The 280866-nt window shown below is 36.3% G+C and overlaps 27 protein-coding genes, 1 long non-coding RNA gene and 2 other non-coding genes across 45 annotated transcripts in view; 14 read left to right on the forward strand and 16 right to left on the reverse strand.

Annotated features, from left to right (window-relative positions):
* LOC113763006 (transcription factor Pur-alpha 1) overlaps positions 1–2547 on the reverse strand; it is a 7686-nt gene extending 5139 nt beyond the window's left edge. The window contains exons 1-2 of one of the 2 annotated variants that reach the window (XM_027306684.1): positions 1784–2547; positions 1561–1608 (exon numbers count right to left, since the gene is read on the reverse strand). In XM_027306684.1, the coding sequence (XP_027162485.1) occupies positions 1561–1608; positions 1784–2056 (321 nt within the window). In that variant the 5' untranslated portion in view covers positions 2057–2547. The remainder of the gene's footprint in view (positions 1–1560; positions 1609–1783) is intronic. The other variant, XM_027306691.1, reaches the window with a different exon arrangement.
* A 6599-nt stretch (positions 2548–9146) lies between these two features.
* On the forward strand, positions 9147–28402 carry LOC113775023 (nuclear pore complex protein NUP214). Of its 2 annotated transcripts, none has more exons than XM_027319738.1 (17): positions 9147–9595; positions 9753–9961; positions 10860–11028; positions 11282–11398; positions 11842–11966; positions 14422–14534; positions 16577–16716; positions 18754–18916; positions 19027–20023; positions 20451–20603; positions 21425–21482; positions 23316–23449; positions 23523–23647; positions 23868–24213; positions 25944–26145; positions 26250–28085; positions 28170–28402. In XM_027319738.1, the coding sequence occupies exons 1-17, from the start codon at positions 9364–9366 to the stop codon at positions 28280–28282; spliced, it is 5232 nt and encodes a 1743-aa protein (XP_027175539.1). In that variant the 5' UTR covers positions 9147–9363; the 3' UTR covers positions 28283–28402. The 2 variants fall into 2 exon arrangements, with proteins under 2 accessions (XP_027175539.1, XP_027175548.1); XM_027319747.1 differs by having other exon boundaries at positions 26325–28085.
* A 2087-nt stretch (positions 28403–30489) lies between these two features.
* On the reverse strand, positions 30490–32082 carry LOC113776426. Its single transcript, XR_003469014.1, has 2 exons — positions 31721–32082; positions 30490–30585 (listed from the first exon to the last, which is right to left on the reverse strand). It is a non-coding gene; the product is annotated as an uncharacterized LOC113776426 (long non-coding RNA).
* Positions 31161–31253, reverse strand: LOC113753086. Its single transcript, XR_003464966.1, has one exon. It is a non-coding gene; the product is annotated as a small nucleolar RNA SNORD24 (small nucleolar RNA).
* On the reverse strand, positions 31393–31477 carry LOC113752926. Its single transcript, XR_003464930.1, has one exon. It is a non-coding gene; the product is annotated as a small nucleolar RNA R12 (small nucleolar RNA).
* A 578-nt stretch (positions 32083–32660) lies between the features above and the next one.
* Positions 32661–38193, reverse strand: LOC113764443 (transcription antitermination protein NusB). The gene is made up of 7 exons (XM_027308350.1): positions 37701–38193; positions 37453–37529; positions 37173–37307; positions 34951–35005; positions 34785–34872; positions 33530–33628; positions 32661–33218 (listed from the first exon to the last, which is right to left on the reverse strand). Exons 1-7 carry the CDS (start codon positions 38090–38092, stop codon positions 33102–33104), a joined length of 963 nt encoding a protein of 320 aa, XP_027164151.1. The 5' UTR covers positions 38093–38193; the 3' UTR covers positions 32661–33101.
* A 9643-nt stretch (positions 38194–47836) lies between these two features.
* Positions 47837–51429, forward strand: LOC113764146 (signal peptidase complex subunit 3B). Its single transcript, XM_027308217.1, has 6 exons — positions 47837–48029; positions 48189–48236; positions 49232–49294; positions 50100–50153; positions 50970–51056; positions 51144–51429. The coding sequence occupies exons 1-6, from the start codon at positions 47904–47906 to the stop codon at positions 51267–51269; spliced, it is 504 nt and encodes a 167-aa protein (XP_027164018.1). The 5' UTR covers positions 47837–47903; the 3' UTR covers positions 51270–51429.
* Positions 51430–52846: 1417 nt separating this feature from the next.
* LOC113775833 (glucosidase 2 subunit beta) lies at positions 52847–62409 on the forward strand. 3 transcript variants are annotated; one of them, XM_027320876.1, is made up of 17 exons: positions 52847–53389; positions 53621–53752; positions 53850–53945; positions 54237–54476; positions 55095–55228; positions 55289–55354; positions 55790–55903; positions 56003–56068; positions 57768–58083; positions 58210–58299; positions 58381–58482; positions 58639–58696; positions 58776–58844; positions 61310–61397; positions 61554–61615; positions 61734–61785; positions 61900–62409. In XM_027320876.1, exons 1-17 carry the CDS (start codon positions 53236–53238, stop codon positions 61960–61962), a joined length of 1902 nt encoding a protein of 633 aa, XP_027176677.1. In that variant the 5' UTR covers positions 52847–53235; the 3' UTR covers positions 61963–62409. The 3 variants fall into 3 exon arrangements, with proteins under 3 accessions (XP_027176677.1, XP_027176671.1, XP_027176662.1); XM_027320870.1 differs by having other exon boundaries at positions 55095–55354; positions 58213–58299; XM_027320861.1 differs by having other exon boundaries at positions 52848–53389; positions 55095–55354.
* An 8409-nt stretch (positions 62410–70818) lies between these two features.
* On the forward strand, positions 70819–75247 carry LOC113750238 (pyruvate kinase, cytosolic isozyme). The gene is made up of 3 exons (XM_027294264.1): positions 70819–71183; positions 73149–73610; positions 74162–75247. Exons 1-3 carry the CDS (start codon positions 70929–70931, stop codon positions 74972–74974), a joined length of 1530 nt encoding a protein of 509 aa, XP_027150065.1. The 5' UTR covers positions 70819–70928; the 3' UTR covers positions 74975–75247.
* A 1398-nt stretch (positions 75248–76645) lies between these two features.
* LOC113760218 (E3 ubiquitin-protein ligase SIRP1-like) lies at positions 76646–78765 on the reverse strand. Of its 3 annotated transcripts, none has more exons than XM_027302784.1 (2): positions 78637–78762; positions 76646–78038 (listed from the first exon to the last, which is right to left on the reverse strand). In XM_027302784.1, the coding sequence occupies exon 2, from the start codon at positions 77973–77975 to the stop codon at positions 76815–76817; it is 1161 nt and encodes a 386-aa protein (XP_027158585.1). In that variant the 5' UTR covers positions 77976–78038; positions 78637–78762; the 3' UTR covers positions 76646–76814. The 3 variants fall into 3 exon arrangements, 2 of the variants coding, with proteins under 2 accessions (XP_027158585.1, XP_027158590.1); XM_027302789.1 differs by having other exon boundaries at positions 76646–78059; XR_003467030.1 differs by lacking the exon at positions 76646–78038 and adding an exon at positions 78093–78167 and having other exon boundaries at positions 78637–78765.
* Positions 78766–85352: 6587 nt separating this feature from the next.
* Positions 85353–95130, reverse strand: LOC113777518. Of its 2 annotated transcripts, XM_027322637.1 has the most exons (5): positions 94392–95130; positions 93877–94070; positions 92046–92367; positions 91105–91200; positions 85353–85645 (listed from the first exon to the last, which is right to left on the reverse strand). In XM_027322637.1, the coding sequence occupies exons 1-5, from the start codon at positions 94491–94493 to the stop codon at positions 85610–85612; spliced, it is 750 nt and encodes a 249-aa protein (XP_027178438.1). In that variant the 5' UTR covers positions 94494–95130; the 3' UTR covers positions 85353–85609. The 2 variants fall into 2 exon arrangements, with proteins under 2 accessions (XP_027178438.1, XP_027178445.1); XM_027322644.1 differs by lacking the exon at positions 91105–91200.
* A 2777-nt stretch (positions 95131–97907) lies between these two features.
* Positions 97908–104174, forward strand: LOC113775884 (RGS1-HXK1-interacting protein 1). 2 transcript variants are annotated; one of them, XM_027320930.1, is made up of 8 exons: positions 97908–98311; positions 99049–99115; positions 99603–99680; positions 101490–101542; positions 101737–101873; positions 101954–102018; positions 103644–103702; positions 103814–104174. In XM_027320930.1, the coding sequence occupies exons 1-8, from the start codon at positions 98078–98080 to the stop codon at positions 103901–103903; spliced, it is 783 nt and encodes a 260-aa protein (XP_027176731.1). In that variant the 5' UTR covers positions 97908–98077; the 3' UTR covers positions 103904–104174. The 2 variants fall into 2 exon arrangements, with proteins under 2 accessions (XP_027176731.1, XP_027176738.1); XM_027320937.1 differs by having other exon boundaries at positions 101743–101873.
* Positions 104175–112271: 8097 nt separating this feature from the next.
* LOC113776864 (TATA-box-binding protein) lies at positions 112272–117490 on the forward strand. The gene is made up of 9 exons (XM_027321917.1): positions 112272–112357; positions 113101–113188; positions 114054–114125; positions 114391–114441; positions 114624–114668; positions 114908–115000; positions 116003–116104; positions 116271–116344; positions 117192–117490. Coding segments are annotated over exons 1-9 (612 nt in total). The 3' UTR covers positions 117193–117490.
* A 55-nt stretch (positions 117491–117545) lies between these two features.
* On the reverse strand, positions 117546–123332 carry LOC113776848 (2-oxoisovalerate dehydrogenase subunit beta 1, mitochondrial-like). Of its 2 annotated transcripts, none has more exons than XM_027321913.1 (13): positions 122717–123332; positions 122151–122262; positions 121928–121963; positions 121743–121802; positions 121609–121666; positions 121440–121537; positions 120178–120267; positions 120011–120079; positions 119847–119933; positions 119487–119582; positions 119322–119399; positions 117990–118089; positions 117546–117903 (listed from the first exon to the last, which is right to left on the reverse strand). In XM_027321913.1, the coding sequence occupies exons 1-12, from the start codon at positions 123001–123003 to the stop codon at positions 117991–117993; spliced, it is 1170 nt and encodes a 389-aa protein (XP_027177714.1). In that variant the 5' UTR covers positions 123004–123332; the 3' UTR covers positions 117546–117903; position 117990. The 2 variants fall into 2 exon arrangements, with proteins under 2 accessions (XP_027177714.1, XP_027177708.1); XM_027321907.1 differs by having other exon boundaries at positions 117990–118076; positions 122717–123330.
* A 1799-nt stretch (positions 123333–125131) lies between these two features.
* On the reverse strand, positions 125132–130612 carry LOC113759603 (subtilisin-like protease SBT3.18). Its single transcript, XM_027302184.1, has 11 exons — positions 130595–130612; positions 129985–130076; positions 129769–129866; positions 129500–129664; positions 128208–128881; positions 127028–127095; positions 126582–126821; positions 126267–126384; positions 125952–126165; positions 125560–125805; positions 125132–125529 (listed from the first exon to the last, which is right to left on the reverse strand). Exons 1-11 carry the CDS (start codon positions 130610–130612, stop codon positions 125132–125134), a joined length of 2331 nt encoding a protein of 776 aa, XP_027157985.1.
* Positions 130613–135201: 4589 nt separating this feature from the next.
* On the forward strand, positions 135202–139546 carry LOC113749141 (probable serine/threonine-protein kinase PBL16). Of its 2 annotated transcripts, none has more exons than XM_027292842.1 (6): positions 135202–135330; positions 136370–136674; positions 136769–136904; positions 137785–137921; positions 138500–138623; positions 138874–139546. In XM_027292842.1, exons 1-6 carry the CDS (start codon positions 135258–135260, stop codon positions 139272–139274), a joined length of 1176 nt encoding a protein of 391 aa, XP_027148643.1. In that variant the 5' UTR covers positions 135202–135257; the 3' UTR covers positions 139275–139546. The 2 variants fall into 2 exon arrangements, with proteins under 2 accessions (XP_027148643.1, XP_027148715.1); XM_027292914.1 differs by lacking the exon at positions 135202–135330 and adding an exon at positions 135792–135821.
* A 3161-nt stretch (positions 139547–142707) lies between these two features.
* Positions 142708–147652, forward strand: LOC113748996 (ruBisCO large subunit-binding protein subunit beta, chloroplastic). 2 transcript variants are annotated; one of them, XM_027292652.1, is made up of 15 exons: positions 142708–142901; positions 143567–143824; positions 143921–144046; positions 144350–144487; positions 144594–144689; positions 144831–145073; positions 145171–145405; positions 145514–145683; positions 145770–145847; positions 146010–146081; positions 146186–146290; positions 146447–146539; positions 146725–146817; positions 146963–147086; positions 147216–147652. In XM_027292652.1, exons 2-15 carry the CDS (start codon positions 143582–143584, stop codon positions 147227–147229), a joined length of 1830 nt encoding a protein of 609 aa, XP_027148453.1. In that variant the 5' UTR covers positions 142708–142901; positions 143567–143581; the 3' UTR covers positions 147230–147652. The 2 variants fall into 2 exon arrangements, with proteins under 2 accessions (XP_027148453.1, XP_027148533.1); XM_027292732.1 differs by having other exon boundaries at positions 142708–142895.
* Positions 147653–148502: 850 nt separating this feature from the next.
* LOC113749288 (protein MET1, chloroplastic) lies at positions 148503–151749 on the forward strand. The gene is made up of 7 exons (XM_027293010.1): positions 148503–149306; positions 149650–149756; positions 149935–150029; positions 150118–150194; positions 150796–150916; positions 151180–151239; positions 151324–151749. The coding sequence occupies exons 1-7, from the start codon at positions 148861–148863 to the stop codon at positions 151465–151467; spliced, it is 1050 nt and encodes a 349-aa protein (XP_027148811.1). The 5' UTR covers positions 148503–148860; the 3' UTR covers positions 151468–151749.
* A 170-nt stretch (positions 151750–151919) lies between these two features.
* On the reverse strand, positions 151920–154871 carry LOC113748827 (beta-amyrin 28-monooxygenase-like). The gene is made up of 4 exons (XM_027292402.1): positions 154061–154871; positions 153059–153514; positions 152587–152774; positions 151920–152404 (listed from the first exon to the last, which is right to left on the reverse strand). Exons 1-4 carry the CDS (start codon positions 154584–154586, stop codon positions 152105–152107), a joined length of 1470 nt encoding a protein of 489 aa, XP_027148203.1. The 5' UTR covers positions 154587–154871; the 3' UTR covers positions 151920–152104.
* Positions 154872–174728: 19857 nt separating this feature from the next.
* Positions 174729–177606, reverse strand: LOC113759608 (beta-amyrin 28-monooxygenase-like). The gene is made up of 4 exons (XM_027302192.1): positions 177039–177606; positions 175818–176273; positions 175433–175632; positions 174729–175235 (listed from the first exon to the last, which is right to left on the reverse strand). Exons 1-4 carry the CDS (start codon positions 177604–177606, stop codon positions 174918–174920), a joined length of 1542 nt encoding a protein of 513 aa, XP_027157993.1. The 3' UTR covers positions 174729–174917.
* A 5509-nt stretch (positions 177607–183115) lies between these two features.
* On the forward strand, positions 183116–185835 carry LOC113776296 (receptor-like protein 46). Its single transcript, XM_027321427.1, has one exon. The coding sequence runs from the start codon at positions 183334–183336 to the stop codon at positions 185824–185826; it is 2493 nt and encodes an 830-aa protein (XP_027177228.1). The 5' UTR covers positions 183116–183333; the 3' UTR covers positions 185827–185835.
* A 746-nt stretch (positions 185836–186581) lies between these two features.
* Positions 186582–190721, reverse strand: LOC113776306. The gene is made up of 2 exons (XM_027321439.1): positions 189190–190721; positions 186582–187287 (listed from the first exon to the last, which is right to left on the reverse strand). Exons 1-2 carry the CDS (start codon positions 189561–189563, stop codon positions 187227–187229), a joined length of 435 nt encoding a protein of 144 aa, XP_027177240.1. The 5' UTR covers positions 189564–190721; the 3' UTR covers positions 186582–187226.
* A 2584-nt stretch (positions 190722–193305) lies between these two features.
* LOC113750017 (lysine--tRNA ligase, chloroplastic/mitochondrial) lies at positions 193306–206171 on the reverse strand. Its single transcript, XM_027293922.1, has 14 exons — positions 205846–206171; positions 204736–204954; positions 203959–204070; positions 202752–202860; positions 201422–201479; positions 200696–200764; positions 198693–198800; positions 198091–198183; positions 197614–197718; positions 197063–197269; positions 196771–196865; positions 196201–196291; positions 195332–195508; positions 193306–193902 (listed from the first exon to the last, which is right to left on the reverse strand). Exons 1-14 carry the CDS (start codon positions 206155–206157, stop codon positions 193810–193812), a joined length of 1848 nt encoding a protein of 615 aa, XP_027149723.1. The 5' UTR covers positions 206158–206171; the 3' UTR covers positions 193306–193809.
* Positions 206172–209838: 3667 nt separating this feature from the next.
* On the forward strand, positions 209839–210766 carry LOC113780063. The gene has a single exon (XM_027325886.1). It carries the CDS (start codon positions 209988–209990, stop codon positions 210447–210449), a length of 462 nt encoding a protein of 153 aa, XP_027181687.1. The 5' UTR covers positions 209839–209987; the 3' UTR covers positions 210450–210766.
* Positions 210767–212724: 1958 nt separating this feature from the next.
* On the reverse strand, positions 212725–217680 carry LOC113780710 (pentatricopeptide repeat-containing protein At1g56690, mitochondrial-like). Of its 2 annotated transcripts, XM_027326490.1 has the most exons (4): positions 217572–217680; positions 214800–217364; positions 213123–214066; positions 212725–213042 (listed from the first exon to the last, which is right to left on the reverse strand). In XM_027326490.1, exon 2 carries the CDS (start codon positions 217328–217330, stop codon positions 215213–215215), a length of 2118 nt encoding a protein of 705 aa, XP_027182291.1. In that variant the 5' UTR covers positions 217331–217364; positions 217572–217680; the 3' UTR covers positions 212725–213042; positions 213123–214066; positions 214800–215212. The 2 variants fall into 2 exon arrangements, with proteins under 2 accessions (XP_027182291.1, XP_027182298.1); XM_027326497.1 differs by lacking the exon at positions 217572–217680 and having other exon boundaries at positions 214840–217352.
* A 560-nt stretch (positions 217681–218240) lies between these two features.
* Positions 218241–219781, reverse strand: LOC113780724 (integrator complex subunit 3-like). Its single transcript, XM_027326504.1, has one exon. The coding sequence runs from the start codon at positions 219709–219711 to the stop codon at positions 218263–218265; it is 1449 nt and encodes a 482-aa protein (XP_027182305.1). The 5' UTR covers positions 219712–219781; the 3' UTR covers positions 218241–218262.
* A 19741-nt stretch (positions 219782–239522) lies between these two features.
* LOC113761434 lies at positions 239523–243389 on the forward strand. Its single transcript, XM_027304422.1, has 6 exons — positions 239523–240198; positions 240864–241211; positions 241402–241566; positions 241727–241780; positions 241885–242031; positions 242512–243389. Exons 1-6 carry the CDS (start codon positions 239944–239946, stop codon positions 242887–242889), a joined length of 1347 nt encoding a protein of 448 aa, XP_027160223.1. The 5' UTR covers positions 239523–239943; the 3' UTR covers positions 242890–243389.
* A 3999-nt stretch (positions 243390–247388) lies between these two features.
* Positions 247389–266654, forward strand: LOC113761524 (calpain-type cysteine protease DEK1). The gene is made up of 32 exons (XM_027304550.1): positions 247389–247730; positions 248068–248225; positions 250510–250760; positions 252481–252663; positions 252766–252901; positions 253162–253292; positions 253443–253557; positions 253645–254626; positions 254743–254853; positions 255196–255254; positions 257002–257164; positions 257467–257740; positions 257855–258005; positions 258144–258255; positions 258356–258521; positions 258633–258703; positions 258871–258962; positions 259089–259251; positions 259365–259436; positions 260772–261149; positions 261242–261357; positions 261505–261802; positions 262068–262387; positions 262591–262942; positions 263102–263422; positions 263538–263642; positions 263783–263911; positions 264141–264521; positions 264613–264750; positions 264886–265122; positions 265219–265663; positions 266238–266654. Exons 2-31 carry the CDS (start codon positions 248107–248109, stop codon positions 265522–265524), a joined length of 6432 nt encoding a protein of 2143 aa, XP_027160351.1. The 5' UTR covers positions 247389–247730; positions 248068–248106; the 3' UTR covers positions 265525–265663; positions 266238–266654.
* A 630-nt stretch (positions 266655–267284) lies between these two features.
* Positions 267285–269796, reverse strand: LOC113775898. 4 transcript variants are annotated; one of them, XM_027320948.1, is made up of 6 exons: positions 269637–269796; positions 269469–269529; positions 268992–269326; positions 268067–268352; positions 267855–267932; positions 267285–267738 (listed from the first exon to the last, which is right to left on the reverse strand). In XM_027320948.1, the coding sequence occupies exons 3-6, from the start codon at positions 269228–269230 to the stop codon at positions 267688–267690; spliced, it is 654 nt and encodes a 217-aa protein (XP_027176749.1). In that variant the 5' UTR covers positions 269231–269326; positions 269469–269529; positions 269637–269796; the 3' UTR covers positions 267285–267687. The 4 variants fall into 4 exon arrangements, with proteins under 4 accessions (XP_027176749.1, XP_027176773.1, XP_027176765.1 ...); XM_027320972.1 differs by having other exon boundaries at positions 269424–269529; XM_027320964.1 differs by having other exon boundaries at positions 269469–269541.
* Positions 269797–276631: 6835 nt separating this feature from the next.
* Positions 276632–277395, forward strand: LOC113763137 (arabinogalactan protein 12-like). The gene has a single exon (XM_027306869.1). It carries the CDS (start codon positions 276754–276756, stop codon positions 276940–276942), a length of 189 nt encoding a protein of 62 aa, XP_027162670.1. The 5' UTR covers positions 276632–276753; the 3' UTR covers positions 276943–277395.
* Positions 277396–280866: the final 3471 nt, after the last annotated feature.

The raw sequence follows: 280866 nt of genomic DNA on the forward strand, positions 1-280866 counted from the left end.
GTGCTGTTCAAAAACATAATTTGATATTCTTTTTCCCTCATTGTGTTAACCCATTTTGTTACAAAATTGCAATCCAGATTCACAAATTCAAACATTTCCAATGTCCGTTATTCTTTTCAACACAATCACAATCACAATCACCTCCCTTTTCCATCTCATTCACTCCACAAACACATAACTCACATTTTCAAAACGCACAAAATGCATTAATCAGACACTAAATGCTCTCCTTCCTAACTTTCACCCTCCATCATTGCCACAATCTTAAACCTCTTTGCCTCCCATTTCCTATCACCTGCAAGGTGCATGAGTGAATACTTAATAGAACAACCCTTGGTTTCCAGATTAGGGAAAAAGTGTTCTGCAATATGATGTATATGCTTTTGCTTTTGTAATTAAGAAAGGCTCACCATATGATGAATTTTCGAGGAGAAGCAGAGCTCTAGATAACTTTACATCTCTAAATCTTCCACCATGTATGCTGAAATAGTTGTGCACATTTACGACCAATGTCTATATGATTGGTATTTAATATGGAAGAAGAGTAAATAATGGGGTTATGTGGTCGCTGATGGGAGCATGAAATCATTTGGGCCCACTGGGGAAGAAGGCACAGAGGAGGGGTCTAAGAGGACCCAAGAAAGCAGAGAGAAAAAATGAATTGTGAAGGTCCATTTTTCTCCCTTTGAATTGAGAAATCATTTGACAATGGTGGCGATGTTAATTTTCCAGACAGCACAACTGTAGAAGGACTAAAAGTATAAGTACCAATTTAGTGAAAAAAATAAAAGCTGGAGGATTGAATCTATTGCAGTTAAACAGTTAGAGAGCAAAATAAACCATTTGCTGCTTGAAAATTATCAAACAAAACAGGGGAAGAAACCTGAATTTGGCAATATTCCAGAACGTAGCAATCTCCACTATCACAATTTCATCTAGTTTGCTGTTTTAGCTGGGTTTTATATTTTTGGGACAAGTAACATAAGAGTAGGATTAACAAAAGGGTGATTCCTTTTAGAAGAGATGTACATTTAGAGCTTAAGTCCACATAAAAAGTTCATCCAGGGTGCTATGCAGGTAAGAAGAATCTGCCTACTCCAAGAAAACATATAAAACAAAGCTGAATTGCTGAAGATCCTTGCTCAGCAATTGCTATACATGCAGTTAGTTAGAGTAGTAATTATCAGGAAAGACTTGCAGCAGCTCTTTATGGACGGGAAATGATTTTCGAACCACTCATGGTGCTATAATATATAAAGCTACATAATGATTATCAAAGGTGACTTCTAGGCAAACAAAGGCATCAGCAATCCCAATTCTAATTCGGATATACTAAAGATTCATGTTCAAAGGCAAAAGAATAATGTAACTGCCAAAGCTCATGCTTGCAACAAAAAAGAGAATTCAAGGAAGTAGTAGAGACAGGCTAAACAAGGCAGGTAAACCAGCCGCACCTCTAAATTCATTGCTATCCCCTTGAAAAAAAGAAGAGAGGATGCGAGGAGAGGAAAATGACATGTAAAAGAAACAAAAATGGAGGTCCAGAAGTAAGAAAGTAACCTTGAGAAAGCGTCCCCTCCTGTTTTCTCCAACATCGAAGTAAAACACCTACAAACAAACATTGCAAAGAATCCGGAAAGATAAAATAGGGAAAATGAGACATAAAATGGATGCGCTAGCGATTGGCGCGCGCACACAGACACACACTCTCTCTAACCAAGAAAGTAGAATAAATAAAATAACAAAGAAAAGAGAAAGAGTTATTAAAGAACGGTGTATCTGCCTTGGAATCGAGCTGGAGCTCTTTGCTGAAGACGTCCTGTTTGTCAGAATTGACGTAGTAATTAAAAAGATCGAGGAACCAAGAGATGCCGTCGAAGGGGACGATAATAGTGGACCTAGTGGCTGACGTCTTTTCAGAGATCTTGAGGTAGCGTCCCCGTGGATTCTCCTTGAGATCAAAGTAGAACAGCTTGTGCTCCACCTGTAAAGTCTTGCAGAGAAGCTCAACATCATTACCACCGCCGCCGCCGGTGCCGCCTGAATTACCTTCCATCAACCTGACCTCACTTTGGCACCTGAATTTTGTTTTACTTTTATCTCAGCAACAAAATTACTACCTTAATTTGCAGAAAAATGGCCTGTTTTTGGCCCCGGGGGTTTTTTGGAGAGAGGGGGCGGGGGGAATGCGAGTGAGAAAGAAAATGAAGGGCGTCCCACTGCCTGTAGTGAACGCTGTGATATGATACACCACCACTATGCACTAGCAATTATGTACCAAATACTAGTATTAGCAACAAGAATTATCAAATTGCTACCGACGGTCAACTGAAATTGCTGGTAATCGTAACCGAGGAATGTTATCTGGTAATTGCAAGGAATGGTAGGCAAGGGTATAGAAGATTTTTAGGGTACAAAAGATGAAATAATACGATGGGTAGCACAGCAGGAAGCGGTTCTGCGCTTCTGCAAGTTAGGGCATGACGAGAGAAGAGGTCGTCGGGTAAGGAAGTACTGCTACAGTAAGTACATAATTAGTACTTTGACCAAGTCCTGTCATCATTTTTACGTTACTCTCCTCCTCGCCCAGCCTTCTAATTTTTAAAATCCCGCACCGGACCTAATCGCCAATGGACTCGTGTCGCCGAGGGATTCCATCCAAGTCCAGTCGAGCCCATTAGCACTCTCCTTAAGGCCGGAACGCGACTCGAAATTCTACAACTCTCCCCCGTAGGCCCGTTCGAATGGTAAGTTTCTTTTTTTTTTAAATACTGAGAAAATGATCGTTTCATCCTTCACATTTCACAAAAATATTCTTTTCGTCTCTCACTTTTAAAATGAAGTAATTTCATCCTTAACATTTAAAAACTGAAATTATTACATCCCTGAACCCAAATTTCAATCTAAATCAAACCACTAATCAACTTGATTACAAATTTTGGGGGTATAATTGGTAGATCATTTGGTTAACAACTTGATATTCATGTGAAATTTAATGAATCTAAAAAGAAAAAAAAATTATAACATAAAAAAAGAAAGATTAATCTTTTCTATATTATCATTGTATACACTGACAGTTTTATGTACCGTCATAACATTTTAATTTTAATTTAAACACCAAATTTTATATCTATGATATACATCTAGATTCGCAAGCGGATATACTAACGGTGCATGAAAAGATTTACCAAAACAAAAAAACTCTACTATTCCAAGATAAAGAATGGCCGTTTATGTTAGAATTTTTTTTTTTTGTTTAATAAATGTCATGTGAATATGATGAAGTTGACCGAATGATCTATCAATTGGATGATTGGATTCAGATTGAAAATTAGGTTCAAGAATGTAATAACTTTAATTTCTAAATGTCAGGGACGAATTTGCTTCATTTTAAATGTGAGAGACGAAAAGAATATTTTTGCAAAATGTAAGGGATGAAACAGGTCATTTTCCCTTTAAAATATATAAAAGAGAAAATTGCAGTATTGGTATTCAAGCTTTGACATATGTACGATTTAAATCCCCAAATTTTGGACAATAATAAATCTGGTATCCTATCTTTCAACTTTTGAACATATTTAGTACATTTGATCGATTTTTCCTAAATTACTATCGAAAAAAGTCACGTGACAGTCACATGTCTAACAACTATTATATAAAAAAAAAGTGTCAAAAAAAACGTAAATATCCTTCTGACACTAAGTATTAAATTTAAGGACTAATAATTTTATTAAGTAAAATATCTTTCTATCACTGAGTGTAAGGACTAGTTTTAACAAAAGCATATTTTACATTTTTTGACATTTTTTTATACAATAGTTGCCAAACATGTGACTATTACGTAACTCTTTCTGATAGTAATTTCGAAAAAATCATCAAGGGTACTAAATGTATTAAAAGGTTGAAAGTTTGTGTGTGTGTGTGTGTGTTTGTGATAGAGAATAATGAAACAATTTAGAGGTGGTGATTAGGTGTGCATATTTATATGTGACAATGTATATTTGCATGTGTGTGTGTGTATAGGTGTGGACAAAAAGAGAACTAATGTGTACTTATAGGTGTGGACAATAAGTGTAAGGACTAATTTTAACAAAAGCATATTTTACATTTTTTGACATTTTTTTATACAATAGTTGCCAAACATGTGATTATTACGTAACTCTTTCTGGTAGTAATTTCGAAAAAATCATCAAGGGTACTAAATATGTTAAAAGGTTGAAAGTTTGTGTGTGTGTGTGGGTGTTTGTGATAGAGAATAATGAAACAATTTAGAAGTGGTGATTAGGTGTGCATATTTATATGTGACAATGTATATTTGCATGTGTATGTGTGTATAGGTGTGGACAAAAAGATAACTAATGTGTACTGTGTGCAAGAGCATGTATCATAATGTACTATATATGTAAGAGCCATAGTTCAATGAAAAATTTTCGCTTAATAGTTTATACACAAATTAAGCAGTGATTAATATATCATGTAGTAAGACGTTCCTATTATCAAACATTCTGACAAGGTTTTTCTTTTGTACCAAATTTTAAAAACCTAATTCCCTATTTTTTTTACAACTACACAGATCATTTATTGAGTATATGAGATATTATGTGTCGATCCCATAGAAAAATTTGTCAATTATTAGTGAATTTTTAATTTCTTCATTATTTAGACAACCACAAGCTAAAGCAAGTGTATCTAAACTGCAAACATGAAATAAGATGAAGTAAAAATGACAATAAAAAAGGTCTTATGATTATGGAATTCCTAACTACTCTTACAAGTAAAATTATGAATTAATTGAATATTATTATCTTAGTTAATATATGACATAATTTCCTAATATATCTAATACCCGTTCTCGCCATTGTACCAACCATACCACCATGCCTATATCTAGTCCATATCTACTATCGTGATTATAAAATTAACTATAAGTTTATTAAATTCTATAAAATTATATGCAACAAGCTACCAAAGCCACATATGTGCATATTTACTCTCATGAGTGTATACTCTAGATTTAGCACTTCTTTAAACAAATGTTAAATTTTAATTTTCATTGCAAATTTAACACCTTGAGATTATTACAATTAATGATCAGTTAATCATAATTATAAAAGCAAAACTGCTAGATACCTTGCTTAAAATAATAATATCAAATAATAGAGTAAACATCACAAATAAAATATAAAAAGTTCATTCATAATTCTACGCATAAAACTTTATAAACATATAATGAACATAAAATTCAAACTTATATTATAACTAAATATGAAATCCAATACAAGAAAAAAAGTGGTAGTAGCAATATCACAATTGTTACATGAGTTCAAACTCTCCCTCTTTGCTCCTCAATTTTCATCTAAGTTTAGCTATAAATAAGAGATAATAAATCTAACTAATCTAAACTGTTCTACACTAACCTAAATTAAAGAACTAGGAAGCTGGTTCAGTTCTATATTTTTAATGGTGTTTCTTCCCCTCTTCTCTTCTCTCTTTGATTCTTAAAGCAAATTGTATTTATATAGAGAGAAAATGATCCAAAAGAGAATTATAGAGTTTCCAATCTTCAGCCATAAGTTCTACAACTCCTCCCTCAAAAGAAGTAAAATAATTGAGCAAATTACACAAGTTGAGCCGTACTTTTTGATTGCAATCTGGCCCATAATGAAACCTTGGATTGGTTACTATTCATGGCGGGATCGATGCTCTATTTTTCCTTGAAAAAATTGCATTCTACTTTGAAAGATGTTTGAATCAGCTTTTTGTGCAAAACATGATAACTAGTCAGGTGCAAAATTATGGTTAAAATACTGATAACTGGTCAAAAGATCATTGCAGTAGAAAAACATTTCAATAATTTAGATATTTTGCTATGAAAATGTGAGAATTAGACTTTAATGCCTCTATTAGCTTTGAAACTGTTCAAGAATCATTTCAATCCAAACTGTGTAACTCAAGTTATAGCCAAAAATTCGAAATGTGTCATTGCTACCAATACTTTTTTGCCTTGTTTCTTGATTGCATTTTATTCTTTGATCCTTTCATGTCACACGAAATCCACTTGAAATCATCAACAATCATGCAAGTACCTTCGCACTTCAATTTAATTGATGATTAAATTATTAAAACTGATAAAAATATGAAGTTTCTACACTTTAGTCCATTGAAAAGCAACATTCCATACTTAACCATAAAAATGCAAAATTCAACTTGAAACCTAGTTATTTAGTTCCTATAATGACTAAAACACACTAAAAACTAAGTAATAAAACACATTAAAAAGATGTAAAATAAACACTTATCACATGTTGAATTCATAAAGTTGTAAATGAATTAATTTTCAGCATTAAGTACAGTTATCAAACAAGCCCCAACCTTAGTAGATAAATAAGGTCAGAGATATGAATTAATCTTGTATACTAATAATATATACACTATCACGATTAGATATATAACATATTTGTAAAATTTGAATTTCAAGTTCAAATTCAAATTAGGTATCATGCAATTAATGGTGATAGTATATAAACTGTTAGTGTATATAAGATTAATTTTAAAGATATTAGCATTCCTTAAAAAAAATTTTGAGACACTCCCTAATAAGGCCTTATTTAGATCATTTCTTCTACACATCTTTTAATTATATTTTTATCTCACATACGTGACATCTTACAAAAAGTGACAAAGCCTATTCATAGTGATTAAGAATGTAACCCATTCCTTAGTTAGACTCGTACCCTTTTACCAAAATGGCCTCATAAATTGTCACATTTATTCTCTCCAACCAGTTTCATAGAGAAGGGTGAGAGAAAAAAGAAATTTGTCACATACTTCATTGGAACAAAACCCCTTTTTTTTAGTCTTTCCACTTTCATGCCCTCCATTCCGCCCTCATTACCTTTATTTAGTACAAGGTTAGGGTTGCAAAATTTACCAGACAAGTTGATACGCTTTTCCCCTTAAAATCTAACTAGTTGTCTAAAATTTTCCTTAAGTTACTAATTGTGATTATTGGTCTGTTTGCAAATGGTTGTTTTGCCAAAATTTTCTTTTCTAAGTTTTTTAACAACCTTAATTATACTAACCTCAAAAGTTCTCAAAATATTTAAAATATACACTTCAAAATACTCAAAAACACATAAAAAAATTTATGTTCTTTCCTTTCTTCTTCTTCCTCTCTCTATCTCTACCCACTGCTACTGACCATCACTGGTTAGTACCTTTATCGGTGCCAATGCCAGCTTCCTTTTTTTTTCCTTTCATTCTTTATTGTCTTTCCCTCTTCTCTCTCATTCTCTTCTTCTCGCTCTTACCACCTCTGCAACCAAATCACACAGGGGGAGGAAGTGAAGGAAAGAGGTAACAAGAGAGAGGGTAGGGGGGAGAAAGGAAGGAAGGAGAATAGGACATGGAAAAGATAGAGAAAAAAAGAAAAAAAGAGTATTATCAGAAATGGTCGTCGATGGAGGTGCCGAGATCAACAGCCAGTAGTAGGAAGGGAATGAGGATGAAAATAAGTAGTTGGGTGGGAGAAAAGAAGAGAACAGAAAAGAAAAGGAAAAGGAAAAAGAAATAAATAAAAAGAAAAAGTTTAACCCATCCTAAAAAGTTGAGCAAATTATGCGAAATATCATTAAACTATTGCGAGGTACCGATTTTGGTCACTAAACTTTTTTATTAGCAAAAAATGTCACTGAATTAGTAAATCTGTACCGTTTTGATCACTCAGTGATCTTATTCCGTTAGGAGAGACGAAAAATAACTTTTTTGAAAGGCAATTTTGTCTAACAGCTTTTGTGTGAAAAATTTCGTCTGGTAAATGAAGGGAAAGTTCACTTTATCCCAAGGTACTTGAGTGATAATAGTACCAAATTCATCATCTGCAAGCCCCTGATTATACTCTCTTTGAGAGCTAGCATTTGCTAGGATTTGACAAGCAACTTGAAGGATCATTCTTCGGCTGACTAAAGCTTATTAGCTGTACCCATAGTGCGGCAGTCTAGAAACCTTAGCTTCGTAAGCTCTTTTGATTCCATCGCCGAGGAAACGAGCCTCATCACCGAGAATCCTGTAAAAATCAATTGGCATTTTTACGGAGCGCTTGGTTGGGGCCAGTGTAGGAGTAATAAATGGAGGAGTGAGAGTGGCGATGGCGGAATTGTCGTCGGAATGGTCGGTAGTGACGATGGTGGAAGGAAGAAATTAGAAGTCGGCGAAAAGTCGTTCGGCCCATTTACTGGTGGCGGAGGAGAAACTGTTTGGGATACTGCTGGTGTTGGCGCTGCCGCTAACAGCATTGAGTTTTGGGAGCTTTCTGGTGATCAGTAGCGGCAGCAGTAACGGTGATAATAGCGACGGAATACAAATGCCCATGTTGCGGTGTCTCAAAACTTCTATTTGTTTTGGAGGTTTTAGAGAATTTACAAAATATCTTTGAAATTGAATCGAAGCTGGACATTGCCCGATCTAATTCAGAAAAAGAGTAAAGCCTCCCCCTATTTCATGAACAAAATCTACAATTCTTTTAAAGGAATTCTCCAATTTCCTTGTAGCCAGAAAAAATTTTCTCACTACTTCTAATTCCCCCTTCAACTTGTCGAAATGAGCCTCCTCAACGAAGAAAACACCCTCAAAAGTTGCAATGTTGTTCCTTCATTTACCAGACGAAATTTTTCCCACAAAAGCTGTGCAGATGAAATTGCCCCTCAAAAAGTTGTTTTCCGTCTCTCATAACGACATAAAATCACGGAGTAACCAAAACGGTACAGATTTACTAGTTCAGTGATATTTTTGGCTAATAAAAAGATTTAGTGATCAAAATCGACACCTCGCAATAGTTGAATGACATTTCAGGCAATTTGCTCTCTTAAAAAGTTTCATTACAAATTCCGACACTAAGTAAAATTGAAAATACTAAACAAACATCGGTTCCGTTTGAATTAGCTGTTTTAAAAATATTTTACTGTAATAATATATATAAAAAACTTTTATTGTATATATTTTTGATGATATTTTAAAAATATATTTTAGTGTATTTTTAAAATTTTTAATATATTTTTTAAAAATTCACACACTATCACTCACCGCCACCCGCCACCGTCGCCGCCCAAAAAACGGGGAATTCAAACAGAGCCACCATTTCTCTCAACACAGCGAGTACATATTTTGCTTGTCATCTGGGAAGTGATACTCTGCTCTCTGGGGAACATTCCCGCCCAAAAATTTCGCCGTCTTCAACCCAGACTCAAATAAGAGCCCCAAAATAGTCAGTCAGCTACTCATCATCAAGAGGAGAGGATCATTCGTTTATTTACTTCGGAGCTGTGGAGATAGGGTAGGGTACCTCCAGTGTCTTCTGCTTTAGAGATGACGACGGAGAAGAATTCGGAAGGTCCGGGAACGCCAGCTATTCAGTTGGACCAAGTAATCGAAGGAGACACTATTGGCTCCAGAAACTACCGCTTCGTGAAAGTTGGAGAATCTGTGCCGATTAAACCTCCTGGAAAAGATGATTCCCTGTACGATTCCCATAATCCTCCGTCGAAGCCTTTGGCTGTCTCGGAACGATTTCGCCTACTCTTCATCGCGCACTCTAATGGTCTATTTTTTTTTAATTTTCTTTTATTTTTCAATTGCTCTTTCACTAGTATTATTTTTTGGTCGACCAGTATTGGCAATTACTTATTTAATTTTTGGTGTATGTTTACTCATCACGATTCTCTCTCTCTCTCTCTCTCATATGGGTGGTCGGTTAGGTTTTTATGTAGCAAGGACAAAGGAAGTCATGGGTTTGGCAGAGGAAATCAAAGACAACGGGAGTAGTCAATCGATTGACGAGTTGAGCATCCTGAACCTATCTATTGGAAGAGTTTCCATATTGGCACTGTCTTCGGGTGATTCCTTGCTCGCTGCTTCTGTAGCAAACCAACTCCATTTCTTTTCCATTAGCGCTCTACTTCATAAGGTAAAAGCTGTAGCATTCATTCTGTATAGTCATTATGGCATTGTTCTTATTTCGGTCTTAATGCTTTTGATGTAGCATACTACCACATTGCACACTTCGTGCGTGATATTATATATGAAAAATATATTTATTTGTTACTTGTGAACCGTGTGTGGCTCTTATCATGTACCTAAGCACAGTCTTAGACCTACGTCATGATTTTTCACATGAAGATGAACTTTAAAGTTTTTGCTTCTAATAGAATTCTTACCAAGGGGAACTTGACGGAAGATGGAAATTGGGGTAATTCCAATGGTGTAGGGGGAATGGGAGCTTTGTTTATGAGGGCAATAAGTGAAGTAGGTAAAATTGTAGAACCTTATTCCTAGTGGGCTCACAATTCTCGTTTAAGTGGAATTTAGGTTTGCTGAGAATTTAGGCTCACTTTCAGCAGAATTCATTTTACCAAGTGACGTCACTTTAAGAGTGAATTGCTTTTGAAACATGGCAAAAGGGGTTGTCACAATCCCCGTTTTTCCTTTCCAAACTAAAATATCTTTTGAATTTTTTTATAATAGATTTTTAAGGACCTTTTGCCATGGTGTGATCCAGCTTGCTCATATTCCACACATTTCCACTTCTACCTTTGTTGCTTCGTCTCTTTATTCCTTATGTCATATATTTGCACGGAACAAGCTTAAATTAACTGAGTACCTGCCATAGCTAAAATTTCGGGAAGCTTAATACCTCTGCTCGAGTTCCTGCTTCTTTTACTATTTGTCGGCTGCATCATATGGTCTGTGAGCTCTTCAAGCTGTTAAATCACTTGCAGTTACTTCATTTTTTCCCCTCTGATTAACAGCATGAGTTTTGAGGTGTTTCAACTCTCCCTCACTCTATCACACATGCACTTTAACAGGAACAAAAACCAGCTTTTTCAGTTTGCCTCGATGACTTCAGTTGCATCAAGGACATGAAATGGGCTAGAAAAGCGGAAAAGAATTATGTTGTTCTATCAAGTGATGGAAAGTTACACCAGGGAATTGGTCAAGGTTCTCCTATGAATGTGATGGACAATGTTGATGCTGGTATGATTCTGTTCTTCAGAGTATCCTTTCATCTTCTATTCCACTTATAATTGCTTGATCTCACAAAGATTCAGTATGTCTGCTAATTTGCAGAAGAAACTATGCTGTTTTCTTGGTCCTTGGCATCTTTTTTATTCCTATGAATAGATTGAATATTATGTTGTCTGCTAAACCTATCTTAATTCTGGAGTTGGAGTAGTCCCTCCATTTATTGCTTTTACAATCTATATAAAGACTTTGTTTTCTGACATAGTGGAATGGAGCCCGGACGGTGCTTTTGTGGCTGTGGCAAGAAAGAATGTTCTGGGTATCATGTCATCCCAGTTCACCGAAAAGCTCAGCTTTTCACTATCTTCCACATCGATTATAGGTACTTTGTATAACTTTATTCTGTCTTAACTGACTTGATTAATGTAGAAGATATACTAGACAATCAGCAAGGCTAATCAGATCTATACTTTGGAGTCTTATTCATTGTCAGTTCAATATTTTTGAGTCATTGACCTTTTCAATACTAAGGTTTGGCTTTTAATATCGATGAACTAATAGTTTGTGTTTCATTGGGTGATTGTTCTTGAATGTGCTCTTTTAACTATTCATTAGTTAAGATCTTAGGTTTGTATTATCATGACATTACTTGATCTGGCATGAAAAACATTTTAACAAATTTAGTCAGTTACTGCAGTTAGTGGCGTCTTACATGTTTATGTTTATGTGCAATAGTAGGAGATAAATTTGCTGATTTAGGGTTGGAAGAATGCAAAACTAATCTATATCTCTATTATCTCCTTTTGCTGGATATTTTCCTATCAGTGGATTCTATCAGATGGCTTCGTACAGATAGTATCGTTTTAGGATGCTTGGAAGGAGGTGATGAGTCTGAGCAGGGAAGTTACTTTATTCAAGTCATCGCGACCCAGAGCTTGGAAATTACAGATGTCAGCAAACAATTTCCATACAGTTGACTTGAACTTTTCTTATGCTCTTATTTTGTGGATATTTTCTTGTTGATGCACATTTTAGTACAAATTGTTGCTTGGGTTGTGAGCTGTGGCTTTTTTACTCTTTCTCATTTTTACTAACTTGTGGTCCCAAACTTTATATTTGTCATAACTGGTTTCTATCATTTTGGTAAAATAAAATGGATTCAAAGTGCCAAACTCGACATATGGAAGATACTTTTACCTTGTTAACATTGTTAGGTGCTGTTGTTAATTAGCTGCTTTATCATTCAGAGGGACTACAAGAAGTAAATTTTCTTCACTTCATACCCAAAGGGGCATGTAATCCCTAAAAGCTTGTAAGATCTTGTATCCTATTAGAGTCAGGATCTACCATCAAATCTTCTCTAGGTCCCTGGGTCCTGAGATATTAATTTCTATTGTCAAACTTGCCTTCGTCTTTAATGTCTTGCCAACAGCAGTCTTGTTTCATCTACCTTAAGCCCAATATCTATTATTAGAGTTCCTTTGATGCCAAGTGTATGTGCATGGTATTTTGGTTACATTGGCTGTTCCCTGACAACACAGAGTGTAGGTTCAACTTTGGGTGGTTAGTTGTTCTTCATTTATTCTGTAATGGTGCTTTGTGTTGTAACATTGGAGTGTCTCGTCTTGAGCCATTGATTTATTAATTTGGCGAGTAATTCTTTTAACTTTTTGAAACATGGATTGCCATCACCTATAATTTTTTCCAAAGCCTTGTGCTTTGTTTTTAAGAGGCCATTAATCTGATAGAGGATAGTTATTTTGAAAACGTGGTGAATATATTTTAATGCAGAAACTGAACCATGATTATGAAATTCTCCTCAAGTTTATGAAGTATGGTTCATAAGTAGCGGAGGACGATTTATCTTTCTGAGACTGAAAAGAAGATATGTCTGATGAGTTATTCAAGATACATCACACACTTTTGGGAGGTCATTCGTATGACTGATTATTTCAAGCATATGGTGAGAGATCATATCATGTCATCGGTTTGGCATTATTTTGAAAGCATAACATTTATAATCACTATGAGTAAGCTGGGAAAAGAAAATGCAAATAAGTATAACAATGATAGTTTGTTACAGGTGTGTCCATATTTCATGAACTTGGATATGAGTATCATGCGACATCAGAATGTCTATTTCCTCTTTTCTATGAAGTAATTTGTTTTGACTTTTCATTTACTCATCTAGCCTTTTCATTGTCTTCGAAGGATGATTAGGCTAGTATGTTTCGTTTCAGTTCTATTTAAATTTTAATCAAGATATCTTACAGTCTTCCATTCTTGAATCTTGAAAAAAAGCCATAATAAGTAAAAAGAGGAGGTATGAAGAATCTGGTAATTAAAGATGGTGAAAATGAAAAGCGGGAGGGGGGACAATCAATATATATGCAACTATTGCAAGTATTTCATTTGGAGTTACATTTGGGTGAGTAGATTTACACCTGATGGGGTTGCTTTTGTTTCTGTAACATGTGAGCACAAACAATTAGACTGGGAATCATGCCATGTCCCAATTCTAAGAAGAAGTCTCTCTACTTGAGGCTTCGTACAATATAGTATGAGGCTGAATCTCCTCATGTCAAAGACCAGTGAGCAGTTTAATCTGCATATTCACTTCCTCCCCACTCTGCAAGTTTGTGATATCACCTTAATACATACTCCTTTTTATGCAGCATGGCTCCTAAATGGTCTTACCAAGTTGGTCATTGATTTGATAGTCAGTCTTTGAGTTGTGGCTGTGTCTGTTACATTGATGTTGAGATTTGTGCAAACATCTTGAGGTCTACTTCTTCTTTCATCTGACGATTAAGTGAAAGGGGTTCATGTGGGGAAATGGAAAATATCTAGGGTGCTCTGTCTCTTTACTGTTTCAAAACCACCCTTGATGGCTATCTGATGCTTGCCAATATTTTGCTCAAGTATCTTGTTTAAGTTCCATAGTGATTGAGGTTAATATTTCTAGTTTGACTAGTTGATCAAGTTAGTGCTTGATTTATTTTTCTTGTGATAAGTGAAAAAAAGGTGTTCATCTCATTATGCATTGGATTCTGTGTTGGCATACGCACTGAACTTAATTCAGATCTGAGAGTGATTGGAGGAAGCTTGATGGAAAATTCTCAAATTTCTAACAGCTTGTGCCTTTTATCCCTGTATTGGGAGTTTAGAAAAGTAACAAGTTTTATCTTCATTAGGTTGAAATATGACTTTGTAGATAAAGGTTTTACAAGCATTTTAACTTTCTTGTAGATGTTCTCCAATTATCACGTGGTTTGGCGTTTCCATGATTTTGAATTCTAGTGATATAAAATCTATAGAAGTCATTGAATTGTAATATTGTATTTTAATTGTTTCTAGTGTCATCGACTGATCTTGAATGCTGTTATCTCCTTTTATGTCGCTTAGGCCTGTTCAAAGCCAGTTGTGCTGTCATTCAGTGATGCATTTCTAGATTACCAGGACAACGTTGTGCCCGGTGCGACTGGACCAAATCTGTTCGTGAGTTATCTAGATCATCAGTATGTGCCTTTAACTGCATTACAAGTGGTTCCGCCCTTATTGATCAGTTTGGTTTGATGTACATGCTATGGCTGTTTGTGTTTTTGTCCTGGTTACCTTTACAAACTCCAAACTGAGAATAAGTGCTTTGCAGTATTGTGTAACCCATGGATTTGAAATTTATCGCTCCGTGAAATGTTTTGCCAGTTGGGAATGTGAATTGAAATGGTTTGTGATTTCTTCAGCCTTCTCTTAAGCAGTGTGATTGACATTAACTTTTATCTTTTATTTAAAAAATCCCAGCTTGCCACATTTGTTATCAAGGGAAGTCCATTTGAAGCAGGATTGAAGGTGTTATATAGTATTTTCATAGAGTTATTGCCAGTTGTAGCTCTCTGCTTACTTAACTCTTTATCATTCTTCTTTCTGTCAGATACTAGATTATTGCGGGCTCACTATTTGCAATTACTCCAGAATATCATTTGATTCTTGCATTTCCGTAATCATAAAGTCCCAGAAGTAATTATATTTAATAGGAAATGTTGCATTATGTATCCCACCGAAGAGATTTTGCAAATCAAAACTCGTTTTTTCCCAAAATCATTCCAATATTTTGGTGGCTTCTCAGCGTACCAACGCAAAGGTATCTATAACCTATTAGTGATTGATCGTCCTTAGCAGCCACACTTGCTATTTACTGTTTCTCTGCACCTCTTTGGTATACAACTATTTTTTCTTCATTTCTTGTTAGATTTCCATTATTTCCTGTTATGTGACTTCCTCTTAACCGACATGCATAAAAATCCAGACAATTAAACAATTTTTTAGTCATTTTTTCTTGTCTCCTTACCAAAAGCATATATTTGAATGTGTTCACTCTTTCCCACAATTGCTTCTGGGGCATTGAAGATTGCAAAGCCAAAAAAAGAAGTTAGGTGCCAGGTGCTTGATTAGGATGCTACTTCTGCATTTTAAGCAATGCCCAAGCTCTTTTAGTGCTGTATGGCCGCAGAAGCAATTAGACCACTCTTTCAAACATCTGTTTATTTTCCTGGAAGAGCAGCATTGAAAATTTTGTCTGCCTAGTACAAATGCCTTCTAAATTCTCAAACCAATGTTATTTAGTAATTTAATTTGGGAACAAGTGCCTGGATCTGATAACTGGGATGACCAAAGATCATTTTCTTTATAATTGTGTTGTTGTATTGAAACTAATGCATCGCTATCATCACCTCATCAGTCAACACCTCATCTTATTCTTATACCCCATGGTTTCTATAAGACTGGCACTTTGTATATATCTGGACCCAGAGCATTGTTACCAGGAGTGGAGTTAAGGGCTTCATAAATTTCTGTCTATCAGAAGGAATATGGAGAGGATCTCTTTGCACAACATGTTAAGCCTCGCAATATAGGTTCAAGTTTTGGCTTCCATTAGTAAACTCTCATTTTTTATCCATTGAAGAGAAAGTCCCTCTCATTTCTTCTACATCGGGAACCAAATGCATCCAGTCTATTCTTTTGGAATTGACATGAATTCTATTCCTGATAGAGAATTTACTTTTAGCGCATTAGCATCCTTGTCCTTTGCCAAAATGCTCATGATATTTGCTTGTAGCTGTCCACTTATAGATGATAAGCCTGTTTGCATCCAATCAATCTATTATCAGAGTTTGTAAGTTTTGCTGCTGATAAATGTGTTATATAGCCTTACGCCTGAACTAATACACACTAATTTTGTAACTGTTGAGAAAAACCCCTCTCTTTTCCTCTATGTAGTAATTGATATGATATTCTTTAACTAATGCAGTCATTTTAATCTTCCATGGCATTGGACATCCCATGCATTCTATTCTTTCCAAAGAAAGTTCAGTAATTAGTATTGACTTTTACTATTTTATTTTATATTATTGACTTTCCCATGTTACTCATTTAATTTTATATTTTAAATCAAACTTGTGGCAACTGTATTATTGACTTTTACTTTCTGAATTGCTTGATGCATCTAGATGGTGGCATTGGATGGTCTTACTGATCAAGTTTTATTTGTTTTTGTTTCCAGGAAGCTTGCGTTCATTGCTAACAGGAAGAATCTCTCTCAACACATTGTGATACTTGATTGGTCACAAGATGGCAATAAAAATGAACCTGCAATAGTTGAGCTATTAAATGATGCTTGGCGTGCATACATTGAATCTCAAGGTGCACAAATTTCTCATTTACATTACAATTGTGCCATGATTTTCCGCTTTACTTTTTGCCTGCTTCCTATTTGCATGTATGAATTTGTTTTTTCAGTTTTTCTATACATGTATCCTGTGCTGATATATGGGTTATGCGTTTCTTATCTTTCTGCAGACGTGTATATGTACAACAAACCCATTTATTTCTGTTTGCCATCTAAGTAGATATTTGAGTTAGCCAGAACTTCATTCTTGGAGACCTAGGGGAGAGTAAGAGTAAATTTTAACATTCATGCTGTGACAATTTGTTGTATTTAGAAGCGCTAAAATTTATAAGGATCTAATAGTTTCAGGCTACAGTGTATATCTCTTTATCTAGGAAATGTGAATGGGCTGGTTTTATCCAGAGTCCTCATATATGTGGGTTTGGCTTCATTGTTGGGGACCCAGACCCTGCTGAGACCAGACCATGCAAGAGCAGTATGGATCTGGTTAAGGCCTGGTCTATATAATCTAGAACACTGCAAAACCAGTTTAGTGTAATTATACTTAATAAGGTTTGCTTGTGTTTAGAAATATTTTTCTTATTTTACTGTATTAACTAATAAATCTGGATCTAAGTAAATTTAATTTTTTTGGGTCTGGGATTAGAGGTTCCATACCTATTGAGTTGCTTACCATTAGCCCTTTGCCTAATTGCTTGGCATAATATAGATGTTACATAGGAGGTTGATATAGAGATACAAATAATTGATTCTGCATCTTCAATTGTATTGTGGAAAGGAAAAATCAATCTTCTGTGTCTTTTTTATTTTGATTCGCTGTTGTTGGTGCTCTAATTTCATTTATAGTACCAACAAAAAGTGAAAGAGTCTTCCGATGCTTTCCTTTTGCATTATATACACTAGTCGGAAGAAAGGGGGTGCAAATTAAGAAAGAATGTTGTTTTAATTAAAATCAATAGAAATTATTATTTTTTTCACAAAAAAAAAAGAAAAGTTATGACTTTTTTTGACAAATAAATAAAAACGAATAGAAGTTATTGGGTGTGGAACTTATTAGAAGTTACTAACTTAAGTAGTTATCCTTAGTAAATTTTTACTTTTTATAGGGGTGAAATTGGAAAATCTAAAAAGTGACACAGAATTTTAACACAAACCCCTCCTCTTGCTTTATATATAGAAAGATATGATGGCATTTTTAAAAAATTCTGATCACTACTGTATGTATGTTTTGATGCATGTACTTACCAACATATCACTATTGTTAGTATTAAATTCTTACTGCTGTTGTTCCATGAGTCTTTGGCTATTATTTCTTTTTTGTTAAATGGTCCTGGCGTTTAGAGTTAAGACAAGGGAATGAGATCACGTTAGTACAGTTTAAGATGGAATTGGTATTTCAGCTGGTGAGGATTATTTGATGGCTGAGGCTGATGGTTCTAAGGCTTGAAAAGCCAGGGTCAAGATTGGTTGTAAGATGGCTTCTCTGTAACAGGGACCTCAACAAGCACATACTGTGATCCTGTGATTGTTTGAGATCATTAAGTGTTTGAATTCCTTCAGTTTCCCATGTGTTGTACTGGTTTTGCTTAGAAGTGGACAAGTGTCAAATCTCATGGACAAAGGTGTAAAACGGTTGTGCGGGAGAGTATAAGTTTTGAAAGGGTTTCATTTTATTTTGAGCAGTATAGCAACCATTGAAGCCCTGTTTCCAAGTGGTAACTAGCTATTCTAGATTTATAGACCAAGCTGTACTAAGAGTAACTATGGGACTGTCTTTCTTGTTCGAAGGCTTATCTTTCTCAACAGAATGAAGAATGAAGTATAAAATGATCCAAAGAAAAATAAAGAGGACCAGCTCCACTTCTCCTTGCAAGTGGAGTTCTAAATGGTTTCCTGTGAATACAAATATACACTTTTGGAGTTTTGTATTAAACTTGTCAGTAACCATTATTGTTAGGGAAGACAGAAAATTTATTTACTTAAATATTTGTGTTTTTGTTTGTAACATCCTGACAGTGGTTCGTCTGACAGCATTGATCATTTTGCTTCAGGGAATGGTGATGATAATTTGATCTTGGCATCGTATGTTGACAAGGTTTCCCAGAATCATGAAATTAGATGCATTGTTGGAGAAGCAGAGACTGAACTCTCTCCTTGTTGCATTCTTCTTTGCCTCACCATTGATGGGAAGCTTTCCCTATTCCACTTTTTCAGGTATCTTGATTTTATATTGTGTGATCTCCCAAGAGGCATCCACTTATTTACTGCTGATACCTACCATATTCCCAAGGGGCATTCAAGAATTTGAACAATTTGTCATGTAGTGCTACAGGTGCTTTGGGTTCTCCTGAGGTTATTGCTGACTCTGATGGAAAAGAGGATGGTTATGCCGTCATGCTTCCAGAACATGGCTTGTCTGAGATTTCTTCGGAAGTCAGGGAGCAAAATGTGCAGCATGTATCTCTTCGCTTGGAACCTGATGATTCTGGGATGGTTGAACCTCATACAGTTGATGATGTTGTTACAGGAAACAGCAAACTATCTGCATCCTGGGAGAGCAAAAAGCCTGATAAACAAAGTAGTTTTGACAACCTGGAGCAGAAACCTCCTATAAGTTTTGAGAAACTAAATGGTGACAATGAGGAGACATTTACTATTCCAATGCCAAACCAAGATAGAGGTAACCAGGAGCTTTTATCAGCAGAAAAGCCAGGTCCTAAATCAGAAGATTTGCCTTCCAAGACTTGCCACCTTGAGGCTCCTGGAATTAGGGATAGAGATTTCTGCAAGACAGAAGCATTTTCTGTAGCCAAACCTCATGTAAATTCCTTTTCGGTTTCAACTGATTTGTCCAGCCAGTCTATTAGCAAAAATCTACAAGCATCTGGCAGTCTGGAATTCCGAGAAAATTATGTACTAACTGATCTAAGGACTGCATCACCTTCCTTCTCAATTGCTAAATCGACTCTGTTGGAAACTTCTGATGAAAAGTCATTATTATCATCTATTGGCATTATCGATAAGAAATCACCCGGAATTCCAGATAGAAACACATTACATTCTACTGGATGTCTATTTCAATCTCCTCCAAAGTCAAAGGAGACTGCTGCCCCTGCAGTTACAATAGATTCTTCAGGACAGAGACCTATGGCCAAGATGGGAGATATAGGCTCGGTATCTGCCTTTGGCAACTCACAAGTTATTTTGCAGGAAAGCTTTGCTTCAGGATTGTCTTCGGTGCCTCGAATCTATGAAGAACATTTGTCTGCTTCCTCCCAATGGCCCAATAATGAGCAAAAGTTATCAAAACAGATCTGCAATGTAAATCTTTTTATTAAATACTGCATAGTTTTCCTTTTTCCTTTTTGCAAAGGTTCTTGCACACCTTTTCTGTTGTAAGATGATTCATATTTATAGTCACATACTTTTCTTGGAATGGTTTGAAAACTTTCAAAATTATGCTTCACGAAATGCATGAACACCCTAGATAACGGGCAGAGGGATGGCTCGCATAAGTGCTTTTACGCTTGTTTTCTGATGGTTTAAAATTATTCACATTGACCATACGGTTTAGACTCCAAGTGCTGTCAAATTATTCTCATGTATTAGGAAAGTGCTTTAGTCTAATACTAAATCCTAATTGGACATTTTTTTTTGTTCTGTGTCCTTGAAGAAAAAATAGAAAAATTTCTCTTGCAGCTTTGTAGTTATCATGTAAATGGAGATCTAAGTGTATAATGTCCTACAGGTTGAAGTAATGGCCAGAAAAATGGATAGCCTTCTAGAAGCTATTGGAGGAGCAGGCGGTTTCAGAGATGCTTCAACTACTTCACAGGAAGACTCAGTAGTAGCATTGGAGGAAGGCTTATGGACAATTTCAGAAAGATGCAGAATGTGGAGGGTAAGCCTTTGTAATCGGTCACATCTCTCTCTCTCTCTCTCTCTATTTTGTATACCTATGCACTTGTCTGGATCCACACATCTTGTTTGGCGAGCTTATCGTTTTTGCTGTATGAAGCGTCTTTATCTTACAGCTCCTTGGCTGTATTTAGGCCTACCAAAGTCTTGCCTTGATTTAAAAATTTTTTTAATTGAAGTATTGGTGTCAGATGGATGTGGTACATTGACATGTAGATTTAAGGATAGTAGTATACCTTGGAGGTGAACTGGAGGAGGTATGGTTCAATATTGAAAGAAGATGCTATGCTTTCATGTACTTGCCTTATCGAAGCCCTTCATTTGGTTTGTTTCAGTGAGCTGACTTGGCATTTTATGAGAACTTGACATTTTTATATCTTTTCTTTTGAGTTTTTGTGAATTTTTAAGGTCTAGTGGTGTTCTCTGCCCAGGAGAATGCTACGACCAATATTTGGGTCCTAATTTTAAAGATTGTTTTTAATATATGGGCTTCCTAGATCTTATTTATTCCTTTAAAAATGTGCATCTAGGGTGATGTTATTTTGATTCATGAAATAGCATATCATGCAAACACTTCATGTTCTTATCTAAAGGTAATTTTTATTAAATAACTTTTCGAATGAGGGAAAGTGGGGAGAGGGAACTATCTCATTCTTGCTTTGTTATCTTTTAGCAGCAGTGCTTACTCTGGTCTTTAGTGCATTCTTTACATTATTGACCATTAAAACGTTGAAAGCTTTGGTTTGCTGGTTCCTTTTACCACATGTACCCTGGAATAAATCTCCATTTTCATATTCTTTCTAGGGAGTACTGGAAGAGCGATTGAGGGAGATCCAGCTGCTCCTGGATAAAACAGTGCAAGGTATATTTTGATTTTATACTGTTGCTATAATTGAGAACTTGGAAATTGCTGTTAACCCATGAGTCAAACTCTCATCCATCGGTTTATAGTAAGTTTCTGATCAATCTTGGATTATCTGTGTCATTTATATCATGTTACCCGGACATTTTTCTTGTCTTTGTCAAATGAGTTGAAAGACAAAGTACCACCCATGTTGCTTTTGAGTTGATTGTTACCTTCCTTTGGGATGCAAACTCCTCAGCAACCCTATTCCTTTTTGAATATTTTGCATACAACTTGATTGTTTAATGAACCATCCAATTTATTGAAACTAAGATACTCCAGGCACAACTTGCATTGGACAACTACTGTTTCTGATGTATTTTTCAACGGACTAGGAAGGAAATCTCATTCTAACTGATTTGGGTAACTTTCCTATATCAATAGTTATGGTACAAGATCAAAGAGGGTTGCTGTATACACCAATCAATGACCTATAACAGTTTTTTCTAAGACAATGGGTACAAGGTTCCCGACCAGGATGGACATGTAGATTCAGTAATGGATGTTGGAAGTCGGACAATTAAAGAATGATAGGATGGAGATAAAGGGCTTTGAGTTGCAATGTTAGAGATGGGATAGTTTACCTATACTTTCCTCCTCTTGTTCAGATTCATGTGCTCCTTTTTATGTATAACGGTATTTAGGTTCAACATCTTGCAGCTCTGCTTCTAAGGAATGGGCCTTGATTTTGTTTCCTCATTATATACTAGCGGTCTTCACTAGAAACTTCTCTTTCTGATTGCTCCCTCAGAACAGCACTTATACCCCTACAAGAGTGCCAACTCCAGCTTCACATTTGCACTCACAATGTTTTTGTTCTCTCTTTTGACTGAGAAAAGAACATGTTTTATGATTAGTAGAATAAATTACGAAGTCAGGAAACTGCACTGCATTAATTTTTTGCATCTCATCAATTTCCCAGTCCATCAGGTACCTCGTAAACTTGGGTGTTTGATAACCCCATGAAGTACTTGACGAATCAAGTGCTTATACTATTAAGTTTGTTTGGTTACAGAATTCTCCTATCTCTGAGTACATTGAGAGCCACTTAGTTTGTGTACAAAATTTTGAGTGAAAGTTTTATAACTTAATTTGTTGAATTTTTATAAACTTACACTTTCATGTACACACTTTACATACATATACACACACAGTTTCAAACATACACATCTCTCTCTCTCTCTCTCTCTCTCTCTCTCTTTCGCTATTTGTCTCTCTCTCCCTCTCCCTCTCTTGCACAGAAATACATATTTTTCACTAACACACACTTAAAACATAATCTCTCTTGTACAAACACAAGAACTACATCTTTCTTTGCTCAAACATGGAGTATTGCACAAAACGCACTCTCTCACACATACACAAGCACACTTTCCATCTTAGTAGTTTATCAATGTTAAAAGGTGATACTTAAAAAACTAATTTCATAGGAAAATAAAACATAAGTATTGCTATTAAACTATATGATACACATAAAATTAGAATATTTCAGTTCAGTGCTCAAAATCAGCTGATTATCAATCACATGACTTTTATGAGCTCAGCAAATCAAGAGTTCGACACTTAATTTTCAGTTTTCAGTTTTCAGACGTCAGCTTTCAGACCCTAAAATGCAGAAAGAAACATTTTACTATTTTCTTGGTATCTACCAAACCTTAACTACTTTAAGTGCCCTTGAATGTCCATGTTCACAGAGCTAAGCACTCCTGATGTTTGAGCAATATCTGTTATCAGTTCCTCATCATCATTTGATGCAGTCTTATTGAGACAGTTTTTGCGATGATATTTCAGTTTCGGCAAAGAGAATATGTATGCAGGGCATTTTCCAGCAAGCTACTGATAAATGGTATTGGGATCTTTGGAATTGTCAGAAGCTGAGTTCTGAATTGGAGTTGAAGAGAAAGCATATAATAGAAGTTGATCAGGTTAGCACCTATTGGGTTCATGAATTCTCTCTTTTACTCTTGCAAGTTACCTGGATTTTATTTCTATTTTCAGGATTTAACCAGTCAGCTGGTTGAACTGGAAAGACATTTCAATACCATCGAGTTTAATAGGTTTGGTAAAAGTGAAGTAGCTCAAACAAATCCAAGGGCTATTCAAAGGAGTCATGGGAAATCAAGGTATTCTGAATGGCTATAAATTTTTTTTTTAAGCCAGAGTAATTTGTTCCTTTTTGTTTCTGCTTATACTGTTCATGCAAACTCCCAACTGTGCCACATGAAAGTTTGTTATGTGGAAGCCAACCTCTGGTAATTTGACTGTTTAGTTGTAGTAGTGATTACCATGGATTTGTTATTGAAGATAGAGTGATCTATAATGTCAAATTGTTCGGTGCTGCAGGCAACAGTCTTTTTATAGCTTACAGAATACAATGGGTGCACAGTTAGCTGCTGCAGAGAAGCTCTCAGAATGCCTCCGGAAACAGATGGCTGCACTTAATGTGCAGTGCCCAGCTAAAAAACAGAATCTAAGAAGGGAGCTGTTTGAAACACTTGGGCTTACATATGATGGTGCCTCTTACAACTCTCCAAGTAACCAAAAGGCATCAGACACCCTAACAAAGCAACTTCTGAAAACGTCATGTTCTTCTGTCTCTGCTAAGGAACTGTCTTGTAGAAATCAATATACTCCTGTGAAGGCTTCTGAATCAGAAAGTGTGAGGCGGCGTCGAGACTCATTGGACCAGGTAATAACCTTGTGCCTTTGGATGTGTCTGAGCATAATGCTTGCAGGGCCCTGCTGATATGTTTCTTCCACTTTTGTCTTGAGGCTCTCCTTTTCGTTTGCTTTTTTTTTTTTCGATAGAAGGTGGTAGTAAGTGTGGTGACATGGACAGTAAGAACGATGTGCAGTATGAAAGGTAAAATGTGACATGAAGATGTGCATGGTGGAAGAATTGAGTTTCTGTTTCAACATTCTGTATATCATTTAGGGAAGAAAAGGAATTTTTTACAAATTTGTGCTCTCTACCACCTCAATCTCACAAATAATTGTTGTAGTATGGGTAATTTACCTGAGTAGGAGCTCTATCCATATGGCCTGAAGTTAGTTTAACATGCATATGCAATGGTTGAAGGAATAGGAAATTCAGAAGTGTATTTGGAGTTGAAAGCTGGCCTCTAAAAAGCTGAAGTTCACAAACTGGTTTTTAAATGCACAGTATATTGGCTTTTATTATTAGTAGTATTGTGTATTTACTCATGTGCTAAAAATTTATATGGAGTTTTCTGCTGCATCGTTTGCAAAATTTTTAGCTCTCACAGTATTTGTTATATTGCTGCCAACCACTTACTTTGCAATAACATAGTAGTGTTCTTTATCAAATGTCCTTGTGCCAGTGTGCATTTGCATATATTTGTCTGTCTGGCCAGGCAATAGGAGTGTAGTAATTGAGAACATATTTATTTAGGTATATGTAACAATTGTTGTTTACTCACGATCCTTGTAAATAATGCATTTTGGGTATCTGAGGATACCAGCTGATGCTTTATTCTGATGCCTTGGTTATAGATCTGCGAAGAGAGTGCATATCTTTATTGAATTTGACACCTTTTTTTTTTTAATTTTTAGTCAAACTATTTGTACGTCTGAATTTCTTCACTGCTTTTGTTTTCAATCTTACATAGCAGAGTAAAAGGTCCAAAACGCTGTCCTAAATTCAATCATGCATTTACTTTACCCAAATGTCTTGTTGCTGACAATGGGCCATAATCAATCTCCTTCCTCGTGTTCATTGTGAATTTCATTCATGCAAGGTATGTATGCTGTCATGCTTCTTTGAGGAGATGGGCAGCTATTTCATGCATTATATTTTCCCTCTCTATTTTCACTATCCAATAGAGAGAGATTGAGAGCTGGAGGGCGTCAATGCCAGTGGATCATTCTATTTTTGGTTTCTTTCTAGTAGAAATATTGCACTTGAGTATACTACAGCTCCAATTTCTTGTGAACTGTTCTGAATGTGGAGGAATTTTTGAATGTGCTATTGTGCTATGTTCAATATAAACAGCCAGAGAAGCAATACAGTGTAGTTTAAAGGATTGAAGCTACTAAAAAACATGAAAAAGGTAGGTTGATATGATAGCTTAGTAGGCAGCAACAGCCAGTGGGTTGACTGGCATTGCAGAGTCAGAGTTTGCATTCTTCTTCCGGTTTTTTCCCTTTTGCACTGGCAGCAACTAAACTTTCCAATACACTGCTTCCATGTGTATGTAAATTAGATGATAGCCAACATAGGTGGAGGCAGACACATCTATATGAAGTAATCTGGAACATTAAGAGGAGCTAATGCTTTTATCAAATGCTCCTCCGAGACTAGAAAACATATTGTGAAGAAATGTGTATGAAAGGCTCTTTCTGGGTTTATCTGTTTATTCAGTGTGCCTGAGTCCCACCAATTTGCATGGGCTAATGCAGAAATGGTCTAGCTCCGAGGCTCCAAAAACAACTCTGAAAAGGATAATCGTGCAAGGAGAACATGAAAACAGTAGTACAAATAGATTGCCCAGTAAAGCAGAAGAGAAACATCTCAAACTACATCCACCAAAGGGATCCGCAGCTGCTCATTCAATACTTTCTGATAGCTCTGCAACATCCACCTTCCAATCCAAAAGCCCAAGTATGAACCTTAGATGATTGAAAAGAATTTTCTCAGCAGCATTTTTTCAGTTTCAGTTATTCAATTCAATTAGTGATGGCTTTTCTTGGATCAAATTTTTGCAGTTGTTGCTGAAAAACACGTAAAGCAATCTATTGAATATTCCATGGCTCCATCTCAGTCAGCTGATGCTCTTGCAGATCCTGCAATGCAAGTATCAAGAGAAGGTTCTCCTGCAGTGTGGCAACTGTCTGCATCAACAGCTTCTGCAAGTCTAAATGGTACAAGGGAAAATCATACTTCATTGTGGAAATCTACAAGTGGCTTACCATTGGTTAGAACTTCAGAGTCACTGTCAGGAGGTGATTCTAGATGCATTCAGCAGTCTAAATTACCCTGCTTTGATGCTCCATCCATCCCTGAGAGGCTTCCTGGTGTGTCTATGACATCAAGTAAGAATGATGTTGAGATTCCTAACAATGAAGTTCCAAGAAAAGAAGTGAAAAATACTTTAACCACCACCAAAAGCTCACTGTCTGATTCCAATAGCAGTTATAAAGCTTCAGTATCCCCAGCAGAGCCCATTGCTTTATCCCCCAGTTTCTCTCAAAAGAGTGTAGACACTGAAATTGCAAAAAGCAAAAGTAGTCCTGGTGAAACAACATTGCCTTCTCCTGCAAGTTTGACTCCTCAAGTTAACTTATCATCAGCAACCTCATCTTCATTGTCTAAAGCAAGCGCAGCTACCTCATCATCTGCCATGTTATCTGGTAAATTTTCACCATCTGAATTCAGGACCGAAACACATCAAAAGGCATCTAACCTTATAGTTTCTTCCTCTCTAACATCTGCATCTTCCCTGCCTTTTTCAATTCCAAAACTGGACGGATTTTCATCTACTACCCTGCTTTTTAAAAATGGGAATGCTGGTACTCTAGAAACTGGATCTCAGCCTCTTGTTTCTGTATTTGGTTCAAAAAGAGATGGAGATTCAACTAAGGGAACTAGGCTATCCAATTCTAGTTCAGCAATAGGAGAAGCTTTTGAATTACCGGTTTCAGTTTCTCAGCTTGGGCTTGCTAATGACACATCCAATTTTGGTACTGAACGTACCACACAATCAACACAAGTTACTGAATTGCCTCCCAGTTTAAAATCTGAGAATCAGCCCAGTATCAGTAGCATGTCAGATGCTACCACAGAAATGGCACCATATGGTAAACTTCAACAGCCTTGGCCCTCCACAACAAATTCACCAGCTGCCACAGTTTCTGGGATGCCAAATGATGGGAAAAATGGGAGTTCTGCTGTTAGTGATGAGGATGAGATGGAGGAGGAAGCCCCTGAGGGTAGTCTGACAACTGAACTGGCACTGGGAAATCTAGGTGGGTTTGGTATCGGATCAACTCCAAATTCAACTCTCGTGAGACCAAATCTATTTGGTGGGGAAATGCTGCATAAAGCTGCAACTTCGCCAAGTTCACCATTTACATTGCCAACTCCAAGTGGTGAGTTGTTCCGACCTGCATCCTTTAACTTCCAGTCTCCATTATATTCCCAGCCATCTCAGTCAGCAAATATTGGTGCTTTCTCGAGTGCATTTAATACTGGAAACACCAGTCAAGGTGCTACAGCAAGTGGATTTGGCCAGCCAGGACAATTTGGGTCAGGTCAGCAAGCTCTAGGATCGGTGCTTGGTGCCTTTGGACAGTCAAGACAGCTGGGTGCTAGCCCACCTAGAAGTGGTATTCCACCTCCAAGTGGTTTAACTGGCATGTCCACCGGTGGTTTTGGAGGTGGTTTTTCAAGCGTTGCCTCAGCTGGTGGTGGATTTGCTAGTCTGGCCACAGGTGGTGGATTTGCAGCTGCTGCAATGACTGGGGGTGGGGGTGGGTTTGCCGCTGCTGCTACAGCTGGAGGTGGATTTGCTGCGGCTGCCCCAGCTGGTACTGCTTTTGCAAGTAAGTTACGTAACTACATATAGTTTTCACTGGTTTGCGTGGTTCTCTCAGGACCTTTATGATTTTTTTAAGCAAAATTTTCAGGTGGAGGGTTTGGAGCTTTTAGTACCCAAGGCGGTGGAGGCTTTTCTACATTTGCTACTAGTTCTGGAGCTGGAAGACCTCCGTCTGAACTCTTCACGCAAATGAGAAAATAACTGTTACAAAGGTCGTACTAGGTCCAGTTTCTCTGGCCGGTGTCTGCTTTTTAATTTTAGATACTGTGTCATGGGGATGCGTTGCATATAGTATTATTGGTTAATTTTCTTTTGCTCCTACTTTTCGCAACAGCCTCTAGATCTGCTGATGAATGTGTGTGTGTGTTTTAAGGTGTCAATTATTTATTCAGAGCCAAAGCGAGGCATAGAGATCAATCCAAAGTTTGAGATGTTAAATAATCATGCAGTCGATCAAAATTCAGACGAAGAAATTTCTCGGAATGTGTTTTAAGTGGCATTCCTCTTAACAGGAAAAAGCAAAGCTGTGATAACCATAAGTTCTAAATCAATATCTCGACCTCGCACCGAAACCTGGACAGCTCTAATTATAGATAGGTGGAGATCCTCAAATTTTCTTGGCTGTAGCTTTGGCTGCAGAAAGGTGGAACAAAGTTATGGCTATTAATCTAGCATCAGTGCCTAGGTCCTGTTTGGCAAAAGAATTTTTTGTATATTTATTTAAAATTTTATCGTAAAAGTTGTAGGAAAATTTTTTAAAATGAAAAATTTTGTTTTCTTTCTTTTTCTTTTTCTTTCTTTCTTTTTTCTTTTCTTTCCTATCTTCTTCTTCTCCCTTTCCCCTCCCCTTCTCCCTCCGTTGCCACCTCTCCCTCCTTGTCAGAACCAAGTAGCAATAGAATCATTTTTTTTTTTTTTTGCTGTTTTCTCTCTCCCCTTCTTCTCCTCTCTCTCTTCCCCTCTCCCTCCCCTTGGCACTATCTAGTTGAGAGACCAAATCCGGTAGAGAGGGAGGGGGAGGGTGGCAGGAGAGAGGGGAAGGGAGAAGGAGAGAGAGAGGGAGAAGAGAAATGAAGAAAAAGGAAAAAAAAAAATGGTGGTCGGCGGCTATGGTGGAAGAAAAAGGAATAAAGGGATTTTTTTTTTATGTATTTTGGGTATTTTGAAATGTGTAGTTTAAAAATTTTGAATAATTTTTTAAGATTATTGTAATTAAAATTGTAAAAAAATTAGTGGGAGACAAACTAGATCAAAAACTCCTTTGCCAAATAAGACCTTAATGTTGGGGTTTGTCCTCACCAATAATCATTCGGAATCGTCTACTTCAATGGTGGGGAAAGTAAGTTAGTAGTGGTTAAGGCCTTGAAGGCATCTTTATGATTTGTTAATAGAAATTAAATTTACTCTTTATTGGTTTGCCAAAGTTATAGTGTAAACCACAAATTATATAGAGCAAAAATTATAGTGTAAACCACCAAATTTACCATTGAACTATTTCTTGACTATCAAACTATTTTTTGTTCTTATTCAGTTATTCAATTAACTAATCAGTAGTCCCCTAGTCATTTGATCAAATTTTGCTCTCAATTTATAAAATAAATCACACACATGCTACTCACTTGTCAAAATTCAAGAATAAACGCGTCCGCTAAACTTCTCAACTTGAAAGTAAAAAGTTCCAATAATCATTAAACTATTCTATTCGTATATTTTTAGCGCTCAATTATTTTTTTGATTCAAAATGGCCACTCAACTTACAAATGTATGCATGAGTGGCAATTCCGTCCAAATTCAATGTTAATTCCAACGGTAATGTTTTGAACCAATTGAAGAAAAAGGAATGTTTTGAACCAATTACATAATCTACCTGCTAAACGTTTGAGGATTAAAATGCAAAAGAATTGCTATAAAATTTCCTCATGGTTCTAATTTTGATGATATAAAAGCTGGGTAAAATACTTTGTTTAGGACAGCATTATATGTCCTTAGCACAATTTCTTTTCTTTTTTTTCGAAAAAACAATCACCCTTGACGAGCTTAGTCAGTCCGACAAGGACAATAGCAATTTTTCGTATCATTGCCATCGAGCTTAGTTAGCCTGAAAGTCTTCCATTTTTTTTAAAAAAAAAAAAAAAAAAACCCAGCAAGCTGCTGAGGTGGCTTAGCTCGACAGCCAATTTAAAAAAAAAAAAAAAAATTGCCCAACCTGCCGTGCTTAAACATTCCCCTATCGGCATTTGTGTGAATTTTTTTCACCAATAAACAAATGTATTATCTGGGCAATTAGCTAAACTCTCCTTGTATCCACCAGGATTGCAGGTACATGATTTTTTCTTTTTATAGCAAAATTTGAGATTTTATTAAGAACTGGCACTAAAGCTTTGTACGCAAAGAATAAGTCTCATATCTACACAATAATTATGCACTATCAATTTGCAAGAAACCATACTTTACTAAAGCATCCAAGAGGAAAACTCACACTCCAGCGCCAAGCTCCAATTTTCCTGTATTATGGGAAAAGTACCCCAATCCATAAATCTAACAGAGGACACAGAAATCTGCTTTAAAATATCAACATTCCTAGCTAACCATATATGGTATACCAAGACAGCAAAGGCCAAGCGTGATAAATGTCTCATCTAAATTTTCTTAACCGTGATAAATGTGTTATCTAAATTTTCCTTGTCCTTTCTATCTTCTCTAATGCTTTTCTTCCCTTTTTCCTTTTCTTCTTTCTTGAAATTATATTTCCTCCCACATTTTCTTGCCATCAAACTTGGGTATATTTGTTTTACAGGGCTTTTATCACCCAAGTTAACTGTTTTTTCTCTTGCCTCAAATATATTTTGCACTCTTTCTGATTGGTAAAGATGAACTAGTTTCACAATTACTTTGTGCAATACTTTGTTGAAGGGAATGCTTTGCAATACGTGGGTGATGCTTACCAGCTGCAAAAAGGGCAGCCATTCACCCTAAATTTTCCGCAGCATTACAAAGGACATTTCCAGAAGAGGCGTTAGTGTAACAGGAGCTAATTGAGGTGCAGAAGTTTTGTGAAACAAATTTTAAAAGGGCAGTAGGCCTCAGAGATCTTGGTGGATAGAAAATCATCAGGTGGGTAGATAAATTACCCATCAAGAGTAGCAAATATCTATTTCTCACATCACAGGCCTTGTCTTTTAATTTCTGAAAATTTGCCAGAATATTCTACTCAGATGCATCATGTCATCTGTTCAATGCTAATACAGAGTGGAGATTAAAAAAAAAAAAAAAAAAGAGCAGAAGACGATGGTGGTGTATGGTGGTGATTTGGAGGTCAGAAATAGCTGGTTGTTTTTTATCATTCTTACCGAAGGTAATCAATGGGAATCCGTCTGATTTTTTCATCATTCCCACAAATCACTACCATCACCCAACCACGGACTCAAATCTTTGCCGAAGCAACACATGGTTGCAAATCAATTTTAGTAGTAAGAGATAGTTTTGTACGTGTTATTTTTCAAAACTACAGATCAAAAGATACAAAAATTAGTAGATAGAAAAACTTTTTTTCCAAAAAAATTGTATCTACCTTGTCACCAAAAAATCCTAAAAGCATCAGAGGAATGATTTGGAGCTAAAGGTAGACAACACACTTACGTGCGCCAAAAACGTTCAGTTTTGCCCAACGATAGATTCCTCAATTCACTTGAGATACCACAGAGCAGTCGGAGGAACGAGGAATTGCAATATTAGGCAGAGAAGCCATAGGAAGCTCTTTGAATCCCAAAGAACTACTTTCTAGAATTATTAGCAAACATATAAATAGTTTCAAACTTTCAGGCTCAGCATCTGATCTATCATCCAGAAGAGAATAGTCTATCTACAAACAAACAAACTCGGAAAGAAGCAAAGCAGTCAAGACCCGCGGCTCCTCAGTCCCTAACCTCTTCTTTGAGTGTCTGTCGTCTATTATTACTCTTATAAAGGCAGACGCAGCGGCAACCCGTTCCCCAAAACCCTAATTTGCCTAAAGGACGCCTTCTGTGCACCAACCGCTAAATACTCTGTCAACGAATGCTAAATTACATTTAACTCCCTTTATTTGAGGCTTCTTGAACGTAACTCCTCTCTACTTTCCAAAATTCTACCGGTACTTTGGAATTTTCCTTTTCTTCCCCCCCAGGTCCCAACCTTTGGTTTGAGTCCAAAGGACGATTTGGGTACCTATTCCCTATTCTAAATTAAAAAATGTTGTGCTTTTTGAGTTTCATTTGATATTATTGAGTAAACAATTGAATGTCAAATTAAATTTGAAGTGTTTGTTTAATTTCGAAGGCTTATAATGTCACTAAAATTTAAACTAATACACTTGTAATGTCCCCCCAACATGCGATACCACATTTTACGCCCTAATACTCTGATTCAAATGAAGTCCTCATTTCTACAAAATAAAATAAAAAATACAATTCTCATGAACCATCTTCTGCGACTCTGTTTAAGGATATATTTTTTGAATAATTTTTTTAATACATTGACAATGTATGCATAAACGAGTCTAGATGTATGACACATGTAAAATCTGATGTTCAAATTCAAATGTTCAAATTCAAATTCAGATGATGTGACATTTATCTAACCCCGTTGATGCATATACTAACAATGTAGGACAGATTAACTCTGATGGGCAGCAAGTTTTATGGCTGGACAAGCCACCAATATACGCGCGTGTATATGTATAGTCTTGACTTGACAGCACAAATGCCAACTTACGGCAGTGGTATATTGGTACAACTGCGGAAAACAACATACACATCAATCATCGGTCTGCTCTCCCGTTCAACTACATTGTGTGTCCGTGGAACTCACCACCGGTTGTGATCATTTTGTGTGGCAGTTATACTCTCCATATGGCTTTCCAATGCAGATGGTTTGGAGCACAGAGAAGTTCTCCTCTTCGGGATTCTGCAGTTATCACTGTTCTTACAGCTGGCAGAAGGCGAAAAGATGGTCATTCTAGCAGCAGACCGTCTTTAATGCGTCAACTACTGCGTTTCACTGCACTAGTCCCCTGGAGATCCTTGATGAAAGTCCTGAGGCAACCATTGATGATACGGGGTGCTGCTCCATCACAGAACCGTTTTGCTAGATCGACAGCCTTCAAGAATAGCTACATATTACTGGAGTTCATGCAACTGATGCAGAGAAAAAGATTAAAGGAAGAATGATCCTACAGGAGGAGTGCACACAAGCAATGTGAAAGATCTGTAACCATCAGATACTTTTGGATATTGTTCAGATGTGAGAACCATTTAAATAGCTTTTGCCACCCTTTTTTCTCAGGTGTATCATACATCATTCTGAGAGTCGGCAATCAGCAGATCACCTTATCTCTTCTACAGGTTAGTTTAGATACCTACTTCCTGTGAAATACATATCTAATCCACAACGGAAGGAGCAAGAATATACCTCGTTGATGACGATCTGATGCCTTGTCCCTAGAACTGCTATTTCTGACATAGCTAAGTGAAGAATTGAAAGCTCCAAAATTCTTGCTGCCGGTTCATTCTGGAGAAAACAGAATAAGTATATAATGGCATTGCCACAGAGAATACCATCAGCTCAGTATGTCAAACATCAATTTAAATGCATCTAATTCCAAAAGACAATTATGATGATAAATATTGACTGTTCTGAGAAGCTATAGTTATGTCAATCAACTAAAATATAGGAACAGGTAGATTTCTAAATAAGGACTGATAAGGAAAATTAAAGAGGCATCATCATGCTTCCTCCATCCCAAAAAACCAAAGCAAGCTTCAATAAACAGTGATATCTCATAATTCCCTATCAGTCTCCAGAATCTAAATTTTATCATCAAGCCTACGGGGTCTAGATATAAGCAGCTCCCAGGAACAACGCTTACTTATTCTCGTTTGTTTTCTTTCAGTGCAGGGCTATGAAGGGAAAGAGTAATGGCTTACAGGAAAGGACCTTGAAAATTTTTATTACCCAAACATGGTTTGTAAAATTAATCAGCGAGAGTGGATATAAAACAAAATGCAAAAGATCATTAACTACATACAGCTTAAATGAGCTGAAATTTGAGATCACAATACTGGAAGAACTCATCAAGAACAACGTACAGAGAGAGGGAGAGGGGCAACATGGGATCGGATATCCTGGGGAGTATGCATTATTCAGAGCGTTGGATGCTCTAAGGGGGCCCATTAATTTTCAGGGCACCCAACAGCCCTGCTGCACAGTCCCTAGGATAGATAAACATGATCTTCCAAGGTCATCAAGATACTCCTACCATAACTAGGAAAAAATAAGGGAAGAAAGACTGATCTTTTAAGGTGGGAAAGGAAAAGAATGTTACTGCAAAAGGTGATCAGTATCTTATCTTTTTAAACAGTTTAAACTGACTCCCAGCATTTTATTGGGATTGGGAAATAACAGTTTACAAGCAACACAAACATCAACGTCTCACAGGAGTTAAGGGATCTTAGAACTTTAAGTTTCTTATTTGAGTGATGACAGCTATCCAACTCTTTCTTTCTCTGTGTACAGTTTCATTGTGCAAATAAAATACAATCTTGCCCTATCAGCAATAAAAGTCATTGTTAAGCAAATTAAAACCGCTCCCTTTTGCCTGTGGAGAAAACTCGTAAAGAATTTAGAATTTATAAACACCAATCATCTAACAAATGGTATATCTAACCTTCCAATTAGGAGGTGCAACTTTATCAATAACAAAAACATGACTATCCCACTTCTCTGCAACTGCCACCAAAAGTTTCCTTGTGAAGCTGGAACAGAATTTTCACATTAAGAGAAAACTTAAACTACCTGGATTACTTAAAGAAGGAGAAAATTAAGAGGCATACCGCAGAATTAGTTTACTGTACACCAACTTTGGAGGTGCTGAAAGAACTTCTGCTTCTGAGAAATAATGAGCAGGATTAGCCAATGCACCAGGAAAGAATTTCATGCCAAACAGAAAGTGAGAAGAATGGTAAAGAGGGGAACAAAATGGGATAGTCACCAACAGAATGAAATTAATGCATCAGTAAACTTGTGGTAGTGTCATGTAACTACAATCCTGCAACAGTGACATTAATTCATAAGGAAGCCTGCATGGTTAAGAGGTGTAACAGATTTCATCTTGTCATAGTAATCTTTTTTGAGAAACTTGAGAAAAAGGAAAACCAGGGATGTTGATGCTTTGGCTATAGCCTGATTTCAACCCAATCTTCTGAGTTTAAAAGTTCGAGCCTTTGAGATACAGGTTCATTTTTCTCAGACTAAACTGGAAAGCTATAAATCTGCCATGTAATTTCTTTCTTTTAGGAGGTTGACTAAATGGTAACTTCATGCCAATGTAGCTTTGAGCTGGCTATGTTAGTATACACATGTTGTGAGATACAAAATAATGATCTTAAGATGTATCTGCAGGTTTCCCTGGTAAATACTCTTAGTTTCTCTATTGCATCTCGATAACAACTTTTTCAGCCCATGCAAGGAAATTTGGGAGCTGTTTACGTACCACCCATTATAGATATGACATACAGAGGATCAGAATGAGACCACTAAGTTTTCTTTTCATCTGTTTCTCAACACATAATGCTATTATCATACAATCCAACAATTCAGATCAAGTTTATATGAACTCAGTTACCCTATGACTGTAATTAAAATTAACCTAAACAGGTGAAAACATTGCTGAAGGGTATGACCAATTGAAATTTTGAGCCCTGTATTCACTGCCTACAAACTCCTATCCCCATCTTATTTGCGACTGTGACTTTAAAAAAAAAAACTACTAAACAAAGCCAGAACCGAAAACTTAAAAAGATCTGAATGCCAAACCTTATGCAAAGTACTTCTAACTAAGTTGCAGGTGTCATGACTCATGAGTAGAAGAAACCTGATGTGGACATCAAGGTCACGATGGACTCGAGGGTCAAAGAGCCAACTCGCTTCAAGTTCAAGTTCAAATTCAAACTCAAGAACTTGTTGGATAAGCCGTTCAAGTCAAAGAAAGCTCGTGCTAAATGGATTAAGGAGCTTGGAAGACATTGGCGTAGCTTGAGAAAGAAGATTAAATTTCTGGACTTAACCAGTGGCATTTAAATCTAAACGTCCGCAGTTTTTTCCTGTCCTTTATTTATTGTTTGGTTTTCTACTTAATTATTTAGATAGTTGTTTTAGTTAATAAAAGGCCAATTTTGTGTTAAGCCTTTGAGCTTAATGGCCCAAATGATTGAGTCAGTGGTTTGTTTGGTTTGTTAGGGTCCGGCCGATGGGGCTTAGTCTAGGTTGCTATCTTCTTTAAATAACATTGTAAAAAATGATAGTTCTACGGTTGAATGATTTTATGACATTGAACCTTTGAGGTTTTCTATAGGCTAGTGGAGACTCTTGTCTTTCAAATCTTGATTCACTTTGAGCGTATTCTTGAGTGAATTGAGTATTGTATCAATTTCATATTCACCCAAGTTCCATCCAAATTTCGTTCACCTGTCTCCTTACGAACTGGGGCTTTCCCATAGGAGAATTCGTATCAAAAGCATGCAAGATCAAGATCCTTGTCGAAAATCTAGTGCCACACCAAACTCGTTTACCTACATGAATCTAGAATAATATCCATGTATTCAACATTTCAAATTCCCCAATCTTTCTGCTCTCACTAATTTCATAGTTTTTGACATTTTTATCTCTCAGTAAATGCGAGAAACGAAGGTCAGATATTTGAAACTAAGTGTCCTAGATGCCCACTTCCCACATGTGATGATGAAACAGGTTTGAAAAATGTTTACTATGTGCTCAGCCATCAATGCCAGAAAAACAAAATTGTGCACAACTCCCAAGTGAGAGAAAAGAAGAAGAATCACAATAACTAGACATGGAAAAAGGCCTCGAAGAAGCCATGAATCCGACATTTGGAGTTGCCCATAGTCAAGTAGGTGCAATGCACACATAAAGGAACTACCAGTCAAATCATTCCAAAATTGTGAATGCAAGATGAAAGACAGCCAGCTGAGCGCTAAGGATAGAATGAAATAAGTATAGCTATATTTTCAAAGAATCAGACAAGTGGGAAGCTTACCAATTTCAGATTCCTTTTGATCGTGGAGGAGAAGCTCATCAGCTTCTTCAAGAGTGTTTGCGGTAACAGGTGGCCCTGCAAAGCTCATGTGGTTGTATTCTACCAACGACTCCTTGTCAAAATCATAACCCGGCTCTGAACACCAACACAGTAACAAAATTGGAGTTGATAAACCAAGGAAAGGCAATTAACAAGCAAAGGAAAGCCAGCAGCATTTTACGTGAAGTAGTTGGAATTTGTAGCGAAAAGAGTTGAAGATAAGAAAGCACGTATGATTTACCCCTTCTGGCGTTAATTCTCTTCTCAAAAAGACGAACAGGATCGGACCCTTCTAAACAGGAAGCATAAAGGATCAACCTATGCATAATCAATGTACAATTGACTTAATCTACAAGTATGCTACATAGTAGTATATCTCTAATCTTGAATAACAGCAACAAAAAAATAATAAATGAATAAAAGGGGCTTGCAACACAAAGACCACGAATGTTGTAGAAGATAAAGAATAATGAAAAAGGAAATGCATACAGAGCGAGCTCTCTGGCGGCTCTGGGGCTGCAGAACCTTCCGCTCTTGTCAATTTTGGGCAGCATATTATGGGTATCCCTGGGACTGGTGGCAGTTGAAGAAGGAGAAAGCGAGGTGTTCGAAGATTCCTGAATGAGTTGGTGGTCGTCGAAGTCGATAGCGAGGGCGGAAGGGGAGCGAAGCGCAAGAAGTGGATTGGGGGTTCGGGAGCAGGCGGGGCTTGAGGAGATGAGACGGACTAGTTCTGGAAAGTAGCAGTAGTTGAAGGTGGGATGAGGTTTAAGAAATGATATAGGGCTGAAGGAGGAGGAATTTGTAGTGAGGGATGGAGGCGAGTAGCAAGACAAGTATGGAGTGGAAGAGGTGCCGAGCAGGAAGGAGCTTAACACCATTTCTATTTCTCCGATTTCCCTCCTTATCCTTGCTTCCTTGTTCAGTTTTTCTTTCTTCCCTGAATTCGACAGTGTGGACTGAGCAGGATACACTTAACGGACCGTTAAAAAAACTTAGAAATGTGCAAGCGCTGCAACCAGGACACAGGCTCTCACGGAGTTGGGTAGTGTTCAAGTGCGTGCAACTAATAAAAGATATTTATGCCAAAATTTTTGACAACATTTGAAATCATTTTATGTTGTAATAGTAAATACTATGGAGGGATAGCCCGCGCGACGCGCGAGAATTTGGTGGTTGTAATTCAAGATAATTAATAATTATTATTTAATATTTTGTAGTATAGGAACTGAAGTATAATGATTTTATCATATGATTTTAATAGAAAAAATATAAGTTATATAGTGAGTCAATAAAATAATGTGCAATGAAACATCCTTATCGTTATACTATGTAAGAATCCGTTGTGATCAAATGTTATGTTTGAGTTTCAACCGCAAAAATAAGGGTAGTTTGAAAAGGTAAAAATGTTTAAAGTGCAATTGAAAATTATCCAAAAATCTCCTGTAAAACTTATCCAAGATGATAAAACATTTTAAAGTATCAATTGGACCCCTCATCTCTCGAATCTATATATGTTCGTGAAAGATCCCTTAAGCAATGCTTCTGATTTCTCCCTCGACTTAAGCTCGATCTGAATTATCAAGTCAACTTTATCCATCAATTACTTTGCGTCCAATCTAATCTAAAATAATTTTATTTTAGACAAACTATTTATATAATTTGGTGGGCATAATACGACTTAATCACATGTTTCTTATAGAGATAATAATGCCCAAAAATGATAGATAGATAAGAAACTTAAGTGGTCTTTTTCAAAGTTTTGTAGAAACTATTCAGATTTGGTGTTTTTTGCTAGGGGCATTTCTTTATAATCTCATAAATAAGTTCAAATCTGCATAAATTGTTAAAGATCTGAAATGAAACTATCTTGATTATAAAAAAATTGGTGCAAATAATATTTTCTAAATTTGAAATCGTAGAAAATGGTAACTAAAATCAGAAGAAATTCCTCATATGAATTCGAATTGCAAATTAAAGGTAGAAACTGCTTAATGATATTTTCCAATGTTTACTTGTATGAGTATCTAATATAACAACTCTACTTAATTGACTCGTTTGAACTATGAATAATAGTTGCTTCAATCAAATCAAGAAACATTATTTATCATTGTACAGCATACAATTATGAGTAAATGAATTCATACAATGCAATCAAAATGGTGCTATAGCTAAAGCATTTAAACTCATCAAGTTCCACTGCAAATTCTTTTAGATAGCATAAAAAGTAATTTTTTTGTATTTGAAACTATATAAACAGTAGAATACAAGAACGAGATTATAACAGAGGAAAGCAAATAGAGTACAAATGACATTTTAGTACTATGTAGCATGATTAATTTTCTTTTTTAGTTTCAATGAAGTACAAAATTCTAAGTTAATAAATTTTACAATCATAAAATTCTCAATTAAAATAAACACAAGTTGAATTCCAAATCATATTACATGAAAAAATAACTACTTGAACCATACTATATCCATAATATACAATGCCATACTAATTCTGTTCAACCATCAAAAAATTTGTCAAGCATTAAACTATTAGCAGAATTACCAGGCCTCAACTCCATCCCTTCTTGCTATGCTTATTGCAACACCCACGCCCATATGCCTATTGTCTCAAACCCTCAAGTTTCAATCGCTTTCATCGATTTTTGATACCTTAGTTTCAACAATACTGATTAGCGTTTTCAACCAATCTGAGACCTTAGAATAAGATGTCAAGGTTGGGGCTTCTTTATGGTAATTGTCGGATCATACCCTTTTATTTTTTCTTTTTTTTTTCACTTGGGAATTTGAATTCCTAGCTACTTGGTAGCAACAAGACATCGGGAATTCTGAAAATTCAAACTCCTTTCTTTCGAGAACTGTCAAAATATATCATGCTTCTACATGATTTAGTTTGAATGACATATAGTATGTGACGGTATGTGTAGGTGGTGAATCACGACATATGAGAAAATATTTTTTCTTGGTAAAATAAAGATGCATTAAAACAAAATCAAAGTCTATAGAGTAATAGTTAAACTAAAGTCATCCGTGTGTTGATGACACCCTTTTAAGTCTTGCAAAAGTAAGGGAAGGACAAAATCAGGATAGAATTAAAAAAAGGTGGAGTCTTCATTGATGCTTTTTCCCCAATTCACTAGCATGTCTGCACATTTGTTTGCTTTGCGGTAGTTATGGTAAAAACATAACTGCTGGAATGTAGTCAACAGATCCCTGGAGTCAAGAACAATAGGAGAAAGTTCTTGAGAAATAAGGTTATTTGACTTAAATAAAGAGATAATACCTTGGCCGAGGAGGAGAAGATGATAAAATTGCTTTTCTGATTATTTTAGAAAGTGAAAACATTATCTCAAATCAGAGACAGAATCTCTAGGATCTACTAAGGAAAATAATACAATTAGTCAGTTTTTGGAATTAGAAGTATAAAAAAGCAAACTATATGGAGTTCTTGAATAAACCACTCATCAGAACAAAAAAACTACATTCGAAGAAGACAAACCCAAAGAACTCACCTCAATTTAAAGGAAAAGCTACGTCTTCCACCAAATATTTAATAACCATAATAAAACCAAAGAGGTGAAACCGAAAAAGAAGAAAGGGTATCGGCTTAGCATGGGGGCATAAATATGATAATGATTGTTCAAATAATAATTAAGTTAATTAATTGTAATTAAAATCCAATTATGTAAACATCCAATTAATTCCTTAATGGATGAGAAAGGTTTTCAGGAAATTGGAAGGCTTGGATGTTAGTATAATAAATGATTAAAAGGGCTTTTATGTAATTCTATCAAAACACAAGCTTAATTCAGTTGTACTTGATACTCAACTTGGCACCAAACATTGTAACATACCAAACCTGCCCCTAACCTTAAATGTCTGAAAGGTTATATAAGTAATTATAGTGAAATTAAAGTTGTAATGACTTGTACTCAATACTCCAATTACACTTCAAACACTCTAACATTCCCAAAATAGCCCCACACTTGCGGTTGAAATCTAAAAATCGTCTTTGTCCTAAACTCGTTCTTATATAGTATAAGGATGTAGAAAATTTACTAAAATGAAATATATAAACAACAATTTTAAAAGTAAAAAATGAAAAAATATTTTGAATATTTTTCTCCAATTCAGCATTATATTGTTGGTTCATGAATTTTTTGTCCTGCCTTTTTTTTGATTGGCTAAATAAGCACTCAAGAAGTATATGAGCAGACAATTTTATCTAATTCAGCGTTATATTGTTGGTTCATGAAATTTTTTGTCCTGGATTTTTTTGATTGGCTAAATGAGCACGCAAGAAGTATATGAACGGCTTTGTGGGTCATTGCAGCCCGCAAGTGTTTTGACGACGTATAAGATGATTGCAGGCTAACAATGGGCTTTGTCAGTTGAGTGTTTTTCTGGATTTGGCATAGGAACAGTCAACAGAAAATTTATCCGGATCGATTTTGTGCAATTTACACTAGACTTAATTTAGTTTACGTACGATATAACTCAATTTGCACAATATGTAACTATAGAACAAATTTTTATTGGCTCCACATAACGTGTGATAAACGATGTACAAGATAAAATCTGAATCTTATATTTTTTTTTTGTGAAATCTTGGCCATCAACCGTTCATACAACCATTCTTGCCCCAAATCCGTGCTTTTCTTGGCCAATTCAATTATTAAACCCGTAAATGATTCGAACGGTTCAATCACTGAGAGTTAAATGGAGCATTTTTTTTTAAGAACTATCTGGGCAAAAAATATATTTGCTCTTGCTTGAACACAATAAATTTGACGGGAAAACAAATTGACTAGACAATTTTATCCCTCAAACCCTAGGCAAAAATGACATTTCTATCCATATATTTAAAGCAAACACAAGACATTCAAGACTGGTATGCAAGGGTGCTATTGGGCTTGATGGAAATTGAGTTCAACTACTACTGTGACATGGACTTCTGGTCTACTACGACAACAAAGAATGTAACTAAAACTAGGAACAATTTATCATGAATTCCCATAAAAAATATATAGTGAATATATAATTTGAAAAATAAAAAATTGATGTTATTGGATGTAATAAGTGGGAATAAAAGAAATAATGGCAATTAAAGAAAATTGCAATGTTATAACAATAAATAAGCAAAATACGGAAGCTATGATGCCATTGATATATCATTTCAAGTCCATTTCTTCCAAAGGTTAACAAAGGAAGAAAATTCCATACGTTATAACAATAAATAAATTAAAAGTGGAACTTATGGTGCCTCAAATATATGACTTCACGCCCATTTGTTCCGAAGATCAAAACAGTAAGTGAATTACGAGATTGAGGTATGAAGAAAAAGATTCCTCCTTCTTGAAAGTCATGATCAACAACAAAAGCATTCCAATTTTGATGAAATTTATTTTTTGTCATTCCAATGTTGTATATCTCGTTTCCGCTTATTAATACTATAGATGGTATCTTGGATTCTTGTAACTTGAAACTTACATAGTATGGAATTTTCTATCAAAACAATTAACTTATAAGAACAAATAATTTATAATATCAACAAGAATGGAACAAATAGGTGACGTACACTGAAATTTTGAACAATGGTGTTATGTACTTTTCAATCTTAAAAACACATATATATAATATATCCAAAATAATTTTAAATATACAAAAAGATACACCACTACCACCATTACTACCACCAAGGACCAAAAACACACCATGTGACGACCCCATATTCCCCTAGGGCGTACCCCAGGGTTTAGCGGACTGCCTGTCCAACTCTCGCCAGGACTCACTCATTATTTCGGATAATATTATTCACAACTTCTTAACGTAAATAAATCAACAGTTTAAATACATTCATTTTTGTCTCAAACTTCCATACAATCCCAAATACATCAAAAGATTGAGCGATTAGTGTGAGTATAATTACAAAATTTTAAAAAACTAGACTACGTTAATTTGTACAAGTCTCACGCCTAACTCGTACCTCCTGTAAGGAAAACAAAACTAATAGAGTGAGTTAAAACTCAGTGAGATCCCAAATAGCAAGTTGACCAATAAGTACAAGTGACAATATCGTAATAGTAAAGTAGCGAGCATTAACAAATCAAGAAAATGAGTAATAACACTTCGGATGACCAAACAATACATATTCAGCATTTCATGTAAAAAGATACAGTTGCTCTTGTAAATTAACTCCACCATAGCTTAATCATATAGTAGTTGACACTCCGTCAACTTTCAAATAAGGTAACTAGTCCAGTAGTACACCACTTAACTCCAATCTCCGTCCACCAACCAAATCCCTTACCGGGCCCGAACTCCAAGATAAACACTGGTGATAATACTCGAGTATACCGATTAATCGACAAGATAACACTTCACTCAACAAAAACTAAAGACCCAGGGTTCGTTATCGAATCAACCAAGCATTTGCCGGCTCGACTCGATTAACTAGCCACAGGGTTTCTAGAATTCCAGACAAGATACGAATCATATGCATATACATCAAATCACTTTCGATCAATGAACAAGAATATGGCACATTATGATAAGTGCAATAAAGTAAACTCTTACACGATCAAACCAATCACATATCATTCGATCACATTGGTCAAGTATTGAAAACAAGTATTAAGTTCAATCAGGTATTTGGAATCCCTCACCAAAGATTTAGTGCTTTTTCGGATCACGTTCAAGTATTACTCCTGGTTTGGAGTCCAAATCTGCGATAAAACATCATTTAAGAGTTTTGAAATCAACTAAAGTTCGAAACTTAAGCATCTCGTTTAACGAAAAACAAGTAATTGAAACTCATTTGGTTTCATGTTCTAGAAAACTCATGTTCGCTCTTTTAGTTTTGGTAATAAAATGAGTAAAACTTTGAAATTCTCATTTGAGTCGAAAAGACGAGAATAACGTATTTTTATTGGTCGTTACTTTCATTTTTCCCAATGGTACGACTTTCGACCAAATTCTAGCTTATATATCTCTACGAAAGTAGACTCGAATACCCTAGATAAATCAAGTTCAATTCGTCCTCAAATCTTCGCCCAAGTCGCGGCTACACACGCCTAACCCTCGAGTGAAAATTTGGGCGGCACGCCCTTTGTATTTCGCTATTTTTCAGTCATTTATAGTTTCATTATTTCCTCAATTCAACCCCAACTTCACACATAAATAATCTTAACACAATAGCCCTTCAAATAGGCTCAATGTCATACAATTACAAGATAAGTCTAACAATGCGACAAAAAATCAATTTTAAAGGCAAATAGCAAAACAGCAGATTTGACGTCTTATAGCATTTTGGTTACAAATGAAGCTACGGTTATTAGATTGGGGTAAACTTTATGCCGTTTCGAAGCTAAGACAGAGACCTACAAGTCTTATGAAGACATCGACAGCCAATTCATTTATTTTCAAGATCAAAATGTGCAATTTCAGATAAAACAGAACACTGCTTACGCAAAAAGGGCATTTGGCAGTCAGGGATAATTCTGTCATTTTGTATGTTACAGTACTTCGATTGAGTTGAAATTTTACAGACATCTATACAACTCTACTCCCTACAACTTTCATGTTTTGACCTAGACCTGATTCAGCCTCTATCATACTCAAATATACAGGTGAGAAATAGGACAGATTGGCCTACAATTTCTGGAATTTGATGATTCAATGCTGGAAAATTACATTTATGTCTTGAATCACTACCCCAAATCCCTATCCAAACTCATCAACATCATATACTAGATAACAACAATAATCACAACTGAAATATCAAACCATAACTAAACATTCCACCATGTCATACAAAACTCAATAATTAACCGTCATAAACCAAGATTAAGAGTTTCTATCCAAACTTTAGCAAGATTAAGAAGAGAAAAAGAAAAAGCAGCCAAGATACCTTCCAAAAAGTGCTTGTAGGTGAGAACCATACCCCTTTCTTCCATAACTTTTACCACACAAAACTTCCTAAGTACTAAAATGAAAGTTTAATAGGTTTGGATTGGGTGATTTCTCTCAAACTAAGATGATTCAAGGTGGAAGTTGGAGTTTTCTCACTTGGTTTTTTCTCCCCTCAAGTTCGGCCAAAATGTGCAGAAATGAAGAGGAAATGAAGTGAATTTGGTGATAAAATGAAGGAAATTGGTTGGTCAAACAACCCTTGGATGGTTGCCACTTGTCACTCCAAGATTAAGTCTTAAAGTTGTCTTCCTTTTCCTTTATTTTTAGTCAACAATTTCGGCCCTCTCAAGGCTGATTAAGAGGTTGATATTTATGAAATAATAACAAGGATATTAAGGTAACAAAGTGGTGTATTCAATCGACAGCGAACGGTACACGTCGGTTCAAACCGATTTTCCTTAAATCGCGTGTACTAGGATTTTAATTTATGATTCACTCACTTATGATTATTACTTCTAAACATACATTTTTTATTATCTAAAACTCACTCTTAATCACCAAATTGAATACACACTCTATACCGATTATTCACTCTACCAAAAGACGCAAAACCCTAATTTACGATAACAAGAAAACGAAAGGAAAAACTCTTGATTCTATATTTGATTGCAATTATTGAGGAAGTGAATGAGTAGTAAGGTTATTATAAAGGAATAAATTTCGAATAAAAAGAAATTTTAAGAAAAATATGACAGACTTTACAAGTCCTCACACATCACCGCCCCTTCCCCCTCTCTCCTTCCTCCTCCCTCTTCCCTTCCCCTTTCTCTCATCTCCCTCCCCTCCTATCCTCCTTCCTTCCCATGCCTCTTTTGCTGCCTCCCTCGCCCTCACAATACCCTCTCCCATTGCGACCAAATTTGGTCATGGGCGAGGACCATTTTCTGGTCGTGACTCACGACTAGAGAGGGGGGAAGGGGAGAGGGGTAGCGGGAGAGGGTGGGAAGAAGGGAGTAAGAGAAGGGAGGGTTAGGGGAGGAGGAGAGAGAAGAGAGAGAAGAGAGAGGAAGAAAGAGAGGAGTAAGAGGAGGGAATGAGGGAAAAGAAGGGAAGAGGAAAAAGGAGAGGGAGGAGGAGGGAAGGGGTGGTGGGGTAATGGTGGATGGTTGTAAGATTTTATAAAATTTTAAATATATTTCAAAAATATCATTAAAAATATATACAGTAAAAGTTTTACAACTATATTATTATAATAAAATATTTTCGTTTGAATTAGTTGTTTTTGGGGTGTTTTTGAAAAATTTTATTATAACAGAGTTTTTAGAATATATTTTAGGATATTTTTAAAAATTATTTTGAAATATTTAAGAGTAGTAGAGTTTTTAAAATATATTTTGAAATATTTTTTAAATATTAAAAAAATTTTAAACTATTTTTTAGAGTAGCTTTTAGAGTACTTTTTAAAAATTTTAATATTTAAAAAATTAGTTTTTGAAAAATTAAAGGATCCAAACATAGGGCCTGTTTGGAACCTGAGTTTTTTGGGAGTTTGTCTAAAACTTTATTGTAATGCACTGTAGAAGTTTTTGAAAAAATTTTGTAGAAATTTTTGTAAGGTGAAAAATTTTGTAAAAGTTTTTGTAGGGTGAAAAACTTTTTTTTTTCCTTTTCTGTTTTTTTTTTCTTTTTTTTCTTTCTCTTTCTTTTTCTTTTTCTTTCTTTCATTTTTCTTTTCTTTCCTCTCTTCTTCTTCTTCTTCTTCCTTCCCCCTTTCCTTTCCCCGTTACCTCCGTCACCCCTAGCAGCAACTCCACAAATGCCACCTCCCGCCACCCCTCTCCTCCCTCTGCCCCGACACCCCCTCTGTCCCGCCACCCTCCTCTGCGCCTTCGCCCTTTGTCCTGTCATCTCCTCCCCCACCCCTGCAAAAGCTCTCCCGCCACCCCTCCCTCTCCCTCTCCCGCCACCCCTGCAAAAACTTCCCTGCCACCCCTCCCTCTCCCTCTCCCTCTGCCACCACCTGAATTTTGCAGCAACAGAAATGATTTTTTTTTCAATGTTCTATCTCCCTCTCCTCTCCTTATCTTGCCGGCAGAATAAGCAGCAACAGCCGAGTGTGATTTTTTTTTTTTTTTTTTGCAATTTTCCTTCTCCCCAAGCTGCGGGAGGGGGAAGGTGGCGGGGAAAGACAGAGGGAAAGAGGAAGGGGGGAGGGAGAAAGAAAAAAAAAGAAAAAAGAGATTTTGGAAACCAACATATCGGTCAAAGGGGGAGGGGAGGGAAAGAAAAAAAAAAGAGGAAGGCCGGCAAAAGTTGGCCGGAATAGTTACCGGCGCCGGAAGCGGTGGTGGAGGTGGTGGCCGGTTGGGTGGGAAGGAAAAAGAAGAAAAGTTGAAGGGAAAGTTTTTTGTGTATTATTTTGAAGTGTATAAGTAAAAAATTTTGATAAGTTTTTTGGGGTTCCTGTAACAAAAATTATTAAAATACTAGTAGCTAAAAAACTTGGTCAAAAACTTCACTTCCAAACAAGCCTATAGATACAGCTTATTAAACGGGAGCAGAGTTTTTCGTTTGCTTTGTCCAAATTGTTGCACCACTGCACCAACAGTGTAAGCAGCAGTGATACCGTGTACGCACGCCTACAGGCTACTACGCTGGGATTAATAGCTGGTCCCACCGCTAAAACCCACGAAGGAGAAAGAAGTAACATCAGAATTCACCACCAAAGAAGAAGAAACTGAGAGAGATAGAGAGAGAGAGAGTGGGGAAAATATGCATTCAATCGGGTATAGGGCCAATGCGCTGCTTACGTTCGCCGTCACCATTCTGGCGCTAATGTGCGCTATCGTCTCTCTCTCCGACAACCTCAACTCTCCCTCTCCCGCCGCCCAAGTTCAAGTAATTGTGACTTACCAAATCATTCCGATTTTTACTTCTACCTTTGCCCTTTTTTTTGGGGTAGATCTGATCTATCCTGTAGTTATTAGACTGCAATTGATAATTTTTTTTCTCGAATTTCACCGTTTCTGATTATCTGATTATTCTGTGGCGTTTTAGGTATTGAATATTAATTGGTTTCAGAAGAAACCCGACGGGGATGACGAGGTATTCTTTGTATTTTTCCCCCTCTCGTCTTGTTCTTCACCCTACATATGTGTTTCGCAAGTCAATTGGGAAAATCTATTCTATTCTTTTGAGTATTTAGTTCTAAATTTCTAGTCACCTAATGACCTGAATCTTTTCGATTGCATAATTAATTCTCGTAAATATACTTCGTTTGTTTATTTGAGTGTCCAATTTAGCTTGCATTCTATTCCCACCATCAACTAGTTTTCTGATTGAATGGGTTTTTAATTTTGGCTAGGGTTTTGGAGTACACTAATTGAACGCTATCTTATCTTAGACGGCCTCTTTTCTCAGGGCAATGAATTTGTGGAACATTTGAACTGGATTTCATGAACGTTTAATCTATATCTTTATTTATCGATAAACGTGGGGTGGGCAGGTTACATTTGCAGACAAGCTTATGAACCCATATATTATCTAATGTTCGTTCTATCTTTCAGCAATACCCTAAGGTGATCATCTTGGAAATGATTGTTTCATTTAAACCAAATTGATCACATGTTAACCGTGATCTCACTCGTCTTCCCTGTCCTCACTCCTAGCTCCTATAAATGCTTAACAGAGTTGTCTGTCAGGTTACATACAAATTTGAACCAAAAAGAAAAAATTGTCGGGTTATTTTTTTCTGATTACTTTCTTACGATGAAAAGTTTTGTTTGCTACTAGCCAATTTCACAATTGAGTGACAGTTGCATAGATGACTAAAATTTCTTTTCTGTCGGACAAATTAAATGGGCCACTAGTTTTGAGCCCTATGAAATAGAGAATAGCAAATGGAATTAACATTATTGATGACTGATGGAAGTAAAAGATAGAACATCTTCAGTGTTGCCTGTCTCGTCAAGTATCTGATCTTGGGTGTAGCATAAATCTTAAGGAAGCTGTTGAGATCATTAACAGAACAAACTTATATGAAGGAAGGCAATCCTTTAGGTTCCTGCTGTCTAATGTGTTTGCACTTTCATATTCTGCAGGTCAGCTTGACATTGAACATCTCTTCAAATTTACAGTCATTGTTTACATGGAATACAAAGCAGGTTTGCCAGCTCTTTTTGCTGTAGATCCATAATTTTAATCTGGTGTTAGCATCATTGAGCCAACAAGCATTATTTCTCAACATATCTTGTGTCTTTTCTGCCTTTTTCAGTATATTATAAGGGTTCTAATTTTTGGAGGAGAAAATAATTTAGTGAGGATTGTGCTTGAGGACTGCAATAAGGTATTTATCAGGGGTAGAAAGGATGGATAGCCACAGTAGAATGGGGGAATATTGACAAAAAAAAAAAAACTAATTCTAGGAATTTCTTTTAGTAAACTTAATGGATACCCACAATGGTGGATCTGACCCAACCTCAAAAGCACTAAAAAACCCTTCACAACTTTTATCAAATTCACATATCTCTATTTGAAGGTGTACATATTTCTTAAAATGTTTTCCGTTGTTGTCTAGAATCTCCTCTTACTGTGAAAAGTTAGATTTTCCAAAGCATAAGATGATTCATGCTGTGACTCTCAGACAAGGTACAACATAGTTAGCACTGCAATCAAACAGGTGTCTGTGCACTGAATTCCTTAAATATGACTAAAAAATGATAAAGCTAAGTTTCTACTCAAATAGACTTCAGCATGGCCTCTTAAATTATGATCAAGTGCACTGTGAGTTAGATGCTTGAGCAATTTTTGAAAATCTTTAGTTTACGATGAACTCTTTGCTGTTAGCATCATGGATACTGAGTTAAGTTCCTGTTTCTTGTATATATATATCAGGATGGTGTTTTCACACTGCAGCTACATGTGATTTTTATTGCCTAAATAAAAAGAAACTTTATTGTTTATATGCAGGTTTTTGTGTTTGTGGCAGCTGAATATGAAACTTCAAAAAATGCATTGAATCAGGTACCCATGTTTATGTATATGTTAAGCAAAATAGTACTGATATGTTTCTCTTGCGCTTGCAATTTGGCATCTGGAGTATGCCTTGCATGTTTGTAACAAATTCGTGTAACAGTAATATCCATGCAAAACTGGTTTTGGCAATTTTGAATGCCACAAATTTGTGTTATGATCATAAAGATAAGTTAATTTCTGGCTTCTTGCATCTGTCATAATGCCATTTAGTGCATCTCCTCACCTAATTCTTCTGCTTTAGTAATCTTTTTGCTATCTTCACTCTTTCCTGTGAGTATAATTTGTCTTACCCTATATCTAGCTTAATGGGATGAAACTACTGCTTCATTGCTCGTCCAAGCATTGTATGTTCAACCTGAAAGCTTTAAAAGCTACCCCTTGTGACTCATGGTGGTAGTTCTCTTTCATGCTCTCTCATGTTATCTGCTTTGAGCTTATTAGCACCATAAAAATATTAAACTTTGATTGTCTTAATCGTTTTGCTGCAACCATCAAATAGAAAATTTGCTACTGGTGAGTGAGTATTCTGATATAGCCTCTTGTCCCGCTGCACCTTTTTCCTGAGTATGAATACACCCATCCACTTCCCCCAGGGCTCAATGTAAACTTGTCTCAGTCATCTCCACTGTTGTTTCTTGGAACTGACAGGGTCTGGCCTTCGTGTTTTAACTATTCTTGCTTATATGAATCCTTTAACGGGCTTGGAAATTTATTTATGTTGACCTTGTACTTATCGGTCCTAAATATATATATATATATATATATGATGAATGATGATGACTGATTTGAATGCTATAACCGAAGGTATCTTTGTGGGATGGTATCATACCTTCCAAAGAGCATGCAAAATTCTGGATTCATACCACAAACAAGTATCGTTTCGTTGATCAGGTATTGTTGTGCTACTTTTATTGGATATTTGAGTTTATTTCCCCGATCATTTGTTAGCTGAATGTTTGTTCGTGTTTGTATGTTTAGGGAAGCAATCTCCGGGGTAGGGATTTCAATTTGACATTGCATTGGCATGTGATGCCAAAGACGGGCAAGATGTTTGCTGACAAAATTGTGATGTCGGGGTACCGGTTGCCGGAGGCTTATAGATGAGGAGTGACTCCTATTTGACTTGCTGTACCTTTAGCTCTCCCTTATTGGGAGGTACAAGTGCCCAAAACAAATCAACAAAGGGAAACAGGGTCGATTTTGAACACAAATCTTCTAGAATTTGATTTCATCGAAACTAGATTTTTAGACTTAATTTGAATTCTATAGTCTTGTAAGCAACCCAATTTAGGTCTCGTTAATTGTTAAAGTAAAAAAAAAAAGGAAAATGAAAAGTAAACAGTAACGCAATGGGGAGAATTAAAATAAAAAAAAGGAAGTGACATATTACATCATTGCTAGAACGCTAAGATCAGTCTCTGCGCCTCAACATCAAAGTAAATAAAATCTCGAATCCCGAACATTCGACTGGCGATTACCATCTTACCAACAAAGCCAAAAAAAGAAAAAAAGAGGTCACTGCTTAGCATAAATGAGATACGAATTGCATTCATCATGCAAATTACACGACCCAATAAAAGCCAAATCTTGGAACGGCTGCTAAATAGCATGTTAAGCCATAAAGAGCGAACGGCATTTTAAAGCAAGTGTAGTAGTAACAATTCAAGAAGGAAAATCATGCCGGATGTAAACTAGTTCGCTCCTCGATAGAGGAGAAGGGGAATGAGTTAATTTGGTTGCTTTGTTGCACTGTAGTTATTTTCATCTTGAAAAGCATCTCAACTTTACAAGAAAAAGAAAAAAGCTCTTTAATAGTAGTGTTTGTATCTTTGGCTCGGATAAGAAATGTTAAATCACTTAAAATTATTGAATGATTCACAATACTTTTTTTTTAAAAAAAAAACTTGCGATAATCTACAATCATGAGAATACCTTTTCGCACCAACTTAAAAATAATACAAACAAGATTATATATAATTTTTTAGCATGTTGTATCTTTCCAGTATTCACACCATCGATTTGGAAAAAAAAATTATGTAACTTATTTATATAACTAATTTATAAAATTTCTTATATTAACTCAAAACACTTTACAGTAAATAAAATATTATCTTTGTAACTTGCAAAAATTTCAAATAAACTTTCAAATATGGTATTTAAAAAACACACTATATTTTGTCCAATTAAAATAAACCTTCATTTGTTTTTCATTTGTTATTAATATACTCACGTTTTAAAATTATGTTTAAATTGGGTTGTAAATGAAACAAAAAAAGTTAGAGTAAGTGTGGTAAGTGAGATTTTGCAAAATTTAAGAATAACAAGCGAAACTTAAAAAACTTAAAATTATCCCAAAATTTGGAATAAAAGTTGACCACGGAAAGGTCAAAAAAAAAGGTTTTGAAAAAGTGCCAAAATTTCGATTACCTATGAGCGTTAATCCAACTTTGTTGTGTTATTTCCAGTAATTTCGGTTGTTGAAAAATAAAAGGGAATGGGACTGGCCGACTGGGTAAAATTTTAAAATAAGAGTCACGAGTCGGAGGAGGACTGATGCGGCAAGGCAATAGTGAAAGAAAAAGAAATACTACTACAAAAAGGGAAGGAGGGGCCCGGTAGAGTATACTATAATATACTATAAGACAAGACAAACACTACAACCAATAGAGAGCAAGGAACGACGGCGTAAGAAAGAGCGGATAGTGCCTAGTGTCCGGTGGCTTGGGGGTTTTGACCGCCGTGGCGAGTCGCGAGAGGCAGAGGGAGTTTGGAGCGGGAACTCGAAAGGTTTCATTCTTCAATTGAATCCTATCAATTCAAACTGTATGCTGCTTTGCAGTAGTTGACGGGAACAGCAACATAATACTACTGCTAGTGATATCTGTACGAGTAATTAGTAGAAGAGCGAATTGAATTGGTCCAAATTTAGGCGCTGCCATTGGCCGGATTAGCATCCCTCTCTGTGTATATATATATAGTACAAGTAAGAGAGAGAGAGAGAGAGAGAGAGAGAGAGAGAGAGAGAGTGAGTGAGTGAGGGCAGCGCAGTGGGAGTGACGAATTAAATAACATGAACAAGAAGAAGAAGATAGGAGGATTAAGAAGATTGTTTGAGATTAGTATTGTTATAATTATTGGGTGTATATGTGCGATCACCAGATCCGCTGCTGCTGCCGCCGCCAAGGACGACCAATTCCTACTCCTCCTCGGAGTTTCCCCACAAGGTCCGCCGTCTTCTTCTTCATCTGCCTCCTTTCCTTTTCCGCAATTGATTGATTGATTAATTAATTACTACTTGTCCGTCTGTGCTAGTACGTTATCATTTCCCGGCTCTCTCTGTGTGTGTATATATATAGTTAGTTAGGGCTGGATGGTTGCCTCGCAGGCATCATGACTAGTATTATTATTATTATTTATTCTGTGTATGAATGTGTGGATGCGTGTGTTTGTTGCAGATGAGGATTATTACAAGGGATTGTTGTCTTCCCCTTCCTCTACCATCAAATGCAAAGACGGATCCTTCAAATTCTCCACCTCTCAGCTCAATGACGATTTCTGCGACTGTCCTGATGCCTCCGACGAACCTGGTCTTTCTCTACTTGCCTTTCTTCTCCGTCACATGTTCTACTGCATTGTTCATATCTCACCCCTTATTCCTTCCTTACTGCATTTTCACAACTGTAGGTACATCCGCTTGTCCGAACGGCAAATTCTACTGTAAGAATGCTGGACATATTCCTTTCTCTTTGTACTCTTCCAGAGTCAACGATGGCATCTGCGGTTAGTTGACTATCTGTCTTTTCTTGTCCTTGTTTATGCTGCACTAATATGATTTTTCTACTTGTTATATTTGTTCCCAAGTGCAGTGTTGCACCCAATCTTTTCTGTAAGTTGCATGGTGGATGATGCCATGTGAGAAAGGTCTCATGGATTCGGCATGTAAAAATCTCTATAGTGCGTTCTTACCAGTCATAGTCACTGCCATATGATTGCTGTGCTACCTCATTATCCTTGCCTATGACTCTATTAAATTCCTTGTTTCAACTCCTAACGATTGCCACCTTTGAGCAGATTGCTGTGACGGCAGTGATGAGTATGATGGCAAAGTTATGTGCCCAAACACTTGTTGGGAGGCTGGCAAAGTAGCTAGAGAAAGGTTGAAGACGAAGATTGCTACCTATCAGCAAGGTGTCACTGTACGTAACCGGCTAGTTGAACAAGCCAAATTAGCAATAGCCAAAGAGGAGGCCGAGTTATCCAAACTAAAAAACGAAGAGAAGATACTCAAGGGGCTGGTTGAACAACTTCAGGGTATATATGCTCTCCTTTTCGCCTGATACGCTTATCATCATCCCATCCACTTATCCTTTCTTATCAGTCACATCCCCTAATACTCAACCGAGTCTGTTAGTTACGTCCATTTTTGTAGTTGATCTCGTAATTACTTGTTGAAGTCTTGAAACATGATTTATTGAATCAAGCATGTCTTTAAGGAACCTGTAGCGTTTTCCCCTTTGAAGTTAAAGAGTGATGGATGTCGAACTTGAAAATTTTTTCACTACAACCAATTTGATGAAGACCTCTCAGTTGAAACGATTGACATCAAAGCCTAAGATTCTGGATATGCATGGTTACTGGATTTTTTTGTACGCTTGTTTAGCTGTATGGCTTCTTTGTACATTTGGACTTTTGAGCAACTCTTTTTGGGTTGAATTCTGTCCTGCATAATATTTTCAAGTATTGTGAATGAGAAAAAGAGCCCCTTGTCACTTATTTCCTGAGAGGCAGATGAAATCACCTGTATGCATGTGGAATTTTCAGTTAAGCTTCTATCATCTCACAATTAATGATAACGATACTTTATAGATTGCTTCTCACTGTTTTGGAGGACTAGCTTTGGATTATTTAGTTTTGCTTCTCTTCCTATAGAGCGTAAAGAACAGATAGAGAAGGCAGAGGAGAAGGAACGGTTACAAAAGGAAAAAGAGGACAAAGAAAGAAAAGAAGCTGAGGAGGCTAATCTGAAAGAGAAACAAAATGGCGAACAAGTTGAAAGTTCGGAAGCAGATGCTCTAAAGAATGACATCCATGATAAGATTGGCGAACAAGTTGAAAGTTCGGAGGCAGATGCTCTAAAGAATGACATCCATGATAAGATTGGCCTATTGGGAGACTCTTCTTCATCACAGGTCATAAGGAACTACCTATTGTGCTCTAAATGGAAAAATTATGTTAGATGGTGGAGAGAGAAACATAAATAAGTTCATTAATGATTGACAGGCATGAAAAACTACGTCAGGCATGAAGTGGTAGACATGAATAACGTCATGTCTAGAAGATGATGATAATGTACAAGTTATATGCTAGATATCTGTACCTTTGAACAGTTATTCTCTTGGTGGAATTATTTTCTGCGAGGTTATTATTTCTCTGGGTGGTGATATCTTTGTTGCAAGTGCACTACTTTGTGTTGCATAATAATGGCTGTGTTTTTAAATGAGTGTTTGTTGTGGTCATTACTTTGTGAGAAGTGATGCTGTTTGTACTGCATATGATGACTTGGATATTTGAATGTTGTTTATTGGAGAGTTTTTTGTATCCCTGACATTTTGGGCTTCTCATAGGATGTAATGGATGGCCATGGAGATTCTGAGAGTGAAGCTCAGCACGGTGAATTTGATGTGAAGGAAGAATCTCCAATTGGTGATGTAAAACCGCTGCAAGAGGATTCTTTGCTGGTATAGTTTATTCGAACAACATATTGCTTTAAGGGTTTCTGGAAACTTGAATATATAGGGCTTGACTTTATTCTGGATGTGTACTTTCACAATGTATAGCATGCCACAGAGAAAGAGGAACAGTTGACAGTTGATGGTCAACCTGGTCTTGATATTGGAAATCAGGTATGGCCACTGTGCTTGAGTTTTGCTCTTATGATTATTCTTCATTCAGAAAATTATTCTACCGAGATACATTTTCTTACCATGTTCAAAAGGAGTGAATTTTTCAAAAGGAGTGAATTTTACTATGGTTTTCAAAGCACCTTTATTTTTCAGAGTTTTTGCTGCTTGTAAGAGGAATTAGTAGATTGTGTTCTTGCACAATTTTTGATCCTCCTCTTGCTGCAAACTGAAGCATAGCATTATGACATTCTTCGATGTTGATAATATTTAAACTTGATGGTCCTTGTTGGAAAACCTGTAAAAATGGAGCTGGCCACATATTTACCCTTTCATTGGCTTTAATTCTAACATTTGGTACTCTTAAAGAATTTAGGCCTTGTTTGGCACTTGAGTTTTTTGCCAAGTTTGTCTGCTACAAGTTTTTTAAAGACTCTAGCTACAGTAACCTTAAAAAACTTCTCAAAGTTTTTAAACTATACACTTCAAAATATTAAAAAATTTACGCACTTCAAAAATTTTTTAAAAAACTTCTACAGTAAATTACAGCAAAGTTTTAGACAAACACCCAAAAAACTCACTCGCTTAAAAACGCTCAGGATTAGCAACTACACTACAATTTAGTCTCAGGATCATGTCCAGATTAATCTTTTGATAATGTTCTTGAACGACTTGATTTTGCAAATCCTGTTTGTTAAACCTCAACAGATAGCCTTCAGCTGGTAGATTTCCTTGTTCTAGACCATGAAGATGATCCACTAGCTTGTCATAGTAATATGAAGGGAGATACTTCTGCAGAAACTTTTCTTTCATCTCTTTCCAAGTATTGATAGATCATTTTGCCCTTCTTGTATCTCCTTCCAAAGAAGCCACCGGTTTTAGCCAGCATAATTGGATTTATCTATGCAAATCTGATTGTGTAACATCTGACAAATTATGACAATCAATTTAACCAACAAGTGATCGAGGCAACTGCTGAATTAAATACAATTTTGGACACTGTTAGTACTTGGAAAGCCCATGTTTATGGCATGTCTACAGCTCTACTACCTGACTGATGTGGCAAACCTGAGTGGTTTTCTTGGAAGAAACTTGTGCATATTTCAGGCCTTGTATGTGGATAAGTTTGCCAAAATGGGTGAAGACTAAGGAACACAATGAGGGAACTTTTTGCAGCTTGTCTATAATTTCTTAAACAGTAGAATTAGGGTTACGTGGGGCTGTTATTTAGGTGCTTTAGGGTAATGGAATCAAGGTGAAATTGTTATGAACTTTAGGAATCGGGCATTACACATTAATCACATGGTTCTACACAAAGCATATAATCTAGAGAGAACCTTTTAAACATGCATTACTCAGAAGTGCAACTTGAGCTTATGTAGACTTGTAGAAATTCTAATTCGACTGCCTAAAAGTACTAATTACTTGACTCAGCCTTATGCTTTGCAGTTTGTATCAATAACAACATTTTCCCTGACTAAAGGTAAAAGAAAAGCTTTCGGTAAAGCATTAGATGATGAACTGAAGCAATTATAACATCCCAAACAGATGAGAGGTTGTGAATATGGTACATTCCAGTTGTAGTTTTGAACTTGATGACTTCGTGATTTTTGAGTATTGAAGTTGACATCGTTGTGAATTCGGTACCTTGTGTAACTTGTGTGGACAAGCAGCAGATTTGAACTGTGTGTGCAAATTTCAGGCAGAAGTAGAAGAGGACAATAGCGAATCATTATCTAAGGAAGAGTTAGGTCGTCTTGTTGCCTCTCGTTGGACAGGAGAAAAGACTGAGCAGCAAACTGAAGAGGTTAGTTCTACTAAAGATAAAAATCATGGAACAGAAGAGGAGGATGCTTATGGAGAAGAATACAGCAGTTATGATTCAGAGGAGGATGATCATAGGTATGATAATGATGATGGTGATAATGAAGACCAGATGGATGATTTTGGGGGTGAGGATCATGATGATTCAAGCCCTTCATATAAATCTGAGACAGATGATGAACCGGACTTACCAGGTTTATAGATACTCCTTTCATTTTTCACTTAGCAAGTAAAATATGTCAGTTATGTTTCTAATTGCAGCTGGCACTAGAGTTACCTTATATAGGTTACATTAACTCAAACCTGATTGAAAATTACAGCAGAACCATCATGGTTGGAGAAGATACAAAAGTCTGTACGTAGAATTTTTCAGGCTGTTACCTTTTTTCAAACTCCAGTTGACAAATCTGGTAAGTTGTGCTCTTTTTGCATTTTTTGTACTCTTGTGGATAAAGGAAATGGAAACTATATTGCTGTATTTTGCTTTACAGAGGCTGCACGTGTTCGCAAAGAATATGATGAATCTAGTGCAAAGCTCTCTAAATTACAGTCAAGGATATCAAGTTTGAAGCAAAAGCTAAAACATGATTTTGGTAGGTCTGCTATAAAAATTCCAAATACGGGTTAATGTTTGCTTTCTTGTAGTGCTAACAAAACACGTTACTTTGCTGTCAATTATTTCATCTTCGTAAGAGAGGTGTATGTGCATTCATTGTCGAAGGGGCTGACTTTTGAATTCTTTTTTGCAGGGCCAGAGAAAGAGTTCTATTCATTTTATGGTCAATGTTTTGAGAACAAGCAAAACAAGTAATCTTCTTTTTTACTTCTTAGCTTAACTCATGTCACTCTATTCTAACTTTTGGGCTTCGATAACATATGGCTTTAGGTACGTCTACAAAATCTGCCCTTTTAAACAAGCATCACAGGTGGAGGGTCACAGCACAACTCGTTTGGGGTAATTATTTTCCCATATGTAGAACTTTCATACAGTCTCTCACTCAGTCAGTCAATGATTATCCTTCTCTCTGTGTGTACATGTTTGGTGAATGTGCCATATTTAGGATGGTAATCTCTTATTGAAGCTGTTGGCAGAACATTTTGACTAAACTGGATGACGACATTAATTACATTGGTTGCAGATGGCTCTTAAGTTGTGTTATAAGTAAATGGACCGAGGAGGTGTTGAAGTTTATCTTGTAGAATGTTATCTTAGAACATACATACTTCAGAGGCTCATTTGGTCTAGCCCATCTTTCTACCCATTGGAAAGTTTGCGTGATGAATAGTTACTACTGTTGTCTGTTAGTAAATGGGCTGAGTTTTTATTTGTTTTTTATTGATTTATTTTTTTACTATCGTTTTTGTGTGGAATGATATGCATCTCATGTCACGAATTACATATCAAATCCTGCTGTGCCTTATTTGGTTCTTTAGGAATCTGGGCTTCAAAAGCCCTCTGAATATTCAAAGTGGGGAATGTAGCATTAATGTTCTATAAATGTAACTCCCATTTTTAGGTGGTGTCTGTTTCCTCTTGTAGAGGATGTAACAAAAAGACATATGTGGCGAAGCAGCAGAAAACTTCTCATAATATCTATTCAAGATAATTTATACAGTCAACTAGGAGCTAAAGAAAATCTAAAGCAAAGATTTTCATGAATTTTACCTAGATTTAATTAGGCACCCTTCGACGATTACAACCTATTGGCAGGTGACATGTTAATTAAGTATTATTCTTGTTGGAAACTTGTCCTTGGAGTTTTAGTATTTAAGAGTTTTAGGTCTTGGGATATTTTGGTCCTTTACTTGTATGCAAGAAAGTCTCAATAATCTTGTTGTCCAGTTTTATTGAGTGATTTGATTGGAGTCGTGGTTCTTATAGGCAAGCTCTACATTCATAATAGGAAATGGGAATTGTATTCGAAATAGAATTCTATCTTTCAAGTCTATAGCCTTTAAATTCTCTTGTTACTGGGTTATTTTACGTGGAAATTGATAAATAAGATGGAGTCGTTTGTTTGTTAGATTTGCTCTTCTTACCCCCCCCCCCTCGTTACTGTTCATAGAGACTATTCACAGCTTTACAACAGCCCCAAGATCCTCTCATTCCTCCACTTAGACCTAGTAGGTGTGATCGCCCCTACTAGGTCTAAGTTTTAAGCTGTGAATAGTCAGATGCAATTTGAGGAAAAAAAATGAGTTGGTTTTGGTACTCTTCCATTCCATTGATACTTTTTGACTTCTCTTTTTGGTTTGTCTCAGAATATGTGTCACTTACCTCAAATGGCACAAAACTTTTCAGCCCATTTATAAATTTACCCTCCATTTTGTCAAATGAAATAAACTTGTACAGGCCCAATAAGTCAAATATTATGCATATGAGCATTAAATTCACTAGCTTATGCACAAATCAATAAAACGAGGCATTATTTGAATACAACCATGATCTTTTGAGCTCAAGTTCATCAGCCAAGGAAATGAAGTTCGACCTTGCAAACATATCCCACCAAGATTTTGAAGGGTAGAGATATATATAAACAGCAGAAGTAGCTTAGTTATCTGCACTATTCATAAAATTCACGCTCCCCCAAAATTAAACTGAGACAAGGGAATATTTCTCATAGCCATATGCTGCTCCTTAAGTCCCATACCCATAACTTAAGAGATTCTGGTAGAAAACAAATTAAAACGGATGGACACGGGTGGTGATGGTCACTAGTTTCTTTCTTGTTCTGTTAGATGTTGTCCTTCACAGTAAATGAATGCATATACTTGGAAGCCTCATTCTGTTAGGTTCACAGTTTAACTGATTCAAAGGAATACGTTGAATTTGGTCTTGATACCTCCATGTAGACTGTGGCAGTTTTTTGAGGGAAGTCATTTCTCCTTTGGTGATTATGTAAGTTGATTGTTGTTCGGTCATTTGCACCCCTATGCAACAACAAAAGCAAGACGAAAATATGTGGCTTACCATGGATAAAACTTAAAGAAGACAAAAATATCTGTTTGATATGGATAAGACTTGAAAAGAAAAAAGTGAAGATACTTCTCTTGACATAGATGAAATTTAGCAAATAAACATACGAAGCTTGAAAGACATACTCTATTTATTTATTTATTTTATTGATTTACAAATCTGGGTTAGTTTTGATCACAATAATTTTAGAGTGGATTTTCTGCTTAGGTTCATTTCACTGTCAAAACCCTGTAATGGTAGCACTTGACTTAAGATTGTGGGGAATCAAATTGAACAAGATGAGGATTTTGTCGAGTATTTTTGACCTCATTGAGGATGGCATTGGTATGTTTGGTATCACTACCATGATGTTAGTTAAAGAATCTACCATCGGTTTTGTCTTATCCTAATGCTTTATCATGGGTAACTTTTCAGCTCTAGCATTTTTTGGACTACTTTTGCAGGAGTTGGGAAAAGTTTGAGGATTCATACAAGGTCATGCAATTTTTAAATGGTGATAAATGCTGGAATGGGCCAGATAGAAGTTTAAAGGCAAGTATTTTGTTGGTAATTGTAATAGACTTCTCTTGGGATGATCAACTTCTGCAAGACTGGTAACCTTGCATATGTAAAAGTTTGTTCATCTTGCTGAGCTAACTGCATGGTTTTCTTCATTTTGTTTTATTTTGTGTTACCTTTGTCTTACAGGTCAAACTAAGATGTGGTTTAAACAATGAAGTTACTGATGTGGATGAACCAAGCCGCTGCGAGTAAGAATATCTGTTATTTTAATTGTTCATTTAAGCTGTTTATCCTGTTGTTGAAGTGCTTTCCATTTGCCTTGTTTGGAATCCATCGCCCTTGTATCTGATTTATAGTCTAAAACAGGTACATGGCTTTGGTGTCTACTCCGGCTCTTTGTGTAGAAGAAAAACTTAAGGTGCCCTTTCATTTGTTTTGTTTCTCGTTAGTTTTTTCGCATTTAATTAATGCTATATTGCTAATTTTGAGAAAGTGGTAACCCTTTTTTTTTTTTTTTGGTCAATTGTGATAGGAACTACAAGATAAACTAGACATGATGAACAAGGAACAACCAACAAGTCATGATGAACTCTGAACCGTCTGCATGATATTTTTGCTAATACTGGACGTTCATAAATTTTGCTGATACGAGAACTTTTGCTTCCTATCTGAAGTAATTACTCCTCTTTGGAAATAATTATTTTGGTTGGTCTGGAGGGACATGATATCACTGAATTGCAGGTTTCCGGGGAAACAAATTCCCAAGCAAAGATTTGAAGTGGGCTTTTGTTTTTTTCGGTGGCGATGCAGCTCCTTTTCAAACTAGACAGGTCTTTATTTTGAGAATATGAACTGAGGCTATAAACAGGAGGAGGAAATAGAGTAGGTTGAATATTGTAGCAGTTTCGTATATCCATGTCTCAATCTTGTCTTTCAAGATTGACCTAGAAGAAAAATATCAGGATGAAAATGTCTCTAGATTGGGTTATGGAACTGTTAATGATTTGAACATTGGATGCATTAAGAAGATTTTAGTTTCGTATTGGGGGTTGAAACGAGACAATTTTACAAGTGCATCTTAAGTTGCTAATGATGTCCACAAATCCAATATCTGAATGAGAAACAGATGATTGTGGAGTTTGTGTGGACATCTTTAGGCTGACTCAGATTGTATCACGTGCATTAATATCCTTAACTTATGGAATGGGATATTTTTAGGAGTTAGTATCACGTGCATCAATACACTAGTAGGCGATTACATTACATTTTTAGGTATTTTTAGAATGGGATGGTGAATCGTCATGCGATGAAACTGCATTGGTAGAAGCATTTGAAGGGCTAACTAATGATCAAAGGGCGTATTCATGTTCTATGCCAATGAGGTTCTTGGAGACGAGATGTTGGTTGGATCTGTTTTTCCGTCTCTTGTAGTCAGTCAGTCTGGGGCTCGGGCAAGTGTTTGTTTTCCAGGGTGCGGCCATCTTAAATTCTTATTTAGTATCAAACAGGAGGAATTGGAAAGCGAATCAATTTTAATAAAAAGGTGTTGTGCGAGTCCAGACGCCGTCTCTTATTTAGTATCAAATGGATGTACGCTCGGCAACCCTCACTTTAGGTTAGGTCCTGTTCGGACCGCAAAAAAATGCGCAAAAAAAGAAGTGCGGGGAATCACTTTAAGTGTCAATTTTCTTATCATCTAATCTTATATATTCTCCCATTTTCTTGATGGGAGCCTCATCATCCGCTGCTTTCTATGGGATTGATGGATGATTAGTATTATAATTGGTAGTAGGGTAGTAAGAAAGGAATTGGAATATATGTTGCTTAGGGAATCATGGAGGAATAAAAGAACCTCTAGTACACAACAGGAGGAGCGGGGCAGGGACATTTAGAGTTCCCTCCCATGTGATGTAGAATACATTTTATTCTACTGCTATTCCTACTTTATATTAGGGGAGAAGGTATTTACAAGGATCAAGTGGAAACCGACGGGAGCCACTCTATACTGGGGGAGTGGGGGATTTAAAAGGGTCAAGTGAAAATTCGACGGAACTAAACCACCATCAGTTCAGATTGGTGTCTATACATCTGCTGATAAAATATTTTAGAAAACACTTGATCTATGTTCAAGTAGAATCTTAAAATTTGCTTAATAGTCATGGCTATTACTACTGTATTCGCGGATGGATGGATGGATGGAAAAGTGTTGCCTTTGAGGAGTGGGGGGAGTGGGGGAAATTAGGCTAAGAGATAATAGATAAAGGACATTAATATTCGCACTCTTCATTTAATTTCATTTACTTCAATTCACTAATTAAAGACAGCTTCTAAAAAAATGCTACAGGCTAATTCAAGAAGACAATTGTTTGTTTGTTGGGTTCCTTGACCTTCCTTCATCCCTGGGATCGAGTGGTCCGTCGTACTGTTAACTGTCTTCGTTCCCTGTCTTCGTTCCCTGTCTTTTACCTCCTGCGTCATCACCCCATTTGAATATCTATCTTTCCATTTCACCAATTTCAGACGGCGGTTAACAGTGCCGTGTGTGCGGGGGCGATTTCGGTTTCCAATTATCGTTATTATATTATCATAGTTATCGCTGCTGCTTCATTTTTCCTTCTTTTTCTCATTTGATCACCACCCACCATCATCAGAATCTCTCCCGTTGAAAACTCATACAATACAATACAATACTCCTCTCTTATACCATTACTATTTAGGGACGGACGACGGACGGACCCCAACCATGGATAACCACCACAATGGAGGAGGAGGAGCCGTTACCGCCGCTGACCGCATGCCTAAAACCAAGATCGTCTGCACTCTGGGTCCCGCTTCCCGCTCCGTTCCCATGATCGAAAAGCTCCTTCTCGTCGGCATGAACGTCGCCCGCTTCAATTTCTCCCATGAATCCCACGACTACCATCAGGAGACCCTCGACAATCTCCGTTCCGCCATGGACAACACTGGCATCCTCTGTGCCATCATGCTCGACACCAAGGTTCATCCCTCCCTCCCTCCCTCCTTCCCCTTTCTCCCTTCCTTTAAAAAAAAAAAAAAAAAAAAAAACTGTGTCTACACACACACACCCACACAAGCTCTACAAGTATGTACGGCAAAAAAAAAAGAAAATTGTTGGTCCCTGTAACCTTGTCCAATAGAAAACAAAAGAATTATTGTATCATTTTTATCTCATGTACATGTACATTTTTTTTCCCTCTATCTCTCTCTTTTGAATAAATTAACAACTGCAAGTAAAGTTAGATTTAATGTTGAACGGATTTTGTTCCATATGATATAATCCACAAGTTTGGGAAGATAAATATGATATTTCTAGTCTTTCATAAACTGAAACAAGAAAAATAAAAAACGTGCGAAAGAACTGTGAGCAGGTCACAAAAATCAATTAGTGTTTTTTTTTTTGTTTGGAAAACTATAAACATTACTTAAATCGTTTTCTTTGTGAAGAGTTGTTACGTTACGTGCTGAGAAAAGAAATAAATGCGAATTGAACTCTTGGACTGGTCGGACCATTAATTAATGGCTATATAACTTCAACCATAAGACTTTGACCTTGGTTTTTGTCCAAATGCACGGTTTTGGGGCCTGTTTGGAACCTGAGTTTTTTGGGAGTTTGTCTAAAACTTTACTGTAGTGCACTATAGAAATTTTTGAAAAAATTTTGTAGAAGTTTTTGTAAGGTGAAAAATTTTTTTGTAGACGTTTTTGAAATGTTACTGTAGATGTTTTTTGGATTATTTTTAGAGGTATTTTTAAAACATATTTTTGAGTATTTTATAATTTATAATTTTTATAATTTTATATTTTTAAACATTTATGCATTTATAAATATTTAGAAATAAATATATTTATATAAAAATATAAAAATGTATTATATTATATATAATACGTAATATACATATATTTATAAATGTATAATTAATATAAATGTACAAATTATAAATGAATATTATATAAATGTATAAATTATAAATTATAAATGTATATGATGATTATGTATAAATGTATTAAAATAATTAATATAAATGTATAAATGTATTAATATTATGTATAAATGTATAATTAATATTGTTTATAATTTATAATTTTTATTGTTTAAATATTTATATGCATTTATGCATTTATAATACATTTATAAATATTTATAAATAAATATATTTATATATTTATATAAAAATATATAAATGTATTATATTATATATAATACATAATATATATATATTTATAAATGTACAAATGTATAATTAATATAAATGTATATATTATAAATGAATATTATATAAATGTATAATTTATAATTTATAAATATATATGATGATTATGTATAACTGTATTAATATAATTAATATAAATGTACAAATGTATTAATATTATGTACAAATGTATAATTAATATTCTTTATAATTTATAATTTTTATTGTTTAAATATTTATATATATTTATGCATTTATAATACATTTATAAATAAATATATTTATATAGTTATATAAAAATATATAAATGTATTATATTATATATAATACATAATATGAATATATTTACAAATGTAATAATTGTATATTATTATAAATTAATATTATATAAATATATAAATTAATATATTATAAATATATAAATATATAATATTATGATAAATGTATTAATATAATTAATATAAATGTATAAATGTATAAATGTATTAGTATTATGTATAAATGTATAATTAATATTGTGTGTTAATATTATGTATAAATGTATTATATTATACATAATACATAATATAATTGTATATAAATATACATAAATATATATACATAAATGTGTAATATATATAATATGTATTATATATATTAAATATATAATATATAATATTTATATAAATGTATAATTACATATTTATATTAATATTAATTTATATGGTATATAATATTTATATAAATATATAAAAATATATTTTAAATAAAATAAAATATTTATAATATGTTTAAATAAATATATAAATATGTAATATTATAAATATATAATATATATAATAAATTTTTGAGGGTGAGGGACTCAAAAATTAAAAAAAAATTTTTGAGGTTACTGGCGGCGCCGGAATAAGTGACTGGCGCCGGGAGAGGTGGTGGAGGCGGTGTCTGGTGTGGTGGGTTGGGTGAGGGAGGAAGAAAAGTTTTTGAGAAATTTTTTGTGTATAGATTTTTAAAGTGTGTAGGTAAAAAACTTTAAAAAGTTTTTTGGGGTTCCTGTAGCAAAAGTTGTTAAAAAACTAGTAGCTAAAAAACTTGATAAAAAACTAGGGTGCCAAACAGGCCGGGGTTTCACTTCTAAAATATCTTTGCGTCCTTTTGATGAAAGTGAAATCAGTCGCCCTCCTTCATTGATTATTCCGGTTTTATACGATCCAGAGTTCGCCAACAATTTTGATTAACCGATGCAACTGTTTCCAAACTTAAAAATTTTCAAAACATTTTGCGTTAAACTACAAATCATCTATATACTTTTCATTGCCTATTGACGTTAAAGAGAGCTCTTTTCAAAAATTTAGTTTTGGCAACTTTATTTATGGTAATTTCTAATCCACTGGATACGGGGGGAATGATATTTAGGCGCTATTAAAGCTTCTTCCACGTATCTATTATGTATTTATTTGGTAGTATTTAAGGTTGTTATTTTTAACATAAAAAACAATTCCGAGTGTGTCGGAGGAAACCCTGTGAAGTGAACAAGTACCTTTATCGGTTAAATGTACAAAAAATTATGAAAAATAGATTGTGAAACCGACATGCTCAATAAAAGCATAATATATATATGTATGTGTATTGGACAATACTTTAGTAACGATAGTTATGGTAACGAAATAGTTTTTACCTAATATAACAGGTTGTTGCACTTTTGATGACTATTTGATTTCTTGTTGGATCTATCCACTTAAATAGAATAACACCTAAAAATATGGAAGTAAGTTTTTCATCTAAAATAGTAAGTTAACCTTAATAGATTATTAACTTTTATACCTCAAATGGTAAATTAGAATAAATAGTAAACTTACTTTTTAAATAAATAAATTACTACTTTATATCCCAAACTTACTTTTTAGAGAGTAAGTTTAGTTCAAATAATAGTAAGTTTTTATACATAAATAGTAATTCTTACTAATAACATGGTAAATTTGATTAAGGATCAAAATTTACTTTTTTTTGGAATACATGTACAATTTTACATTAAAACCTTATCTCAAACTAGTATTAGGAAGTTTATTTGAAATAATGATAAGATGTTTTATTAATGATTAAAACTTAGTACCTTAGTTAGTAAGTACTCATAATATACCTGTATAATAAATGATTATGGGTATAATTTAAATTTTTTTTGTATTTATATTTTTTAAAATACTATGAAAAGTAGTTTCACTTTTCAGATAACCTTGTAAAATATGTAATAAAATTTTGTCATATTATAAGTTTTTAATAATTTTCAATTTTTGAACAGTTTGAAAGTTTGGATAACAATAACAACAAATCTTCCTAGCTATATATAGAATATCACTTGTTTCTATATCACAATTATTATAATTTAACACCTATGAATATAATAAGATAATAAAGTTTTAATAAATTTATATCTGGGACACAAGAATTAATAAGAGTTAAAGCCCAAACAAAATGAGAAATAGTATATCAATAAAAATGACAAAATTAGTATAACGGTTAATATAAGAAAATCAGTATGATCTGGACTTTTTTCCTTGGAAGATTGTTCATAAAAATGAGATTCAGCAATTAAATGGAAATCACTTGCACATATAATCTATTGTATAATGTAAATTAAATTCAGTTCATGTATAAAATGGTTCTAAAATAATTAGGGCACTATGATACAATGTTATTTTAATAACAAATTTTTTTTTATTGAAAGTCTCAAATATCCATGCCATACATATGAGAGATATTTTACCATATTTGTGTCTAACTGTAAGCACAAATTTCGTTGCCAAAAATAAAAGACACGAAAACTTGCACAAATATCAAATTTATTAAATCAAATAATAAAAGAGTTACAATCTCTAAAAATTATTGAATCAAAGAAATTAATCCCCTAATTCTTCTCTTAAAAAGCACTCCTAATTAAAGCATAATAAAATCAAGTTTTTTTAAACCTTTAATGTAGTAGTTATGTTTACTAAAAAAATTAGTAAACCATTCCTACAATGCATTACTTCTCCTAAAAGTACTAATATTCTGTAAATAAATTGAAATAATTTTGTAAAAGATTTTATGCATTTTCACTAATATAATCAAGAGAATTTTGCACCCTTAAAATATAAATAGAAAGAAAGGAAAATGGTATGAGTATAAAGGCGACCAAATGCAATATATATCACATCAGGTGTTTAGATATGATTTGTTAAGTAATCGATAATTTAGTCCTGATCAATATATGATGCTTTCTTATAAATAAAAATATAATTTGGCAATTATGGATTAACAGAATTCGTAGTTTGAATGCAATCAATTGAGCACCTATTTTCTTTTATTAAGTAGCTATTATTTATTTTATTACTTAGGTTATATATTTACATTTAAAATAACAACAATAGCTTGACAATCCTTGAACCAATAGAACGTCAATTATTGTTAACTAAACTAATTTTACATTGATCAAAATTAGTCTAGAAAATGAAATGTTAATAGCAACAATTGGTAAAAAATAGCAATCTTTTAATTTTGGGAAAATAAAAAATAAGTTCCCAAAATATTTCACTTTTATTTTTAAAAAAATCTCAACTTGTTAATTAAATTCAAAATGATTTATTATAAAAAATATTCTTCCTCAAATTAACATCAATGATTAGACATGAGATTCAAATATGGGAAAAAAAGAGATAAAAATATGGTAAAATATCTCTCATACATATGTCATGGATATTGGAGACTTTTGGCAAAAAAAATTTTTGTTGTTAAAATAATATGGTATTGCAGTGTGCTAATTATTTTAGGATCATTTTGTACATGAACTAAATTTAATTTAAATTATACAATAGATTATATATGCATGTGATTTTTGTTTAGTGGTTGGATCTTATATTCGTGAACAATATCCAGAGAAAAAAAATTTCAGATTATACTAATTTTGTTATTTTTATTATTGTATTAATTGTTACACTATGTCTCTCATTTTGTTAGATCTATATTAATACAAGTTTAATTCTTATTATTTCTTGTGTCCCAAACAATAAATATATTAAAACTTTATCATCTTAACTAGGAAGATGTGTTGTTATTATTATTCAAACTTTTAAACTTTTCAAAAATTATTCAAAATTATAATATGATAAAATTTTATTATTTTATAAGGTTATGTGAAAGGTCAAAATATTTTTCACATAATATTTTAAAATATATAAATACAAAAAAATTTTAAATTATACATATAATCATGTATTATACAAGTATATTACGAGTACTTACTAACTAAGGTACTAAGTTTTAATCATTAATAAAATATTTTATTGTTATTTCAAATAAACTTCCTAGTATTGGTTTGGTATAAGTTTTTTAAGCAAAATAGTACATATGTGCCATAAATTAGTAAGTTTTGGTCATTAATCAAATTTAATATGTTATAAGTAAGAATTACTATTTATGTATAAAAACTTACTATTACTTGAACTAAACTTACTCTCTCAAAAGTATGTTTGGGATATAAAATAGTAATTTATCTCTTTAAAAAGTAAGTTTCATATTTATTCCAATTTACCTTTTGAGACACAAAAGTTACTAATTATTACGGTTAACTTACTATTTTAGATGAGAAACTTACTTCCTTATTTTTAGGTATTATCCTATTTAGGTGAATAGGTCCAACAGATAATTAAATGGTCGCTAAAAGTATAATAACCTGTTATATCAGGTAAAAACTGTTTAGTTATCATAACGATAGTTACTACAACATTTTCCGTATGTATTACCTTCTAATTATTGTATAGTTTTTTTAATTTTTTTCTAACTGGGAAAGGGTAGAATTTATAAAAATAAAATAAATATCACTTAACGTGTTTGGACTCCTGAATCCTTGTCAAAAAAGGAAAGCAAAAAAAAAAAAAAAAAAGTTCTCTATCGTTACCTCATCTAGAAGAAATTGCATAGCACACAATAATATTAATATTAATATTAATTTTGTGAACATATATGTGTTCATTGCTTGTAACTTGGAGACCAATCTCGTCAGTAAATCTATACATTTCTCTGGCAAACTCCAAACAGTAGATTACCATCCAATCCTACTTCTTCTATTGAATATATTCTATGACACCAAAACCAGCATGAATGGCATAAACAAAGAAAACAATCCCCAAATCCCACGTGGCATCACCCCTCCAAATAGTAACCCTCCACGTACCCAACCCCAACCAACCTCCCTCCCTCCCTCCCTCGCTCCCTCTGGTAAAACCAGACGTGTAGATGAAAGATTATGAGATTTAGGTCACCTCACCCATCCCACCCTCCCTCTCCCCACCCACAAACCCCTAACCCTATACACAAGAAACAATAGAATTCAACCATGGATAACCACCACAATGGAGGAGGAGGAGCTGGTACAGCCGCTGACCACAGGCCTAAAACCAAGATCGTCTGTACTCTGGGTCCCGCTTCCCGCTCCGTTCCCATGATCGAAAAACTCCTTCTCGCCGGCATGAACGTCGCCCGCTTCAATTTCTCCCATGGATCCCACGACTACCATCAGGAGACCCTCGACAATCTCCGCTCCGCCATGGACAACACTGGCATCCTCTGTGCCGTCATGCTCGACACCAAGGTCCATCCCTCCTTCCCCTTTCTCCCTTCCTTTAAAAAAAAAAAAAAAAATCTGTGTCTACACACACACACCCACACAACCATAGCCACACATACTTGAACATGGAATTTCTCTTTGTATCGGATTGGTTGTTTGGTTGGTTGGTTTCTCACCATCACTGTGTTTCTCCTTTTTTGGATCTGTTGGAACTTATAAGGCTTTTCCTTCCATTTCCGTTTCTCACTGCATGCTCTACTGTATATGGACATTTGAGGAAGTACAAATTCGTGGAAGAATTGTGTCACTTTTCATGATGATGGTGCTTGGTACTAATTACTAGTACCATCTCCTACCTTTTTTTGTTTCCCTTTCCTTTCGCGTTTTCTTCTTCAATAGCTGCTTAACCGTATACCCCTCCTACATTTCTCTTCAGTATTGTTGTTTCCTTCCTTCTTTCTCTCTGTGTATCTGGTTGCCTTTTCCCTTACGTTCTCGGTTGTTTTCAATTTGATTTTTTGACCCAAAAATAATGAAGAAAAAAGCCAGCACTTGAAATTCATTCAGCCACTATTATGCCTGTGATTAGATCGTTGGTGTTTCCTGTCCACTCGTTTTCATGCTTCTTTCAAATGCACTAGGATGCACCTTCCAGGTCATCCATGTCTAACGTATCTACGTTGAGCTACTTCTTGTCGGACTGGACTCTCCACTCTGAAAGTTAATTGGAAGATGCCACTATCGTAATCAAATTTGTTCAACATAAATTGGTTTGCTGCTTCACTTAACATTCTTTAAACAGATGTCTGGAGTCTTAGGGTGCGTTTGATAAAACTGAAGTCTGAAATCTGAAACTTGAATCCATTAAGTTATTGAATTGTTAAATATTAAATATAATACATTTGAGTGCATATCACATTCAGTGATAAGTGAATAACTTGTCACTTAATTTTAAGAGCAAGTTTTACCTAGAAAATTCAGCACCACTTAATTAATTTAGATATTCAATTTTTCGTTATCAAACGGTCTGAATATGTTAAGATCTGAACCATTAAGTTTAAGTGCTGAATTGGGTTATCAAACAGGGCCTTAGTTATTATCTATGAGGCTGAGATTGTTTTAGACGTATTATGTCACTTGCAATAGGCAAAGTAAGTCTACGTTTGTTTTACAAAATGGTAAAATGAGAGATTTTCTTCTTCTTGTTATTCTTCACGGGAAAAAAATTGGTAATCCCCATGTCATGGTTCAGTTAAATCTGAAATTTTGGTTTTGTTGCATGTCCAGCTTATTTACATATTGGTTGTGTTGAACTGCCGAACTGATACAGGCATTGTTTGAGAATAGTGTCAACCCAGATAATGGATTGTTTGATTCCTCTTAACAGATGTACCTGTTTCACAGGAGAATATGAGTTGTCAGTGTGGGTAGTAATTTTATCATCATTCCCTTCCTTTCTGTTTGTGCTTGTAAAAGTCCTTGTTTGGAGAACAGTTATTGGCTTGTGATGGTATACAGATCTAAATTTCAACCATCAAGCATAAATAAGTCATTTGCTTGTAAGGATTGTGAATTATGCCTTTTGGATGATAGGAATTTATAATAAATTGACCGTTGCCATTACTATTGGGAATTTGGGCAGCTTTGTACTTCATTTTATTCTAGTTTTAGTTAGATGCATTAATTTATCCTTTCCCAAACCGTGGCCCTATAGGACTTATTTGTGATGTCAGTCTATAATAGAGCTTGACGCACCTCTGAAAAACTAATAACTAGAGAGCATGTGATGAACTTTTGGGTTAAAAAAAAATGGAATCAAATTGAAGAATTTTTTTGGGTATTTGGCAAGCATGGTGGCAAGTTGACAGTTTGCATGCAAGCTAAGAATTATTTGATTCTGATTATGAGTATCGTATACAATTTGGCAATATGCTGCAATGTTGGGACAAGGATCTTGACTGTTTAATTTTGTATATTTTGCTTGGCCAGGGTCCGGAAATTCGAACTGGGTTTTTAAAAGATGGGAAGCCTATCCAACTGAAACAGGGCCAGGAGATCACTATTTCCACTGATTACAGCATCAAGGGAGATGAGAATATGATCTGCATGAGCTACAAAAAGTTGGCTGAGGATGTAAAACCAGGAAGTGTAATACTCTGCGCAGATGGCACAATCTCATTTACTGTTTTGTCCTGTGACAAAGAACAGGGAATTGTTCGATGCCGCTGTGAAAATACTGCTGTTCTTGGTGAGAGAAAGAATGTCAATCTCCCTGGTGTAATCGTGGACTTGCCAACTTTGACAGAAAAAGACAAGGAAGACATCTTGAAATGGGGAGTTCCTAATAAAATCGACATGATTGCTCTCTCATTTGTCCGGAAAGGTTCAGATCTCATTGAAGTCCGAAAGTTGCTTGGCGAACATGCAAAAACTATCCTTCTTATGTCAAAGGTTTGTCGGAACTAAACTCGTTGCAAAGGTTACATTATACATTTTTATTCAAGAAGGTAGGTTAAGAGTATTTTTGCCAGTGTCACAGGAACTTGGCTATTTTTATCACCTGTGCTTCTCACTTATACACACGTGAATGACCCAAAACAATTTTATATTGTCTACTTAGTTTGAGAAATAGTTGAATGCACACGTAAAACATCTAGAAGAAGAAATGAAGAACGAGAGGAAGTTGTGGTTATCTCTCCAATAATTATTCTCTGAGCTGCTCTTGAATGAGGTCTTATCGTGTACATTTTTTTTTTCAGTGAGGCCTCCTTTGAGTTTTAACAATGTGGGCCATAAACAATCGGGTTTATTTCTTAAAACATGAGAGGATTTGACTTTCATATGATCCAGCAGTCAGCTGGAAATGATGGAAGTTATAATTGGACATCAAGCATGGATAAGTGAAGGGTCTCAAGCTCATATCAAGATTTTTGTTCACTGCCTCTAACACGGGCACAAATGTCCCATTCTTCCTAATGTTTTGCATTTGGCTGCTTTTGTAGGTGGAAAATCAAGAAGGGGTGGCGAATTTTGATGAGATTCTGGCTAATTCTGACGCGTTTATGGTAGCACGAGGTGACCTTGGAATGGAGATTCCTATTGAAAAGATATTTTTGGCTCAAAAAGTAATGATTTATAAGTGCAACATCCAAGGGAAGCCAGTTGTAACTGCAACACAGATGTTAGAGTCGATGATTAAATCTCCTAGGCCTACACGGGCAGAAGCTACAGATGTTGCCAATGCAGTACTTGATGGTACTGACTGTGTGATGCTTAGTGGTGAGACGGCTGCTGGAGCTTATCCAGATCTTGCAGTCAGGACTATGGCCAAAATTTGCATAGAAGCTGAAAGCACAATTGATTATGGAGATATCTTTAAGCGGATAATGGCAAATGCACCAGTCCCTATGAGCCCATTAGAGAGCCTTGCATCTTCAGCTGTTCGAACAGCTAACTCAGCAAAAGCAGTTCTTATTTTGGTTTTAACCAGAGGAGGGAGTACAGCAAAGTTGGTTGCCAAGTATAGGGCTGGCATGCCAATACTATCGGTGGTTGTTCCAGAAATTAAGACTGATTCTTTTGATTGGTCATGCAGTGATGAATCTCCAGCCAGGCATAGCTTGATCTTCAGGGGGTTGATCCCTGTTCTGTGTGCAGGATCTGCTAGAGCTTCTCATGAGGAGTCAACTGAGGAGGCGTTGGACTTTGCACTTCAACATGCTAAAACAAAAGGACTGTGCAAGGAAGGAGATCCTGTTGTGGCCTTGCATCGTGTTGGAACTGCTTCGGTCATCAAGATTGTGACTGTGAAGTGATTTTTATATTCCGTTCGAGTATTAACTCATGGGTTGGTTGTTGGAAGGTCAAGGAATAAAACCATTCTGATTCTGCTTTTTTTTTTTCCACTCCATCTCTAATAGGGTTATTGACGATGGTTGTATCCTTTCTGATGTTTGCTTTAGTACTTTGTTAAACATTGTTCAGAAAAACTTTTGCCAGCCCAATGAGGTGGATCTCGCAATTTTTGGCTATTTGATACATAAATGACATAAAAGTGAGACCGAGTTCTGGTCTTTTCGAGTGTTAAATGGAGGCTTTGCTTTATGAGATTGGGAACGGTACGATATAGTTAGAGAATACACTTGGGAGCATACTTCAAAGTCCGGTCGTGGTCGTGGTTCGGACTGTTCTATATCGGTCTCGACGAGATCCAAATTTTTGAAATATTTAATATTTTAAAAATTATGAATAATATAAAAAAATATGATAAATAAAAATAATAAAAATTTGAATTGATTCGGAATGATTCGGCAATTCATTATCTCGGAATCATTTCGTTATGATATCGGAGAGCTCCATTTGGATAACAATTCGGCCGAGCCGTCTCGAACCATGCCTGGGGCCGAGTCTTTGAACCATGCCGGGGAGCTGTCCAGTTTGAATTCTACATCACTAAAGCTATGATACACTGGTGAATGCGAATGAGTTTGCAAAAACCACATTGTTTTCTATTTTTGTTAGGATTATATTTTTTTAGGATTTCGTCTAAATTAGCCAAACTAATAGAAGTGTAAAATCTCCTCGTGGTATTATCTGCATGGGCACATGAATGGCGCTCTCTCTCTCTCTCTGCGCTATAGCATTTAAGCAGATTGGTATTCATCAATTTCGTCCTGCTGGCCTAGGTTAAACCACACCCTTTTTAAGTGGTTCCTACAAACCATACGATTGTATTTTGTTGACAAATGCGGTTAAACTTCAATCAGAATTTCATTCGCAGCTCAGAACTGGGTCCATGAAAAAAGAAAAGAAAAGAAAGGTCTCAGGAGATACAACATAAGCCACGCGTTTAGTCCTCGGGCAGAAACTCAAATTCACCAGTAGCCAAGTAAAGGAAAGAAGGAAAGGACCAACAAAGGGCTTTGCTATTCATCAGATGAGCCGTTTGTTTCCAAAGCTAACTCTAATTTTCTGCCACTGCGGCTCCCTTGCCTTGATTAGTGCTAGTCTAACCGCTTCTATGAGTTCTATCTATCAAAAGGGCATGACTTGCTTGGCAATTTACTCTCAGGCAGGAAATGAAGACATCGGTGCAAGTAAAGCACATACTAAAAGACATCAATTTTGCTTGCATCTTTGGAAAATTAGACAGTTTGAAAACGAAATATGTATTATGTACCCTTTTCTTCAGCCAAAAAAGAATGACTTGAAGTTCCAACTTCCAACGGAAAATAGAACTACAGCAACCATATATTGGAACGAAGAAAACTTACTTTAATCATAAATGTCAAAATTTCACAGAACCAACACTGTCAGCTAGCTTCAAATGGGACATCCATTTTTAAGTATGGAACTTTAGATAATTCACAAGATCCATCAACTTGAAGAAATCTCGCATCCACGAAATTGGAGATAATATTCCACCACAGATACAAAAAAGAACCCAACCCCCCCAAAAAAAAAACACAAAAAAAAGGTTTAACTTCTCCAGATAAATCCTCCAGATAAATTACTATAGCATATAAAAACGAAATATACTCACATGTTCACAATTAATTAACAGGGTGGCGGTTTATGTACAAAAAGGGAAAAAGAGAGAGAAATCCAAGCAACATAAAGGCCATACATCTGATAATAAAGATTATAATCACAAACTTAGTTATCATTTGTCTCAGAACTACGTTGGGATGTATTATTGGATGACTCAGGTGTTGAAGATGAATTACCATTGCCGGATGAAAACAAACTGCTAAAAGGCCACGGAAGTGGTAGAGAGAAGCGTCTTGTATTTTCACTCCTTCCACCCCCTTCTCCACCTTCACTTCCACTAGCGGCAGCATTATTGCCTCCTGCATCATTGTTATTGCTACCATTCCTAGACACCCTTGACTCCAGTTTTGATTCATCTGAAGGTAACTGATAGCGACAAACAGGGCACGAGCTATGAAGTTCCAACCACGGTAGAATACACCCAATATGGAACCTATGCTTACAAGGCATCTCTTTTGCTTCAGCACCAATCTCAAAGTCTTCCAAACAAACAGAACATTGTGAAGTTTCCTCAACTGTCACGGATGGCATGGCTTCCACAGCCTCTTTCTGAGCTGGTGGCGTCCCATATCTGTTTGGATCGTTCTCTGCCAGTTGCTGCAGCAGCAAGTCTAAACCAGGACCAACAAAATAATCACCCAAGGAGCCAAACGGCTGGTTCTGAGAGTCACTACTGTTGGAATCATATGAACCCTGTACAATGATGGTCTGATTGAAGGGATTGATCAGAATCACGCGCTCCCCGTCCCTGATTTCTCTATCTCTAGGGGGCCTGACATCATTTCTAGAGTTGTCTGACTCAGATGACATGCCAGCTCGAATACCCTGGAGAAGCTGCAGAACAGTGGCCGAGCTGCTCCTCCTCCTTCGAATGATTGATTCTAGTTCACGATCCAGCTCTGTCTCCTCCCCCTCATTGCGATGGCGATGGTGATGGTGATGGTGATGGTTATTGCTATTTAATTCACCATCATGATCATAATCGTCGTCGTGATCATCGTCCTCAAACTCTAGACGTCTGAATCTGCGGCGACGACGTGGGTTGCTCATCATGCCAAGTAATATTGGAGCCCAGAGGGAGAGAGCGCGATCTGAATCGGAGGCAGAGCCTCCAAAATCAAGTGGGGCTTCGTTTCCCGCGGTGGACATTTCCTCGACAAATCCACCTTGACAGATGGGGCATTTAATTGTCTCAATCTCCATGATCGGACTCACAACTCGAGAGCAGGCGTGACACCAATATCTTGACATTTCTGCTTCATCCATTTTGTAGTCCTATTATCGTTTTGAATAATCGAGTCTTGGGCTTTTCCGCTTCTCCCCGTGTATCTGTCACGATAACAACAGTATCTTCACTAAGAATGTGTTGGCAGAACCAATATTAATATTGACCCCGAAAAAAAACACACACACAAAAAGAATCAGCGAAACAAAACGATCGATTGCCTAGCACTGGGCCTGGTTAACAATAAACAACAATCAATTCATTAGGTAATTTAGCCGTGGGAATTCTCAAATTCACAAATCTAATACCAAAAGCTTATGCATTTTTTAGAAACCTGCAAAATCATGCTGACATGCTTAGCAAGCGGATACAAATGACGATCCCAAATGACAAAAACATACATGTATACAATCAAGAAGAAAACTGTGAATTATTTTTTTTATAAAAAAAAAAAAAAAAAAGTAACGCAATGCGTATGAAAAGATTCTCTTTCTGGGCAAAGGAAAACCAGACAGGAAATCTGGGAAAAAGGTAAACAGATCAAGTAGAAGATAGATTCAGCGATGACTAAGTTATTAGTTGGAGGAAGGTAGGGCGATTGGGGGCGTTCATCTGCTTACTTTTGTCGTTACGACTCAGGCCAATAAAAAATGCAAAAACAAGAAAACAAAATGGAGAATAACAGCAACCAAAGGAGATAACCTCAAGACTTTCAGCGGCAGTTGAAGATCCAAATCCAACTCCCAAGAAGGATGAATTCTTGCTGCTTTCTCCTCTTCTTCTTCTTCTTCTTCTGGTTGTTGTTGTGGATCCCCAAAACAAAAAAAAGAGTTGAAGGGTTGAATGGTGGGGGCTTTATAGATATAAATATATATATATATATATATATATATACATATATACGCGTAGTATGATTAATAATAAAATATTATTAGTACTATATTATGCAAATTATAATAAATGGAGGTAGAATATAAATACTCCATAGAAAAAGGAAATATTTAATAAATATTACCAGTTGTCAAAAAAAGGAAAAGAAAAAAAAAAAAGAAAGGCAAGGGTCTGGAAGCTTACAGAACTAAATGACCCAAGCCAAGTCCAACCTCACCAAACATCATTTGAATACGTATAATCAATAACAAGAGGGGGACCCCAACTCCCGCACCCCGGCCCGGTCAAAAAAAATTTGAAATCTTAATAATCAACTATGGACGCGTTTAGTGTACTCCAGACGCAGGGATTAGTCGGGTCGCGTAAGGATTGACTCGGACATCCTCTATGTTGATAAAAAAAAAAAAAAAAAACTACTATAGACACGTTTAGTGTGTGGGGTGGATTGGTAGTTTGCGTTGTGTAGCTTAAATGGAAGGAGTTTTTTTTTTTTTTTGGTCAAAATTAAATGAAAGGAGTTGGAAGGTGTTGAAATTGCTTGATTGTATTAGGCATCTAGCAGGCATCGTGGTGTGATTTTACTTTATTGCCCTGCTTCAGTGATGTTGGTTTATGTGTCTACTTTCTCAGCGATGCATAGAGAATTTGATGTCTCACTTGAGCGGCGCAAATAATAGTGCTTTGTGCGCTGGCGCTTCGCTCTTCATTTGATCGTGAACTGGTTGTGACCAAATTGCTGAAATTTAGGGTATAAAAGGAAGTTGAGATTGTCCGTTCTCAAATCAGTGGTGTACTTGAAACGTTGCTAAAGTGACAAGCTGCAATTTCCTCTATTTAGAAATAACAAATAATATATGTTTGCTTCTATTTTAATAAATACATACAATGAATCAAATCAACAATATTATGTATATAAATGAAAAGAAAGTTTTCTTACATATCTCATTGCACTAACAATTATGACTTTCTATTTAAAATCTCATTGGTAACAATTATGGCTTCCCATTTAAAAAGTGCTCATAAATCGACCATGATTGACTACGTGTATAATGCTCAAATACATAAGGCATTATGTGAGTATAATAGAGAGCATCACTTATGCACTCAAAAATAATAGCAGCAATGGATTTTGAAAAACAAATAATAATAGATTCATATTTTAGAAAAAAAAATAAATGTAATTTTAATGAATTATTGATTTAATATTTGAAGGGAACCAACGAGTTAGGTAAGGTTTTTAAAAATTTTTATTATGTTGTTATTTTATTAAAATTATTAATTTAGCTTGTTAGCCCAAGTCGGGACCAGATAAATTATTATTTAATAGAAGTTACTAATTTATCAAATACTAATTTATAGAAGTTTTACTATATAAACGAAGTTACAAACGAGAGAATTGTAGTTTTTGTCTCAAATGTTGAAAGCATAAAAAGTTTTAATCCCAAAAATTTGGATGAGACAAATGTAGTTCCAAAATTTTCAATTTCTAAGTACATTTAATCTCATTGACTTATTTTTGCGAATTGCTATTAGAATTTATAATGTATCATTAGTGTCGGCAAGTAATTTTTTGAAAAAAAAAATTAAAAAATAAAAAAAGGAGGACTAATTACCCACTTGCTATGTAACCTATAATTTTTTTTTTATCAATCAATTTTTTTATTATGGGATAAAGACTGTTACTCAATACATTAGCATGTGAGTAATTAGTTATTTTTTATTATGGATTATGGCTAACAATCCATTTTTTCTTGTTTTCAGTTTTTTCTAGAAATTTAGTTGTTGTTGGCATATGATATAGCACACGTAGCAATTAGCAAAAATTAGTGAATAAGACTAAATGCATTTAGAAATTGAAACATTTGAGATAACATTTACTTTCATCCAAACTTTATGGATAAAAACCTCTCGTGCCTTAAACATTTAGAACCAAAATTACAATTCTCTCGTGTGTGTGTGTGTATATATATATAAACATATAGAATATGAGTATCACTGTGTGTGGAGTTAGATTAAAATAAAGCATTTTAGTCCCTCATAAATCTAAAATCTACTCCTTCGGTCAATCACATTTTTAATCGTATTTTTGCCCAAAATAGCGACAGACACATCACATGTTCAAATATTTTTTTATCCTGTTTTTATGAGTAACTCATGTGCAAATATCAAGTTTTTTAGTTAAAAAGAAGGGATAATTTCATAAAACCTCCCCTGAGGTTTTTGTCAATTGCACTTGCCTCCCCTCAACATCTGAAAATATCACTTACCTCTCTTATTTGAGAAACTTAAGTAACTTGTCAGCCCAAATCAGAAAAAGGTGGATTAAAATACTAGTATCAAGAGAGAGAAAGAATTTTAATCCCAGAAATACCCTTTTTATTTCCTACAAAATGTTATTTTAATAAATGTTTAAGTAACTGGGTGGTAGGGATACAAAAGCGAAAAGTGTGGGGTGTTTGTGAAAATCGAAGAAGTATGTGAAATTTGTCATCCAAAAATTTGTACCGCTCCAAGAATGGTGATTCAACGCAGCTATTACCATTGTCATCCAAGAATGTAATTCAATGCAAATGAGTAATGCATGACGAATTTAAATATCAACAAAACTAAAAGTAGTCAAAAGCTTTGTTTTGAAACTCGGATCGAACCGAGTAGACATCCGGTCTGAGTTGTCTTAAAAAACCGTGAAACAAAAACTCGATCAAACTGGGTCGAAAATCGGATTTGACCGAAAACCGAAAGAATCGCTTTTTTTTCATATTTTCTTTTTTGACCTTTTTTTATTCTTTCTTTTAACTACTCTCAAATCTCTTCACATATCCTACGATAAATCTCTCTCAAACAACTCTAATGGAAGATCCAAGTTAAAAAAGTGATAAAACATTAAAAAAAAGAAAGTAAAAAATTCACCTAGAAATATTTTATCAATTTTATTATTTGATCCCTAGAGTACTAGAAAACTATTATTACACCCAGAAACATTTTAGAACATATATCTATAGCCCTAAATTCTTGTAGTATTTTTCAAACAAGCCCTCCAATTTAGTTCTAAACTTGTTGAATATGCATTAATTTGTAAATTGCATAAATTGCTACTTAATTATACTACCTTATTTGTATTTTCTTGTAAAGTATTTTAGAAACATCAAACATACATTGAACATACATTTCTTAGTATTAATATGCTTTTGGAAAATTTACATAATATATTAATTTTTAAAATTAAATATAATTACAACATCATGATGGCATCATCTGGTTCTTGGATGGGTTCGACCCTGACTCCTAACTTCGACCTAGTCGATGGTCGGTTTGAGTTTCAAAACATTGGTCAAAAGTAAATAAGAAGCTACAGCATATTTAGTGCAAATCCAAAATGCAACATCATATGATAAGTACTAGCTGTTGCAATCCAAACTTGCACAAAACACCATCTAAGTTTACTACTACAATTAGATGGTGAGGATTGCAAACTGCTAACATAGTTCCAAATGCATGTCCAAAAGTAATGAGTGGGCAGCAAATTTGAGATGACATCCACGAAGCACCACTCAACAAAGAGTTACATTGAGTTTTAGTAAGTAATATGTTAAGAGTTAATAGTGCTATCATATGTAATAATTCGATCAGCTGGAAAGGTAGCTTTCAAGATTACTTAGATCTCATGCTGAAACTATTGGTAAGGCTTTGACTGTCCATATTGGCAGCCGCTTCAATGCTTATAGAGACTTGAGTCTGGGAATTCTAATTGGTATTAGTTGCAGAAACTGGTTGTGCACTCGCAAAAGCATTTCCCTTTCCTTTTTTGGAACTTTTAGCAGTAGAAGGACTAGCCCTTTGAGAAGTTCTTCCTCTCTGGAAAACCCAAAAGAAACTTATATCCTATGGCACAAGAATTTCAGTATAATTTGTATTGCTTTGTATACCACTTACCTTTCTCTTGGAAGCACTTCCAGTAGACTCGAACATTCACAGCAGTAACATTAGTTGGCGGAGTTTGATTACTTCCTTGACTTGAAACCACAACAGGAACATTTCCTTGTGCATGGTCCTAGGATGAATAAAATTCGAGAGATAGAAAAACTTAAAATGCCATAATCTTTACTTAAATGCAATATTGACCTCGCTTACCCAAAGCACAGATCCCGCTAAACTAGTGCTAGCAATGTCCTTTCCTAGTTTTGCCCTCCTAATACTACCCTATGATCAAAACACATAATAGTTTAGTTTCACGTTAAAAACTATGGTAATCTGTATAAATATTGTTCACTTTTAACCTGATTTCTAGAAGTAGAGCTACCATTCTTTGCATTCACAGGTGCTCCTTGGCATGTCCTTCTGTTATGACCAAATGCCTTACAGTTGGAACACTTGAAAGTAGTTGATCTCTTTGTCTGAGAAAAAGGAACACCTTTATCAGCTTCCCTTCTGCTATTTGTTCTTGGTCTACCCAGTGCTTTTCTAAGGGGTGGTGGTAAAACAGTTTTTGGAAGCACATCAGGCATAGACAACCATTGCTGAATATGTAGAACTGGATGGATCATTGAGGAGTAGGTCCTCAAGTACTGATCCTTTGAGAAAGCTTTCTCACAGTAGCTGTCAAGTGTCTCCTTCTTGTACATCACTCCTAATGCAGCATGCTTGGAATTCACCACAATCACAATAATGTCTATCAGCTAATTTGACTATACAAGTCTTATCAAAATTGCCTACTTCAAAAGTATCCTCACTAGCCATCATTAACTCACATCTTCATGACTTTTGTGTTATCATTCTCAACTTTTCAAACACATTTGGGGTTACAGGAGACGTGCATGTCAAGGACAAACAGATTGATTACAAGCTCACTCTTATGAACTTTGAACATTTCCTTCACAGATTGATCATCAATGATATCCATGCTACCTATAGCTTTTGGAAATCCACATCTCATGTGCAGCAATAGATTCACATTCCTAGGCATATCACTCAATGCCCGCTCAGCAACATCATTCACTAGTGGCATGTAAGAATATCTTTGAGGATCTGCATTGGGAATTCTAGTTTTGTTCCCCATGTAGTGGACAATAATATCATGAGTAGCAAGAGTTCCCATCCTGTAATTTCAACATCAAGATATTGGTAATCAAGGACTAATACAGCATGACAAGACTAATCTGCAATCATACATAATTGTCAGATTATGGCGCGATTGGAAGCATTGCTGCTTATGTTACTCAGTGCAAATATTAAGGGTATAAGAGTCATTATGCAGCTGCTTATGTTAGAAATGGGTCCCAGTTCACAGCCAAGGGAGCTAAGTGATATTTTCAGAAGTTGAGGGGAGGCAAGTGCAACTAACAAAAACCTCAGTGAAGGTTTCTGGAATTATCCTAAAAAGAAAAGACGGTAAAGAACCATACTAGATCATTTCTTCTAATTCCCACAATTGGAAAACTCGACGGCCACCAACGCTACCATCGCCACTCCATTTCCTCAACCAAGCCTACATAGCTACACCTCTCTCCAATCCCATTTCTCCAGCTTCCTACACCGTTCTACCCTTTCTTTTTCCCTTCCCCCATCGCCACCAACCTTTCCGCTGAAACTTTCTTTACCTTCTCTTCCTCCTCCTTTTGGGATTTTGGAGAAGAAGATGAGGGATGATGAAGAAAGTTTCTAGGAAGAAGATACAGAAAGACGAAGATGATTTGTAAATGGAGATATTCCAAACTTGCCATTTCTACCCATTTTAAATTTTGATTGATAGATTGATATATCTAAAATGGGTTTGTTTAGATTCTAAAAATTTATGGGAAATATTATGAATTTCATGAGATTTTTTTATAATCAAGGTTTTGTTTTTTCTTTTTTTTTTTAACTCTCTTAGGTTTGTTTAACAAAGATTTAGACAATGGATGGAGGTGTTCTTCAATTTCATAAGGATTTTTGAATTTTTAACAGAGAGAGAGAATTTGATTAATTGTCAATTTTACGCCCACCCCCCCCCCCCCCTTCTCTGCTCTCCTCTCAAAGAAAAGTACTACGTGCGCATGTCCTCCTCTCCTCTACTTTCTGCTCACCTGCCCCTTGCCTTTCTCTAAAACGTCTTAATCAGACCTTTTTCTTTCTTTTAAATTTCAATTTCGTTTGCTTGGCTGTTAGGGTTTAAGGAGAAAGGAGAAATCAGCTCCCTAGCGCTGATAATAAAACACGGAGAATTTGTTATTCTTTTTCGTAATTTCCTTCACCGAATACAAAATCAGAATTGGCCTTGAATGACCATCTAAATATCTTTGGCAAAATCTTGGTTGACCTGATCTGATCTTGTAGACCTTATAGTCCAAATTTTATCAGAGTTGGTGGGATAATGTAGAAAAATTGGAGCCACAGAGTTGACATAGACCGGATCCACCAAAGTGTTTGCCTCTAAACTACCATTTGTTTAGAGTAGCAGAACCTAATGTACCAAGGCAAATCTAATTCCGAAGTAGTTGAAAGGGATAATAAGGGCAAGCCAAGGAGTTGACAAACATTTTAAGAACATCTTTGACAAATCCACATCCGCAGCCCAAATAGAGCTTTTACTATAGCCTCAAAACTTTTGACATCAGAGTTCTGCTTTACACAATGAATCTCGGAAGCTACTATCTCAGAAAACTTTTTATCCTGGAAAAGAATGCTATCAATGATTACTGTACAAATGTTGCTGCTGCATACAACCAGTTGGGTATTAAGAACTCTCGATCAAAAACCAAGGGGGAATAGATGCTGCCAAACAGACGCCAAACCAGAGTCCTTGTATTCAAACATTCAGGAGCTTTCTCGTACCATTCTCATCCTGCAAATGGGATTAATCAGTGGCTAAGTTAAGTACCAAGCATTGATTCTCTAAAACACCCATGCTTATTGATGATCTATTACGGAGGATTTCAAATACTGGGATTTCATGAGAGACAAATTGATCCCAACGACAAAGGAAGGACAAGTCAATCAAAGTATGTGGATAGATTTGTACTCAGAAATGGTATGAAGAGGTCCAAACCAAACTCCCACATGAAAGATTCTACAAAACCATCAAAACTAGAATCTCATCAAAGAACACTGTTGTAAAACAAACTTGCATCTTTTTCTTTGTTACCTTTTAGTCCTAGAGGTAATTTTCTCTTACCATAACAACTGCAGCTTCAGAGATTAGAACTTCGTTCAGCAATGCTGTTTTAATATATTTTTGTGTGTGCCTGAGCATGTGCAAGCCCATGCAGTTTTAATATATTTTGTGTGTGCGTGAGCGTGTGCAAGCTCGTGCATAACGCACCCACACACCAAAACGAAAAAAATGTTGGTAAGCCAAATAAAAACCTCTGCATTTTTTCTTTAACTTATGAATTAAAACATCCATCCTGTAAATACCCCTAATCTGTAATAGGATAATTCCATTTTCCTGTCATACTTTTCCTACCTTTTCACTTATCTAAATTGGCAACAAAAACTAATGTATGACAAGTTATTCCATGTTTTGAAGTCAGTGCCAAGCATTGGTCATTTGCTAGTTGTCTTCAATGTGGCACCCTGAATTCCACCTTGACTCAATTCTGAACAATTTCCTTTTTGAACTTTGATGGAAAAAAAAACTAGATTATCATCCATAGTAGTGTTGGGAGAAGTCTCAGCCTTTTTTGACCATGCACTAATATCCACTGCAATATCCCCATCCCCCATTCAAATTCACACTATTTACTGTGAAATGAGTAACAAAGAAAGGTAATAAATCTTTTTTTTTTGGATTGCTATGCACAGATGTTTCAACAGCAAAGCACCATCACTTCAAAATTTGAAAGTGCAAGGCGAAATGCAACTTTACTCAAATAAAGAAGCCTGAAAACAAACTCATGCAAAGAAGAAAAACCAAGTGGAGGATTGAAGTATAACGTTAACCTGTACAATTTGTTAGCATCTCAGCTTATCATACAAAACATGCCAAATAAATAAAATCTTAAACTAATTCATATGTTGTTACTTTCAAACCAAGCAGAGAGACTGTCATAAGTATGACAAACAAAGCAGAGGTATGTCTATGCAGATTTATCAAAATTAAAGAGAATTTAAGATGTTTTAGCAACTTTGTAATGACCAAGTATATTAGGTTTGACTACCTGCTACTAAGCTGGTACAATAAATAAAAGATAAGCAAAGCAATATAGCAAACTCACGAAGTTTAAGCAAATTGGATACACTGTCAGTGTATATCAAATTTACTGTTTAGCAAAACCTGGATATAGATATCTTTGTCTCCAGCTCCCGGCTGCGACTTGAAACAAATTACATTTAGCAACCCCATGGTTACATATGAATCTTATATATTGTTGCATATCATGACAAGTTTTGAGACATTAGAGATCCATCCTAGGAGGCATTCTTAACTCCAACAAGCTTTGGGATTTGTGGACTGGGAATTTTTTTTTTTTTTTTTTTTTGGGGAGGGGGGGTGCCAAGAGGAGAGGCAATCCTATCCTTTCTTATAGGAGAGAGATATTGTTGGCAGACAACCGTCTGCGCCATCAGTTTTGATAGGATATTATATATTTTCTTTTGAATAATGTTTATTCCTAATTTAGCAACAACATGTCCTACAGGTACATGGCTGAAGTCACCATGGTTCCCAAAATGCCAACTTTACCCACCCAAGTTAGAAGCTTATTCAACACACTTCAGAGTACCCTTTCTTTTAAAGAATAATAGCATTATCCCTCCCTATTCAAGATTGCTTTGTCTCTTTTCTCACAATTTCCACCTCAAATCAAGCTGTTGCTTGTGTAATATCACCCGAACACCATCTGACCTACAGACCTAAACCCTCCCCAATGCACAAAAATACTTTCTGGATGTTGTCTATTTGAGACTGGGGAGGGGAAAAAATTACTGCTAGAGTAATTTACAATCCCGTCACTTGGCATAGATGATAAATTGAGATCAGGCAAGCACATATGAAAGGGCACATCAAGGAACCACTACTCCATGTGTAAGGTAACATGCCAAATTAGATGACAGCTATCCATTCTTCTTTAACTTTGATCTAAATCGGCCCATTCAACAGATGGATTCAACTCACTATCCTTATTTTCCCTAAATCTAACAAATGGATAGGCAAATCTTACACAGCTAAACCAACTGTCAAATTGCAAAATTATAAAAAAGGAATAACCAATTGGAATCAAAATGCCATCAATTATTATCACTTGAAATAGGATAGGGCAAGAAAGCAAATAGAAAGAGAATCCAAAAGACATAAATATATATTTGCTACTTAGCATTCTCAAATCAGTAACCATGTTAATTCAGCTGAGCATAAAATCATATGTCAAGCTCATGCAGTAATACAATTCTGAAGCTTGTCCATCATAAACACCACAATACTCTTGATATTGGTCAGTGGCTGAAGCTTCAAAAAAATCCCGGGCTTAATTTATTGGCTAGAAGTAAAGTCAACAAGAGCTAGACTATGGAAACTCCCGTAATAGAATTATACCGACGAGATTTCTGTCCACACTCCACTTACTTCATCAAGACATCTCAACCAATACATTTCTGATCCTACTTTACCGTCCTAGGTGCTTATTTAGCAGCTTCTTAGCGTAAATTTTTTCTGAAGTCCCCATTTCAAGTCCAGTCCCAGAACTCAAGGCCCGACAATTGTAAAGTGGTGAAGCGAAGAAATGTGGACCTTTATTGACATGCAAGACACAGTCTTCATCTTCTTTCATGTCTGCAAATACTCAATATCTTCTTTGATTGCTAAATATGAACAACATTAGTTTCCAAACTGACAAGAAAATCTTTCAACTTGTATGATTGTGTACAAGTGATAAACCCATTCAAAGTTCTCAAGATGACATCATCAAATTCCAAGCCTAACCACATTTTGGATTAAGCTTCCGTTGCCTGATTTTCTTGTGCATCTTCCCGTTGCAAATAGAGTTTTATCTCATTCACAGGTATAACTTTATGCTCTTCCAAAATGGCGAGTTCAAATCAGGGGAAAATATGAAAAATCACAATCAAAACTGTCTAAAATATTTTCCAACAGTGTATAGCTCTAGAACAATTCCTAAATCCTGAAATTCAGTTAGTGAGTACTATACCTGTAAAACCAGCTCTTTCCTCATTTATCCAACCTGAAATCTGAGCCAAATCAGCCCTGACCCCCCTTCGTAAAACATTTTACGGATTGTCCATAATGATAGAAGAATCAAAGACTTTGTCAACATTTTTATTCATCTGCTTGAAATTCTAATGTTAAAATGATCTTGAGTTATTTTGAGTTCTTTAATTAAAAAAAATGAGGATTGGTTTGGTTGGCAAGGGATCAGCACAACAAAAGTAGTCTGATTACCTGGGACAAACAGATTTCAGTGTTTGGTCTGCTTAATTGATAGTGGATAGAATATGATTCTTCAAATCTAAGAAATTAACATTCAACTACAGGGAAAATATCCCAATCCTCAGCTCAGGGAACTTAGTGAAAGCAAATGGCAGAGCATCAATGTCAGAGATGATCCTTTACCCGTTGGCAATGGAACTCCCCTGTCACACATGTATCTATAACCCACACAAACAGTAATGGTGGCGAAGCAGAAGAAAATTGACATCCTGAAGGGTGCGGTTCTACCTTCACTCCATGGTCTTCACACACACACAGAGTCGAAGACTACCAATGCATTCCAATTAAAAATCAACCAAGCTTAGAGTAACTATTATGCCGGGGGCTGCGGTGACAATAGTTGTAGAGGCCTTTACTCTGAGTGTTGTTTTCTAAAACAACTGTCCACAAACCGGTAGCAGAGAGCACCAACTCATTCATTTGCTTATTGCCATACTAAGCGTTTGATGTATTCTTGAATTGGTGATAAAGCTTACAGATTTATTTTGTTCAAATGTAGACTTCAATAAAGAAACAATACTACTATTGACCAGGATTCCTGATGCACTTAATTTCTTTTTTCTACTCGTAAAGAAAAAATTTGCATTATTTCATTTTGTCTTCATCACACAGCAATTGATGGAAGAAATAGAAAATTTCTAGGACTTTTAAAATTCCAATGCCTTTTGGCATCAATTTTCTAAGCTCTGAAAGTTCTTGGAATGCTAAAGCTTTCAATATGCGAGGCTTCAAAATCACCAAAAGTTGTTAATTATTAAGATCCACGTTCTTACTATCAGTTTCTAACATATTTTTCAATTTGCTTTTGAAAATCTCATACAACATTTTCTTTAAAGAAGAAAAGTTGAAACTAAAATCCTAAGATTCTAATTCCTATCACCCCATATGTCCTGGGATTTCCCATGCCTGGAAAAAGAACCCTTCAAATACAATATGGCCTGATTGTTTTGGGTTCACCAAATACATTGTCACTGTTCCCTTGCAAAACTCTTCCCTTACAAAACCTATTCATACCCTATAGGTTGCATATGGGAGTATTAGGCCTTATTCCAAATTGACTTTGCAGAGCTAAATTTATCTTATCATTTTGAAAAGATATTTTATTGTGTTGTGAAATGCTTTCCATATTTTAAATGTATTTTTTTGGGTCCAAAAAAAGCTGATTAGAAGCAGATCTTATGTTGCTTTTGTATTCCGACTATGGGCTACTTTTTGTGCCTCTTAAGATAATTACCACGTAAAGGCCAGAAAACATATTTTGCCATATGCCTTTCCCTCTTCATCTATTGTCATCCCACTTTCAAATGTGTAGGCTTCTCTTCCCTCTACCATGAGTAAAGCAATTAGCTACATCTAAAGATTGTTTAATTAGCACACAAGCCCATGTATGCCAGATATAAGGGTAATTTGGTCATTAATTAGTCAAAATCAGATTTTGCCTTTTTTTTATATAAAATTCATGCATTCCTAGTTTAACAGCAAACAAGAACACGAGAGTTATTATGAGAAATCGGATTTTCAAGAATCAGTTCTGTAAAATCAGCAGCAGTTGAGAAAACCTCTTACTCTCACTAAATAATTCAATCTGTTCAAAATAAGAGGACACAGACACAAAGATGCCAAAAAATGAGACCTTTACATTTTTGCCTGCAAATTTGTATATTAAGACGCCAAAAATTGACTCCATTACATTTATGCCTGCAAATTTTCTACTAAGTGTATCACATCGTGTAATCACATACCAGTGACACTAAATTCTCTACCTAATTCATGTGAAGGTTAGAGAGAATATCCACAAATCTCACAGGTTAAAATCAATCAGACCACCTAGAAGACCATTGGTTCCACTGACAACTTACATCTTTGTTGGGGAGAGTTTTGTTCAAGCATTGCTTCAGTTGAGAAGTCTCAGCAGTAGCAGTAGACTCCATGATTAAGCCATGGTTTTGACCACCCTACATAAAGATATGAGAACCATGACTCAATGAAAATAGTATATGTAGAAGTTGCACACATGGTGCATCCAACAAACTGCTAGAAGTTTGTAATATTTATGCCACGTCAACTTGCAGATGCATTTACCAATAAAGGTGCTACATTAGAAATTTCACAAAAACACCCCCAAAAATTCATCCAAACTAACCCAAGATTCACATAGCATAGGTGATTGTCTTGCTAATAGTTGGCTGCTTCATCTTCTCCTCTTTATTTAGCTTCATCAAGAATACAGCAGAAAGTTCTATACTTTTTTCCAATCCTTTAGTTTGCATCTCCTTTGACACATACATTATCTAAAAAATTAACCCAAAAAAGACCAGAAGAAAAAAAGAACTCAAATGACCTCCAAATGTCTCAAAATATGCAGCTCAAGAGCAAAGAGAATTCTCTCAAACAATTGCTGCATCAGCATCATGCGGAAGTTGATGCCATATTGTCCGGAATATCAAAACTGTCTCCCTTAACTTATCACTTCTATGAACTTCATACCAATCAGGAAGTTGTCTCCCGGTGCTTCATAATTCTTTTTCATGTGAGCTAATACTACAGCTTGTGCATAGTAAGTAGTTACTTTTCTGAGTTTCAAGAATTATCTAATTAATAACGATAAATGTCTTCTGTAAGATACCAAGTCCACAGAGTCAAAACTAAGACAAACTAAGTCTTTTCATAAATGGCATTCTCAGACCATCTTGAAGCAGCTGGAAGAATAGATCACATCCAAAGAATTATGCACCTAGAAGCTAAAAGGGAAGCATGAATAGTATATTGACAGAACACAAGTGAGCGAAGGATAACTTACCCCATGTAAATGTGCATCATCTTTACAATCTTCAAATAAAGATGAATAATAAGCAGGATCATAGATGGAGCCTCCTAAAACATCATCAGAGCCAGAAGGATGTCTATCTATAGAAGGGGTTGCCGGATTGAGGAAACTGTTTCTCAAATCAGCATCTGCTTCTCGAGGAACTGAAGTCTCTAAATAAGAAACACCAAGTCTATACATCTGAATCCATAAGAATGAAGAAGATAACCTCACAAAAAACCCAATAATCTGCATGGACAGAGTGAGTTTAACCGAGAATATAACAAAAGTCCCATATATATCCGATGAAATGTGCCTGCACATACCACAAAATGGTTTTATTCAAAAAAGTGCTAGACATTCATGTCTTAGTTTTCTGCAAAAAGAGAGAGCATAGAAAGAAATCAAAAATAATAGGATAGGAGTAAGACATGAGAATGACAAAAGGGTAACCCAAACAAAGTAACTCTGTAAATCCTAAACAAGGACATTCAACAAAAAAACCCATCATGCACTCAAAGTAAGGCCAAGGATGATAACTGCACTAATATCCAGGCTCAGGCAGAAACTTGCAGAATAAGCAAACAAAGTCGACCTGACTATAGAGGTGCAGTAAAAATAATTAAATTATATCAGTAGACACTTAAATTACAACCTATCCTCATACTACCTTCTGACGTAAAATAAATATATCGCTTATATTTCAAGAAGTAATTTTTAGTTATGGATAGCATAGAAGATCAACTAAGTTTAGGTCAACATAGACACCATTTATGAACCACTTCACAAGGCAATCAGTAAACAGAAAACCACCAAGCAATCACTTAATAGGAAAATGTATAAACCAGAAACAGTTTGATAACAATGAGAAGAGAAAAAAAATTTTGAGTCGCATTTCCGGAGCATTATAAAGCCTTAGAATCATTTGGCTCTTCTAACCAGTAAATTTAGTTGTGACAAATACATTGCCTGCACTATAATTTTTATATCCATGCTTAATCTAAGGGAAACTGAGTCACAGCATTCATTATTTAAGATTTAAAAAAAAAAAGGTAATCACAGCATTCATTATTTAAGATTTAAAAAAAAAGGTAATCAAAACATTTTTATCTCCTCACCCTATTCAATCCAGAAACATGTCTAGACATACCAGGCTTTAGTCTTGCAGTTCCAACCCGCTGAAATTTCAACCAACAAATAAGAATTTATTGACATTTATCGTTCACAGAGTAAGATAGCCAATAAACCCATTAATAAGTCCGAGGAATCATTTACCAAATCAAGACTAATTTGGTACAAAATTCACATTCACTTGATACCAAATTCCAAAATCTACAAACTTCTGGAATTATAGAAACGAAAACAAGAGCCACTGTCTGCGCTTCAGCATTGACTCGCAATCTCTATAAGAAGAATTCCTTGCTTTACATCAAAGTAATACTTGTGATCTATGAGTGTTACATAGCATTAGCATCTAACAACTAATAACAGATAGCATGAGCCACATTATCTAATCAAATGATTTGCCTAAATTGAACACATTAAGAGATTCACAAATAAGAGTGTCACATAGCTCATATGTTCAACATGTTGGCAATATAAGTTGCTCAAAAATGTATGCATGATCATAATTATAATAGATCAAGTTTGCTGAATATCGGAATTCAGAAAATGAAAATTCAGAAAACAAAATGAAAAAAATGAAGGTAAGGAACTCAAACAAGCTATTATTATGATAAGAAAGGAGATTTTTTTTTGTTTTTTTTGTGGGGGGGGGGGGGGACCAGATAAATGGGAAAAGATGGAAAAAAGGAGAGAAAAGGACCAGATTTCACGGGCAAAGAGAATGAACCAGGTGATGTCAAGCAAAATGGAACAGAAAAGAAGCACGGCATATGTTCTCCCAAGGCTCTGACTGCTACTCTCAATGGCAACCAGGGCGAACAAGGCAATTCCCAAATCGATCAGCAAGACTCCGTTGTAGAGTGCCCCGAGTGAGCCAATCAATGAGCAACCAATCTGACAGACAGCTAAACACTGAGCATCGATATTATTCTTCTCTAATGAGCAATTGCAGCAGTAAATTTGTTACTATCATCTATCCGTCCAAGAAATCGAACAATTCATATGTGACATTAATCGTATACGCTATGCATACATATATACACACACATTATTGGAGAGAACATTACACATACATGTAAATGTTGCTAGCGAGGGTCAATACAAACATACATAACAGTCTCTCATAACATGAGATGAAAGAATACGCAAGGAAAATCAATTGAATTCAAGGTTGATAATCTGAGAACAGTTAGTTTAGAAGAGAAGTTTACATACTTGAATGTAGATGAGAATAACAGCGGAAGACTGAATCTTATCATAATCGCGAAGCCACGTCTGTATCTGAGTTCTCAATGCAGGGCAACAACAAAGCATCATAAATTCTGGACTCCAAAGGCAATCGGCCCCCCTCTCCAGCACCGGATTTCCCTATTTATGGAAAAGCTCGTCTATTGGATGGGGTTTGATTCAAACGGGCAAGGCCGCGGGCGGGCGGACAGGTCAAACAGAATCGAACCACCAGGAAAACCCTGTCCTGCCTTCCTTTCTCTTCCCTGGATGGAGGTGAAGGGCGGAGGGATAATGGATATGGTAGGCGGTAGATAATAGAAAGTGATTGATGATTGGATTAAGCGCGGGAAAAGGGAACAGTAGAACTAGGACACAGGCATAGGCATATGCATAAGCAGAGGCGGCCTACATTGAAACGAATTTGCCTTTTTCAAATTTGAAAGAAACGGATGAATCTTCTTCTGAATCCTTTTCTCTCATAACATCGCCGGCCGGCGGCGTTTTTCTCCAGTCGCAGCAAAACTACTTCGTTTAAGTCAGTTTGACGGCTAACAGAACCAACAAATCAGTTCAATTAGAGAAACAACTCTCTCTCTCTCGCTGCATCTTCTGTGCAGTCTCTCACAACATTTTCCTTTTTTTTTTTTTGGCTCTTTTCCTCGTTCTGTTTCTTTCTTTCTTTTTTGCCCCTTTTTCTTTTAAAAGCTGCGTAACCTTTCTTTTGCATAAATTCAGGGGATCGAAGATCGATCCCTTGCTTGTACATCGACCCTTCGAGTCTCTTACAGTAAATGTTTTGTAAGTTGCAACTCTTAACAAGAATTAATCTGTCAAATAAAAAAAATTATCTAACAAATGGCCTAATTTCAAAATTGAATTTAATGCATAAAATTAATCTGTCAAAAAAAAGAAGAGACAATAATATTTTTGTGCTGATGTGCTATGCATATTTTTTTTTATTTTATTGGATCTTTGTCCAAATACTATATATCTATGTATATATATGTGTGTGTGCGCGCGCGCGTGTATCAATTATAAAACTATCATTTCGGAAAAAAAAAAAAGAGTCTCTAACAAGGTGCAAATGACTCAAACCCAATCAAGTTAATTGCAAGCTTGATCCAACAATGCTTTAATTTAAATTCGTATTAGTCAAGTTTAAGTAATTCAATTTATTAGTGTGAAATGTATATCTTTTATTTAAAATTGTATAAATATTTAACTCATGTCATTTGAATTTGATTGACCTAATAGCTATATCAAATGCAGTTCGAGTCCACTTTAAGTAGGCTATTTGAACTCGTTCACAAACTTTAATTTCATAGTTATTAAACTCATGTTTCTGTTCTTATGATCTTACAATTCCACAATTCATATTTATAAATATACTGTAAGACTCTAGATTTTGTAAAATTGTAATTAAATTACTAGAATTTTTTGTGTTACTAATTTGAAATTCAAAATATTACATTTCACAAATTTAGATTAATGATATCTAGTTTTCAACTTTTTTTGCCAAAAAATAAAATAACTCCTTGACATAAACTTTTATCCATCAGCATATAATATTGAAAAATATAGATTTTAATTGCAGAACTTCACTCTTTTTTTTTGGGTTGGTTAGGATTGCATTTGCTACATTTATTTTTTATTTGCTACATTTATTTGTTTACTTTGAATACGCAAGGAAAATGTTTACTTGTTTATTTGTTGTTTACTTTTTTAAAAAAAAATCGTTCAAAACGTCCCTCATATTTTGCAAATGACTTTTTTCGTCATTCACTTTTAAAAGTGTACTTTTACATCCCTTATAAATTCATATCGGTCAATTTTAGTCCTTATTTAGGTTTCTGACTAATTTTTTGTGGGAATCTACCATGTGCCATTGCACGTGATCATTTTTTATGGGCAAAATTGTCAAATTAAAATTTACATAATCCGATCCATAGTCCCTCATATTTCACAAAATGAATTTTATTGTCCCTCACATTTCATAAAATGAATTGTTTCGTCCCTCACATTACACAAAATGAATTTTTTCATTCTTCATGTTTTACAAAATAAATTTTTTCATCCCTCATTGATCATGTGTACGAATAATTTTTTTTTTAAACTTATGTATATATTTATTTGATTTTATCTGAATAATACGAATAGCATGCAATGTATCTTTATTTGATTTCGTTTGAACGTATTGTTCAGATGAAATTAAATAGACATATACAGGGGTTCAAAACAATTATTAGTTTTTCATTCATGTTCATTTCCTTTTACTTGAAAATTGAAAATAAAGAAGAAACTTAATTTTAAACATTATCAAGTGTTTATATCAAATTAAATTTGGACAGAAAATAAACAAAGGAAAATATGACAAAAAGAAATAAGTAATTAACATTTTCAAATTTTAAAACAATCACAAGACAAAAAATTCAACTATTGGCCTTAAAGGTGGCGAGTGAAAATTTTAGATTTAAACTGCAATTTGTTAGCATGATTATAGAATTCGAATTAAGACAGATTAATTAGATGGCCTTATTACACAACTCAATAAGTGAATTATTACCAAATGAGAAAGGTTAATATTGAATAGATTCACATGGTAAAATCAAATATATTTTTCTGTCAAATTAAAATTGGACAGAAAAATAAACAAAGGAAAATATGACAAAAAGAAATAAGTAATTGACACTTTCAAATTTTAAAATAATCACAAGGCAAAAAATTCAACTATTGGTCTTAAAGGTGACGAGTGAAAATTTTAGGTTTAAACTGCAATTTGTGAGCATGATTATAGAATTCGAATTAAGACCGATTAATTAGATGGCCTTATTACACAACTCAATAAGTGAGTTATTACCAAATGAGAAAGGTTAATATTGAATAGATTTATATGGTAAAATTAAATATATACATATATATATAGGTTTATAACAAAATTGTTAGAATAAAACCTATGTATATATCTGTTGAATAGCATGTATACAATTACAATTAGTTTGTTTAGATAAAATTAAATAGAGATATGTTACATACTATTCGTACTGTTCAGGTGAAATCAAATAGATATATACATGAATTTAAAAAAAAAACCTATTCATACACATGGTCAATAAAGGATGAAAAATTTTATTTTGTAAAATGTGAGAGATTAAAAAATTTATTTTATAAAATATGAGGGATAAAACAATTTATTTTGTGAAATGTAAGGAACTATATATGGAATTATGTAAATTTTAATTTGATAATTTTGCCACTAAAAAATGATCATATGCAAGACACGTGATGAATTTCAGCAAAAAACTAGTCCAAAACCTAGGTACTACCTAGTAGGTAGGGATCAAATTTAACTAATGTGAATTTGTAAGACATGTAAAAATATAATTTTAAAAGTAAGGGACGAAAAAAATCATTTTATAAAATGTGAGAGATGTTTTTATCGATTTTTCCTTTTTTTTTTTAAGTAGGATCTCAGCATTTGCAATTTTTTGGCCTAGTCCTCCCCTCCTCCCTACGCTTCTACTTTGTTGTTCTTACTTGAGTAGTAACTGGCAGGCATTTGTCGCAAAATTCCCCCATTTCCCGACGGTGGCAAAGACAGTCTTCTGGCACAATTTTGTTCGGAGATTCTGAGCCAGTGGTAGGTTGGGAAGGACGACATTAGGATTCAAGGGATGTCAGAGGACGAGAAGACGTTGACGCCACAGACGACGAAGACGGGACAAGTACCGGAGTCATCAATTACCTCAGCGTCACCGTCCAAGGACAAGTCGGACAAGGCAGACAAGACATGGCACTCGTACATTTCAGAGGATCTTCCTCGTACAGTCCAGCAGTCTACAGACTCCGCCCTCCGCTCCGCCCGTTCCTTCCACCACTCCTCTTCTACCCATTTCCGTACTCTTCGGGTATAGGATTTTCTTTTTTCTCCTCTGTTTGTTCGTGACTCTGCCCAACGCTCTGGATATTAGCATCCCTGTTTCTTGTTTCTCTTTAGGATTCCAAGATTCACGGCTTTCATAACCTTCATTGGAAGTGAGGATTGACATAGATTTAAATTTTAGCAATGTCAAAATTCGACAATTCGACAACGAAGTCTAGGAATTCCGTTGGCCGAAACTGATGCAACTAGCCCGATATTGATTAATTCCGAGTCTATATTCTACTTTTAGTGTACATATTCCTTTCTGGAGGTGTATGTTGGGTATCATTTCTGGTTAGTGACAATTGCACCACAGTTGGCCTCTATTGTGACAAACCTTGCAAAGGTTGCTGGAGGAACTAAGCTGTGGTCTTCAATTGATTCTAATGGATTTCATCATTTGTTGGAAAAAAAAAAACAAATTAATTCCATTCTTGTTGAGTAAGACCTTGATCGGTCTTTGTGATTTTTGTCTTATTATTTTTGCTCCAATTAATTTGGTCCTCTTGCCAACTTCTATTGCTTCAAGTACCACCATTGATGTTCTGATTGGATGGTGAATTTTTAGTCAGTGCTTTTTTGGCTTTGATGTACATATACTTGGATATGAATTCCATCTTTGTTTGTCTAAGGTGTTGTTTTCTGCCATCTTCTTATTATTGCATTTCCTTATTTATTTATTTTAGTTCTTTAATTAATGTTCTTAAAACTTTGATTCTGCAGGATTTCATGCCACAACTGGGAAGCCAGTATAGAACCTATGAAGATGCATTCTTCCTGAAAATTAAAGGTGAATTTGATTAACTAAATATAATTTCTATATATACTTTGGAATTTTATTTTATAACTTAATACTCTAAAAGGGTCATTACAGTTTTATCATAAATGTTATCCAGATAAGTGTATGGTACTTCATGGTGATTAGTTTAATGCTTTATTGAGGAATGACCGTCCTTTATACACATGATTTTCCCCATGTAAAATTGAAGATTCCTTTACACTTACTTATTGAGCTGGGGCACAAGCTCTCTCAGTCTCACTCTATGCCAATATGCCCATAATTCTACCTTTGTACTATTCCCAGCTATGTAGAAGGCTAGCTAATGTCCATTAATTGGTTCTGGAATTGGATAGATGCCCTGTCAAGGCTCATTTCATCACTCAAGGCCAGTTATTGGGTTCTGGGTATTCAGCCGGTTTTCTAAACCAAAAGATATTTTCTGTTAGTGTGTTCTCCTTTTTCGTGACAACTTATTTTTTCTCTTATTGTAAATTAGATGAATTGACTAAAGTTAGAGAAAATCCAGCTGTGACTGGTGGAATTGCTGTTGCTGTTGGTCTCCTATTATTCAGAGGTAAAAATTTGGATTTGACATGTATTTATGCATGTGTTGTTTGTTTTGTTTTTCTGGCTTTTGTTATTGGTTAGCAGTCAGAAGCTTGAGCTCGTCAGAAAACGAAACTGCTCGAACTTGTGCTTGATGTTTTGAATCTTTAGAGAGTTCAAACTCAGTAATGTAAAGTCGACTAAAGAAAAGATTGCAAACAACCGATTAAGGAATTTCATCAAACACAAGCTGTACATGAAGAAATTTTGACCCCATCTCTGATTTCTCAACAAATGCAGCTTACATACTTTCCAAAAACACCAAAGATTTAACACAACAATGAGAATACAATAAAAGTGAATAACAGTAGAGTTGTGCATTGTGTTCTCTTTGGTTTATAGGAGGGCCCTTTGCAATTCTTTTTGTTCTTTCTGGATCCTCATTGAAAGCCATTGCAGATTTTAAACTTCACTGTGCCAGCATAGAATTTCTTTTTGAGCACGAGAGAGTGAAAGAGCGTCTCATATTGCGTTCTCTGCTAGATCAGGAAGTAGGATGTTTGATCAATGTTTGGTGGTAGCAGAGGTGCTAGTAGTTGCCGCGCCATTCAGATCTTTTGTTGGCCAACTTAGATCTGGTCATATGAGGTTGAGTAAGAAACAGGCGAGGGGCAAGCAAGGATTTTTCAAGCAGAAGTGGTGAGAGGTGGAGAGGGAGGGTTCTCCAGTGGGTTCCAGGTGCTGTGGAATCTGGGGAGATGGGTTTCTCTGGTTGAAATTTGAAATATGGAGCCTGATATTCTGGTCAACGAAGTGATGGAATGTGCGATGTGATAATTTGTCAATTTTTAGACTGAATCTTTTTTGCATTAATATAATTACTTAATTAGAGAAAATTACCCACCTGCCATATAAGGCTAGAGAGGTCAAAGAAGTAATTTATCCAAGGAAGGCGGGTCTTTTAGGAAATTTTACTTGTATATTAAAAATAAACTATGTATACATATGCATGCTTGAAAAGCTTGACAAGCTCCCTAGCAGAATACAAGAATGCCTAAGATTGGCTCGTCAAGCTTAACAAACTGTTTGAGCTCAATACTGACTGAGCTCAAGTCATCTTCTGATCAAGCTACTCATAAGTAGCTTGATTTTTTGCAGCCCTATTTATTTTTCTGCAATTTCAGTGTATCAAATGTTTCTTGTAGATAAGTTCCTTTTTTTGTTTAACGTGGCTTTCGAAATATAAAGCCTGTTGTGCCAACCAGGTTTCATTTGATAAGCCACATATTGTGGTCACATTACCAACTTTTGTACTGGGAGCTTATTGGTTTAGTTGGGTTTTCCAGTTGGCCTAACACAAAAGGGGTTTAGGTCATGGTAAGTTGGTTAATAGAAACATTTAGGAGGAGAATAACTAGTGATTTCCTCTACAGCTAGTGATCTGAGAAAATGAACAGAGAAAAAGAATCACTCTTGACAGGTAAGATTCATGAGTCACTGTAGCAGTTTAATGTCTTAGTTACTTTAGGAAGGTATTGCCACTGTAGTGCATGAAAACCTCCTCCGGACAGGCATTTTAGCATTAAGTGCTCACATCCTTGCTGTCCTGAGTCAAGCATACGGGGGAGCCCTAGGAGTCACTTCTCGATATTTCTTTATAGATGTCAACTCTCTGGTTGAACAATCATATCACTGTACCCTGTATTATCATTCCTGTCAAGTATTCACTGCAAGCAGGAAAAAGAATAAAGTTTAACTAGTTAGTGAAGTGTATGATGCTACCTGTAAATTTCTACACAATTCTTAGTTCTTGAAATCTAATAGTTCTTATCTGCAGGACCGAGAAGGTTTCTTTTCCGTCATACACTGGGCCGATTTCAAAGTGAGGAGGTATTTATCTTTTCTGGACAATCTTAAATAGATATATATTTTTAAACTGTTAGAATGAATTAATGAGTGTTTACATTTTTTGTTAGTTTTAAACTGAATTGGCACAAGGATAACTGCTTTCTTCATATGAAAGTTTATTTGAAGTCCTTCAGAGTGAGATTTGACTGGCTAATTAGGTTTCTGTTCTTCTGTAGGCGCAGTTCATTAGAGCTGAAAAGAATGTTAAGGAGTTGAACCTTTCTGTTGACTTGATGAAGAAGGAGAGTGGAAAGCTACTTGAAAGGGCAGCTCTTGCTGAAAAGGAAATGAAACATGGCCAAATTGACCTCATGTAGAAGTTGTTATGATTGTTTAGATGTCCATACCTATGATTAGTCTCTTTCCTGCATTGATTATTGAAAATTATGTTAGGAATGCTGGAGGTCAGATTCAAACTCTTGCAAGATCTGTTCACAAGGCAGAAACTAAAGCTACTGGTACGTCCCATTGAATTGTTTTCTTCTTGTTCTGGGGTCTCTGATTTCTAATATTAATCTTTGTATATCTTTGCTTTGGTTATTTATTTCTCACAGTATATTCATTTATTCTGCTCGCTTTTATGATTTATGACTATCTTCAGATTGGAATAAGCCCTAGGCCTACACCCTGAATTTTATGAAGTCAAAATGCAAAGGCCAAGAGTTTCCTTACTCTTTAAAAGAAAAAAAGCTCTTAAGTGTATATATTTATATACATATATGTACATGTGTGTGTGTGTGTGCATATAACTTGATTCCCCATTTGTAGCTGCAACTCCGACACTAGGGCTATGAAGCGGCAAAAGTATGTTGGGTATACAAGCCCTGCAACAAATTGTGGGGCTTATGGGACTAAGGAATGAGTTTTTCAACCTGAAGTGGATATGTTTAGCTTGATTACATTTTTCATGTTTACTTAAAAGAAAAAAAAGGGTATTGCAGAAAGACATGAGAGCCATCACTCCACCTGCACCCCCTCCCCAGGCTGCCTACCCCATTTACTCCCCAGGGTGCTTTTGGATTGAAGGGAAAGGGAGGACAAGAAAGAATTTATATATCACCTGTTTGGGAAGAGAAGGGAAGGGAATCGAAGGATTTTAAACCCCATAAAATCCCACTTTTTTGTCCCTTTCAAAAGTGGGATGCAATGGAAGGAAAACATCAACATGATGCATAAAGGTAACAACAATGGCAGGTTGGAAGTAGTTCAATATCAACGACATTTCCCTCCAAAACTGCCAAATAGCTTAGAGAGAAACTCTCCTCTTACTTCTCTTCCCTTCTCTTCCTGTCTCCCCTCATTGAAGTTATCCTTCCTTTATTATTATTATTATGTTTTTTTGGCTTTTCTAAACTCACAAACTAGGCCTTAGCCCTTAATCTCAGATGGTGGTTGTCCATATATTGCTCGACTTAAACCAAGGTTAAAGAAGATTTGCGACCCCCATTTTTAAATAGTATTTTGGTTTACAGAATTTGGGGTATACTGGTGGTTGTAGTTTGAATTAAGATTGATGGATCTATTATGTTGAGTTTGAACCTTTGTTTATTGTGTAATTATTTGTTATGAGAGATTTGTTTTGTAGTTTCAAGAAATGCATTTGGTATTCTGCTTTTCCTTTATTGGAGTATGGGGTTCAGGGGTGGTAATCTGCAAGAGGTGGCAGTGGGGGTAGCAGTGCTGAGAGAAATGGGTGAGGAAGGAAGCAAGAGCGATGAAATGGAAGGTAAGAGAAAAGAGAAAGAAAAGGACAAAAAGTAAAAGGAGGAAAAGTAATAATTAAGAAAAAAAGTTGATTCCCAGTACACTACAAATGCCAAACGTAAGATTTCAAGAATGTTGGTAAACCCATTGTCATTAAGGGGAACTTTAATAGTCATTAGCATTATTGTTCTCGATGTGTACCAAACTGCTGATTAGATTCATATTTCTTTATCTCCTCGCTCTCCTCTTCCTTTATAGTACGCGGCATGGTCTTGGACCTTATGGCTGTGAATGGATTGATAATTTATCCTTTAAAATGCATGATCTCTGCTATGTGTTTTATGTGATTGCTTATCCAATTTCTACACGCGACTGATAGATTTGATGGATCTACTGCGGGAACTTCCTGGAAGGGAGGCTCTGAAACTTCGAGCAGAAGTAAGTCATGTTGCACTGCATTTTCAACCTTATTCTGATTGGTATACCTATTGGATGCTGATCCCTAAGTTGATTGGGGTGAATATTTCTTCATTTTTGTTCCTGGATTAGGTTGCTTCAGTGGCATCGCATCTCCGAGAACAAAGGATCGCCATGGAAAAGAAGACAATGAAAATTTCTGATTTAGGGCTTCCTGTCTGAGGTTGCATCCTAATCCAACAATCCCCACCTCCCTCTTCCCAGAAAACCAAAAAAGGAAAAAAAAATTAGAAGCTTAGAAATATTCTTCTAATTTCCTTATGGTGTGTGGAAGTTTATTTTTCATTATATGAAGAATGTAAGTAGGGCTTTAAATGAGTTGGATCAAGTCAAATTGAATACAGTCAGGCTTGATTAGATTTTTGTAGCATGGGTTGGAATTCGAGTTGACCTGACCTCTGATCTTATCTTGAGACTCATTTGATGTTGTGAACACTAAGCGTGAAAACTTTTGTGTAGTTTTCTGGACAAATGATCAATACTTCTTTTTTTTTTTTTTTTTTTGGTGGGGGCGGGGGGGGGGGGGGTTGTTGGGCGCTAAAAATTCTGTTAGATTCTTAAATGCAAATTACCTAAATGGTCCTTGAACATCTAAATCTATAAGTTTTGACCATCCAAGTGTTAAGTGCATCATGTTGCCCCTTAAACTTTAAAAGTGTATGCTTGTAGCCTTTTGATCAATGTTAGCCATTAAGCTTAAATGTTGATGGAAGCAAAAAGGTTGTGATGTTTTTGGTAAAAAAGCACTTTTGGATTTAAAAGTACATTTAAGGTTTTTGATGAACATCATTTCATAAAATTAAAAAAGAAGTTTTTGATATTAAAAACACTTTTAGCAAAAGTTCAAATTTGGTACTTTAGAGTAACTTTTGTGATTCAAAAAAATAAAATATTAAATTTAATAATGTAATTCTATATTATAAACTAAATAAAGAGGTAAATACATTTAAATGTTTTTAAATCACACATTATCCAATATAATAATTACTTACTAAACTATGTCTTCAAATAGTATAAGCATTTAAACACTTAAGAAGTACTTTTATTAAAAACTCTATTGAGGAAATACTTTTCAATAAACTATCACAACTTCAAACGGATCTTTAGAATAGTTTTTGTGATTTAAAAAATAAAATATTAAATTTTATCATTTTATCACATGTTATAAACTAAATAAAGAGATATATATTAAAAATTTTTCAAATCACATGTTATCCAATACAATAAGTACTTATTGAACTATGTTTTCAAACAGTATACTTAAAAGCAATTAAGCACTTAATAAGTACATCTACTAAAAATTCTATTGAAGAAGTACTTTCAATAAGTTACCACAATCGTAAATGGGCCCTTATTGAAGAATTTAAATAGTAGTTAATTTCTAATATTACTTAGAGAGTTTTATCAGTTATTAATTGACAGACAAAACTTGACAATGGCAATATTACTTAGTACTCCAACATCACCAATGCAACCGTGGATGAAGATGCAAGAATATAAGAAGCAACAAGAGAAGTTGCTCTAAAAATGCCAATAAGATAGAAACCAACATCCATCCAATTCAACCATGAGCAAGTTCGATCACTAAAAATGACAAATCTGTATCAATTCAAAGCACATATTAAGACAAAATTAGATCATTAAGCAACTCAAAATTTCAAATTTGGTAGATCTAATCACATTTGATGTAGGATATCAAACTTTTGGAAGCTTAATTTCTTTCATTGTTCAATGCATATACCAGAATAAGATATACATAATTTAAAAATTTAGAAAATTAGAAAGTCAAAAACTTATTAATAAATAGTGAAATTTAGCCATGTAAAACTCACTTTTATTTTCTCCTTGATGCCATAAAGATTTCTACACTAATCTCCTATGCACATCAAGTCTTGAACTGTTTCTGGAGCCACTGAAGCTCGATAGGGATTAATAATTCTATTCCCAACATTGAGGGTGGCCTTAGATGCTATTGTAATAATAGAAATAGCCAAGATATAACGGTTCATCAGAGAAAGCATTAGGCATGAGATGCTGTTGACTTTTCACCCTTCTAAAAAGTTAAATGATTTTGAACTAGGCCTAATTGGTTAGTAAGCTTATCAAGATAATCTAATAATTCATATTTATGGGGTTCCAAAATCTTCATTTTCATAAAATATTCATCAAAGCTGTCCTAATCAAAGGTCGATTGCTGAATTGGCTCCCCGATTATCAGATGCACTTCATTCAATTGTTGTTCCTTTTTTTAGAAACGGTAGATAATTTTATAGGTTAAAAACAAAAAACCCCCTGTGGTATACCTAATACACAGAAAAATTTCCCATGGTTTCAAAACATACAAAACGACATCTCGTGTTTTAAATTAAATTGTAAACTAATAAAATTTGTTAAATTTAATGGAATCCAGTAAACTTAATAAAAAATTTAACAGAATCCGGTAAATTTAACGGAATTCGGTAAGTTTAACAGCCAAAACCATCATTTTCGTTAACTTTAACGAATTCTGTCAGTTTACAATTTAGTTCAAAATATGAGGTGTCGTTTTGTATATTTTGAAACTACGATGAGCTTTTTTATGTAGTTGATATACCACAGGGAATTTTTTTGTATTTAACCCTAATTTTATTGATAAACTAGGCTTTACAATTTTTGAGCAATAGCTCAATCAACTATACAAAGTGTACCATGACACTCAAGGAGTAGCAAAAGTTCTCTCCTCATCTCTGAGTATGCTTAATGCATAAAGGTTAAGCCTATTACAATGATCCATACTATTGGAATTTCCTACACAAAAAGAGCACAATTGAAACAAGTTAGCTAGTGCAATAATGTCTTCTACCAGTGTGACCATATAGGTATCATCTCCTATGCCCGACTTTATCAAAGCAATGGGATGTTTGTTCACACTTGAAATTTTGATTTGTAACCATCTCATCTCTCTTGCTTTCATCAGGGCCAGTCTCACAGCTTCACCGTTATGTTAAGTCTCTTGTTGTGAGCTTCTCTTCACTAGAGCTCATTCAGCTCTGGGTAGAGCTTCATTTAGCTTGGCTATAATACCAATTCCTAGCTTATGATCTTTTTTAGAGCTTTTTGTAGTTATCTGGAATTCCACATATTCCCCTTCCCCATTTCCTTCCTCTCTCACCCTTGCATCTGCTTCACTTGTTTTTGATATACTTCTAGTTCCCTCTCCTTTACCAGAGTCCTCATACTCCATCCATTCTATGCTAGCTTTCTGAACTATTCTTATCCCTTCCCTCAAACTCCATTTCATTCCTGTCTTTCCGTCATTGCCAAAGGATATTAGCAGTCAAGGCTATATGTTGCTTGCCTTCATGTTTCTAGCTTGAACTAATGCTACCCACCACTTTTTGAAACACCTTGTTTGGTTCTGGATTTCATCCCACTGAACAGGTGCTAGCTGCCAAAACTGTTTTGCCTGCTGACAGTGAAATAATATGTGTTCTATTGTTTCCATTTGATCACCACACCTTGAGCATATTGAAGAGCCTTGCTTGGTCCTTCTGAATATTGCTTCTCTGGCTGTCAGTGTGTTGGTAATGCACTTCCATATAAAAAGCTTAATTTTGTGTTTAATGTTTAGTCCCCATAGAGTCTTCCAGATTTGTGTATTTGAGTCATCATAGCTTGATCCAGCCTCTCCTTTTCCTTCTATTTCCCTTCTCCTCTCCTCCTTTATTAGTACTTTGTAACATGACTTCACAGTATACTTCCCTTGCCTGCTGTGAATCTAGAAGTGTTTGTCAGCCCTTCTTGAAATGCTAATTGAAATTTTTAGTATATTCTCAGCATCAGCCTTGTTGAATTTCTTGAATATAGCATTCCTATTCCATCTGAAATTAGTTATCAGTTCTTCCACTTTTTGCTCCTCCCAATTCTCTGGTCTCATGGTTGTTGGTCTCCCATTTGGGTTGTCTGGAATTCAGTTATCCTTCTAGATGTTGATGCTCTTCCTTGTACCTACTATCTTCGGTATTCCGCCCCTAACTACATCCCTCGTAGCCATAATACTTTGCCAAAACCAAGATGAGTTTTTAGGAACTTCACAACTCAGCAAGGAGTCCTCGGAATAATATTTAGCCTTTAGGATTTTGCTTACCAACTGATTAGGAAACCTTATCATCCTCCAAACTTGTTTCCCCAGCAAGGCTGTATTAAAGCATTGAAGGTCCCTAAACCCCAATCCTCCATTTTTCTTTCCTTAGACATTTTTGCCCAAGAACACCAGTGTATCTTATTTCCCCCATCTGTTTCTCCCCATTAGTATCTGGCCATCATTCCTACTATTTCTTTGCACAGCTTAGATGGTAACTTGAAACATGGCATAGCAAAGATTGGCATGGCCATGGTAACTGCCTGCTTTTAACATCGCTTTCTTGTCTGCAGCACTTAGAAATTTGTTCTTCTAGCTATTTAACCTGTTACTGATATTGTCTTTTATGAACTAAAAAACGTACCCTTTTGTTTTAGTGATCACCATAAGAAGGCCCAAGTACTTACCCTGGCTTACTGCATGCACTCCAACCAATGATGCACGGGTTTCCTCCTTTGAACTTTCCTTGGTATTCTTGCTGAAGAAGATTGATGATTTCTTCAAGTTAATCATTTGGTCAGACCCTTTTTCATACTGGTTCAAATTTCCTTTAAGTTGTTTACCTCTTCCCTACTGGCTTTGTAAGAGATGAGTGTATCATCAGCAAAGAATAGGTGAGTGACTGCTGACCCTTCTTTGCTAAGCTATGCCATTATTACTTGGGAATTTACTGGGGTTTATTAAGAATAAGGCTGATTTAATCTCATCTTCCCTTACCGCTTCAATTAAATTTTCAGTCATCTTAGCAATGATTGTAAGAGGTATGCCATCCAGTATCTCTTCTAGACCATTATGACCTGATCTAGAAAAATGGTGCATATAATAATCAGCCATTTTCTCACCCAATTCTTTTTCACTTGCTATCCATGTTCCATTAGTTCTTTGAACATTAAGCATTTTGTTCTTCCTTCTTCTTTCCTTGATTTCTTAATAATCTGAGAGCTTTCCTCCCTTTGAAGCCACATTTTATCAAAAAAGAATGTTTACCTTCTCCTTTTAGGGACAAGTGTCTATGAGTAACATACTGTGATCATGTCCCACAAGTTTCTACATGTTCACATGTAGCCTTGTCAAAGCTTTGAATCCATACTAAGTTGCTTAACCTCTATCTAATCTCTGCCTTATCTCTTCATTTTCTTCCTAGTTATTACTCCAAGTCCAGGGATTGCCACTAAACCTTATATCTACCAAACTATTATCATCAATAAAGTTTCTAAAATCCCTGAAACTCCATTCCTCCCTCACTCTGCCACTCCACTTTTTCTCATTAGATATTATATCGTTAACGTCCCCTGCTAAGAGCCATCTTTCTCCCCACAACTTTTTTCTCTCTGACAAAACCTTCCATTGTTTCCTTTCTAACCTGAGTATCATAGTTAACGTACATTCCTATAAACTGCTAGTCTAGGTGATTGTTCAGCTCCTTCACTTGAGCTTTAATAGTAAATGCTCTAGTGACCACTTTTGTCACCTCTATATCCTTGTTCCAAATTATGGTCATCCCTCCAACTCTATTCATGGCCTTCACCATCATGCTCTTCTTGAATTTGATAATTTTTAAAAAAAACATTTTCTATATACTTGAGTTTGTTTTTTAGTTTCAATTAAGAATATCACATTTGGGGAGAGGAGGTTATTAGCTTCTCTCAACTAGGAAAATATCAAAGGGCTCCCTGTTTCTTGACAGTTCCACACCAGTAACCACATTTTTTTTATAGAGGGACCAGTTAAGGCTGGCCTACCCACTTTTCATCACTTTTGCAATCTTCCCTAACATCATCTAATTTATTTCTCTTATGCTCCAAGTAACCCGTCAAAACATCTTCCATTTCCTTATCAACTAGTCCTATCTTTTTTTCTCCTTGCTAGGTTGCTGGTTTTTTATTCCCATTTATCTTTCTCAGTGGTTGCCTATTAATCTTTGGAGATGCAAAGATTAATAGGTTGCTGGTTTTTTAATCTCAGGGCAGTGGTTGCCTATTAATCTTTTTTTCTCCTTGCTAGGTTGCTGGTTTTTTATTCCCATTTATCTTTCTCAGTGGTTGCCTATTAATCAGTGGTTTTTCAGTGTTTCTTCATTTTCCTATCATGCTTCTGGGCTGTTTTTATCTTTTTCTAGATTGTTTGTATCAATCTACATTGAGGCGCAATCACCAGACCTCTCTCCCATGTGCTGAGTCCATTAAAATCTTATGTTGATTTATGTTGCCTTGCTTGTTCAGAATTCTTGATCTAAGTTCTAAGTTCTCATTCCCCTCATAAAGATACTGGAGTAGGAGTATGATGAATGACATCTTTTTCTCATATTCTGGTTTTTTCTATTCTCCCTTGAGCAGGATCATCAGGCTTCCTACCTTTGATCCTTGGTTTTGTGTCTCATTGGTTCCAAAATCTCTTGAATTCTCTTTTTCACCTCTTTTCTATTCAACTCTGTGCATAGTTGCTTCTTTCCTTCCTTTTATTTCCTTATTTTATGACGGAGTATCCTTGTTTTTAGAGTTAATTAGAATAAGCACTCCATTCCTAAAGCCCTAATAACTCCTCTATACTGTGTACTTGTTTTGTTGTTCCTTTGGAGAAACCCTTTTCTAAATTTGCTCTGAGCCAAGGCCCATAATGGTTTTCTAGTTTTCCTTTGCTTGCTGAGACTATGGCCTTATGGGATCTTCACTATACCCAATCACTCGACATTTGTAACCTTACGCAACTAGCACAGCTTGATGTTTCTTGGAATTTGATTGAAAGCTTAATTCCTCCAGGTATCGGAAACTTGATAAATTTGGTTACTCTAGATTTGAGTCACAAATCTTTTGGGGGTCCCATCTCTCCCACTCTTGGTCAATTGTCCAATCTAGATTCCTTTGACTTCAATAATAACCAATTCAGTGGAACAATTCTTTCAACTTTTTTTTAATTTGACAAATCTTTCTCGGCTACATATTCAATGGAATCCCAAAATTGGAGGATTTCTCCCAGAAGAAATAAGAAATTTGAAGAGATTACTTGAATTAGACTTGAGTTACAGTGGATTTTCTAGCAGCATCCCTCCAACTCTTGGCCAATTGTCCAATCTACACTCCTTTGACCTCAGCAATAACCACTTCAGTGAGACAATTCCTTCAACTCTTTTTAATTTCACAAATCTTTCCCAACTAGACCTTCACTCGAATCCTACATTTTTCATATTTGAAGTTCAACCATTTTATTGCACCATTCAGCTTGACATTAGTACCCCTTAGCACGTGTTAAAAGATATCCACCATTATCATTAGATTTAGGTGTCTACCCTCCTTACCTCCCATTTGGGGCACTATAACATCTTTTAACTTCATGGAACACAACACCAATTTTTCTTCCTACCTTATTGCATATTCAGTGCACTGGCAAGTTACATTTTTGAACCTACAAAGGAGCCAAATTGAATATTGCTTCATTCTCCTCAATCCCTTCAAACCATCCACTGATCACAAGCATTGGTTATCAATCCCTAAATTCCTTTCTCTATCTTCAAGAGGTGGTATATAGAATTGGAACAAGTTTGGTCCTAGTTCTATGGTTATGAGATCTTTTGGATAACTCCAAAGTTGAGAGATGGGCACTCTTACCCAAAGAGAGAAACACTCGTAAAGGAGGGAGTTTTATACCCGAAGCATGCTTGAAATGGGTGGACTCGGATAAATTTGATGAGTTTTCTGGTTGGGCTTAAATGCTAGTAAAAAAAAGATAGGCCCAAATATTGATGATCTGAACGGGGAGGGCCTGTTTTGGTTTTCCAGATGTTTTGAGGACAGGTGTAACTCTCCCCCTCTCTCAAGTCTCATGTCTCGCAGAAATCCATCGTTATAAGCGTAGATGATGACAAAGGTCATTTTCTTCTTTCAATCTTTCATATAAAAGAAGACTCCCTTCAAATTCTTACCGCTTTTCTATCTGCGGAGTATAGAATCTCTCTTTTCGTCTGAAATCTCTCAATAACCGAAGCATCCAGACGCTCTTCTCTTTCTTTTGGAAGCCCCGCAAAAGTAATTGAAACCCTAATTTAACATTTTGCTTCCAAAAGCTACGTTCTCTCATATGCGCACTGTTTTCTTTTCTATTCTATACTGAAATCGGAAAGCCGCTGTTGAACCAGGGTTTTGTGTAGAACCAGGGTTTGTTTTATCATTGAATTATTACTGACCAACTACTAAAAATTTTCAACACTGAATTGATATTCATACAATTCAGAGCATTTCTAGGTTGTAATTCTCACATTCTAAGAAGAAAAAAGAGGCAGTTACTATACCAGGAAAAGGTGGGTAGGAGTAGCTGGCCACCGGGCCCTGGTTTGTCGTGGGGGGGAGGGGGTGAGTTTGGAACTCGACGCATAGAGAGAAAGGGAGGGGGGGGGGGGGTTGTGTGCTGGGGGTAATGGCAGATCCTCCGGGTGGCGGCTTTGAAGGGAGCCAACCGGTGGATCTCTCCAAGCACCCTTCTGGAATTGTCCCTACTCTCCAGTAAGTACTAATTACTCGTCATTGTTCTCCATTTGTCCTTCTTTAGCTCTATTTTTTTTTTAATATGGTAAGTGTATGTAGGTGCTTTATGCGTGGGAAATATATATATTTTTTAAATCAATCTTGTGAGTTGGTGTGATTCTTGTGGGTACTAAGCACTCGTCATTGTTCTCCAATTGCCCCCCTTCTTTAGCTCTATTTTTTTCCTTCTTTTTTTTTGAATATGGTAAGTGTATGTCGGTGCTTTATGCGTGGGAAATTAAAAATAAAAAATCAATCTTGTGAGTTGGTGTGATTCTTGTAGGTAATAATTACTCGTCATTGTTCTCCAATTGCCCTTCTTTAGCTCTATTTTTTTCCTTTTTTTTGAATATGGCAAGTTTATGTAGGTGAATGGGGCTTGCCCAACCTATGTGGATGAAATTGTTAACCTGCATGTAAAGTGTTTATGCGCTTTGTTCACCTATTGGTAGGCTACTCAGTTATACATGCATATGCGAGTAAGAAAGAAACGTGTAATGCGTGGACTAGCAGCTCAAGATGTCTGTTTCCGAGAGCTAATATTTGGTGAAAAGCTGAACAATTCATATCTGCCTCTTCATTCCCTTTCATGTTATGGATATCTTTGAGCTCTATTTCGTCATTTGCCAGTGGTCTTTTAGTTGGATATGTTACTTGTCAAAATGAGACTTGCTATTTTTTCACTGGTATGCCTTTTTGATTCAAATTCTTCACATATTTAGGAACATTGTGTCAACTGTCAACCTGGACTGCAAATTGGATCTCAAAGCAATTGCTCTGCAGGCTCGAAATGCAGAGTACAACCCAAAGGTAGGTAATAATCTGTGCTGTCTTTCTACTTTGCGGGTTGAGATTTGCAGCGGTATGCTTTATGGGTTGGGATGTTTGTTCATGTAAGATGAGTGAAACAAATGTTATGCATCCCCTGTTGAAATCTTTTGTTACATGTGACAAATTTAGGTTCAGGAAATTTTAATTTATTTGCCTTTTTCTGCCAACAAAATCCTTATGTTATTGCCTTTTTGTAATTTTAAAAGGCTGTGTCTCCCTGGAAAATATCTTTAGATCTCCAATTCAATCTTCTGTGCCAGCGACAGGCTTTATCTTTTCTTCCTTTTTTTTCCGACTTCATCAGAGCCATATTTATTTGGTTTGTTTTGCTGTATCTCCTTTCTGCCAATCAAATCTAGACTTTGTTGCATGTTAACCAATTCAAAATGTGCGGTCTCTCCAACATTTTTTTTTCTGTACCTGTAGGTTCACAGTTCTAACTTGCTTGGAAGCTGATTCTTAGCATTTCATTGAAGAATAAATCATTATACTACCTGTTTCGAGTTTCAACTTTTTAAAAAGTTGGCAAATGAGGAACTTCTACAAATGTCTCAATGTTGAGTATTTAATTTGGTATGTTCGATTACTGTTATTTTATACGGTTAAGTATTTTGAGTAGTAGGAGTTTCTTATAGGATATTACTGTTTTTTTCAATCTGTCAAAGTAAAGGTGTCCTTTTCAAGTTAAAGGAAAATGCTTATACCGCAAGGTAGCATTTCTTGAATAATCCTCCATACTAATTTCTGCAAAGATATTCGATTGTAACATATTTATCTTATTATGCAATGAAGCAATCGACAATGTTTCTATATACTGATATTTTACTATTTAACATGCTTTCAGCGTTTTGCTGCTGTTATCATGAGGATTAGAGAACCCAAAACGACAGCACTCATTTTTGCTTCTGGAAAGATGGTGAGTACTATATAGCTTTTGAGGCATGTATGGCATTTTCTGCCTTTTAATTTTAAAAACAGCCTATTTAGTGATTTTGGATTACAAGATATGTTCTTTTTTTGTTGTGAAATCTCCTCTTCTCCTTCTTAGGATTCAAGTCAATTTGCTTGCAAACCTTTATTTCACAACACCTGTCTAGTCTCTTCTTGTGTTTTCTGCTTCTTAAGTTCTGCTCGGCATGTCCTTTGGCCATCACTATTAATTTCTTGTCATACTGACTCAGGTCTGTACAGGAGCAAAGAGTGAGCAGCAGTCAAAATTGGCAGCTCGGAAGGTAGATGCAATATGTAATTACATTTGTTTTTTTGGGGGGGGGTGGGCAATATGATGATTTCCGTGCACTTTGGGATGCATTTGGTACCTTGACCATTTTGTTACATTCTCGAGCTTTGTTTTCAAACGTTCAGTCTGTGTTTATACTTAAGGATATGTCTTTCTTATTGTTGTTCTTTTCAGTATGCTAGAATTATCCAAAAGCTTGGATTTCCAGCAAAGTTTAAGGTATTGACATTTTCCTCTGCACCCTCTTGCAACCCTGCATCCCCACCACTTGCAACCCACCAAACACAAAAAGAAATAAAGGAAAAGAAAAAAAAAACCTGAAAGGGTATTCTCTAATTCCTAGACATGGAAAGAGAATATTTTGCACTTTGGGTACATGTTTTCGAGTCCTTTCGCTTTTGAAAGTTCAATGTTTGTACTATTCTACTTTATCTTATTGGAAAGTAGTTGATTTTTAGGATTTCAAGATTCAGAACATAGTTGGCTCATGTGACGTGAAATTTCCTATTAGACTTGAAGGCCTTGCCTATGCCCATGGTGCTTTTTCAAGTGTAAGTTACTAGATTCCTTTGTTTATCTAATGATTTACACATTTTCTTTGTGCTGCTTTAGGGACCTTGTAGAGGATAACTAGTTATACCCCATGTCCAGAAGAAAAAGGAAAAAGGAACAGTAACATGGATCTCATAAGTTCATCTTAATGGATTTTTTTTTGTATGGATTCGTTACTTCTCTTGCTGAAAGGTAAGTGAGAATTTAGTGTCAATAATCTTCTTAGTTATCTTTAGCTCTTTGTAACGGGCAATGTGATATGGGATGCTAGTGCTGAGATGTGCTTAAGCATACTTGGTTTAAAGAAACTTTTGGTTATTATGCATGCAACTCTTTACTGGCCTATTCTAGTAGATCCTTCAAATGGTTTATTAGCTTGAGAACATAAAAAATGCTAGATTAGATGTTTGTTAATAGTGGCCCTGGATTGTGTTAACCATGCTTTGCCCAGCTGTTCAACCCACATGATATAAGGGATGGTCTCTATGGTATATGAAGGGTTCAATTGATAACTTTGGCAAGAGTTTGTGCATTTCACTGGATACTGACTTGCTGTGGCCTTTGCAAGGAAACTATGGAACTTTTCAAACTATGTATGACTTCGGGTGGAAAAGTTTGTTTGGAACTTTTCAATCTATATCAGAAACGTTCAAGACATCATCTAATTGACATAATTTGAATGGTATACCTGTGGTGGTAAAAGTATGTAATAGAGATTGTTTTATCATGTCTTTATCATGCATGAGTTAAGATTTTTCCGGGCTCATAGATATTTTACTGATTACTTGAACTTTGACAACCTCATCACTGGCAAATTGTAGCATGTGTCCAGGAAAAAAATATATTGTGGAAAAAATTAATATAATTACAATTTGGTTGCTGAAAAGAAATTAGAATTTAAAGCTTGTCTATCCAATGTCACTGAGAATATCTAGACGTAAAAGGAAGAATCTTGATTATGTACTTGTTGTACTGAGCAGCTCTAGTTTTGATTCTTGCAGTATGAACCCGAACTGTTCCCGGGATTAATCTATCGGATGAAACAACCAAAAATTGTTTTGCTTATCTTTGTTTCTGGAAAGATTGTTCTCACTGGTGCAAAGGTATAGTATTCTCTACTTGAAAATGTTTTTCGTATGGTATCATTCATTTTGGTGTTCTATTCTGGCTGTCCTCTTCTTCTTCTTCTTCTTCTTCTTCTTCTTCCTCTCTCTCTCTCTCTCTCTCTCTCTCTCTCTCTTAAATTTGATATCTGCATTTCGTTTTCAGGTTAGGGATGAGACTTACACTGCCTTTGAGAACATATATCCTGTTCTTACTGAGTTCAGAAAGAATCAGCAATGGTATGATCAATGATGTTTGTCGATTGTGCTTTATTAGCTTAAGATTTTAATGCTTTAAATTTGTTTCTGAATTGCTTTTGCCATGAATTATTGTTGTGGTAAACCCTAGATGGTTGAGATAAGCTGCTTGTGAAATAAAAAGAGATGATAAATATCATTAATCATGGTATTTGATTGGGGATGTCAGTGCTTGAAGTATTCATTGGGTACTCATAAAGTTTCTGTGTGGTTGGTTGACAAATTAGTAACTTCACTCAGACATTTTAATTAATGCGAGTTTGGGCTGAAATGGCTGTGGTTAGTTTTGCATGCCATAGAAGATGATGTAGACATGTTGATTATGGTTGGACAAGGAAAATTTGAAACAGGTGACAAGTTGAAATCCTAGATAGCCCGTCGACAGAGGGGTTTTTCTTTTCTTTTCTTTTTTTTTTCTCTGTTGGAACAGTAGAGAAATTAATTCTGCAGTAACCTAAAAGAAAAATTTTTCAGTAGAAGTCAAGCACAACTTTTTTTCCTTTTTGCATATGTTAAGTTAGCTAGCGTGAAACCAAACCCATTTCGCTCCTGATTCTTTAATTTCCTTTGAGAAGCATTTACAAAAAAAAGGGGGAAATTAAAAAAAAAAGAGAAAAGGAAAAAGGAACTGGGGTGTCTTGGGATTGAACCATTCTAAGCTTGGAAAAGATTATGTTAGATCAAGGATGCTTTTGTAGTTTATCAGATGGTCAATATATACTTTGATCCATATTTGTCATGCAGCTCCCCTACCATAACTCTGCTTCTTGCGTCAATTCTTAGTGAATTGGTTAATTCATTTTTGTCAATTTTATATGCTTTCTCACAGATTCAGTTGGGAGATTGGTGCTCTTGATCAAGTTGACAACGGACTTACTTCCAATGTGCTGTGTAACTGTAAATATTTGAGAGATCCTTCAAGTCCGTTATGTCACATATGGATAAAATTGTGATAAGAAGACCGTTCCAGGACTAGAAAATAATAGACTGCTTAGAAAATAAGCAGTAGTCTTTGAATTACTCACTGGAAATGGACTCCGGACTAGGGGAAGTTACCAACTGGTGAATCCGGATGTTTTATTTTAAGCCTAGACTCAAAAGTACTTCACTGTGCGAAATTAGCTTCAATATCCCCTATTCACAGTTCAAAGTATTGGGGTGGGGTGGGGTAGGAGTGCAGAGATAGGAATGATGAATGGAAGGAATTGGTTGCTATGTTCTATAAATTTTCAATGCATATTTTCCTCTTTCAACAAATGGATACAAACAGCATGCATGTTCATGTAGACTTGTGATTCTGCGTCTTATCTTGCACCCTCTGAATTGGAGGCGAGCAACAGAAACCATTCTTGGGTGAGCCATAATAGACTGCAATGCACAACTACATTGAAAGGGGTAGACGTGCTCTTCCCATCTCAGCAGGTGAGGTGCCGATTGTATTTAAATCAAGCAGTTCACTGCTCTGACTTGACAGCTCTTCTAAATAAAGCAGAGCTGCATATTCTCTAATAGTTTACAGTGGATTTGATTGCATCCAATATCTGCAATTCAAAGGAAAAAAAGGGGAGCTCATTAGACAAGGCCTAAAATGCCATTTCAAACTGATGGAAGATCTGAAGTGCCAAACCTTATTCTTTGTAGGCAGGTAGAAGGGTTCGAAAACAAGAGGAAAAGGGGTGTCCAGGCCACATACTCGTGTAACAGGTGCTTCCAACTGCAAAACCCATCTAGTCAATCAAATACTTGGTCACATATTATGATCTGGTAAAATTCTTTAGTGCCCCCTGTAGCATGATCAATGCACATCCGCCCATTCGTGCAGTTCAACCAATGCAAAATAGTTAAGTTACAACATGCAACATCCGTGCAGCTAAACTTTACCCTTACTCTATGAAAGAGGTCCAGAAAAGCTTATAGAGAATATGCCTAATACACTGTAAGGATAATAGTTTTGTGTCACTAGGACTGCTTGCTGCTCAAGTGCAGGAATTTACAACAAAAGGGGATGAAATATCACCATATCAAAAACATCAAAAACCATAGTCATGTTTGAGTTCTTTACCTGTAGACTTCAACTTTCTCAAAGCTGTTAATTACCGAAAAAGCTATTTAAGAAACTGAAAGCTTGTTTATTTTCAAAAGGACATCAAGCACTACTACTCAAAATCACTTTTTGAAGCTTAGAAAACAGTAAAAACTTGGACCAAAAGAAAACAAGAACACCTGAAAACAGCTTTTGGGGTTAAAAAAGCCAGAATCAGCACTGAAGGACACACCCAGATATACAAGTTACTTCCCCATTCCTAGGTCTTGCCTACCACGATGCCACTCATAGTATCTCCTTGGTTATCCTTTCTCATTTGTCCATTTAAACAAAATTCCCAAAACTGTCTTCTAAGTCATAGAACTCTCATCAAAGCGTGGAGACAAACACAAACATTTTCTTTAGGCAAGCATGAAGTTCCTTACATATGTTAAAAACATCAGTCGCAGTTTTGACGTTTTAGAAAAAACTTGACTGGCAAAACAACAAATCCTGGAGAAGTAAAATGAACCTGCAACGCTACAAATGCACTCCAGATGTGAATAGATTACCTTTCTTAGTTGACATTCCTAATTTAGTGTACTTTAGTCACTTAAATTAACACAAAATACCTTCCCCAGGAAATTATCAACACAAATTCTCATGATCTAGAGTTATTTGCAATCTGCTCCCCAAAGATGTTCCTGTCACTGGTTCTCATAAACTTCTATCTTCAAGCACATCTAGGAGTTTATATGTAACAAACTTTCTATTCCATTTCCTTCATGAGTAAACTAAAATCTTAAGAACCTGAAGTGTGGTTCAGAGTCCAATCTCACTTCATAAAGAAGCTTAGAGTGAAAAGGAAAACCAACACTTTTCTTGAAAATAAAAGAAATAGGTGTGAAGAAAGAGTTATAAAAATTAACAGCTTACCCTCAAGAAGCAGCGTTCAACAATAGAGGCAGAAATTTCAGCACCAAATCCACCTGTAATTGGAGCTTCATGGCTTATCTAGATATAAGAAAACCACGCATAGTTTGTCAAGGATACCATAACCAGTATTGGAGAGTGCATGTTGAAGGTAATGATTATACTTACCAGAAGCCTCCCAGTCTTCCTAACAGAGGCTACTACAGTGTCCTTATCCCATGGTATCAGCGTCTTTAAGTCTATTAGTTCACAAGAAATGCCATCCTAAAACACCAGATGGCATACAGATTAGGTCAATAAAAAGTGAATCTAGGGGAGAACGTTAGTGCTAAAAAATGACTCAAAACAAGAGAGAACTGCACATGTTGACCAATGAACTAAGAGGGCCATGGAAGGGGCAACAGAGATACGATAGACAGTACGTCGCCACCCTACCAACTTGAAAGCTGAAAAGTTGTCAATAATAAGTGCTTAGTACACCTTGTCACGATTTCTTGAAGCCAAATAGAAACTATTAGAAGAATTAACCTTTTCAGCATCAACGCAGGCCTGTTCCATAATTGCTAGCTGTGCTCCCCAACCAACAAGCGTTATATCAGCACCTTCTCGAATCACCTGAATTTTAAGCATGTGATTCTTTGGATTAAGTTCTGAGATAAAAAAAAAACTGTACATAAATGGCATTAACATACCTCAGCTTGTGACAGAGGCAACATGTAATCATTTTCTGGAACCTCTTCCACAGCTAAACGGTAAAGCCACTAAAATATGATAAGAGAAACAGTAAGTACTGAAACCCATATTGATTTTTTATGCTAATGACTGTAAAGGAAATCAAATACGGGCATGTACCACATACCTTTGGTTCGAAAAAAACAACTGGATTTGGGTCTCGTATGCAGGACAGCAACAACCCTTTTGCTTGCTGTGGACTCCGTGGAACTACCACCTAGAGCGGTGTGTACATAGAAATTGATAAGTATGGTACAATCAGTTAGGGGAAAAAAAAAAAACTCATCCAGTTTAGTGGACAAAAATTTTCGAAACAAAGAGGAACCATAAAGTATACACCTCCCCTCCATTATTTCCCCTTCAAGACCAAACATAAATCACATGCTTGAAACTTTTCATGAAATGAAGCACTAGACCTGTGTAATATGTTGTATATGGAAGTTAATATGATTGCTCATTGATGCAAAGAACTGTACTAATGAAATGTTCCCAGTGAAATATATCTACATCGCATGAAATTTACTCACTTCAGATGGTAAATGATACATTTACTCATTGCAATCAATTAACGAATTCTCATGCAAGTTGACCTTTCACGAAGTGAACATATATATAATGAGTTATATGTTCATTATGTCTATGAAGTTACAAAATTTAACAAAACCAACATGTATTCTATTCATTATACTTCTTAAAAGAATATCAATATCATTGTTTCCGGTGAACCACCATTTCTTCACATCTTATTTATTTAAAGTTTGTTAAAATGATGAACAAAATGGTAACATAAAAAACCTCACTGCAACCTGTGATGATTTCCCTATACTACCTTTATTGACCTATAAGTTTACATTATCAAATGTTGCCGATAAGTTTAAGCTGGGAGGCACAAGAAACAATATAAATTGTGTCTCCCAACTCAAACAAAATTATGTATGGATCAAGGATAAAGCTGAGACAACTTAAGAACTAGAGAGCAACGAATCAGTCAAAATAATTCTTCTTTTCAGGTTTTGAAGTACATAAAGTTGTTATTATATTGTCTCAGGAAAGATGTACATGTCAACAAATCTGACAATCCTGAAAACATTGTCATCACAGATGTCACCAATAGTGATGATACATCACAAGTATTTCTCCCTCCAATTAACTTTTTCTTTCTCACTTCAGTTGTGTCTTAGTTATTTATTTATTGATCTTCAGAATAATCATTTGAAACCAATAATATTTTAGTCCCACGTACTGAACAAGATATTAGGAATCCAAACTGATTAGAAGAAAAAGTAGCAAATGTATACAGTCTTGCATTTATTCTGATGCTGTTTACATCAACCAAGGATGCATGAAAAGAGGCTGAAAACACCAATGCAATGCCAACCAAAGGTTTACCTTTATACCAGGGACGTGACAGAAAAAAGCTTCAGGAGATTGTGAGTGGTAATGCCCACCATGACCTACAGCTCCATAAGGTGCTCTTATAGTCAAGCCTGGAAAGGAAAAGAAAAATGTGATGAACCTTGTACACCTTGAATAACTAGGAAGAGAAATTGTAAATTACCTCCACAGTTGAACTGGTTACCACTTCGATATCTGAACTTAGCAGCCTCATTCACAATCTGCGAAGCAAAATACCAATTCCCAGTTACTTATTTGTAAGGATATGCTAGTGTTGACTCTAAGGAGGATGCAGACCTGATCAAAAGCAGGGAAAATATAATCTGCAAATTGAATTTCTGCAATGGCCCGATTTCCCTGGAATTCAAAATGGCAATGCAAGGCAAAGAGAAGAAGCCAAAAAAAAAAAAAGAGAGGATGTAAATGCTCAATAGAATTCGTGTTCAATATTACATCCAAAAAGCTTGAAACTTTGAACTTACCATTGCTGCTAGACCGATACCAAATCCAACAATTCCCTGTCAGTAAAATTTGTGTATAACCAAAGTCAGCCAGCCAACATAAACAAGAGAACGTGTATTTGAAAATATAATCGTTATCTGAAATCCTAGTGCTACAACCATTTTTCCTTTGCTTTTCTTCTGTTCTCCAGTAGCAGATCCCAAAAAAGGGACATTGACAGAAGTGTAGGTGGTGCTGGGTTACCTGTTCACAGAGAGGGGTGTTGAAAACCCTGTTTTTGCCAAATTGATCAGCTAAACCGGTGGTGCAACGAAAGACACCACCAAAGCTGACATCTTCCCCAAATACATAAGCACTGAAACAGATCGTAAGAGTTTTAATGACTGCACCTCATCCAAGTACAATATAGATAGACAGGCCGACAGGGAAAGAATAAAAGAATCACATCAAGCATCAATCTCAATCTCGTACATCTAGTGCTGCCACACAAGTCGAAATGCATGTTATATATCAAATGCTAGTATCAAGATAGCCACCCGTTAGTAGTATATGAATCAACAAAAGACCGCTTCATCGTTCTACAACTTTTCCGCTTACATCCTAGTGGTACTTCATATTATCTTTCTTTCTTTTAAAAAAAATTGTAAATTTTATCCCACCAGTCTAAAAATGCTAGTAAGCTGAGCTGAAAATGGGTCAAACCAACCCTTTTTGATTTTTTTCCCACCCACAAAAAAAGAAGTTAAGTATGCAAAATTTGAGAGAAGAGGGAGTCCCCCAATGAATGAACGAATTGTTGTGGGTCTTACCGAGGATCAGTATCTAAGGCAATGTGGAGGGCTTGATTGATTGCAGTGAAGAGGTTGATATTAGACGACTTCTTGTTGTCGTTCCCTTGGCTGTGCTGCTGCTGCGGGCTCCTCTTTTCCTCAGTGGTGGCTGTGGTGGTTGAGAATCCCCTTTCCCTTCCCCCGCCACTGCCCCTTCTCCCTATTTTAGTGGCAGTGCAAACACAGCCGCCTTCAGTACGGTTCTTCTTCTGCTTGCAAAAAATCAAACAAAACCTTCCAATTTTCCTCAGGGAACCATCTGCCATTCCTTCTATTATGGGAGCTTGTAATTAAAAAGTAAAGGGTCTCCCTTTTTTGTTACTCCTAGCTCAACTGTGAATGAAGCTGGGGAATTGGGATCATTCATGCACGGATTTTTGGATTGTAGGTTGGGTTTGGGTGATTCATTCAACGGGATCGGATTAGCAGACGTGGATTGCTTTGCTGCTCACTTTCGTCTCCAATCACTTTCCAGACTGACCGCAGCAATTTCCTAGTACTAAGTAATTTGTTTTGGATAAGAGGATCGGTGCTGTGGTGGGGACACTTGGGGGAGGGAGATAAGGAAGAGTTGATCCCGCTGAAATGAAAACTGTATCAGTTCTTGTCACCCCAAAAAATAAAAAGAGAACGTTGAACCTTAAAGGCAAATTGCAGATCAAGACCCACCCAATTATCTTTGGACGTAAAAATGCATACATTTCATAAAAAAGTTGTCATGGAATTAGTGAATATTACTACCGGAATAGGGTTGGATATGATTCTTCAAGAAATTTTAAGTTTTAGGCTATGAAACTGTCATTTGCACGTGAAGTTTTTGTCAAGAAGTCAATTGACTTTTACTGACTAAACAAACCTTAATCCCAGATCATACTCCAAAAGCCGGCATTTGCACGTCAAGTTGATTGGCAAGTTTTACCATGATTTGCACATCAATTTGATCACATCCCCCGCCCCGCCACCCGAAAAAAAAAAATATAATTATATATAATATGTAATTTAATTAGTTATAAACTTATGATAATGATATTATTAGTTAGATGTATTATATAATGTATATTAGTGTATGTAATATAATTGATATTATCAATTATACGAATAATTAGACATGTCTACTAATAGAATTTATTAATTAGTTATACTAAATTTACTAATACATTTATACTAAATTTCTAATTACACTTAATAGAATAACATTTTTTTCTCAAAAAAAAAGCACAAACACAATAATGAATTAGTAATTGTATTTGTAGCAAAAGTGAAAACTTAACTATTTTAGTTGTATTTATTTCATCATGTTGGATTGTATTCAAATAACTTTTGTTTGATTGTTTTTATGAGTTTCAATTGTAAAATTAAAATGAATAATAATTTGATGATGTGTTGATATTTTAGTACTTAATTATTTATTAAAATTTAACTATAATAAAATTTTATTAACTCCGCGAAGAAAATTTTATTAACCCCGCAGGGCAGGGGGAGTGGGAGGCGGGGGACGGGGCGGGGGTGGGGGGAGTTTGTAGGCAACGGGGCGGGGGAGGGGGAGGGGTCCCCCGCCCCAACCCCGGCTCCCCCATCCCCCGCCCCAACCCCGCCCCGTTGCCATCCCTACCCTCTCTAAACAAATAAGAGTGGTTAGGTTGGTAACATGGTTCAAAGTCTCGGCCGAGGTCGAGACGACTTGGCCAAATCATCGCTGGAACGGATCCCTTTGATACGATACCGAGACAAGATGATTCCGAAATATTTGACTCGCCGAGAACTCGGGCAAAAAGTCTCTGATGCGGATAGTCTCGGTCGAGTCAACCCGAATTATTCCGAATCAACTTGCAAATTTATATTTTATAGATTTTCTTTTGCTAATTTTTTTATTATTTTTGTTAAGCATATTTTTGAATATTATTCACAATTTTAGAATATTAAATGTTTCAAAATTTACGTTTTATCGAAATCGTGATCAATATGCTGAGACCGATATGGATCGGTCCAGGCCAGACCGCGACTTGGAACCCACACGGGATCCTCAGTGCCACTTTTCCAATGGCAATTCAGTGCCACTTCTATATTTATGCCAAATGTCCTATTTATTTAATTTGTCATGTATTGTTTATTTAAATTTCTTCTACTATCACGTGATAAGTGGAATTGGTACTAGATTTGGCACCGAGTAGTGGCATAGAGGATCCCAACTGGAACCCACCATGGTTGTAATCTACTGCTGGAGTACTTCTTTCATTAATTAAGCAGCACGTCATTATGTTCTTTTATCCCAACAAGGAACATGATATCGGAAATCCAGAGAATGTCTTTATGGAATTCAACAACAACAACAACATTAATGTGGTTGGATATACAACAACAACAGCAACAACAAATAATGAATGTGAAAGGAGTCTAAATGTTGGCAATAGCTTGAAATCCATGGCCTCCAACAGCAGTATCCATCGTAGCAGTAGCTGCGGTGGTAGCAGTGTTAACAAGGACAACCAGCGGGCTCCTAACGTGATGAAATCCGTCGGACCAAACAATCTCCCCGAAATCAAATCTGCCTTGGGATATCTTGTTGGGTATGAGGGTGACATAAAATGTACGTTCTTGCTTAAAAGGTGAGAAAATCAAGAGCTTAGGCCACACCACCACATCCACCCCCTGAGGATTCACCACCCTCACAAAGTAAACTGCTATCTTCCCCCAACCACCCACGTTACGGACTTTCCTTGTAATCGTGGTGGTCCTCTGTAGATTCAGAACTGTGATGGATGGGTAGTTTAGGTTGGCATTGCTTGTTCTACCTCTACCTCTGCCTCCTCCTGTTGTTGAACTGGAACTGGGGAAGCAGAATGTCTTTGTACGATTCATGTCATGAAGAACCAAGCTCCTGATCTGATCCTCGGTGTAGCCAATGTTACAAAGAAAGACGAGGTAGTCTTCTGGCTTCATTTCGTAAACCAGCCCCGGGTCCATTGCTCTGAGTGGATTTATGTGGCCAGCACCAATGTCGAAAGGATCAGATGCTTTGATTGATCCAACGGCAAGAATTTGATCATTTGATGTGTCAGTGGTGTATGCTACGAGTGCAATGCATTATCAAGAGTTACTGATCCATATAAACAAGAAAAATAACACCACAAAATATGATTCAACTGAATAAGCAAAAATTTAGTTAGTTATCCTGTGGCATCATAGCATGTTATTAAGTGATAAGTGTAAATACCAGTAGTCATGAGAGCAGATCGAATTGCAGCAGGAGACCAGTCAGGATGAGCAGATTTAAGAAGAGCAACAACACCTGACACGTGAGGACATGACATAGAAGTCCCAGATTGGAAATTCCAATCAACGGAACGCCGGTCATCTAGAGTCGGAGTTGGAGGAGACATTGGAGGCCATGCTGCCAATATGTTGATTCCTGGAGCGCTTATGTCTGGCTGTTTTATTGGCCAATACATTAATTGTAACAATTACACGCTCATGATCAGAGTAGTACGTATATTATATACAGTTGGATGGATTGGGAGGTTGCTAGTACCTTGAGAAAATCAGGGGAGATAGAACTTGGCCCTCTAGAAGAGAAGTCCGCGACTATGGGTGCTGGAGCCCTTTTCAGAACCGTTTTACTGGGAAATATCTGTATTGTGGGAGGACGACTACTTCGCATGCATGTCGATGGAAAACACCATACGCAGTCAGGTCCAGAAATTAATCTTAATACCATGGTATGTATAGATGCTTCATAATTACCAAATATTAGTGCTCAAGAAAGATATAGATAATGTACTAGTAGTAGTAGTAGTAAATCATTAGTATAAGATGGAGAAAATTAACAGGAGCTCACTCTATCGACCGAGACAGATATTGAGCCATTTTGGTGCCTTGAATGATGTCAAGGAGCAGCAGAGGGAGAATGGTAATATCAGGGAACGGCCTACTCAAAGGCTCCACAAAGATGAGCCCTGCTGCACTTCTATTTCTTGCTGCTGCCTCCGCCTCTTCCCTCCTTACTGATCCCACGCTCGAGAAGCATAGGATTATCTTTCCATCTGCTTTTGCTGTTACATTTTTAACGCTCTCTGTTCTGCAAACCCTGTCATTGAAATCAACCATAATAATAATGCCAATAAATTCACCATGCTGGAAGAATACAATTAGACAATGAGGGCAAAGTGAGAAAATTGTGTTTGAGGTTCCTGCAGAAAGCAAAAAAAAAAAAAAATACTAGCAAGCTGGCAAGCTCCAAGTTTTAGGCTTTTGTAGGAGGGAGGGATGGATATATCGTATATGTTACCCTACCCACTGGAAAAATAATTGCTGGCGTTGGACAATATTGCTGTTATTGGATGGGCCACGAAGCCTTCACCCTGCACATACATACATATATTAATAAAAATTAGGCTCATAAATTAAATGATGATGGAATAAATAGGCAACCTCCTCCTCCTCAACACGGATATGGCATACGGGTCTCTGTCTTTCCAATGTAGAATTCTGTTATTTTTACAAGATTTTGCATAGTATATTCGTATAATTTGTTAAAAAAAACAAGGATTACATTAACAAGTCTGAAATAACTCGTTGGGCAGGGGAGTAGGACAATGAGAGCCAACATTAAACACTTGTAACTGACCAATGCAAGTTGGTTCAATTGGTAAGAACGAATCACTTTTTCTTATAAAAGATCGTGTGTATTTGAATATCATTGTCTTTTTTTTTTTTCGACAGTCAGTAATAATCTATTTTACACCTACACCTATTCCTACTTCTTACTCTAACTTATTCTAAGGGGGGCTCAACTGGACCAATAGAAGCGTCGATGGAAATTGAACCATTATCGGATCAGACAGGTGCATTACACATCTATTTGGATTTTTTAGAGAACCATATGATGTGACAATTGATGGAAGACAAGATCTAAACCCTTGCTTCCCACCCCACCAAGTCTTTGGCCACCAGCCTTTGATATCATTGTCAATGTGTGAAAATCGCGATCTATAATGGTGTCGATCTATAAGAATTTTTGTAATCAATCTATAATCCGTGGTGGTGGTGATAGGAGCCAACTCAACTCGCACAAACTTTTTCTTACACAAAAAAGAAAGAATTTGTAGTTTCACTGCTACTAAAATTAGTGAAAAAAAAAAGAAAGAAAGAAAAGGTCTGTTACACTTGGAGGAGCCCCGAATCTATCCTTTTTATATCACTATCCATCACTACCCTAAGATTCTAGAGTCTAGACAGACATTCATTTAAGTTCCCACTACGGGGTTGTAATAGCAGTATGATAGAATCTTGGTTGTAACTGTTCTTCTGAACAGTGAGACCACTAGATCCTCATCGTCTTGGGCTAAGTACGTTTGTCTACAAAATGGTATTCTTTTTTTTTTTTTTGTTCTGAAAAGAATATGGAGGAGGAAACTGGAAAGCTCTGAGCAGTAAAGTTAGAAATCGTTTGTCAGGAGAACGAATAAATTACCAGAAAAGAAAGTGCGCAGTCCAAAACAATCCGAGTTGGAAAACTTCGATCAATAGTTGAAGCAGCTACGGAGATGGACCAGGGGAACACGTTCTCCACCAGAGACGGGTCCGGACCGCTGTTGCCCGCCGAGAACACCACGCTCACTCCCATTTGCATGGCGTGGAAGGATCCGATTGAAGCCGCCGTTGCGAAGAAGGCTCTCAGGGGTGGCCTTAGCCCGAACGATCCCGATATCACGTTCACCCCATCGTGCAATGCCTTGTCGAAGGCCGCCATAATATCCGCTTCTGTGCATCTCCCCTCCAAATTCACGTTCCAGCAGACTTTGTAGACGGCCAGCCGCGCCCTGGGGGCGCCACCCCTCCCCGTTCCCTGTCCAAAACCACCCAAGAAGCTGGCGTTTTTCACCACCGACCCCACTGCGGTGGAAGCTACGTGGGTGCCGTGGCCAACCGCGTCCAGAGGGGATTCGTATTCCAGGTTGCGGGTCTTGTTCAATTTCCCATAACGGCGCTCGAATCCTCCGAGGTAGTAGGTTGCCCCGATGAGCTTGCGGTTACAAGCTGTGGCCGGGTCGAAGTGCTCGCCGGATACACATTTACCTTTCCACGATGCAGGAACAGGTCCCATCCCTGGTTCTTCCCGGAAACTATGTGACTCTGCCCATATACCTGCATGCCGCAGCCCCAGCCGCCGCCGCATTGGCAATTATAAATCATGAACCATGCATGAATGAATTTTTAATGCCCAGTTAGTGCATGGTTGTATCCTGTTTGGATAAACTAGCGTAGGACCACTAATTCTACCAAAATCCACTACTTCACCATACTCCTGTACTCGTTTAATCTTGCTATTCTTTTCCTAGTAGTAGCAATTCTTTTCTACATGAACATTTTGTTGCAAAAGTTGAAGATTTTGACAGACTGATGTTCCACATCAATCAATCAATACATTTGGGTTTATACTATCCTTGACTGTTTTCGATCCTAATAATTGATTAGTAAAACCGGCCCCTCAAAGGAGACTGACAAATTTTCTTTTCGTTAATGAATTTGCTAAGTCTCCTCCAGTGTCAATTAATAACTAACTGTAATTATGTTAAATATTTTCCAATTACATGATTTATAGGCCTGTTTTCCTTTTACATGCGTCAATCTTCTTTACCTGGTTCCACCCACCTGAAACATTATTGCATTATGTTCGCATACTCAGAATTAAGTAGGTCTGAAATGAATATCCTGAGAATCTCTCTGATTTAAGTGGGTCGTGTAATCAAATTTAAGGACCACCTGTATCAAAAACTCCAACGATTACGTCACCACCATAGGCTTGCTGCCACATTGGAGTTGCCTTTTCAGTACTGTAGTCCATGCTAAGACCAAGAAAATCCCAGCTCCTGGTCGTATGCAAATGTACTGTCTTGCTTTTGAAAATTGATATCACTCCCTTTGTATCTGCAATGATTTCTTTGGAATTAGTTACTTATGTATTGAACCTCCTTAAGGCTTTTACAGCCACAATCCTCACTGAAGCAGACACTTAGCTGCAAGCTACTTACTTGATAGGACCTGTGCTTGTGTTGAATTTAGTGTTGCTGAAAAACCTGAGAATCCATGCTTGTAGCTATACAGCATGGCTTGCTTCGCGTCTTTTTTGCTGTACATGGTAAAATTTATAAAGCAAACATAGATGCGTAAAAAACTACGATCTACGACTCGAAGAACTACGTATTAATTCTTCCTGGAGAAATATTGATGATGATATACTCATTTACCTTGTAAACACAGTGCTAAGAAGTTGGAGATGATGTTTTGAAGTGAGATCAGGAGCTTTATTCTGATTGTGCCCTAAATAGACTATGTAAACCTGTGACAACAAGAAGGAAAAATAAGGATGAGACTGATCATTGCAGGAAGAGGCTTGGAAAAAGTTAAAAACTTTTTATAATGAATGTTACATGAGAAGTAGACACTGAAGAAATTAAATAGAGTGAAAGTGAGAGGGATAGGCCCCAAGAGCGCTGAAAAGCATGAGACATTGTTCCTAGTGGAGAATCACATGTGAGGTTGGGAATAAATAGGGTAGAAAAGGTTCATCTCTATGAGACTATGACTCGTATACATGGTTGCTAAAGGAAAGATTGTTACGTCAGTGCGTGCCTTTGAAGGATTTTCAAGGCTGCAGGAATACTGATGCACCTCTATTGTAGTATTATGATTTTTTTTTTTCTTAAGATATATAGTTGAAAAGATGGAAATGTCCTTTCCCTCCTTTTGGTTCTCTCTCTTCTTGCATCTATAGACATGGTATTATAGAGCCTAGCCTCACCGTATTTCAGAAAAGAGAACAATTTCATAGAGCTCCACTATGGACAATATGAATACCTTAAAAGGAAGTACCATGTCAGCCTCATCATTCTTTACTGTAAAAAAATTTTTCGGTATTGTTTTGCTTATAAACTTGATAACTTGGCTAACTTTGGTCCATTATTAAGTACATAGATGGACTACATGGCTTTTGGAAGATCTTAATCAACAGGTCAATAGAATGCTTTCTGATGCTAGGTTTTTTTCATGCATAGATATGGACTCTTTTTTCAGTATCTGTCACACAATTTGTTCAGGCGGGGTGCAAGACATTAGAAATCACATACGACTAAGAATACTGACTGTGAGGTGACATAATTCAGTTACTGCTACCTAATTTGTTTGTTAGCTAATTTCCATAGTAAATGTTACTCAACAATGGATTGGAAATAACATGTAAATGACTCTGTCAAGGAAAAAAGGACTTGGCAATGCTTTATTTTCTTTTGCAAACACCATGCATATACAAGCGGTATCTACCTGGTTGAGGCCATAGGGATGTTAAGTAGTCTATTACCTACCTTCCAATACATTCTACTGGGGAATGCTAGACAAAGAAACAACTTCTAGGCATACACCAATTACACAGAGTTCTATGTTAGCCTGCATAAACACATCTATCAAGTGATGAATGCCTGAAAACCTATAGCTATCCAAGCTATACAAGCTTTCGGTTTCAATAAGCAATCAAAAGAATCTCATTTGATGAATAACTTATTCCTTTCATTTCATATTTATACATTCGTAGAGCTACCCCTAGACGTCTTGTGAATTTAGCATTGATCTTTGAAGATACTTCTAAACTACAAGTATCAGGGAAGGTCTCAACCTTCGTAGGCATAGGTAACTCATGTAGTACCTATTGCAACTACACCACATATACAGGAATTGATGCAAAAATTCTTTTAATTCATACTAGGTTAATCATTGCCTAGCTAGTATGATCTTTCTTCTATACGTTACGTAAATTGAGCTCAATTCTGTTGTGTAATTGCAGAATTATCATAAGGACATTAGACTTTCGAATCACGTAAAATTCTACCTTCCAAACAAACTTCCCATCATTAAACCTTGCAAATGAACTTTTGATACAAGCTTGGTAAGGTATTTGATTCCTTTCATCTCAATATGATTGCATATTTGTGCTTCATGACTTCAATTTCACTGAAATTTAATTGTACTGAAGCAGTAAGTTTGCTTGGATCAGTGGTGATTTCAAGTGCATCATCTAGGGTTTCTGGTAGTAATCAGCATATCATTCATGGTTGGGATGGACAATGAAATTTAATTCATACTTCAGGATGGTATATTACACTGTAGATGCAGAACTAATTGAATATATTGAGTTCCAAATATGCATGTATGGCCAATCTGGATAGTTAGCAGAAAGAAAGACAAATCTCTACAAGTGTTGGACCAAAGCATGAAGCTCCTTGGAAATTTGGAACTCTTGACAATTTGCTAATGATACAAAACAGTAGCTTTGCATGCATTTGTACGAGTAGTATCCCACTATCTGAATATATGGAAAAAACTGCCTCATTCGAGAATCCAATTTTTGGTTACTGGCATAGCCATTCTTGAATTTCGAATGATATTCCACTGTGTTTGTTCCTTTATTTTCATTTCTCAATGTTGTATTTGTTGCTTGCTGTGTTTAACAGAGCTAACAGTTACCGGTTAAAAGATAAATTTTTTGCTTACATTTGTTTCTCTCGTCTTTTTCCAGATATTCAAACTGTTGGTAAGGAAAAACATCGTTCTAGACAATCAACTAATCACAAGAGTTACTGAGGGCCTTCTTTATAAAGAAGTAAATAATGTTGCCAGTAGCTGTGATACAACGTGAGTTATCAGACCTAGTTAAAGGACAGGAAATACACTTGAGTGATGAAATGTAGGTACATTCAGCATGAACGGAATGAGAGATGCCGAAACGTCATCCTTCTCATGGGCATCTAATTAGCAACTTTATCTTGCATTTCTAAGTCTTCTAGGTCACCTATGAGTACTTTGGAGCAAAATCTGTAAGCACTTCATCTATTTTGCATTCAATTCTAATGTATTGGTTAAGTTGCCATGTCATACATGGTATGAAAATGGCCAACTTTGTGTAGTCTGAACTGTTAATATAGGTTGAGCGTTTTGGCTAGAAATTTGCTGTTTATGATGGATTATCCAAGCCAAAACTTGCTGTTTATGATGGATTATCCACATTCGCAAGGTAGTTGTTGAGGAGACATATGCCTATTTGCTCATTGCCGGGATACCGTCTTGCGTCTCCCTGATTGAGAACTAGAAAATCGCTGACAACACAAGTCGTTGCACTAGTTTACACCAAGATTGGAATTTGTCAGTGAAACTTTGAGTATGGCAAAAACTATTGCCTCAAGATAAAACTAGAGAATTTCAGTGTCTTTACTTACGTTTTGTATTTGGCATATGATAAATTGTAAGTTGGGAATTAGGCTGTCTGTGGGTCTTTCCAGGGCTAGAATGTAAAACAAGAGGGGACCTTACCTGCATCAGCAAAGCCCCACCACACACACATCTTGCACCATGGATTTCTCGAATTGAATCTTAACCTGGGATACTTCCTAGAGCCTGTCGGAAGAAAGAGAATTAGAAGCTTATCAGTGATCATCAAGTGGGACACTGAGCTCAGGTTTCCACTGTGCACACTCTCTATTTGTAGCCATCTTTGGGATAAGCCACAACTTTATTCCAATCAAACTGGACCTAGAAAAGGAGGGGGCTGCTAAATAGGCCCCCAGGGCTGTCTATGCAAAGCAACATGATTTATGCAGTTGCAGTAAAAAACGATTTCCATTTGAAGTCAACTGTTGAAGAAGTAGAAAGTCTTTGTGCCATACGTGTTGTGATTTGGCATTCTCTATATACATTAGCAAGTTTTTCAGCTAAGACCTAAGAATGAATGAAGTTAATAATATAAAACGAACATTGTGCACGTTTTTTGTGATTAAGAAGTCGGCCAACTTAAGGAGCATGCACTAAGTTTTGTATGCCACTTCCTCTTATCAGCGCAGACCGCCTGAAATTATACTCAATGCTGCTCTTCCCTGTTCACACAAATGATGAACTTTGATTTCTTGTAGCCAATTATATCCGAAGAAGCTCCAAAGTTGCATTTATCTTCAAGAAGTGGTTAATTACCACGGACCCTGTTCACTCAGTTGCCAGTCCTGAGGATGATTGTTTAATGAGTCATGTCAGTGATGAGTGACTGTGTGAACATATTACTCCTTGACTGGGATTCATCAGGGAAGTGGGTGGACAAATTCAATTGAAAATCAAGTATCAAAGAGATAATGGACCATTAAGTCTTGGCACCAATCAATCCAGTGCACACACAATACTTGTCACTGCAGGAAAGGGTATATATTATCAAAGAGATAATGGACCATTAATCAATCAAAGTATCAATCTTTGTCCCTCCAGGTTCAGGGTAAACATCATACCAGACGCTAGTCAACGCTACACATGGTCATATTAAATATTTAAACATGCCAGTGAAATTTAACAGGTTTCTGGGCTTGTTTCCCCCCTGTTCATAGCAGATCAGGGGTGTGAATCTTGAGCGCTGTCAATTCAACCAAGAGGTGTCCCAAAAGTTTTGATTTAAGAAAAACATAAAAAAATGTTTTGCAATTTCAACTTGCCAGAAGACTCCAGGGACGCCCTTTGTCACATTCTCAAGTGGTCAAATCTTTGACATGCTTGATAATCTTTAGAGACTTTCGAAGAAGATGTCCTCCAACTTTACATCCCTAAATAATGGTAGCATGTTCATGCACCTGCAGAGCTATTTAAAGATGGCCCCTTGAATAGCAGTAATAATGGAAACTATTACTACAATTACCTAATACATGAGAAGATGGTATGTGTACCTAGACTCATCATTAATGATTAATACATGAGAAGAAGAAGAAGTATGAAATGGCAGGTAAGGTGGCTGCATATGCTAAAAAGTACAAAGTACCTATAATAGTACCAGTAGAGATGGCAACTTTGGGGAGTCAAAGAGGCGTGACAACGAGGATAAAAGGGACAGGGCGCACGCTAACAAGTGAAAAGAAGAGAGAGAGAGACAGCAAGAAAAAGAAGAGTAGGAGGAGAATGATGGAAAAGGATTGATTGGTGGGGATGGAAAATGCTGCAGGGGCGCACTAACCTCCCACTCCCAGTAGAGGAGTCCAACTGAAAATTGAAAAGTACTCAGCACACCAACGGCTTCAAAACAAGAATACAGTAATCACTCTAGCCTAAGCCAGGCAGGCAACCAAGTCCAACCCACCTCAACAATTCAGACCCCATCAGCATCATTGCCTTCAGCCCAAATGGAATAACTAGAGACGATTATCACTGCACAGTCATCACAAACACAAACAGCATTCAGCAAGACCTTAACTTTTGGCCATTACTCCTAATTTCTCATTTTGAGGATGTCTTGTTTGTTTTAGTGCTTTTTTTGTTCTGTCTTTTTTTAAAAAAAATTTTTTTGGGGCGGGTCTGATAATAACTCTGGAGTACTTTTGGTGAGGGGGTGTTGTTGTTGTTGTTGTTGTTTTGTTTCCTTGCATGAGTGAGTAAGTGGAGAGCGGCGTTTTGTTGGGTGGTGGCTTCTGCTTGGCATTTAGTGGGTGTATCATCACATCGTAATATGGGAAACTGCTGGTGGTTTGGCAGAAGGTGGGAGCCTTCAATCTACAGAGTTTCTTCTAATGCAAAGTCAGGTTTGGCTTTCTTCTTCTCCGTCGTTGCTGATATTTGGATTATGTTCTTTAGCTATAATATTTCCTAGAAAATGTAGAAAAACTTTTCCAGGATCCCTATACTTCAACTCAGGTTTTCCACTTGCTGCTTTAGGTTGGGAAGTTGTGTGTTCTTTTTCATAGTAAACGACACGTGAGTTGGAAAGACATAATGAAGAAATAAAGGATATGCTAAAAGTTCTCTGAATGAGAAGGTGGAGGTTCTTGATAAAGTTGCAGGGTGCTAATCCTTTTAGTTTGCAACAGATCTTCTTATTTTCCCATGATCTGGGGTCCTTTTCAGAAAGAGAGGTTTTTTCAAATTGTTCCAGCTTCCCATTTAAAAACTAAAGAATGGCCATTTGTTCATCAGTGTCTGGATTGGTCGTTCTTTCCTCACCCAAATTAGCTACATAAGAGTTACCTGTATTCCAAAATTGCTGCACTGTACCTGTAGTTGGATGTCGAAATTTGTAAGTGAAGTCTTCTTTCTTCGGTCTTGTAACATGGCAAATGCCGGTAAGTAATTTTAGGAGTCACTTTCTCTTTTTGCAACTAATTTCAACCACAATATGGTAACAAATTTGGGTCAGTCAAGATTTAAGTACTGAGCCAGGAAAGAATCTTGTCTGGATGTATATCCTTTTATAGGCAAATTACATGTTTTCCAATAGTTGTACCCCAAAATTCCTCCTTTACGCAGGAAAGCCCTTATATTAATTGCCTATTGTCCAAATGAATTGCTGGTATGAGTTAAAGAAAACGACCTCTAGGCATCTAAATTTGTTCCAGTCGCCTTGCACACGCTCCATTTTTCTACACAGCAAGTTTTAGCCCCATCATGTAGTACAACGTTATATTATGCATTCTGTTTTATCTATTACACTGACTCACCAATTTAAACTTAGCTTGTACACTTCTCCAAGTGTATTGTTGAGGTCACTTTAGTTTTTCTCAAGACTTCTCCTTGTAGCATTGGACATATTGGTAAACAGATTTGTCTTTTCATGCTCCTCTTCAGAGTCTTCCAAGGATAGCCCATCAGGAATGGTAAGGAAGGATGACAGAAAGCTACCATCAAATCCTGAAGAAGTAGAAGACCTGCGTCGTAGTTCATCTGCAAACCCATTGATTGTATTCACATTCGATGAACTAAAAACCATCACTGACAACTTTAGACAAGATCACATGCTGGGTGGAGGTGGATTTGGAAGCGTGTTCAAAGGTTTCATAGCTGAAGATCTAAAGAAAGGACTTCGGCCAATTCCAGTTGCTGTTAAGGTTCATGATGGGGATAACAGTTTTCAAGGTCACAGGGAATGGCTGGTAACTCTTCAAATTGTCAATAGTGATTTACTCTACCTCTTTATATGTGCAAGTAACATTTCCAATAATTATTGGAGTGGTTTGTGCTTTTCAGGCTGAAGTCGTATTCTTGGGGCAGCTTTCTCATCCAAATTTGGTGAAACTTATTGGCTACTGCTGCGAAGATGAGCACAGGGTGCTAGTGTATGAGTATATGCCTCGGGGAAGTGTAGAAAATAATCTATTCTCCAGTAAGTATTTCATAGTAGTCTTGTCCAAAGCAAAAAGAAGGAAAGATTCTTCAAAATGTTGAATAAGAAGTTTAGACATGCTATTGTGCATTGACGCTCCCTGCCTTCTTTGCCATCACTTTTGGTAGCTTTATGATATCATATCCCCAATGCCACATTCTTGTTATAGGGGAACTAGTCTCAAGTTTGAGTGAGCTACTCCTGATTATTGATCGGAGAGGGCCTCAGTTGCACAGCCATTTTGAAGTAAAGTATGTCCACCCATTGTGGTACCAATTAAATCATATGGTGCTCCTTTAGCGTGCTGGTTCCCCTGGCATATCATAGCCTTTCTGAAAGAAAATGATGTTTTTGGAGAATGATTGTTAAATATAGATAATTCATACAATAATAAAAGAGTTAATTTAGACTTTTTGTTGTGGGTTACATTCTCTTCGTTTGATACCTCTAGAGAAATTTTAGCATAATTCTGAAACACTTTCAAAGTCCTAGGTTACTGACACCCTAATGCAACAAACTTTTCATTAATACAGTTCCGATTACAGCAGAATAGCTTTAACGCATTCAATGACTCAAGTTTATACATCCAGCAGTCTGTCTCCAGGCCTCTGGAGGATATAAGAAAATGGGAGGATTGATCCTTAGATGAGTATTTTCTGGTTGTCATGATGATGAGTAATGAATTCTCCAACTGTTGTCTGATCATTTTGGGTAAGCAGTATGCCGTGATTAAACAAGCAGGTTCTACGAAGTTGTCTGCTCAAATATGTACTTGAAAGTTTCAGAGTCGATATGCCTGATTCAAGTTTCCTTTGATTTGCATTTCTCTTCCTGCACATTCTGCTGCTCAAATACCCATTGTAGTTTCCTACTGTTACAGGAGTCTTGCTTCCTCTTTCTTGGTCTACTAGAATGAAGATTGCATTTGGTGCAGCAAAAGGACTTGCTTTCCTGCATGAAGCTGAGAAACCTGTCATCTACCGCGACTTTAAAACATCTAATATTCTATTAGATCTGGTTAGTTATCAAAATACCTTCACTTGTTTCTCAACTTTTCTTGAGTTAAGCATATGCTTGTTGACGGCGAAAATACAAATGTTATGATGCAGCTAAGTTAGGCCGATTGTATAGAGTAATGTAACTGCATTGATTCATTTCTTGAGAAGTCAACAAAAAGATGTAATCTGGTGCTTCTCGATTGATCACTATTTGGATCATTGTCAGTTATTTTGGTTGTCCTTGTTTGCCAATTCTGCGGCAGCTGACTACCATTGCTGCCACCCTATCCAAGTAGAAGTCAGAGAAGTAGGTTTTTTACGTGGAAATTGTTACAGCCAAGGACGCATAATTTTCCACTTTTGAGAATAATCTGATTGAGGATTGCTGAAACACAATCATCACGAAATGGCTTGTGTGAATGCATTACTTTGGCCTGCCAATCTGGTGACCTCATTTGTTTGAAATTAGATGATGTATGCTTCAAAGGGGTCATCAAAATTTAGTATTCGTAAGAAGATGATACAAATCTTGTTCACCTTTTGATGTCTTAATGACTGGTTTGGCTTACGAGTGTAATTTGTCGTGTTTACAAACAGGACTACAATCCAAAACTGTCTGATTTTGGCCTGGCAAAAGATGGACCAGTTGGCGATAAATCTCATGTTTCTACTCGCATAATGGGCACGTATGGTTATGCTGCACCAGAATATATTATGACAGGTTAGTTTCTTATTCCTATCCTGGTGGAACTCATCTGACGCTTGCCAGCAATGTACTTTAAAGAAAGTGCACCATTTTAAATGTAATCAGCGAGATCACTACTTGCTGTAATTGTAGGATAGCATCATCAGGTTTTGGTTGGTTTCATTTGATATTCCTACTAGATTGTTGGTGAGAGATCTCGGGTTCTTTTTTTTTTTTTTCCCTCCTTCCTTTTGTTGCTTATACCCTGATTCTGACTTTGTATTAGGTCATCTGACTCCCAGAAGTGATGTTTACAGCTTCGGGGTAGTCCTTCTGGAGCTTCTAACAGGTAGAAAATCTTTGGACAAATGTAGACCAGCCCGGGAGCAGAACCTGACTGATTGGGCAGTGCCCTTGCTCCGCGAGAAGAAAAAGTTGCTTAGCATTGTAGATCCAAGATTAGAAGGAGAATATCCAGTAAAAGGTGTTCACAAGGCAGCTATGTTGGCTTATCACTCCTTAAATCGCAACCCAAAAGCACGCCCTTTGATGCGAGACATTGTAGATTCCCTGGAGCCTCTCCAGGACCATTTGGAGCAAACTCCTCCAAATGAAAAGCCTACTTTGACAGTGATTTGTGAGAACTCTGATGGAGGCATCCAGAGGAAAGATACGCTGCTAACATGACATTCTTTGCTATAGTGTTTTGCAATTTGAAATCAGAAGTTTTTTGACATGTAGAATTGTACTGTTGTATGCAGGTTTAAAGCAAAGATTAGTTTAAATTGTTTTATATGTTTTCAAATCATAAGATGGCAGGTTTAACGTATCACCTGCTCGTTTTGTGGTTGGTAAGACTAGTGCTTTTGCAGCAGACTGCAGTGTGTACCGATACGAAAACCTGATGTAGCTTGTAATGCAGGTTATTTGAGTAAAAAATGCACACCAAGTGAAGTGATTTGGCATATCCCTTTAAGAAGGTGTGCAAATGAATCGAGCCACTCGCGCGTCAAGCTCGACTCGAGCTGGCCAGTCAATCTCAAGCTCAAAATATTAATCTTGTTAGCTCGCAAGTCGATTCGTAAACTCGAGTATGTATATATATATATTTTTTATTTTTATTTTAATAATAAAATTACATATATATTCTTAATATTTTGTTATTTATTAAGAAAAAATATTATTTTATTTATCTTTTTAAAAAAATAAAATAATTATTTTTATTTTTTCGAGTTCGAACTCGAATTCGAATTTCAAAATAGTCAGTTCATCAAATTTGATTTCGAGTTCGATAAAACTAAGGCATTAATTACCAGGCCAAGTTGGGAAGTTGTTTTCCCAATTTATGTCATTAATTAGTTTTGTTGTAAAATGTGCTAACCTATGACTTTCTACATTAGCTAATCTAGGTATAAAAGAGATTGTGCATTGCTCAAAACCTTTAATTATGTTCTCAATGTTTTCCACAATTTTTTAAGGTTTTTTAGATTTTTCAATTAATAAAAAAACAAAATTTAGAATATATAAGAGTTCCTTTGATATATTTTGATTCATAAGTTTTGATAAAAAAATTCTAAATTATATACTGAAGTTTTTGTGAATTATTTTGAAGATTATTAAAACTAAATGAAACTAATAATAAATCTAATGGCAAGATTGAATGAAAGATTGGCAATTATACTATTTTGGTGAGTTGAGTGGCCAACTTGAACAAAAAAATAATTGACTTGCTAAAACAATATTTTGTTTGTGTGGCTAAATAGCTATTTAAGATTTTTAGCTGAATTTACCCATTCGTGTTTAACCTGTGTGGTACACTTGTAACTCATCTCATTAGGTTAATGCAAAATTTGGACGGAATAGCCACTAACATATACATTTATGATTTGAGAAAGCAGAATAATTTAATAGTTGCTAGCATGTAACATTTAATAAAAAGTTTTTTTTTTTTTTCCCAAAACACAACTGGAGTAATTGTGAAGCACCCAACAATTAACAAAACACAACAAAGGAAAAAAGAATTGATGCTAGCTAACCTTCGAAGCCAACAAAAGGAGGATTAAATTGAAGAGCAAATTGGGCAGCTTAGGACTGCAAACGAATCAAGTCGAGTCGAGTCTTGATTTAGTTTTATTAAGTTCGAAATTGATTCAAATTCGAATAGAGCTCGAACTCGAAAAAATAATGAATAATAAAATATTAAAAAAATAATTTTATTATTAAAATAAAAATAATTATATATATATATATCCTCGACCTCGCAAATAGACTTGCAAATTAATGAATTTAATATTTTTAAATTTAAATTTAATTTAATGAATTCAAACTTGATTGAGTGACTCGATTGCGAATGGGTCTCGGAGCAGAAAATGCAAAAGTCAGCCGGGGGCAGATGAGAAAAGTTCCAGAGTGTTCTAGTAAAGATACTGCAAGGACAAGAGCCAAATTGATGAAATGAAACCAAGAAAATACTCCCTTGTAATTTAGCGGAAGATTCAAGACCCAACTCGACCGTATATCCTAAACCCTTCACTCTTTCTTTTCTTTCATACTCCTACTCTCCTATCCTCTTTCTTTTATTTATGGGATAATTGCAGAAACTTCTCCTGAGGTTTCTGATATTTACACTGACCTCCCCTATAATTTAAAAAATTACATTAACCTCCCCTGAAGTTACTAATCCTTTGCAAATTCAGTCCAAACGATTAAAATATTGTTTTAGGGAGTGAAATTAGAATTTTTTACCAAATTTGTCATTTGTACTACATGTCCAATGAATGACAAAATACTACAAATTAATTAATAATTAATAAACTTTAAGAAATATAGTTTATAGGCAAATACGCATTACCTATTTAAAGTACCGGGTTCTTTATAGGTATTTTACTTTCAAATATTTAATTTAATACAAATATTTATGCTCAAATACATATTTGTATTTACTTTCAAATATTTAATTTTTGTTAAATACAAAAACTACCAATCTCTTTTCTGTAAAAATATTAATATAATACTTTTTCAATTTTAGTTACAAACATGGATGTATTTAACATAAATTAAATGATTCAGAATAAAATGCACATAAAGAGCGAATACTTTACTCGTGTAATAGATGAAAGTCATAAAAAAAAAATACTTTATGAGCCATTTCTTTTTTAAAAAAAAAAATTAATTTATATTAAATAAATAACCTACCGATTTCCTTTTTGCAAGAATATTACTGTAACACTTTTTGAATTTTACTTATAAATATTGATATATTTATCATAAATTAAATATTTGAAAGTAAAATATCTGTAAAAAGCCGGTACTTTAAATGAATAATACGTGTTTGCCTATAAAGAGCCGGTAACTATTTAAAATACCGGTTTTTTAAGGGTATTTTACTTTCAAACATTTAATTTAATACAAATATTTATGCTCAAATACAGATTTGTATTTACTTTCAAATATTTAATTTTTGTTAAATACAAAACCTACCAATCTCTCTTTCGTAAAAATATTAATATAACACTTTTTCAATTTTAGTTACAAACATGGATGTATTTAATATAAATTAAATGATTCAGAATAAAATGCATATAAAGAGCAAATACTTTACTCGTGTAATAGATGAAAGCCATAAAAAAATAATACTTTATGGGCCATTTTTTTTAAAAAAATATTTAATTTATATTAAATAAATAACCTATCGATTTCTTTTTTGCAAGAATATTATTATAACAATTTTTGAATTTTATTTACAAATATTGATATATTTATCATAAATTAAATATTTGAAAATAAAATACCCATAAAGAGCCGGTACTTTAAATGAGTAATGTGTGTTTGCCCATAAATTATATTTCTTAAAGTTTATTAATTGTTAATTGATTTATAGTATTTTGTCGTTCATTGGATATGTAGCACAAAGGGCAAATCTAGCACAAAATTCTAATTTCACTTCCTAAAATAATATTTTAATCGTTTGGACTAAATTTGCAAAGGATTAGTAACCTTAGGGGAGGTCAGTGTAATTTTTCAAACTATGGGGGAGGTTAGTGCAAATGTCAGAAACCTCGGGGGAGGTTTCTGCAATTATCCCTTTATTTATTGCTTGGGGTCCTATTATTTATTGTGTCTATTTGGGTAGCTGCTGCCGCTGTTGGTGTGCCTCACTACCTACCCACACAGTGATAGACAGGCAAAGGAAAGAGATAAACCCCCTTCCCCTTCCAGTCTTCCCTTCTCTCCTGCAATCTCTAAACCCCAGAGCAGACCCAAAAGGCCCCAATATTTTCCTCGCCCCGCCGTCTCTCCTTTTTCTCTGTTAGTGTAAGTTTCACCCTTTTTCTCTATCGCTACCTCCTTGTTGTCTGTGTGTCTTTATTTTCTTTCTGAAATGGTCTCTTTCTTTGTTTCTCTAATTACATATTTGGACATTGGGATTTGGATGGATGAAAGCTCGAGTCTTTTATCATTCTTATGCATAATATATCTGCTGCTGTCTACCTGCTCTACAGTACACCACGATTTTTTTTTTCCTTTTCCTTTTCTGCTGCATAAGTATGTATAATGGTTCTTAGTTATTAATTCAACATGGGAAAAACTAGTAATACTACTACTTACTACTTTGTGCCTTTCAGTTATCTTCCTCTAATTTCTTTTGCTTTCAGTCCCCTTGTTTCTTGTCCAAAGTACTGTCACTAGTACTTGTTCTTTATTCTCATATTGCTCCTCGTTGCTAGTGGCAATTTACTTTTTTTTGGGTTTTATAGCTCCACCTAATTACCGATGCTAATCCATTTTGCTAGCTCTGTCATATACCAGATTCAGAACACAAAAATTTGTGTTTGAGAATTGCATTGCGGTAGCAATCAAATCGGTCAAATGGTCGGACTTGCTAACTTGCTTGCCAGTGCCTGATTACTAAACTAACGAACAATCCGATTCCAGATTTCTTTCGGATGCTTGATATCTAAAATGTTGTTTCCTGTCAGGTTCCGGGTCAAGGAATGGCATCAACTTTTGCTGGCATGTCCTCAGTCGGTTCCTTGGCTGCTCCCTCCACCTGCGTCATCGACAATAATAAACTCGCAGCTTCTTCTAACAAGTTATCATCTTTCGCTTGCATATCATCCTCTTCGTTTGGCAGGCAAAGAAATGTTGTGCTACGCAAAGCACGCTCTTCCCAGATTACAGCTTCTGCCAAAGAGCTGTATTTCAATAAGGATGGCTCAGCCATTAAGAAGCTGCAGGTGGGGTTTTTTTTTGTGTCAAAAAAAAGTTTTCTGCTTTCTACTTGTTCTCGTTCTTATGTCATATTTTCTAATTAATTATTGTTTTGTCGGCAGATTGGTGTAAACAAACTTTCGGAATTAGTTGGGGTCACCCTTGGTCCAAAGGGTAGAAATGTTGTTCTCGAGAGCAAGTATGGTGCCCCAAAAATTGTGAATGATGGTGTTACTGTGGCCAGAGAGGTAGAGCAAAAACTTGCAATTTTTCAAGTTCTAATCTTTCCCTTCATTACCAATGGCATATGGTCACCAGTTACAATGTTTCTTGTGCGTATTTCCTTTGTCTCTATTCTTCTGTGCCAAAATTTTGAAGTTTTTAAATACAGCGGCTTAGGATGCAGTTTGGGTCCTCTAATATCTTTTCTATGTGTTTTAGTAGCGCAGAGTTTGCAACTAATTGGCATGAAATTAATTTTTGAGTTTCTTGTTTCCCATGGATGATGAGGTTCAATCTTTATAAATTTCTTTTCCAATATATTCTTTCAGGTAGAGTTGGAGGACCCGGTAGAGAATATTGGTGCTAAATTGGTGAGACAAGCAGCTGCCAAGACCAATGACTTGGCTGGAGATGGAACGACAACATCTGTTGTTCTTGCACAAGGTCTAATTGCTGAAGGTGTCAAGGTGTGTTTTGGTCATTAACATCCTGCACGATCTTGTATATTCTTTCCCTAGTGCGGAATTTTAATGATTTCAGCCGAGTGACACGTTCCTGATATTCTATGTGTAGGTGGTGGCAGCTGGTTCCAACCCTGTCCTGATTACGCGTGGCATTGACAAAACAGCAAAGGTCTTGGTGTCTGAGCTCAAGAAAATGTCGAAAGAGGTAATAGTGCGATTTATAACTGAAAATCATTTTGATTGTTTTAACGTCACCTTTATGTAGCATTTTTATTCTTGTTGAGACATGAGATGTATTATGGTGTTCAGTGTGCGTTACCTGCTTGAATGTGGAAAAAATCTGCAGGTTGAAGATAGTGAGTTAGCTGATGTGGCTACAGTAAGTGCCGGGAACAACTATGAAGTGGGAAACATGATAGCTGAAGCTTTGAGCAAAGTTGGTCGGAAGGGTGTTGTGACGCTTGAGGAGGGAAAAAGTTCTGAAAATAGTCTTAGAGTTGTTGAAGGAATGCAATTTGACCGCGGTTACATATCGCCTTACTTTGTCACTGACAGTGAAAAGATGGCTGTTGAGTATGATAATTGCAAGGTATCATCTTTTTAAATCTGTATATTGGTGATTGATATGTATGTGATGTTTCTGAAACTCGATATGTTATTTTCATCTGTTAATTTTGTTTCTGTAGTTGCTATTGGTTGAAAAGAAAATAACGAATGCAAGGGATCTTGTTAACATCTTGGAAGATGCCATTAGAAGTGGGTTTCCAGTGTTGATTATAGCTGAAGATATTGAGCAAGAAGCTTTGGCCACACTTGTGGTGAACAGGCTTAGGGGGGCACTGAAAGTTGCTGCTTTGAAAGCACCTGGATTTGGTGAACGAAAAAGCCAGTATCTTGATGACATTGCAATTCTGACTGGAGGTAATCTTGTCGGCATTCTTCTTTGTTCCAACACCATTTTTTTTTTAATGATTTTCTGTACCTCATCATCGATTTGATAGTTAATAGACTTCTTCGTTTGACATTCAGGAACTGTGATTAGGGAAGAGGTTGGGCTTACCTTGGACAAGGCTGATAAGGAAGTGTTGGGGCATGCTGCTAAGGTGGTGCTTACTAAGGATGCAACAACAATTGTTGGTGATGGGAGCACTCAGGAAGCCGTAAACAAGCGTGTTACACAGATTAGAAACCTCATAGATGTGGGTACCTTTCATGCTTAGTGTGTTGTCTTTTTGGTTAATCAGTCAGTAATGATTATTGTGATTTTTTTTTTTACCCCATACAGGCTGCAGAACAAGAATATGAGAAGGAAAAGCTAAATGAAAGAATTGCAAAATTATCAGGAGGGGTTGCTGTGATTCAGGTAATTTTTCTGTGGAATCGTCTGCACTTGTTGAACCCCGCTTGGGAGAAAGAAAGACTTCCTGAATATATATCTATATATACACCTTTTCAAGTTACAGGTTGGAATAATAATAATAATAATTATGAGGAAATTTGTTACTGATTTAATGTTTTTTGGAAGGTTGGTGCACAAACGGAAACTGAGTTGAAAGAGAAGAAACTTAGAGTTGAAGATGCTCTAAATGCAACAAAGGTAAGCTGCTAGCAGAGTCATTTGCTGGGAAGCTTTTTATTCCTTGGGATGCTAGCTGTATTGTTGGAGCTTGTACCGAATAATCTTTTTTGTTTGACTTGTAGGCCGCTGTTGAGGAAGGTATAGTTGTTGGGGGTGGATGCGCTCTTCTGAGGCTTGCTTCTAAGGTTGATGCTATTAAGGAGACTCTAGATAATGATGAAGAGAAGGTAAATGTAAATGTGTGCTGGGGTTGAATACTTGTGCATGTTGGTGATAGGTCACTTTGAAAATTATTCCGTTGTGATTGGCTTTTTTGGGTTTTTCTAGCACAAATGAATGGTTTGATGATGTTGGTGAAAGAAAGATGTTTGCTTTGATTACAGGTTGGAGCAGACATAGTAAAGAGAGCTTTGAGTTACCCCTTGAAGTTGATTGCTAAAAACGCTGGTGTTAATGGAAGCGTCGTCAGTGAGAAGGTATGTTGTAGCGTAACTTGGGGAAGGAAAAAAAATGACATGAAATATGTTGTTGCTTCAATTTTTTTTTTCCTTTCATATTATCAGCTAGTTAGGTGATAGATGGTGACTGACTCTGTCGATGCTTGTTCTGAGTGAGTTGGAAATCATGAATTTGCGGATTTCTTTTTGATTGCTTGTTTCAGGTACTGTCCAGTGACAACCTTAAATATGGATATAATGCTGCGACAGGAAATTATGAAGACTTGATGGCCGCCGGAATAATTGATCCGACCAAGGTACATTCCTCCTTACCACCCCCTGCTTATGGGAAATGATCATAAAAGTAGTACTATATAGAAGATTGATATATGATTTTAAGGTGTTGATGTCAGTAGTATTTTTTGGGGTGTAATAGTTTGTATACTTGTTGTTATGTTTCAGGTGGTTAGATGTTGCATAGAGCATGCAGCATCTGTTGCAAAGACATTTTTGATGTCAGATTGTGTAGTAGTTGAAATTAAAGAGCCTGAACCAGTTGCTGCTGGAAACCCGATGGATAATTCAGGTACCTGCTGTGCTCTCTCTCTCTCTCTCTCTCTGTATATGCATATGTATATATATATTGAATTTATTTGAACAGATGAAGTATAGATGAGGCATTGAAATCCCGTCGTGGGTTTTTTTTCTATGCCAGGATACGGCTACTAAGTAGGTAATATGCCGAGGTGCAGCCTTAGGAGGAGGAGGAGGAGGTTGGTTGGTTGGTGGTGCACAAGGCAGTTTAATCCTGCCTCTCAGTCCCCCCCACCCACAAGTACTGATGGTAATTAGTGCAAGTGAAATTTTATTTTTTGTAAATTGAGTTTTAATTGTTTGAACGAGGAAGTTAATATCCTGGAGGCCTACCGGGATGGGATGCGGCATCTGTTGAAATTCAATGTATGGATTGCATTCTTGATTTGAGTGGTGAAAACATTTGATTGATACTACTACTACTATTACTATTTTACTTGTCTTGTGGTAATGGTAATCCATTCCATTCCCCTTTTGATTTTCGAATTATACACTGTCTGCCACGCGGTGCAGCGCTATTATCATCAGGAATGAGATGTTAGTAATTCGGTGGCCGTATGCTCAATGTTTGTGCTGATAAATATATTTCCAGACCCGTGCGGCCTAATTCCTTATTGTTCTGGTTTCATTGTTGTATATAAATGTTCCTAATTGCCATTAGTGTGCTGCTATTGGGCACGGCACAGCGATGCTTGAATTTGCTAGTGCGTGTCTGTACACCGTAGTGCGTGTCTGTACACCGGTAGTGTATATACTGTTATCGTTTGATTTATGATTTATGATATGCGTGTAAAAATTAAATTTTAAATTTTAATTTTGCATAGTTATCTTCATCCAATTAACGTTGATGACAACCACATCTATTTGACCTTCAATCCATATTTGTTCAGCCAACTCGTGCTGCTAGCCCGAGCTCGAGTTGGAGTTGAAAATATTGAAAATATTAAGTTAATTGATTTGCAAGCTGACTTGTAAGTTCGAATATATATATATATATAAATATAAATATTTTATTATTATTAAAAAATATTATTTTATTTTTTTTAAATAATTATTTTTATTTTTTCGAACTCGAGTTTGAAATTGTCAAGCTCGTGCACGAGCTTGAGTTTGCGTTTGAGTTCAATAAAAGTAAATTACGGTTCAACTTGATTGGGTTAAAATTTAATTTGATTCGACTCGTTTACCGTCTTAATTTTGCGGGCTGGTTAATAGGCGTCCTATCCAAAGGGAAAAAAAAAAAAAAAAAAAAAAAGGTGAAGACCGGACCGGAGAGCGTGGTGGGTGGGCTCTCTCTTCTCGGTGGGAATTTTTTTTTTTTTTTTTATTTTTAAATGGGTTGGTTGTGGAGACTAGAGAGAAAAGGGAAGCTTTTGTGTTGTCCTACACTACTGGGGCTGGCAGGGGTTGGTCCGTACCAAAGCAGCCTGAATGAATGAAGGATGCGGAGGGAGTTTTTCCATTTCCGCCGCTGTGAGTTTGATCATTGATGCGATGAATTAGCCCACAATTCCATTTCCAGCCCACCCGCCATCATCGAGACACGTGGCACCACAGATTTGAATACTAGCTCAGCTCAACTCAACGGCCTATTAGAGCCACTAGTGTCAGTCTCCCCTTCCTTCCTTCGTAATCTCTTCCTTTCCGCGAAGCATATTTGCAGCTGCAGCGGTTGCTCCACCGCCCATTCTCCCTCCCTCCCTCCTCCGTAATCATACTAATACCCGCCGTCGCAGAGCCACGCGAATAATCATCAACTAACCATCATGTCACTTGCTTCCAGTGGCTGTACTTCTCTATGCCCCTCACCACCAGCTTTCCCAACATTATTAACCAAGCAAAGCCCATCATCCCTCAAAAACCATAATCAGGCCAAGAATCACCACTTTCTCTCCGCTTCCCTCACTTTCTCCAATCCGCTCTTTCATCTGTCAAACCACTCTAATAATAATTTCTTTGCTGCTAAAGCATCCGAAACCGAAGCCAAGACTGCGGCGGGTAAAAAGACACAAGAAGAAGAAGAAGAAGAAGAAGCAACACCAGCAGACGACGACGAGGAGTATGAAGAGTACGAGGTCGTCTTGGATCAGCCAGTTGGGTTGAGGTTTACCAAGGGCAGAGATGGTGGAACTTACATTGATGCTATTGCACCCGGTGCCTCGGCTGACCGGACCGGCTTGTTCACTGTTGGGGATAAGGTGCTTGCCACCAGGTGCGAATTTTTCTCTCTCTGATTATCTGAGTGGATTTCATATTTCATAGTCTTCCAAGTACTTGACCGCATCGATAACATCCAAAGTCAGTCAGTTAGTTAGTGGTATTCATATTGATTGCAGGGATTATTCAGCCTGAGATGGATGCTGCGGTGAGTGAATGCTTATTTACAATATTGTCCTGTTTCTGAAATCGTACCTTCTAGCTGTCTTTCGTCTTCCTTGTATTTATTATTTCAAGATAATAAAAAAGCTTTTATTCGCTGGCATTTGTTACAATCACACCACCAAGACCAAGATTAAGATTAAGATTGTGAACCCCATCATCTAAAATTTATGCAGTGCAGTATTTGGAGATGAGATTTGGCCGGCAGCAGAATATGGAAGAACAATGTATACCATCCGACAGAGGATAGGCCCATTATTAATGAAAATGAAGAAGAGATATGGTCAGTTCTATTCTTATCTACACTAATTTCTCCTGGCTCCTGCTTCCTCTGCATTTATGTTGTAAAGAGTTCGAATGGTGTTCATTTTTGAAGTCTAAACTTCCTGAAACACTGCCCCGTAATTCCATTTTCAAGGTTTGCCTTAACTCCACTGGCAAAATGTCTCCTTATGTTGCAGGGAAGGTGCCCGATATGGGTGATTTAACTGAAAAAGAAATAATCAAAGCTGAGAGAAACTCTGGTGTAATTAGTAACAGAGTCAGAGAGATTCAGGTAAGTGCGTGCATACAACTAATTTGCTCCTCGTTGGAGTATGAGTAAAATCCACTGTAATGCTGATGACTTCGCACAATTCATGCAGCTGGCAAATGCCATGAAAAAGAAGGAACAGAAAGAGCGAAGAGAAAAGGACCTTCGCGAAGGCTTGCAGCTTTACAAGTAAGGCCAGTCCATCCATCTATCTGAATTGTAATTTTTTCTTTTTGAAAATAAGTTCCATGTTCATGTATTTTTATTTTCTCCTTTAATTCAATGCCTTTTGTTTTTATGTTCGATAATTCTATTGTGCAGTTCAACAAAGGCTTATTGACCTTTGCTTTTCAATTTGCTAAGATCGTGTAGTTAATAATAAATGACATTAGAGATACTACTACAGCTACCACCAACCGGACCTCCGTAGCCGCCATTCTTACAGTCTATACTTATCATATTTACTTATATCTGCTTTCTGTTGGGTGTTATGCTTCATGATGTTTGTTTAATTATTCGTTTTTTATTAGTCAAATTACTTTTTTGTCTTGTTCTTTTCACTGTCAATTGTGTATTCACACCCACTATGAGGTTTAAAATGTTGCATTCTAGAACAAGGAGAACACTTGCAATAATCTTGTCCATATTTGTCATTTTTATCCTTTTTTCTTTTATGCTTGTCGTGCACTTACCATGTCAGGTACAAAATATTTCTTGTACAAAAAATTTAGAGAGTTGATTTTTGTGCAAAATATTTCTTGCCTAACATATGATCTTTTAACTGATAAAGGAGTGGCAAATATGAAGAAGCATTGGAGAAATTTGAGTCAGTACTGGGATCGAGGCCAGAATATAATGAAGCTGCTGTTGCAAGTTACAATGTTGCATGCTGTTACTCCAAACTTAATCAGGTAGAGTAGCAGATTAAATAAAATAGCATTCTACTATGATTGAAAACATACTAGGCATCGTCTGGATCACACATCGCCCTTCCTTAACTCACCAGAGGACGGGGACTTGTATATGGAAATCTTGTGCTAGTTATTCTATTTGACATGGCACAGGTGCTGCTGCATCAGTTCAGTTATGATATTTTAGCCTTGAATGTGTATGCAGCACGAGCCAATGTTTTGCTGTCCTCCTAATTCTTTGACCTGATGAGTCACCATGACAGGTACAAGCTGGACTATCTGCCCTAGAGGATTCTCTCGAAGCAGGATTTGAGGATTTTAAGGTAAAGAAAAGAAAATAATTTCACCATGGAGTACTAAATCATAGTTTTGGGTTCATACTGTGTACTGTTGTCCTATGTTTGCAGAGAATCCGGACAGATCCTGACTTGGCCAACTTAAGGACGTCTGAGGAATTTGAGTCTCTGTTAAAAAGGTTTGACGAATCATTTATAAATGAGAATGCTCTCAATGCCATTAAATCAATATTTGGCATATTCAAGAAGGAATAGAATGATAGATTTGTTTTACTGCTGAAAGCTGGCTCTCCATGTACCAAGAATTTTGGATCTGCAGAAAGGAGGTTCCTACTAGTAAAATCTGTCTATAGCATCGTTTAGCCTAGGTAATTGCAGATATTTCAGATACTTTAACTGCTGATTCAATTTTCACTTTTTTTTTTAAATTTTATATTCAGAGTAAACATAATATGTATTTATCTGTATGGAAACATCTGGAGAAAGAAATGAATTCTTTGGATATTGAACTCGGGACAACCCTATTCAACTTTGCTATTTTGCATGCATAGACCCAACGATTTCCTACTACTTTGCATAACAAGCAACACTGTGCTGATGGATGGAGACTGATATATGAAATATAGACGATGAAGAACATTATGCCCCCCCCCCCCTCCCGCCCTCCTTCCTCCCTTTCCTCCTAATTTGATTTGACTGTATCATGGTTATGTGGAATATTGGTTCATGCCATCTGCGATGGAAAACTCAGAAACTGTAAACACCTTTTGCTTTTCTCCGATGCCAAGAAGGAGATATCAGTAGCAGTGTAGCTTACACTTACAGGGTACAAACTGTAGTTAAACGACAGACATGCCCGGATTGTCTCACTGTAATATACAAGTAAACCCATTTAAGGATTGTGAGGGTGAAGGCAGATTGGAAGTCCTTCAACAGGGGTGGGCATGGGATCATAGATTATCTTCTCATCAGGAACCAATAAGTTCCATCTAAATTTGTTTACCACATTGTGGAGAAAGACCAGTATCTCCACCCGAGCGTACTCCTTCCCTAAGCACATACGAGGTCCTCCTCCAAAAGGAACATAAGAAAAAGGTGTAGGTCCTGCTCCTTCGAATCTTGACGGATCAAAGTTCATGGCGTCCCGAAAGAAACTGGGATCTGTATGCGTCGAAGCGGGAGTCCAGTATAGCTGTTGTAGCAGCAAATAATGTTTAATCAGTTCATGCAGAAAATGTTACTCAGTGCAATCAACTGTAATCTGAAGAAGCAGTTGCATTTTTTCCCCATTTTTGTGCAACTTGGTCAAAAGTTGCCTGGTTTGTGGGAATGAATGGATATTAACAGAAATAATTTAGCAGAAGATGAGAATACCTTCCATCCTTTGGGGATGTCATAACCAGCATAATTTATATCAACGAGTGCTTCTCTAAAAGCTCCCATTATTGGTGGCCAGAGTCTCATGACTTCACAGACTACATCCCATGAGTACTTCATCTTCTGTATATCCTCCCATTGCAGGAATCCCTCCGCTCCTTTTGATGAAGCAATCTCAGTTTGCTCTGTTTTTGGAGCCAAGCCATCAGTGATCATGTTAAGCACTAAATAAGGTATTCAAACAAGCATCAATTTTGTATAGTCACTATCATACCCCAAAACATAACATTAAAGTGTTTTCTCACTTTCGTGGAGGCCAGTCAAATGCAAAATGATTTTTTTTCCACTTAAGGTTAGCTCATACATGATTTTTTTTCCACTTAAGGTTTAAGAATATGTCTTCATTAGGAACACCATCAACATCATATCACGCAGTCAACCAATTAATTAAGCAATTGGGAAAACTGACCTCTCAAGACCTTTTGATAAACTTGTGGAAGTTCCCCTAGTACCTTCATGACTAGTGTTATGGCAACACTCGAAGTGTCATGGCCAGCGAAGAGTAGCAGTAAAATGTTGTTTATGATCTCCGATTCAGACATGAACTTTCCGTTGTCATCCGGAGATACAAGCAAGTGCGACAAAAGATCTTGTGAAGGGGAAGCAGTTTTCTGTTCCAAGGCCAGTCTCCTGTCTTTGAGAATCACCATCAGTTCCTTCCTAACAGCTCCTGTAGCTCTGATAGCGCGATAGAATCTTGTCCCTGGGAAGTTGAGGGGGATGGATATGACGCCTTTCAAGAAAACATTGAAGAGGGCGGCAAGCTTTTCAATGTGCCGAGGGTCTTCTAGGCTCATAAACAGTCGACACGCAAGCTCAAAGGTGTACAACTTAATCACTGGAAATGTCTTCACCTCCTCTTTACCTTCAAAGAGAAACTCAGAAGCAATTTTGGAACTCAGTCTTAATATCCTAATCATATATATACATATGCAGGAAATTTAAATTAGCCGGTCAAGCGGTAGCAAGCAGCATGATTGTAATATCTTGAGAAAGTTAAACGTGAAAAAGATGTCTTAATGCTATAGCACACACTTAAGTGCGGTTCAGTGGTTTTGCACTAATGTATACTTTATGCCATCAAAATGGGGTAGCTTAATCCTTTGACACTAGTTGTGCTCCGTTGAGTATTGCAACTAATGGAGAAAAGGATCGACTGTCATGTTCTTGACTGGGAAAAAAAAAAGTGATCAAGAAATAAAAGCTTCCTACTCCTGAAGATGAATCATGCACGATTCTTTTTTGGATTGTGATAAGATCATCATATATCCCCGTTTGTTGGAGTAAAACAAAACAAATTTAACCTATGTCCACGGAGGCAATTGATGAAGCAAGAAATGATGTACTCGTGGTGGGCGCAGCAGCAGCTGCAGCCTGCGCATGCATGCTTTGTAAGTTAGATTACATATACCTTGCCAGTGAATGGCGATGTGGTGCTGAGTGACCTGATCCACCGTTTTGATATAGAGTCGCATCAGGGCATCTGGGGTGAGGAAGTAAGACAGCATCTTCCTGGTATGCTTGGCTTCCTCCCCAACGGAGTTAGACAGCCCATTCCCCAGCAGCTTCTTTGCTGAGGGAGGCCACCAGACCTGGACCAGCTTGTTTTCGTTGCCAAACAAGAACTTATGAGCTGCAGGGCCGGATAAGACGGCCATAGGCTCACCGGTCAATGAAGTCTTGAAGACTGGAGGATTCTGATGCTTCTCCATCCTTTGTTTCAGAAACCTTCCCGGTTCCCCATCCCATCCGCTCTGAAGAAACTCCAGTGTTTCCCCGAGAATCGGCCACCCAAAGCTCCCCGGAGGAAGACGCAAACCCGACTGCTTGTTCTTGTTTCTTATTCTGGCGATCAAATATAGGAGGAAAACAGCAGTAACCAGAAGAGGTGCAACAATATTAACAAAGACGCCGAATATATCTATTGCCGCCATCATTTAATAATCACAGCAATACCACTGCCTGCAGCTGAGTTTGTTCCTGCAGGCGTGAACCAGTTTTTCAGTTGCTTTTGTAGCATCAACTGCAGTTAACGAATCAACTAAACAATCAGTCTGTTGTTGCTCTCTACCTTAAAAGCATACACAGTCGGTGTCCGTGCCCGTGCCGTGCCTTCTTGGTTTCTTTCGTGCTTCCGACTTTTCCATTCTCTCTTGCTTCCGACTTTTCCAACTTCTCGACTTTTCCTATTTAATTGACTATAGGCCATGCAAAGTCCGTAATGCATTTTTTTCTTCATATTTTGCTAGGATAAAATTATTCTCACTATTGACTTTATTGTATCAAACACGATGTGTTTTAGGAGCTTTGTTTCTGCACATTAAGCTTTAAATTTTGAAGTTTCAAGTTCCCACCTAAAAGTTATTTTTGTTTGGGTCAAAGACAAAATAGACTCAAAGCATAATTTCCAAAAAAATTAGTAATCAATGATTAATTCAAAATGATACATTTTTTTTAATCCAAAGGAGACTCCAATCCTTTTAAAGGAAAGGAGGAAAAAGGAGGAGGACTAAAAATCAAACCACAAATGAAATGTCCCACATCGGGACACAGAAGGAAAATGAAAGGGTATATAACATCCAGCCCATCAGATTATCAACAATTTTGAGTTAATTATTTTGAATCCATGATTTCAGTTCAAAAGGTTATTAGATCAATCTATTGGATGCGAAACATTACAAATGGCATCAAAATAAGTCTCGCGATCTCTATGAGAGGCCACCCATTTGTTGCAATCTAAATGGACAGTTGGATTGCAACAAATTTTACAAGGACTCAAAGTTCTCCATTAATTGAATGGATAGTTTTAGAACTTATCAACTGAATGGACAATTGGATTACAATAGATTTTAAAGGACTCAAAGTTCTAAAAAAATGGTGAGAGTATTACAAGGAGTGAAAGTTCTAAAAAAATAGAGAGATTGAAATGTTCTACATCGGGATAGAGAAGAAAAAGGAAAGTGTATATAATGTCCTGCCCATCAAGTAGAGAACGAAAAAGAAAGGGTATATAATGTTCGGTCCATCGGGTTATTAATAACTTTGTTTTAATCTTTTATTTTGAATTTGTGATTTCAACTCAAAAGGTTATTGAGCCGACTCGTGATCTCTGCAGGAGGCCGACGGGAGGCTATCATTAGAGCCCATATGTCTCTGCATGGGAATGATGTTATGATTCCGACTATGCAAAAGAGTAGATAATTATAGTCCATATAAGATGAACCCGAGCCCCCTGTAAAATCTGTGCATGACTGAAAAGCAATCAATTTTATGAGGTAGCAAAGTTCTAAAAAAATGGGGAGAGTGAAATATCCCATATCGGGACAGAGAAGGAGAAGAAAAGGATATATAATGTCTGGCCGTCGGGTAGAAAAGAAAAGGAAAAGGAAATGGACCGATTTTATGAGGTAGCAAAATTCTAAAAAAATGGGGAGAGTGAAATATCCCATATATTGTATGACCCATAGGATTAGATTTCAACTCAAAAGGTTACCGGGCACTCGACGATGGACGCGATTTGTTACAAGGCATATCTATAACCTGGCTTTCACTCGAAACATAAACATAAACATATCTCCTACATTATTGGTAAATTATCAATTGCATATGATCAATTTTGTGTAATCATATCATAAAGATATCAATGATCATCAATAGTGTTCATATAAACAGAGTAAATTTTTTTTTTTCAAACATTAAAAATTGCATCCCACATTCAATCTCATTCATGTAAATTCGAAGTAAATCTACTGGAATCATCAATTGGACGAGCGGTAAACAAGATGTCTTTATCATAAGAGACCTCACTGATGAGATACCAAAGTATAATGCAACAAAATGTAGTGGAAATCCAACATTGACATAGTTAGCAGCAGCGTGGAGAAATTAGAGCCTCGTATTGTTGTCGTTGTTGTTATTTGAAAATGTGTGGAGTACCCGACAGGCGGGATCAAATTCATTATCTTTTGTTGGGTAATCAATCACTTTAAAAGTTGAAAGTGGGATACCATCACATTATTATTATTCCCTTGTCTTGTTTTTTCTGTTTATATATATATCTATATCTATATATATATATATATATATACTAGGTGGGTTTCCCGCGCAATGCGCGGGCGCTGGGTAGTAGGTCATAAGTCCGGCGGAGTTTGGTTTTTGGTTTGTGAATGTGTGGTCAAACGTTTTGAATGGAATAAATTGGATTTTTGATGGATAATTTTAGAATTTTAGTTAAATATAGTGTATTTGTAAATGGCATGGGTTATTATATACAATTTTTTAGGTTAAATGATGGAGTTTAATTCATAAGTTTTATTGGAATTCTTAAAAATTAATAGTTTTTTCAAATTCAATGATTTGGGGATATGTATATATGAACCAAAAGAAAATATAAAGGATAAATGATCTAATGTATTTGTATGTATATAGTTGTGTATTACTGTATATTAGTTATAGGTATATTAGTATATGTGGTATATTTGCATATATATGTATAATTATTGTATACATATTAATTAATATATGTATGTATATCTTTGTAATGTGTATATATATTAGTATTAGATTTGTATATGTATGTAATATATATGTATATATATTAGTATTAGATTTGTATTAGTATTAGAGATACATGACCTCGCATTTCATATACCCGTATAAATGTAAACACCGGGTGTTTTTTTTTTTTTTTCTTTAGAATCTCTTAATTAGCCTAAAACCTGCGTGCGGGTTTCCTTCTTTTTCCCTTTTTTTTTTAAAAATAACAAATGGTAATTTAACAGTAATAAATCCTATTTTGTGAATAATTTTCTTTCTTTTTCTTCTTTCTTTTTTTTTTCATTCATTTTTTATTTAAGGCCAACTAAATGAGCAACAAATAACATAAGAGAAACGACAATAAAATAACAATAATAATAATTAATGATCTAAAATGTAAACACTGGCCGTTTGTTTTTTTTTTTTCTTCAGAATCTCTTAATGAGCCTGAAACCCGCGTGCGGGTTTCCTTCTTTTTTCTTTTTTCTTTTTAAAAATAACAAATGGTAATTTAACAGTAATAAATTCTATTTTGTGAATAGTTTTCTTTCTTCTTCTTCTTTCTTTTTTTTTTCATTCATTTTTTATTTAAGGCCAACTAAATGAGCAACAAATAACATAAGACAAACGAGAATAAAATAACAATAATAATAATTAATAATCTAAAATGTAAACACCGGCTGTTTTTTTTTTTTTCTTCAGAATCTCTTAATCAGCCTAAAACCCGCATTCGGGTTTCCTTCTTTTTTTTTTTTTTTTAAAATAACAAATGGTAATTTAACAGTAATAAATCCTATTTTGTGAATAATTTTCTTTCTTCTTCTTCTTTCTTTTTTTTTCATTCATTTTTTATTTAAGGCCAACTAAATGAGCAACAAATAACATAAGAGAAACGAGAATAAAATAACAATAACAATAATTAATAATCTAAAATGCTATAAAATGCTAGAAAATGGCCCAAAAACATGAAATTGACCAATAAAATAGATAATGCAATAATAAAAAAATTATTCAAAAATTTGGTGTCTATACATAATATTAATGTATATTATAAATATACATAAATGTTAATATAAATGTATACAAATGTATAATTACGTAAATACGTATACATAAATGTATAAAATATATTATATATATATGTAAATATATAATATTTAAATAGATGTATAATTACATATTTATACAAATATATTATAAATATATATGAAAATATAGTTTGTAGGGGTTTTTTGCAGTAACCCTTTATCAAATGATTATTATGTGATTATTTATTTTATAAAGTACAAGATATACTTTGCTATAAATGCAAAAATAAAGATCCAACATAATAATCATATTTGCAATTTATTTGTTTATTGTAATTTATTATAATTAATATACATATATATGTACATTTACTTTTATTTTTGAGAAAATTTTGACATAATCTCCCCTTAAAAGTGGACTAAACTCCCTGCCAGCAAATCCAAAATAGACCACAATATTTAATCTGAATAATATTTCCAACAACTTGTCTACATAGGTATATATTTGTACATGCGGAATTATGATATATGTGTTTTATTGTGTATTACTTATAGATATGTGTATATGTATTAGTATTTTATTTATATTTATTATTGTATATTAGTGTTATATATGCGAGAAAGTTTCTGTGGCTTGACCTTATCAGAATGTATGGTGTATTCACGTGTGCATGGCAGTTATTTGTTTGCATGTGCAGCTAGCATGAAACGTGTAATTTCTTGGGTGGAAGGACAGTAAGAAGTACAGAAAATTCACGTGTGTGTAGTAATGTTTCTTGGTTATATAGTTGAAGATTAGATAGGAGTAAGAAGTGTATATTTCTTGGGTGGAAGGACAGTGAGAAGTACAGAAAATTCACGTGTGTGTAGTAATGTTTCTTGGTTATATAGTTGAAGATTAGATAGGAGTAACAAGTGTATATTTGGTATATGTCTGCAGATATTTAACATTTGGAGATGGCGGGTGGAAGTGGGAGATTTCCAACTGTTCAATTGTATTATCCAGAGGTGGATGAAGAGGTGAATCAACTGGCTGTTGTTCGTGGAGGTGCCTATCCTATGGGGAATGGTTGCCGAAATCGTCCAGCTGAACCTGTTGCGCGAGCTCAAGTGGCAAATGTGTTGGTCAAAAATGAGATATGTAATTTGTTCAAAGAATTTTATAGGCATGATGATTGGGCTTCGGTTTTGGAGGCTGCGTTTAGGACTGGAAGGGATTATCCGATCTTGGGGTTGATTGCTAGTAGAATGAGATTGGAGGTGTTAGAAGAAAGGTATTACTTTCCCAGTCCGCCATCTTCTACCGACATGGGTGGCGAAACTGATTAAAGATTCTAAGTTTGCGAAAAGGTGTTGGTTACTTTGTGTATTGTTGGTTTCTGGTGTATGGTTTTTGATGTATGCTGTTTAGGGTTTAAGATGTGTTTGTAAATTTCTTAAGGATATGATGGTCCTGTACTTGATATGTAAGGTAGGATCATGTGTATTTGTATTTGTTGTATGAAGTGGTGAAGTTTTTGTTTGTATAACTGTGATTCGATGGTGTGTAATGAAAATTTGTACAAAACTTTAAGATTTGGGGTGTAATATTTTTTGGATTTGAGAATTTATGAATAAATTAAAAATTTTAAGAATGTAATGTTTTTGGCAAAAAGGATGAGATGTTAGAAAAGAAATGAAGGCCAAAGCAGAACTTTTGAACACATGAACGTGTTTAAAAGTGTAAATGTTTATTAAATGCATGATAAAATGAAAATTGTTCAATTGTATTTTTTTGAGGTATTGAGATTTGGAACCACTGAACAGCGAATTATTGTTCAATTGAAATTTGTAGGAAAATTCGAAAGTGAATGAGAATTGAATGTATAGTTTTCTAGAAGAATCCAATGTTGGGTGAATGCATCTAAAAATACATGAAAGGGTCTAAAAATTTAAAAGCTGAATGAATAGATAATAGAATGAATAAAATTTATTTGATGTTTTCAACTATTTCGTGACATATAGGACGTTGTTGAATGAGTCAACAATGGATAGTTGTAGTAGATTTCAGATAAGTATTGATAGACTAAACAGACCAAAAGAATTCACGTGCGTACAGTAGTTTTTTGTGTGCCACATATCTTTTTCTCAGGATTGTTTACCTCACATGTGTATAGTGTCATTCTGTTTTTTGTATTTGTTTGTTTTTGCTTTATCGGGTAGTTGGTGGGTATAAATTCATCAGTTCTTTGATTTGCTTATTTAGTTCTTGTATTGTTATAGATTCGTGTACGATTTTTTAGTAGTTTATCTTTGCCTGTTTGTGAGTTGAAGATGGATTATACTCATAATCATATTGCAGTATTACGTGATTTGCATCCAGATGTTGAGGTTATGTTCAATCGAATGTCACTAAGTGGTGTCTTGGGAAGCTTGCCCGGCCATAGCGGAGACAATGGAATGTTGAGTGGTGGAGATCGGGTTTTAGCGAATAATATTCTGCTCAGGAATGAGATATATGAGTTGTTCAAATGTTTTTATCGGCATCCAGAGAAGGCTTGTGTACTGGAAAGTGTATTAGGAGATATTGGAGAGCTTCCATTTCTTCAAATTATTGCTGGTCGTATGGAAGCAGAAGTTGAAGAACAGAGGAAAGCAATTCAAAGCGCAATGAGTGGGTTTGCTGATTCCTCTGGAAGGAATTTGTAGGGTGTTCGTATGCATGTTTTCATTGGTTTGTATAATTTCTATGGTCGAATTGTTTCCAGTTGTGGTTTAGTGTATTATATGTAAAAGTTTGTGTTTAGATTTTGTATTGAGGAACTTTAGATGCATAAGCTTCATAGGTTATGGGAATGTTTTTATGTTTTATCGTTTGTTAGTATTTGGTTTGATTGCAGTTTGTTCTGTTGTTTTTTTTCAAGTGAAAGTAAAATGAATAAACTATTGTAAAGTTGGGATGTATTTCTGGGAGGAGCACAAAATCAATCAGAGGAGGTGAAGCCAAAATAGTTGCAATAACTGTACACATAACTCTGGTCTATTTCCAGTTTGACAAATCTCAGCTAACTATTTCTAAGCAAAAACTGATCAAAAGTTCAGTAAGCATACAAACGATGAAGGGTAGTAAAAGTTCAGCAACAAAAAGTTAAGGAATAGATAGCTGAGGAGCCAAAGGTTAGAGATCAAAAGTTGTGGAACAGTAGTAGATATCCAGAAATATGTGCTAACAAAAAGTATTATATGGCAGTTTCAATCTTCCTTTTCAGACTTTTCGGTACGTTGCTTCTTAGTTGGGCTCTCTGTAATTTTGAGAGTTGAGAGCAAGCTGGTATGGACATTTGTGTCTTTTGCAGAAGTAGTGACTGCAGTTTCATTGGTATGTGGACTGGTGATGGGAGCTTGTGTACTTGACCCTGAGTAACCAATGGTGGGAGGAACTTGTGATAAAATGTCTGCCATTAAGGTCTTATGTAGGATAATCGCTGAGTATTTCTCAGTACTGCTGGAAGCATAGGTGTTTATCATTTTCTTCACAAAGCATGTTATGACGGTGCTGTTAATCGCTTCTTCAATGACCTCATAGTTGAGTTCATGCTATAGAAGTAAGATAAATAAATTTCCATTAAATATAGTAAACTTAGTTCTTAGTGAGAGTATTCTGAATGTATATCAAAACTGAATTTGTTACCTTGTTTTCTAAGTCCTGCATCTCTGATAGGGTGAAGGGAAGCAACTGAAGAGCATCGTTGTCATAAAGATCAAGCGTCAAAACTCCAGAATAATCAGCAAGTTCTATAGTTAATCGGCATCTTGCAGCAATGTTGACTTGTTTGTTGCATGAAGTGCAAACAATTTTGCACACAGGCTTTCCTCTGAATGATTTATGGCATTGTGGACAAGCATTATACCATAATCGTTGGCTCTTGTCTAGTAATCTTGGAGTACCACGCAACCAATACGTTTTTTTCTGTATTAAAGTCACTATTGTTTTAGTTACATTGATAACTAAATTCAGATGTGGATTTTAATATTGAACATGTTTAACAAGAAGACGGAAATGCTGAAATAAAAAGACAATGGAATAAAACTTATTGGCCAACTTAGAGGTAGAAGAGATCAAGAATAAGGAAGCAAATCATAAAGGCAGGAATTTTATAAAGCATAAAAAAACATATATTTTTTACAGGATAAAAGCAGAGAGTATATATGTGAATTGTTGTTGGTAATAAAGCATCAGAAGTAAAATTTACCATAGGAAATGCAAGAAAGTCTTGGATAGTGGTGAGCTCATCATCTCTTGGTTGTGGCAAAAGCTTCGCTCGATTGTGGTATGCTTTTTCTGTCATCAGTTTCTTGATGTCTCCTTCAGTCTCGCTAGCCCTTGTAAGTGAAGATATAAGTTTTATTTCTAAGCCTCAGAATATATTTCATAGAAAATGTTCTCACGTAGTTATTTATGAGAAGGATTAGTACCACTGTTTCAGATCAGCAGCTTGTTGTATTGGAGGATTAATCAGAATGCTTGATCCAAATTTTGTTGAAAGGTTTAGAGCTGCAAATTTTGTCATAAGATACATAGTATTTTGAATACATACTAAGTGAGAAAATATGTCCAGGATGGGAAATTTGTGATCTACTCACTGTGATATGATGACACTTTAATTCGAAGTGCAAGAATTAGTGGCATTGTGTCAATGACATTTGCAATGATCTGGCCTTCATCTGTCTCATGCTCACCCCAAAGAGTTAGAATCACTGGCATCATGCTGCATTGTGTTTCAGAGTTCATATTGTTTAGAGTTCATATAGAATAATGGTTTAGAGTTCATGATGCCAGAAAGCTGATGATCAATCTATAATGGTTTAGAGTTCATATAGAATAAATGGATGGTTTTACATACCTTTTATCTATAATCACCACTTCTCTGGTAGCAGTAGTAGTTCTCTGTATTCGAGGATGAACTTCAGCGACAATGCCTAAGACATCTGATTTTGGAATGTGCTAAGTTATAATTTTTATCAGAATTATCTGTATTAGGACTTCAGCAAATGTATTTCTGATTTACCTATATCTGTATTATCATCTATGTGCTGATGAAATCTTCTGAACGGTGAGAATTTGAACACAGCTGGAATCTGAGGTGGCTGAACTTCATCTATTGCTTGAACAACAGTAGAATTGTCTATGTACCATGTACACTGATTTGGATGAGTGCGATATTCTGATGCTGTGTACTCAACTCTAGCATTGCAGAGAATATATCGTTTATACAGTTGGAAATGGTTTCTGAAGAAGTCAATGTCTGATTTATAAATCATTGCTTCAACTGTTGTACCCTGATAACAATTATAGTTATATTCAGCTGAGTATAAAGGTTGAGGAACAAAGCATATAGAGTGCAGTTCAGAATATGCATTACCTGCTTATCAATTAATATCAGCTTCTGATATCGGTTTCCTGCTTTTGAGAGTAATGCCTTTTGCTTGTCCAGAACCTGAACCACAGTTGTCCAGTTTTGCAGTCCAGGGATTATCTCAGTGAATGGAATGATGTTTTTTTCCTCCTGTGACTCGTAATAACAATACATAAGTACTGGATGAAGACTATAAGAGATATACAAGTATGAACATAGATAAATAAGTCATATGTACATGGTTGGAGCAGTTACTAATAACCACTATAAGAGATATAGAATTATGAACATAGATAAACAAGTCACATGTACATTCTTAGAGCAGTTATTGATAAGCTAGATGTTGTACTTCTCTATATACTATATTTTCAGTAATCGAGTCTTGTTGGTCATCAAATATGGATGGTTTGATAAGAATTTTGATGGAGGTACTGTTTTTAGCTCTTGACAATGCTACATATAGTTGTCCATGTGAGAAAACTGGTTCACGCAAATAGATGCCAACAAAATCAAGCGTTTGGCCCTGAGCTTTGTTAATTGTCATAGCAAAACAGGGTCGGATAGGAAATTGAATGCGTTCAAATGATACTGGTGAGTCTGAATTGTTCTCTGCTCTGAAAGAAATTCTGTGGATGAAGACCTCTTTTCCAGCAAATTCACCACATGTTATGGCTGCATGTATGACGTTTGAGCTCAATGATTTGCATATGAGTCTAGTGCCATTGCATAATCCCTGAGGTGCATCAATGTTTCTGAGTAACATGATAGGGCAATATGGTTTCAGAAGCAGCTTATGAGGTGGGAAACCATTTGGAGTTAAACTGTTTAGCAAGTCCTCCATGATTGTCTGGTCAGAGTTGTCTATACACTTGTCTCGGCTGATGTATTCTTGCACTTGTCCTTCTAAGTGTACAATGAGCTTCTCATTAATCTGGTCAACAAAGTCATTCTTTGTTGTCAGTATAGCACGGTTAACTGCAGATAAATTTCCATTTGAAAAAGCTTTCAAATCTGGAAACACTATCCTCATCAGTGCAGTCATTGAATCTTCCTCATTTGTATATCTTATTAGCATTGATCGAGGTATCTGGATAGAATTGTTGAAGATAATTGGCTCTGTTCCATTTCCAATTCGAAGTAGATATTGAGTAAATTCTGGATCATGCCTTGCTCTCATGTTTTCAGTCAGATGTAACTTATGCAGCTCTGGCCATATATATGAATTGACTATACTTGCATCAATAAATTCAGATTTTGATCCTCTTGTTACCACTGGCAAGACTTGACGAAAATCACCTCCAAAAACAATAACCTTTGATCCAAACAAATCGTTTGAGTCCATTATGTCCCTCAGAAGTTTATCGACACTTTCAATTGAGGCTTTATGCGCCATTGGAGCTTCATCCCAGATGATCAGAATGGTGGATTGAAGGAGTTTTGCTAATGAGCTCTGTTTACTAACTCTACATTGCTTATCTCCTGTTCCACTAATTGGTATCTTGAATCTTGAGTGAGCTGTTCTTCCACCTGGCAGAATCGAAGCCGCAACTCCACAGGATGCTGTAGCAAGAGCTATGAATCCTTTTGACCTGATTTCTGCTAGTAGTGCTCGATACAAAAATGTTTTTCCTGTTCCACCTGGTCCATCAATGAAGAAGGTTCCTTTCTTATGAACAAAAACTGCATTCATGATAATGTCAAAAGCTTTTTTCTGCTCAGCATTTAGTTGTTTAATTGCTAGTAGGTCATGCTCTGGTACAGAGATTCTTGTTTCAGCTATTGTATCACGAGTGTTTTTGTTCAAGTCATCAAAGTACATGGTATTTGGAACTAAAGCATATTGATTAATGTCTTTTCCCATTGATTGCAGAAACTCATTTATTTGGTATAATACCTGCAAACGAATCTGATCAACTGATATTTGTGGAATTCTGGTCATATCTTCAGATAATGGCTTCTCAAATTGCTCCCAAAGATACCTCGGATTTGAAGGAGGAAAATGAACAAGCAGTGTCGCAAATAATCTTCTTAAAGTATATGGCATCTGATACAAACTTGCTTCTTCGAGGCATTGTTCTTGTGACTTATCAGACTCAAAGTAACCTCTTAGAATTGCTGCCTCACGAAAAGTGTGGACATATGCTCCATTTATTGTTCTCAAATCATCAAATGAAGTTGGATTGTTGACATGTGTAAGGAGCAATCTCAGAAAGTATCTTTCTCCTTCCATTGGACTTGCTGTTACTATCCTGCCTATAGAATCTTTCTGTTTTCTTGGCTCCCATGTTCTTCTTCCTGGATACCAGACAAAATGTTCAGGAAACTCTTTGTAAGTGCATTTGAGATTCTGAGCTAGAGAATGAGTAGAGTTCATGTAGAAGAATTCTGTTAACATAGTTCTCTTAGCAAATTTATTCCTTACTACATCGCGCAAATCTTGATCTTGTCTGAAGTTCAATGGCTGACAATTTTCTAAGTGAAGTTGCAGATGAATAACAGCAGGATGCATTTCAAATAGCAAGAATCTGTATATTCTCCATATACCTTCGACGGCGCACACCCACCTAGCTGATTGGTAGTCTTTGATTTCATCGACTGCAAATACATGACGATCAGGATTTGAGCCATTAGAATCGTCTGAATTCACTCGAAAATGGATCTTGTCATGACCTTTGTAGATGTACTTGTATATGTATTTGACTGCCTTTACTGTAGAACAGATTTCGACATTTATATGGCAGTTGAATTTTGCGAGAAGATAAGGATTGTATGGAACAACCCATCTGTTATCCAACTGATGTCCACGAACCATGATTTTGTATCCATTGTTCCTTCTTTGATAAATGGGATATGCATTATCTCCATGGAAGGTTTTGTCAGCAAATGATTTTGGATAATTGTTTCTGCATTTTTTCTGATGTTCTCCTTGCATACAGACATTCTTTGGATTTTTTTTTCCACAAGGACCATGAATCATATGTTTGCGAACCATGTTGAAAAGATGTTGATTTTTGCTCTGATCTGGAATCTCTGCACTAACTATTTTGTCATAAGAATCTGTAGAGTAAAGTTTTGAACTTGGCTTCAAGATTATGAGGAAATGAGCATGAGGAAGACCACGTTTCTGGAACTCAATCACATAGGTGTAAGCAGCAACAGATCCAAATATCTCTTTTTTGAATAACTCTTGCTTCAATATATCAAGCTTTGCATGAAAGACTCGAGTGACTAAGTCTGGCCTGTTATGTGCTTCGTCTGTTGGGAGCATATGATCCTTTATTTCTGGCCATGAAGGATTACAAGTCATCGTAATGAATAAGTCTGGTTTACCAAATTTCTGTACCAATGCCATAGCATCAACATATCTCCTTTTCATGTCACGAGGACCTCCTATAAATGAAGCTGGAAGCACCACTCTCTGGCCTACCTTTGAACCTTGGCATTGACCTGCTATCACGCTATCCATAACACCTTGTAGTTCTTCTCTCCTTATAAATTCTTGTTTGCTCTTATAATAATCTAGTCTCTGACTTTCGATTTTTATGTACATATCAACAACATACTGCTGAAGTAACCTTCCAGTGTTCAGTATATTTGGACAATATTTATCCCTCATCTGTAATTTATAAGCATAATATTCTCGCATTGACACAGATTCGCTGTTGTTTTCAGGATCATTGCAGGCTGAATACAGTGAGAAAACATAAGTAATGTGTTTCCTGTATATAAGCAATGGAAGTACTGTATTCTGCATATAAGTGAGTGGATATGTGTAATTATATAAATAGTGCATAACTAATGTGTATAGGTAATGTATAAGTGATCTGCATATCATTGATGTATAAGTCATTAGAGGTTCGAAGTACCTTGTTCTTCAGCAGATATCATTTCTTCAGCAGATTTGTAATTGGTCAGAACAGCAGTAGATTTGGTTTTTTGAATAGATCTTTTTCTCTTTTTTGGATTGTCTCTGGTCATTCTTCTGATTCCAGGATGCTAGCCTGTTTCACCAAGTGCAAACAATAGTGGATATTGTAGAGGATCGTAACAGCCATAATAGTATTGCACGAGGTGATCATTTCCTTCTTTTGTATAAATTTGGATGTGTCTGGCATAACTTGGTTCTGAATTTTGTCTTTCTGTCCAAAGAGCTGCAACTTGAGAGGCTGTTGGATGATTGAACACTCGTTGATCATTTTCTGAATGTGATTTGAGCACTATTTGATATGAATCTAAATTCGGAACATTTCTGAGACTTCGCAGAAAGCATGCATATGGATTAGACTTCATCAGTTCCATGATTCTCATTACTATGCTTTCTGTTAACCTTTCAGAAACTGCCATTCTATTTTGAAGCTCATGCTCTGTATCATGGAAATAAAGCTGTAGATATAATCCACATCCTCCATGCGGAATAAGGTCTTTGATGAAATGATAGGTCTGTCCTTGAACTTTGAATGTGTAAATACCATTTGTTCTCTTGCAAAGCGATTTATCATAGTGTACACCAAAAGATGTAAAAGCAAACATATTGTTATATGTTCGGACATATGTGCGGAAGGATAAAGCTTCATCAGAGTGACCAGTAAATAGTTCTACAAGAATATCTGGAAGCTTATTTTCATGTAGAACTACTTGTCCGTCAGAGCAACAGAAATTAGGTGTCTCAGAGTGCATCTTTTTTGCCCCACAGTATTGACAATCAGCTTTCGTAGGTAACCTATCTGCATTGTCATTAATAGACTGCAGTGTATGAACTCCATCAATAACTTTATTACCTGTAAAAGTATCCATTACTTGAGTGAAACTAAGAGTTGAGAGTCAAAATAATTATGTAGGAAAGTAAGGAGTAATGGTCTGCAATGTGTACCTCTTTTTTTTTTCTTTCTGTTACTCATGGCTTTCATTTGTTTCATTGATGAATGTGTTGTACCTGAATAATTCAATTATGTATGATCAGAAGTGATTTCATGAGATATGCTTATATTGAGGCTTTGGAAGACTATCACAAAAAATGAGTTGTAATAGGATTGAATGTATGTGAATGGTAATCATAATATGATTTGGATCATTGAACTGAAGTATTTTCACAGATAGCAGAAGGAATTAAGATTCAAGGTAGTAACCTGCAGTTGTCTTTGTTCTAATAGAGCCACTGTCCGGAAGTTGATACATTTGATATGTTGGCAGAATAACTGACAAATCTATTAGAGATAAAGTTCATAAGATTCTTATGAATAATGATATAAAAAATCTTGTTAAAAACTCCAAGAAACATTTATCACCTGAAGCCTCTTCAGCAATGTCTGTGAGAAATTTGTAGCAGTTCATACATATGAATGATTCATCTGATAACCAAAAAAGTTAAGTAATATGAGTGTTAGTCATAATGTTCATGATTATATATAATAAACATCAATCAATAATGAATTTTGAACCCTAAATAACCTGCACTATCTGTAAAAGCTAGGCATGTATGTTTTGTCTTACAATTAGATGTAGATCCTGCGTTTAAAAATTGGAAATAGATTATTATATCAATACAATCATGCTTATAATCTGAGTACAAACACTACATGGCAAATGAATCATGTAATATACCTTTCTCATACGTTGAGAATGAAGAAATCTGTTGCTTTGACTTTTTACTCGACTGACTATCAGATAGTTCAGCACTATTGTTTGCAGACTCAGAAATTTGAACACCATATTTTAGAGGACCTATTAAAATCAATGATTAGCATAAGAAACAATCAAAAGTGTAAGTGATCAGAATATAGTAACTTATATAGAAATAGTACCTCTGCAGTGTCCTGTAAAATGAGAGTATAACAACTGATTAGAAGAAGCAGTTACAAATGATTTAAGAGAAATGTGAATTTAGTATAGCTAAATATGTTCCTTACAGAACAGTAAATAGTATGGCTAACCTTCATTACAATCAAGAATTCGATCAACCTTCTCTTGGTGTTTGAAATTCTGAGAATCAGTTACTCTGCTAACTTTATGATTGAAAGATTAACATGAAGCACGTAAGGGGAATAGTGAATGGTGAATAAACAGATAATCAAAATATAATGAGAGTGTTCGAATTAGGATGTACCATGAGAACATTGTTGAGCAGCAAAGGGACGCATGACAGATGTAGAAGCTGGTGATTTGCAAGCCTGCTCAAATTGCTCTGGCAAGGACTTGGAAAGCATTTTTCCCAATTTTTTTCTATGATAAGCCTCTCTATTCTTTCTCCGACAGGCTTCTTTTTCTTCAAACGAAAGAGCAGCAAATTTTTCCCTCTTTTTACGATTTCGATTTTCCTTTTTGTCACGAAGTTTATGAGGATCATCCTTTACCAAGAGCTTAGAGCAGCTCATGTTTCTTATACACAGAAACCAACCAGGAAACAAAGACAGAAAAAAAAAATGCAGGCGTATGCACAGATAGCTATTCTTTGTATATATGCATGTAAACAACTATCTACGTAAAAAACAGATATATATTGATGTGTAAGGAACAAACTACCAACGTAAACAACAGGAAGCTAAGGAATACATCAGTAGAAAGCAACTAAAGTAAGCAAAAAGAGAACAAGACCTCCATAAAGATAGGAAATCGCTGCTGATATGAAACAGTTGATGGAAAATTTAGCTGGAACACCTGAGCAAAGATTCATATGAAAGAAATATATAGTACCATCAAAGAAATGAAAACCTAATCCAAATAAATTGGGTTGAAGATGAAAGAATACCTGATGTCAAGGAAGTAGTAAAATGCAGGGGAATTTGCATGTAAACTGGTTCTGTGGATGTAGTAAACTATTTGCATGAATCTGTGCTACTTCTGTATTGTACCTCTATCACTAAAAAACAAGAAATGTGGAAAACCGAGACAAAACAAGTGGAAATGACAAAAATAGGGAGGGTTGGAACCACAGAAGGCCAAAAAATAAGCATATAAATGACCAAAAGAGTAAAAAACAAAAGGTAGTGGCAGACAATTGATTTAACATTCCAGCTAGATGATTTAACTCCTTGGTCAAAATTGAAAAAGTAAAATCTATGTGATCTTTATCTTGATCCTAAGATTTATGAAAAAATATGTTTAAGATTTATCTAAAAATATCTTTACTTATTGTATATATATATATTATATTTTATTGTATATATATATATATACATCTTTATATATCATCACTTATTGCATATATCCTTTATATACATATGCATTAATTATCCATCTTTTAATTTAGAATTGGAGTTGAATTAGAGTTTTAACCACTGAGTTATATTCCATAACTATCAAAGTCTTTTGATTAAGATTCTAATTTTAATTTAGAAATCTAATATTTCTAAATCTATGATTTGCGATTATTATGTCTATCATAATTCAGTTCAGGTTTATTTTTAATTTTTACCGAAGGTTTAATTTGGTTCAGGTTTATTTGAATTTTAATTTTTTAATTGAATACTATGGGAATATGGATTAGCAGCTTGAACTATACACACAATCAATTTGGGGTCCACGGTCCAGAAGGAAAGAAGCAAAAATCTTGGGCTGAAGCACCTTGCGAGAACTGAGAAGCACAAGCTTCCAATGTAATGGTATAAAGTGAGGTCCACATTCCAAAAGCAATAAATCAACCGTGCATTTAATATTTCCAAATCATTTTTTCCCATGATTGTTATTTCACAAGGTGAAGTAGAATGAGAAGCACAAAAGCAAGGTAGAACGATCAAAAAGTGCACTCCAGTCGAAAGTCTCGAATGTACAACATCCTCAAGCACGCAGATGCACTCGAAATCCCAGCAACAGTAGAAGGGCCAAGTAGTTTCTGTTCATCTAGCAAACTATTTGCATAAATCTGTGCTACTTCTGTATTGTAGCTGTATCAGTAAAAAACAAGAAATGTGGACAACCGAGACGAAACAAGTGGAAATGACAAAAATAGGGACGGTTGGAACCACAGAAGGGCAGAAAATAAGCATATAAATGACCAAAAGAGTAAAAAACAAAAGGTAGTGGCAGACAATTCATTTAAGATTCCAGCTAGATGATTTAACTCCTTGGTCAAAATTGAAAAGTAAAATCTATGTGATCTTTATCTTGATGCCAAGATTTATCTCTAAAATATACTATGGGAATATGGATTAGCAGCCTGAACTATACATACAATCAATTTGGGGTCCAGGGTCCAGAAGCAAACAAGCAAAAATCTTAGGCTGAAGGACGATGCGAAAACTGAGAAGCACAAGCTTCCAATGTAATGGTATATAAAGTGAGGTCCACATTCCAAAAGCAATAAATCACCCGTGCATTTAATATTTCCAAATCATTTTTTTCCCATGATTGTTATTTTAGGTGTATATATATATAAAAGATATACAATCCAATAATTTAGTTGAAGCTTATTTGTAATTTAAAAGAACCATAACTCTTGAATTTTCTTCATAATAACCACGTCTATCATATTTAAGAGTGAAATCTATTTGATCTTTATTTTTATCCCAAAACGTATCAAAAGATATCAACCTTGCATTTAGTATTTCGAAATCATTTTTTTCCCATGATTGTTTTTTTAGGTGTATATATATATAAAAGATATACAATCCAATAATTTAGTTAAAGCTTATTTGTAATTTAAAAGAACCATAACTCTTGAATTTTCTTCATAATAACCACGTCTATCATATTTAAGAGTGAAATCTATCTGATCTTTATTTTTATCCCAAAACGTATCAAAAGATATCATCAATTATTATATATGACTTCGAAATAATTCTTGAATTTTTAGGTTTATTTTTAATATATCATCAGTTTAATTTTAATTTTTCCCAAAAGTTTAAATTTAATTTTAATTCAAAAGTTTAATTAGATATCTTAAAATTTCTAAATCCATCTTTTATTATGCTTATCATAACTCTAAAATTTTTTTTTAGTTGAAGTTTATTTGTAATCTTTCCCAAAACTTTAATTTTAATTTTCATTCAAGAGTGGAATTCGAGTTTAATTGTTTTAAAGAATAAATATTTTTTAATTGAATAATTTAGGAACATCCATCATCAGCCTGAACTATACATGCAATGAATGTGGGGTCCAGGAGAAATCACAAGCGGAAGCAAATGAGAAGCAGAAAAGTAACGTACAACCATCAAAAAGTGCACTCCACTCAAATGTACAACATCCTCAAGCACGGAGATGCACTCGAAATCCCAGCAACAGTAGAAGGGCCAAGTGCTTCTTATATATACCCAAAACTTTAATTTTAATTTTCATTCAAGAGTGGAATTCGAGTTTAATTGTTTTAAAGAATAAATATTTTTTAATTGAATAATTTAGGAACATCCATCATCAGCCTGAACTATACATGCAATGAATGTGGGGTCCAGGAGAAATCACAAGCGGAAGCAAATGAGAAGCAGAAAAGTAACGTACAACCATCAAAAAGTGCACTCCACTCAAATGTACAACATCCTCAAGCACGGAGATGCACTCGAAATCCCAGCAACAGTAGAAGGGCCAAGTGCTTCTTATATATATAAAGGATATATATATATATATATATGTATGTATGTTGTGTTTACATGCGAAAACAAGTATGTGGTACGTTGAAAACGTATGTGTTCTGCTTATACTTCTTGTGTTTTTGTACGTAATACCATTTTAAAACAAGCATGTTTGGTCCGATAACATCATTTGATTTGTAAAGAAAGGTTGTAAACAAGTGTTATGTGGTTCGTCGGATTTGAGTGGAACAGAGGTATGATGCTAACCGAACTATGACGAACTTGAGCCGTTAATAATGGTGCTACATTTCGCTTGAATTAGGGGTAGTTTAAGGTTGCAAATGAACTGAGTCGAGCGATGTTTTGACCTAATCGAATCGAATCTCAACTTAGTTTTATGAAATTCGAACTCGAGTTTGAAATTGACGAACTCAAAATGTAAAGCACGAGCTTGAATTTAAAAGAATAAAAAATAAATATTTTATTTTTAAAAATGAATAAAATAATAAATTTTCTTAACAAATAATAAAATATTAGGGATATCTATGTAATTTTACTATTAAATAAATATATATATATAATCGAGCTGACTTACGAGCTAGCGAACTAAATATTTTTGAATTTGAGTTCGACTTGATCAACCCGATTTCGATTCGAACTGCTCGTGAGTCGGTTCGATTCGTTTGCAGTCTTACTTAGGTTAAAGCTTAAATTTAAATTTTGAGTGCAGTTAAAAGTTTAGACCAAATTTAGGCTCAACCCGAATGAGGATTGACCTTGATAATTATATCAAAAGAATTCATACCTTGATACTTATCACATTGAAAATTTCCAAATTTTATGAATTAATTTCGTATTTGTTAATTATAGATTTATAGTTGTTAAAAAACAAAAATTATATTTATAAATTATTCGGCCGAGATTAGGTTGGGGGTGCTCGGAGTGGGGGCTGGATGATTTTGGACCAACAAACAAGAATCGATCTGTTGGGATTGGGTTCGTCAAATCAGAACTATCTAACGTTGATAGGCTGATAGAGATGAGATCAAATTTATTATAAACATTGGCCTTATTAATTTTTTTTTATTTACTCGTTTTAAAACGGTTGAAAACCACTTTTTTGACATTTATAATACAGGCCTACTAACGGCTGAGAAAAAAAAATTGGAAAATTCGCACTTAGAGAATACAACGTAGTTAATATGTAAAAAGAAAGAGTAATTTGGATATTCTCTTATATTCTGCATTTAAGGAAAGTAAATAACGTTATGAAACCAATCGAAGAGAAACAAAGACTAGAAGCTGTCGTGGAAACTTGCCTACTAGCCAAATTCTCCATTTAGTCTTCACTTTATTTACACCTTATTTACACACACTGATTTGCATGTATTATCGACACACTTTCCAATCATCTTTTTATCTCGCATACATCACATAAAAAAAGTGTTACAGTACTTTTTTTATAAAATTATCTCAAATAATTTACAATCCAAACACACTTTTATTACAATTTTTTTTATTTTATATACATTACGTCACAAAAGATGCAAACTGCATCAATTTCCAACTGCTCTTTTTGTTCTTGTTTTTTTTTTTTCTAAATCCAGACAGTATCCTCATTTAAGAGCCAGCAGCGTGAGAATTTTTATTCTAGATGACAATTATTGACAGCAGTACAGAAGATTACTCAAAGAAAAAGTGTGGCTTTTACTGTGGAATTACGAACGCCAAACTAATACGAAATGATGCTGGACTAATAGCTCCTCGTCTAGCTGCTGGACTAATAGCTGCAGTGCAGAGCAATGGAATTATGGGGCACTGGGGATGTGAGGAAAAACGCAAACTGGAAGTCCTTTGACAGGGATAGGAGTGGGATCATATTCCACTTTCTCATCAGGAATAACCAGATCCCACCTGAACCTGTTAACCAAGTGGTGCAAAAATGTGAGTATGACAATCTTTGCGAACTCTTTCCCGATGCACATCCGAGGCCCTCCTCCAAAAGATACGTAAGAAAATGGGATCAAAGTATGGTCTCCTCCCTCGTCAAATCTCGATGGATCGAATTTTGTGGGCTCTGGGAACAAATTTGCATCCCTATGCGTGAAAGAAGCACTCCAATACAACTGTTTCGGGGCCATCAACGTTGGTTCGTCAAGCCAACAACAAATGATATGTTTAAGTTCATGCCATCAATTAATTGATATGAATTCTTCTTCTTTTTTCTTTGTGTTTTTTTTTCTTTTTGGGTTGTTGAGGGGTGGGGAGAAATTAACATGTGAAGAAAAAGATTGAGTGGCGAGTAGTGAATGAATTAATGCACCTTCCATCCTTTGGGGATGTCATAACCTTCGTACTTGAGGTCTGTCAGGGCTTCTCGAAAAATCCCGATCCCAGAAGGTGTCAATCTCATCACTTCAGAAACCACGTTCCACGAGTACTTCATCTTCTGTATATCCTCCCATTGAAGCAACTCATCATCTCCAGCTGCTCCCACTTTTGATGATGCAATCTCACTTTGCTCTGCTTATTCACACAAAAAAGAAAAAAAGATGGGCATATACGTGAGGATCAAGTACTAATATGTACCGTGTATCGTAGTACTAATGTAAATCCATCCACAGTACATTGATGAATCACTGGATCTATGATAAGAGATCGGTGGTATCGCTAAATTGAAGGAGGGTACATAGAAAAATTAAGGAAACCTTGAAATACTTTGTGGTACACTTGAGGATGTTCTCCCAGAGCCTTGACGAGGGATGTTATTGCAGCTGCGGAAGTATCGTGGCCCGCGAAGAGTAGCATCAATATGTTGTTTACTATCATGGCTTCACTCATGAACGCCCCATTCTGGTTGGGAGTGACCAGCAAGTGCGACAGAAGATCCTGGGAAGGCGAAGCTCTACCCATTTGCAAGGCTACCTTCCTCTGTCTAACTAGGGTTACAAGTTGTTTCTTGATAGCAGCTGTTGCTCTGAGGGCCTTGTAGAATCTAGTCCCCGGGAATTTGATGGGGTTGGATACGAGCCCCTTGAGGAAAATATTGAAGTCGGCAGCCAATTTTGCAATACGCTGGGGTTCTTCGAGGCTCAAAAATAGGCGACAAGCAAGTTCGAACAGGTACAACTTGGCGGCCGGAAACACAGTAACCTCCTCTTTGCCTTGATCATCACAAATCACATACGTACGTGTAAGAAATGAGCAGTACTGTGCGATTTTGAATGAAAATGGGCAGTACTAGTACTGTACTACTAATGCATGATTGAGTTGATGAAGAGTCTAATTAAGCCTAGACAAAGTACTCTATATATATATGTATCATGTATGTATATATATATAGAGAGAGAACTTAGGGCTAATGCTGGATTGAGTAGCTTCACTTGAGCTCGCAAGTAACTCGGTCAGCAGCTGAGCTAGAGCTCGTTTTAACCGAGCTCGAGTTTCAATATTTTGCATTCGAAGGTTCGACGAGTCTAATCAAACTTTTTATAATATATATTTTAATTTTTTTATATTTATTATTGTGAAATATCAATAATATTTTTTATTTAAAATTATATGTAAAATATTAATTTTTATTACGTAAGATTGATTAGACTTGATTGAACTTGATTTGAATTGATTAGATTTAATTAAACTCAAGTTCATTCTAAGTAACGTAAATTAAAATCGAGTTCGAGCTCAAACTCGATGTCGAGTTTAGTTATTTTACCTCAAGTCGCTTCTCGAGCTTGACTAGACTCCAATGCACCCCTAATAGAGTCTAACGTGATTGTATAGAATTGATGTTTGTACTCTATATATATATATATATATATAATAGCAAGTACACGATATGGCGATTGTGATGGTAACCTAGCCAGTGAGACAGGTTAGTCAGTTAGTCGTACTAGTACGTACACGTATGCATGTGCGGGCGGACGTACCTTGCCAATGAGTGGTGATATGTTGGCGCGTGACGGAATCAATGGTGTTAGAGTAAAGACGCATGAATGCATCAGGATTAACGAAATATGACAGCATCTTTCTCATCATCTTTGCTTCATCCCCTACGCTGGTTGCCAGACAAGGCCCGAGCAACCTTCTCACGGAGGCCGGCCACCAGACGTGGACCAGCTTATTCTCATTGCTAAACAGGAACTTGTTGCCGGAGGCTCCGCAGAGTATGGCCACACGCTCTCCGAAAAGCGAAGTCTTGAATACACGATCACACTGGTATCTTTCGACCCTGTCATTGATGAATGTCTCCGGCGCTCCTTCCATGCACCTCCGGAAGAATTCCGCCGTTTCGCCCACTATCGGCCATCCATAGCTTCCAGGAGGAAGCTTCAAACGAGACTTAACGTCGCGTCTCCTGGGCTTGACAACTTTATTATTATAAAGAAAAAGGAGGAGGAGGAGGAGAACCAGAGCTGTGAAAGCTGATGAGGAGGCGAATATAAAGAAAGAGGAGGAGAAGGAGGAGGAGGGGAGGACATCATTGTTGATGGCCATGGGACCTTAATTGCAATAAACTTCTAGCTCTAGCTATATCGATGAATCCTGGTTTTGGTTTTCAAGTACGGCTGCACATATATATATATACATGCATGGACATGGGGGAGCAAGAAGATATGGATGTTGTATGAACACATGCGAGCGAGTTGTGAGCTGTGACCAGGCACGTAGTAGAACTAGACTAGCAGCAGCAGCAGTAATCGACGGTGCATTTGCATGTTCCACTACAAAAATCGTGCGTTGCGTTTTGGGATTTTGACATATGGAGCCAAGAGGAGGGGGTCCCTCTCTTTCCTTTTCTTGCGTGAGATGCATGGTGGAAAAGGAAAAGGAGAACTAGCTTGACATGATGATAATTAGGAGTCGACTAGACTATCAACCCCAAGTTCCAGACAGCTGACGGTTGGGGGTGGAAAATATATCAACTGATGCCATTTTTGGGTTCGGAATCATTGAATCACGAGAGCAGCCTCCTATTCCATTAATTCAAGTGTAAAAGTGAATGAAAAACAAGAAAGACAACAGAAACAGTAAGACAAGGGGAGACCCTAACGAGTAAGGACCTCATTTACTCTGCTGAGCCTCTGGATATTGATGAGAGGGAGGGAGGGATGTAGCAACAACCAAAGGAAAGTGAATGATAGCGAATTTGTTGCAAATTAGGCTCATTTGGTTTGGAAAGTGAGGGGTCTAATTATGGTAATGTATTACGTGCAACATTCTAATACATGCTACTGCATGCTAATACATGTGCCGTTGGCTGTTGGGCGAACGCATCAGCAGACAAGGCCCCAACCCCAAGTGTCCATTTGGGGCAAAAGGATGGCTTCATCACATTTGGACTCAACCTCACATGCAGAGCTCTGTGGAGTTAGGCTTCTTGCACGTGGCTTAGATAGAGCATGGGATTTAGTTTCCGATCTTGGATCTTCTGTTATACTTTTTTTTTTAATTATATTGATGGTATTTTTTTTTCATAAATATTGTATTTTATTTTTTATTATTTTTTTAAAAATTTAACAGCTATTAACTAAGTAGTAATACACAAAATTTAACAAATTCAAAAAATCAAAATACACAAAAGATGACATTTTTTGCTATATTTTTAATTTTCTATTGTATATTGCTTTTTTGAGACTATTATTATTATTTTTTACTCAATTAATAGTTATTGGATTTGGAGGAAATAAAAAAGAATTAAAATACGATATTTATGAAGGAGAAATATTAATATAATAAAAAGTGGGGCAGAGAATGTCAAGTGAGCGGGACAAAAGATTCGTTGCGATTTTTAGCATTAATAGTTCATTGCATAGGAGTTCATATACACCTAACGCTACCTACATTTGCTAAAATTGACAGGATAAGAAGTTACTAAATTGGAATTTAGCTTTACTTCCATATTTGATTAAACCCAAGTCACAGTTTCTATTGATGATGAGTGTTTGGTGGAATGGAGATAACCCATTCTAGTAATTTCATTTGCTTATGTTAATAGCGAATGAATTTGTTTTATTTACAAGAAAAGTTACATTAATTGAAAGCAAAGAGGGGAGGGACCTAAGTGAATTGTTGTTGTGATGTGGTAGGTGTACCGTTTGATTACTCCCTCCGTCCCACTTTGATAGTCCTGTTTCTTTTTTCACAAAATTTAAGAAAAAGTAGTTAACTTTGTTGGAAAAGTAAATTTAGATTGCTATTTTTCTAAAATGCCCTCACATTAAATATGGTACAATTTTATGGGAACTTGAATTGATGGTAAAAAAAGAATCAACTCTCATTAAATGGGGTAGGTTTATAGTAATAACTACTTACATTGAATAAGGGTATTTTAGGAAAATTAAAATATAACTACATTCTTCAATTGAAAAGTGGACTACAATTTGGGACGGATGAAAAAGGAATACAGGACTATCAAAGTGGGATGGAGGGAGTATCTTAGACTATAAGAAGGAAGGGGGACCTGAAGAGGTCTCAAAATAACTCGAAAGGAACTGAATCACCCCAGATCAGGCGGATGTGTTACGCACACATCTAAATTTTTTGAGCAAAGCCACTTTAATATGACAAATTAACTCACTCTATCAAATTTTAATGCATTAACGGTGATCACCCGCCTAAATACTGGTGGTTGGAGATATTCCTTCATTTCACATTCCCGCCGTACAACTTTTCTTCTATTCAAACGGATCCTTGCCTAAAAACGCGATACGGCTGGTGGTGGCTCCTAGAATGGAAAAGATAGGTACGGGGGTTGGACGGAAATTCTAATTCTTTAGTTAGACTTTTTGAAAAAGAAATGCCTCATTAATGAATTAGTAATAAATGCTACAGTTCCCCTAATGGAGGCACAAAATATTTTAACAAGAAAGAGGGGGACGTTAGTGTACTGACATTGACGTATATGCTCGTAGAAAAGACAAAAATAATAGTATAAATGTCTCGATACTAATCCTACTTAATGAAAGACGTCCTTCTCCAAGTGAAGTTCTTTGTTTTTGACGTAACAGCTAAGCCAGTGTTTGATAATCCAATTCAACATGTAAATTTAATGGAATCGGATCTTAATATAATCAAACCGTTTCATAATCAAAAATTGAATATACGAATTAATCAAGTGGCACTGAATTTTTTAAGCAAAACTTGCTCCCACAATTTAAGTGATAAGTTATTCACTTGTCACTGGAACGTGACATATACTCGACTGTATCAGATTTAATACTTGACAGTTCAATAAATTAACGGATTCAAAGTTCAGATTTCAGATTTCAAACTTCAATTTTCAGAATTCAGTTTTATCAGACGCACACCCTAAGATAAAATTAAGCTGTCTAATCTAACTAAGAGGCGAGGTCATAAGTGATTTGGATGATCTGCCTCTTAGAAAATTCATAACCACAAGAACTATTTATATGTGAAAACACGAGCAGGACATCAAATCCACATTACATCAGGAAATGACCTGCAATTTCACTAAATCTTTCCGTTTGCAGCACTATTGACTGGCTACCAAAGGAATACCAAGTACGCAAAATGTTATCAATCATTTGCTACCTCCAGATTGATAGGATGATTCATTGGACTACAGAACTACTACATCTGAAAGATTGGATACAACTTTTCAAAGCTTCATTCCCTCCATTTTATAGTACAAGGTCTCCACATACTCTTAACCCCAAACTAACAGATAGCAATTGGTTAGGACAAAAGAATAATAATACCCTAATAAACACTACTACTATGCAAAGAAAAATCGTGCTAGAATTTAACCTAAAAAAAAAAAATCAAAATATAGATTATAAACAAGACTTAATCTTTGGAACTAATTTTAATGTTACTCATTACGTTCCAGTAGACAATTTTTGGCAGACTAAATTGCAAAAGCCCATCAGTTTAGGGTCCAAAGTGCAATTATTTAATTAGTTCCATTTGTGAGGGACTCATTTCAAATTTACTGAAAGTTACTACTGCTGCATTATGAGTGCCAATGCAGTGCTTAGTCAATTAGTACTTCATTACAAAATTTGAAAAGAGAATGGTGAAATTTGCATGAAATGCTTTGCTAAATCGATTTATTGTTGACTCTTGATGATTTAACTTTGGTTAGACTCCTTGTCTACTCCATTTGAGAGTCTTTTAGTCCACCTAACAGAACTATAGCATTATTCACTACGTTTCATTGAAAGTGTCATACATTTTTTTTTCTGTTCCAAATTATTATCACTTATCAAAATTGGCAAAAAAATTTTTTTTTTCCCCATTTCCATCTCATGCCTCTAAATATAACTTACATTTTAATCTTTTGACCAGCCCAAGAATGCACTAATCAATTACAAATATTGCATTTGGTGTAGCGCGAGCCTCTCACACTAAATGCACAGAAGAGTGGTTTTTATTTTTTTAATTATCTTTTTATCTCATATACATCACATCACAAAAAAATGTTACAGTAAAAATATCTCAAATAATTTAAATTTACAATCCAAACAAGAAGGTTGTGCTACACGTATTTTTTGAAACTAACACCAAATTCATTTGAAATTTGTTGTGCTATTGAAAACAAGCGTGAATCCCCCGAAACAGGACTAAATGTGTGGGAGGGATGGAGTACTGAAATTTCCAAACCCAAGCAAAACGGGGTCATAGTCAAAATCCACCATCTAAAATTTGACTCAGCAACGACAATCTGCATCCTGGAAAGGTTACCTCTATTAGACCAAGCATTTTTTATTAGGTAAGCCTGGTAGGTTTTCTCTCTAGTCCCAATCTCCAATCCATCCCTCAGATCAACCACTCATTGAGTCAAATAAGACTGCGAAGCGAAATTGCATGCTACTTGCCACCAGCGAGAGTTAATAATATGTGATTCAGCAGCCCAGACCCCTCCTCCTCCTCCTCCTCCTCCTCCTCCTCCTCCTCCTCCTCCTGGAGCTGTTCAGTTCGATATTCAGGATAATATTGGTCACGGGTGCTCAATATTTTGAGCAGCAGAAAAATGCAGTATTGATATTCAAACTTTGACGCATGAGTAGTTTTAATCCCTAAATTTTGGACAAAAATAAATCTAATATCCAAATTTTTAACTATTGAGCACATTTAGTACCTTTAACGGATTTTTTTTCCAAATTACTATAAAAAAAAGTTATGTAATAGCCATATACCTGGCAACTATTTGTATAAGAAAAAGGCCAAAAAAATGTAAAATTTTCTTCTGACTGTAAGTGTCACATAAAATATCCTTTTGACACTAAATATTAAGTTTAAGGACGAATAATTTTATCAAGTAAAATAACCTTATGACACTAAGTACTAAATTTAAAAACTAATAATTTTATCAAAAGGATATTTTACATTTGTGGCACTTTTTTATTAATAATTGCGAGACATGTGACTCTTTCAAATAGCAATTTGGCAAAAAACCGTCAAGGGTACTAAATGTGTTCAAAAGTTAAAAAGTTTGAATGCCAAATTTATTTTCATCTAAAGTTTGGGGACTAAAACTGTTCATCTATCAAAATTTGAGTACCAAAACTGCATTTTTCTCTTTTGCGCAGGGATCCAAGTTGTACTAGTAATAACTCCAAGGGGAATTGCAGTTTCTACTAGGCTGCTGGGAAAGGCTTTTTCTGGGTAAATTCTTTTTTGTCTTTAGAGCCACTTTTAATTAATCGAGGAATGTTACTTCTGGTGAAACCGACCATTTTCGCTTGAAAAAAAAAAAAAAAGACTCAAAAGTCACCGACTTGCGACTTACGCACCGCAGTTGACACTGTAAGGTAGAAAATCACGGACGAGGGGCCTGGGCGGTTGCCAGAGACAACCGCCCCAGGCAGTTCACGGCATGGATGAGGTCTTAAAAATTTGTGCGGCTCAGATCACGTCTTGTAACTCGATTTTCACGCCGTGTGGGACCCACAAAAATATTGTTCTATTGTTACTTACCGTTGTTTCATTGTTACACCTTATACAAATGATGTTACACCATGTACAAATGGTGTTACACCTTCCGGAGTGGTTGTTCTGACAACCGCTCCAGCCCCGCGTCCGAAAATCACTCGATTAATCCACCCACCCACCCATCCATTGACTTAGAGTGGACTTGTACAGTTGCTGTTCTTCTTCTTCTTCTGAGTTGTCTCTTTTAATAAATCTCAAAGTGCTTTCTATTTCTTCTGACCCACATTAGCTTTAATTGAACTGATTCCCATTCGGAGGGAGACTGCAATGGCGACGCTATGGTTGCTACTGGGATTCTTGAGCCTCTTCGTTTTGTCGTCCTCCACTTGTCCTGATCATCAAAAGCAATCCCTTCTCCTGTTCAAATCAACCTTGCTTAACATCACTCGCACCACCAATGACTCCTCCTCCTCATCCGCATTTGGCTTAGAATCATGGAATTCAACGTCCGATTGTTGCCTCTGGGACAGGGTCACCTGTAAATCCAGTTCCTCCTCAACAGCACCCGTGGTGGTCGCATTGCTTCTCGATTCCCTCGTATCTACTGATCAGCCGGTTGTGGTTCCCTCCGCTGTCCTCGCTCCCCTCTTTCGCCTGACTACCCTGATGCTGCTCGACGTCTCCTCCAATCACATACAGGGCGGAATTCCAGGTGACGGCCTGGCTAGTCTCACCAAACTGGTTCATCTCGACATGACGCAGAATAACTTCAGCGGCAGCATTCCTCCGCAGCTCTTTCGCTTGAGATACCTGCAATATCTCGACTTGAGCGAGAACATGCTTTTGGGGGGTTTAAGTCAGCAAGTTGGATATCTTCGAGACCTGAGAACGCTGAAATTGGATGACAATTTTCTTGGCGGAAGAATCCCTGAGGAGATCGGGAACCTCACTGAGCTCCAGGAATTGTCTCTCAGCAGCAACTCCTTCTCTGGTAGAATCCCGGCGTCAGTTTCAAATCTAAGACAGCTTCAGGTCTTAGATTTGAGAGAAAATCTTCTGTCAGAGCAGATTCCCTCTGAGATTGGGGGCTTGTCCAACCTCTCTACTCTGGCCTTGGGCAAGAACAAGTTCGCTGGTGGAATCCCCCGCTCGATGCAAAACCTGAGCAAGTTGGAAACTCTTATGCTGGAAAACAACTTGCTCGCTGGAGAGATACCATCCTGGATTTTCGACATCAAGCCCCTCAATATCTTGTTTCTTGGGGGGAATGGCAATATGTTGGCCTGGAGCAACAATTCCGTGACAGCACCCAAATGCATGCTCTCTCAACTCTCTCTCCAATCTTGTGGTCTATCTGGAGAAATCCCACTCTGGATTTCAGCCCAAAAGGCTCTTGTCTATCTGGATTTGAGTAAAAATGAGCTTCGAGGAACCTTCCCACTCTGGCTAGCAGAGATGGATCTTGGAACCATTATTCTGTCAGATAACGAGCTGACTGGTCCTGTTCCCCATCGTCTCTTCCAGTCCTTGAGTTTATCCGTCCTCGACCTTTCACGAAACAATTTCTCTGGTGAGCTACCAAAAAATATTGGCGATGCTAACGAGATCATGCTTCTCATGTTGGCTGGAAACAGTTTTTCTGGGACAATTCCAAGTTCCATCTCTGATATTTATCGTCTGTTACTGTTGGACTTGGCAAACAACAGATTGTCTGGAGACACGTTTCCGGTATTTGACCCTGATGCCTTTCTTGCATACGTTGATTTCTCAGACAATGACTTCTCCGGTGAAATTCCCGTGTCCTTCTCGCAAGAAACCAGGATTCTTGCTTTGGGAAACAACAAGTTCTCAGGGAAATTGCCTCGGAACCTTACAAACTTGATCAAACTCGAGCACCTAGATGTCCACGGCAATGAAATTGGGGGGGAATTCCCAGAATTCATCATTGAAATGTCTAGCATGCAGATTTTGAATCTGAGAAACACTTCCCTGCAAGGTCCTATACCAAACAGCATGTCCAATCTCAAAGCTCTCCAAATTCTCGATTTGTCAGGAAACAGCCTCACCGGAAACATCCCGCCAGGGTTTGGAAATCTCGTTGGGATGATTGACACGCCAACTAAATTTTCATCAATTTCAGGTGTCTTCACCTTTCCAGTCCAGTATATTGATTTAATTGTAAACTGGAAGAGATCAGTACAAGGGCTGTCATCAAACCCAAGCATCGACCTCTACTCTTTGCTGGACTTGTCAAAGAACCAACTTTCAGGCAAAATTCCAGCTTCATTAGGTAACCTGAAAGGCCTAAAGATATTAAACATCTCCTCTAATAGCCTGTCCGGCAATATACCAGACAGTTTCTGTGGCCTGGAGAATGTAGAAAGTCTAGACTTGTCACACAACAATCTCTCAGGTAAAATCCCACAATCTTTTGAGAAGCTGCAACAGCTCGCAATTTTGGATGTGAGCAACAACCACCTCGAGGGTCCAATTCCAAAAGGTGGCCAAATGGACACAATGAACGATCCAAAATATTTTGCTAACAACAGTGGTTTATGCGGAGTGCAGATTGGGTTGCCATGTCCGACGGAGCCAGTAAAGCCATCAGCACCAACTTCAGAAGACAATAGCGATGAGACTAACGAGCTAAGGTTTGCATGGGAAGGGGCCTGGTTTGGATTCCCACTTGGTTTTTGTTTATCAGTTATTGTCATACTTCTAACTGGCTGGTTTCCAGCGCGAGCGTTGTCCCCGGCTCGCCGCGGCCGCCGGAGAAGGCACGCACCAAGCAGGATCAGCGTTAGGCGGATAGGATCATAAAATTCTTCCAAAAAAAAAAGCCCCCAAAACCAACACAGCAAGTTTAGACTAAGAGGCCTCTTTCTCCGTATTGTTCCTCCATCAGTATAAACCGCTGCTAAAGAAAGACAGTAAAAATTAAATAAAAGCAGCACTGTACATGATATCATGAATAAAGTAGTGCAGTCCTTCTGGAATAACAATTCTGATAGCAGATTTCAGCAAGCAAGGACCAAGATCATGGTCCCAAGTTAGTCGCATTGTGCCTGTCATTTTCGTTCTTGGCTACGAGTCAAAAAAGTGGATGATGACATGCAATGAAAATCAACCTCCAATATTTTGGTGATTAAACATCAATTGATAATCAGGATTCATGATGGGGACATTTTTATTTCTACCAAGGGGCTAGCTGCCTGCAAATGCTTTGCTCCACTACTCCTGTTGCTTGTGTTACCAAAGTAGCTTGACCAAACCATTGATTCAGTTAATGGGCTGTCGCGTCACAAATGACTCAGAATCACGTTCACCATAGCGTTTCTTTCTGGAAAGCTTAAACATAAAAATACAGTACAATTAAGCACAATTATATGTAAATTAAAACGTAGCTTACTTGTATTCCGGCAGCAGAGATTATCTTGTGCCAGTAGACATAAGAAGAGGTTTATCCTTGCAGTTTGGTATAATAATTATAGCCTGATGTTGGGAATCAGGAAAGCATTCGAAGCCAAAAAAGGGTACAAAAAAGAGAAGAAAAAGACAAGTAAAACAACGCAAGAGAAGAAGAATAATAGAATGGTTACATGGAGATGCGTTTCAAAGCTGAATTGCTGATTGAAGAGACAATCATCTTTTCTAGACTAATAAAATGTTAGGGTTGTACATATTAATATTCAGGCAATCAACTGTGGAACTGACAAACAAGAAGGAACATGAAGGACGAGAAAGGATAAAATAAAGAATCAATTCGACAAAAGAAAGAAAGGCAGGTCAGTCATAACAGATAGAAAGATGAACATTTCTTTCTGGGATTCCATATTCATTGTCATCAAGGGAATCAAGCATAACTACAGAGAAAGATTTTTCGGAAGAATGGCTAATTGCGAATACAACCGGGTACTCAAATGAGATTCCTCATTCATTTGCAAATTGAAAACTGCGCCCAGGCGGAAGTTGGAGAAGTAATGGAATGTTGATTTAAGATGAACAGACGATTGAGGAGTAGACAAATAAATTGTATTCAGATGATGAAACACAGATATGACATAGTTCTTCACTGATTTAATTCAAAGCTAGTCCAAGAATAACCAACTCAAGCTCATCATTCGTCTTTGAGTTGATCCTGCAGGATGCAGCCCTTCCCTCCAAATTGCACCAAAAAGCTGGCTAAGAGAGGGTTTAAGGATGACGTTTGCTAAGCAGCATCAGAGGATGACACAGACACAACCTCTGTTTTCCTCCTCAAAATCATTTTCCCCTGTCTCACTGCAGCCAATGACATCAAAACACCCCATATTCAGAAATTTTGGAATTTCTTTCTTTCTGAAACAGTAGTTGGAAAAGAGATGGAGCCATTATTAAAGACATTGCAAGGGATCGCCATCTATTTATTTATTTATTTATTTTTGAATCAAGTCTATCTATTTATTTACCGTCCTGTAAAAAAGATCAGAGAATTGGACAAATTTTACAAAATTCATCAGGAAAGTCAAAACAATATGCGGCTCAAATCCGAATTTGAAAGTGAAAGAAGGATGAGAAAATGCATAATATCCATAATTAAGATTGAGAGCCAGACTATTTGATTACTACATCAATGCAAACATCTATGCTGCAACAGAGAGATATTGTGTCCTTCAATGTCAACCAGTACACAGGCTCATAAAAATGATGAAGCAAAACTATCTCTTCAGCATCTTAATTATGTTACGTTGGAGAAGGTTCAAGGCACAAGCACGCACTGACAGGGCACAATGTCACAAAAACTAGTGGCTGGAAATAAGTCGGACATTTTCTATAGCCGTTGCTAGTTTCAAAACAAGAATATAAAAACTCAGAACTGTTTTTACTACATTCAGCTGTACTAAATTGACCAAAAAGATGAAACATTCTGCTATAAGAAAAGCTAGCTATTATCAAATAGTTAATCGATGGTTCTGCATTAGTTAATGATCAACATGCCTTGTGTGTTTGAGCATAGATTCCACTGTGATGCAGCCAAAATAAGCACCAGTGACAATCCTTTTCCAGTTCCTAAGGTCATGGCATTCCTCTTTCTTTTCTCCTAACACCAAGTTCCTAACAGATGTGTTAGGATGCTTACAGGCCAAGCCCTTTGGTAACATAGGCCATGCTTACTGCAATATTCTATCATAAGTCTTTGCTCAGTACAAAATATGTCCAGTGAGTCTAAGCTGAACTCTGTATCATGTTGCTTTGGGCTAATGTCCCATCAGGAATGCTGTAAATTTAAAGAAAATTTATCCATGTTTAGCAATGTTCACTATTCGCTTCTCATTCACACTTCTAGGTGCCCAATTCTTTGATACTACCACAGGTTGTAGAATCAAGAATGTAGAAAGGCATAATTTGTTTTCAAAGTCCTCATCAAGTTAAGACTTGTGAGCTATGTGTCCTTGCGATATGCTAAAAAAATTGAGCTACAATAGACACACTTTTGGTTGCAATGGAGGAACTTGAGATTTAATAGTATCTCAATGAAGCACTATACTACTGAGACACCCCGTGCAAGATTTGCTTCCTAAATTCTCAGTTTTGAGTAAAGCAGCAATAACGGTAATGCCACTGAAGTTTACAGTATATAAGCACCTATCACACTTATAGCTCTTTCTTAGGACTCTCAGTTTTGTAAATACTACTACTTTTACTCATTTTTGGAATGTCAAGCTAATGTTCGAACAGACTTGGATATTCTGCTTAAAATTCAAGAACAAATCAGCAACTTATAGCGTACAGCTGCTAATTGGTCTCTACACTTCCTGATTCTTTCCAATGGTCAGGTTCCAATTAACTCGCACATCTTTCTGGTCAGACAAATGGCAATCAAACATAATTGATCCATATCTGCTTGAACAACGTAATAATCAGAAATTTAAAAATTTTCAGAATTCATCCCAGGATCTCATTAAATTCTCACATACTGAAGCCACTTTTAGTTTTTTGCGATAGTTTTTTGAACGCTTGAAGCAAACTTTTCCTAGTTCATCATTATTTCCTCAAAACAGCAAAGTCAAGGAAATTAAAACAGAATTGCAAGAAACCATCGCCATCTCATGTACAACAATATACAGAAATTCTATCCATAGTTAAATCAGGTAAACAAACATTAGAGAGGAGGAGAGACAGAATAAGACAAAGGGAGTTAACCTGGATTCAAATTCCTTGATCTCAACAAGTTCTTTACCTAAGTTATCCATCCATTGCACTCTCTTCTTTTCAACCTCTTTTAAAGGATCGGAAGGTCTTGTAGGGGCCTTCTTCATACAGCTCTTAAGGACATTCTCACCCTGTTCCTTCCCGTCTGGAATGTCTTCTTCTTTCTTTATCTTAGGGGCTTCGGTGGACGACTGATCAGAGCTATCAGAAACGGAAACAACTCTGAAAGGGGCTTGTGGTAGGGTACTTTCCAATTTCAATGGCCCAGAATTATAGAGATGAGCAGCAGCTGAAGGTTTGCAGAAGCATATGAATGGACAATGAATCTTGCAGAACAAAACCCTCATGAAAATGCTTTGCTTCATCAACGGTACATCTCAACTATCTATGACCAACCCATTGACAAACACCATACTAGTAGTAAAGATTCAAGCTTTTGACTCCCACACCCTCTCCTTCATAGAATGGAGAGTGTCAAGAAAGGGTTCAATTCAATAGATGATTAATGAATTTAATGCCCTTTTAATCACCTTGGAAGAACATTAGTGCTAAAATTGGAAAGTTGGCAGCAAAAGTATTCATCACCCAATATTAACTAACCACCAAAAATATGGCATCCCTAACACCACTTACATACAATTTAGAAAAACGGTACTACTGCTTTGACATTCAATCTATCAGTATTATAGAAAATACTAATAAAGAATCCGTATCCATCAATCTGTGGAAGGTAGCATAATTCTGGGTTTTGGAGGCTTGTGGAAGCGCAGTGCAGTGAGTGCACCATCAACAGCAAATGGGCACCTCTAAAACAAAACTCACAAATTATCCAGAAACCTCTGCTCTCCTTTTTAAGACTTGTATTTTAATGAAAGACAAGACAAATTTCTTACCGGCACCTACTGCATATTAGTAACTTGGTCATCTGAAATGACAATTACACCCTCTTCCAGGTTGCTAATGATTGGACTGCTTTTTCCCCACCACTCACCAATCTCAATTCCTCATGATTGATCATACCGGTAAGTTAGTAATTCATAAAATAGGAACGGGAATATGCGAAGGCACAGGAAGCAACAAGACTCGTACAAGTAAATTACTAGCATAATACCGGGACAGGGACAAGTAAAGAACAAAGAAAAGGGGAAGCTTGGCTGATAGGAAAGTTCAGCTGCAGCCCATGGAGAAGATGGACAAATTTCAACCAAATACCCAACTCTCCGACATCCCATAACATGGCATGGCAACTATCCAGTTGTTCTACTTGACTAAAAGAAAAAGGTTCTACTTTTACCGCAAATCATTTAAGTGGCTTTATTGTGCTGTGAAAGGAAAAAAAAAAGCAACTTTTTCAACTTTTAAAAGTTCAGCTCTGATTTACCAACCGACTTGCAAAATCTTCATGTTGTGCTCCCATACCAGTATGTATCTTGCCAGTATGAAGCCAACACCAAAACCCATTACGATGTGTCATACAACTAATCGGGAATCTGGCGCATAAATAATGCATTTGTGCACGTAGGTGAGAATTAGGATAAGATCTTCCAGGATGAATGTGTGGGAAGATTTGGTAAGCATGATGATAATGCTATATAGTATAACAAGGGAAGGAACATACGCAATACCAGCAACAAATAATAAACTACTCGTTAGGACTTGCAGAAGATTTTCTCTGCTTTCTATGGTAGTACATCTCTTGTGCTTTGGTATTTACAGATCCCTTTTTTTTTTATATAGATTGAAAAAAAAAAAAAAATCTTTCTCTTGGTGGAATGTCGTCCAATTTGGGTATAGCTAGAGCTGTTAATCGAGCCGAGTATTTGGCTGCCGAACTCGACTCGAGTTTAATTCGAACCGAGCTCGACTCGAGCTCGTTAGGCAAACGAGTTTTAAAATGTGTTCGAACTCGACTCGTCAAATGTACATGTGGCTCGAGTTTGAACTCGAGCTCGACTCGTTTGTTGTACGAGCTCGAGTTCGAGCTCGTGCAAATTAACCTCAATAAAATCTATAAATTTCAATTTTTATACTTTTGATTTCTAAAATGACAAATATGCCCTTTATTAACGAGTTCTAAAGAGCTACTCAAATATCAAACGAGCCGAGCTTACTCGGCTTGTTAATTAAACGAGCACATTTCTAGCTCGAGCTCGGCTCGTTTACCGCAACTAACGAACCGAGCTCGTGCCTTATCGAGCCGAGGTCTAACTCGAGCTACTGGTGAAGTTTAACAGCTCTAGGTATAGCCATAGGAAATGTTTAGTAGGTAGGTTATAGCCTTAGTTGAAGAGGTGCCGTTGGTTGCCATTATTCTAATGATTAGCCATCAGACCTTCGAATTTGCCTTCCATGTGTGCTTTATTCTATTCACATCCTCAACAAGAAGTTTGCAGTATTGACTTTTGACGTTGGCAAGCATAAGCCAAGGAAAATAAATGAATTTTCAGGAGGAGAGACCTAGGGAAGTAATTACCTAGGAGAATCCAGTTCCAAGTCTAAAGAAACAAGTTTCTTGAATTTTCCATCTATTCCCTTTGTTTTTTTTTTCTTGGTTCTTACCAAGTCATGGTATGCAAAATAAATACTAAATGAATTTGACCTCCTTTCCCCCCTCAGTGGCTTTTGAAGCAACGTTAGACAATAGCAGTCCCAGTTGGTTTGTCTGTGTCTCGTTCCTCAACTATACAAAATAAATGTGAAAGTGAAGCTGTAGACTGTAGTGCACTTTTCCTAAACAGACGGACAAAAACTTGATTGATGCTCATCAGAGAAGCCAAAGAGCTTTTTCCATTGCCACTATAATGTGCAGCACTTTTTCTGAGAGGGTGATTCAGTCATGTGCTACCATATGATATGATTTGATGGTACCCCAATTCCATGCTATATTAACTCTTGAACATGCTCTGGCTTAAACATCTGCACATATTCAAACTTGGTTCTCTACCCTATCTGTCGCTGCTTGCTTCTTAACTTTTTTTTTTTTTAACACAAGAAATATCCCAATTTTACCAGACTAATTTCCTTATGCCTGTGCACTCCGCCCCAAGAATACACAAGCGGTGAAGAGATGACTCAAACACACAATCTCGAAACTTAACTAGGCTACCTCGAAACCGTACGAACCAACCAAGGGGCGCTTGCTTCTTAACTATTGCTGATAGTTAAGGGCGCTTGTTCGTGGATTTACTTTCTTTATGGGAATTGGATTGTGAGTAGAAAGAGGGCCGGTCCTGTCCTGTCCTGTGGTAGGACTGGCAAAGGGCAATGAAGTGCTTTGGGATGCGTCCGAAGATAATAATTGCAGAAGGCAGAAAAGCAAAGCTGATGTTTATGGTTATGCAAATGCAAACAGGTGGAGGAGGAAAGCGAGGACCATCATTGGTTATGAAAAGGGTTTTTGTCAATCAATCTATTACTACAAATCCTTTTCCTCCCACTGCTGGGACAGACGCATGCATTAGTGTATTTGATTGCGGTTGCAGTGTCCCTTGCCTCTCCTGACTCTGTCTTCCCTTATCCCCACATCAATCCTCATGTTACATTCCTACTTCCTCCCACTGCATCTGTCATGAAGCTAATGTCATCAGTTCCTTTCCCAAATCTTCCAACATATACTCTGTCCGAACTGAGCAATCAACGAGTCACCTGATTACTAGAACTCAATCCCAATTCCTTTAGCTAGGCAGGGGAAAATTATCTGGTCAAGAAAATGTCTAATTTCCAGCTGCATACATGCAATAGAAGTTCAGATGAACTAAAAACTTACCCCCCCTTACTTTCTTTATCAAGAGTATCAAACAGGTATCATAAGAGCTAGACTTCCACTTCAGTTAGTCTGGAACTGTAAAATTTGTTTACAAGCTTCAATGTTTAAGATATATCTTTATCCACAACAGGAAAAAATGGTAATGTATAAAATTGATAAATTACAATAATGGAATAACTTCCTTCTGGATATCATACCAGTTGATTTTGTCACAGGCAAGTGCAAAAAGCCCCCAACAAACCTTAGAGATCAAATAGGGCATCCGCAGCCTTCACGAGTTGGGAACAATAGTTCCCTAGTCTCCAATCACCAAATAAACAAAAGACAACACTAGTAGCACATATGCAGCAGAATCACTTTTTCCAAAAATCATACACTACTAATCAACATCTCAAATGTCAGAACTGAACCCATTACCGTCAAGTACAGATCAAGAATGACTTGGCATTAACCTAGATTTACTTGTATAAGTAAGATTCTGCCCATATGATGGATAGAATATTAATCCGCGTATACAGTGTCAATAGATTCATCAGACTTCTCTAATACATGTACAATGGGGTTTATGGATGAAATCGAGAATATAACAGAAACACATAACATGAGTGTTTCAGCAGCCAGGGCAGTATAGACCACCAAAGGTGAGTATGAAGAACTAGAGCTCTTGCCTAACCGTGCAGGCAAAAAACACTTCCTTTGCAGCATTTTGTGGAAGAAAATGATAGCAAACAGCCAAGGCATCAAACCTTCACTTCATTTCAGAACAGCTAGCATCCTAGAGTAGAAACGTTCATCAACAAGGTAGCCAAACAGCCAGAAACCAAATTGGCCAGCAACTGCATAAACTACTGCTGATTCTTAAGGACAGGAAAAGCAATAACATCACGAATACTTGCAGAGTCAGTAAGAAGCATCACTAGCCGATCAATGCCAAGCCCCTGAAAAGAACAATGGTCTATGTGCATTAGATACCATGATTACTAAAAAGCACAGCTGGTAAAAAGCTAAGACATAATTAACTAATCTTTGATTCACTTAAGCTCAACTTCTATGACGCAGTCAAGCTTGAGTAAATAGTGACTAAAGATGCATACCGAGTATATATTGGATATATTACTCTGTATGGAATACCAAATTTATGAATTGAGTGTTAGGCTAACTACTGGTCAGTAAAGTTTTACTAGCATGTCTACTGTTACATCATGTTAACAAAGGTAGGGCTGTCAACGGGCCGGAATTCATTATTCCGGACCCGGACCCGAATTACTATGCCGGATCCGGATCCGACCCGTTTACCCGACGGGTCTTTTATTCTATGTTCCGGATCCGGATCCGGGTCTACCCGAACAAATTTACCAAAATTTATAATTTCTAATAAAAATGAGAAAAAAATATATTTGTAAACTAATTTCTAACTAATGCAAAGAAAAAACCAAATAAGAAAAGAAATCAAATTAACTTTATTAAAATACATCACCCTAATTAAATTATATTGATAAATATATATTTTTTAAATTATTAATTCATTTATATCCGGATCCGGGTCGGAATACTATATTCCGTATCCGACCCGTTTTTTGTTTGACAAAACGGATCCGGTCCGGATCCGGGTCTAGACCCGACCCATTGACAGGCCTAAACAAAGGGTACCTTAGTTACGATGGAATGGTAATGCAGAGCTAAATGACGAAATGAAAATTGCGCTCATTTAACTTCTTATTGTAGGTAGACAGCAGACTCACTCAGACAAAATAAAAATAAAAAAAAAGGTAGACAATAATTTTATTTTCATAATGTGAATATATGGCTTACCCTAGTAGCAGCAAAAGAAGAAAAGAAACCAGAAAAAGTAAAGAAATGCTACTGTAAACCTTTCGTGTACCGTCCAAGCCTTGGAACATCTTATCTTAAGACAAATTTGATATATGGTCTAAATTAAATCACAGTATGCAAACTAGCCAAAATAAGACCTAAAATACTTACATCGACTCTTCTCCCAATCAAAGAAAGTGAAAGGCGAAAGTAAACCATTTGACAGGTCACAGATCAGTCAGAAGTCAGAACTACCAGGCATTGAGGAGCTGACATGAGATAACTAGAGCAAGACAGGGGCTATATTTGAAAAATGGTAGTATAGAAAGTGCATGCTTTTAGTTCAAAAAGAAATACCTATTCACACGTTTTGACAAGGATAAATTAATTGTCTATAGACCATGCAACTTGTGGCCCACTTTAGGAGTCAGAAAGTTCCTCTTGGTCAATTCATAGAGGAACCAATGGATGTTCAAATAATTCCAAGAACTGGAATTTTGCATTAGAATATTACCCCTTGATTGTCTATTATAAATAGGGATCAGATATGCATACCATTCCAGAAGCAGGAGGCATCCCATATTCTAGAGCTGTCAGAAAGTCTTCATCAAGAGTTACTTCATATGAGTCATCATCACTTTTGTTTTTATTTTCTTCACAATCAACTAATTCTGCATCAATTGCTGTTTTCTTCTCATTATGCTGCCTCACTTGAGCTTCCAGACGTGCTCTCTAAATCCATGGATAACAATCAATAAATTTAATGCAGCTTCAACAACATAGGCACCCACATACTTATGTCGGTGTTTCAAATGCAGGGCCATTGCAAAACAAAACCATTAGACTTAAGCATCAATGGAAACATGAACATCCCAAATTGCACAGCTTTCCATGACTAATCAAAAACTTGTTCTGAAAGAATTTAGAATATCAGTTTAAACAAAACGACAATCTTAGAAATGGTCAATCTCATAACAATACAATAGTGCAGTGTCTTAGTTGATAACTTGATCCAATGGACAGTCATATCTGTGTTTTACAAACTTTTTAAACTCATTCTCATTCTGACAGTTTCTTTAATGGCAAAACATGCAATATAACTTAAAAGACATGAAACAAAAGGAAAGAACTTGCGTCATTCAGTAAAATATTTCTACATCCAGACGCTAAAATACAACAAAAACAAGATGCATTCACTTCAAAAAAAAAATCAACTTACAATCACCTCCACTTGCATTACCAATTAAACAATTACACCGTCCAAGGAAAATGAAGATTTCTATTCCAAGTGTGATTAGGTATTAAATTATAGATAGCAATCTGAGACGGAAAGCTTCCTTCCTAGGAGATGAAGGGTGTAAAGCCTACTGCATTCTCCCACACCCCCCCCCCCCCAAAAAAAAAGGGATTACATTCAAGGATACCTGGTCCAAAGGATCAGTTAGTTCAGAAAAGGCATTTGCCAGTTCACGACCACATATGAAGAGTTCAAATCTCTCGGTCAAGCCAGCATGCCTGAGAAGAAAAGAAGCTAAATTAAGATACGTGACTGTATTTTCATGTAGAAGACATACTAGTATAGGGTACTAATGGGAGGACACGACTTATGTTACACAAGGTGCAAACCAAAGAAGTACGAAACATCTGCTAAGAAAAGGTCCAACACAGTATAAAAGTGGATTAAGTCATGACCAGACAACAAAACAATATTGACTAACTCCTCCATCCACCATAACAGAATACAATTCCTATTTCATATTCATTGTTGATAATGGTTCTTGATTAGAAACAGATTGCACTTTGTCTCAAATCAGATACTGACAAAAAGGCTATGAAGAAAAAATAGAAAGAACTTCCTCAAAATTCTGACACGTTAGGTACCAATCATAACATATCCATGCAAGATAACACACATTAAATATTAAATGAGGAACTGTTCCTAATGCACTGCTGAGTAATTGAAGCATACCACTTCCAAAACAAAGCTTCAGTACCTTCTGTGCGGTTTGGCTAGTGGTGATTTTTCAATAGGATAATCCAAAACAAAAGTGGGTTGTATTAGCTGTGGTTCTACCACAATTTCGAAAACCTGGAAAAGATGAAGAAACAAGTAACTTGTAAAGTCTCAAGATGGCACAGAAAAAAGGAAAGAAGCATGCTGACATAACTCAAGTCAAGTATTCTAGTGGCTTCCGTCAGAAATTTCCCACTACAAAAATAAAATAATTCTTCAATATATGCCTCCACAAATTCATAGTGAATATCCAACAGACGTTTCAGATCTACCTCATTTAGCACATGACCCACAGATGGGCATGCTTCAATTGAAAATGTGTCTATATTATCATGACTATAATCAAGTGCTTTAAGGGTAGCTTCTTTTGCAGTTTTGAGATCATCACCAAACTTCAAGAAATCAATCCCAGTGGCTTCTTTGACAAGATTGTGCATTGTTTCCCGCCTCCAAGGCCTCTCTAAGCATATTCCTATCCCCTGCAAAGAAAGTTATTAATCTATCACCAATTTCAAACAACATGGATTGGTCTAAGTACAATAACCCCAATAGATTCAATAATACCAGAGCACAACTGACAATTAATTTGAAGCTACTCCGACAATCAATTTTGTTTCCAAAATTAACAGGTCAGAATCATCTTGAGCAAATATGACCCAATAAATGAAACTTCACAAAGTATTTGACATGGATGAAAAGGAACGAAGGCAACTCATCCATTTTCATCATCCAGCCATATGCTAAGAGCAAAATATACTTTTTAACCCCCTCAAAACCAAGAGGTTGAATCAGAGGGAAAAAGACAACAGCAAACTGTACTTACCTGATATTCAATGTTAAGTGTGCCATGAACTGCAAGAGCACATCGTGTCACGATCTCTTCTGTCATATTCATCATACTTTGGTAGTCTGAATATGCTTCATACATCTACATTCAAAAGCTACAACAAAATTAAAATGAAGGTTCATGGAGATTAATATTAAATGATGGAGGCAATAGCACATAGGCCTTGTTCTCAATTGCTTTAGATTTTACAAAATCTGATTACAGAGAATAATCAGAAACAGCAAAAGCTACCTTTTGGGTGATTATAGATTTTAGCTTTTTGGTCATCAAAAAATCTATAATCAAAATACAAGAGCAACCGAGAACATAACGAAAACTGATTATCCAAAATCAGAATGTATAATCAGTTAAATTAATCAACCCAGAACAAGCCCATAGGTACATAGACAAAATCCACTTGACCATTACCAAGTGGGAAAAGATGAGATCAAAACAAGCTACAGAGAGACTTACTTCTATGGTGGTAAATTCAGGGTTATGGCGGGTGGAAATGCCTTCATTTCTGAATATACGACCAATCTCGTATACTTTTTCAAACCCCCCTACCTGTCATTGGTCATTAATATCTTATCATAACAAGAAGTTTATAGGGGATTTATATCAATTATCAGGAACACATAGAATCTGGAAGAGAAAGAAGACTGTAAAAGAAAGTATGAAAGGCCCCAAGCAACATTTCATGCTCAACCTGTTACCTTGCAGAAAAACTAGCAAGAAGCGTACAAAGGGTTCATAAAGCATATTTAAGATGTTTGCAGGAAAGCTCATTTAGTGGCTAAGAGTGGTGGCATGCATAAATAACAGACAGATGCAGAAAGCAGAGTGCTGGATGAGGTTAACTGGAAAAGGGCAAAGAGGTAAGAATCTGGAAGATCCATTACAAAACCAAACAGTACGAGAAGTTGTACTATCGCTAGAAGTTAGTTGACATGGTTAAATTTCTGACTTAAGCAATAAAACGTTACTTCTCTTTCTTGCATTGCAAGTCAAATATAAAAACTGTCACACTACTAGCTTTCCAGACAACAAAATGTAAAGAAAAATGGACAGCTTACTAGCATTCTCTTCAGATGGAGCTCAGTCGCAATCCTCAGATAAAGATCCCTTCCAAGAGAGTTATGATATGTAATGAATGGCCTAGCTTCTGCTCCTCCAGCTGCTCCCTAGTAGATGAAACCAATTAAAATCCAAATGCACAAATAATTGTCTGGTTCTTACTTAATGGATTGCAAATGCAAATTGGATAATAGGATTAGAATATACTATCTATATGCAGGCACATGTAAACCATTTCTTTGGTTGAGAGAGAGGATACAAAAGGTGCTCCATCAGAAAATTGCTAGAGAGCTGAATTAATAATTGTAATTCTACACAACGAAATGCTTCAAATGTCAGATTGATGCAGAAAATATTGAGTAAAATCCAAATAGAGGTAATCAAAAGGTAAATGCAATGCACTGAGTGCAACTGAAACAATGGCATGAAAACTACTTGCCAGTGGATATGATGGGCATATGTATGAGGGTTTCCCCCCAATTCAGTCTTCCTCAACCACTCGCTGTGTTCCTATAGAGCATTATATGGCTCCAGAAGAGCTGGATATCAACCTGCGCTCTGAAACTTTCGTACCAAAAAATGAAAATTCGAGGAACTTAAGACGTTTGACTACTTCACATACCTCAAATAGTTTTGAATAGCCTCTCTTATCCTCAAACTATATCTTGGTTTCTGTATTGTGGACACTGAGTAGTTTTTACTTCTCGGATACCATAACTTTATTAACTATGCCCTATTTCATTACATTAGCCATTTGGACAAGTTCATTATTTCCTGCTACAAAATTATTGACTCTAGAGATATAGTTATATGGAGAAGACAGAATTGTTTCAAGCACCCATATAGCCGGAAGCGGCACCTTCTTTCAAAGAGCTGAGGATGGATTGTTCACATTTCATTCAATGGTTGGAGGCAAATTGAGAGCTAAGCAATTGGAATTCAAGGTTCCAGGGGTGCAGGGAATAGAGATGTCTCCTATGCAACTCATACATAATATGTGGAAGTTACATTGCATTGATCCGTTAAAAAAGAGTGAATTCAATGCATTTCTTGTGTGCCCATGACATACTAGATTATATTTGCTGAAGCCCAACATTTAAAGTATATGGCTACACATTCACAAAAGGACATGTTTACCCAAAGGAAATTTGAAGACCAAACATTGCACTTTATGGACTACATTTGGAAGTCATATAATTTGACATGAATCTTGAAAAATCTGCAAGTCAAATGCACAGGGTAATCATTACTGCAGGAAACAGGTCATTCATAAACCACAAATCTTATGCAGTCAAGTCAGGTCAATCAAATTAGATCCTATTTCCTCCCTATATGTCCCTCAGGATATTTCTTTTTAGCTCCAGTCTGTCTTTTTATAGAGTTTCTTGGCTTTCTCTTCTTTTCTTTTCTCTCTGTAATAATACGAGGTATTTCCCATTATGAAACCAAAAACAATACCATTTTATTTCTCTTTCTTCCAGAACTTCTAGTATGACAATTTCTCTTTCTTTTTGCCTATTATTTTCGTAATTCAGCCTTTCGTGCTCAACTAGAACTTGATATCCACACATCAAAAACTTTTATCCTTATTTTCCAGCATCTATGATGCTTAAATCAATCTAAAAGCAGTCCTACATTCACCTTTTATTCAAGAATATTGCATCCACATCACCATCAGAACAGACAAATTAATTTCTTAATTTGTGACTTGCACTCAGACCATAAATTGGTGCCTGGTTCATTTATCGTATTATCAATGTTTGTGACCTGCCATATATTATGCTCACTACTTACACCAGGCAATTCCAGTAGATGAAAATTGGAATCTCTTAGCAATTAAAAATTCTTACAAGAAATTAAAGCCAAAGAAGCTTCAAACGATAACTAGAATGTTAACTAATTCTCATCCATCAAATTCGTACTATGAAAACAAATCCAGCGCATATGAAAGTCAAGTTTCTCTTAATTTAAAACCATGATACATTGAGAGAAATATATCAACCTGAAGCACTGGTGTTTCAACTGAAATGAACCCTAGAGATTCCACTGTGTTGCGTATCTCTGAGACAATCTACTGAAGGAAAGTAAATATCAGCATCATAACCATAAAAGCATGCTAGAGTTTAACAAGAAAAGAATGTAATGTTTCAAATAGAAGCATCCAAAAAATACAAATTATTTGCAGCTCAATAATATGCATATTAACAAGTCCCAAAAAGCATCAAATTTCCGGCATCATTCCATTTGCCATAAGGAAAGAGCTAACAATAAACAACTCACCAGAAGAAGTTCAAAAATTGATTAACCTCATTTTAGGAAGCCAAATTGCTTCATAAAGAAAGTAAAATATCGAGAAAAGTAAGAAAGATGGTAATGCATGTTCTGAAGTAAGAGCACCACTTTTATTATTTTGTCTGAAAGCTTTCCAATAAAAAAAAAGCGAATCGATATTGTTCATCACTTTTTTTCAAATTATTCAAAGTCAACTAAATAATGATTAACCAAGATAATGCATATCATTAAGCGACAGGAAAGATATCACTTTTGATAACTAAATTGAAAAGAAAGATATATAAAATAAAATAAAATAAAAGCCAGCATGAAGAACGTAAAGGAAAGAGAGATGGGGCAATATAACAAGAAAAAAAGGCATATTGGATTATGCAACGAATACCATAAGCCAATTGACCCAGTTAAGACATTAGAAAACAGCTCATGATAAACTGACCTTTGCTCTTTTGCGAAATATATCAGCTACCTCAGGATTTGCTATCATATCCACATACCTAAGCATAAAAAGAGTTGGGCGTCAATCAAACACAGTCCCATGGCAGTGTAAATAGGACCAAAGCATATGTTTAGGGCCTGGAAACATAAATGTACATGCTCTTTCTTCTCTGTTTGACAAACCTGTGGAAAATTACAGTGTCTGATTCTACAAACATAAATTGCTTTATACAAAAAGTTCAGATCTGCATCAGCCACTATTCAAGGAAAGAAGAAAAGAAGCCACATATCTCATTCCTCATGCCATTAAAGAAGCTTTAAGGATGTTACTCAACTAGAACTAATATTAACCAAAACTAAAAACTTGGCCTGCATCCAAAAAGCAAAAACTGAACGGGCCAAAAGTCATCAAGAAGAACCCTTAGAGATGAGACATCTCAGTTGTTCATTCTTTTGCACACCCCACACAGACTAAACTGAGTGCAGAAAGCTTGGAACTTGCAGTTATGCAGTTCATCTCCCCATCCTATCTGTACATCCTTTACTCCTATTGAGTTAATGAATATAGCAATATTAAGCTATAATCTATGTCAATACATCGGTCTCTGAAAGTACTAGCCATTTTTGGGACTTAACACGTAATATTGACTTGTCTAACTTCAGCATGTCCCTGGCTGCAGGGAGATGGACATCCAACTAAATTCACCAAACAACATTTCCACATGACTTTCTTAAACAACTGATTCCTAATCTTTCAATTTCCCTAGAACTTCTGAAAATTAAATCAAAAGAGCTCTTTTTTTTCTGGATCCTAATCCTTGCCATACCTAATGTACTTTAACATGAGACAAAATAGCATGTTCGAGTTGAGTTCAAGAAACTAAAACTTTTCACCTTAAATATAATATAAACAACCAGATACTGAATGAAGTAGCAACAAATGTAACTGATTATGTACTCAGAGTGTGAATATTCTATGTGTCTTTCTTTGTCTGTTTGTCAGACTGACAGAGAGAATGGTGTCTATATATGTATGTGTTTGCCAGATATTGTGAGGGAGAGAGTGACGTTCAATGAACCAAATGCTAAGAGGGAAATTTGTTATATCTTCCTCGCAAGACTGTATATCCATGCATCCAGATGACATCACATTTAGGTAGAAGAATGAACTTCAACACCAGGTCCTTTCCAACCATGCAACTGTCACTAAAATCTCGAAACATGTTCATGCGCCAGCAGAATGGGAAATGTTTAATAGATGCATGACCACGTAAATATATATATATATATATATCTACATTGTTTAACATGGGTTTGGGAAAGACTCTTACCGTTGGCGGTAACGCTTATCAACATCCGTTAGACCGTGATATTTGTCCGGCAGTGGCAGCAGCGACTTGGTGAGAATTGAAAATGAGATCACACGCACTGATAACTCCCCTATAGAAAAGAAAAGAACAAGTTATGAAAGGCAGAGAAATCACTAGAAACAGCAAAGAATCATGAAATACATGTTTGTTTAGTACAAAAAACAACAATGACAAGAAAGGATGAACCCGTATTCAGCAAATAAACAACATATTTTCCACACCAAGTAACTTACTAGACTATGGGTTTACTAAATTAACATTAGTTGTTAAATTTTAGAGTGGATCATACCTATTGAATTTCAGATAATAAAAATCAAAGCAGTTCATCATATGTGAAAAAACACATCTGTAAGAGTTTATGCTAGGTCACCATTTTGATATATGCGTGTATTTCCAAAGGAGCTCCAAGCAACTCGAAATTTCATAAGGATGATAACTATAAAATTGTAAGGTAACTTTACAATTTACTGGACACAATCCAATGCATATAAAGCAACTTAGTAATCTAAGTTGAGTGATACTCGCACCTTGAGTAATCCTATGTCATACCATTAACAAAAACTATAGCTATAACTTATCCTAACTAACTACTATTTGAAAAACCAAAGACAGTGTTAAAAGCAAATCTTTCAGACTTTAACAATTTGAGAATCATAGAATCCAAATGATAGGTACATCAATAGTAAAGAATTCAAAAATAACTTGGAAACTAGAAAAATTATAGTCTACAGAGGTCATCACCCAGAATAAGATTAAATTTAACAAGATTGTTCTTCATTTATCATTGTTACTCTCCAAACTATGGATTACTGAAGACTCTCAATCAATACCCAGAGTTCTCCAGTAGGGTGATGAACCGCAAGTGCAGTTTAACATCTTTCCGAAGTAAGCAGGCGAAAGCTCTGATTATATAAACAATCTAGAAGCTTTAGGGTCACAAAATTAATAGCATACCATCTATCTAGTTGCTTAACATCATATGAACTGCGAAACTGCTAAATGACTACCAATAGTACCCTCGCTCACCACAAGCATCGCCAAAAGAGTTACGCTAACAGATTAAGGTTTTCTGCCAATATTAAACACCTAAAGAACATAGCGTACAATTCACAAACAATTTGGAAGATGATGCAAAGAAAAACAGAGAGGAATATCAGTGAAAACTTACCCTTTTCTGTGCGCTTGATTGAGCCACTAGCGCCCACTATATCACCTATATCAAGAACTGTCTTCAACTGCTCAAACTGCTCATTTGCAAGTCTTTCCTTCTCACAGTACAGCTAAAACAACAATAAATTGTTTACATAATGTAACTTGAGATATATTCAAAAAAAGACTTATTAAGAAAAGGAATATCTTGAAAAAAAGAAGAGTAGACTAAAATGTCCAGAGCACAAATCAAGGTTCTCTATTAGAAACTCTCAGTAAAATTATCCTCAAAGTAAAACTTAGTCTTTATTTTAACAATTTCAAACCCACGGATCTCATAGAATGTACTATCTATCAGGAAAACAATAAATAGAAAGTGAATTGTCAGCATGAGCGGAATAAAGAGACAAGGTTTCCACTGTAATCGACAAAACAAAACTATAATTGCTGTCACAATGATATAGGTGTGCTATCAAGTATCATATATATATATATATATATATATATATATATATATATAGAAATAATTCATTCACATCACTGTCCCTAGACCATCTTGCATAACAAAACTTTAAGCTTTGAAAAAGGCTTCAGAAGTTGTCTCTTTTTCCGTACAGTAGACATACAGGATTTTGTCACAGGGCAGAGTTTAACTCTCACTAAGTGGGCAACTTGTGTAGGAGGTTCAAAACTTGGCTGGTGATTAAAATTTCATTGACATATTTCTTGTGGACTATAAAACTATGGAAAAAAATGTCCTAAGAGAAATTAACCAGAACCTTGCAGTAACACATACCTGGATTGTCCCTGAATCATCCCTCAAAGTCAAAAAAGCAAGCTTTCCAAAGGTTCTGCGAGCTACAATTCTTCCAGCCACCGAGACTTTATCACCCTCATAATTTGACTCTTCACCATTTCCCAGATCTTTATAGATTTCTTGTAACTGATTAGCTGTATGAGTCCTATCCCACTGATAAGCATATGGCTCAAAGCCCTTGCTCCTCAACTCTTGTACCTGCAGGCAGGCGGGCAAGTGTGTTTAGATAGAGTATTATTTGAAATAATTGCTGTAACACTTTTTGTGATGTGATGTATTTGAGATAAAAAGGTAGTTGGGAATATAAAAAGGTGGGTTGGGAAATGTGTTTATCATGCAAGCGAAATATTATTTGAAATCAATGTGCTATCCAAACACTATGTTACCACCAAACTTCGTTCTGTCTCCCTCTCTCACATTCAGTTAATCAAAAAATAGACTAAGTTTAGGCAAACCACCATGAGAAAAAAGGATGATTACTCATCTCGTTTACAAGGACAGGGATCTCAAAACCTCAGATGTTGCTTAATGTTTTTTCATTTGGGACATGTAATGCTTTGCCCGGTACTGAAGGTATTTATTAGCTGCATGACCAACCAATATAAGGCTAAACTTTTCATTACTCCAGCAGCAAGCAAACTACTTCAAAGGGGCCTTTTTAAGAACACAAGAATGAAAAGTAGTATCTTTGTTTATATCAGTACGTCAATCACTCGCCACAGCTGAAAGTATCACAACGTTTTAGCTTTTTTTTTCCTTTTTTAATTCTTTTACCATTAGTAGAGGCCTAGCATTTTCCACAAAGACGAAATATTATTGCTTTGTGTAAATAGCATGAGAATCACTTTGTTTTATATAGTTGTGTTATGAGTTTTTTTTTTTTTTTTGGTTCTGATTCCACAGTGACTTACTGATGAAGTGCAACAAAATTAGGAAGATACTCAGACCCCTTTACAAAATAACACCATTAAAGTTAGGAAATCACCAATTCAATACAAGTAGTTAAACAGAAACTATCAACAAAGCCAAGTCAAAGAACATATTGAAAATGCAATTGTTGGGGGCAAGAAAAAAGAATTTCTTTATTGCCTTGTTTATACGGATAGCGCGAATGGCATCTCTGTCAGAAGTGTTAGCGGGAGAAGAAGAGGAGGAGGGCCTCCGGCTGCGTCCAGCGGGCTTTGGGGCGGCGGTGGTGGTGGTGGTGGAGTCAGCAGCAGTAGAAGAAGAGCAGCAACGGGCAATCAAGGCAGAAGAACAAATAGGATGAGAAGGGGTTGTTCTTCTGAAAGAAATAAGAGGAATGGGGTTCGCCGATAACACTCTAGAAGTCGAAGTAGTAGCAAAATGGAGGAGGTGCCTCAACTTCAATGGCTGCTGCAGCATCGCCTCCACAGCCATTTCCCTTCCCTCTTTTTCTGCGTGCTTCAATTCTCTGCCCGGATGGATATCCCATAAAATCTCTGTGGAATTTTGAACAAATTGCTCGATGAGTCCCTCAAATGTTTTGCTAAGTTTGAGATGATTATTTCACTTTTGACTTCAATCATTTTAGTCCTTCAAACTTTTAAACTGTTGAACCACTTTGGCTACTTGCATGGAGGAGTGCAAAGGAACTACCCTCAATCAAATCATTCCCAAGTTTATTCGATCAAAATTTGAGCTCGAACTTGTGTTGACGGAGTCTAAATAATTCAAAAAAAAAAAATTTTTGGCGACACAGGATGTATCCAAACATTTGCCGGACAAATTCCACGTAGTTGTACAGAGTCTCCCCAAAAAATACACAACAATGTTAACTCGGCAGGGTTCGAACTAGTGACCTACGGAATACTACCGCATGTGGTCACTAGCTAAGTTCCCTGTTGGAAATAGGGATGTAAGCGAGCCGAGCTACTCGCGAGTAGCTTGGTCAATGGCTTGGCTTGAACTCGGTTTAACCGAACCGAGTTCGAGCCGAATCTCGAGCTACTCGAGCACACATTCGAGTCAAGTTTGTGTCAGAATTTTGCAACTCGTGGCTCTCGTAATATATATAAGTTAAATAATATATATGTATTATAATTATAAAATGACTGTTATGAGTATAATTTATACTAAATTTACAAGTAAGGTATCGAGTCAAAAAACTTTGATTACTCGACTCGATAAGACTCGAGTCTCGAGCTTTTAAAGATGGGTTAATTACATTTACCTCCCCCGAAATTTGACCATATTACCAATCAATCCCTGTAATTTATCCAAATAACGGTCTCACCCTTTAAATGATCAAACATTTAACAAAAACCCCCTTAATGTCGAAAATGCCCTTATTGACACCATGTTGCATTAAAAAAAGAACATATTTTTATTTTATTAACCCTGAAGCAATCCAAAAAAATAAAAAAAATTTTGCTTATTATTTTATAAAAACCATATCTTTGCTTCCATAAATAGTTTTGAATCAATAATTATTTTAAATCTTAAAAATGAATATTAAAAATTAGATAAATTGAAAGAAAAATAAAAAAAGAATAAATTATTTTAATTCCTGGAGTATGGTTTAAATTGAGGAAAACATGCATTGTGCTCTCCGCAACATGTCTTGAACCACAAATTCGAACCATATTGAATTTACAAGTAAGGTATCGAGTCAAAAAGCTTGATTACTCGACTCGATAAGGCTTGACTAAAGGTCGAGCCCTATCGAGTCGAGTCTCGAGCTTTTAAAGATTTCATCGAGTCGAGCTCGAATTTGAGATTTGTCGACTCGATCGAGCTTGAGTCAAGTTCGAACCAAGTTATTTATAGGTCAAGTCAAGCTCGAGTATAGCAATACTCAAGCTCCACTCGACTCGATTATATACCTAGCTGGAGGCCGAGTAACTCAAATAGTTAGACGAACTTGAATAACTCAAATAGTTAGACGAACTCAAGTCTTATATATAACATTGAAACCCCGTAAAAGCTAATTCGACTTAATTTGAGCTACATACAACAAATAAGGTCTTCCTTGTTCCAACCTCACTAGGGGATCACTTTCACGTCTAAACTCAAATTAACACTACATACAGGAAACAAAAATGTGTGTAGTTTGCGTATGTAATATGTATGGTGTGATTAACAGCGACTAATGAGAAGTTTGTGAGTACTGGGCTCTCAAGTCAAAAGTTCCAAATGTCACTCACTGTTTGTTGAACTTTTGAAGAGATGACGATGAGCTTTGAGGGAATTTGACAAGCGTTTATGAAGTACTGGGCTCTGGCAAACTACAGAAGTAATATATATATATATATATATATATATGTATATATATATATACAGAAAAAAAAAAAAAGAATCATTCATTGTACCGTGGAACAATTATTTGATCTGGGAAAATCATCAAGGAAGATTCTCATCGACGACACATATATACATACACACACAAGCATGCATGCATGCATGTTATATTCAACCAATGGTTGCAGAGGATGATGATGTTTACATGATCAGGTTCTCAAAAACTTGAACCAAGCTAGCTAATTAATTAACATAATTGATCGAACAAATGAGAATCGGAATTAGCTGTTGCTGTTTTCTGCAGGGAGAGTATAACTTCTTCCCTTACCTTTCAATTGTTCACATCCTGAAGCGCAGGCCTTTTCACAAGCCGCATCTGTGGCCTTATCTAACCCCATACATATCGGCATGCAACCCTCTACGCACATTGATTTTGAGGCAACGGCATTTGTTAATCTTAGGGTTGTGCTTGTCGCTAAAACTATCATACTAGTATATATCATCGTCACTGCTGCATTACATCTTCTGCGAGACATCATCTCGTGCTGATATGATATCAAGCCACCAATTTGATCTTCTAATGAAACCAACTTTTCCAAGACTCGCGAGGGGGATGGGATGACTGTTTATTTGCTTTCAAACCTTCGGGAAAAGAGACGCTCAAGTTAAACTCGAGTTTAGATTAAGGAAGCATGGCATGACCGACTAGATATGCAAATATACTTGCATAAAAGAAAGAAAAAAATGTCACAAGCATTCGACTCCAATAAAAAGGGTGTTAATCTTTTAACATCTCTTTTATTTTATGTTTCCCTTTTGGTAAATATTTGAGAGAGGCAGTGAGTAAAATGAGGAGGTGGCTTGGAAAATTGATGTGGTTAAATGATTGAGAGCACTCAAAATTTCTCCAACCATCCACCTCTCTCTCTCTCTCTCTCTCTCTCTACACACAAAAATGACTAGTATTTTTCTTGTCACGTCCATCCTATTTTGTATTAACATTTCAAAACGCTATACTCCATACTTTAAGGTTAATGGCTTCTCTTTTTTTTTTTTTTGTTTGGGGGGGGAGGGACTAAGGGAAACACTACCCTAATCTACAAGGGGAGGGGGAGCCAGAGATCTATAAATCGCGTACGAGTGCTGAGGAAGATGAGTTTGGGAGTTGAGAGTTGGAGAGAAAAATAAGAGGAATTTTAGAGTTTTCCCTTGTTTAGACATTTTAAGTGAGAAAAAAAAAGTAAGAAAATGGAAAGATAGATTGATTTAAAAAAATTTTATCTCCAAAATTAGAGAGAAATGGAAAGAAACTTTAGAGCACGTTTTCCCTATAAATAAAAAATCATAATACCATATGACTCTAACATCATTTCAAAAATCATCTACCTATAATGCCAAAATCATTTCCCTTCCCTTCCTAACTCCCAATCAACGTGGGAAGAAAAAAAAATATATATATATATATATATATCATATTTATTCTCTTCCCTTGGTTTGTGTCATAACTCGTCCTCTCTTATCTCTCTTTTTTTTTTTTTCCCCCTCCTTCGAGCTCCAAAAGAGAAAAAAAAGAAGTCTTTTTTCCCTTTCTCTTAAAAACAAATGACTAGTATTTTGGTGAGCATGGGTTGATCCATGCCAGGAAAAAGACTGCCCTAATCCTAAGTGGTTGAGCAGTTCGGCCCAAACCCATGTGATGTGGGTCGTCATGTTTCACTTGTCGTCAAGTCAAGCACGAGAATGAAAATTACAGACAGATACAGAAATAAATAAGAAGAAGAAAAGGCAAAGTGAAAAAAGAAAGAAGAAAGAAAGAAACGGAGCAGATACGGACAGATACAACAGGCGTCCACTCGTCGGTGGAGGATAAAACAGGCGACAGTTTTGAAGGATCCAAAATACAGCAGCGTCTATACAAAAAGAGAAAGGGAAGGATCCTTTTCTTTAACTCTAAATCATACAAAAAGAGAATGGTATTTAACAGTGTAATGTTAGTTTCAGTTGCCAGAACCTCCGCAGAGGTATGGCAGCAAATGGCCTGTTTCGGGGAGCATCAACGCATAGACGGCCAGCAAATGGTGGATCTGGTCATCCGCTTCCCTCTTCAACAGCTTGGCCGCTTGCTTCTTTACATTTGGACTTTCCTCTGCGTCCCTCCTCAGCCCTATTACTATCCTACTTATTCTTATTACCGTGATGATGATGATGATGATGATACTAGTTCTGATGATGATGGTGCTGGTGATGGTGCTGGTGCTGGTTCTTCCTCCCCGACTAGTTCTCGATATTTTTATTACCACCAACAACGCCCAGATGCTGATAATGATGATGATGGTGCTGGTGCTGGTTCTTCCTCCTCTACCACTTCTCGATATTTTTATTACCACCAACAACGCCCAGATGCTGATGATGATTCTTCCCTATCAGATTGATTTGATCGGCTGACTGTTGTCTTTTGTAAAGTTACTTTCTTTGGAATAATAGTAGTGTTCTTCTTTTAATTCCTTGTATATAATTGATCTTTTCTCCTCCTGACTTTGTGTTAACTTTTTCAGATTAGATTTTCATTTTTCTCTTTGAATTGGTTTTGTGGAATTCATGAGTTTGTGACTTCCACAAACAGATGATCTTTTCTGTAATATATCAAGAGCAACAAAGAAAAAAAAATGAAAAGGAGCAGATTTTTAGAGTGCGTATGCTTTGGGATTGCTGTTGAAATTGAAGGTTCTTGAGCTTGTGTCTCTTTTTTATTTCTGTCATTTTTTTAATGGGCAATATAACCTGTGGAATTGCCTACTTCCTGGTTAGGTTCTTGAGCTTGTTTCTCTTTTTATTTCTGTCATTTTTTTATGGGCACTATAATCTGTGGAATTGCCTACTTCCTGGTTTAGTTCTTGACCATGCTTTATTTAAACATTCTTTGCATTAGTTAATTTTATGAAGAAATTAAGTAGCGAATTCAAGGGATGGCAATGTGAGTGCAAATGAAACATTTAGGTGTACCTTTTGCTCAAATGTTTTGCTACATTAAGTTACTTGTGTATGGTGTTGCATTTTATCAGCTGAATGATGTTGGCACCCAAACAATGGTGTTTAACATCTTGAATTCAGCTGAAATTTTTTATCTCCACTACTGGTAAGCTGCCTGTTTTCTGCACTTTAACTAAGATTTCCTACTTTGTCGTTCTTTTATGTGAAACCTCCTTATTTAGTTCTAGTTGCAGTACTCTTATCCTGTTAATCAATTAACAACTGTAATGCATCAGCTGATGACCTAACTTTCTGTGTTATCTCATTACTCCACTGTCACTAGTTCAGTCTCCTGACTACACTATTCTCCTCTTTGATGGTCTGATATGCATAGATGTCATCTATCACAGAGAGTGAGAAAATTTCATGTAATTTTGACTTGATTCTGCTCGGGGACAGGAAGGAAGGAACAGACTTTGATGTAGAAAAGCACTCTTGACTTGACTCTGGGCAATTATCAGTTCACAAACTGATTCTTAGTTTTTTTTATCTTTTTTTTTTGAATAAACAGATTACTAGTTCACCTTTTTTTGGAAGTGGCATCTTGAGCACTATAAGTTGACACATGATGAAGGTTTATGCATAAATAATTACCACCAACATCTAAATAGTCATGCAACAAAATTAAGATTAATGGTGCAGATGTCTGAGTTTCCTCTAAAATTCTCAAAAATGGATCCCAAATTGAAATTTTGGGTGTACAAGTAAGATTTCTTGCTGTAATGTTGCATACTTTTTGGTACAGTGACTTTTCAGAACAATATAATCAAATGATTATAAAGATAGTGCCCTTCACTATCAACAACATGATTTTGATTTGTCTACCCCTTTATAACGTTGATTTGTCTAAATGTCATCAATTGAAATTTGCAGTTACCAAACACAGAGTGCTTCAGCTCACATACATTATTGTTTGCTTGCTTACTATTGATTGCAATAGCTAAGCATTTCATGCAAGATTGAGTTTCTGATATCTTGAGAACTTCAGGTGCTTACTTTATTTGAGCAGATACTCTTTCTTCTTCTTAGACAAGGTTGTAAGGTGGATTTGTGTCCAAGAAGCTCATTCCTTGGAAGCACATTCCTTCAGCTGAAAAGTATTGGGTTTCACTTGAACTTATGATTTCCTGGCCTTTATTTTTGTTCTTAAGCTAGAAAGGTGCATTAATTGCCCAGATTTTCCTATTTAGACCAGAAAGATGGGCTACGGTGGACGCATGCTTTTGAACTTTTGACAAGTTTGAAAAAGCCGATTTCTTCTAAATTTTCAGCTCATCTTGAATTGTTCAATTCTTCCATGATTACCACCATTCCTCAGTAAAAATCTCATCCCTTTTCGACAACTTGATTATCTTTCCATATGCTTAGTCTGGGCAATAGCAACACAAAATTTTTTTTTTTGGGTAATATAAGCTTAGGCTAGGTTAGGTTATGTATAGCTAACGAGTTTTTTTTTTTTTCTCCTTTTAAGCTACGTAGTATAGGCTGAAAGAAGATAATTCAATTCGTTTTCCTCCCGAAACATGGCCAAAATTTTTCCTGAGAAACGTTGTTAGTTGTCATTTGTCAAAAGCACACTGTGAAGAGAGGAGACACAAAGCTTTTCAGCCGAAGCAGCAGTTCACAGCTTGATTCAAGTCTCCTACCGGAAGTGGAAGTTTTCAGAGGATTGTCATATAAGATGCAAGATTGAAGGTCTATTACACAGAACAAACGAGAACGTCATTGTGGGGGAGTTTCTTTACCTAAGCATCCAAAACCATATATGTTTTATACATTCATCCACGAAGTTGAGGCATCCAAACCGAAGATTACTCGGTGGTTTATCATGCAGCAGTGGATACAACGAGGAAAGACTAACTATATATGTTCATGGGGAGGCCAGCACACCCCTTCCCTTGAACAAGGAAGAGGAGCTGGTTGGGCAATGAATGTAGGATACTGCTGCCCTGGCATTAAGACGGAGAAATCCGAGGAATACGAAATTGTTGATACCTGCAGCCACAGAAATTAGACATTCAAACCATGAGAAATACGACGTTTTTAAGAAGGAAGAATTGCTGGCAGGAACATACCCTTTGGGGATCTTGGAGTTTCTGCATTTGCGTAGATCGAAAGGTCCTGCTGCTGCCACCTTGAGGTGAAGAAGAAAAAGACTCACTTGGCTTGAAAAGATGCTCGAAGATGGCCATTATGAGAAACATTGAAATTAAGATAGCTGTAGCAACAAAACCAAAAGAAAGGGCATTCATTGATGTCCCAAAGTTTTTCCATGGACCTTCCTGATTAACTTCTGTTTGAGATGGACTAGGATCTGAGCTGGAGTAGATGTTTCAATCTTCTGGTCTTTCAGAATTGAACCTGTTCATTCTAAGTTACACGGACTTCCAGAACAAGCTGATTGCATGAAGAGCATTAGGATCTCATTCTTAACAGTTACAACTAATGATCGGTGTTTCATCCACAAAATGTATATGCTTATTCGCCACTGAACTGATCAGCAATCCTGGCGGAAAAGAAAATGATAAAGCAATCAACATTGTTTTCAGAACTAAGAAACTGATGACCTTTCAATGTAACGGCTACAGAACAATTACAAGGCCAAACGTTACTTTCTTTCAACTTGTAGCTAGTAATAGCTCGTATCAACTTGCAAGTTTCTGGGCTCCGGCTAAGAAGAAAAAAAAAAGTTGCAAGTTTCTTGAACTATAATATATTCTTTCTAGAGCACGAGACTCAAACAAATTATGTATGTAGCATTCAATAATTAAACAATTTTCATAGCCCACAATCTCATCTGACATCAATGTCGCAGCCATGCACTGTAGTATGAGCGGATGCGATCCAAGTACGTAACAAATCTGACGCACAGGCCATGATTAATCTAACCCCATGTTCTTGTGCACAGGCTTTAGTTGCTCATTGGGTGCACGAGCTCAAATTCAGCTTGTGGTCGTTGACAGAGCTCACTCCACTTGGGAATCCAAAAATGACCAAAAGCTCTTCTGGAACAGCTCTCCTACATGAATAAAAGTCATATTCGTTATTGACTTCAACTCGTATTTCAAATTCTTAAAAGGCAGTTTTAGTTTCCAGCCTCCAGTAAATATTTTATATCTTCCAATAAATTATTAGAATTAACTGATTTTTGTACTACCTATTTAAAATAAATTTGTGTTTTGAAAAAAAGTGATGATCATGATTTTTCTTTTTCTTTCTTTCTTTTTTTTTTTTGTAGTATCGAATGCAGAGATATAGAAGCATTAAACAATAAAGATTTACATTTTTAACCAGATATGCTTCACCCCAAAAAAAAAGGCTCAGAAGACAGACATGTCATTGTAATGCACAGGCTACAGCTACATGTCTTTTTACTGCTGAAAAATTATTTTGCCGTGAAAAAAACTAAAGAAGGTATTGGAGAACCTTTCTCATAATTGATCATGAAGATTGAGTGAATCACAAAGCATAATCAGAAAGAATGGTCTTAAAATACGTTGACTTATCCATCTGGATTTGTATCAAATGCAATACTAAGTCATACAAGATTTGTAACAAATTGAACACAAGCTGATTGCAAAAGGCTCCAAATATCTACAGCTCTTGTAGGAGATAGAAAGACTATACTATTGAAAACTTACTGACACTCAAAAGACAGTCAAATGCAAAAGAACGTGTCAAAATAATGTGCTTTCTAAATGATGTTCAATTAGTACCGAAGTGAAGTTCAAATTTTGAAAATCCACACACACCTGAACACATGTAGAGCAGAATATTCAGAAATATGCAAACCTTTACTGTAAAACTTGGTTGCACCATCAAGGAATGAAAGGCAGCCTATCTTTGGTGGCCACATCACCACTTCAATTGTTTTTTGGGTCTTCAGCTCCAAAAGCCCTCCCTCCATCAAGTATGACGTTTGTTTTCAGTCATCATGAGAAGACAAGCAGCTCACAGCTGCTGCTCAAATATATTTTTCAGCCAAAGTTGCATAAATCAGCAGTGACCATGCTAAAGGACATATAATCACAATTATAAGCAGCATTATGGCAAGCAGTTGCGCATATCCATATGACAAAATCTGTCTTTAGGCAGGCACAGGTCATGCTCTGACCAATTCTCTGCAAAGCTACCAGAATGACTTTTCAAGATGAGATTTCAAGGTTCACCAGTAATCATTGCAAGAGCATACTCCGTCCTTAAAATGATGAAATCTATTTGCATCCCTTAAAATAATTAGTCTTCCTGTAACTTTTGAAATTAACTTTATAGCAACATGGCAGTCTCCACAAACTCGGAGGTTTTTCATTACCCTTATGGGCATTCCGCCAGGCAACTTCAGAAGTCCATATGCAATAGCCAACTTTTCACTGTGATGTCCCAGGCTTCGTACCTTCTCTTCTTCATCCAAATCATGCAGGACGAAGCTGCCATCAGGGACATATCCGGCTTCCCTTAGCAATGCAGCTAAGCTCTCTAACTTCTCGACAATCATTGGATGCTCTGGATGCGGCATGTGCTCCCCACCAGTAAACATATGCACTTTCTTATCAACCTCAATCCAGCTACAACCAGGCGAGCGGCTAACTTTCCTCAACCGCATGTGCTTCCTCAGCTTTGCTACATCCCCCCATTTGCCCTTAGATGCAAAAATATTGGAAAGCAGAACATAATGTCCGGCATTTTGTGGCTCAAGCTGCAGAAGTTGCTTTGCTGCCACTTCTGCCAAGTCCAAGTTCATGTGGTTCCTACATGCTGCCATGAAAGAACCCCAAACAATTGCATCTGCTTCTACTGGCATCTTGTTAATCATATCCATAGCCTCAACCAAATGACCAGCTCGGCCAAGCAGATCAACCATACAAGCATAGTGTTCAGTTCCAGGATCTACCAAATATTTGGATTTCATAGCCTCAAAGATTTCTTTCCCTTCTTTGACTTTTCCAGTGTAACTGCAAGCTGAGAGAACTCCAACAAAAGTAACAGCATCTGCTGCAATGCCTAGAGAACACATTTCACGGAATGCTTGCAGGGTTTCATCTGCTAAGCCATGTTGGGCATATCCTGTTATTATAGAATTCCACATGACTACATCCTTCAGAGAAAATCTGTCAAATACTTGCTTTGCTTTGATAAGGTCGCCGCATTTCACATACATTGTTATCAATACAGAGGAAACATATACATCATCATCGAATTTTGATCTGAGCAACTGAGCATGAATCTGCCTACCATGATCGACACTTGCAAGACTAGCACACACAGAAAGCACACTTATCAATGATGGGAAGTTCAGTCTAAGACCTTGTCTTTGCATACAGCGAAACATATCAAAGGCCTCCAAATCAAACCCTTTTCTCTCATAAACCTTAATCATTGCATTCCATGCAGCATCATCCTTCACCCTCATGGAATCAAATATCCTCCTCGCTCTAGTGACCTTCCCATTCTTGCCTAACCCAAGTATCATTGCATTACAAGCAACAATTGATTTAATAGGCATTGCATCGAAGAGCTCCAATGCCTCTTCAATTCTTTCACTCTGAATGTATCCCATCAGCATAGCAGTCCATGACACCTCATTCTTCTCAGGCATGACCTCAAAAAGCTTCCTAGCCAAATCCACCTTCCCATTTTGTGCATATCCTGAGATCATTGAAGTCCAGGAGAACACATTTCTATGGGGCATATTGTCAAAAATCTCTCGAGCTTCACCCAACCGACCTTCCTGACACAACCCACCAATCATACTTGTTCTTGCCACCACATCCTTCACGGGCATCATATCATAAAGCCTCTGTGCCTCCTCCATTCTACCCTGTTGTATCAACCCACCCAACATGACAGTCCACGAAACCACATTCTTTTCAGGCATTTGCCAAAAGAGAGCCTCAGCCTCTGATACCAGCCCCTCCTCCACATACCCTCTAACCATTGCAGTCCACGAGACAACATTCCTTTCGGGCATCTCATCAAAAACCTTTCTGGCTTCGTCCACCATCCCATTCTTTACATAGCCTGAAATCAGTCCATTCCAAGAAACTAAATTTCTATCGGACATTTGATCAAAGAGGCTCTGGGCTTCACTAGGCTGTTTGTTTTGGAAGTAGCCGGCAATAATGGAATTCCAGGAGACAACACCTTTGTGGGGCATTTGATCAAAAACCCTTCGGGCATTGTCAATTTGGCCCAACCGTGCATATTCCGCAATCTGAGAATTTGCAGTGATGGCAAGGGTGGAGTAACATTTTCTCCACCGCAACATTAATACCCAACGGCACATTCGTACAATCAAGTAGGCTTTTAATATATTTTTCCTACAGTAATTCAATAAGAGACGTGAATTTCCTACGTTCCACTGTCGTCCTTTCCAGACCCCCAAGGGGAGCTAAAGTCGGGGAGTTGGGACAAGGGATTGCAGCAGAGGCAGATTGAGGTGGCGGAGGAAGTGGTGGGTTGTGCTTAATCTAACAGAAAGAAGGTATAATCTAACAGAATACAAGACCTTAATCAAAATGAATTACCTTCAAGGAGAATGTCACTTGACTTCTTCAATTCCATGACGATAGTTTGGATAATCCTATTCCAATTTGTTCGCCTTGCAATTGAAACATGAAATAGGAACATAATCAAACTTACAAAGGCATTCGAAAAGGTATACACAAAATGAAAAATAAGGCAAGAAAAAGAATTTGCAAGATAAAGAGGAAGGACAAAAAGAACTTCAAAAATTTAAAAAGAAGAAAACAGTGGTTATTGTAGTTAAAATAAAAGCAAGAGGCATTTATTGCTGAAAAGCACCACTGAGGATAGAGCAAAACAAAGAACAGTCACGCTTTTGGGACGGGGAACACAAAAATAAAAAAGCAGACATAGATTGTCCATAAACTCTCCTAAGAAGACGCATGAACTATCACCATGGGACAATAGGCTCAAAAAGCTTTGAATGCTGCAGTAACAAAATTCTACAAAGTTACAGCGAATGCCAAGACTAGATAACAGGCTCAAAATGGGAGTCCTTATTTATGAACTTCGATTGGCGTTTCAAGATCTTTACCTGTGAAGCATGACCAACCACTTCTGACAGGCTCAAACCTCCATCTTCTTCACATAAAGATGAAACAAAAACATCACCACCATCATCACTCAATGCATCTTAAAAGCATGTCTTGAGCCTCAGACTATCCAAAAAGGTGGTGATAAGAACAGACTCAGTTAAGAAGGGGCAGAAAATGGTTTAAGCGGAAGACTGGCAACTGCCCTCTCAGAAAGGCTTGCTAACATGTCTTTGAAGATTTTTTCAAACAATTGCTTGAGAAAAGGAGAGATCACATCAGAACAAGTCAAAGCATCAAGAGATCGAACCACACCTTTTCGAACAAGAAAAGTGAAAGCTGAAGATACCCCTTTGACAATTACATCTTTTCTTTCAATGTCATAGTCTTCCACCAGCATCAAGAGAAATTCTAGAAGAGTATGAGTTATGTCAACATAACTAGGAATGGAATTTATCATTAGCAATATCCCAGGCTCAATGTTCATTATATTATCTACCTTCTCATCAAAGAAAAGCCAATCATAGAATAAGGCAAGCTTAACATTTGCTTCGACATAATTCCTCTGGGAAGATTTTAGCAACCAGCCTATGACAGCCCACCTAGGGATGATGTCTGACTGGATAATCTCATTAGGTGGATGATGTCCACAGCAAATAAACCTAACAATGTCAGTTAGAAGAGTCTCCCTCTCGGGGACACCAAGAAACTTCTTTGCAAACCAAACTTGGTACCTCTTTTGATTTCCCAATTTAACATGCGTTAGCAAGAACCTCAACTGGTTCTCCATTTCAGGAGTTATCCGCAGCAGAAAATACCTACTAGAAGTCCTTGAAAGGTAGAGCTGTGAGATATCTAAAAATGCATCAGTCTGAAACACACTAGGGTTCAATAACAAGTCTTTCCAAATTGAGCGAAACTCAGGTACATGAACCAAGTCCTGTAAAAGCCGAACAAGATCTCTTCCAATCTTCAAACACAAACCAAATTTCTCCCTTAACATCCTAATGCAAAAATCAATTTCAAGCCTCTTCAAGGTTTCAACTTTTGAGTCATTTGGCAACCTACAATGATCGGCCAATAAACGAAGAAACACATATAAAGCACTGGTCAAAACTAGAGGTTCATCCTCCAACAAACAATCCCATTTGTCCCTAAAGAGACTAACCATCTCAAAACACAACCACAAATTTCCTCCGCTAAAGTCACCACCAACAATTTGCCTCAAAAGGGCCACCAATAAACCATCAAATCCAACTCCCAACACATTCACCATTTCACACGTCACCCAAATCAACTGAGTTTTCACTGAATCAACGAGTTTGGCATACAACTCATTAACAATCTTGATAAGCATGGATATAAAATAAGTGTAGCCATCAGTGACAATAGCATGTAAGTGCTTAATGTGGACTCTGACCAAGTGGGGTTCACATAAAATTCCACAAAGAATTGCTTTGTTCAGGTTGAAGTACTCTTCTTGAGTTGGAAGGTTTAAAGGAAAAGGGGGTCTGAGTTGGGGCTCCAGAAGCTGAAAAGCTTCTCTAAGAGAGACTTCAAGTGAGTTGTCAGCTTCAAAGATTGCATTTTTAGTCAGTTTGGAACGCATATTTCGATTAATCAATGAAACTAACAGAGTCCTAATTGAAGACCAGCGTACTAGAAATCACTGACCTCATCAGAAGGACCGTCGCATCAGCAGCAGCAGAACCCTAGCAATGATATGTTCGGAAGGTGGCAATTTGGCGGGTCTCCTGCTCCGCCAAAACTTCGATGGGTTAATTACACTGAACTCCTTTAAAATATGACGTTCTCAGAAGTGCTTCCCTGTAGTTTTGAAAATTAGAATTAGCCCCCCCATCATCAGAATGGGCACTGCCCGTATCCCAAAATCATGAGCCACCTTCCGCGTTTGGTCATGTATAATGTAATTTCCCTGTAGTTCTGATTGAGAGGAGGAATGGGGAAATGGAGAAGGAGAAGAAGAGGGGAACTGGGGCTGGGAGTGGTGAAAATGACGATGCGGAAAGAGTGAGAAGAACGAGGAATGAATTGTTAAAGTTCAGCGGTTTTGTTGCAGAAGTGGTCGGCCTACACTAGACTTTGATGTCCATTCCAATTCTGTTGGCACAATAACATTTAACAGATTAATTGCAAATCACTCCACAACTTTACATGGGTTGCAGATAGCACCCAACCCCAACCCCAACTCCAACTTCAAAATTCTCGTCCATCCCAATTTTTTGGCTGCTGCTGCTGCTGCCTTTTCCCCTTTCTTAATCTCCGTAGCATCCAATCCTGATAAGATATGGGACAAGTAGAGAGCCAAGCAGCAGCCCCAGAGGACGAAAAGAACCCTTCTTCAGCGAATTCATCTCTTGATTCTTTGATTGCTGGTCCAATACTCCTCCTTTCTCTCTTTTCTTGATTGTTGCTTCTTGTAATTTGATCTGATGTTGGACAGAATAGACGAGCCTTGAACCCCAAACCCTGATCAAAAGTTGCTCAGTCCTTTTTCTTCTTTCGGGTTGCAGAAGCTGCAGCATTTGGCGATGAAGATGAGAATTTGGTAGGATGGATTCAGTTTCCAAATATTACTAATTAAGTATGCTGATTCAATTTTCTGCTTTGGGGGATTTTTTTTAAATATATTGTGCTTCAGACTTGGGACTGACTGAAATTTATGTGTCTTTAAAATTGGCGTCAGTGGAGGAAAAAGCTCAAAGAGCACTGGAATGCGATATGTACGGGCCGGAAAGTTGTTGCCAATGAAATTCTCCAAAACTTAACGACTCCAATAGTTTTGAAGTTGCATGTATGGGATAGAAAATTGGAAGGGATAATTTCAGAAACCCTCCCGAGTTTTTTGACAATTCCATTGAGCTCCACTGAGGTTTGAAAATTACACATACCTCCCTTGTCATTTAAAATGACAATTTTACCTTTAAATATTTTAATGAAATTCCTTTATTTGGTATGATTATATTTAGAATGAGTTTTAAAATCATTTTTTCATTTTTTTCCCTTCTTATTCCTTTTTTTTTTTATTTTTCATCAATAAAACTGTAGAACTATCACTGTTGTCTCTAGTTTTTATTATAACCAAATATCGAACTAGTAATTTTTTTGACGAATTAATTTTATATATAATCCAATGTTTTTGTTCATCTTGTTTTCTATTTTTTGTTATTAAAATTAACAAAAAATCAAAAAAATGCCCAAAAGCACTACTAAATTTTGATAATCCCACTACTCCAAAAATTCATAAATTCTAAATGGATTATTTCAACATTTTCTTTTCTATCTTATAAATCTAAATCCATAATAAAATACCATCAAAAGTATCATATCATAGTAATAAAATTACTATTATAGTTGTTTATCAAATAGTATAGATATGGACATGAAAAATTTGGCACATTTGCCTTATAATTATACTAAATAATCTTCTAATTGTATAGGAAAATAAATTAAAACTCATTGCACAAGGGTATTGTTGGGTATTCATTTAAAAAACTGACCAAGTCAATATTATTTTAAAGCTTTGTTATTAAAACTATCAAATCAAGGGAGGTGAGTGTAATTTTCCAAATCTTACGGGAGCTCTGTGAAATTGTTGAAAATCTCAAGGGAGGTTTCTGAAATTATCCCAATTTGAAAACCAGATTATATGGAGGACTTATTTCAATGGACAGACAAAAATCTGCAGAATGAGCTCTGTCTATAATCCGTCTTATTAATTATCCCAATATGGGACTTAATTCAGCAGCCTGGTGATCTCAATGAACTTAAAACATTTGGAAAGTATAATGATCAGTCTTGTTGCAGAAGGTTTTAGCTTAAATATGTAGTAGTACCAGTAGTGTTACTTAATTAAGAAGGTTATAGATTTAGCATAATAAAAACTGCTAGAATTAATCATAAGAATTCTGGGGCAATTATTAGATCCTTTTGATGAAATCGCGAGGTAAAAGTAAAACGCTTTCTACCCCATCCACCGGTCAAATGCGACGAGTCTTTCATCCGACATGCCTTAATAGGGCCTCATCATTTAATCCTGGGCCAGTGCATGCATGCGTTGTCCATTTTGAAGGATGATGCAATAGGAGCTTCAGAGCTTGATAGACTGTACTACAAAATAAGTTCCAATTAGGGCTGCAAACGAGTCGAGTCGAGTCGAGTTTTGGGCTAATCGAGCCGAGTCTCGACTAAATTTTACCAAATTCGAACTCGAGTTCAAGCTCGACGAGCCGGCAATTTCGAGCTCAAGCTCGAAAAAAATAAATAAAATAATTTTTTTATATTTTTAAAAAATAAATAAAATAATATTTTTTAATAAATAATAAAAATATTAAAGATATACATTTAATTTTACTATTAAAAAAATATATATATACTTAAAATTAAAAATATATATATACTTAAAATTAAAAAAATAAAAAATATTATATATATATACTCGAGCTCGGTAGCCTAACGAGCTTAATATTTTGAATTCGAGTTCGAGTTCGATTTCGACTCGAGCTTGAATCGAGCGGCTCGCAAGCCGGCTCGATTCGTTTGCAGCCCTAGTTCCAATATGAGCTTGATAGACTATGCTACAAATAGAATCCGGTAAATTTAACAAAATCCAATAAGTTTAACAGTCGAGACCGTCATTTTCGTTAACTTTAATGAATTCTGTTAGTTTACAATTTAGTTCAAAATATAAGGTAACGTTTTATATGTTTTGAAATCACAAGATATTTTTTTGTGTATTAGATATACTATAGGGGATTTTTTTTATTTTTAACCCTACAAAATAAGTTCCATATACATGCACAATACTATAATTAATCATGGGTAAAAACGTTTGCAGAAAAGTTAACTACCTAAATGAAAATGAAAATTCCTTAAATCATGCAAGGGAATCTAAAACATAAACTACTATCAAATACATATTAAGTAGGGGCCGGAGATTTCAGCGCAGCTGTTTTTTGACTTAGAGAGAAGACAAACGCCAAGATGCCAAAGTCTTCTTTCATTGTAGTACAAGCTGGATTTATCATAAACACTACTTTGCAATGGAATAACACACGTACATACAAGCTTGATCAACCTGAAAATTGAAATATGACAATTAATTTCATTAGAGAAAGCATATAAAGAAGTCTCATGCATGCACCAATCACGGAGTTTGTTTTCCACATATTTGTTTGTGGGCCTGAGTTCATATGCTATACAGTCAAGAATCTACTGGTACTTAAGTAGCATTTGGTGAGAAAAATACGGCAGGCACAATCATGATCATCATGCAAGGAGTAGGCGAAAGCAAAAGAACAGTAAAAAAGATGATAATGATGATGATGATCAATCAATCTCCAATACAGATTTGACTCTTTCTAGCTCAAAAAATGGTAATTTTCTATGAAAAAGGATGCTTTTGATGAATACAACTTTTCTTTTCTTGGTGGTGCTCTACCGCTACGTATGTATGTATGTATGTATGTATGTCGGCTAGAACTTAAAAGAGATGTGTGGAATGGAATAAGGTTACAAACGAGTCGAGTCGAATCAAGTTTTGCCCAAATCGAGTCGAACATTGACTTAGTTTTATTGAACTCGAACTCGAGTTCGAACTCGACGAGCTGACAATTTAAAACTCGAACTTAAGTTCGACTCGATTCGAGCCAAGCTTGAGTTGGAAAAAATAAATAAAAATAATATTTTTTTATTTTTTTAAAAATAAATAAAAATAATATTTTTTCTTAATAAATAATAAAATATTAAGAATATATATGTAATTTTACTATTAAAATAAATAATATGTATATATATATACTCGAGCTCGCAAGCCGGTTCGCGAGCTAACGAGTTTAATATTTTGAATTCGAGTTTGACTTGAGCCAGATCGAGCTCGACTCGAGTTCGATATTGATCGAGCTCGAGTCGAGCTTGACTCGAGCGGCTCGATTCATTTCTTACGAGCGACTCGGTTCGTTTGCAATCTTAACGTGGAATCAACATTAGTAGTAGCTTTTCACAAAGTCACATGCTGGCCTTTCAATCCATTCCAACTTTCTCATTTGGGGGCGCGGGTGCTGGTGTTGGTGGTGGGGGCTTTACAAAAAGTGTCGAATTATGATGGCTTCTTCTCCACCTCCTTCCGCTCTCCCATTACACAGATCAATCAATCTGCATACTATATAGTAATACTCTAGTAGCATCATCCATAATGGTGGAGCAAGCAATAAATTATACCGGACAGCAGTAGCTTTCTTATCTGGTCCAAAGCATGTGGATGATGATATGAGTGGGATCATACATTCCATTTCGAAGATATGGACTTGGAAAGCTCTCTATCAACACTTCATTTTCAAGTAGTAGTTACATAATCTAGAATACTTTATACTAGTGCAAGTATTCTAGAATACTTAACTATTCTAGAATGCTTTATTTTATTTAAGCAATAAAGCATTCTAGAATACTTTATTGCACTTGTATAAGTAGTGGCTATATCCAACCTCGCAAGGTTTTTTTCCTTTTTTTTGAAGGGTTCGATCAATGTAGCTTCGCAACTTTTACTTGGCAGCATAGAATACATGAATTCATTGATACTTCGAGTCCAATGTCATGGCTTAACTCTTGCTTAACTAGTTTTGGTTTTTTTCCAATTACAATTTCTTGTTCCCCCCCCCCCCAAACAAAAACTCTCTTCCTTTTTTTTATATCTATGTACCCCTTTTCCATGTGAATGGCTGGCTAGTTATATAAACTTGCGCTGCAGACAATACCAACTAAAAATTGAACTTCTCTTCTGCATTCTGCCTAAGCTAGCTAATCGAAACTATACCAGCAGCCTAGCCTAGAGTAAAATACTACTAGCAGCAAAATGCATGTAATGGGCTCATTTTTGTCAAGGGCATGCAGGCAGTGAATACAGCGGGGCGTAACTTGCGCTCGGAGTTTCGAACATCTAAGCCAATGTCAAAAAACACCGACAAATTTATTGGTTTCAGATGCATGTGATGACTTGGGTTTCATCACGATGTCTTGCAAAGTTGTTTCAGTCCCCACTCCCCACTTCAAATAATTAAAGACACAAACCAACAAACACACACACACACACACACACATATATATATATATATATATATATATATATATATACGCATTTTGTTTTGGATCCATTGAGTAGTTGGGCTGAATATCGATCGATCTCTAAATCCTAGATGTATATATAAGCCATGCATATAGGGGTGTGCAACGAATTCGAATTCGATAATTCGAAAGTTTAAATTCGGAATTTTTCTTAAATTTGACAGCAGAATTATTGATCGAATTTGATTTCGAATTCGGTAAATTCCGAATTCAAAAACCTTTTTTTCCTTTTTATTAGATGTATTGTTATATAATATAAATTTTATATTATATATATTATAAAAAAATATTATTATATATATAAATATATATTATAAAATGAAATTAAAATCGAAAATTTCTATTTCTATTTAATTCGAAATCGAAAATTTCGATTTCAAAAACTCCATTACCGAATTCGAACCAAATTCGCATAATTCGAAATCACAAATTTCAATTTCATTGTCGAATTTCTAATTAATGATTTCGAAAATTCCAAATTTAATCATCGAAATTTTTTTTATTTTGCACACTCCTACATGCATGTCTAGAAACTGAAGCTTTTTGTCCAGTACGTACCATTTTCTGTCCAATAGTATTTGCATGGAAAATGGGGATGGATGGTGGACGCAGCCAGTCTGGCTTGGCTTCACACAGTTTGGACTTTAGACCTTCGCCGGTCATATGTATACAGCCAATTTTGTGTCACGAGCCAGCTTATCGATTGAACATCTTCTGTCCAACTGTGGTGTTAAATCAAAATCTGCTGCTTGGATAAATAAGCTTCTTTATATGAAGACAGGACATGTATTGACGATCAATCAGTTTCACTTTTCTACAAACATGTAAAGTTATAAATATTCAAGTTAAGGCTTTTATGCATGCATGCAGGCAACATTAATTGCAAAGCCGACGATCTTCGATGATGACAAATTATGTGTGGACACATCAATCGCAAAGCCTACTGAAATCTGGACACATCAAACTTGTACGCAGGGCGCCAGCGGCTCGAGTCAAGCTCGACTCGAGCTCGATATTGAGTTCGAGTTGGCTCGAGTAGAAATCGAGCTCGAACTCGAGTTCAAAATATTAAGCTCGTTAGGCTCGCGAGCTCGAGTATATATATATATTTTTTTTATTTTTATTTTTAGTATTTTTTTTTTATTTTAAGTATATATATATATATTTTAAAAAATTTTAATAATAAAATTGCATATATATCCTTAATATTTTATTATTTATTAAGAAAAAAATATTATTTTATTTTTTTTAAAAAAATAAATTTTTTATTTTTTATTTTTTCGAGCTCGAACTTGAAATTGTCAGTTCGTCGAGCTCGAATTCGAGTTCGAGTTCAATGAAATTATGTCGAGACTCAGCTCGATTAGGCCAAAACTCGACTCGATTCAGCTCGTTTGCAGCCCTACTTGTACGTAGATATGGTGAAGGGATAGATAAACTATACTATATCTTTTCTTCTTTTTCTTTAGGGTAAAATATCGCAATAGTCCTTAAACATTTAATACGGTACACTTTTAGTGCTCTAACTAACTAGTAAGTGAATGCATTTAGGCCTTCAATTAATAAGTGTGTACACTTATAACCCTTCTGTCCAATTTCGTTGTTAAGGCCGATCAAAAACACAAAATGAGGGGGTAAAATTGTCGTTATAGAGAACCCAAAATTCTTCATATATGGTCTCATCTTTCACTTCTTGGATCAGAAACTCAGATCGTTCTGCTGACATTGAAGGCTCGAGGAGGGGTTGAAGACTTATCAGTTATCAAATGGAAATGCATAATATATACATGGATATTAGATATAACATTTCTAGTTCTGGGAATGAATCCAACTTGGCAGCATCATTATCATCCTTCGAGCACCCAAAAGGACCAAACCAAGTATGAATCTTTTTGAAGCACCTGTTTTCTCTTATCTCCTCCAACAAATCTTTGAACCCTATAATCATTTCCATCTTTCTTCTCGGTTCCCTTGGGTTCTCTGCAATTCCCTTCCCCCTAAATCAACGCTGATTTTCTAGATTTTGAAGTAGAAACTTGCCAATAAATGGCATAAGTCCAATCAGATCCCTCGACAAGCTTGGATAGCCTGTCCTGAACTTCAAAATCCCTAGCAGGTGCAGCAAATTTTGACAATATATTATTGAAAATTTGAAAGTCAACCAAACAAAGAAATGAACGGCTTCGGTGCCCAGCACACTTTCAACCAGAGCCTTGTCCTCTTCATTTAACCAAAATTTCTCCCCCATCTTTCCACTATTCCTGCAAAAGATAGACCTAATTCAGACTAAAGTTTCTAGTACTTCCCGACTAGAAAATTATCATAAACTTCAAAATCTGACTACTTTGCAATGCAACCCCGGGTCCTGACACAGCTAGTGTAAAGTTAAAAAATGATATAATCCTACACACACAAAAAAAAAAGCCCAAAACTTTGAAAGAGGCCACGTGGGTTTCAACTTCAAAGTTCCTAAGGTTGTATTTCGATTGCATTTTTCGTGATTTTTCATGGAAAAATTACTGTAGCGATTTAATGTATGTGAGGGAAAAAGATAATAGGGAAATGTGATCATAGAAAACGACGTAATTTTTCGATGAAACCGGCAATCCAAACAAGGCCTTAAATTTCTTGAACAAAAGCTGGCTTAATTAACAGAAGTAGCAGTAAATTTCTGAAATTTTTTCATGAAAAACTTTAAAGTATGAGCAAAAAAGGGTCTACTTAGCGATTCCAGAACTTATTTTTTAGGAAGAAACCCCAAAGATGGAGATTAGATGAGTGAGATAACAAAATTACCCCCTCATTTTGTGTTTCCCGTCAACCTTAACGGCAGAATTAGACGGAAGGATTATAAGTATACATATTTATTAGTTGAGAAACTAAATATATATACTTATTAATTGGAGAACTAACAGCGCACCATATTGAAAGTTTGAGGACTATCGCGGTATTTTGCCCATGAATTTATCAGCCCATGTTAATTAATTTGTGGAAGGATCGTAATATATATTTTGTTACAAATCCTCAAAGGAAAAGAAAAAGGTTTAGGAGAAAAAGCTGTACGTTCCAATGGTTTGTACAGGTCCCTAATGGAGCGGTTACAGTAGTAATGTTGTATCAACAATTTCAGTTTAAGCACATAAATAACTTCGACCAATGTTCCCTGATAGTGGATGGATACAATTAGTATCATATAACTTGATATATACTCCTAAATAACTGTCAGCGATACAGATCCCTGTATTTATACTTTCTTAAAGAATGGCTTCGCAATGATTTAGTTATAATAGAACATCACCATAAAACAATTACCGGGCTCAGCAAGTAAAACTGCATGTTGTCACATAGATCGAGCCGTAGTTAGGGGTGCAAACGAATCGAGTCGAGTCAAATTTTAGTCTAATCGATCCAAGTTTTAACTTAATTTTATTAATCTCGAACTCGAGTTCGAGGTTGACGAGCTCAAAATGTCAAGTTCGAACTCGACCTCGAGTTAAAAAAAAAATAAAAAAAAAATATTTTTTAAAAATAAATAAAATAATAAATTTTCTTAATAAATAATAAAATATTAAAAATATATATGTAACTTTATTATTAAAATAAAAAATAATATATATATATATAATCGAACTCGCGAGCTGCTCGTGAGCTAACGAATTTAGTATTTTTGAACTCGAATTCGACTTAAATAGCTCAATCTCGACTGGAGCTCGATATTGACCGAGTTCGAGTCGATCTCGTACTCGTACTCGAGCCACTCGCAAGCAGCCAGATTCGTTTGCAGCCCTAGTCGTAGCAGAATTTACTGTTTCCTCCCTTGTTTTTTGGTAAAGATAGAGCGCAATATGTGTGGATCTTATCATCAAAAAATATGTATAGACTAAGTCTAAGTGGTACATTTTCTTATACTATCACATTGCATAAACAAATAGTTAAACAGGTGCCATCGGAGAGAAATATGCATTAAATAAGCGAAAAAGCATATGCATGATTGCTCCTCCAATGGCCTCGATATGGCTCTTGCACCAAAATTGTTTTTTTTTATCCAGTGTATCACCTTACCTTTTTTTTATGCACGAAGCTAAAAGGCTGACACATGCAAAGCATTTTCTCGAAAAGAAAATGAAAAGCTTGTTCCCTCTGGAAAAGAAGATAAGATCATCTCCAACGTCTTAATCCATGGTGGCGCAACACTAAACTAAGTAGCGTTTGGCGCAAGCTGTTTTTTTTTTTTTTTTTTCCTCCTCCCTTGCTCTCTCGTCTCATGTTGGTCTAATTTAGAATTAATTCCACTCTACACCCATTAACTATATCTAAATTTCTACTTTAGTCATTAAACTTAAAAATAGGATACTTTAGTCCCTAAATTATAAAATTTGTCTCGCTTAAGTAGCATCATCAAGGAAATAAGATGATATATTTTATGCCTAAGTGGGTATACGGTACAATACTGTAGGGACTAAATTGAAATAAATTTTATAATTTAGGGATTAAAGTGTCCCTTTTTGAAGTTTAAGAATGAGTGTGAAAATTCGAATATAGTTAAAGGGTGGAAAGCGGAATTAACCCTCTAATTTATTACTTGGTACTTTGGTGGAACAATTGTTCCATCTTTTTTTGTCCAACATGAAAAAGGTGTAATTTATACATTTATTTAATTTGTAAAGCACTGAAGAAAAAGAAGCCTGCCCATCACTCTCGAATACCTACTACTATCATTTACTAATACAACCTTGGATGGACAGATGAAAAGGTCGCCGCATCAAAATTCTCTGTCTGACCTCATCCGGTGCTGTCTTGCATTATCCAATTTCTAATTCTAGGGGGGGACTAAAAGGTCAGTGTCGTGTAATTAATATGGTCACATTCCTTGGTGAATTTGCTCTACATATATTTCCAGATTACGAATTTAATTTTTCACGAAATATCTGTTTTTTTTTTGGGCTTAAAATTAGTTTTGTACACGGCATTTAGTCATAGCAAAAAAAATTGTTTTAAGAAAAAATTACTCCCTCCGTCCATAGTCTTGTTTTTCTTTTTCGGCCGTCCCAAATTGTAGTCCACTTTCCAATTGAAGAATGTAGTTGTATTTTAATTTTTCCTAAAATACCCTTATTCAATGTAAGTTGTTGTTACTATAAACCTACCTTATTTAATGAGAGTTGATTCTTTTTTTCCCATCAATTCAATTCCCATAAATTTGTACTCTAATTAATGTGAGGATATTTTAAGAAAATAGCTACCTAAATTGATTGTTCCAACAAAGTTAACTACTTTTTTCTTAAACTGTGTGAAAAAAAGAATCAGAACTATCAAAGTGGGACGGAGGGAGTATCTTATACACGGTGCATAAGTTCAGACACTCGAGAAGATAATCTTTTCAGGGATAATTTCAAAAGCCTCTCCTAAAATTTCAGAAAGTATGTTGACCTCCCCATTGTTTGCGCGAGATGTCGTGAAAGTGTTACTCTTTCCTGAGACATTATGCTTTTAATACAAATGGATATTTGATAAAAAAAAAAAAAAAAAGTCAGGGCACTGTAAAATGAAATTAACTAATTAAATCAGAATAACAACCGTTTCATCTCAAGTTAGCGAACCAAAATAGCAATCAAAAAGTGGTACTAATTGCTACCCTAAGATGGCACCATTTTTGTGATTGACATCACTTGACAATGAGAAGGACAGATAACCTTATATAATCTGGTTGAACAGCATTTGTTGAACAATATAGAAATTTGATAGTTAGATACTGATGTTGAACAATATTTGTATCCCCTATTAAATATTGGCTCGAGAATATACTTGATGATGTTCTGTTTATTATGTGTTTTTCATGATCTATGCAATTTCGTAAACTTATTTAGTTTAAGAGATAATTAATATGCTTTTCAGAGATGACTGACTTGTTTTGTTGAGATTCATGCCTTTGCTGCTAATTTGTAGACTAAGACCTATATGCTTTTATGCACCAATGCTTTACTTTCACCTTACTAACAACAACAAAAAGATGATTTTTTTTATCCCAGATTTAGATACTTATACTAATAATTTGATAGTTTTGTAGAGCTCATTGTGTCCTTTAAATACTGTTGCAAAGGACAGAAAATGTGGCCATTGCAAAAACCACTGTTGCTTCAAGTTGTTGCTGCTGCTGTTCAGTCTTTTTAAATTTTACTTATACCCCTAACTTTTATTATTTGTTTCATCCTTTACTAATACAACTTGTGAATAATAAAAAAAAAGGCATATATGGAACAAAATTATTATCATCTCACTCTTTAAAATTATATACTTTTTTCTGACTTGCACTGTTTTTGTTACTAAAATCGTAAGTTCAAGGAATGTTAGTGTAATTTTAAAATTTCAAGAAAGAACAGTGAAAGTATCAAAACTTTTTTATGACAAGCAACCTTCATTTTTTACCAATAGAATATCTTTGGGCTTAAAATGTTTTTCAGTTGAGTTTACTAATTAATATTTATTTCCAGGTTACAAATTTAATTTTTCACGAAATATCTGTTTTTTTTTTGGGCTCAAAATTAGTTATGTACACAGTCTTTGGTCAAAACAAAATTTGTTCAAAGAAAAAAATTATCAGTTTAGACAATACCGTTAATAATGAGTTGGATTGTGATTTTTCGCAAAAAAAAAAAATTTTTACGTTTTCATAAATACATTTTTCAATCACATTTTTACTTGACATACATCAAATTCTATATTATATTTTTTTATAAAAACTCCTAAAAATATCAATCCAAACAAAGTCCAGTAATATAGAAAACTAAAAATAGCAATTTAATACCTTTTTAATATCTTTTGACTTTGAAAAGTATTTGGGCCCAATAATATAAAAACTAAAAAAAAAAGAAGATGTTTTTCACGTAAGTTTACTACAATATTTATTGGTCCCTTTCTTGCCGACGACTTGCATGCATGTGATGATGGCTAGCAAGTCGTCCTTTTCAAACAGACAGCCATCATCATAACTTAGGCAGAAAAAAAAAAATTAAACAGTTCTTCAAACAAATCCGGAGGAAAAAAAAATTGGCACCCATAAAGTTTCAAAGCAGAATTGTAGGAAATGACAAAGTATGCAGGTGCTCCAATTCCATTCAATTGCAACCCGCAGGAATCAAAGTGCAGGCGTAAAAGAGGTCCATCACTAGCTGGCTGGATATCTATTTCTCTGCCTAAAAAGTAAAAAGGACCCCCGGGTCCCTCCACTAGATTGACGCAATTATTTGTCCACCTTGATTATTAATTCCATGATTATGACTCCACTAATCAATGTCTCCTTTCACCATGTACTACTTTCTACAAATTAATACACCTATCTTTCTCCAATTCAATCCCACTAATTTGTTCTTTTTGAAGGAAATCTAGAAGATTTATAAAAGTAAATTAGGAAACTGACAAAGTAGTTCATGAATTAGTGCTCTAATTTGCTAAAATATGCGACTCTGCTGAGCTGAGCTGCTCGCCTCTTTATTTATTTAGGCTTTGTTTGGATTGCATTTTTCTGGATTTTTTTTATAAAAAAAAATTACTGTAGTGATTTGATATTTGTGAGATAAAAAGGTGATTGGAAAATATATTCATGAAAGACGTAACAAATTTTCTTTGAAAAATTACAATCCAAATACATCCTTATTTTTTGTTCAGGAATCGGTGCTAAACGATTACGAGCAAATTTAGTAATAAAATCTTTTTTTTTAATCAAAACACCACGCGCGGCCAGCAGCCGGTGGTGATAGTGGTTTGTTTGGGTAGAGTAGTATTATTTGAAATATTATTTGAAATAATTACACTGTTTTTTTTTTACCCATATCCATTCCTTCATATTCTACTTAAAAAGTTTATGCTTTCAAAGTGAGCATCAAGGTAGTTAATAACAGGAAAGCATATACGTACACAAATCATGAATTGCAAACCAAAAAGACAGCAATGAGTAAATTTTGGCGAACAATACCAATAGCACATTATGTCTTGAGAGAATTAATTAACTGGTATTATTTGGTTCTTAACCAATCATGATGTATACTGCCATAACTTTGCCTTCCGCTTTTATATCGTCTTTGGGGTGGATGATTTTGTCTATCTAATCAGTCGTGGGAATCTGCTTTGCTTTACTAACGAAGTGCCACAAAATCGTAATCATCAAAGTAGTACCAGCGAGCTGGCGCAAACGCACAAATTTCATGCATTCCATCTATTTCCCCCCCCCCAAGCCAGGGTAACCATCCATCAGCTGTTATGGGAAATACCTCCAGAGATTACTTTAGTCGCATCGCAGGAGTAATTAGAAGTTTTACTCCCTACACTACAGTAATGGGACAGTAACAGGAATAGAGTAGTTATTAGAGGTTTAAAAAGTCAAAAAAAAAATGTCCAAATGGTGGATAGTGGTGGATCCACGTAGGATTGTGGGTGGGCAATTGCCCCCCTTCAAATTTGATAAATATATACTCCCTCCGTTCCACTTTGATAGTCCTATATTCCTTTTTCATCTGTCCCAAATTGTAGTCCACTTTCCAATTGAAGAATGTAGTTGTATTTCAATTTTCCTAAAATACCCTTATTCAATGTAAGTAGTTGTTACTATAAACCTACCCCATTTAATGAGAGTTGATTCTTTTTTTACCATCAATTCAAGTTCCCATAAAGTTGTACCATATTTAATGTGAGGGTATTTTAGAAAAATAGCAATTTAAATTTACTTTTCCAACAAAGTTAACTACTTTTTCTTAAACTGTGTAAAAAAAGAAACGGGACGATCAAAGTGGGACGGAGGGAGTAACATGCTCTTAAAAAGTTTCAAGATTTTTTTAAAATTTGCACCTCCTAAAATGTACAAAATTCTCTTTTTTAATTGTATTGCCTCCCTTAAATTTGAGAAAATTTCTTTCACCGTCTAAATTATCCTTTGAAATTTTATATATTCCCCACTTGTCCCCTTACTCTGCATTTACCCCCCTAAAAAAAGAATTTTTTTTATTGATTATCTCTAACAAAAAATTTTGGACCTGTTCCAAAACTAAACATTAACGATCTGTTTGGATTGAGTTTTATTTCCCTAAATTTATTTGCTTACATCATCATTACAATTTTCAATACACCTTTTTACTTTTCCAATTACCTTTTTATTTCACATACATCACATCACAAAAAATGTTACAGTAAAAATATCTCTAATAATTCACAATCCAAACATACATAGGAAAAAATGATTCCAATAGTGGGAATGGAATTGAAAGTTGAAACGAAGGAAGAGTCAACATTGGACGGTAAAAAAGATTTTTTTTCCAATGATGTTGCGGTCTACCACTGCTACAAAACCAAGCAAGGGAAACAACATTGGATTCTGATTCTGATACTGGGGATTTTGCAGGGGTGGTTGGGTCCGGGTCCGGGTCCTGCTCCAGCAGGTACGGTTTAGACTCCATCATCCATCGGGATTCGCGTTATGCAAGCACGCTGGTGAACTCACAGTCACGGACGGATGGACTTACCCTCCCTCTGTTTAACTTTAATCCCCCTCTCTCTCATTCTCTCTCTCTGACGGACCTGCACGTGTTCATTTGCAGAAGATGAGCCCCTGACTCATGCAGCATGACGCCGTTAGCCGCTTTTAACTGCACTCCACCTCTCTACGTCAATGCTCCTCGTTTACACTTTTTAACTGTACTCCCCTCATTTTGATTTTCAGAAGAGTTTTTACTATGAAGTAATACATTAGAACGTCATACCAGTGAAAGGCATCATAAACACACTCAATAACACCCTAATTAGTTTGTTTAATTGTGCTCCTTTTATGTTGCAAATATCGTTAGTATGGATTTATCAAGAAGTATTAGTGATAGGCATACTAATGAATGAAAAGTTTTGATAGAGTATTATTTGAAATATTATTTAAAATAATTATTGCAACACTTTTTGTGATGTAATATATGTGAGATAAAAAAGTAATTACAAATATAAAAAACTGGATTAGAAAATGCGTTTATAATACAAGCGAAATATTATTTGAAAAATTTTGATATCCAAACAAAGCCATATTTCAAAACTATACGGTGTTTGCATTGAATATTATTTTACTTTATTTACACCTTATTTACACACACTGATTTGCTTGCATCATCAACACATTTTTCAATCACCTTTTTATCTCACATACATCACATCAAAAAAGTATTACAGTAAAAATATCTCAAATAATTTACAATCCAAACGTATTTGAGCAACGACTCGATCATATTTACATATAAGTGTATCTGGACACTCAAGGAGAGAAAACTCCTATCGTCTCTAGGGAAAAAAAAATTACTCCCTCCGTCCCACTTTGATAGTTCTTTTTTTTCATACAGTTTAAGAAAAAGTAATTAACTTTATTGGAACAATTAATTTAGGTAGCTATTTTTCTAAAATACCCTCACATTAATTAGAGTACAACTTTATGGGAATTTGAATTGATGGTAAAATTGTGGGAATATGGATGGTTTTTCACTCATGGTTTGTAGCCAATGATGACATAGTTTGTTTCCCTCTTGATATAAATAAGCTTGGAAAATCTAAATGCATTAAATGTGGTATGTTTATAGTAACAACAACTTACATTGAATAAGGGTATTTTAGAGAAATTAAAATACAACTACATTCTTCAATTGGAAAATGAATTACAATTTGGGACAGACAAAAAAGGAAAACAGGACTATCAAAGTGGGATGGAGGAGTACTAAACTTTTTTGAACTGCTAAATTCCTCAAGTCAGCCCCATCAACTTTGAAATGCACGTCAACTAATAAGGGTAGACAGATACAAGCCTACAAGCCTATTTGGATTGCAAGTTTTTTGAAATTTTTGCAAAAAAATATAAAAATGTGATATATATGATATAAAAATGTGTTGAACAAATTTTTCTAATCCAAACAAGCCTTTAATGTAGTGAATGTAGTGTGAGTGAAAGGATTTGAACTTGGACCTCTCACTTAGACTCTTTTTTCCAAATCACTCAACCCAACCTTGCCACAGTATATTTGTTGTCTAATGCTAGAGTAAATTAAGGAACAACTGCATGATTATTACACGGGTAATTAATGGTACTACTTGATATTCAAATGTACAGTCCAGGCATGCTCCAAGGTAGTGATTATGATTAGTACTACTTACTACATTTTGAAGAAAAACTTGTTCAGCATGGTAAAATTTCAACTTTGCCAGCTCAAATGAAAACCAGTATAGAACCAGAAAAGTGGTTATTTACCTTTCCAGTTAGCAACATACACCTAATACGCCAATACACGGAAACAAAATGATTATTATCATGATATGTTTTTTTTGAACTTTTTTTCCCCCTAATCAGTGTTCCAAAGGCACTCGTCATACATGAAACTCACAAAAATTTCATAATTATTATTCTGCCAAACTTTTACTAAACCATTTCTCTGTTTAGTTTCAATAATATTAGTGAATATGTAAGTCCCTAATTAACGAGTTTGCCGGGCACACTGGTTTGATGAACCCTTCTTAATTAAGTACTACTGTTTTGTAAATAATGAAACGATTTTTTTTTTTTACTGCAATGATAACATTCTTATAACTTAATATCTTATTTTACTGGGAAGGAGAAACTAAAGAAACTGTATAAGTGATTATTAAGAATACAGATCGGACTATACCAAAGAGGTGCCCTGATACCTTTTTTAAATATTTTCAAATTAAGTGGAATTTAAACCTCTCGACCTAGAGTTCAAAAAGGAACTTAATCCCCCTGTTTGATGGTTACTGAGTCAAATCTCAGTAGTTGTAAATAATGAAACAAATGTAGATGAGATTTCTGTACAAGCTCTTGTGATAGTAGATCTTGGTGTGTTTGGACGGAGAAGATTTGAAAAAAATAATTTGCTTCACAAATTTCAATCATCTTTTTATCTTTTCAATCACCTTTTTATCTCACAGACATCACATCATAAAAGTGCTACAGTAATTATCTCAAATAAATCATCCAAATAAACTCCTTTGTTATCTCAAATAAATCATCCCTAACCTGAACTGGATTCACCCTTTGTTAGTATTTCGATATGGAGGGAGGGTGCTGACTAATTCAAGTAGCAGTACACAGCACAAGACACAAATAAAAACAAATAGAATTCAGTAAGGCCACAACTTTTAGCTTAATTAGATGCAAGCATCCAATCACACAAACACAAGAAGTGGATTGGACTTATGTGGAGATTAGGGTTCGTGTTTGGACATCTCTAATCAAGCAGTTCTTCTTCTAACTTCTAATTCCATTTTCTTGTCAACAACACATGCAAGAATTTTTTTTTTTTTTTTGTCTTCCCCAACTATGCTATGCATGCCAAAAACAAAAGTCCTTAATTTAATGACTAATTGGGAACCGTGTTCTTGCAGATATTGACCCACCACTACTACTACTACTATAAAAAATAAACACTTTGACCACTGCCACAGCATATGAGTGAATCGAGTATGAGTTTAATTAATTGTTTTTAAGTATATTTATGTATGTATAGCTGGTACAAATGGTTTTATTAGGATTACAAGCACAGAATCTTGGTCTAGAGAATAATCATGGACGAAGCTCCATGTTGCAGCAGACTAGTGATTCGCTCGCTGTGCCTTGAGTATAGTAAAGAAACCAAAATTCAGCATCAGCAAATGGGTTTTTTTATGATGCATGACAGACAACGTCTGAAAATGAACGATGAACTAAAAGTGCATAATATTCTACCAAGAAAATGAATGATGAACCACGATTTCTACCAAAAAGAAGAAGAAGAACAGCAAACCACAACGTCTGGAATCCACATCCATTTACTTCAGAATTACACAAGGACAGAAGGGGATCAAGAACAGAGTATAAGTATCACGGCAGAAAAGAAAGGTGTTACACAATGTGTAAAATAAAAGGTTTTCCTAAGTTATCTTCAATTCAAAATACACACTTGCTCTTTCTTGGTTAAGTATATATAATACGGCATTACTCCTAACGTTTCTGGAAAAAAAAAAAAACAGCAATAATCACACCAAATTTTTGGCTGGTGGCCACCACCAAAGCATTAAAACTTAATGAGGTGAGGGGTCAAGAGTTCAAACCTTACCTCCCACCAATTGCCACAATATATAGGTTTGTTGAACAAAAATTCATACGGGTGCATAGTGCACCTCGTATGGTCTGGTGGAGGTTCAGTTCCCTCCGAGTTATTCCTGCATCCGTCTCTTCAGATCTCCCCTCCTCCTAATATAAAATAGTGTACGCACTCGTATGACCCGGTGATAGTTCAATCTTTTCCAAGTTATTCCTGTGTGTATCTCTTCAGATTTCCCCTCCTTCAATATAAAATAATATAGGTTTATCGTATCCGATATATATCGATAAATATATATATATATATATATATATAACACGGCAATGTTCGACCTTCAGTTTCATTTTGTTTTTTTGAGCTCCAAACTGAATGGGCTGACAGATATGGGAAGAAAACAAATTGGAAAAGTGAAACGGTAACATATTTTGAAATGGAGGAGGGAGGATGGGTAGAAGACGGAAATGAAGCAGGTGGCTGAGTAGAGTACCGAGTAGTAGGGAAGCAGCGGGGGAGTGAGTGTGGACCATTGTCCCAAAGCGACAAAGCAAAACCAAGTTGGGAACCGAGTCCACACTCATTCCCCCTTTTTTTTTTGTCATAGTCTCTCTCTCTCCACTCCTCACTCCGTCGTCATACTACTTACCCACCCACTTTTCCACCGTCCTCTCCTTTTTTACCCCTCGTGTCCCAAATTTTTATCACATCACAAAAAATGGGATCAATCGTAAATGTCAATAGGAGTGAGAAAAAAAAAATCATTAGAAAGGTCAAATTAATACGGAACGGACAGTAGCTGTTTGGACTGGACGGTAGCTGTTTGGATTGTTTTTTTTTTTTTATAAAAAATTACTATAACGATTTGATATATATGAAATAAAAAATAATTAAAAAATACGTTAACAGAAAATGAAATAATTTTTTTTAAAAAAATTATAATTCAAATATTAATATTTTTTTATGAATATTTTTTTAAATATTTTTTTATTTTATATATTAAATTGTTACAGTAATTTTTTTTATAAAAAATTTAAAAAAATTGCATCCAAACGTAGGAGTGCTACTTTATAGAGAGGGCGAGGAGGGAGGGAAGGAGAAAGGGATGGAGCCACCACTATAAGGTGCATATATAAATAGATTTATTGGATTTTTCAGCTGGAAGAAAGAAAGACAGAGGGGAGGTTTTTTTCTTTTCTACTTAGCTTTTCTTTCTTTTAGACTGAAACCCAACTTGGGAGTTGGGAACGCAAGGAGGAGAAAGGGGAAAGAGGGTGCGCAGGATAAGGATTATAGGAGCACGTACTAGAGAGTAGTGGTTGTTCCAGAGGGAGGCTGCTGCTGCTGCTGCTCCTCCAAGGACTCTCGTGCTAGTAGTCTGCTTCATTGTCCATCCATCAATCCATCCATCCGTCCATCCGTCCATGGTTCAGCTGCCTTTTCGGTGCACGAAATGCACTACTCTTGTTGTAGTGTAGTGTAGTGTGGTGTGGTGTGTGGTAGTGAAAGTTGAAAAAGCCAAACTTACTTCTCCTACTCTCATTTTTTTTTTCCTTTAAAATTTTTGCTTAGTTGGGCTTGGTGGGGTGAAGAAGATGACGGGTGCTGAGCTGTTTGGCACCAGCTGCTGCCAGCAGAGGAGGAGGAGGAGGAGGAGAAGAGGGGATAGTTTAGGAGTGAGAGTGGCCGTTTTGTTCCTCATTTACCTGTGCGGTGTTGGTGGCGGTGGCGGTGGCCGTGGCTTCATCTCGCTATCTAGCGCCGCTAGATTGAGTGGTGTTTCAAGGCAGAAATTAGAGGTCCATAAGCACTTGAAGAGGCTCAACAAGCCTCCTATCAAAACCATTCAGGTTCCCTCTGGCTGCCTCTTTTACTACTAGCTCTTTTTTGATTTGTTTTGTTTTTGGGGGTGGGAGGATACTTCTTTTTTCTTGTTTGTTTCACTTTCTTTCCATCTTCCCGTGAGTTTGCAGTTGATTTTTCAAAGAATGTGTGTGGATGCAAGAAGATTGAGTTTTTTTAGATCTTCTCTGCAAGCATTAGTACGATTTTCCAAAAATGTGGGATGAATTTCTACTCTCTTTTATTCTAATGCATTGAATCTCGACTCCTTTTTCTGATTTTCCTTGGCCTCCATTTAATGCTTGAAGGGTATTTACGCCGCTTTTATGATTTCAGTTTTTCTTCTCTCTTTCTTGGGTTTTCCTGGCCAGTAAAGTTGCAATCATACTCTGATCATTCCAAGCACCTACCCCCGGGTCCTCTGTTATCCTTTAGCTCCAATGATTCCATTGTTCTTTTCTTTCCGTGGATTTTCTTGGTGGTTTGATTCGTGTTTTTTTCTACATTAAATGTTTAGTTTTCCCACTGACTGAGCAGATTTTCTTCTTGCTAGTCCTTTATTTCAATATTGCCTTGAATTATCTTGGCAGAGGAGGAGATTTTAGGCCTGCAAAAGCAAATTTTTGAGCATAAAAGATCTGATTTTTTTTCATATAATGATAATGATGAACAGAGCCCAGATGGGGATATCATTGACTGCATACCCGTCTCTCATCAACCGGCTTTCGATCACCCTTTCCTCAAGGACCACAAGATACAGATGAGGCCAAGCTACCACCCCGAAGGGCTTTATGACGAGAACAAGGTGTCCGAGGGAACTAAGCAGAGCAGAGCTAACCCCATCACTCAGCTGTGGCACATGAATGGGAGGTGTCCTGAGGAGACTATACCCGTGAGAAGAACAAAGCAAGATGATGTCTTGAGAGCCAGCTCTGTCAAGAGATATGGAAAGAAGAAGCACAGAAGCATCCCCAAGCCCAGGTCTACTGACCCTGACCTCGTCAATCAAAGTGGTCATCAGGTACGCTAAGCCACCGTTGCTGCTTCCTTCTTTCTTCTTTCTTTCAACACCAAAAGAAGAGAAAGAAAGAAAGAAAGAAATGAGAAATCGACTTTCTTTCTTTTTTACTTGTTTATTGATTTTCTTTTTTCCTCTTAAAGTTGCTTTAAAATTCTGAAGCAAAAGCTTTTATTTGTTTTCCGGGGACCAGCATGCAATAGCATATGTTGAAGGGGACAAGTATTATGGAGCAAAAGCAACCATTAATGTTTGGGAACCCAAAATCCAGCAGGCCAATGAGTTCAGCCTGTCTCAACTATGGATATTGGGTGGTTCTTTTGGTGAAGATCTGAACAGCATTGAAGCTGGCTGGCAGGTATGGTACTTTTGACTAAAACCATTTCAATTTCTGCATGACACGTATTGATGTAAACGCTTGGATGGTGGTATTGATGTAAAGACTTCAAGATGCTTTTAATATACGTTTTGCACTATTTTAGCCTAATTGAAAGATGCATGTGATTGATTTCTAACAGGTAAGCCCTGACCTTTATGGTGACAACAACACGAGGCTTTTTACCTACTGGACTGTAAGTTGCCCAAAGATTTGTTCTTCTCAAATGAGTTTCATCTACTATCAGCTGATGAGTGACAATAATGGCTTCTTATGCATCCCTTGGCTTAAAATTTGCAGAGTGATGCATATCAGGCCACGGGTTGCTACAATCTGCTTTGCTCTGGGTTCATTCAAATCAACAGTGAAATAGCAATGGGTGCAAGCATCTCCCCTGTTTCTGCCTTTCGAAATTCCCAATATGATATCAGTATTCTCGTCTGGAAGGTAAAATCCTAAACTTGCACCATCCTTCCCCTTCTGTGAGGTCAGAGGTTGGTGAGCACTTGCCATAAAAAATTTTTAATGAGAAAAATGAAGATGATCAGTCAAGTCAAGGTTGGATTTGGGCATCATTATGCCCAAATAAAAGTAACTGTAGACAGCACAATAAAATAAATTTTGGTGAAAGTAGAAGAGTATTTTATTCTTGAGAGGCTGAGAATCTTGGCATTTGAACTCTCTGACCAATCAACCAGCCTCATGTGGTGGGCTTGATTAGGAGTTTAAGTTCCACTTGTTCCAATTATTACCAGAGCTTTAACTAGTTTAACTGGAAGCTCCTCTGGATTAATTCTTTGACCAAGTTTGATGCGGGCACATGACCATTACTTTATTACACTAGTATATTGATTTATTAGAATTTGTGTGTTTCCATCAGTTGATCGATCAAGTTCTGAATATCTTCATCTTGATAACGTTGTGTAGGATCCAAAAGAGGGGAATTGGTGGATGCAATTTGGGAGTGACTATGTTTTGGGATACTGGCCATCTTTCTTGTTCTCGTACCTGGCAGACAGTGCTTCCATGATTGAGTGGGGTGGGGAGGTGGTGAATTCAGAACCAGATGGGAAGCACACCTCAACCCAAATGGGCAGCGGTCATTTCCCTGAAGAGGGCTTTGGCAAATCAAGCTACTTCAGGAATGTTCAAGTGGTTGATAGCTCCAACAATCTCAAGGCTCCCAAAGGTCTTGGCACCTTTACTGAGCAGTCCAACTGCTATGATGTCCAGACTGGCAGCAATGGGGATTGGGGCCATTACTTTTACTTTGGAGGCCCTGGTAGAAATCCCAATTGCCCTTGAACAACTACCCCCAGCCCCACAAAGAAAAAACCTAAAGGGAAAAAAAAATAAAAAGTAGCTACTTCCTCTGTATTATCCGATGTAGTCTCCTACCTTACCCCCTCTAGATCTGTCTGTCTCTCCTCATTGTACACCACCACCATCCCTCTTTTTTCCATTTTGGTTTAGGTCGAGTTAGTAAAAATGCCACCTTTTCAGTAGTTGGAAGTTTTGTCCCTCTTGATAAGTAAAATTGGGGGGGAAGCGGCCTCAGTTTCTCAGAAGCTCAAAAGAAACAGGGCCTTTGTTAGTTTCTTTATAGCGGTTTGTTCCTTTCTTTCTTTCTTTGATGCTCCACTCTTGGGAGTGCTATTGTGACTAGAAATGGTCTGAGTGTAGTAGCCTAATTGCAGCCTAAATTAATTCTGCAGTACAGGAAAACAAGAAGAGTGTGTATGTGTGGAAAAGCTGTTTTGTCAAATGTGGATTCAAGTAGATAGATACGAGTGGTTTGATTACAATTATTGCTCCTAGAGATGCATGCATGCTTCTCGTCTCTGCATGTGAGCCGATGACTTTCAACGTCACCTTTTCGTAAAGTGGCATTCCTATTCCTCCTATATATAGAAAACGATAATGCCCATCTCTCCGACAAATGACTGTTCATGCAAACGATAATTTCCATTGAAAAATCACCAGGCTATCGATCTTGGATTCGTGATGGAAGGAAAGAGTATATGGTGATTGCTTGGTGGGTCTCATATTTTCTTCCGGCTGCAGAGGGGGGAGGGGGATCGCAGTTATACTGCCAGACGCATATAAATAATTTCAGTGGGATTCGTTTATGGTGGTGTGGGGTTTTAGTTTTTGGGGTATGTAATTGTTTCTGATCACTGATCAGATCGATTTTCATTCATGGGATATTGCTCAAACAAGCATTTATTAAAGCTTTGAATGTTATTAGTAATTGAATGTACGAGTTCCACTCCCTGCAGCAGCTTAGCATAGCAGGCAATAAAAATTGGTGGATTTCTGGACAGTCAGAAAAAATCTCTTCATTTTGTGCTGGTGGTGCGCGTAAATAAATCACTTGAAACGAATCACCTCGTCAAGGCAATATATGAAAGAGAAGCAGAGAGTCTAAGAGGTGTTTTGAGTGCAGACAACTTGTTTGCAACAATTTCTTAACTCACGTACATTAAATCGTTATAATATCTTTTTTTATAAAAAGGAACCAGACAGTAGGCAACAATTAAGGGCGGGGGTGGAGGGGGGGTGGGAAGGCACAAACTGTTTTAACTATGTATAATGCACATTCTTTGAACCAAATTCTCCGGGGCAATTAAATCCTATTCCTACCCTACCCTCCTTCATCAAAGTTTTGGTTCTTCTTTACCGTATGGAAGGAAGGAAGGAATGGGATTGCTGTTGAAATTTAGTGTAATGAATGGTGTTTGTGCTAAGTATTCGAGAACAAACATCAAATTCTGAAGAAGAAGGTTCTGATTCAGCGTCCGACCCTCAAAACTAATTCGAGGATTCCGGACAGCAACGATTAGCAAAGACAACCGCTGCATACCAAATAATATTCTACTATGAAACACAAATAATAATTAATGATTCTGCAATCAATAATGGTACATATCGAAATACTGCCACATTGCATGTTCAGCTAGCCCTTGGCTTTGATGATGATTTCCTTCTTCCAAAGAAAACGAAGGGCTCTCTGGATCCACATTAATTCTCTTTCTCATCCAAGAATCAAAAGAGTGGATAGAAGTTGCATGCATTAAACTGATAGGGAGAGGGAATTAAGCTTCAGGAGTATTTATTGGGGTAGTGCCTGCGTACTCCAACTTCAAGATCTCTCCATGCAGACACAAACTCAAAAAATTGTAGATGAAATATTGAATCTTATTTGTTTGAATCAACATAAGAAAAAAAATACGAAAGTTACTTTATATTGCAACAAAAAAAGAAGAAGATTAATACTGACTAAAACTCATATATAAGTCCAACAAATCATTTACATGATATTTTTGAAACTTTAATACATTTAAATTTCATTTTATCTTTGGAAATTATAACTCTTTTTTAAAGAAATTTTAAAAATCCAATACGAATCAGGTATCTAATTGATTCAATCCACATAACGCAGATACCCGAATATCTAAATAGATATCTGCATTAGCAGATTCGAATACGGATCATAAAATAACTGCTCTCCAAAAAAAGCAGTTATTATACGGGCTCTGATTATCTTCCAAAAAAAAACAAAAGAAGAAAAGAAGACAAAATTTAGAAAGTGTATCTGACTTTCTTTGAACCAAAATGCAGCAAGCATAAGCATACGGGCATTATTTCTGATGCGGATGGGATGTGCTCCAACACTTTAATCAGCCCACTCACTATAAGGCTACTGCAAAGCCTTGCATGAATATATTCTTATAATCAAGCAATTGAAGCGATAATTCTTGTCATGTCATGTGGTTACTTCTTATTAGAGGTACTATCGAGCCGAGTTGAGCTCGAGTAGCACCATACTCGAACTCGAACTCGATCAGAATCAGTGTTACTCGAGCTCGAGTTCGAACGGGTAAATATATTTGGACTCGAGCTCGACTTGATAAAATAAAATAAAACTCAAATTCGACTCGTTTGAACTCAAGTAAGCTCGAGTAAATATCAAGTCCGATCTACTCGAGGTCGAGCTCGAGTTTTGAAATAAACCTATAAATTTTTTCTCAAAATATATAATATATAAATATAATATGAAAACTCAATTAAACTCGTCGAGCACTCGAGTATTTATTTTTGAAACTCGAACTCGACTCGTTAAATATAACGAGTAACTCGAGCCAAGCTTTTTACGAATAGCTTGTCGAGCGGCTTGACTTGATCGCACCTACTTCTATTGAGTATTTGGCGTACATGATTTTATTCTTGCTCACGTGTTTTCATCGTACTATTAAGAATCACACTTCGCATGAACTTTTTGTATTGTTTTGCTTGTCATTTGGGTTCCATAAGTGATAGTACTACAATACTCCAAGTGTTAATTGTGATTTGAGTTACTTATGAATTGAACTCAAGAGTTTATAAATTTTGATAGTGTATGCTCTCGTGTTTCAATCTTCCTACTTTTTCCATACAAGATTGTTAGTAATTCATTCATATGTGCTTTTTCTAATGGCATGGCACAACCTAGCTGTAAGTAGGGGTTTCGGATCGAATCTGAATTAGCGGGTATTTGATGCATCGGATTGCATCCGGCTCAAGAAATTAAGCGGGTCAAGATGATCGGATTCAAATATAATTTTTTGTGATCCAGGGATATCCGATCTGATCCATATGGTATATTTTATTTTTTAAGAATTTTTTATGCATTAAATCCACTAATTTATAATAATTTTATCTCTTGTTTATTTATTTATTTTTATATCTATGTCCTCTTTTTAAAATAGGCTTTCTTTGCATATGGTGTTAAGTTTTTAAATACATTATCATATGATTTGCTGATTAAAAAAATTATAGATGAAATATTGAATCTTATTTGTTTGAATCAACATAAGAAAAACAAAATACGAAAGTTACTTTATATTGCAACAAAAAAAAGAAGATTAATACTGACTAAAAACTCATATATAAGTCCAACAAATCATTTACATGATATTTTTGAAACTTTAATACATTTAAATTTCATTTTATCTTTGGAATTTATAACTTTTTTTTAAAGAAATTTTAAAAATCCTATACGAATCAGATATCAAATTGATCTAATCCACATAACGCAGATACCCGAAATTACATTGGATTATATACTCCCTAAAAGATAAATGATAGTAAATAGGTAAATCACATATTCTTGCAATTATATGGATGAGGAAATTACTATAGTAAGTATTGATTAAACTTTCCTAATTTCATCCACAAAATCGAGTCCATTAATTGTGTGAGAATCTCTCTCATGAGTATTTTATTTATTTACTCTCTTTATTATTATTATTAATTATTTTTTTGTGGGTGTGTGTGGTAAGTTAATAATTAGCAAAATGTACTAGCCCAATAATCATGTTTCCGGGTACTTTGGTAATTTACCTCAAAATTCTCATTCTTGTCTGAAAACCTTTGTGCTCCTACGCTCAATTTGGGAGATTGGTCACACTCTCCCTCCCAGCCTCTCCATGCTTTCCCATAATTAAATCCTTGCCGTTGATGCTCGTATCTTACTTGAGCGTACCATCACGGTCCAGCATCTCGTTTGGACAAAATGTTCGGCACCAGACATGATAGACCTGGCTGTTACAATATTTTATTTCAGTTGTAGTAACATAAGTGAGGATAATTACATCAGCAGTCCTCCAGGGCAGGACAGGACAGGACAGGAGGTCTCACAGATCTTCTTACTATTATCCATTGAGCCTCAATTTTTCTTACCTTTACTCTTTTCTATTGTCTTCTCCAAACCTCTAACTTTTCTTTTTTTCTTTTTTGTTTTTACTTTACTGTGTGAACACACACATTTACACACACATAGGGTGGGAGTAGGGTTTAATTTCTCCATTGATTCTTGACCTGAAATGAAACAAGCCCGCATAATTTAGACTTCCAAGACTTGTTTTTTACTTGCTCCCCTTCCTCTCTCTAGACTTTCTCTGCCTAAATTCTTTGGAGCCCACTGGAGAAAACCCTAGCTTCAGTTTTTTTTTTTGCTTTTCTTTTTAGGCTCAATTATGGTTTTGGAATTATTAGCTTAAAAATCTTAACTTTTGGAGCTGGGATTTACCAAATAATGCTCCAAATTGTGCCTGCCCACCGAGAACTTTGGCCATGACCTGCTCATTTGAGTCCACTCCACTGAAGTAAGTAAATGGCTCTCAAGTTTTCATCTTTTTTTTTCTCCCCTTTCTTTCTTTTTGTTGAATTAGAATTGTCTGTGTTAATTTTGCTATGTTTCTTTAGCTTTTGGGCAGTTGGTGATGAAGATTTTTACTCCTTTCTGGTGCTAAAAAGTTTTGATCTTGATGTCTATGGGATGAGCAACAAGTAGCCAATTTAGCATTTTTATACTTATCCCTTTTTAAGGAAGCTTTTGATCAATTTTTTTCCCCTTTAATAGAAGTTTGGATTTTCATGTGAATGTTGAATTTTTGTCATTAAAATAGCTTCATATGTTTTTTTTTTTCCTGTTATTGGCAGTTGAGAGAGGAAAGGGTGTGTGGATTGTGGAAGGAGGGAATGGAGAGGAATGGGTTGATGTTGGCTTGTGTACTGTCCGGGACACTTTTCTCTGTTCTCAGTTCAGCTTCTTTTGCTATACTCTGGGCAGTCAATTGGCGTCCATGGCGTATTTATAGGTAATAATTGATCTAGTTTAAGTTTGGCATTTTCTCTTCAAATTTTTACTCTAGTAATTGCGTTCTTGATTCTTTGTGATCAAGTATTTATTATTGTTCCCTTTTCATTTGCTACTGTTAGTATGTAAAACCAAATGTACAATTATTGTTTGTGAGATATAGCTCGCCACGTGTTTAAAGTTAGCGGAAGACCGGTTTTTTGCTACATTGTGCCTAAGAAATACAAGTGAAACTTGAATTGCTGCCACTTACGGTTGCGCTCAGTTGAGTTATATTTTAGTAAATGTGGTCTTTTGGAAGTTGTTTATTACGCTGTAATAAATACCAGCTTGATTCTCTAATAGGCAAAGAAAAAATAACAGATCGTTGAGTGAACAGAAAAGGTGTGGAGGTTAGAACAGGAAATGCAAATAGATAGAGGTAGTAGACATTCTAATATAATGTTGCTATTCAATCGCTACAAATGTATCAATCTTGTGTTCGGTAAAGATTCCAATACCAAAACTCTGAACAGAAGAAACTTATATCTTGCACGTTCAAAATTGGTTGTCTGTCTAATCAGGGAGCCTGGGAGTCCACTATCTGGAAGTAAGATTCACTTCTAATACTTCATATTCATTTAAGCAGCATTTTTAAATGCTTTTCCAATGAGGCATTGGATAAAGATGTATGTGTTTCTCACTTGCTTATAAAGAACTTGGCTACCTTTTGCAAAATGGTGAATATAAGTGCTATAGTTTTCTTGCTGTATACACACTGGAGAGTTCGAGGGTCAGATATTAGTTATATTGCATTGTCTAGCGGTAGTTAATTATTGCTTATTCTCCTTTAGTCATGAATTTCTTCTTCAAAGTCTAGTTGGTGTTTATATTTCAAACGCACCTATTGAAGCAATTGGAATGAAAAAGGAGATGTTTTTATTGTAGAATGTTTGTTCATCTCACCAGGAAGGACATTTATATTAAGAATTTAACAGCAGTCCAGTTGGTTATCAGTTCATTGTAAAAAGGATTTGAGGTTGTTTTTCCTAGTTGCCTTCTTATATCAATTGTCTATATAATCGTAGATCATAATCCAGTTTGTCTATCTGGCTAGACTCGGAGAATTTTGGATTCACAGACTGCGATTGGTTCACAAGGACATATTCAACAGGATGCTGATAGCTTTTTAGAAGTGGTGTGATAATCATGTGGATAATGGTTAATTTTGTTTAGTCACTTAAGAAGCAAAAGGATAAGATTGGTTGTATCACGTTGTGACCTAACATCTTGTGGCAAAGGAAGGCACTCTGGGCAATTGTTTGGCTGAACTCAACGATAATAGCAGGGGTCTTTTAAATTTATGCCCTTTCTGAATTCTCAAAGCCACTCTATCCATTGCTGCTTAAGCTTTTTAATAATATAGGTTTTATTCTTATTGAAAAAGGCTGTAGTTAGATGGGGTTTTAATACATTTTGATGCTGGCATTGCTCCTCTGCCCTGTCTGTGTAGAGTTTCAAATTTTCAGATGAATATATCTCTCAGGTTTCTACAGCCCATGTTGAAGATGCTTGGCCTCTTGTATTTTTCACGGTATCAAACAGTGAAAGCACCAAAAATCTAATGTAGAGGCTGACTAATGTCATTGGTCTTCTGCCATGGCCATTTTTCTTTTCTTTGGTTTTAATTTGTCTTTTTATAGCTTTTGCTATTCCAATATTCTTTTCTGTCTACATTTTGTGGCTGACAACAGAATATTATTTTGCTTTCCTAAAAGGAAATCAGGTCATACAATTGCTAAGAAATTATCTCTTTAAGTGCACATAGAACGAACATTTGGTCCAAATCAATGCAGTAGAAAAGATTTGTCTGTACCTATCTGCTTGGACGTTTGTGTCAGAAATGCAACTTTCCGTTAATCTGACAACTTATTTTTGAAATATTTTAAAGTTGGAGTAAGATACCATCTCTTGAGATTTTGTAGGTAAAAATACTGTGTTTCCGATGATCTCTGACAGAATGCGAGCAATAGGTGTTTTACTAGCATTTATAATGGATTATGTTCAAGTTATTAGCATCCAGCTTGATCTATTCCCAGATTTACTTGAACTCCTAAGGAGTAGAAACTGCGTGATATCCTTAGGATTTCTGTTTTAAAAGCGCCTTATGTTGATTCTTTTGTGCATAGGCGCCATAGATTAGTTAGAAGTTGTGTACTGGTTCAATCTTTCACAAGTTGCTGAAATGAAAATGAGTTTCATGAGTGATTTAATTTTATGTACTTGTTAATTTTTTGCAATTTCAGTTGGATCTTCGCTAGAAAATGGCCTGGATTCTTGCAAGGGCCTCAGTTGGGAGTATTATGTGGTTTTCTATCCTTCTCTGCATGGATAATTGTCGTTTCTCCAGTTGCAGTGCTCATTTTGTGGGGATGCTGGTTGATTTTGATACTTGGTCGAGATATAATTGGTTTGGCTGTAATAATGGCTGGTATTGCTCTTCTGTTAGCTTTCTACGCAATAATGCTTTGGTGGAGGACACAATGGCAAAGCTCAAGTATGTAATATGTTGGTTTTATTATTTATTTCATGAAAAATTATTACCTTGATTGTATTATTTAGTACAAGACAACTTACAAATTTTTGTATGTGTACAAGTTTTAAAGAATAATCAGGTTGAAACTCTCTAATTGATGAAGCGCATTACGAAGAAACAAAAAAACTAATTATTTTTTGGCAGACTCGTGCATTTTTTTTTCTCAAGTTAGTTGACTATAATTCTATAGCTTTTTAATCTTATCAGCATGATTTACACTTTACATGCTGACAACTCAATCATGCAGACTTCTGCACGTTCAGTTTTGCTGATCCGTCCAAAATAATGGTTTGCTTTTAAATCAAGGCTATTTAAAATATGTAGAACACAACATTGCTTGAACTTCTTTTTATTTATGAATTCATCTGGTTACTTGTATATTGGATGTCATGTGTCCTTGTCCCCCAAAAAGTGGTAAAAGGAATGAGATTTTACAACTAGATTCTGGAGAAGTTCTCTGTTTAACTGATATGTGTTTTAATGGGAAAGGTCTTCCGTTTTGTTAAAGGGTTGTTGGGGAATTGTTATAGTAGTGCACACCTTTTTTATTTTATTTTATTTTTTTTAAATGTCAGAATTTCATTGAAAAAGTTGGCTGAGTTAGCTTTAAACGTTCCACGTACATTTGCAGAATCAGACAACTTTTTTCTCTTGACATACGAGTACATGTGGTTATAAGTAGCATCAACAGGGTGAATACATTTGATTTGACTTGACATTATTTGAAGGTATAAGCCATCCAGTAGGGGTGTGGGGCAGCTATCAGACACGGTCTTTCTTTTTTGAAGGCCATACTTCATCTTCCACTTAACAAATTCCTACACTGTTGAATAGAGCTTCTGTGAGTGATGCAAGTTACGTTTGGTTGACTACCTCGGAAGCAGAGTCTTCTTTACCTTGCAAGTGATGAAGCTAGGGGTCAAGAACATATATCATGAGACAAATTACATGGATAAAGGAAGGGTTAAAAAAAATGAAAATATAGGAAATGAGGGGCATGTAAAACCAATAGTCTTATTATTATGTATATTTGGTGGTACCAAGCTGATAATCACTTTGAATACCAAGTAAAGGAGTCTGTTATCTTTTCCTCCAGATATGTCATTTTTTATGTTTTAAGTTTGACTTTTTCATCCAAATTCCACAGCATTTATGCATTTAATTGGATGATTTCAGTACAAAATATTCTTGTAATGGTTCTCCGTGGAACCATGTTATCTCTAAACACATCTTTTAGTAAAGAATATATCCTTCTGATGTCCAGAGTCCAAAAAATAGCCTTCCAGTTGTTATAGCTCTTCTAGTTTGTTGACTTAAGGCCTCCACAGGCTGCTGTGCATTTGAACTGTGATTTTTTATGTAAAATACGTGTCATAAGAGTCTCATGTCTTCTGACTTACATTATAACCACTTTCAGTTGCCTGTGAAGCTTTTTACAGTGCTCTAAATACTCATTTTAGATCATGGAGCTTATCATCCTTTTTAGAATGGAACTTTTTCTTGATTTCAGGAAATGGTAATGCAGGGTTTTCCTTCTTGTTCTTGTCAACAAAATGGCATTCGTTGCTTTATGTTTATGTTTTATCTTTGTAATTTAGCAATGATATGTGCTAATCATTAAACTTCGTCCTTGTGAAAAAGGGATTGGCTGACATACTGGAATTGATGCCTATTTTTGCAGGAGCAGTTGCTGCTTTTCTTCTTCTAGCGGTTGGTTTGCTTTGTGCATATGAACTCTGTGCAGTGTATGTTACTGCCGGTGCTAGAGCATCAGAACGCTATTCACCTTCAGGCTTTTTCTTTGGTGTCTCAGCAATTGCCCTGGCTATCAATATGCTGTTTATATGTAGAATGGTCTTCAATGGTATGTTTTGCCACGTGTCTGAATAGTTTGATATATTTCTTCCTAACTCTTTAATTCCTCTGTCCTGCTACTTATAGATTCTTATACTATTGACTTTGACAGGCAATGGCTTGAATGTGGATGAATATGTGCGGAAGGCATATAAATTTGCTTACTCAGATTGTATTGAAGTCGGCCCTGTGGCATGCTTACAGGAACCACCAGATCCCAATGAGTTATATCCTCGGCAATCTAGGAGGCAAGTTCAAATATGTTATGCACTGTAGAGATTCTGTTGATTACATTTCAGTTCATTTAAGTTTGTATCTTGGCTTAAAGAAATGATGTCCTTCTATATATTCGTTAAATAATTCAAATGGATGCATGGTGTTTTGAATTTGCATTGAGGTCTTTAATGCGTTAACTGGTGATTATCAGATTCTTTTTCTATGTTGTGTTATCTTTACCTGTTAGAAGTCTTAGAGTAACCCATATTTTTGTGTTTTCTTGTCTATGCAGGGCCTTGCATCTTGGGCTTCTATATGTTGGCTCACTTCTTGTGCTTTTTGTATATTCTGTCTTATATGGTCTAACTGCTAAGCAGTCACACTGGCTTGGAGCTATTACGTCAGCTGCTGTGATCATTCTTGGTACATCAGCTTTCTGAATCTTGCTGTTGCTTCTTCTTTTGACTCTCTCTCTGTATTTGTCTGCTGGTTTCTTTGGCAAGTTGCAGGTAATAAATGTTAAATTGCTCAGCTGTATGTCATCTCTTACTATTACTTTTTAACTCCTGTCAGATTGGAACATGGGGGCATGCTTATATGGTTTTCAGCTTCTTAAAAGCCGTGTTGCAGTACTTTTTGTTGCTGGCACTGCTCGTGTCTTCCTGATATGCTTTGGGGTTCATTACTGGTTTGTATAACATTTGTTGCTTGGCAAATCTCATAGAAAGCACAATCCGCTTTGTGGTTTCAATGTTTTGTACACATTTTTTTACAGGTATCTAGGACACTGTGTGAGCTATGCAGTTGTAGCATCTGTTCTACTTGGTGCTGCTGTTTCACGGCATTTTTCAGTCACAAATCCATTAGCTGCTAGAAGAGATGCATTGCAGAGCACTGTAATTCGCCTCCGAGAGGGTTTTCGGAAAAAAGAACAAAACAGTTCATCTAGCTCTTCTGATGGCTGCGGTTCAAGTGTCAAACGAAGCAGTAGTGCCGATGCTGGCCACCTTGGTAACAGTGCAGGTCCTTGCCCTGGTGATACTAGTGGTTGGAATAATGTTGAGGGGATCAATAGTGATAAGAGCATAGATAGTGGACGACCCAGTTTAGTATTACATAGCAGTTCGTGTCGTTCGGTAGTTCAAGAACCTGAAGTAGGCTTAATGAATGCTGATAGAAATTATGACTACAATAACTCTTTGGTAGTGTGTTCTAGCAGTGGCCTGGAAAGCCAAGTTTGCGAGTCTAGTGCATCAACTTCTATCAATCAGCAAGCCCTGGAGTTGAATTTGGATCTCTCTTTCCAGGAGAAGCTTTGTGACCCAAGAATTGCCTCTATGTTGAAAAAGAGAGTAAGACAAGGGGAACATGAAATTACTAGCTTATTGCAAAATAAAGGACTAGATCCTAATTTTGCTATGATGCTAAAGGAAAATGGGTTGGACCCAATGATCCTTGCACTGCTTCAGAGGAGTAGTTTGGATGCAGATAGAGACCATCGTGACAATACCGATGTGACAATAATTGAGACAAACAGTGCTGGCAACGTGCTGCCAAATCAAATTTCATTTTCAGAAGAACTCAGACTCAGAGGATTGGAGAAGTGGCTTCAATTCTGCAGACTAATTCTGCACCACATAGCAGGTACACCAGAACGAGCATGGGTCCTCTTCAGCTTAGTATTCATCCTTGAGACTGTCATTGTGGCCGTCTTTCGCCCAAAGCCAGTTAGACTCATAAATGCCAATCATCAACAGGTTAGATTGCTGCTACTTCCAAGAGCTTGCTTTATTATCAGTGCTATCTTTACCTATATGTTGTTGACATGTTTCTGGACATACTAATCAATTACGAGTTTGGTTGACAACTATAGTTTGAATTTGGCTGTGCGGTGCTGCTTTTGTCTCCTGTTGTCTGTGCAATCATGGCATTTCTTCGGTCACTTCAAGCTGAAGAGTTGGTCATGACATCAAAACCACGGAAGGTGCATATGATTTAATTTTGTTGTTTCAAGGGGTTTTCTTACCATTTAGGGCATTGCATTGCTGGATAGTATCATATCTAGTGCAGACCTTTTTGTGCCTATTACCTAGCGAATTAAAATATGCATCTTTGTAACTATGCTTGCCTTTTCAATCTAGTGATAGTGATAAAAAAAATTGTGCCTGCATCTATATTTCTTCTGCTCGCTGTCTGTTGCATAGCTTTGGCAGCATATACATTTTCATTTGAGCAATCAATAAGTTTGCTGTTTCTTCTGCACTGAGGTTTTAAATGTTTTCCCAGATTGTTTTAAGGAATAGTATTTTTCCTCTTTTCTCTGCAGTATGGCTTTATTGCTTGGATGCTGAGTACTTGTGTTGGTTTGCTGCTTTCCTTCTTGAGGTATAAACCCACTATGTTGCAGTATGGTACTGTTTTTTAAATTGAATGAGTTGCATATTTGATATTGCATAACTTTTTATGAATCATGAGTTGCATATTTAATTTTTTTCCTCTTCAAACTTGATGAGTTTCTGATTTTCACATGATTAATTTTGGTCAGACAATTGTGTTTATGAGATTGTCTTCTATCCGTTTTTCTGTGTCCTGATGTTAAAATGGAGCTGCTCTTTGTGGTTCTAAATTTCATAAATATGGCTAATTGTACTTTAGTCAGAGCACAAAATGTAACAAAGTTGCTCATTACATGTTGCATCAAGACGTTTCCTAACACAGCTTTTGACCCTTACTGAGGTATGTTTTGGGTCTAAAGATTCTGAGGAGATTTTTAATTATTTTACTGCATTGTACTTAGGAAGCGTCCCTGGGCAGTAACAAAAAATGTAGTATAAGTGTGATTCTGCACTGCAGGATTTGAAATGGGTACCAGGTGTTGGACTCTGAGAATCTGTAACATATTCAAATTTGTTTCACTAGCCAGTTAACATGGCAACTCTGACTATAAGAGAACACCTGAATTTGCTAAAAGAAAGACAATTTAGAGAAGTGAGAAGTGGCTTAACCTCAAAAATGATACAAAGCAGTTACAATGTTTATTTATGACTTGAGCAATATTATAAACTTTGACTAATTAGCTGAGTAGTCCCCTAGTAAGCCTGACCAACTCATTTGGGTTGGGTGATTCTTATTCTGTAGTTGTTTGAAAGTAGAGATTCTTGTATATCATTAGGAACCAAAGAATATGAAAAATGTAATATTTTTTGAAAAAGAATTTGAAAGGTTTTTCTCAAGCTTTCTTCGCATATTTCATGCACAACCGAATATTGAAGCACCAAAAAGTGTAAATTGAGTCGGAATGTAGTTGAGGAAAGCTAAATAAAAAGAAACAAAATTCCAGAAAGCTTAATTATAATAAAAGTGGGAAACTCTTGTCAACTGCTTTGCTTGTCTTAATCATGCCTGGGTGATCTTCTCCTTTCCATAATTTAGTAATGGACTAGACCACCTAACATAATCATCTATTTATATCTACTTGTATATAGAGTAAACTGCAGAATAAAAGTTGAGTGACAGGTCTCTGGCCTAGAATTGACTCAACCAATCTCTTGAGATAATGATTGGGATGGCAGTATAGTAGAAAATATTTCACAAACATCTCCTCCCTCCCTCTCTTCTTTGTATCAGCCTTAGGACCCAAGGGCATAATGAAGTCAAAGCATCATTTTTCATGGGGAATGTATCTTTGAAATGATTTATGGACTTTATACAAGATGTTACTGAACTGCTGTTCATGATTCTAGCACATATCTCTGATTTGCTCAAGGTAGAGTTGTAAAATAGGTAAAAAGTTATAATCTCAGTAGATTGTTGTAAATTTTGGGTTAATGAAAGCAAACTTAAAAGGATCTATTTTTGTTTCATATCGCATTGCTAAAAGTAAATATTTGATTTGCATTTGTTAAAATTTATCTTTCATGCCTATTGCATGTCTTTGACTAGAAAGATTTCTTTTGTCATGCTTATAGAATGTTAATCTATTTGTACTTGGATCAAATCTGAATTTAGAATTATCTAAATTGTTCAAATGGAACTCTGGCTTCTTTCTTTTGTTCCTTTTCCTTTGTGGTGATGCAGTTGTAATTCCAATCATGAATGTTATTTGAACATTTTATTAACGTCTGTTCTTCAGCAAGTCGTCGGTTCTTCTTGGATTGTCTTTGACGGTACCTCTCATGGTGGCATGCCTGTCTATTGCCTTTCCTATATGGGTTCGCAACGGTTACCAGTTTTGGGTCTCCAGAGTTGATAATGCTGGTCATACAGGCACTCATCAGATTTTGGGAATGAAAGAGGTCTAGTCTTTTGCCTATTTGAATTTCTGTTTATGTTTTCCAGCAATTTGTTGTCCAATAAGAAGAAGAATTTGCTTAATCATTACAGAAGTGTAAGTAATGGTTGTTTCCTGCCTATTGTGTAGCATCTTGATGTGAGACTCGACTTTACTCTTATGTTCTACTTTTTGAATGATAATACACGCAATGATGGAAGTTGGTATCATTTGTTGAAAATGGCCTTATTGGAGATTGTCTGCTCTATTTTCTATTTCATTTTGTAGGTCTAAATTTAGAGTAACAACTTAATTATGCTTTTGCAGGGTGTTGTTCTTTTGATCTGCATTGCCTTGTTTGCTGGGTCTGTACTAGCTCTGGGTGCTATAGTATCTGCAAAGCCATTGGATGTTTTAGGCTACACTGGGTGGACTGGTGGAGAGAACAGCGGCACAACACCTTATACTTCATCTGTATACCTTGGCTGGGCAATGGCTTCGGCGATTGCTTTGCTGATTACTGGTACATTGCCAATTGTTTCATGGTTTGCAACTTACCAGTTCTCGCTCTCATCTGCTATATGCATTGGTACATTTGCTGGTAATGTCTTCATTGTCCTCTATGACTCTTTGTTCTCAATATGTTTTTTTCTCCCACTCTATATTGCTATTCTATTTCTTGTTAACATGTTTGTTTCTGTTCTTATGTTTATAGCTGTGCTTGTGGCTTTTTGTGGTGCATCCTACTTGGAGGTTGTAAGTTCCAGCGATGACCATGTTCCAACAAAGGCTGATTTCCTTGCTGCCCTGCTTCCATTAATTTGTATTCCTGCACTGTTGTCACTTTGTTCTGGTTTACTCAAGTGGTATGTAATTCTTTAACTCTGAGCAACAGACCTTACTAAGCTTGATTTGTTATAGCATTCCCTGATATTGGCATCTACACGAGTAAGTGAAAGTTAAGATTTGAATAAACTGGTATCTGCTACAAACCTCATTTGCAGGAAAGATGATAATTGGAAACTTTCACGAGGTGCTTATGCATTTATCTTCATTGGTCTTCTTCTATTGCTTGGTGCAATTTCAGCCATTATTGTAACAGTTAAACCATGGACGGTAAGTGAGCATAACATGGTATTGTTTCTTGCAGGTTTTCACCTTCTTGCATGTGCATAACATCTTTTTTTTTTTTGGTTACTTTCGGGTATTGCTTCAGATAGGGGCGGCATTTCTTCTAGTTCTCCTCCTCCTTGTGTTGGCTATTGGTGTTATACACTATTGGGCTACAAATAATTTTTATTTGACAAGGGCGCAGATGTTATTTGTATGTTTCCTTGCATTCCTTTTGGCCCTGGCAGCATTTATAGTTGGATGGTTTCAAGGTAAAGACTCATTTCCATTTATCCCTGAGGAAGATCAGGCTTTATTACTACTGTTTAATCTTTTATCCTGACTTTGGGCTCTTCCTTTTTATCTTTGTTTCATTATTTCAGAGAAAGCTTTTGTAGGTGCCTCTGTTGGTTACTTCTCATTTCTTTTCCTTCTGGCTGGAAGGGCGTTGACCGTGAGTAAATTCTCATTATGGAATTCCAGATTGACGCATGCTATTCAATTTCACTTTCTCTTGCAAATCAGGGCTTTATCTATGCTGAAATGCATTTACTCTTCACTTCTAGATATTTTTCCGAATTAATTATTCTGGTACTAATTTCTTTTTCCTTTTGTTTAAAGGTGCTGCTTTCACCTCCTATAGTCGTTTATTCGCCAAGGGTATTACCTGTGTATATTTATGATGCGCATGCAGATTCTGGGAAAAATGTCAGGTATGATAAAGTATCTTCATTTTTGACATCAATTGGCCACTAATAATTTTGATTTCCTTCATATTTCTCCCAAAAATTGGCCTGTTTTGTATTTTACATGCGGCGGTGTTGTGGCTAAATTCACAGTGCTGCATTTCTTCTGCTTTATGGAATTGCACTGGCTATTGAGGGCTGGGGCGTTGTTGCTAGTTTGAAGATATATCCTCCCTTTGCTGGTGCTGCGGTTTCGGCTATTACACTTGTTGTGGCTTTTGGATTTGCTGTCTCTCGACCATGTTTAACTCTTGAGGTTTGCGCATTAAATCACAAATCTGATATGCATCCAACTAATTTTATCTTTGTATTGGTTTTCTTTCAATGTGCTCTTCCCTATTCATTGTCTGACACAACCTTTATAATCAGATGGTGGAAGATGCTGTTCACTTCCTCAGCAAGGAAACTGTAGTGCAGGCAATTGCTCGATCTGCTACTAAGGTGCTTTGCTTCTCTTCAGGCCCATTTTGTTGTAAATCCATACAGAATCCTGGGAATGTGCAACTCTAGTGGTCAAATGCTACTCACCATTATCTCCTTGGTCTTCCTTCTGATTCTGCGCTCTACAGTTTTCATACCCTTTTTGGATTAAGGAGCTGCAGTATTTCACTTGGTTATACTTTCTGAACATTCTAAAATGCAGTTATTCTGTTTTGTCACAAATTGCATAATGTGGGGACTGATCTTAAAGAAGGGTGGTTGGATTAGATTTTAGAGGATGTGGAAAATCACCTACTTCAGCAAACTTATGATAAACATGCACTGAAGTTTTCATCAATTATTTTGCTATGCGAACTACTCCGTGTCTGCTAAGCCTTGTCTTTTTAGACAGGAAAATACACAGACACACAGAGTGTGTCCACATTAATGGGTTTGGAAATGTGGATCTTTAATGCAATTCAGGCTATATCATCAGTATTTGTTTACAGTTATTCATGCTAAAGCATGAATCATAAATCTTGATACTTTTTGTTGCATTTTAAGATTCTATCTAATTATCCTCCTCTAGATTGGTAAGAGATGTGAGACTTGCAAGATATTGATCTGGATTGTGTTTGTTGGGATTGCTTGAATGGTAATCATGAGTGCTAGTTGTCTGGTGTGCTTCTATTGTTGAGCTAGTACAGTGTGTGTGTCATAGTTGGTAAGGGATCAGACCATGTGATTACTAGCAGTGTTAAGACTAGGAGCACCTTAATTCTAATTTATGGTGGCCAAAAGGCAGGAGAGGCTGTATGATCTTAAATATCGTTTGGACATTGATATGCACAAGAGATTGTTAAATAGGCTCATCTTCACTTGAGTGGATTACAACTTGTTCTCTCTGGCAAAAGTTTTAGGGTCATCCCTTTAGGCAGTCAACGTAACATTGTTTAAATTTTTGGAATAAATTTTCCTTGTGTTATCTAGAGCACAGTGTATTTTGGATAATAATTAGAGTCATTTTTCTTAATTGCAGTGATATTCTTATTTGGCAGGAGTATGGATCATTACTTTTCCTATGCAGTCATGTTTTTTCTGGTTAAAATAATTTTGTAATTTTTAATTGTGCAAGACTTTTGCTAGAAATTTGCTGTTTCAAAGTTGAAGTTGTTTAACTCATGGCAAGACTTTTGTAATTTCTAATTGTGCAAAACTTTTGCACGACTTTTTCTCATGGCATTTTAACCATATGAAGTTTGAGTTGTTTTTTGTGGCGTAATAGGCAAAAAGTGTTTGTTGTATAGCTTGTTCTTGCACTAGTCGTGATCTGAGATACTTGCATTCTTTATGCAGACCAGAAATGCGTTATCTGGAACTTACTCTGCTCCACAGAGGTCTGCCAGTTCAGCTGCCCTTTTGGTAGGAGATCCTACTGCAACACGGGATAGGGCTGGCAATTTTGTGCTTCCTAGAGCCGATGTCATGAAATTGAGAGACCGTTTGAGAAATGAAGAGCTGATTGCAGGATCATTCTTCCGTAGGCTAAGAAACAGGAGGATACTGAGGCATGATGCAGCCAGTGATATAGGACACAGAAGAGAAATGTGCGCACATGCCCGAATTCTAGCTTTGGAAGAGGCAATTGATACTGAGTGGGTCTATATGTGGGACAAGTTTGGTGGTTATTTGCTTCTTTTGCTTGGTTTGACTGCCAAGGCTGAGCGAGTGCAGGTGATTTTTATAAGTGGCTAGAATGCTTAATTTTCAAGGTTATATGCTTATTTTTGCTTTTCTAAATCCTGTCTTTTCTCCTTGTCTTTCAGGATGAAGTTCGCCTAAGACTTTTCCTTGACAGCATAGGATTTTCAGATTTAACTGCAAAGAAGATTAAGAAATGGCTTCCAGAAGACCGTAGACAATTTGAAATCATACAGGAGAGGTAAATCCTTCCTTTTTCAGCAGGTTATATGCTTCTAATCTTTCCAGCAGAGTTATATCCAGTATTATCTCTTCAAGGCCTGATTTATACATAAAGCCATAATAATCCTAGTAATTTTGTAAATATACCTTGTTTTGACATGTGCAGTTATATAAGAGAGAAGGAGATGGAAGAGGAAATGTTAATGCAGAGACGTGAAGAGGAAGGGAGGGGTAAAGAAAGGAGGAAAGCTCTTCTGGAAAAGGAAGAACGGAAATGGAAGGAGATAGAGGCTACTCTTTTGTCATCAATTCCTAACGCTGGGAATAGGGAGGCAGCTGCCATGGCAGTTGCTGTGCGTGCTGTAGGAGGTGATTCTGTCCTTGATGATTCTTTTGCACGTGAAAGAGTCTCAAGCATTGCACGTCGCATACGGGCAGCTCAATTATCCCGTCGGGCACTTCAGGTTGTCATTTTTTTCTACATGTACTAGTATCTTGTTGTTTAGACAATATCAGTTATATCTTTGGTGTCTACAATAATCCTCATCCTTTTTGTCGTTGATAAGTTGAAGAGGATTTTGTTCCTTTGTTTTATCTGTGTGCTTGTTATATGTATTGAATGCTTTGGTAAAGCGGCCTGGTCTTTGATTATTTTGCTGATACTACTGAATAGAAATTGCTGATTGAATATGGTTTTTAATTTTTTTTCTGTATATTGTGGTATAACAGACGAAAATTACTGGTGCTGTTTGCGTTCTTGATGATGAACCCACAACAAGTGGCAGACACTGCGGCCAGATTGATCTTACCCTTTGTCAGAGTCAAAAAGTTAGCTTTTCTGTTACTGTGATGATACAGCCTGAGTCTGGGCCAATATGTCTCTTGGGAACTGAATTTCAGAAGAAACTGTGCTGGGAAATTCTTGTGGCTGGTTCAGAACAAGGCATTGAAGCTGGTCAAGTTGGGCTTAGATTGATTACTAAAGGTGATAGACAAAGTACTGTGGCAAAGGAGTGGAATATAGGTGCTGCAAGTATTGCAGATGGAAGGTATGTATCTCTGCAAATGGCTCCGTCTCCATTGTTTTTTTTTTTATTCTTTTGGGCACCCTTTTCTTGGCGTGGTTTTTTGTTTTGGGGGGGGGGGGGGGGAGGTGCTTTGAATTGACTTTTGAAACTGAAGTTTACATCATTACAAATGCTTTTCTGCTTTGCCTGGACTTTCCTTCTTACTATGAAACATTGTGTTGCAGGTGGCACATTGTAACAATCACCATTGACGCTGATTTAGGTGAAGTGAATTGCTTTTTAGATGGTAATTTTGATGGCTACCAGGCAGGACTACCGCTCTCTGTGGGAAATGGTATATGGGAGGATGGAACAGAAGTTTGGGTGGGCATTAGACCACCCATAGACATGGATGCTTTTGGGAGGTCAGATAGTGAAGGAGCTGAATCCAAAATGCACATAATGGATGTTTTCCTCTGGGGAAGGTGTTTGACTGAAGATGAGATTGCTGCGCTTGCTACTGCTATGGGTTCCGCTGACTACAACACAATTGATCTTCCTGATGATAATTGGCAATGGGCTGATTCTCCTTCCAGGGTCTGATATTTTGTTATATTGCTTCATACTTGTCTATTCAAATTTTCTATTCCTAATATCTTCTAATGTAACACCATTCTCTGTGTTTTATCTTTGTTAATTTGTTAATTGATGATTTTAACCACTCTGCTGAGTTCTCTCTTGATGTTCTTGTCTCAGGTTGATGAATGGGAGAGTGATCCTGCAGATGTGGATCTTTATGATAGGGATGACGTAGATTGGGATGGGCAATACTCAAGTGGGAGGAAGAGGAGGTCAGACCGTGATGGGGTTGTAGTGGATGTGGATTCCTTTACTAGGAGATTGAGGAAACATAGGACGGAGACCCATGAGGAAATCAATCAGCGGATGCTTTCAGTTGAGTTAGCTGTCAAAGAAGCTCTCTTGGCAAGGGGAGAGTCACAATTTACAGATCAAGAGTTTCCTCCTCATGATCGTTCCTTGTTTGTCGATCCTGATAATCCCCTTTTGAAGTTGCAGGCAACTTCTCTCTCTCTCTCTCATGCGCAGCTTCTTCTTTCTCTCTCTCTCCCTCTCTCTCTCTCTCTCTCTCTCTCTCTCTCTCCCTCTTAAATTACCAAACTTTGTTCTTTAGGTTGTGTCTGAGTGGATGAGGCCCACTGATATTGTGAGGGAGAAGCAGCTGGACTCTCGACCATGCCTATTCTCAGGAGCTGCGAATCCCTCAGATGTTTGTCAGGTATGAAGGAAATTTGTGAGTGCAAGTAATCCTTCTATATCCCTCCCCTTTCAAGGAAAACACACAAACATGTGCATCTTGTTTATTGAACGTGTTTAGCTCTTAGTCTCCATGCCGTATGACTAAGTTTGTTTGGACAGGGCCGACTGGGTGATTGTTGGTTTTTGAGTGCTGTTGCTGTGTTAGCCGAGGTTTCGCAGGTGTCAAAAGTTATAATTACACCAGAGTACAATGATGAAGGGATCTATACAGTTCGCTTCTGTATTCAGGTAATGTCACTTTTTGTTGTTGATCTAGTTTGGCCTTTTTGCTACCTTTTGTGATAAAACCTTGGTGATTATTTCATGGGACATAAAACTTATAGCAAGTATCTTTATCATGCACAGAATGGTGATACTCCAATCGTCCACCTGACCACTTGTTACATGTGTATCACTTTTCAATTCCCGACCTTTATTAACCATGAATGTTTCTTTGTTCTTGTTTCTTTAATTTCAGGGGGAATGGGTTCCTGTTGTGGTGGATGACTGGATTCCATGTGAATCACCAGGTAAACCTGCATTTGCCACCAGCAGGAAGCTGAATGAGTTATGGGTATCTATATTGGAAAAGGCATATGCAAAGCTTCATGGTTCATATGAAGCATTAGAAGGAGGGCTTGTTCAGGATGCTCTTGTGGACCTCACTGGAGGTGCTGGCGAAGAGATTGACATGAGAAGTGCTGAAGCTCAGATTGATCTTGCAAGTGGAAGGCTATGGTCACAATTGTTACGCTTCAAACAAGAGGGCTTCTTATTAGGTGCTGGTAGCCCTTCAGGGTCAGATGTGCATGTGTCTTCAAGTGGAATTGTTCAGGGGCATGCTTACTCAATATTGCAGGTATTAGTCAACTACCTTGTAGATGAAGATTCTTTTGGTACCAGTCAAAACCAATTGTAATGTAGTTCGTTCTATTTAACTTATTCCTCAGGTACGAGAAGTAGATGGCCACAAGCTTGTTCAGATCCGGAATCCATGGGCAAGTGAGGTTGAATGGAATGGCCCTTGGTCTGATTCATCATCAGAGTGGACTGATAGGATGAAGCACAAACTCAAGCACGTCCCACAGGTGAGCCCTTACTCTATTTAACATTATCAGTTTGTCATGAGATTTTTGGTTGGTTTGCACATATGTCGCTGCATACATACGAAAGCCTTAGATTTTTTTCGATGAAAATTGGTCATGTCATTTTCCTTCAAACAGGCAAAAGATGGTATATTCTGGATGTCTTGGCAAGACTTTCAGATACACTTTAGATCAATATATGTTTGTCGTGTCTACCCGCCAGAGATGCGTTATTCTGTCCATGGCCAGTGGCGAGGTTATAGTGCTGGTGGCTGCCAGGATTATGATACGTGGCATCAAAACCCACAATTCCGATTAAGGGCCACTGGGCCTGATGCATCATTTCCCATACATGTATTCATCACCTTAACTCAGGTGCAGTTTATATTTTCCTTTTTGATTTTTGGAGGTCATGATAAGTTGTCTTTTGTTGGCTGAAGGCAAACTGACCTTCTGCATGGCTATCTTTAGGGTGTGAGCTTCTCAAGAACAACAGCTGGCTTCAGGAATTATCAGTCTAGCCATGATTCGATGATGTTCTATATTGGGATGAGGATACTGAAGACTCGTGGTCGTCGTGCTGCTTATAATATTTACTTGCATGAATCAGTCGGTGGTACAGATTATGTAAATTCCCGGGAAATTTCTTGTGAAATGGTTCTTGATCCTGATCCAAAGGGTTACACTATAGTGCCGACAACAATTCATCCAGGAGAAGAGGCACCTTTTGTCCTTTCAGTGTTCACGAAAGCCTCAATCACCCTTGAAGCCTTATAGCATGCAATGACTACCCTTGGGTGTTTTTGTATACTTTTGGGTTCAGAGCTCATGTGAAATGATTGGCATTCTGGCTTTGAGAATGTCCACAATTGTGAGCTGGCAGAAAGAAGTCAAAAATGGTGGTGGATTGCATATGGTAATTTTCTTACAATGAACATATATGTCCTTTGTCCTTTCTCCTCAGATTTTTGGTAAACAGATACTTCTTCCTTTTTACTGGTTACTACTGCCCTTGAGGGAGCCCCAGATTGCACTAGTAGTTCTTGTTTTCTCAGCTTCACTGATTATTTGCTATCCTGATTGTTATAATTCTATAGCCGCCTTGTTTGTTCCTTTTTCTACTCCTAAAGTATCAGAAACTGACATAAGATGGTTTTGGGGGAACAGAAAAAGAAGGATTTGGTTGATTAGAATAGGTTGAGGACTTTCAGGTTCCCATGCTTGTGTCTCCTTTGCTGTTGTTTTAATATTTGTAGTTTGTTTCTTTACAAAATTTGTGCTCATTTATCTTTTGATTTGTCCTTCTCTTTGGCCTGTATTGATGTAAGAAACAGTAGCAAGTTTCACCAAAGCTTACTTGTCTTTCTACATTATTCAGCATACATAAGCTAAACCATATAAAGCATTGTAGCAGCATAGTGAAATTGTTTTGTGGACATTTATTATGTCTTTAAAGTTTATCTGAAATTTCCGTGTGATTCTGATTTCAGCTGGATCGACGGCGGCTTGTGATTCAGTCTTTGGATTGTTAAAGCTTGCTTTCAACTTGTGGATTCTGCTTGGGCTGCAATTTATTGGATTAATACTATCAGCTCTGCTTTTCTGCTTGAGATTTGATCTGCTGAATTGAGTGAGGGGAGGGTCCTTGGGGATCAGGAAATGTAAATGGGTAGATGTTGTAAGAATATAGAATCTAATCATGTAAATGAGGTTTAGTGGAAGAATTGCCAAAAGAGATAGGGAATTAGGTATATGTTGTTAAAGGATAACTGCTGAGGAGCAACGTGGCTGAATTCGGTTTGGGGATTCTGCTGCAATTTTGGAAATTGCTTGATAGGTAACATGAATTGTACATAAATCTTTTTTCCTTGCTATGGAAATGGAACCTCCCCATTTATATTCTTTTATCTATAAGAGTCCTTTTATTGGTAGAAATCAATGGCAGTCATGCTATTTGTTTGTTTGTGTGGAGTGGAAATTGCATTCTTTCTTTAGCTAATCTTGTTGCATTCTTCCTTTAGCTAATATTGTTGCACTCTCTCTATCTCATCTTGTCACATTGGGTGGACAAGAAAATTTGGGTGCTGATGGGGGTTCTAGTCTTCTAGACTTGCATCTCTGTGTCATCTACCTCTCCGGATGGAAACAAGATATGATTTTTAGATTCCAAGCAAAAGAGAAAAAAAATGGTTATTTTGCAGAATTCTCCTTGTCTCCATCAGGAGTCAGTACCCGAGGGAAAAGAATTGATGGCATGTTTTAAGGGTCTTGGAATATAATAAAAGTACGTATATATGTTGCCTGATAGGTGCTGTCTGTGGCCTATGAGGGATGGCACCAGAAACTGCCTCCCAACATTTAAAGAGCTCTTTATTATTGTAGTCTCCTCTTTGTCATAACTTTTGTTTTTCCAAGATCCATCCTGAAGAGAGCAAGCCCCATTCCCAGTCCCCACCCACCACATTGGATCAAGTCAAAACCTAACTTCTTATCCTTCCCATTGATCAGTAATTAGGGTAGTAATTAAGTACCTAGTAGAATGTAGCAACAGACAAGTTTTGATTGCTGTGAAAGATATTGGGAAGAGGTCAACAACAGCTGTGGAGATGACCCTTCAGCATATTGAAGAGAAAAAAAAAAGGTGCTGGCTGTATTTGTACAGGGATGAGGAAGGGAAGATCCACAACCATTCATGATTCACCCGCCTCGAAATGAAGAAGAAACAGCATTCTACCATCATCAAAGGTTCAACAAAAGAGCATCAAAGTTTTCATTTCCCATTAATACAATGCAATCCGCCACCTCTGCTCTGCCAATTTCTTTTACAGCCTTGAAACAATTCATTGATTGGTCTCTTTGGGTCACCCTCACTCCTGCTGCTGCTAGTGTAGTAGCACTTTCACAATTCAAAATTCAAAGTTGGAACAAGAATTTCAAGAATCATTCGGAATCGCTTTCCATGCTTCCCATGGCCTTCAGTCCCCTAGGTTTCTGCTCAAAATGAATGCAGACACAGGAGGTCAATTAAGCTTTTTCGAAAACAAGTTAGTAGTACTTTACTGGAAGAAAGATGGAAGAATAGGGAAAATGCAAATACTAGTACCTACCTTTTTAGAAGTCTTCTTCTCTCTGACTTCATACCGCTCTTGGCACAGTTCTGACAACCACGTACCAGGACTCACCAACTGCGCAGTCATGAGGGAGATCTTTCCAGTTAGAAAAAAGCAATGCTAGCAAAATCAAGAGGATCCCAGATAAGAACATACAACTAAATTTTGTTGAATTCAGAATTTACCATGAATGCATAAAAGGAACTTACGAGCAAAGTTTTCTGTATTAGCTTGGCCCTTTTCTTAGGTCTTTGAGGCAGTTTACACCCTTTCATAGCCATAAAATCTTCCTCTTTCTCTTTATTTGAGAGTGTTACTAGTAGTTTTGGCCAAACAAACTTTTTCTTCTCCTCCTTAGCATCCACAAACATCTTATGATTCTCGTCCAAACCAACCGATCCCCTCGTCGTGTAATACCGGTCTTCTTTCTCAGGAGACAATGACATTGATGCCTTGCGATTCTCGTTGCCATTGGATCTACTCATTCCTAAATCCCTGTGTCAACAGAAAACCACCCAAAACTAAGCCCTTCCTAGTTTTGTGACTGAAAAGAATTTTAGTTTCCAGACAGATTCCTCAAAATGATTTTGGTTGGTGAGAGAAGACGAGACCTTACATTTGCACTCAAGTTGGTTACCATCTGAAGCAACTTATCCTTTTTATCATGTCACTTTACCTCACCAATCATGAGCATAATTCCCAAAGAGAGTTTGCACTCAACAAAACCTAATTGGATGTCCTCACTTTATCTTTATTGCAACGCTGGTTTAGAAATTAGGATGTCATCCAACAACCAAAACACTGATCTACTAAAGTTTAGCAACCAAATTCCTAATCAATTTGAGCACTGCAGCATTTCTAGATTCATTCCTTTCCCATGAACCATATCATATCAAAACCAGAAATTTCCCTCTATAATTGATTAACACCACAGAAAACACACACATGACAAAAAATCTAAAATAAGTTCTGAAAATACAGTGCCACAGCACACAAAATAATGTTCGATCAAGATCTCGACTTTTTTTTTGTTCCCCCTTCAAGGAGAACTCAACCTTAGTATAGGACAACAAAAAATGTTTATCCTAATAGGATGTAATTAAAGACAAGAAATCTGATACACACAGTTGTTACCTGTTGTTGATGCGATGGGGAGAAGGAAGAGGAGGAAGAGAAGCATTATGCTGAGGTTGTGCTTCTTTGTTGTTGTTGTTACAGCTATCAGCAAAGCGAGATGTGATTTTCTTCTTGACCACAACAGCACCATCTGATTTTCCATTGATGGAAGTTGACGCTGCTGATGATGAGTTGTTCTTGTCTTTGACCTTCACACATCTCAGCCTCTTCCTATTTCCCCACTGTAATCTATCCATCTCTCTCTCTGTATTCGTGGTATTTTATTTTCTTCTCAGCAGCAATCCCTTTTGCCCCTTTCTAATAATGGATAGATGTATCTGCACTAGCAACACCTGCAAGAAACAGAACCCACCACCAATCTACCATGAGACGTTTAAAAACCAATATTGGCATATATTTGCATAGAGAGAGGAGGACCCATGAACATACCCGAGAGCACAAAGATGTAAGGTAGAATTAAAATACAGCACCCACCTCAGGATCTGTAAATACACTTGCAAACGATGTCCCGAACACCTAAAATGAAGGCCCCCTCCTGCATTGGAGTCTTCCATTAGAGATACAATCAGACTGCAAAAAATACAATCTCAGAGCACAAAAAGTAAAGAAAAAATAAAATTGAGGAAGGAGGAGGATACTTACATACAAGGAACAGAAACTGAGAAAGATGGGATTTTGGTCGTGGGAAGTTGCAACAAATTGCATATAGATACCAGGTGGTGGTGGCTGGGGTGTTTTTAAGTGTTGTTTTTGTGGAATAGCTAAGAGAGAAACAGAAGATGTGTTTTGAGGTTTCTTGGCTTGTTTTTGTATCCTAAGACTTTTTAAGTTTTAACTGCTGGCTTTGTTTGAAACTTGGATGTTACTCTCACCAGCCACCACTCTCACTCTGCCTTTTTTTCTCCTCTTTTCTTTCCTTTTACTACTAATTCTCTACCCTACTGACTACTGACTACTACTACATCAATGAATTATACACAAAGCAGAACTCCAAAGCTATTCCTTTTAGTCTTTTAGGCCCAATCAATAATCTTCTCTGCCTCTTTTCTCCTCTTTTTTTTTTTGTTTTGTTTTGTTGGTTGTGGGTGTTATCCTCAGAGACAGAGTGGTGGAGTTATGATTTGTGTCAATTGGGGTGTGGTATTTTTCTTCCTTTGACATGTGCTCCATATTCATATTGGTGGTCTGCCTGATGAGAAGAGAAGAGAAAGTAGTGGCACTAGCAACTAGCAAGTAGTAGTAATAACTTCTACTAAGTCACACTCTCCATCATTTTCCTTATATAATAATAATAATGTTTGTCTATAGTACTCTATATACCATGTGGTTTTTTGTTTTGGGTGTGAAAAAGAAAAAAGAATAAATCATATATACACTGATGGTGTATACACACTATCACGATTAAATATACGATACATATGCAAAATTTGAATTTCAAATTCAAATTTAAATTATGTGTTATGCATCTAATGATAAAAACGTGTATACCGTTAGTGTATAGAAAATTAATCCAAGAAAAAAAAATGATTATTGGTGTTTGTCTTTCAAAATAGGGGTAAGAAAGATTTGATCCCTTTTTTTATTTCTTTTTTTTTTGGGGACGGAGAAGGAGTAAATCTGGACGGACGTTGGGGTGTTTAATGAAGGGTTGGATGCGATTTCCCTCCAACTGCGTGCCGCCCCCATGCCCCTGGAGCGTCTGACAGTTTTGGGACTTCTTGGACTTTGCTCACCTGACTCTCACGTGCTACTTTTTTTCTTTTCTTTCTTTTTCTTTGACTCTTTCCTTCAATTATTCTTGGGCCCAAAATTTGTGTATTCGTATTATTATTTACTATAGATGGTTTCCAAAAAAACACACACACACACACACAAATGAAAAGAAAAAGCAGCTTATAGGGGGGATGAGTTGCATTTTGGTTTTGTTGAGGGGCACACCTGACATTAAGCCCATGAAATAAATAAAGGGAAATATTATTTACACTTGCATTTTTGTTAATCACACTCTCACTATCATTTTAATCATATAATTTTCATTTATCAGACTGTAAGATAAAACAAATGACGAGAGTGCAGATAACAAAAAATGGGGCGTAACTAACATTTTTTTTTGAAATAATTATTGATTTAATAATAGTAATAGATGTAGGAGTAATAAAAGTCCAGTGCAAAAATTGATTGGTCTTTAATATTAGTCTTTGCTTTCCTTCAAAAAAAAAAAAAAGTATTTGTCTTTGCTGCAGAAAATCCAAGTAGGAGTAGTAATTATTAATTAAAAGAAAAGCTCTTGACAATCAGGAGAGTCCAAGGCAAAAGAATGTCACCACCGCCAAGTAGTACTGCTACAGAAAGCTACTTGACGCGTCTGCTGACAAAAGTTACTACGGCTACTTAGTGTTGGATTCATGTTCAGAGGATTTGAAAGCCCATTAGATGCCTCCACGTCCTCTTCCCAGGAGTTTGATGATCTGCAGAAAAAGGGTAAAAGATTCATCATTGGGACCCAAGTAAAAGATTCATGTGGTATGATGTGTTAAATGAGCAAATTTTCTTGTTGCTCGTAGTATTCCTTCTTGTGTTGGGGTGTGAAGCTATTTGAGAGAGAGTATGCAAACGTAACCAAATCCATTGCAAAAGAACTACACAGACAGCAGAATTTGAAGCATGCAACAAGGGAACTCGCAGACGGTGCTATCCGAGAGTGTGCAATGGGTAGACAAACTTGAGTCTGCAGCTTGCCTGCAATCAGAAGTGTCAAAATGGGAGATTTGGACGGGTTGAAATGGGTAGTGGATATGAGTGAATCAATTCATTTATACTCATTTAATTAGATTACCCATTTATAATCCATTCATTTTAACTTTTTGTAAACTCATTCAAATTCATTTTTGTGAACTAAATTATTAATTTATACCACCCTTTATACCTATCATTAGTTTTAAATATTTACTTATAATGTTCAGTAAGCCTAATTATCAATTTTTTTTTTCATCCATGCTCCATGTCGCAAGTTAACAAGCTACGAGAAAATGAGCACGTTAACAAGCTACAAGAAACTAAAATGATAAGATAAAACTAACAAAATAATAATATTAAATGAAACAAAAGTAGTCAACACAATGACGAAATGAAGAATCTAGAAAAAAAAAATCAAGTAGGGTATCTATTTGCGTCAACAATGCATCAAATATTTGCTAATATTGAAAAATAAAACATTCCACTATATACAAGGTTTTCAGCAATATTAACACATGAAAGTCTCTAACAACGAGTTCAATAATCAAACGCGGGTCTCAAATTTCTTCTACATCGGTGGGCGAAGAGAGGAGGTTTGGAAAAAAAATAATTTTAAATAGATTAATTGAGTTTGATGAGTTACCCAATTATACCCATTTAATAAATGAGTAGCCCATTATTAAATGCATATAATTGAGTAATCCATTTACACTCATATATAGAAACTTAAAACACCCATATCTTCAGGTATTCATGAATGAATATGAATAAATTTAGTTAAATGTATTTATTTACCACCTGCAATGAGGAGTAAAACTTCGAAACCTCTGGATTTTTTCAGGAGTCTGGACTCTGCGTTGTTGATGATGATTATTGATTACGATCCATTCCAAGAAGCAATCGAATGTATAGCCCTTTCTTATACACGTCAGTATTTACGGGCCCTAACTGACCCATGATGTATTCATATCCAAAGCCCATATACATCTAACATCATAATGAACCATGCAGCTGCCCCCCTCCCAGCCTATTCTGAGTTATATGACTACTTAGTTGACTACTACACAACTTGCTGTTTAATCCATAATTAACAAAAAAAAAAAAAAAATACTAGTTATCTCAACTCCTCTCCTCCCGTTCAACCCAAAAAAAAATAAAAATCTTTTTTTTTTTTAATATTTAATGGAAATGAAAATCCTGAACCGGAACATCTCATTTACACTCCCTCTCTTAATACCACTCAACCTATCCCTCCCTCTGATTGCAAATTCAGAGGAGTCTGTAGTCTATTAACAAAAATAAAAGAAAAATAAAGAAAATAGATGAATATTTTTTGGGTGTGTGTGTGTGTTAACTTCCCAACCCACCAAATACTACAAACAAAGGTAATGATGCTTTTCATAAATAAATAAATAATTCAAAATTGGAAAGGCAGAAAGCCCAACTTAAGTACTTTTGGTCTTCTTGATTATCAAATACTAAACCCTATCAGTAGTAGGTAAACCAATTCCCCACTTGAAAAGATTTGTGCCAGCTTCTGTATTTGCACATCTCTACTAGCTACTACAAGAAAAGTGAACGCACGCCACCAAAAGTTGAAAGCGAAGGCTTTATTTTTTTTTTCTAGGACACGATAGATCTACGCTTACTCGGAGAGGGTTGAACCACCACTGATCCAAACAGGTGTATATGCACCCGCTGATGATATTTCCAGGAAAACTTGGATTTTTAGAATGTAGGTAAGGGGATTTGATCTCTTGACCTGCACCCAAGTAAAGTTTTAAAACTCTTTTGGCAGAGCAGTTAATTATCAAATTACATATGTATGCTTAACCTTCATCAAGTGGCCGTTTGGGTCCAAATTAAAGGTCATCAAGTTCAAGAAATTTCAACTTTTTAGTTGCAATTAACACTATAGTATCGGTCGAGTGGTTCTAATATGGATTGACATGAGGTCAAATTGTAATTACAGTAATATGTAATATTTCAATTCATGGCTAATAATTAATTATTTACCACGAATTTTCTCTACCATGCATGCATAGCTTGCATGAGATTCTACGTTGAGCTGATTAATTCATAATCAATATAGTTCCTCCTGTGTTTTCATTACTACTATTTTCTTTCATGCACCAAGTGCTTTAATTAATTAAGCTATATATCAACCGTCCATCCATAGTCCATAAATGGCATCCGTAATCATGTCATTACCTTCTAATTTCTCGTGTTCAATAATAAGCAGCATGTACGGGTTGTCTGTCAATTAAAAAGAACTATTACGTACTAATTACTAATCAGCAAAACAGTTGCCTGGTCTTTTATGTTTTTCAGAAAAAAAGTTACTATAATAAAGGTGAACAAAGGAAAATCTACCCCAGTTGGTGGATGCCCATTTGACTCTGGTTATTAGTACTAGTAAAAGTCTTTTAGACTTTGATTTTAAGCCATTTGGACACACCTGCCTGGTGAAAGTAGAGGGAAAAAGCCAAAAGGGTTGGTAATTTCATATTCTTAAATATGTGTTTGGATTGTCAAATTATCCACAAGAATCATGCCTTTGAATTTGAATGAATAAAAAGTAAAATTAATTGCTTACGAAAAATTGACAGTAATACTAGCCTTAGCAAATCAGGAGAGAAGAAAGGTAGGTGTAATTTTTAAAATCTGAGGATGCTCACAAACCTTATCCTAACGTTCATGATAAAAGCACGTTTTATAGTTTTTCCATCAATTACAAGAGTCAAATTAACTAACATCTATTCTACCAAACCAACTTCCTCTAGAGGAGTGGCCACCATATTAATTGTGGGGTGGGAGGTTAAGAGTTCAAACCTTACCTCCCATCAATGTGCCTCAATATAAGGTTTGTTCTAAATCCATACAAGTGTGTGGTGCATCCGTCTGGTTTGATGGTGGTTCAGTCTCCATCAGGTTCCCCCGACTAGAGTAGGTTCCCCTCCCCTTAGGAGTAGGAGTAGGTTAGGTTGTTGATAATTGTACGCCTCTAACTTAGTGGCAGAACTACTACTAGGAGTAGTACAATGAATGCAAATTTCGCAAGTCTCTGGAGTTTCTTTAAATGGAATTTTTGGGGACTTACCCTTTGATCCTTTGACATCGACTTCTTATAACCCAAAATGCACTAATTGGTTGTATTGATGGTGCCATGCACGATGCTTCCAATTCCATATCAACCACTCCATCTTCAAAATCAGGACCATTCAGGGCTTTATATGTGCTCTCCTGTAGGATAGTAACAAGACTTGCGTAAGCTAATTAACCTCATCTGGGATTTAACTGATCTCGAGCGATCTGAGTTTGGTAAAATCTCATAATCCATAAGGTAGGAAAAAAGCTGCTGCAATTCTATGCATGTATTTTACTTCACGTATCATCTGAGTCTGACTGATACTGAAGAATTTTTTTTGTCTGTCCCGCAAAATGTATATTGGCCCAGATCAACATTGATGATCATCAGCTCGTGATTTGGTATCAGCTATGAATACTCCTTTCCCGATTCACTAAACAAATTCTGCTCGTGATCCTGCTTCTGCTTCTTACCAATGACCTTTCCTTTTTTTTTTTTCTTCTCATTTTTCACTTCCCATGTATAGGGATTCTATGCATGATATCATGAAGCTAGTCAAGTGGAAGTAGCTTTTACAGTACATCCTTTCCGAGTAATTGGAGAAGACGTAATACCTTTTTGCCTTACTGATCCATATTCATAACAAATTCAGTCACCATCTACTAGAACATCTAGATAACCTGTTCTAATTATAACTCCTGGAAATATCTTAGAGTTTTCAGCATCAGGGATTCTATGCGTCTAAATTCATTCTGAAAATTTATCAAAGCTCTTACTCCTACAGTAATTTACACCAGTCTAAAGAAAAGAAAAGAAAACATTCTTAACAATGAATGCATCACATCACATGCTAAGCTGAGGTCTCTATTAGTCACTGAACAAATAGTAATGATAAGGCTCCTAAACAGAGCAGTTTATAGGGTTTAGGCAACAAAGGCCATATGATTAGGTATTGACAAAAATGAGGTCTAAATCAAAGAGTGGAAAAAAAATCCTAAGAGAGCAGAATGGAAGGAACAAAGCGGTAGTAGTTAAGAATACAGCACAACTGCGCAAGGTTGTGCCCCACGCCAACTGTACTTTTTCACATTGCTTACCTGGTGATGCACTCTGTCAATTATCCGGGCAGCGGGCAGCCACCTTTTGCTGTCACATTAACTTATTTGTTAAACTACTACTTTAATCATCAATTATTACGTACTAACACTCTACTATTAACTTTCACTTTGGGAGGAATCAAAGCCTTTTAGACAAAATAAAGTGTGCCTTGGATGCATAAGATGTCGAAATGGATTCTTTTTAGAACCTTTTCAGCCTTTTCTCTTGCTTTGCGGAATCATTCTTTAGTGCTTAATTTAGTGGATTGGTAATTCTAATTATTAATTTTGTCGATGAGCAAGTATTATTAGGGAGATACACTCGAGAAAACCCATAAAAAGCTAATTATGTAAGTTTAAGTATGCAACGTTGATTCAGAGGTTTAAACTATTAAATCTTATTTACATATTAAGAACTCTTTCTCTGTCTCTCAAATTAATATCAGATATAATTCACTACTCACGAATCTAATAGGTATTTAAAAAGAATATTACAACAAAGAAACATAATAATAATAATAAACTTGGGCACTTTTCTTGTCTACTCAAACTCCAAAAAAAAAGAAAAAAGGCTAGAAAAGAGAAAAAGTTATAAAGGAAATAAGATATTAGTAGTGGAGTTTTGGAGTTAGGACATCTCCACATTCAAAATGGGGCAGCTACCTGCCCGTAGTGGATGAGAGCAACTATATAAAGAGCAGCAGCATGACCCATCATAGTCATCCTCCTCTGCCATTTCCTCTGTAATCTCCCCACCAGTCCTACCACTCATTCTTCGCAGAGGAAATTAATTCAGAGAGCAGCAGAGCCATCATTTCTCTTGATTCTCTCGTCACAAATGGAGGCGGCAATGAAGATGAAGATGGTGGCAACCGCAATGTTGGTGATCATGATGATGTCAGTCTCCGGCATGAAGGGCGTCGCCGCAGCCGATGCTCCGGCGCCGGCCCCCGCCTCTGACGCAACCATCTTCGTGCCTACCTTGTTTGCTTCTATTGCTGCACTGGCTTTTGGTTTCCTCTTCTGAATTGATTAGTCATTAATCTTATCCAGCTTACTTTGTTCATGCAAGTAGATTCACTTTACACCAGATGTGAGCATGCAGTTACCAGACAGACAGGCAGACGTGCTGCTTCTTTACCTTTGATTCCTTCCTTCCTTCCTTCATATTTTTTCTTGGGTTTATGGAGTGCTGTTGATAAATAGTACTAGTTCTGCTATTTATGATCCCTGCTTTTTCTTTAGTTTGGTTTGATGTGAATTTATTGTGGGATGGGATTGGAATAATGTTTTATTTGGAATTTGAGTTGATGGATGGAGCATAATATGATTTTATCTTTGTACTCCATATTCTTGTTCTTCTTCTTGTTTGTTTTTTTTTTTTTTTTGTACCATGTATGTATTGTACTATTTACTATTTAGTGTAAGAAGCAGCAGCAGCAGCAACAGAGGTCTTGGTTTGTTCTACTGCATTAGTTCAGAGTCTGAGTACTTTCCTAGTTTGGTTGTGTACATTATTGTCGGTTCTTAAGTTCTAATGATAATTGATTAACGTTTTCAATGAGTTGATTAGGACCCATTCATATTCTCTGCCCTCAAGGCATAGGATAAGTATACAAGATATAAAAGATGGACTCGTTTCAAATTTTAAACATTATTATCTACTTCCTAAATTTAAAGAAAAAAAAAAACTTTAGTGAAGAAATGTTAAAATTTGCCAGAAAATTAACACTTGGGCCATCTCTTATCATGTGGCTAAGGGCAAGAAGAACCCTTTAATGAAAGAGTAAAATGAAGAAGTCTACAATGGTTTATTGAGTTGAGTTGTCCCATGGAATTCCAAATTAAGTGGGGACACAACTCACGAGGACAGCTAGCTAAGGAAAGGGAGATCATTTGTTGTTTTTATCATTTATGGTCCATCCATCCATCCATCCATGAGCTTCTATCTATCAAATATCAATTGAAAGAAACTAGTACTAATTGAAAACTACCCTCTTCATTCCATTTTCATAATTGGTGGTGGTTCCATCACTAAATAATAAAAGTTATAGATAATCTTTCAAAGTTAAGAAAAGAATTTATTAGTAGTTGCATTCAAAAAAAAAAAGAAGAAAACAATTTAGTAGTAGTACAATTTTGGCATATGGAATGGTGATGACTTTTCACTATTCCCACTACATTTCTACCGAGTAAATTCTTAAGTTATTATGAAAAAAAAAAATTGTTCTACAAGAGGGGTTATTTTTGAAGCTAATTCTAAGACTAGAATCTTCGCATTTGTGAAATGCGAGTTCAAGGACTTCGCATTTGACAAATGCGAGGTTAGTGCTTTCAGAAATGTCTTTGGCAAAAAACAAAACCACAAAGCTCGCATTTGTAAAATGCGAGCTTTGTGAGCTATCTTCCCAAATAGCCGGTGAATGTTCAAAACAGAGCAGCTCTAACATTCTAAATCCCTAACGCGATTTCGATTTGGGAACACCAAAACGAAGACGAAATTGAGGCCAATACCAAGAGTCAAACCGCTACAAACATAGCATTTTAGCATCAGCTTTCAAACATTTGAAGGAGTTCCAGATTTTTTCCCAATAGCTGCAAAAACTCACTCCATCTCCGGAAAAGTAGTCGCTGGAAAGCTTGAAAACGTCGACGTGCTTGAGATAGGTGTTGTTCATGATTTGCTGTCATAACTGTGTGTTTCTCTAATTTGTTATTGTTCCTTCCGTTGTCTACTGGAAATGCATCAGCCCTGCTGCATCACTAGGAATTGCATCTGCTGTTTCAACAGCAGAAAGCTAGAAAAAGGAAAATGACCATCTCGGACCAGTGAAAGTTAGTGTAGCTAGCTAAGTAGTAGCTTTTTAAAATATTGCTTCAGACACCGGGAAAAACTAGTTCAAAAAATGACCTAGTAGCGCAGAAAAGATAACAATAGCATAACCGGTAGTGCAGAAAAGTAAGCATAACTAGTAGTGCAGAAACTGAGAAATGTGACCTCGCATTTGACAAATGCGAGGTCGGGCTCTTCTCTCTCTCTTTTTTTTTGGATTTTGTGGGTCAAAAATTTTAAGTGACTTCGCATTCAACAAATGCGAGCTCAGGAGTTCGCATTTGTTGAATGCGAAGATCCCTTGGACAGAATTCTATACTCAAAATGCCTCCTTTGCAGAAATTTTTTAAATTTCATCATCATTTTGGAAATTTCTCCATTTCTACCGAGTGAGTTTACCATTTCAAATTGGTAAAATGGCTACATTTAAAAGTAGTGATTAAAATGGTACTAGTATTTAATTAAGCGAATTAGTACTAGACCGGGGGATGAGACTCTCAGTCGCATAAATCACGGTCCGCTTTGATATAATTGTGCCACATAATTAGAGATAAAAAAAACTCGCGCGATTAAGGGCAAAAGTTAAAAGTACAAACACATAACTATTAAAACGTGTTATTGCGCCATACTTATGCCAAATTCTCGGTAAAAGCGCTTATTCGCTTGTCATTAGCTCGTACCTGAGTCGCAAATACAATCAAATTAACCAATAGGTGGTGCTAACAACAAAATGTTTCTGCAGCTTATTAAACCATCAGCTCTTCTATTTCAGAGGTCCCTCAACAACAAAATTGCTATTACTACTGTAGACAATTTGGCAAAGACGGCCGAAGATGGCTTTGGAATGAACATGCATGATGGGCTATGGCCATGGTTCGCCATCGCGGGTCGCGGTCGCGTCGCGGTTTCGGTTGTTCCACATCCGTCGCGGTATATCGGGTGATATGAACATTATAACACATTAAAGTTTCAAAAAATTTTGAAAAAATTACTAAAATTAGAAAATACTAAAAAAGACACAATTTAAAAAAATATCGGAGTTGACTCGAATATATCGACTGATATCATGCATCACAAATTCAAATCGATCAATATCGGCCGAGTCAGAGCGAGTCATCGCGGATATGGTGATATTTGCGATTCGGGGATCGATATCGTACCAGTCCCTTCCGTTTCATTACAACTCGGCTGATACGTATCGATATCGGCCGATATGGCGAACCATGGCTATGGCACATGGTCTCCTCTATTGAAAAGGCAAGGCAAGGCAAACCAAATTTTTTTTTTTTTTTTTTATAAAAACGTTTTTGAATCATCAGCATGCATGTGTGATATGCCCACAAATACACCAATGGGAAAAGGTGGTTGGTGTTTCTTGGTTGGAACTTTGTCTTGAAGCTACCTTCTTCCTCATGCGTGGAGGGCCCTTCCTATCAACAAATATCTCACTTGCCGTATTGTTATAAGTATATAACCTCTAGTTTAATTGAACTCTTGTTCAGCACTCCTTTTGATCATCATTATTATTATTAATCTTACCGACCAAGTATCAATTTATATGCATTTAGCTAGTGCTACTGTTAAAAAGTCTTGTAGCACATAATTGATTCAGTTCAGAAATTCATGAAGAAGCTTCTGTAGTATTATGATATGGTTTAAACTTCTTAGCACGTAATTGATTCAGTTCAGAAATTCATGAAGAAGCTTCTGTATTATGGCTTTAAACAAGCAAAACATGATTGAGGATGGATGATTGAACAATTAAAAACTCAACACAGCTTTAGCAAGAAAAGTCTTGAGGACTGGATCGAGCTGCCATACAGTAGCAGTTCAATAGGATTTGTCTATTTTTTTTTCCCTTTTTATTTCTAAATCTTGTTTCTGCAGAAGGAGGGTGTGTGGGACATATGAAAAGGGAACACATATTGGCGATCGAATGAGGATTAAGTAAGTTGCCTTCAAAGAACGAGGAACAAAAAACTTGACAAGTAAACCACTTCTGCTGCTTCTACATTTCAACTACTACTTATAAAGCTATAAGATTGCCAGAAAAAGCTGTGTCTTCTCACATTGTTTTATGTCTAGGGAAACCAAAGGACAAATAACTTCTTTTAGGCT

The sequence above is a fragment of the Coffea eugenioides genome, chromosome 1, assembly GCF_003713205.1.
Source record: "Coffea eugenioides isolate CCC68of chromosome 1, Ceug_1.0, whole genome shotgun sequence".
NCBI lineage: Eukaryota > Viridiplantae > Streptophyta > Magnoliopsida > Gentianales > Rubiaceae > Coffea > Coffea eugenioides.

What these genes read in the sequence shown, in the direction of transcription:
- LOC113750238 (XM_027294264.1), top strand. Translation starts at nt 70,929, where the DNA reads ATGGATAACCACCACAATGGAGGAGGAGGAGCTGGTACAGCCGCTGAC. An exon ending in CCGTCATGCTCGACACCAAG is followed by an intron (nt 71,184 to 73,148) that starts GTCCATCCCTCC and finishes TTGCTTGGCCAG; the next exon opens with GGTCCGGAAATTCGAACTGG. An exon ending in CTATCCTTCTTATGTCAAAG is followed by an intron (nt 73,611 to 74,161) that starts GTTTGTCGGAAC and finishes CTGCTTTTGTAG; the next exon opens with GTGGAAAATCAAGAAGGGGT.
- LOC113776296 (XM_027321427.1), top strand. Translation starts at nt 183,334, where the DNA reads ATGGCGACGCTATGGTTGCTACTGGGATTCTTGAGCCTCTTCGTTTTG.
- LOC113775898 (XM_027320948.1), bottom strand. Translation starts at nt 269,230, where the DNA reads ATGGATAGATTACAGTGGGGAAATAGGAAGAGGCTGAGATGTGTGAAG. An exon ending in CCCCATCGCATCAACAACAG is followed by an intron (nt 268,353 to 268,991) that starts GTAACAACTGTG and finishes CTGTTGACACAG; the next exon opens with GGATTTAGGAATGAGTAGAT. An exon ending in TAATACAGAAAACTTTGCTC is followed by an intron (nt 267,933 to 268,066) that starts GTAAGTTCCTTT and finishes ATGACTGCGCAG; the next exon opens with TTGGTGAGTCCTGGTACGTG.
- LOC113750017 (XM_027293922.1), bottom strand. Translation starts at nt 206,157, where the DNA reads ATGGCTGTGGAGGCGATGCTGCAGCAGCCATTGAAGTTGAGGCACCTC. An exon ending in TATTTCGCAAAAGAGCAAAG is followed by an intron (nt 200,765 to 201,421) that starts GTCAGTTTATCA and finishes TTCCTTCAGTAG; the next exon opens with ATTGTCTCAGAGATACGCAA. An exon ending in TAACTGATCCTTTGGACCAG is followed by an intron (nt 195,509 to 196,200) that starts GTATCCTTGAAT and finishes CCATGGATTTAG; the next exon opens with AGAGCACGTCTGGAAGCTCA.
- LOC113780724 (XM_027326504.1), bottom strand. Translation starts at nt 219,711, where the DNA reads ATGCGTTCCAAACTGACTAAAAATGCAATCTTTGAAGCTGACAACTCA.
- LOC113780063 (XM_027325886.1), top strand. Translation starts at nt 209,988, where the DNA reads ATGGTATTTAACAGTGTAATGTTAGTTTCAGTTGCCAGAACCTCCGCA.
- LOC113776864 (XM_027321917.1), top strand. Translation starts at nt 112,272, where the DNA reads ATGGCAGATCCTCCGGGTGGCGGCTTTGAAGGGAGCCAACCGGTGGAT. An exon ending in GGAATTGTCCCTACTCTCCA is followed by an intron (nt 112,358 to 113,100) that starts GTAAGTACTAAT and finishes TCACATATTTAG; the next exon opens with GAACATTGTGTCAACTGTCA. An exon ending in TTTTTGCTTCTGGAAAGATG is followed by an intron (nt 114,126 to 114,390) that starts GTGAGTACTATA and finishes ATACTGACTCAG; the next exon opens with GTCTGTACAGGAGCAAAGAG.
- LOC113764443 (XM_027308350.1), bottom strand. Translation starts at nt 38,092, where the DNA reads ATGGTGTTAAGCTCCTTCCTGCTCGGCACCTCTTCCACTCCATACTTG. An exon ending in TCAAAAGGAATCTGAAATTG is followed by an intron (nt 35,006 to 37,172) that starts GTAAGCTTCCCA and finishes ATTATTTCTCAG; the next exon opens with AAGCAGAAGTTCTTTCAGCA. An exon ending in TACAGTAAACTAATTCTGCG is followed by an intron (nt 34,873 to 34,950) that starts GTATGCCTCTTA and finishes ATTCTGTTCCAG; the next exon opens with CTTCACAAGGAAACTTTTGG.
- LOC113761434 (XM_027304422.1), top strand. Translation starts at nt 239,944, where the DNA reads ATGACGGGTGCTGAGCTGTTTGGCACCAGCTGCTGCCAGCAGAGGAGG. An exon ending in GGCTTTTTACCTACTGGACT is followed by an intron (nt 241,781 to 241,884) that starts GTAAGTTGCCCA and finishes TAAAATTTGCAG; the next exon opens with AGTGATGCATATCAGGCCAC. An exon ending in TCAGTATTCTCGTCTGGAAG is followed by an intron (nt 242,032 to 242,511) that starts GTAAAATCCTAA and finishes AACGTTGTGTAG; the next exon opens with GATCCAAAAGAGGGGAATTG.
- LOC113763137 (XM_027306869.1), top strand. Translation starts at nt 276,754, where the DNA reads ATGGAGGCGGCAATGAAGATGAAGATGGTGGCAACCGCAATGTTGGTG.
- LOC113749141 (XM_027292842.1), top strand. Translation starts at nt 135,258, where the DNA reads ATGGGAAACTGCTGGTGGTTTGGCAGAAGGTGGGAGCCTTCAATCTAC. An exon ending in TTCTTCTAATGCAAAGTCAG is followed by an intron (nt 135,331 to 136,369) that starts GTTTGGCTTTCT and finishes GCTCCTCTTCAG; the next exon opens with AGTCTTCCAAGGATAGCCCA. An exon ending in AAGGTCACAGGGAATGGCTG is followed by an intron (nt 136,675 to 136,768) that starts GTAACTCTTCAA and finishes TGTGCTTTTCAG; the next exon opens with GCTGAAGTCGTATTCTTGGG.
- LOC113764146 (XM_027308217.1), top strand. Translation starts at nt 47,904, where the DNA reads ATGCATTCAATCGGGTATAGGGCCAATGCGCTGCTTACGTTCGCCGTC. An exon ending in TTACATGGAATACAAAGCAG is followed by an intron (nt 49,295 to 50,099) that starts GTTTGCCAGCTC and finishes GTTTATATGCAG; the next exon opens with GTTTTTGTGTTTGTGGCAGC. An exon ending in CAAAAAATGCATTGAATCAG is followed by an intron (nt 50,154 to 50,969) that starts GTACCCATGTTT and finishes CTATAACCGAAG; the next exon opens with GTATCTTTGTGGGATGGTAT.
- LOC113748996 (XM_027292652.1), top strand. Translation starts at nt 143,582, where the DNA reads ATGGCATCAACTTTTGCTGGCATGTCCTCAGTCGGTTCCTTGGCTGCT. An exon ending in GTGTTACTGTGGCCAGAGAG is followed by an intron (nt 144,047 to 144,349) that starts GTAGAGCAAAAA and finishes ATATTCTTTCAG; the next exon opens with GTAGAGTTGGAGGACCCGGT. An exon ending in TTGAGTATGATAATTGCAAG is followed by an intron (nt 145,074 to 145,170) that starts GTATCATCTTTT and finishes TTGTTTCTGTAG; the next exon opens with TTGCTATTGGTTGAAAAGAA.
- LOC113775023 (XM_027319738.1), top strand. Translation starts at nt 9,364, where the DNA reads ATGACGACGGAGAAGAATTCGGAAGGTCCGGGAACGCCAGCTATTCAG. An exon ending in TGCATACATTGAATCTCAAG is followed by an intron (nt 16,717 to 18,753) that starts GTGCACAAATTT and finishes ATTTTGCTTCAG; the next exon opens with GGAATGGTGATGATAATTTG. An exon ending in CCTGGATAAAACAGTGCAAG is followed by an intron (nt 21,483 to 23,315) that starts GTATATTTTGAT and finishes ATGATATTTCAG; the next exon opens with TTTCGGCAAAGAGAATATGT.
- LOC113759603 (XM_027302184.1), bottom strand. An exon ending in CGTTGGAGTTTTTGATACAG is followed by an intron (nt 128,882 to 129,499) that starts GTGGTCCTTAAA and finishes TGCGGCATGCAG; the next exon opens with GTATATGGGCAGAGTCACAT. An exon ending in ATTCTGCTTCCCCAGTTCCA is followed by an intron (nt 125,530 to 125,559) that starts GTTCAACAACAG and finishes GCAGAGGTAGAG; the next exon opens with GTAGAACAAGCAATGCCAAC.
- LOC113776306 (XM_027321439.1), bottom strand. Translation starts at nt 189,563, where the DNA reads ATGAAGCAAAGCATTTTCATGAGGGTTTTGTTCTGCAAGATTCATTGT. An exon ending in ATCAAGGAATTTGAATCCAG is followed by an intron (nt 187,288 to 189,189) that starts GTTAACTCCCTT and finishes CATTGGCTGCAG; the next exon opens with TGAGACAGGGGAAAATGATT.
- LOC113748827 (XM_027292402.1), bottom strand. Translation starts at nt 154,586, where the DNA reads ATGATGGCGGCAATAGATATATTCGGCGTCTTTGTTAATATTGTTGCA. An exon ending in CATCGCCATTCACTGGCAAG is followed by an intron (nt 153,515 to 154,060) that starts GTATATGTAATC and finishes TTCTCTTTGAAG; the next exon opens with GTAAAGAGGAGGTGAAGACA. An exon ending in ACATCCCCAAAGGATGGAAG is followed by an intron (nt 152,405 to 152,586) that starts GTATTCTCATCT and finishes CTGCTACAACAG; the next exon opens with CTATACTGGACTCCCGCTTC.
- LOC113749288 (XM_027293010.1), top strand. Translation starts at nt 148,861, where the DNA reads ATGTCACTTGCTTCCAGTGGCTGTACTTCTCTATGCCCCTCACCACCA. An exon ending in GAAGGCTTGCAGCTTTACAA is followed by an intron (nt 150,195 to 150,795) that starts GTAAGGCCAGTC and finishes TAACTGATAAAG; the next exon opens with GAGTGGCAAATATGAAGAAG. An exon ending in GTTACTCCAAACTTAATCAG is followed by an intron (nt 150,917 to 151,179) that starts GTAGAGTAGCAG and finishes TCACCATGACAG; the next exon opens with GTACAAGCTGGACTATCTGC.
- LOC113780710 (XM_027326490.1), bottom strand. Translation starts at nt 217,330, where the DNA reads ATGTGCCGTTGGGTATTAATGTTGCGGTGGAGAAAATGTTACTCCACC.
- LOC113775833 (XM_027320861.1), top strand. Translation starts at nt 53,236, where the DNA reads ATGAACAAGAAGAAGAAGATAGGAGGATTAAGAAGATTGTTTGAGATT. An exon ending in AACTCCAGTTGACAAATCTG is followed by an intron (nt 58,300 to 58,380) that starts GTAAGTTGTGCT and finishes TTTGCTTTACAG; the next exon opens with AGGCTGCACGTGTTCGCAAA. An exon ending in GTGTAGAAGAAAAACTTAAG is followed by an intron (nt 61,786 to 61,899) that starts GTGCCCTTTCAT and finishes CAATTGTGATAG; the next exon opens with GAACTACAAGATAAACTAGA.
- LOC113761524 (XM_027304550.1), top strand. Translation starts at nt 248,107, where the DNA reads ATGGAGAGGAATGGGTTGATGTTGGCTTGTGTACTGTCCGGGACACTT. An exon ending in TGACATCAAAACCACGGAAG is followed by an intron (nt 254,854 to 255,195) that starts GTGCATATGATT and finishes TTTTCTCTGCAG; the next exon opens with TATGGCTTTATTGCTTGGAT. An exon ending in ATGCATTGGTACATTTGCTG is followed by an intron (nt 257,741 to 257,854) that starts GTAATGTCTTCA and finishes TTATGTTTATAG; the next exon opens with CTGTGCTTGTGGCTTTTTGT.
- LOC113759608 (XM_027302192.1), bottom strand. Translation starts at nt 177,606, where the DNA reads ATGGCCATCAACAATGATGTCCTCCCCTCCTCCTCCTTCTCCTCCTCT. An exon ending in GTACCACAAAGTATTTCAAG is followed by an intron (nt 175,633 to 175,817) that starts GTTTCCTTAATT and finishes GTGAATAAGCAG; the next exon opens with AGCAAAGTGAGATTGCATCA. An exon ending in ACATCCCCAAAGGATGGAAG is followed by an intron (nt 175,236 to 175,432) that starts GTGCATTAATTC and finishes GCCCCGAAACAG; the next exon opens with TTGTATTGGAGTGCTTCTTT.
- LOC113775884 (XM_027320930.1), top strand. Translation starts at nt 98,078, where the DNA reads ATGTCAGAGGACGAGAAGACGTTGACGCCACAGACGACGAAGACGGGA. An exon ending in CATGGCCAAATTGACCTCAT is followed by an intron (nt 101,874 to 101,953) that starts GTAGAAGTTGTT and finishes AAATTATGTTAG; the next exon opens with GAATGCTGGAGGTCAGATTC. An exon ending in GGCAGAAACTAAAGCTACTG is followed by an intron (nt 102,019 to 103,643) that starts GTACGTCCCATT and finishes CGCGACTGATAG; the next exon opens with ATTTGATGGATCTACTGCGG.
- LOC113777518 (XM_027322637.1), bottom strand. Translation starts at nt 94,493, where the DNA reads ATGATGCTTTGTTGTTGCCCTGCATTGAGAACTCAGATACAGACGTGG. An exon ending in ATGATGCACATTTACATGGG is followed by an intron (nt 91,201 to 92,045) that starts GTAAGTTATCCT and finishes ATCTTTATGTAG; the next exon opens with GGTGGTCAAAACCATGGCTT. An exon ending in AAACTCTCCCCAACAAAGAT is followed by an intron (nt 85,646 to 91,104) that starts GTAAGTTGTCAG and finishes TCCCATTTGCAG; the next exon opens with GATGAGAATGGTACGAGAAA.
- LOC113776848 (XM_027321907.1), bottom strand. Translation starts at nt 123,003, where the DNA reads ATGGCAGATGGTTCCCTGAGGAAAATTGGAAGGTTTTGTTTGATTTTT. An exon ending in ACACCCCTCTCTGTGAACAG is followed by an intron (nt 121,964 to 122,150) that starts GTAACCCAGCAC and finishes TTTTACTGACAG; the next exon opens with GGAATTGTTGGATTTGGTAT. An exon ending in ACCTGCCTACAAAGAATAAG is followed by an intron (nt 117,904 to 117,989) that starts GTTTGGCACTTC and finishes TTTGAATTGCAG; the next exon opens with ATATTGGATGCAATCAAATC.
- LOC113760218 (XM_027302784.1), bottom strand. Translation starts at nt 77,975, where the DNA reads ATGGATGAAGCAGAAATGTCAAGATATTGGTGTCACGCCTGCTCTCGA.